We start from the raw sequence: 229607 nt of genomic DNA, 5'->3' as shown, positions 1-229607 counted from the left end.
TCCTGACTTGGTGTAGGCATTTTCAAATGTAGAACATTGTGGATTGAACCTAGTTTTATAGCGCTAAACGTCTCACTTGTATGACAGTCGCATCAAATTCGATCATATGTACAACGATGCGTGAACAAAACAGACATTATAGGTAAAATAGTCAAAATACTGGTACAGAAGTCATCACTGTGTCACATTCTCAAAACAAACAAATATTCAACAAAAAACACAAAAAGCATCTATCAAATAAAATCACATGTTCTATGATTTCTTTATCCAAATTGTAACATGTGTCATATCCACTTAATAATAGAGTGTATTGTGCAAGTCCGTTTGTATATTTGATTTATGTGCTTATAATATCTTTATTCCCATAAAGCCAATGCATTACATCGGTACAAAGATAACAAATACAAACAAAAAATATTTACAATATGAGCAAAAACAAGTCAGTAAAATGTATATGCTGAAGGTAGTAAAATATGAAATAGTTCATAGGGGCTTGAATATATCGTGATTTTACCACTTGTGGGACCTTTATGACAAATATTTTACCATGAGCGGTAGCGAGGGGTAAAATATCGGCATAAAGGGACAACCGGTGGTAAAATCACGATATATTCCTGTCCCCATGAATTATTTCGATTCTAATAGGACAAATACGGCAATTACTTTGGATCGAAGCGCACTAGGTGGAGGCAAATATTTGCCGTTCACGTACATGCACTATCAAACTGGCGTAAAAGTACGGTGCAAACTGAATTAGTGACATGCTTAAACTATTTACCATAACGTTCTTAGATAGTTTATGGAGGAATTTAATTGATAATTTACTATTTGTCTTATATGTATACAAAAAAATGGCTTATATCACATTTATACCACATTTTAGAATCGTTTGTTTGCTTTTCCTTGTTGTGTGTATTTTCCCGTAAAATGCTTATTTTCTTACGTCATCGTTCTATGACGTCGGGCACCTCATTCATTGAAAAGCATATTCATATTTTACCACGGGTGTGTACTCAAAGCGTTTGAAGGACGTCATGTTAGAATATTGGTTACATTACAATAATATATTCCAAATACATGCTCTTACAAAGATTAAGCAGATTGCTGATCGTATATATGCAATATTGCAAACAGATCATGTTAACGCACCTTCAACCATGATTAAACCCATAATTCATATAGTCAACAAATGTCAAAGAAAGAACAATATAAACGAGAAAACTAACGGCCTGATTTGTGTACAAAATTATTAATGTATTAATGAATAACAGATATGATATAAAGCAACAAACGACAACAACTAAGTCAGGCTCGTGACAAGCATATACGTATGTGACGGGGTTATACTAGTTTGAAGGCACCAACCATCTAACCTGTGACAGTTGTATAGAATACAACTTAAGAACAAACTATAAAAATCAGTTGTAAAGGCCCTAACTGATCAAATAGATACAAAGCATAAATAAATCTAACAAAATCACATGTGGGCGTAGCAGGGCACCTGTACATCTTCACAACAAAAGGACCCTAAGGACAGATCTGAGAGGACTCCAAGTTACTGACAACAATTTTGAATTCAATAACAACTGATAAGAAAAGTCACGCATCTAAGACTAAAATAACAATCAGTACACCATCAGAACATCAAATGAACTAAGTAGACTTCATTATCAGTCAGGGAAATACATGACCTTGTGCAGTGCAAATATAAGATATTAACATATTGTAGAGTCTTGAATGTGCATATGTATTTCAAAAACAATATTTGGTTTGATTTTAATTTACTGGTACATGTAACAATAATATCAAAACCAATAAAAAAAATATTCAAATATATAATTATGTAATTATAGTGTTGAGTGGGTAACCTTTTTAAAAATGTTTACTTAAACAGTTATCAACAAGGTAATACAAACAAATGAGGCACACTGAAACTGTGAATTGTCTGTTACTTCGTCACTTTGGATTTAACAACAAAAAAATTATCCAAGAACATCTCAACGTTCGAACAAAAACTACAATTTACGTTAAGATGGTCTTCATATCAAAATGAACATCTGAAGACCATTTATGTTAAAAACTATGACGAAAACTGAAATGAATTTGGTCAGCGTTGTGTGTGTCAGCTATTTATATCACATTAGCAACGACAACATGTGCATTATATTTCATGCGATGATTGGTCAACTATTTCAATTGGTATGGTCAAAATTTATAATTCTTACTTTTTAGCTTCGTGTACGCAAGTGCATGTTGTGGGCTGGTTTAATTAGACGGTTGGAAAAGAAATAGGCTAAGTGATGGTGTCTCTTTTCACAAGGTTACAAACATAATGATATTGTATATACTAGTCGCACATATGTGTTGTAACATTTTGAAAATAGTTTGATATGCATCATCCGATAAGGTATATCATGAAATAACATACTTGAATACAGTTAACATTAATTTGAGGGAGAAAGGTCTTCCGAAAACTGTCTAACTAACTGTGTTCACGACCTTTTCTGGTTATAATTGTTAGATTCAAATTTTGTAATAGCCTATTTTTTAATTTGTTAAGGACATTTTCACTTATATTTAAACATCCAGCAGTTCTGTTTAAATTTTATGAGTGAATTAGAGCTCCTCGCCTTGACTTCGCATTAGAATAATTATACTCTTTCATTAAATATACATTAAATTGCCTCTGTATATATTTCAATGAAAGATTTCAGAGCCTTTTCTCTTGTTATGAAACTAACTATGCTTAAAACATAATAATATAAAAAGAATATGTGATTTGATTGCCAATAATACAACTCTCCACACGAGACCACACGAGACAGAAGTTAAACAACTAAAATTGGTCACCGTGTGATATTCAACAATAGGCAAAGCCCATACCACATAGTCCGCTATAAAAGACCCATCAATTACAAATGTAAAACAATACAAACGAGAAAACTTACGACCTAAATCATGATCATGTACAAGATGATAAATGAAAAACAAATATAAAACACAGCAGCGAACGACAAGTACAGAATTGCATGCTCCTGAATTGGATAGGACCATACAATACATGATGGGGTTAAGATTCTTAGTGAGTGCACAAACCATTCCCATACATTTGACAATGGTGTAACAGTACAACATTAAAATAAGAACAAATTAAAAACATCAGTTAAAAAAGGCTTTTCTCATCAGACGGATAAAAAAGAAATACGTCTAACAAAAACACAAAAACAAAAACACAATCTGGACGAGGTACTTGAACATCTTCCAAAAAACACTAAGTACAAATGCTACAGACAACTATTTCACAGCTAGTTACAACTAGGAACCATTTCATGCATCTAAGACTAAAATATAAATCAGTGTACACCCAACATCCAATGCATTTAGTGTAAAGACGTCATAAATAGTTGAAGAAGACAAAGCTTGTGCCATGTCAAGATACAGGTATCGACAGATTAAAGAGTCATGAATGTGCAAATGTGTATAAAAATGCTTTTTAGTTTGCTTTAAATTTGCTGATTGCACAATCAATATTAATACCTATAAAATCATTATACTTACAGTTTTGAATTTGTAACCTTTAAAAATAAGTTTATCTAAAGGGTCGATAAGTTATCAAGAGTTCCAAATGGTAAAGTTGAAATCATCCCTTCGTAAATTTTACGGACGCCATCACGAGTTGGTTGACCGTTATGGAATAACCGTTTCACAAATGATATCGGATATGTTCCTTACGTCGTAACTACAATCCCCTTCCCTTTCATGAATGTGACCTACCGAATTAGACAATACCGGATTTGTAATCACATAAGCAACACGACGGGTGCCACATGTGGAGTAAGATCTGCTTACTCTCCCGGAGCACCTGAGATCACCCCTAGTTTTTGGTGGGGTTCGTGTTGTTAATTCTTTAGTTTTCTATGTTGTGTCATGTTTACTATTGTTTTTCTGTTTGTCATTTTCATTTTTAGCCATGGCGTTGTCAGTCTGTTTTAGATTAATGAGACTGTCCCTTTGGTATCTTTCGTCCCTCTTTTATCCAATATAGTTTTACCGGGCACTCTAAACAACACATCTGTAAAATATGATGATGTGCTATCCCGCTAGGAATATTTAACGCCTGTTGATAAACTTTGTTGCCGAAACGTTCATAGATATTATCAAGGAGAAAATTCACAGCTTAAATCAACTCATCACACCTCCAGTGAGTATAGTAGCATATCATAAGAAAAAAAGGCATTTAAAGCTGAAGACGAGATGAAACGATATTTTACTGGGATTTTGTGTATTTTTGGTAACTTATACATAATATAGACCTTCAAACGTTCAAAAGAGGTTTTAAGTTTTTAACGGTAGAGTACAAGCAATACCACTGTTAACATATTTTGTTATCAGAAAGTGCTATTTAAGGTCTTCATGTTTATCGATACGTACATTTGTAAGAACAGCTCATTGTGGCCTAAAAACTGCAATCTCACGCGAATATTTATAGAGTGAAAAGACGAACAATATTGCGTAACACTCCTAGAAAATATCGTAATTTACTAAATGGTATTCAACCCAGTTTGAATAACAATTGATGCTTAACAAGCATACTGAAAATTCTTTCCAAGGTATAGAAATATTGCGTCTAACAGAGTCTAAATGAAAGGACCAAGTACATATCATGATTGGTTCGTTTAGTTATCTAACCTGTAATAATTGTTCTCTAAAGGTTGTTGTCAATAAAACAATCTATAATTTAATTGCAAAACAAGAACATGATTATTTAAAATAGCAAGATGGGATATGTTTTGAATAACATATACTCCAACACAGTTTGTAAATTACAAAGGCATAACATAAATGCGGTGAATGCTCCAATTTTCATGCTTTATTACGCTACACCGGGATACGTTCGGATAAGTTATATGAATTAATGTGAAGTATATAGTTTAATCATAACCCTCTTATAAAAGAATCTCTCATTTGGGACAACATCCCTAATGCGCCTCGAAATGAGGAACTCAAAAGTCACGTGTAAAGAAAACTCTCTGTGTAGTGATATTGGACATGTTTCTATTTTTAACAAATGACTGAACTTAATTATTTGTGGTGATTAGGAAAGTAGAGGAACATAGAATAAATGTGTTAAAACTATGGAGCTATTGAATGTGTTCAAAGTATTAAATTTTCAAATAACTTATTGTGTTAAAAAGGGGATATTTTAACACAAGGAGCCGCATCACAAAAGGATGTTCGGGGTTTGCTAATTTACGGAAAAAGTAATCTCACTTCGTACCCCGAAAATTTAACCACATATGTAAAAATGTCACAGCTTCGAAACGAGCTTTCATACATATTCAAGTTTACGATATGGACTGATCTACAGGAAAAAACGTTACCATTACCCACAATGTAGATACTATTCTGTACGCTATCCGGAAGTCGCGATTTTCGAAGCGAGAACTTTTTGGATCACATTTTAAATTTGATGGGTATACTGAATTAAACGGTAAGTTGATCATCTGTACATTGCTTAATGATTAATTCAGCCGACATCGATATTCTCAAATGGTTTAGAATTAAATTCCGCACATTCAATATCCGTGTCTTTGCCTTAATCAAGAGATTTTCAAGTGCATCACTAAGAAAAATCAGTCGGTGAACCTAAAAACAATCTTTTTACCCTCTTAGTGTACAAATTAACGTAAAACCAGACTTAATTATCTCAATGAAGTATATTTCAAGTGGTGGTAAAAGTTTCAACCAGATCTTTGAAGCCAGAAATAAGAATTTTACACTTGTTTGAATTTCTCACTGTACGATCAGTCTCGCTTGTTTATTTTAAAACTGTATGATCAGTCTTTATGTCACTGTATTCTAGTGGTGATTTCAAAGTTATTTACGATACATTAGAAGGTGGCATTTTTCTAAATAACACAAATATATTTCAATACATTCACATCCTGAAAACTTATGAAACATGTTTTAGCTTGATAGGGTGTACTCGACTTACTACATTAAGTATAAGGATGTTTAAATGTTGCTAAAATAAGAGGAAGGTTTGATGTATACTAGTATATAAGTTTCAGAAATGTCCTCCGTTATACTTAAAATTGTACAAACACACAGATTTAGTTGTTATATAAAAATGCATGTATTTACACACATTCGAGTCCTTACTGAGGCCTATAATTGATCACAGTTCCTTCACTTTGTTTAAGATGTAGAGCTATATAAAAAAGAAGATGTGGTATGATTGCCAATGAGACAACTATCCACAAAAGACCAAAATGACACAGACATAGACAACTATAGGTCACCGTACGGCCTTCAACAATGAGCAAAGCCCATACCGCATAGTGAGCTATAAAAGGCCCCGATAAGACAATGTAAAACAATTCAAACGAGAAAACTCTCTTTGACACTCAATTGTACACCACTTTGTCAAGCGGAGGGTTATAGTGATAAAGAAGTCCGTCTTTCCGTTCGTCCGTTGGACCGGTACAATATGTTCCGCCGGTTTTGTAAGCGCATCTCCTCATAAACCACTTAATATACATTGGGGGTTCCGGCCATTTTTAAATGGAGAGGGGTCCAATCCAGGAGAAAAGGGGATTCCAAATATATGTTCCCATACAAATGAATTGATAGTAATTAAAAAGGGTTTCAAACTGCCGGATCCCCTTTTTTTGAATCCGTCACTGATATAACTATTAATTAATCTTATTCGGATTCCTTATCATAAATGATAATGACTGTATTGTGTACCGTCTATTTCGAATTTTAGTAAAAATCTTTTATGGGGTTACTTATATAAGATACGGACTTGAACATTACATTATATGGGGGCACCCATCAGGTATTTCCAATCATTAAAGTTTTCTGAAATTGCTCCATTTTTACTCGATTAATGTATTGTGGACCTTCTATTTCTGTAAACTTACCAAAATTATATCACATGAATTATCCCCCTACGCAAAGCTGTCTTTTATCATTTTTTGTTATTTTAAAAGACAAGCTTGATTTATGTTATCATCAATTGGAGTCAACGGCGGACGGTGTAAATAATCTTTGAAAATGTAATAGCTAAACAGATAACTGTAACGATACACTATTACAAAGTCCACAAGCGAATCATGTATTACCTTTTAGGCATTTGATTTTAAATAAGACTGATGGAACAAAAATACAATTATTTTGCCGTCTAAAAAATTCATCAGAAATATATTTGTATTGTCTGATGAAAGTAATTACACGTTACAGTTCCCTGGATAGTTCATAATATCACATATACACGTATATACCTTCAAATTGCTGTTGTTTTTTCTTCAAAATCACGACTGGTCATACAGTCAAAAAATCTGAAATCGCTTCTAGAATACAGTCAGTTCTAGACTGATCGTACAGTAATTTATTTTGGGATCCTCAAGGAAAACATTTTTTTATGGGAAATACGAATATTCTACTTAAATACGAAAAGAATATTGAAACAGTATATATTTAACTGTAAACTGATGCAAACATTTGCAATAAAAGATTATTTGCTTTGTACTACGAGAGCAAAATTGTCCATCGATTTCACTTTTTTCTACCAAGTTGATGTGATGCACACGTATATTTTATATTCTAATGCATGTTTTTGTTACAGTAACTCATATTTATGATGCTATACATACCTTGAAGATGTTCAAAGCACTTTATAGATATAGAAGTAAACAAATGATGAGAAAAGTTACCGTAGGCAAAACCGTTCTGTTAGCCAGTTGGAAATCATCGCTTCGAAAATCGCGACTTCCGGATTGCGTACAGAATAGTATCTAAACTGTGTTACCGCCTATGTAAAAATAATTAAAGATATTGACCCATTTAAGAAATAATTCATGGAAGCCATAGATTGTTGGAAATTTACATATGGCCTGGACCGTGATATTCGAATGTTAACCTGAGCGTTACCGTGGGATAAAATTAACGAATATCACGGCCCAGGCCAAGTGTAAATTTCCAACAATCTATGGGTTCCATGAATTATTTCGATTCTAATAGGACAAATACGGTCATTAAAATACTAAAGCGAGGGTTGGTTTGGTGTGTGTGTGGCTGATCTTTTTTACTCCCTGTTAAGCCCCAGTCCCACTAGACCACGATCGCACCACGCTCACCGCGATCTAAAATAAATTTAGATCGTGGTGAGGTCGCGGTATGAACGGCATGAATATGTTAATTTTCGTTGCTTTCACGATGCTACTACGTCCTAATTACGCTTCTACAACGATCCCGCTACGATTAAACCACGTTCTCATCGCGCTTATTCTGCGACCTCACTACGCTTATAAAGATCTTTCTACGCTCTTCACGCTCTCACTACGACCATACCACGAGTTATCCGATTGCAATACGATCTTACTGCGATTAAAGCACGTTCTTACCACGATTATACTACGTTCATACCGCGATCTTACTACGTTATCAGCAATACCGTCAATATCGTGTTTCATATCAATATAGTTCCATTCTTTCTATTTCTGATTAAAACGGGGATTTCTCGGAAACAATACATTCATGCCACCAAAATCTACTAGAACACGTGGGCGTGGTGGTAGGGGTTGATGTAGAGGCAGAGGGAGCAAAGTATGAACGCCATACTAAACTCCAAGAAACTAAAATTAAAAATAGTACAAGACTCCTGACTTGGGACAGGCGCAACATTAGTGGGGTTAAACATGTTTGTGAGATCCAACCCTCCCCCCATACCTCTAGCCAATCAATGAAGAAAAGTAAACGCATAACAATACGCACATTAAAATTCAGTTCAAGAGAAGTCCGAGTCTGATGTCAGAAGATGTGACTAAAGAAAATATTAAACAAAATGACAATAATACATAAATAACAACAGACTACTAGCAGTTAACTGACATGCCAGCTCCAGACTGATACTATACACATAAGTAGTACAATACTTGTCATGAAGAGATGACCAATCAAACCTAAATTACAACCTATTGCTGGTCCATAAAACTCAAATGACGATATTTTAGTGAACGATAGCAGAGATGACACAGATGTGTCAATATATATAGGAAGATGTGGTTTGAGTGTCAATGAGACAACTCTCCATCAACGTAATAATCTATAAAAGTAAACCATTATAGGCCAAGGTACGGCCTTCAATACGGAGCCTTGGCTCATACCATACAGCACGCTATAAAGGGCTCCAAAAAATACTAATGTTAAACAATTTAAACGGGAAGAACCAACGGTCTAATCTATATAAAAACGAGAAGCATGGTTGAGGCGTTAGAGCAAATGGATAAATACATTCAGACAAACAAAATCTAGGGAGTTTTTTTTATATATTTTATGTGAAAATGACAATAGAAATGATGGTCGTAGTGTGAACGTAGTAAGGTCGTAAGAAGAGCGTGATGAGGACGGCAAGGGCGTGCTAGAATCGTACTATGGTCTTGAACAGCGTGGTGTAAACGTGGTATAGTCATAGTGGAAGCGTAGTTGGGTCGCGGTGACAACGTGATGGTCGTAGTAAGGTCGTCATAACGTCGCTGTGAAATCGTAGCGCTTCTCTCCGAATAGAATCACGCTTTCGCTACGCTCTCGCTACGATTGTACAGCGACCTTTGCGATCTTACTACGATCTTAGTGCGCTCTCACTACGCTTCTACTACGACCTGATTTCGCCACGACCGCACCACGATTGTTTTGAACATGTTCAAAGTTGTCCACGCTCGTCACGATCTTGAAGACCTCACCACGACCGTGGTACGACCTTACTGCGACCTACACGATCGTACCACGATCATCAATATTTGCATTTTTTTCACAGATCGTAGTGCGATCGTGGCCTAGTGGGACTAGGGTATTAGATAAAGCTCAAATATCTTAATTAATCCGTAGCTTGCATGAGTTATTTCGTGAATAACCACTAGAAAACACTGTTTAATTCTTCTAACTCTCAAACCCAACTTTTTCCATTTTTAATTTACATGATTTTCTCGTAAGCTTCCGTCAAATCCAAAGTTAACGTATCGTAACTTAGGAGCCACCATGTTGACTTGCTGAAATTAGTAAATATGCAAATAATGCAATAGAAAAGAAAATAAAACAAAACAAAACCTAACACAAAAATCAGCTTTAATAAAATATCATACGAATTTCGATGGTTCACGTACATATGTATGGCGTCATGTTTTGAAATCGGACTTAAATGCGATTAATACAAAAATAAATAGACTTTCGCGGAATTTTATTTTATTTGTATTTTTATGCTTTCTCCGAGCTCTTGTGCATTACTGCTTTTTATTGTGCATCCGAATAAGAATAACAGTTATTTTGACTTTTTTTAATTGCTCTTTTTAAATCAATAAAATCGGCAAAGTGTCTGCAAATATGTTCCAATACTTGTAGATTTACGGGAGAAGTATATTGTAACAGCCATTACTATGTATATCTCTGAGTCTGCGCTAAGTACAGATATACCGAGGATTTTATAACAGTGTTGTTTACAAAGCGAAAGAAGCACGTCACGTTAGAATATTATATATAGTTTTCTTCTCAAATTTGGCACTTTTATTCAGTTCCACCACAATTTTCATGAATTGCATGAAATACATAATAAAAAACAAAACAACGTATCGTTTAAATTCAATATTAACCAAGTACAGACTGCATAACACTGGTGCAGTGACCACAGGATTTGGCACAAATCTCATTTGAATAGGGGTTGGCACAAAAATTTGCGTTGAATAAAGTACAATTCACTCCAGGTTTATCTTGGCAAACCACTGAAACAAAAGGAAATTATATAGTTCAAATTAAAATTCAATGATGTCAGATACAGTATATACATATGGATAAAAAAAATATGTTGTAGAACTGCCAATGATACAACGCTCAACAAAAGACCACATGACACATTAAAATGCAAATATAGGTCAACGGACGACCCTGAACATTGTGTAGAGCTTATACCACAATAGTCAACACCATTTAAATAATGCATTTTATGCTCAATCTTAATGATGTAAGTAACAGATTCACGTTATCATCAAGATCTGCACCAAATACTGTATATTACAGTTCCAACCAATTTCTGCTTAAACAGCTATTACACCTTTCGATTTAGTCTAAAGACAAATTCGTCAGTAATGCTCGGATCATCAAAACTGCAAAGGCCAAACAAAGCATGAAGTTGTTGAGAACCGAGGACCCAAATGTTCCAAGGCTTTACAAACACAGCCAAGACAATCTATTCATGGGGTAGATAATCCTGGGTATTTAAAAAGTATCAAAGTTGAATTAACAGTTTTTTTATTATTATATACATGCTAATTCATGTCAACACAGAAGTGCTGACTACTGAGTTGGTTATTCCCACGAGAGAAACCCCAACCAGCAGTTGCATCCACCCAGTGGTTGTAAATAAAAACATGATAAATACCAGGGTTAAAATAGTGTACGGCAAACGCAATTTATATGGGTTTTAATTTACGGTTGTCATTTTTGGGGCCCTATATAGCTTGCTGTTCGGTTTAGCCAAGGCTCCGTGTCCGTGTTAAAGACCGTTCTTTGACCTACTTTTGCAAATTGACTTGAATGGACACTTGTCTCATTTGCACTTGTACCACATCTCCTTATATCTATTGAGAAATGTAATTTATTCTGACATTTGATATAAATGATGCGGAGTATATTCACACTCACTTTTCGGGAACAAACTGTGAACTCCATGGCTAATACCAAAAAAAAAGCCAATTAACAACCATACATGAAATGCTTTTGAGAAAACCTATAATCAACTAACCGACTAAGATAATTTAGATAATTATAGTTTTATACAATGTAGACAGAACATATACAAAGGAACCACTTGGGAGGCAATAAGCGAAAACATTTGAATTTAAATAATTTGTACATATAACAACGTCACCTTGATATATGATTGTTCTTTGAGACAAAACAAGTATTACTTGTATCTGAAACGTTATAATTACCTGAAATACAAAACTAATGTCGTTTAATGTTTTTAAACATCAATCCCTGCACCGAAACGTATCACATGAGTTTTGTCTATCATGAGTCATTTAAAAATACAGTGTGTATGCAAACTTTTCGACCGAATATAATTATAAAGTTACTATTGAGTTATGTACCTGTATGCATCAATACATTAAGGTTTATCAAAAAGATTTTTTTTTTGTTTACAAACAGTATCATCTTGATATCAGAATGTTTTGCAATACAAAACAAGTCTTCTCTGGAAATGCATGATGATGAAAACATTATTAGTATCAACAAATGGGATTTGCCTCAAAACTAATTACAAAACCAACCTGCCGTTTTTGTTACCGGTTGAACTGTAGTTGTTGTTGTTGGTTGAGCTGTTGTTGTTGTAGTTGGTCTAGCTGTTGTTGGTTTATGTGTTGTTGTTAGCTTAACTGTTGTTTTTGTTGTTGGTCTAGCTGTTGTTGTTGGTTTAAATGTTGTTGTGGTTGGTTTAGGAGTTGTAGTTGTTGGTTTATGTGTTGTTGGTTTAGGTGTTGTTGTTGGTCTAGCTGTTGTTGTTGGTTTAGGTGTTGTTGTGGTTGGTTTAGGAGTTGTAGTTGTTGGTTTATGTGTTGTTGGTTTAGGTGTTGTTGTTGGTTTAGGTGTTGTTGTTGGTTTAGGTGTTGTTGTTGGTTTAGGTGTTGTTGTTGGTCTAGCTGTTGTTGTTGGTTTAGGTGTTGTTGTTGTTGGTCTAGCTGTTGTTGTTGGTTTATGTGTTGTTGTTAGTTTAACTGTTGTTTTTGTTGTTGGTCTAGCTGTTGTTGTTGGTTTAGGTGTTGTTGTTGGTTTAGGTGTTGTTGTGGTTGGTTTATGTGTTGTAGTTGTTGGTTTATGTGTAGTTGTTGGTTTATGTGTTGTTGTTAGTTTAACTGTTGTTTTTGTTGTTGGTCTAGCTGTTGTTGTTGGTTTAGGTGTTGTTGTTGGTTTAGGTGTTGTTGTGGTTGGTTTATGTGTTGTAGTTGTTGGTTTATGTGTAGTTGTTGGTTTAGGTGTTGTTGGTCTAACTGTTGTTGTTGTTGGTGGTGGTTTAGGTGTTATTGTTGTTGGTCTAGCTGTTGTTGTTATTATTGGTTGACCTGCTGTTGTATGGACTGTAAAACAATCGAATGAAACGTAATTAATTAAACATTCAAACAATAATCTAAATTGTGTGTCAATATTGTCTTGTAGTACTTATCCCTTCATCACATATTTTGTACTGATATGTACATTTTGGCATGGCCAATGATAGCTGGAAGTCAAGGTTGGTTATCAGCCTTGGGGCCAATATCGATATCAGCCGTCGAAATCCATATCGAGCCCCTCGAGTTTAACTTCCGGTAACCTTTCAATTAAAAACTATTCGTAAACAAGTTGTCATCCGAAGAAGCTAGACGATCAGGAGAGGTTTCTCATAGATCAAATGACGATGAATGTAAATTCATACAAAAAATGCAAAATGAAAATACAATGAAAAGAAATTTAGAAAGTTACGAATCTGCTGCAGTAGAAAAAAATGTAAAAATGAACAGTGGAAATCACAAAAGATCCCGTAAAATTTTGACGTCATAAAGAATTTAGAAAATAATTGACACCACAATGGAAAAGTGATTGTTGTACAAATTTCTGACATCGATATGGTGTATTATTTCTCATCTTTAATTGGAAATATAACAATTCGTCGTGTAATATTTACAATTCCGAGAATTAATATATTAATTGTTAATTATTTGTTAAACTTTTCACAAAACGTTGTTTACTCACTGTGATACGAACTTTGTTAATTCACTGTGATTTTTTCTTTCGTTAAATGTTTTTTTTGAAATTTCGTTGAAAATATCAAACATAATTTGGTATATGCTATCTTTTTTTCTCTGCTTGAAAAAATGTGATAAATAAATTATTACATGTCATTGTGGTACCAGCCCACGACCCATATCAAGCCCTCTGGGTTGATATGAGAGTCTAAGGCTGATACCAGGGCCAATATGGAAAATGCCATGCAATAATGTATAAGTATCATATGACTTTTTCTGTCATGATTTTTTTTAACAGTTTGTATGAACGTTTTTAGACCGAAAGAAAACATGATATCACTATTGAGTTATGTGCGAGTATGTTTTAACGGCAAAACAAAAAAAGTTAAGACTATAAATGGGAACGGTCAAAATCAGAATTTAAAAGATTGCCAACAAAATAACCGAAAGATGAATAATAAAATTTCAAGACTTTGTATAATATTTAGTAAATTGGTGTTATATAGATATTAAATAAACTTTATCTATAATCTTTTCAACAAAACATATAAATTGTGCAACGCAGTTCCATTTATAATGAACTCATGCAATCAGCAAGGTTTAAATAATAATCAATCAAATTGTAGAAAAACTACCATGAGACCACTTTTTTTTATTTCTTGGTTTACGGGATCCGCCGACCCTGTTTTTCACGATTTTAAAATAAAAATAAAAACGATGTTCAAGATTTTTTTTAATTCCGCCGACCCTTTTCTGTTTGAAAAAGAACAAATAAAAATAAAAACATGAATGATATAAAAATATCGGTCTTTCATCTTCCAGTCGGAATACCCTCGGAGTGGATTCGAAAATCCCTTGCGGTTCCCTGTTCAGTCAACGTTACATCATGATCTAATGTGGTGAAAAGGAACCAGTTGAAAGGCGGTTCCCTGTTCAGTTAATGTTTCATCATGATCTAATGCGGTGAAAAGGAACCAGTTGAAAATGGAGGACCAGATACGATTTTACAATACTTGCTTAGATTTACACATTAATTGTTAGAGATTTTCGGTGTAAATCTAGCGGTTGAACAAAATGAACATCGCAGTTATGAATAATAAAAATGATAATTATTTTTGAGATCGTTTTGGAATTTTGGTTTAAAAGGTCGGACAACCGCTAATTTGAACCACAGGCACTTGTCTCAGACCAAAAAAATCTTATATACCTTAATATAACATGTTATATTAAGGTATATAAGATTTTTTTCTGAGACATGTTATATTAAGGTATATAAGATTTTTTTCTGAGCTCAGACAAGTGCCTGTGATTTGAACCCCTGTTTCAGACAGTCAGTGAGGTTGACGGCGGGTCAACTTTAATTCAAGTGTTGATCTAGTCCAAATAATTATGACGTCTGGCAAGGCTATTTTATTTTTTTTTCTGGGACGCCTTCCTACGTTGATCAAAAAGTCTGATACCCGTCGAAAGGGGCTGTTTTAGTTCCATTACACATATGAGGTACTAGTCCAAATAATTATGAGATCTGGCAAGGCTTCCTGGCATCCCAGATTTGTTTTTAAATAGCTTTGCCAGACGTCACTAAAGGGAAGGATCTTTTAACTTGCTGCCAGGGATGGGTGTCTGATTAATTGGCCTTATTATATAAATACCTAAATACCATTACACGGTACCCATTAAGATTTAATGGAAGAGAGATTGGATATGGTTAACAAGATCCCAACACAAAATCAGAATATTACTGTCATAGAATGCCTGACAATTAAAATCACTTCGACATTTATCATTGTTTATAAAAAGGGACAATCACAGGACACTTCGAGATATAAGCTAATACTTAGCTGTGTAAAATAGCATAAAAAGCCTAAAAAGGACATGTTTCTATGTACCACATATGAAGGCATGTGACATGCAGAGCGCATATGGTATTTCCTCAATAAGATTGTATTGTGTTATGAGGAATTTTGTCACTCCCTGATCTAAATTTGATAAATAAATACACAGAACAAAGAGAAATGCAATTGGAAAAGACACTTCCCTTTCATCAGGGACATATATATATATATATACTTCCCTTTCATCAGTGACATATATATATGTAGATCAATGTAGATTGATGAAAGCAGATATCTGCTTTCATCAATCTACATTGACATTGGACTCCTTGAAACACAATTTAAATTAAAACAGCAAGAATTAATACCAAATTATGAAACGATCTGCATACATGGTTAATATTATACTATTATATAAAGTAACGTCATTGTTTGTTTCTCTCCATTTTTGGTAAAAAAAAAAAACAAGTATTAATTCCAATTTTTATTTTTAATTTTTTTTCGACCTCCTACCCTGTATTTTTTCATTATTTTTATTTTTATTTTTTTTTCGACCTCCTACCCTTCCTTATTTAAGAAGAATACCGTAAACCAACTAATAAAAAAAAGTGGCCTGATTTGTTCTATATTCAAAATGTTCATCCAAACGATTTGTTAAGATTATGTCGACAAAATTAGACTAACGTATATTACACGGAATTTATTTTGGATTTAGATTAAATTGACATACATTAACAAAATACTGCTGAATAGGATATGTTGTAATTGTTTACTACTTTTGTTGTACAAATTTTATGTTAATAAGATAACAACGAAAAAGAAGAAGTAAAACAATCAATTGCGTAACCTTGGTGTTTTTCGTTAAAAACGATAGCCAGGACATCGTGTTTTATTTTAGTTAAAAGTTGTCTTTTCCCGATTATGACATTTAATTGAGAGTGAATATGCATTGTGAGTGTTCATTGTGAATGATACAGGCCATGCTTATTGTCGAAGCATTAGAGTTACTTCCTGTATAGACTAACGAAATGACTGTGATATTTTTTCTGAAATATCATTAAAAATGTGGTGCGTTGAAGAACGCGCGTAGCGGGTTATTATTAAGTGTGCAGCACATTTTTGATGTTATTGTGAATAGACAGAGAGAAAAAATTACAATCATTTCTTTAAATTCAATTCTTAATTCCATTTTAAACCGGCGTAAATCATGAAAAAACGCGAATGACGTCACAGTCTCATGACAACATTATGTCTATGAGATGATAAAAAAACCCACCGTCAGCCAATCAGAAGACATGTTACATCTAAAATTAAATTATAGATATATATATATATATTTATATATTCTACTTGTATACAAGCTTTCCTTTCTCTTTTAGTAAAATCAATCTCAAGATGTGGTATGATCCTATTATATAGATATTAAAAAGAAGAATGAAGAACAATATATATATACCAAAAACACATTCCTGAGTAGAACAGAAGCAGTGTTCATTAACATCAGGCACATGTCGACATTCATGTAACTGAAAAATAGAAATAAAATACACGTAAACAAGTTTCCATTAAATTTTGATTTAAAATTGTCGTTACTAGGATCCCGTCCTCATTTTATCGATTGTTAACTTATTATTAGCTTTTCATCTGGAACAAGACGAGTGCAGAAAAAGAGAAATAACCTACCCTCCTGGAGCACTTGATTTCGACTTCTTTTTTGTGTTGTGTCTATGTGTTTGTTTATTAACCGGGGAGGGGGAGGGGAGAGAGATTAATTGCGTTAGTCGATTTGTTTTTAGTTTTCTGCTATGGTGTTTTTTGTTTTCATTATTATCGGATACTCCAACTGTCTTCTCTTTTTTGTCCGCTTTGGTTCACATAAAGTGCGTTTATTACGTTGAAGGTAATACTAGTAGCAACATTTGACAAAATAACTTGAAGGATGATTTAAACATGTATTTTACTTATTTACCATTTTTTATCATTTCAAGTTATACCCGATACAATATTCTAAACACTGTGGCAAATCAAGTGTGTTTTCAGACACCGAATACAATATTATAAACACTGTCGCACATCAAGTGTGTTTTCAGATACCGCATACAATATTCTAAACACTACGGCACAGCAAGTGTGTTTTCAGATACCGCATACTATATTCTAAACACTGTGGCACATTAAGTGTGTATTCAGATACCACATACAATATTCTAAACACTTTGGCACATACAGTGTATTTACAGATATTCGGTAAATGCTTCATGTTATCTATATATGTTCCGGACCATATGAGTATTTGGACCATACGCGTATGGTCATGAACATATGCGTATATTCTTATGGTCGGACCATATGAGTATATATACTGGTTTGGTTATTAACGGGCAGGACCATATGAGTATTTGGACCATATAGGTATTTTTTCACATATCAATAAACTTTATTTAAAAAAAAAAGAAATTATGGAAATATCTACCTATGTCGATATATTGACATGCACTTGTAACAACAAGTCGGGAATGACTATATGTATAAAATGTTTTTACTATAGTGACTGGTGAGTTAAATTATATGCATCAGTGAAACTGCTTTTTTTATTATAATAAAAATGAAATGACCTTTGATATCATTTTTTTAATGACGTGACAACTACAAGGTGTATACCTTATGAAGAGTTACTTGTTACCTGTAAACTTGTTAATTAGCCCGACCATACGCGTACGGTCGGACCATATGAGCAACAGGGTCCTAAAGTAGCCAATTTGCTTGAGGGAGTAAGAACCATAGTGTCTGTATTCTTTCTAAATTTTACGAGTTAACACACGACGAGATATTTGACATACAAATAGCCAAATACATATATATGCATATAGTACAAATAAATCGTGTTTCTAGTTATGATTTAAGGCTCATATAGAATACTTACGCCATGGTGTCGATCCACACAACGTTTTCTAAAAAGTCCATAATGTGAATGGATGATTTCGCACACCTTCAAAGAAATAAATATTAAAGCTAAGATACACCCAGTACTGATTATTCTGCTTCTTAGGTTTTTTTCAAATAGCTTTATCAAACATCCCTATAAATATCGTTATCGAAGTACTCGACATACATTAATTTGATTTGTTCTCTTCTATGCTTTCATCAATGGTGTTATATTCCCGTTTTTTTGTATACTTATTTTTAACTTGTAACATATTATTGAATTAATAAAATTGAGAATGGAAATGGGGAATGTGTCAAAGAGACAACAACCCGACCAAATAAAAAACAACAGCAGAGGGGCAACAACAGGTCTTCAATGTGGCGAGAAATTTCCGCACCCGGAGGCGTCCTTCAGCTGGCCCCTACACAAATATATACTAGTCCAGTGATAACGAACGCCATACTAATTTCCAAATTGTACACAAGAAACTAAAATTAAAATAATACAAGACTAACAAAGGCCAGAGGCTCCTGACTTGGGACAGGCGCAAAAATGCGACGGGGTTAAACATGTTTGTGAGATCTCAACCCTCCCCCTATACCTCTAACCAATGTAGAAAAGTAAACGCATAACAATACGCACATTAAAGTTATTTTAATACTCTTAATTACGCGAAATGTAGATTCACCGTGTACCGCTATCTTGGAGTGTACAATAGCAGTACACGTTCGATCTAGTCCTTTGCCTAATGCTCCAAATTTAAATACAGATTTTCAATTTATGTATGTTTTCGATATATGAGTTAACTGTTCCACTGGTATCTTTTGCCCCTATTTTATAGTGAACATATAGATTCCTTCACTGCAACAAGTGTATTACGATACCACTCGAGACAGTTAAATTTTACTGTCAAGAGTGGAGAAATATCGTAATACACGAGTTACAGTGGTATAATTTGTTTGTCTTATAGTTTTTATACTTCCTTTTCAAAAATTGAGGAAAGTTGTGTACTTTTGATGTGACGTTATCAGGCATGGGCGCCTTTTTTTGATAACGTCACAAATAGAAAATTCAGAAGAAAACAAGAAAATTTAACGTCACCATTAAATTTCAACCAATCATTTGCCGAGAACAAATTTTTCACTAGTGAGGAGAAACATTTTTCTCATATCGTTCAGAAAATGTGAAAATAGCACAGAAATTAGAGAAAGTACATATTAAACACCGAAGAAGAAATCGATTGCCATCTCTCGTCATAATGATCGTTAGCATAATACAAATCGACATGTTACAAGTTACAAAACGTCAATATACGAATTGACAATTAACCAATAAAGAATTTTGGAATCAAACAGCTACAAGTTGTAAATTGAAAATTAACGAATTAATAATTTTGACCCAGTTGGCTTTCCATGATAGTTATGTACATGTACTGATATGTAGAATGATTTGATATATGAATGCCCTCAAAGAACATCAATATTAATACGTTATTACCTGGTTTGAATGACAAAAATGATCATCATGATCTGCACAAATAAGTCCTGAAACTTCATGCCCTATAATATATATATATATATATATATATATATATATATATATATATATATATATATATATACATATTGAATATGTAAGTATCCGATGCAAGAAAGAAATAAGATTTCTTCATTACCGAATAAAAATTACATAATTCTTGTTAACCGTAGACTTGCTTGACGATTTCATCACTATGGCGATCTCAGTTAATCTCGACTTATGAGTTATTTTAACATCTCCTCGGTATCTTCCAATCCTTTTTAACGAACCACACTGTTATTCAGAAGTCACGTGTTATAGTGATAAACATGATAATGAAAATAAATTGACTAAAACTGCAATAGAGTGATATGAGGGTATGCATCTTATTTTATGCACGAATTATCGGATATGCAGCACATAAAGCTATAAGGATTTCACTCCAGGAATCCCGCTACATGCTTAACCGCGCCACATTATGTATTTATGATCCTGTCGCAAGTCAGGAGCCTGTAATTCAGTAGTTGTCGTTTGTTTATGTTTTACCTTTTTGTTTTTCGTTCTTTTTTAGTGCATAAATAAGTGTTAGTTTTCTCGTTTGAATTGTTTTACATCGTCATTTCGGGGCCTTTTATAGCTGACTATGCGGTATTGTCTTTGCTCATCGTTGAAGTCCGTACGGTGACCTATATTTGTTAATTTGTGTGTCATGTTGGTCTCTTGTGAAGAGTTGTCTCATTTGCAATCAAACAACATTTTCTTTTTTTTTATATCTAATAAATGTCTTATTTTTTAGAATCCTGCTTTTTGCGCCAATGCAAGAAATCTGACAAATTTAGATCAACAAAGCGAATGTGTTAAATCAACGAGGCAGTCAAACCATTACAATTTGCGTTTAGAAACTATTATGTTAATCCAAGCATTTGACATAATATCAATGGTAACAGTAATGAAATGATATTTAGTTGAATATCTTTTATTCTTAAATGAATTTCGAATAATATATCAATACTTTGGTTATCATTCAACCGCATTTGAAAAAAAGGCCATACTACTTGGATGTGATTTTAATTGTAATTACAAGCCTTTTGCATAGAAAATTTCTTAAAACAATGAAGCATTCTTAAGAATGTTCTCTATTGGTATTTGCCGTCTCTCTTTTATTTCAAAAACACTTAGTATATTAATATTATAATATTAAATACCTGAAACAAGTGAAATAAGTATGTTGTCGACACACGATCTTGATAAGCATAAACAGTGTTTGCCGGCACTTAATAAATTTGGCACACAATGTGGTGTGTGATGCTGAAAAAAAGGGGAAAATACAAACAGAGTGTTTTCTAACGAATGATTTATTTATGAAATCCTCAGCTAAATCATGCATGTATGTTTAGTAAATGATACTTCAAACTGAGAATGGAAATGGGGAACTATGTCAAAGAGACAAAACCTCGACCATAGAACAGACATCAGCAGAAGGTCACCAACAGGTCTTCAATGCAGCGAGAAATTCCCGTACCCGGAGGCGTCCTTCAGATGGCCCCTAAACAAATATACTAGTTCAGTGATAATGAACGTCATACTAAACTCCGAATTGTACACAGGAAACTAAAATTAAAAATTGAATAAGACTAACAGAGGCTCCTGACTTTGGACAGGCGCAAAAATGCGCAAACAAAGTTCCATGTTTAACGTTTCATAACGTTTTTGCTGTGATATTAATCCGCGGCAAAACCACGAATGAAACACAAAAAGAACTAAGTTTAATGCCCCTCATGCAAAGCTCTGATTCCTTTCACGGATTTGGCTATACTTTTTGGACCTTTTGGATTATAGCTCTTCATCTTTTATATACGCTTTGGATTTCAAATATTTTGGCCACGAGAATCACTGAAGAGACATGTATTGTCGAAATGCGCATCTGGTGCAAGAAAATTGGTACCGTTAATTTTATTTAATGTCTTTATAATGTACATTGACAGTACTACAAATTACTTCAAAATGAAGCAATAATTATTTATCTGTTGTTGAATACTAATACTATAACTTTACTCTTTTATTCCGTATCTAATATTTGAATGTAATTCAATAATAAGTAAATTCAGTTATTGTAATTATATAACTTGGTAGGATTTTAATTGACGGTCTGTTCAATTAAAGTTTTACTTTTCACTTTAATATGTTAATAATTAGTTTAACCCGCGAAATGTTAGACCGTGCAATTTACCTCGTGTGGTTTTGTCATATGGATGCAAACCTTACACGGAGCTTGACCAAAACTATAGAATTTACCCGCCCTCCCATTTCCCATTATGAATATTTTCTGCTGCTTTTTATTCCTCGTTTCAGTTCTTGAAGAATGCTTACAGAAGCATAGAACCAGCGTCTTATCATATATAACATACTGAGTATGATGCTGTTATGTATTGTGAATGGACGAGCCGAATTTGATTTAAGCTACTATGGATTATTCAGTGGCTCAGGAAATAATTTTGTAACTGCTGGAATCACCCTTCATTAATTAAATCGTCATCAAGTGTTGATTGAAAAATTGGTTGTGTTTCTTTGTTGCAATTAATGCCATGACAAATTTACAGACAAATACATCTTAATTTCTTTAATGCTTTTTATTCATAGTTTATTTATTAGATTCATTACCTCTTGAGGTCAAACAATGGGAATACAAATTTAAACAAGAAAAGTACACTAACATTTTATCTAGGCCCCTTTTCAATCTATGTATACAAGTCTAAATTGAAAACAACGTTCACACCTATGATTGCGTTGGATAAAAACCGCAATTTTTATACTTGTGCGCATATATATTTTAACAAAACGCATTTGACTAAAAGGTCGAACAACTGACCCTCTTTAACCCTGCTAACTGCTATTGACGGTTGCCAAACAGATTGATCCCAAGATGGAACAAAATGAATCTTAATATTAATCTAACACCAAACAGATAACAATGAACTTGTGGCAAAGATGTTAGATCACAAAATGAGGTGCTAAAATTAGTACACCATATCCGGATTTCGATAATTAATATCTCTTCAGTGTTGTTTGGGATCGAAACGATATTTAGAAGGCCATATAATTTACCTCAATTTAGGATAGACGCTTGAATTCTAAAGAGTCGAGATTGGATGAACGGATTAACTATACAAGAGGGAAAATATATTACAAGCCCAAACGAAAAAATATAAACAAGTCTAAATTGAAAACAACGTTCACACTTATGATTGTGTTGGATAAAACCGCACTTCTTATACGTGTGCATGTAAAACAAAAACTACTTTTTATGCAAAAAATGAGAAATAAACAGTAGTATACCGCTGTTCAAAACTCATAATTTGATTTCTCGTTGAAAAAACGTCACTGATGAGTCTTATGTATACGAAACGCACGTCTGGCGTATTAAATTATAATCCTGGTACCTGTGATAACTATCTAATGTGATAGAATTTCACTAAGAATATTCCATTTCCTGATATATATATAGATTTTATTGTTATTTTTCTTGTCCCTGTGTCTTTTGGTTTTGTCCTGAAAGCTGTTTTGTTTTTCCTTATTGTCGAAGTTTATCATTTTGGTATATATGAATACTTACATTCGAATGGTCTTCACATCTAAAATGTAACTGTTTGTGTCTATTCTCTTCTATTACACATTTCTGCGAAGGATATAATTGAACATATACATTTTTTTTATAATTTCATTTTGATAAAATTCGGTAAGCTTGCATATTTAAAAAAACGATTACAGTGAGTGTCATACACGTTTTGTAAGACAAGTTTGTCCAGTGTTTGATGAAAAAACAAACATTCTCATTTTGCTTTGCTAATTGTTGAAGACCGTCCGGTGACCTATAGTTGTTAATGTCTGTGTCATTTTGGTCTTCTGTGGGTAGTTGTCTCATTGGCAATCATAACACATCCTCTTTTTATGTATATTCTATCTGTCAATAATATATTTATAGTTACTTGACTAAAAGTAGTAGTACTTTTAGGTTTTGGTTTTGATAGATAGCTGACTACAATATGTGTTTGATTAATTTAGAAAAAAAAACACTTGGCCATTTTCTTCTTCTTCTTGGAATTAGATCCCATTTTTTAAGGCTGTCCATTTGAAGCGTACTTTGCAGTTTAGGTTTTTTCCATTGCTGAAAGCAGTACGATTATCCATATTAATTGACATTCACATTACAATAAAGCATACTGTATAATTTGGGAATGTTGGCCAGTAAAGAACATTTGTAACAAATGTTAACACCGTACATGTTATTTTTTATATGGAACGAAAATTCTTTTTCTTTTCATTATTTCTACTTATATCATTGTTCCTTATTTATACTATTTATTACTTGATTATATTATTAATCTGATTCGATATTCGAATGATTCACATATAAATCGCAAGATAAGAGATTAGATTAACATTGTTGTAGTATAAAGTTTCAAGTAATAATATTCTACCGATAATTTATCAGATACCTGATGCCTATGACAGACATAACCTCCACAACGAAATTCGTGGTTATGAACTTGAACTGAAAAACAAATGAATTTTACTCAGAAAGGGCATACTTTTATTAGCTAATTTCATCTTTTCATTGGTAAACATTTTAATTGATTTAAATCAGATTAGTAAAGAATTATGGTATAAAAGATGCGTTTCAAGCAAAAAAAAGTACCTGATTAAAAGTACTGTGATTCTTCAAATTCTACATTTTAAAACGCTCAAATGGCAAGCTTTGATGAATGTTCTTACTCGCATATTTTGTTTATGTGTAGTGAGTTACCAGTTGCGTATTTTTAATTTTAAGGCATGGCCGAATTTATTTCACATTAGAAGGTCAACTTTGCCTTTTTGAGACCTTCTTTTCGACATGTTTCTTTTATTTATCATCAATTTTTTTCCAAATGTAAAATTTAGTATGGTATTACTCATGTCTGTGTCGAAAAATTGACAACTGAGCTAACTATAACCTCATGGACTCACAATACACCAACAGTGATGTCCACATAGTGCTTGTAAATAAAAAGTACACTTGATATATGCGTGCCACTGATTCGCTTATTTCCGGATTGATCTCTACCGAGAACGATGTCACTTTAGTTTTTAAATCAGGGATTGATACGTAGGGAAAACAGTACTATCTGTTCTGCCATTCCGTCATCTTGATATAAGAATGTTCTGCAGCAAAAAACAAGTCTTATCTGGAATATCATTATGACGAAAACATTATTTTAACCAACTAATGGGATTTCCCTAAAAACAAATTACAAAACCCACCTGCTTTTGTTGTAACTGGTTGAGCTGTTGTTGTAATGGCTGTAACACAATAAATTGAAACATAATTTGTTAGACATTCAAACAATACTGTAAATTGTGTGTCGATTAATATTATGTAGTATCATGTCCTATAATATATAGATCGAATTTTTAAGTATCTGGTGCAGAAGAGATAGATTCAATATCATCATTTACGAATTAAAATCACACAATGTTTTTCTCGCCGTAATCAACATGATCGGTAGATTAGAATTGGCTTTCTCTTCCAAAGCGTATGACGCTATCCCCGTTCAGTTTCCATAAGTAAGTTTTGCTCGGTCTATAAAGTCGTTTGTGGACATGCTTGGCTTTTCTTATCATGGCGATCTTAGTATATCTCGATGAGTTAATTTTAATATCTTCTCGAGCTTTTCCAATCGATCTTATTCAATAGTCAAGTGGTAAAGAAATGAACATGAGAATGAACATAAATTGACTCAAATTCCGATGGAGTGATATGAGGCATGTCACAGATTACACTCTAAATAAAACAAAAAAATCTCAATGTCAAAAAAACTGACAAATGCAGATCAACAAAGCGAATAAGTTAGATCAATTAGACTGTCAAAGCATCATAATTGGGTTCAGAAATGATATTAATTGAAGAATTTAACATGTTTAAATCAGCTGACGAATGATAGTAATTGTCGCAGTAATGAAATGATATTAAGTTGAATATTTTAAATAAAGGGATCACAAATTTATTTTTCATTTTTCAATGAATAATGACTTATAGATATAATAAGATGTGGTATGAGTGCCAATGAGACAACTCTCCATCCAAATAATATGTTTATACTTCAGTTTTTATTCAACCGCAAGTTTTTGAGCTGCCTTACTACTCTGATATGATTTCAAGTTCAATTACGAGCCTTTTGCATATAAAACGTACTGAAATAATTAAACATTTTCGGGAATGATCCCTTTGGTATTTTCCGTCTCTCTTTTATTTAAAATACAAAAAGTTATAATAGTTTTATCCCAATACCTGAAATATGGGAACTGAGTATGTCGTCGACACAAGTTCTTGAGTGGCAGAAACAGCGTTTACCAGCACTTAATAGATTTGGTACACAATGTGGAGGGAGATGCTGAAAATAAGAAATAAATAAATAAATACAGAATGTTGGCTTACCGTATGATTCATGTATTGACTATGCAACTAAATCATATATATTTTGTCAATAATAGTTCCATGTTAAACGTTGCATTAAATTCTTGCATGAGTATAATTCAGAGGCTTGTACGAATGATACACAAGAAGAACTCTGTTTAATATTTTTACATAGGTATGTGAAGCAATATTTATCAATTTGTTCTTGAATACCAATGCTATAACTTTTGTACTTTTTCCCGTATTTAATATATAAACTTGTCTGTGAAGTGTTCTCAATTTTATATCTCATGCTTGCCACTTGAAAGTAAGCTACATCATAATAAAATATTAAGAAAATTATGTCTTAAGTTATTTTTTTCAAAATTGAGTTAATATCGAATCATACCTTAGAGTGGTAAGCTACATTTTGTAGCTATAAAACTAGGTTTAATCCACCATTTTCTACATAAGAAAATGGCTGCACCAAGTTAGGAATATAACAATGGTTATCTTTTCGTTTGATGCGTTTAATCTTTTAATTTTGCCATTTGTTTAAGGACTTTCCGTTTTGAACTTTCCTAGTAGTTTTGTACTTTTGTAACTTTACTTTTCATGTAACTAACCGAACGGCTTAACACAGTGGTGTGAAGCAAAATATACAAAGGAGACAAATGTAAACGTAATTTTACTTTGTTGTTCTAATGTGATCTAATTTCACTAAGAATATCACATTTCTTAATATATAGATTGGAAAGGGTTTTTTTCTTGTCCTTGTTTCTCATGAGTTTGTCCTAAAACCTGTCTTTGTTTTGTCTTTATTGATGTCAATGTTGATCATTTTGATATAAAGTAAATCACAAAAATACTGAACTCAGAGGAAAATCAAATCGGAAAGTCCCTAATCACATTTCAAATTCAAATGACAGAACACATTAAAAACGAATGAACAAGAACTGTCATATTCCTGACTTGGTACAAAATGTACAGGCATTTTCAAATGTAGAAAAAGGTTGATTAAACCTGGTTTTATAGCGCTTAACCTCTCTTTTTGTACAACAGTGTCGTCAAATTCTGTTATATTTACAATGATGCGTGAACATATGAATACTTACAACCGTATGATCTTCACATGTAAAATGTAACAGTTTGTGCCTATTCTCTTCTATTACACATTTCTACAAAGGGCATTATTGAAAATATACATTTGGTTTGTATTGGTGATATCTGGTAAGCTTGCATATAAACAACACGATTATGGTGAGTATCATAAACGTTTCTAAAGTCAGAAATTGTATAATGTTTGATGCAAAAAAAAACATACTCTCTTCCTGACATGATGTAGTTATTATCATATATATATATCTATTTGGATTATGTAATGTTTGTAGGTTGGGTTTCGTGTCTTTCGTTATTTATTTTTATAATTGTTATATTTGATTTATTGTCAACTTTTTTTAACAATCTTTTATTTTGTGCGGTTAAGTATCTTTTGGTTGTGAAAGATAGTTGGCTACCATATGCATGATATGCATTTAAATGATTTAAAAAATATTTGGCCATTTTCTTTTTCTGTCTGTCCATTTGAAGCGTACATTGCGGTTTATGTTTCGTGCATTAATAAAGACAGAACAACTACCTATGTTCATTTATCTCGCTCTTTAGTCACTTGTTTATCGTTTATCATTGGAAATCAAATCACAGCTCAATAATGTTTTCAGATAACAATTAATAATGCTCAGTAAAGAATATTATTAACAAATGCTTAAATCGTTCATGTTTGATAAGGAACGAATTTCTTTATTATTATTTCTATTATTATTACTTATGATTAATTTGATTCAATAATCGAATGTCGCACATATACATTGCAATACAAAAATACTAGGTTTACATTGTTCTAGTATTGTGATTCATATTTTCTACCGCTAAGTTATCAAATACCTGATGTTTTTTACAGACATTATCTCCACAACGAAATTCTGAAAAAGAAAAGAAAGTGAAAAAAAAACAATCGAGTTGAGATGACCTTATTGCTTTTTTTTACCTATGATAACGTTGTTAATTTCATTTACAACGGCACGTGCACCCTGAGTTTCTTGCTATAACTTTCATATCACTTTATTGTGCTGATAAAGGAAATTATCAGTCAATTAAATCAAATGGAAATTTAATATATAATAGAAATAATTACTCCGTATGTTAGTACGTTGACCAGACCCAATATATTTTAGATTTAATCGTCAAACATACTATATGGCTATATTATATATCATCGGATTCGGGAAAAATGAGTACTTTTGAAATAACGATGTCGTCAAAAAGAAATGTGGTAACAGTTTTGCATAAAATAGGGTCAAAGATCAAATTTTATTTCTTCCATAATTTTCAAATTTGATGATATATACAACAATTTAGGTAAAATTTCAGATTTTCAAATCATTAAACAATGAATTATCTCTAAAATGAAAGGAAAAAAAATAATTAGGAAGTTGATTTATTCTGGAAATTGGCTTTTTTCAAACACTTGATCTATTATGCAAATATTCTAATAAAGTTTCAGTAGTTACCTTACCGGCTGACATTCAGCCTCTTAAAGTCATAATGATTACTTACTTACTTATCAATAAATGATAAATATTATTATTTTAACTGAAGCCTGCTATCAGTGAGGCGTATTTTGCATAAGCTCATTCATGTAATTCATGAAAACTACAAAGCACCCAATACCACAAAAACAGTTATAATTCAAAATTCCAACCAAAGAGATAATCACAACAGAATTATACCAGGAGTATCTTCTGGTTCATCTGTCAAAGAACATGATTTGCAATTTCTATATAATTCTGATCCTTTACAGGAGTAAAGCTCCGGACATGTAGGAATTTGTTGTGAAAAACACATGAATTTTTTACATAAACATTTTCCCTTCAATGAAAACACAAGATCCTGCAAGAATTCTGCTGACATATGCCCATTAAGATACACGGGGTGTAACATATCATTTAAATTTCGCGAACCGTATTGTAAAATTGACGTAATAAGGGGGTTAGCAATGTGTAATGCGCTCCAAATTTTTAGTTTGAAACAAAGTACGTAAAACATGCTGTTTCAGTGCTGCCTCACAGGTAGGTAACCTGACTAAACTTGCATCTTTACTGGTGGCAAGCTTGAAGTGCATTGGATAATTACTATGATGAAATGGTTTTAAAGAGATATTTCTGATCATAAAGGTTTGAAATTAACTTCCATGCCCAAGCAAGGGCTTCATCTTTGTCAATATTACCGAAACTCTAAAAAAAAACCAACGAAATAGTCGTGCGTTTCCTTCAAAGTCTTGTACACAATTTGTTTACATACTCCAAACAGAGACAGTTATGTCGCATCCGGTTATTGCATGTACAGCAGGCAATAGTTTACAAATTGCTGGGGAAAGATAGACACATAGTTAGTGAATATGGGAAAGTCTTCGCCCATCCTTTACACTGCTAATGTTCCTCACATGCACCCACAACTCGCTCGTATGTGTCATATATTTATAGTAGTGAACGCACAGAACAATCACATATGTATTAAAGGTCCGTATGACTTTTTTCCACTATTTCCCATTCCTCTAAACGTCGTGTCAAAGTTTAAGACATCGATTATTGACCTCCTCTTGAGTGCTTAACAAATTACAACAGCCATTAACAGTGTTGGTATAATTTGAAAATTTCGGAATTTACAAACGTTCTGGTTATGCAAAGCTCACATCAGGTGGAATCATAGGGGATTTGTGAAAGTTTTGTAGTCAGGAATAATCTGATACACTTTGGTGGAAGCTATAGTCTTTCTGCGGCGTTCCCTTTCGACAGACTTTATAGAGTTGTTCATGACATAGCGGTCAAAATCATCTGCTACTGTTTGCGCTATAGAAATTCGTTGGAACATATTTTTTAATAGTCAGCTGCAATTTCGCCGAATGTTTTAGGTTACCTTTCTAAATATCAATACATCGAACCAATGCCTTACCAACTGTAAGTTGGGAGTGATGGTACAAAGGAAGGTATGTAAAGTGCTCAAAGAACTTCAAATTATAATTTCTTCAACAAATAAGACTTACATAATTTTCTCATGGTGCCGTCATCTTGAAAAGGGAAATTGGAATGGGACCTACAGGGTGCTAGAGCACATGTTCTATGATACATCATCTATATTTTGCCACATTCAGTGCACGTCTAAATACAAGTTAAGGATGTATGTGACCTACAAATATTTCACCCGATTTATATTTAAGGTATGTTTTTGTGGTCATGTTTTCAACATTTTTAGTTTTGACTTTGATATTGGACTATAAAAACTCCTTGAAGGACCTAAAGAAAGTGAACTAGTGATACAATGCTTAGACATGTTCAATCCTTCCTCTACAGCTGTGAGCAAAAAATCTCTTGTAGCATGCCTTTTCTAGAAGAGATATTGATAAGTCATGGAGAATGGGATTCAACATCAAAGGGATCAGTCATGGATAATTCAGATGGTTCACAATAGCAATAACATGTTCTTCGTTTCTCTTCATTGCTGTTGGTTTTGTTTCCTCTTGTGAATTTGCATTATTTGCAGCAATTCCAGCCATTTTCAGCGTTACACGACTAAGGGGTCCTAGGAAATGTCTAGTAAGGGTCCATCTAACAAGCGCAGACTTTTGATTTGTTATGCCTACAGTGCCACCTGATCCCATGGGGCTTTGATAACGGTCTTTTCTCTTGCCATGTCGGTTCTTGACCGTTAAATTGTCCATGAGTCTGTCTTTAAGAAAAGTAGCCATCCATAAAAGAAGATCGAATATTCGCAACAATGTGAAGCATATCGACTATGTAAACTCCACCTTCAGTAAATAGTACGGTTTGTTACAAAAAACATAAGGTTAAATTTGAGATGACGATCGCAAGGAAGTGACCAATTTCCCTCTCGTCATGCTCTAACATTTGACAGCAAAATGTCTACTGCTTCAAAGAACACATCCCAGTATTTGAATGTAAGTGATACAGCCCTCATTGCTTATATTTATTTATAAGAGGCTGTATATGTGCTTCGAATAGCTCCGTCATATGAGCGTAAGGACTTATGTTTGGCTTGAATTGCTTAATTAGTGCTTCTGAGAAAAATAATTTAATATTATTGATTAATAAAGGTATGAAATATTAATAAATGTTAATTAATGTACATTTTGCGTTAAAAATGATGAAATTGAATTGAAACGTACTCTATTCAATGCAAAATATTCGTAGTGTCATTTTTTACATAAACTTTTTAATAACGGATTAATTTTGCTAAACTTTATTTGAAATCGTTAAAATAAGGTGTAACAACAATGTTGTAATAACAGAAATCATAGCATGGACGTTATTTTACAATGTTGACCTTAAAACTTTTCGAAGTCGATTTTTCGTTTAAGTTAACTTACGCACTTCAAAGCCCATTTTACAAAAATTGCACCGTACGATTTTTTGACGACAAGCCAAAATGTTAAGTTTAATATTTGATCTACCAATACTGTGATTTATAGCCGTATAGTCCGAATGACGATTAAACTCCTTAAATAAGCGACTTTTCCTTACTCGGTCACCGTACTAATGTGGGCGAATTTGAATAATGCTACAAAGGAATAGAAATTTCATTAATTCGAAACTGAAAACATCTCTTTTGACGTAAAGTTTTGTTTTCAACCGACCCTTATTGTCAATTTCTAGCTGTAGGTCAAGATATAAGGCAGACTTGTATGTATTTGTTGTATTATTTATCTCAAAATTGATTGGATAGTAGCGTGCAACAAACTAGTAGTCAAACAATTTTGAATTAAATAGAAAGGGACATCATCTATAAAGAGATATTGCTAACTTTTTTTTCCCTAAAAAATATTTTGTGAAGTCATTCTCATATCAATAAAGAAACAAATCGACAAGAGGTCTTATTAACCATTAATTTGGCAATACCTTTTTGATTCTATATATTTTGGGAATACTAGTAATTACCGTGAAATGAAATTTCTACTTATAACTAATTTCCATTATCATTCCCAATATGTTATATTGTCATTCTAAGAACATATATTTCCGATGTTTATCTCAACGAGATTGATTTTCTTGCTTGTTCATGTGTCCGATAGCCATTCTTTCCCCTTGCCATTTTTCCGGAGGAAAATATGGATTGATCAATCCCCCCGGAAAAAAATTTGCATGATCCAATCATTCCCCTCAACGTAAGAAGGGGGAAAAGACAATCAGCCCCATCCCCCGTAATAGCACGAGAGGCTAATTTTACACCCTTGTAATATAACGTTGGCGACGTCGGACTGTTTTTTTTATGTATGAGATAATGCTTCAGTTCATATAAAAAAGCATGCATAGACAGACATAAATTGCGAAAAGATAGATATAGGAAGATGTTGTATGAGTGCCAATGAGACAACTCTCCATGAAAGTAACAATTTATCAAAGTAAACCATTATAGGTCAAGGTACGGCCTTCAACACGGAGCTTTGGCTCACACAAAACAGCAAGCTATAAAGGGCCCCGACAATTACTAGTGTAAAACCATTCAAAAGGGAAAACCAACGCTCAAATATATATCACTTATAAACTACATAAACAGACGACAACCACTGAACATCAGGTGTCTGACTTAGAACAAGTGCAGATTTCTATTTATTATGGTTGTGAAACGACAGCTTTTCAACCGGAGGTAGATAATAAAATTGAGAATGGAAATGGGGAATTTGTCAAAGAGACAACAACCCGACCATAGAACAGACGACAACAGAAGGTCACCAACAGGTCTTCAATGAAGCGAGATATTCCCACACCCGGAGGAGTCCTCCAGCTGGCCCCTTAACAAATATATATATATATACTAATTCAGTGAAGACGTTTTAATTTTGAAGCTTTACTTGCATCATTGAAATACAAGTTTACTCGTCATACTAGCCTGTTGTCAGAAAAGCTAAACCTGCAACGTGAATTATTGTGCCGAAACATATTAAAAATGTTACTTTGGTGTTAATTAATAAACTCCAACGAATAGTTATCAAAGGTACCAGGATTATAATTTAGTACGCCAAACGCGCGTTTCATCTACATAAGACTCATCAGTGACGCTCGTATCAAAATATTTATAAAGCCAAACAAGTACAAAGTTGCAGAGCATTGAGGATCCAAAATTTCAAAACATTGTGCCAATTACGGCTAAGGTAATATATGCCTGGGATAAGAAAATCCTTAGTTAACGAAAACTTTTTGGCATTTCAAAGCATGAGGGTATTAGTATGGATTTTACACTTACATGTAGTAAGTTGTCAGATCAAAAGAATGCATGTAAATGTCAGCATGTTGAAGATTCGGACGATCAGACAAAACAGCACAAAAAAAAAATACAAACGGGTAAAAATATAGATTGACTGATGGACATGTAGGCACAGTATGGAAGAAATTCCCTGCTGGTAGGGTAGACATATTGACAGATTGATTGACACATAGACAGTCTGGTGGACATGTTGTCAGACTTGGAAATGTACACTGACTGGTAAACATGTAGATAGAGTATTGAACACGGAGAAGAACTGGTGGACATGTAGACAGAACAGTAGACAAAAAGACGGACTGGTGAATACAGATCGTTGAAAATGTACACGTACTAGTGGACACAGACATACTGGTAACCATAACGACAGACTTGTGGACACATAGCCAGACTGTGAAGAATGTAGAAAAACTAAGGGACTATTAGAAAGAATGGTGAAAATATAGACAGACTAGTGGACACATAGACAGACTGACGAACAATTGTATAATTTAAATGTAAATTGACAATTAGTATTTGTCAGCATAAAAAAACTAATTCCAACTCTGTTGGATTTAATTTTCCGACTCATAACATTTGATAAAATGTATCATATGGGGGTAAGATTGACAGGGGGAAAAGTGACTATATGTATACTGTTTGCCAAATTTCCGCGGAGGAAGAACAGCAATGATCCTAAATTTCCCCATGGGTAAGAATGGCTATGTAACACCGGTACGTCCCAATGATAACATGTTCATCGCTATTTCATTTATGACGACGTTGTTTATTTTATTGACAATCGGCTGAAAAAGGGAATTATAAGTCAGTAAGATTTTTTTGTAAAATAGTGATAATGATAAATAAGACATTTTTCAATATTATATGTTTTCTTCTAAAAACAATTTGATTAGAAATCGATATGTAATTGTTTTTTTTCCCTAAGTTTTAATAATGTCTAAGTAAAAGATTGGTACAGTATTTTTGATACTATCTATAACTCCTCTTTGGTAACATGACATCAAGTTAACACGGATTACATTTATTTTAATGATTTAACTTATGTATTGATTGTAAATGTTTAATCCTCTGTTTGTATTTGTAAACACAACAGGTTTTTTTACCTTTTGTTCATAAACTTTATATTTAATATATAATAGAAGTTTGGATATCAAATGTTCTTGAAACACAGTACACAAACCCCCATTACAAGGAATCACACTCTTTTGAAAGTCAGGAAATAAGATTTCTCTATCTACATTGAACTTTAGAGTAGTCAAAAATGTCTTATATTTATCTGATTTGAAACCACATATATCTATTAGGTAATCTATGTTTGTATGTTATCATTTTTGTGGTATTTTTCTTGTATTGTTGTTAATAATACAGTAATATCAGCTTTTATGTTCTCCGGATTTGCTTAATTAAGTTTCATGATTTTTCTAGGTAGTTCCCGTACCCTTTTCAAGCACGTGTCAATTTCAAGGTATACTATATCATGGTCTGCCTTACATCGGTGGTAAAGTTGTCATTTTATTTACACTTAATGGATTGTTAGTGAAGAACGGATCTAGGGTTCTGTCTTTGCGTGTTTCTATGTCTACCATTTGTTGTAAATTATGGTCAAAAGCTATGTCTAGGAGTTGTTGGTGTAATTTTTGTTCTGGTTTTCCGGCAATAATAGATTGAAAAGACCAATCTATTTGGCCTTAGTTAAAGACCTCCTCCAAGCCATATGTTAGAATTTGAGATGTTTTTTGAATGTATTAAAACAAAAACAGGGCATAAAAAGAGCCAAACGTATCCGAGGTCAACTTTTCCTGAGGAAATTGACCCAATAAAGGTTATTTTTTTTAAACTTCCGTTTTTTGAGTAAGTTTTATCTATGTGATAGCTGAAGTATATATCTGCTTCATAAAATATAATTATATAAGCCTAAAAAAGGATATAAAATATATGGTCTGTAATTTCATGATTTCGTATGTGGTGCCACACCTTGCCTTTAGCCTCCTTTTTGTAAAGTGAAGTACATGGAATATGCAGAATAGTAAAGGATATAAACAATTACAGATTCCGTAATACTATTTTACTGTTTTATTATTGTTCGACTTCTTAATCATATACTTACAACGATAACTTTTTGTTTTTAAAATCAGGGATGAATACATAGATCACGTAGAAATATTACGCTATCTGTGACAAAAGGTGAAACAAAAGTTGTATCTAAATATACATGCCTTTTTGATTATACAGTTATCTTAGTATTTTTACATTATCGGTTCTGAAAATGAAAATGTGTTTACTTTGAATTAATTATTGGTTCTTACGCATCGTTTTATACGATTATGTGTTTACATTGCTAACTGACAAAAGCACGGCCGACACTCGGCTAACCGAGAGATTGGTCTGTTAATCTATATTGAGTATGCGGCTATATCGGCGGTTGGTCTGTTAATCGGGTTGGCTAAAGTCTGTTAATCAGGTGTTATCGAGAAAATCATTGAAAGTTCAGCATTTTTCATAGTATAACTTTCTAAATATATTTTCATCATAAAAAGTACTCATGTCTAACAAAACAATTTAATGTACTGAATTCAGTGGTGTAATTATTATTTTTCTAGCTTCGATGTACGATCTATAAAATGAAAAGGCGGGTTACTCATCAATAAATTTATACACATTTTACACACATAAAATGTACACAAAATGACACATTGGTTAAATTTACTTGCATTCAATATTTTGAACATCGAAAAAAGGAAGGCATTGTGTTTGTTAACCATATTGATATCATTGTGTGAAAAATCTACACGAAAATCTGTATTTTGGTGACATAAATCAATCTTTATTTAAAACCTGGTCTGTTAATGGGTCGGATGTATAAAACTCGGTCTGTTAATTGGTCTGTTAAGAGTTATGAATGGCAATAAAAGTATAATTTTATTGCTATATGGGGTGTTATCGGATCAAATGAGTAGGCTCAAGACGAGCGGCTATAATATACGAAAACACCACATGAGCAATGAAACATAGCATATACGGAAACAACACATGAAATTGAAAATTTATAAAAATGGTTTCAAAAAGTGTAATATTAAAGTAATATTAATTCATCCAAGAATGATCGCATATATCATGTTGATTCTGCTTAATTGTCATGCATGACACAAATTTGTCATCTACATTGGTAACCAATATATATAAATCAGAGATAAACGTCGTAATGTAACTAAACATCAGTAAGTAAACTATATTGGGATGACAAAATATGAAAAGAAAGAAAAAATAATGAGTAAGATAAACAAAATGTAGAAAAAAATGACATAACAATTTAAAGAGTACAGAAATCAACAAAAACCCCAATCCGGACCCTCATGGTATACACGAGAAACGCAGAATATAGAATAATATATAAGGACAGTAGAGAGTGATACATTGCTAAAAACGAGAGAAAAATAATACTTGTTTAAGAATACACACATGAAACACCGATGGCTGTTGAAACAGTAACGGATTGCGATGTACTTATATTGGTGACAAATTCTAGAAGTTTACATGCGGACAACTATGGTGGCAGGTTAATGCCATTTTGCGTTTTAGCACTTTAGCGTTTTCGCCTTACATATTCTATATGGCGGAAACGCGAAATTGCGAAGTCGAAAAAGCGAAAATGCGAAACCGATTTCTCGTTTTCGACTTCGCGTTTTCGCGTTTTCGATTTCGCCTTTTCGCTATTTCGCGTTTTCGCCCTATAGAATATGAAAGGCGAAATCGCGAAAACGCGAAATTGACTTCACCGGCCACCATAGACAACTGTAGTTCTCCTCTGCACTTATGTAGAAAGGAACTAAACGGAATAAAATTAATTGAAACTTAAAATAACCAAATGTAGCTGCATTCGCTCCTTTCCGTTTACTTCTTTAGAGTGATTTGTAAACAACATATGATTAAGTAATAGAAGAAAAGAACCAATTGGATGATGCTGACGAATTAGGAGTTGAACGTCCAGTGACAAATAGCATATTCATATGTGAACGAGAACACGTTATATGTACCCTGTGTTGTATTAGAAAGACACTTTCAGTCGGAATTGAGAATGTGCTACTTCAAACAGACACAAAAATTAAGGCTGATTGAAAACGTCAATAAAAAATTCATGCATATTCCAGAGGCCAATACATATCACGCTATATTGAAGTGACACACCCTTCAATAAAATGCAAAGAAAGTCAAAATAAAAATGCTATTTCTAGAATACTGTGTCATTTGTGTTTACTCAGGAACATCTCATTCTTAAATTTGTCGTGGCTAAATAACTCTTAACTGACACAATTTTAATTGTCCAACCCATTAACAGACTTTATGCCCATAATTTTCACTAAAACGTGGTATTATTCACGTTATTTTACAATAATGAAATATTTACTCATGTCAATTTATTTTTAGAACCACAGTACTATTTTTTGTCCTTTAAATGATATCTAAATTTGTTTGTTTCGCCTTTTATTCAAAAAATTGCTATGCATATAAGCATAAATACTACATACTTGCGCGACGCCTTTTAGTTTTACTGAAAACTGCGCAGACTAAGAAATGTTTTTACAAATGCAAAATGTTCTATAATAGATATCATTTTGTCAGACACTTTTCTTTTTTTGATTTGGTTCTTATAACATGCCAAAAATCTATATATTTAATAGAGTTTAACATTAAATTAAGCGTTTTACTCTTAACAGACGTATAACCAACCCGATTAACAGACCAATCGCCCATATAGCCGCATACTCAATATAGATTAACCGACCCATCTCTCGGTTAGCCGAGTGTCGGCCGTGAAAAGGGTCTGTTTAAGAAAAGATATGTATTTATTGAATATATGTCTAATATATAGTTTGAATAAAAGGAACAATAATAAACGAATGTTTTTTTTCGAAACTAAAAGTTATATACAAGTATATATAGTGCCTTAAACATTTGAAATAGAATATAATAACAATGTTATCATGACATGAATAACAATGATATGGTCATTTTTATACTGTTTGTAAAAGTATGAATTATTCGAATTTTATTAGGATTTTCTTTTCTAAGGCAAAGATTACCTAAGTCGTATTGGCACTTTTTTTGGAATTTTGGATTCTCAATGCTCTTGAACTTCATACATGTTCGGCTTTCTAACTATTTTCATCTTAGCGTCATTGAGGAGCCTTATTTAGACGAAACGCTCATCATAACTTTTATAAGTTATACTATTATTACTGATGACTTTTAAAAAAATTACCAAATATTGAAGATATACATACTTACCTGTAGAATCAAGTAGAAATGAAGTCGATAATCCAATACTCAGCCATACTACAAACAGTATAAAAACATAATACATTGTCTGCCTGTGATACATGTTTCTGAAATAGTGACGAGACAGTCTAAGACAATAAGTAATACTTAATTGGGAACAAGACAGACAGAAAGAACTTCATGATTTGTAACAAGACATTCTACAAGACATCAAGTTATACATGATTGGGGACAAGACATTATAAACAAGTAATACATGATTGGGGACAGGAAGTGCTAAAAGACAACAAGTAATACATTATCATGGACAAGACATTCTTTTGTGCTAAAAGACAACAAGTAATACATTATCATGGACAAGACATTCTAAAAAAAGTAATACAATAATGGGAACCGGATATTCTAAAAGACAACAAGAAATAAATGATGGGACAGGACATTCTAAAAGACAACAAGTAATACATGGTTGTGGACATGACATTCTAAATTATTTTTCATTTTAAATGGGTTAAAGGATATTTCGAATATTATGTTTCGATTACATACATATCCCAAAAGACCAATCAAATTGAGAATGGAAATTGGGAATGAATTAAAAAAAAACAGCAACCCGACCACAGAGCAGAGAACAACACAAGGCCACCAACAAGTCTTCAAAACAGCGTGAACATCCTGCCAACGTAGGCGGGTTTCAACTGGCCCCTAAACAGAGCGTGTACTAGTTCCATGAAAATGCCACGAAATTCCAAAACATATAAATAACTTTAATTAAAAAACATACAAGATCAACAAAGGCCAACATGACTTGGGACGTGTTCAACAATGCTGCGGGTTAAACAAGTTTTGTGATATCTCATCCCCCTTATACCAAGCCAATGTCGAATAACGAAACACCCATCATAAAGCACGTTAAATTTCAGTTTAAAATAATTCCGAGTCCGAAGTCAGAATAGGTAAAAAAAAACTACATAAATAAGAAAGGGGCTACTAGCAGTTGCTGACATGCCAGCACCAGACCTCAATTAAACTGATTGGAATATTTTGTCCTCATCATTTGAAAATCAGAGACAATCCCTCCCGCTAGGTGTTCAGTGTCATACCATCATAAAATATATGAGAAAATCATAACCTGTATCAACAACTGGTTTATGAATAAATTTGTTTATTTCCGGTGCAAAGACTCTACGAGTGAATGTTAATACAAAAATATGCAATCCTAAATGATCTGACAAAAGTATCATAACTTTATCCCTTCCGAAAAAGTCTGTATAAGGTTTGGTGACCTTTGGAGGTGAACGTCGACATGTTGGTGCTTGTATAGAACATTGCCATAAGAGATTGGATGTTAAATATATGAACGTATAAGATGTCTCCATGTTGATTTGTATTTACAAAAGATGTCCTTATACCGATCATAAGATTTAGTAGAAAGTAAAATCACAAAATACCGAACTACGAGGAAAATTTTAACTGTCATATTCCTTACTTGGTACAAGATTTTTGTTGTTGTAGAAAATGATGGAATAAACCTGGTGTTAACGCTAACTAAACCTCTCAATGGTATGGTAGCCGCATCAAATTCCATTGTATTGACAATTTATTTATTATTTTGTGACATCGAAAATACTGGTGTATTGATTTTTTAATAATACAGAGATGACTTTCATTAAAATCAAATACGTTGTTAAATCCACGAGGGAAACGAACAAGTTGAAATATATCAACACAATATGAACGATAGTGTATATCCTCTGTTACCAACAAACAATAACGATAAAAATATTCTTGTTTGTTGCATTCAAACGGATTTTTGTCTGATTTTGATAGAAAAATCCGATGGAATCTTACAGGTGTTATCTACATTTTCCAATTATTTTTTTTAATGTTTTTGTAAAGTTTATCCTAGTATAAATCTAGTCATTTCACATGAGTTCATAGGGACCTAAAATGACCTTCAATAAACCGGAAGTAGTTAAAAATTATGTACCGTATATCTGCATACCTAAGCGCTGTTAAAACATGTCTTATCTCATCATTGATAAATAGGTTGTTAAACTTGCAGATAAGGTCAATAACAACATTGTTCATCTTTGTAAATGCTATTATTAACTCTACTTGAGAACATAAATATGTAATGACGCTATATGGAATATCAAAACATTCGCACAAGGCATTATGATAGGGAAAATTCGGAACATATGTTTTTCCTTTAAATGCTTGTACCAAGTCAGGAATATGACGTTTGTTATCCATTCGTTTTCTATGTTTTTGTTTGTGTTTGAGCTTTTGATTTTGCTATTTGATTATGGACTTTTCGTTTTGAATTTTCCTCAGAGTTTAGTATTTTTGTGATTTTATTTTGCGCTTCACTAAACTAATATTTTGCGATCAAACTGTGGTTCACAAATCGTCTTGGGAAGATATTTTCACAGCAACATTAATTTTCTAAGGACTAGATTCTACACTTCAAATTGTTGTGAAAACATCTACGCAAGACGATTTGTGAATCAGAAATTGATAACAAAATGTTAGGGAGATCTGTTATATAACAGTAATAACCTTCCTTTTCCTGTGACATAACATGAAAAACCCAAAGCCTCATTTATCTGGTTACATGACCAAAGCCAAAGTGTGGTATACAATATGTAGGACAAACAGGACGGGAGTTTTTTAAACGAACACAGGAACATCTATACCGCTTCCGAAAACCTAAGAAATTCAAAAGTATAATTTATCAACAATTAGGTAAACACAACCACACTATTAAATTTATTAGCTTTCAACCGCTCGAAACGGTCCAGAAACAATAAGGGCAGTCGCATAAACAATTTGAAGATTTCCGTCAAATTATCGAACTGTCTTGGATTAAACGACTTCAAACAGCTTAGCCCCTGAATCTAAATGACAATATACTTGGACAAGGGAACATATCTACTACCTTTTCTATTGATATCATGAATATCATCGATAAAAAATAACGAAATAATAGGTCTCATGGGAAACGTATCAATCGAAATCAACGAGTTAAACATCGTATAAATTATACAATTGGTAATCTCCTATCTATATTTAAAAACAATGGTAGGCATCAATTATTATGTAAACTGGGTCAAATACCCATTAGTAAATTACACGATATTTTCAAAGATTGTGACACCATCTCATTCTTCAGCCCACTGTATGAATATTCTCGTATAATTACAGCTTTTTGATACCATAGGCTGTTCCCGCGTATCGACATACCTGAAGATCATAAACGTCATTTTCTGAAAATTAAATATATTAGCAGAGGTATTGATTTTATCAACTTATCTAGTATATTTAATGACTCTTCCATTCAAAACTTTATACCTTCCTATTTTGATAATATAGAACCACCTATAATTTCATACACATACATCAAACCCAGCAGAAGTTTAATTTTTAATTATACTTTGGTTACATCAGACGTGAATATAGATATTAATACTCCCTTAACTTGAAACTATGAATCGTCGAAGTTTAGATATGTTCCCAATGTCCATGTTATTATAGGGGACCTCAATATCGTCCAGGACAGAGAGGTTAAAAACGTTTTGAAAAAAGGACCAAAATATCGTCCTCCATCTACAATAGATTTGAGAGAGTGTCGTCAAGTGACCAAAGATGCTCCTTCCTCGTTTTGTAAAAAGTGGTGTAAACGGGAAAAATCTGATAAAAAATCTCTTGATTCTTATTTAAATAAATGTATGAATGTGGTAGATAAGAGAATATCACATTTTGAAAATAATTTAGAAGTAAATAATAGAGTACATAATACACCTATTTCCAGAATAAGAAATAAACTTCAAGAACTTTCAAAGCGGTTTGTGTTTGTACCGGCCGAAAAAGCAGCCAACAATGTGGTGGTGGTGTGCCGTAAATACTACACGGACGTTCTTAAGAATGATATTTTAAATTCATCTACATTCAAGTCCATCCGCTCCAAAGAGAGTTATATAGTAAACAAACATATCACAACCACATCAAAGCTTAAGGCTTCTTCTGAACATTTGAAGGTCCCTACTATGTATTGGCTACCTAAACTACACAAAAAACCATTTAAATATCGTTTCATCTCGGCCTCTAGTAAGTGTTCTACAACTAATCTTTCAGTGCTTAACTAGTTCATTAACTACTATTAAAGAGCTTATCATAAACTATTGTAATAAAATATATGAACATAGTGGTATAAACCAGTAAAAAACTCCACACTAAAATATACGACAAAAGAGACGATTTTTCGTTCCCTATTGTTAATTTTCCATTTTTAGATGGTGATGTTCCTTTGGCACCATCTTGCGGTGTTTATATTTCACAGCTCGTTCGTTATGCCCTTGTCTGTTGTGACATTTTTGATTTTCACGAACGCAATCTATGTATTACTGGTAAATTATTAAACCAGGGATATCGTTACCATAAATTACTTAAAATCTTTACTAATTTTTTCCATAGATATAAAGATATCCTCATTTTTACGGAAATGTTGTTAACCGTGCCCGGAAATTTAGAAATGATCCATTTAAACTTGTCGCTCCTTTAAATAAACTTATTCTAAAAGGTTACCTATTCAACACTGTAATAAGATCATTGAATATTGTTTTTATTGGTATAAATATTGATTTTGTTATCAGTAAATTAAAAGCTAACTAAATATTACTAGTATGTTATATACATATTCATGGATCTACAATCTGGAACTTGGCATTGCACAAGGTCATGTTTTTCTCTGGCTGTTTATGACGTCTTTACACTAAATCCATTGGATGTTGGATGTGTACGGATAGATAGGTTAGTCTTAGATGCATGATTTTTTTTGTTAGTTGTTAGTGGCTTTGAATTAGCTGTCCGATAACTGCGAGTACTCTCAGATCTGTTCATTGTGCCTTTTTGTGTCGGGATGTATAAGTACCCGTCCACGTCCACTTGTATTTTTGTCTATCTGATGAGTTAAGCCTTTTTCAACTGATTTTTATAGTTCGTTCTTATGTTGTACTGTTATACCACTGTCCCAGGTTAGGGGGAGGGTTGAGATCCCGCTAACATGTTTAACCCCGCCACATTATTTATGTATGTGCCTGTCCCAAGTCAGGAGCCTGTAATTCAGTGGTTGTCGTTTGTTTATCTGTTACATATTTCTTTTCGTTCCTTTCTTTTTTATATAAATAAGGCCGTTTGTTTTCTCGTTTGAATTGTTTTACATTGTCTTATGGGGGCCTTTTATAGCTGACTATGCGGTATTGGCTTTACTCATTGTTGAAGGCCGTACGATGACCTATAGTAATTTCTGTTGATAATGTCTGCGTCATTTTGGTCTCTTGTGGACAGTTGTCTCATTGGCAATCATACCACATCTTTTCTTTTTTATATTCACTCTTGCACTATCATTATTATTTGGCACTGCTACTCTTATCAGTAGAAATCCTCATTCTAAATGTAGGACACATAGTTCAATTGTAGTGCAAGCATTCTCAAGGTACATAAAAAATCTTAATGTCTCCCTTTCATATTCAAACATAATGTCAAAATATGATAAAAATGTCTTCAAAGTAAACATTAATCAAAACAATTACTAGAACACCCGTTTGGTTATGTGCGAATTTGAAAAATATTTTATAAAGTCGTTTTTTTCTTCTTATTTGAACTTACCTATGTGTAATTCGTTTATTCTATGCATTTTGATTTTGTACAATTATCTTTTCTGAGGTTTGAACACATGAAAAAAATAAGCTTAGGCCATGCTTACCTACAAGTAGGACAACGATATTATTCAAATCCATTATCGTGCAATACCTTGATCTGAATGATAAGCATTTGTCAAGGCTGTAACAGTGAATGTGCCATATCTGTAAAGTAAGGTTCTAATAAAAGTGCCATTCTAAAAATAATGAAGACAGACAACACGTTCCAAAGCAACACGATATTGAGAAACGCTCACATTTATTTTAATTTTTAGCATTTCTTGAATTAAACACATTCATAAAACAAACGTGTGTTGATGATGGTAGTGCATCACAGGGTAATGATATGCGTCTGGTGTATGGGACTGTCTTTGGATGTGTTATGCCGCTAGCTAGCATTATTCTTTTGCGAAAAGAAAGCCGAGTGAGTAATTTTGTTCTGCCAGTACATATCCTCTGCATTATCAAGAGTTCGGCAGTAGCCTCCAGTCGGTAGTTCGCGTACACTGATTGCATAAATCAGGCCAATATGTTGGGAATCGAGGAGCAGCAATGCAGTGTGTAGGTCCATTGGTATGTGGACATTCCCTAGCACTCATTAACCTTGTCCTAACTATTGTTGAAATAGTCGGTCAGGAGAGGGTCGCAGCCAGTTTACGGCAATTTTCCTAAGAGAAAAAAACCACTAAAATCACAATCAACGTGTATATCAGACTCGTAAGTCTAGGACGGCATCTATCTATTGGAAGGAAAACCATAAACAAATAACCCTGGTCCTCCAGGTTGGAGGTTGCACTAGGGGTTCATCTCCCCTACTCAAAAACAGCATCTGATTATGGAAACAAGGATTAGAACAAAATGATCTCGTCTCGTAACATCAGCATACCAGCAGAATTCCAGACATGGAAACTGATTGACAACAGGAAAGAGCTAAAGAAAAGACCTGCCACACTCATTCTAACAGACTGAAAGATAGACTAATGGGTCAATACTACAACTGTAATAATAAAGTTAAGAAAGCCACTATTCGATAAAAACAGATTTCATCGAAGGAATGGCCCAAGGTGCTGGAAAGGCCGCTTTAGAGCAAAGAATGGGCGACCTTGATCAAATTACTAAGAAACTTTGTGGCAACAAAAAAAAACCAAAACGACAGTAAAAGACAATCAAAGGTGATCTAAAAATATCTGAAAGAAAACAAGAGAGAAGAAGTATTAAATAGGCCAGAACCAGAAACAACAGCAAACATACCCATCGCAGAACACGACCTTAAAGTAAACATAGAAATTCATCAATATCAGAGATTTTCATAGCAGTACAGAGCCTAAAAAACAATAAAGCCCTTTGAAACGATGAGCTTTTAGCAGAACTATTTAAATTAGAACCAGCATTAACAGCGAACATTCTACACACCCATGGCAAAATATCAAGATGCCTAAAAAAAAACTGGTCAGAATGTAACATCATAGAACTAGCTCAGAAAAGTGATCGCACAAAGTGCAGTAGTTGGAGAGGAATCACCTTATTACCAATCCCAAGTAAAATTGTCAGCAACATATTAATAGATAGAATTAAAACAGCAATTGACAACACAAGAACAGGCATGCTTTAGAAAGGGAAAGAGTTGTTGCGACCACATATTTGTGCTACGAAACATTATCGAGCAGTGCACAGAATGACAGAGACAACTTTATAGATTTTGAAAAAGCCTTTGACAGCATACACAGAGAAGCTTCACGAAGCTATGAAATACCAGCAAAAATAGTACAACTTATGAAAATGTTCTATACAGAATTCAGATGCACTGTAGGAACTTCGTCAGCCATCAGTTTTCTAGCAAAATCGGGAGTTAGACAAGGCTGTGTTAATTCTTCCCTTCTATTCATAATAGTTGTAGATGATTGGGTAATGAAATCCACTATCAACAGAAACTACCAAGAAGATCTGAACTATGCAGATGATCTGGCCTTACTGTCACATCTAGAAACACACATGCAAGACAAAACCAAAAAAAACGCAAGTATGATTGGATTGAATATCAACATCAGGAAATCAGAAGTACCTCTTAACATCTCAGAGCCTCCTGTAATAGATTTAAACGGTACACACCTGAATCGCACGTCATCTGTCGCCTCCTTGGGCAGCATAGTAACATCTGAAGGAGGAGCAGACAAAGACATCATAGCCAGTATAGGAAAAGCAAGAATAGGAATAGCAAGATCTGCATTTTTAAAACTAAGTCATATCTGGAAGCCAAGCAACATTAATAAGATCAACAAGCTCTCCAGTTTTCACAACAGTTGCCCTAGAAAGATCTTAAGGATATTCTGGACACCTAAGATCCCCATCAATGACCTCCATGAAACAACAAGATTGAACAACATGGAGACTTTATTGAAGCAAAAAAGACGGAGATGGATTGGCAATGTTCTTAGAAAACCAGCGGAGGACTTGAACAGAGAGAGATGAACAACAGAGGGGAAAAGGAAGAAAGGACGCCCCAAAACAACTTGGAGAAGAACAGTTGAAGCTCAAATGAAAAAAAACTTGGAATAAGCTGGGGCGAAAAAGAAAAAAAGCACAGAACAGAGATGAGTGGAAAGATCAAGTCCTAGCCCTATGTGCCTCCAGGACTAGGTAGGTATTAAATTAAACATTCTATCGAAAATTGTGGCAAAACCTGCGTCATGCACAACATTGATTGAAATAATACTTAGATTAATAACTGCATAAAACCGGAAGTTGAGGGTGCTATATTCCATCAACCTGGTTAAACAATAATTAAAAGACAATAATTATCTCGTAAATAAATTATCTATAATTGATTGTCTTAAAATATATAACACTATCTTATAATTATGTTTTTTTTATCCAAATTTTGAATTGCGTACTCACCAGTTACATTTGACATGACTCTGCATATATACATCTCGGGATTGTGTTATTTGTTTTATGATACTTTTTGTACAATTATCTTTAATTTTTGTTAATTTACTTTGTCTATATGCCGTTTTGTGTTTCCTTTTTATATATGACATGGATCTGTACATATACATCCCGTCATTGTGTTATTGTTCTGTGATAATTTTTCGTATTCTTGTCTGTTATTTTTGCTAATATGCTTTGTCTACATGCTTTTCTTGTGTTTCTCTTTTGTTTTAACATATGACAAAGCTCTGTACTTGTGCATCCCGTTATTATGTTAGTGTTCTATGCTAATTTTTGTACTGTTTTATTCTATGTTTGCTAATACGCTTTGTCTTTATGTCTTTTTGTGTTTCTTTAAAACATTTGGCGTGTCTCTGTGCTTATACATCCCGTCATTGTGTTATTGTGCCAATGTTTGTTTTCATATTTGTTTGTTTCATAGTGATATAGATAATAACAAAATGCTGACATTTCTACCTTTTATTTCTTTTATTTTTGTTCACACATCGTTGTCAATATAATGGAATTTTATGAGACTGCCATACAAGTTTATACAAGTTAGAGGTTTAGCTACCTATACAACCAGGTTTAATCCACCTTTTTCTACTTCAGCAAATACCTGTTCCAAGTCAAGAATATGACAGTTGATGTCCATTCGTTTGATGTGTTTGAGTGATTTTAGATTTTTACAAAGATAGGGTGCATTATGTACGGACGTTCGTATCAGAGTTATGTCCTTTCACAAATCAGGAACTTTTAATTCGATGGTTGTCCTTTGTTTCTGTGTATCATAATTGTTTTTCATTCATTGTTTTGTACATTCATTATTAGGCTGCTAGTTTTCTTGTTTAAATTGATTTAAATTTGACTTTTTAGTGGCCGGATTCTTTAGGGGCCTTTTATAGCTGCAGAGGCAGTATAGTTGTTGCTCATTGCTGAATTCCGTATGGTGAACAACAGATTTTAATTTCTGTTTAAAATATTTAGTGATGTGATGTTGTTATTTACACCACATCTTCTTTTTCACTAAAACCGCAATGAATTCCAAATTACTAATAATGCTACCAAGATTTAGCAGACAACTGATAATAGTTTTTTTTCTAAATACATGCATATTCAGGTATCATCGGAAATTCTTTCTTTGATCAATATTTATTAATGTGATAATTCTTCCTATTCATATGACGCCTTAAGCGTTTGCTGTAAGTGTGTTATAGTGCATCACAACAATTTTTAATATTAAATTTGAATCCTGGAATCTATGATGAGTTTATTTTCATATGAAGAAATTTATTTAAAAGAGTTAAAATTGTTATGAAAATAAAGTTATAGATACCAGGATTGAAAAGTGTCAGTATTTTTGAATGATAACCGTATTATTTATCTATGTCTTGTAGCAATAAAAATTTAAATCATCAATATTTTTTTACGACACTTACAGAAGTGCAACTCGATGCAACTTTTGAATCATATAAAATAGATGCATAGAATGATAATCTTACTATGTCGACGCATCAGGCATCTTGATTATTAGATTTAATGACAGCTTTTCTCTAAACTTGTTGTGTGTCTTTGTCGACGTTATCAGACTGTTTAGAATTTAGTTGTGTATAGAAAATAGTGGCAACAACTCAATTCTTCACATAGTAATTCCAAATGTTTCTTCTTCTTTATTGACTCAGGGAAAACGTATCGACATTTCCGGATCCATGTCGATATTTTTTTGGATAGGAATTTTATCATAAATTAAAAAAAATATTGTTTGAAAGTAAATGACTGATCCAAGCCTGCTCCGATATTGCTGTTTTATCCAGACTTGTTTATGTATCATTCAATACCGACATTAAAACATCATCATTGGTGAAACTACAAGTTGGCACAAATACGAAACTAATGTTAATCGAAAGTCCATAAGCAAATGACAAAATCAAGAGCTCAAATACATTTAACGAACGGATAACAACTATTGTATTCCTGACTTGGTACAGACATATTACAGCCATATAAAAAGAGGGGCAAAAGATACCTGCAGGACAGTCAAACTCAGAGATCGAGTAATAAACTGACAACGCCATGGCTTAAAAAAAACAACAACAACAAAAAAAAACAAAACCCCAGACAGATAAATACTAGTACAAAAGACATAACATATAAAATTAAAGACTAAACAACCAAAAAGCCACCAAAAACTGAGAGTGATCTCAGGTGATCCGGGTAGGTAGATCATGCACCACATGTGACACCCGTCGTGTTGTACATGTTATTATAAACCCGGTAAGAAGTCTAATTCGGTAGGTCAAATTCGTAATGAAAAGGGAAGTTGATTGTAGTTACGACATAAGGAACATATCCAATATCTTCTGTGAAATAGTTATTTCAAAACAGTCAACCAACTCATGATTGCGTCTGTAAAATTTACGAAGGGATGATTTCAACTACACCATTTTGCATTTTTGGTTTAAAAGCTTCCTTGTGAGCAGCAACCCTCTATCAAGGAAATCATTTCTATTTCGATGGGACAGATGAACCTCTCACTTATCTGACAGTCGCATATTCCTTTATATCGACAGAAATAAGTGAACAAAACAAGAAGTCATCAACGGTAAAAATTTCAAAATTAGGGGTACAGCAGTCAAAATTATGTTTTCATCTTAATGACTATAAATACAAGCAGTCATGTCAACAAAAGTAAACGAAAATGCCTGCAGTCAAAGCACATCAGCAACACTAAAAGACAAGAATACAAAAATGTACCATACATGTAGCAAAAAAAGCACAATGAAATTGTCTATTTGTCTTGTCGTTTTTAGTCATGACGTTGTCGTTTTATTTTCGATCTATACACATGGAAAAAAGTATGCTTTGAAATTGAAATTCAAATTTAAAAAACACTCTTTATTTTTGTGTGATATAATTTGTTGAAATAGAACTAGTTAAGGTGGTATGGGTGTCTTCCGCCATCTTGGATTGTAAAAGACAGAGAATCTAAGGTCTAGATTTTCTAACAAGTTAGCAAAAATTGATGCAGGAATGCAGCTATTTAATGTGAATTAACATTTAAAAGAACCCATTTATAAGAATATAACTTATAAACATTAATATTTTTACAAGTTTTGATTTTTTTGGTTGTTTTTAAATGTTTTTATGTTGCCATTGTTAAGGGGAGGTAACTCTTAAACAGTACATTTTCTGAAGGATTCTACATAGAATTTTCCAATTTTGCATTTTAGCCGGAAAAAAACGTACGGTGACCCTATCTTTTCTTTTGATTATCTCAAACATTGTCTGACAGCTATCTTTTCCTAATTTATTTTACAATTCTATCATTTTGTTTAGTTTCTAATCACAAAAAGGTGTTTTTTTCCTGTACAATCCATACAAAATTTGTCGTTTTGTCACCAACTGTAGCTAAAGAAAATGGGCGGTGACCTATCATTTTTATTATGTTTTTGAACATATATCAATAAATACTACGTTTTGGCAAAGTATGAACAAATTCTATCATTTTTATTTTAGACTCCCATACCACCTTAAACATTATTTAGATATAACCTGAGTTTAATCGATAAATACCGACTCGATAAGTTCGTATATGCACATGCAGCTATTTTATTCGTAAACAATAAAACAGATGTTTTAATCCTTATTGTTTTCAACACTTTAAATAACCAAGTTTATAAAATTATGTGATTGACACCTTGTAATTGGTCATCCACAACTCATAACTGCAGCAAGATGGCAGATAATCAGCATGATAGAAGCAGGTATGTCGCTGTGAAAATTGTACGTATTGTTGGTCATCACCATTCCCCTATAAGTCGTTTTGAGAATAAAAATCGGGCAACGAACGATGTTAAAGACCTTCCGAGATCACATAGACCCCTTATAACATCTGCTAGAGAAAATCAAGCATAATGAAGGTTGGTCAAAAAGAAACCTATTGCAAACAATACAATCCTTAAAAGAGAGTGATGACCATACAGGAGGCTTTAAACAAGAACTGTTCGAGATCGGATCATCACTACTGGTTATCGTGTGATAAGACCATTTCTTGGACCTTTGCCTACAAACAGACACACAGTTGCCCGTATCCAATATAGTATAGAGCTCGCCAAAGTTGGAAATTAACATCGTGGAGGAAGATCCATTGTTCCAATGGAATTCGGTTTATCTTCCTTGGCCCGATCGTAGCCCGAATTAGAACCATATCCAGCAAATAAGGTACACTGATGGGCGTAAAGTGCACGAAAGGACATCCCAGTTCAAACACGTCATGAAATAAACAATACCCTTCATTAGGAATGGTTGCTGCTACCTTAGCAACAAAGTAGTCGACTTATGGCAGGAATCAGAAGACGTTAAGATGCGGTTATCGTTTGAATGGAGGCTGCGCACAAAGTACTAATTCTTTGGCGTATAACGATCAACCATGATGTGAACAATCATCTAAAGATTAATTTTGAAATGTCTGGCATTGTAAAGTTCGACTACAGTAAAAGTTGTAAAATGCATTTTTTTGTACAGAAAAACACATTTTGTAATAAAAATTTGGTTAGATAAAACATTTTTTTTTTCATATATTTTTTGTTCGTTTTCATTAACTACGTTTCAATACTATTTTACAAATATTTTATCATATTTCATCCAACATAAGGGGCTGATTTTTCAAGTTTTAAAAATCAAGGTGTTGCAATACTTTTTTCCATGTGTATATTAGTTTGAATGTGCCTCTAGTATCTTTCGCCCCTCTTTTTCAAGCCAGACGGTTTTACACAAAATTCTTCTATCGTGCCTTGCCGGCCACATTAGTAATGACATGTTAAATCAGCGGAAACCGTCATCGACTCCATTACTGGCCCGAATTACAAATGGGGACAAGTCACAAGTAAAACGCAGTAAATTGGTTTGACCTAAAAATGGACTACACCCATCAATTTACTTACAACAGGTAAGTAATTATAGATAACATCCCAGCAATTGTATCAAATGTGTAAAATCGGTATCTTGTATGAATTAAAGTATGACAATTGTAATTTATAAACAGAACGTTTCAATTTTTATTTAATTATTAGCATGTTTTGGTATATAATGCCATTTATTTCTCTCCAAAGAATATGAAAAAGTAAAACAACAAAAATACCGAGATTAAAACCCTTTTAATAAAGAAAGTCATTTATCAGATCGCACTATCTATTACTGCTTTTCGTAATCGAAGAGTAGATCTGTGTATTGATCTTTTTCTATAAGTGTCTTCAACTTCACACAGAAGAAACACTTGGTTCAGTTTAAGTATATTCTGAGCGCACACAAGTATTTTACCTGTCCGGAGATTTTCTAAAATCGTCAGGTAAAGATGAGTAAATTTTTTATAAATATTCCCTTTTGATGTAATCACTTCCCAACGTTACAGCTAATATTGGTAATTTTGGTATTTGCATGCCAGGGAAAACTTTTTTCATGTTTTTTACATTATAGATTTTTCCTTTGCAGCAATTTTTTTGAAATAATCAATGTCTTTAAAGGTAAATATCCCTTTCGTAAATTGTACACAAAGGAATCGCTGTCATCTGATAACACTGGACATAGGAATAAATTTGCGAGCGTAGCAATATCATGATCAGCTTCAAACTCAGACAACAAAAGATATATTCATTTTTATTATCACCGCTAGAAACGTCAAACGGCAGAGTAACGGGGCAAACGTAGTCCTGATGCTAGTTATTTCTCTGGATTTATCAATTCTTTCCTTCGCTCTTTTTACATGTGTTTCGTGTTTTCTGTTATCTGGTTCATACCCACCATCCATCACAACATATGGATATATTTGATGTAACCTCAGTGCACTGAAGAATTCTTCAATTATTTTGGCATAAACGTCATAATTTCCGCCATTTTTTAGATTGATATTGCGGTTCTCGTATAAGAAATATATCAGACTTTCACCATCAATAACCAGTTTTGTATTTGAAATATTCTTATCTTTCAACAAAATTTTCGCGTTTTTATCCACAATTGTTGTTAATCCTTGTATACCAATTCTAAAGATAAAACGATTTAAACATGATTAGTATTTAAATCGGTAAATCAGTTAATCAATAACCATACTTTAATATTGTTGATAGTGCTTTTGCTTTCCTGAATATATAATGGTACATACACATTTTATTATAATATTTTCTAATTCCTGAATTCAAGCATACTAGTTTGATTTGGAAGAAAGGTCGACATAGTTAGAAAGTGCAGTTAGTTACACAATTACTAACACAATTCTATATCATTAGGTCTTTCCACTTTTCTGTGGAAAGACCTATTGTTTTTCTTCTGATTATTTTTTTTTTTTTTTTTTTTTTCTTCCGCCTAATTTTCTTCTTGCGATAAACATTTGTTTCGCAATATGTCGCTTAGATATTTGGTATATGATATCGAACAGTTTATGCGCTTTTGAAATTTACCCTGCGTAAACGAATACTTTTCTTTGTAGGAGTTATCTCCCCAAACACTGTTTTCCTTGTTAGCGCATCTCCTTCGCAACCGTAAAATATTATGACAAATTTATTTTACAAAATTGCTCGTTATATCCTTCGCATGATTTGTCCTATTTTGACCGAAGTGATATGAACGCTCCATATGAGAGTTATTTCCCCTTATGCATTTCATATAAGTGATATGCATTTCTATCTTGAAAACCATAAGTGCTAGAGACCAAGGATCTTTTGATTTGAGGTCCTTGGTCCAAAAAAATAAAAATTAGGTCAAGGTCAAAGGTCAAGGTCATATTCTAATTTGTGAATTTGGCTTATTTCCACTAATTTCCAGAAACCGTATAAGATATCGACATATTATTTTTTCTAAATTGTTATTTGCGACATGTCGTAACACATAACTTTTGATTGCAAGAGTACGTTAAACGTAAAAGTGAGTTTTCTCCCCTCTTGTATTTAAAAATACGCGTTTGGTGATATAACTGATTAACCAAATATTAATAAGACCTATGGTCTTTTGATTTGAGGTCCTTGGTTTATGACCTTGAAATTGATCTCAAGGTCATAGATTAATTTGACGTTCTAGTTTTTGACCTTTGCTTTCAGCTCATATGTATACATGATATAGCCATGAGACTTTTGGCAAAAGGTATCAAACCATTTAGTCTTGAAAAAAACAACCGGAAGTGACCTTGTGTAAACCGGAAGTAGCTATTTTTTGTACTTTATTGATAAAAAAGTATATAGAACCAGATCATTTTGGAATCAGTGTCAATTAAATATTCAAATATTATCGGAAGTAACATTTTTCAAACCGGAAGTAACAAATTATCTCCCTTATTTAAAAAAATATTGTATAGAAACCATATATTTCTGGAATCAGCGTACAATAACCTATCAGTTGACGATTGAAATGACGTTTTAAACTTAATTTTACAACTTTCATATTAAAATACATTTTTTTCAATGGAAAGACCTTCAATTGTTCTCTGAACAATTGGTTTTTAATTATTCATGTAATTGTTATACAACACACCAAATGACATTATTATAAACCTTATCTCAATTTCTATCCAATTTCAAAAAATAAACATGTGACATCACTTTTTGTGACGTTGATACGTTAGTGTACTGCAGTTTGTTATTCCATTATCAGGGATTATGCTGTTTTGTGTACTGACCTAAATTATTTTTTGGTGTTCGTTGTTATCTGTACCTGCCTAGTAATGATTTTAGCAGTATATTCAACATTGCCATAAAACACGAGGTTTGGCTAGCCACAAACCAGGTTAAACCCACTATTTTTTTCTTAAAATGTCCTGCACCAAGTCAGGAATATGAAACTTTTGTGTAATAGTTCGTTTCCATGTATGTTACATTGTCGTTTGTGTTGTTGCACTTCAGTGTTTATGTTGTTTTCCCTCGTATATTTAATGTCTTTTCCTCGGTTTATGTTTGTAACCGGTATTTATTTTCTCTCCTCAATCGATTTATGACTTTTGAACTGTGGTACTGTTGTCTTTATGCATATTTAATACTTTCCTTTAATGTAACATTTCTGTTTTAAAAACAAATACACCATTAATGGATGAATTCGTTATTATATTTACGCTATAGCCTACATGAGAAAAATTGTTATGGTTTTTTTTCTCACGAATATGAAAAAATATAAATGTGTTTATCATATCTATATAAAACAGAAAAATAATCACTACCACACAGTGCATACAAATGGTATTTACACAGTTGCTTAAATATTTTGAACGTAACAAATCTTATTACAGAGATGACACAATGCACTTAGTATTATTGCATAAATTATACAGAAACATACTAAACTCAAAGGCAAATTTAAAAGGGGCAAGTTCATAAAAAACTGACAAAATCAGACGCGATCAATCAACGTAATAAGGTTTCAGACAAGATTTATAATGAGTCAGCCCGAGCTTGTGGGCCCAAAAATTAAACTAATGTATGTTCACATATATAATGCATATAGAAAGGTGTTCTGATTTTATTTTATTTGTTACAATTTGATTATTTGCCAAACTTTTGTTTATATAATGAAAACATACAAAGTAATTTTAATTTATTGGTTTTGATGTATTGAATTATGTTGTCAAAGAAATCAATGCAAATTTACGACTCTAGATGCCAGTTTTAAGACAAAGTAAGCATAGTATAGTAAGATTTATAAAAGTACACATTTTTCATAGTTCCTGTCAACATGATTTGCAAAGATGTGCTTTAAGTAAACCATCTAAAACAAACAGGTTGCTGTCATGATAATTAAAATTTGGCAAAAAGAATATAGATCATCTTTTTGTTTTTGTCTTGTATGTTATTTAGTTTTTGTTTATTTATTTTTAGGAGGTACCAATCTGTATGTGTCTTCTATCTTGTCGACACCAAGTCTCTGCAACTCTGCATCGCTGAGGGCAAATGCCCTTCACGGCCCTTTGTTTTTATCTCTCATTACAATCGATGTTGCAGATGAATTTCGCAGGGAATTTTCGCCGCTATTTATATATTTGTCTTATGGTATGATGAAACGGTCTTGTGATATGTTTAATTGTATTATGATATGATAAAATGGCCTTATGATATGCATGGTGAAAGGGTATTATGGTATGATAACAAGATCTTATGAAATGGTGAAATGGTCTAATGATATGGTGAAATGGTATTATGGTATGACGAAATGGTCTTATAGTGTAATCAAATAGTCTATTGTTATATAGCTGACACCTCGTGAGTGATATAAGAACTGTTTGCTTGATATTAAAATATGTCTTTATAAGATAGTTATATGAAATAATAGTATAACAAAATTGTTCCATGTTGTATCGAGATGATTGTATAGTATACAAAATTATCGTTATAATATACTGTGGTGACAAAATAGTATGAACAAGTTGCTTCATGTTATATCAAGATATATTTATACACTACCAATAATTTACTCACGTTTTTTTGGTACATTTCTACCCTCGTATATATCAGTACTGTTCGGCAAGACAGAAAACATGTAATGTTATACTTTCTGTTAATTCAGTACTGTTTTTGACAGTACTGTTTCATTACTGATTTTGACAGTACTGTTTCAGTACTGATTCTGACAGTACTGTTTCGATATTGATTTTAACAGTACTGTTTCAGGACTGATTTCGTCAGTACTGTTTCAGTACTGATTTTGACAGTACTGTTTCAGTTCTGTTTTTGTCAGTACTGTTTCAGTACTGATTTCGACAGTACTGTTTCAGTGCTGATTTCGTCAGTACTGATTCAGTTCTGATTTTGTACTGTACGTATACCGATTTTTTAAATTCTATAATTGAGTTGATCTTTTCATTCACTGTTTTAGTAATAAACTTACGTTTTTAGTGCGCACCTTATCCATATGAAAAATAGTTGTTTCTTTAGGTATATTTGCAGCAGTCGATTTGGTGTGGTTAATCTTTTAAATTTGAATGTGTATTGTTTCAAAAAATATTTGGAACTGATAACTTATATATCTAGGTAAGTAGTATGGTACATAATAATTGTGACATATTTTTATCTTGTGTAGACATCTCTGATTCAATGTTGGTCTATCATTAGAGAAACTTTTACAATGTGCATCTCAGTACAATTGGTATCCAAATATAGGTTTTATAATTCGGTGACAATATTACTATTATCCTTTTTTATTTGGTTACGTTTTTCTCTTCGACTATATCACCCTGCTGAGCAGGTTTTTTTAGCGACGTGAACATGACCAAGGAAAATTATCAAGCTTACTACTTTCGTCTATCGAAAAACTATTGAAGTGAAAGGGAAAACAACAGAAATGAAGCAAGATAAGCAGTTTATCGGATTTTACCTTTTAGGAGCACCTGAATTCATTCCCGGTTTTTAATGGAGTTCGTGTTGTGTTTTTTTTTTTTTGTGTATTTTTCAAAGAGTTGTTGTAAATGCCCTTTAGTTTGTGATTCTTTGTTTACTTCTTGATTTTGATTGTGCCTGTCTTTCTGTATATAGAAAAATATTACGCACTCGACATCAGAGAGATTCACACTGTGTTTAGAGGCTGATATTTTACAATATCAATGTGTATAATAGCGCACAATTTATACATATATCAAACAAGATTAGAATACTGTTCATTTTTGGTATTTTGCTACTTCTTAAACATGTTGTAATTAATGCAGTCATCTATTACTATGTTAGGCAATGCATTATAATTAACACAAAACTAGTTGTGTTATTTTTAATCATAACTGGAATTTCTTTAATTTACCATAACCATTTTTTAATATATAATAAAACATTCAAAGTCATACAAACATGTGAAGTTTGTGACAAAAATCTCTATCATTTTCATGTCCCTTTAAAGTTCATAAATAAAACAATCAAAGAAACAATTAATTTTGCATGGATCATGTTTCATTGCTCTCCCCCTTTGTCATCTTTTCTTTGGAATGCTTCGTAAAAATGTCAGTTTCCTGGCTCTTTTCCTCAATTCAGTCCCGCATATGATGTGTCTTGCTACATGTACAGTGGTAATTCAAGAGGACACCTTAGTTCTAATATGAGCTCATTATAAGCATCCATCTTTAATGTTTTGGTACTTGTACGAAACTCAGGATTCAATGGTTCATGATTAAATGTTGGGTTTTTTCCTGATAAGTGCCATATTGATACATCATTTTGTTTATAGGTCTTCAATTTTCACATCGAACATTCCCATTTCTGCTCCTTTCTCCATTGCTGTTAATCATTCTTAGGAAAGAAAATGAAACGACTTTATAAAGGCTATTATAAACTTTCTTATGTTTCCTTATTTCTGTGTTATGTAAAAATAAAAAGAATGCACAATTATGGAAGGGAATGGTCATCTTATTACTTTATGTACTACCTGAAGTCAAGTAATGGACTTGACTTATGATACTACATGTATATATAATCAATCAAAATTGAAATTTGTTGCTAAATAAAAAAAGGAAAATATGATAATTCAATTCATCATCATCAGAGTATTGGTGTTTGCCAGTGGCAAGTATTTCATGCACGTGTAGCTTTAACCATCAATCTAGTTATGTACTCTTTATAATCAGATTCGTGAAACAACGACAAAAACATTTAAATATATACTCATTACATTATAAATACAAAAGTACATTAATGTTTAATAGATTGAAGTGGAAATTCAATTTAATTGAAAATTTAACGTACATATGTAGCACTCAGAAACGTGTCCGATTCCCCCAAAACGTGTCCATGTGACGTCAATATTATAAACATGTCAAATTGCACTGGCGCCAAAATGTGTTCTGTTTATCAACGTCTGAGTGTGTATTTTTAAAGCACAGAAACCACTTCTGCAGGAAGCCGGTCGTGCAATACCCTCATAGACATACATTTTGTAAAAAGACATTCAGGCATCATCGGAAAATATTAGAACAAAAGAATTTACTTACTATTAAACCATGATTTAAACTTTACAAAACTTATTAAATGCAAAGTTGATGGGTTTTTTTTCTAAATACGCATGACATATTTGCCATAGCACATTTAGAAATCCATAGTTAATTATGTGTTGTAAACTTAGCCTGCAGTTATGCTTGTCATGAATAAACTATGTTGAACAAACTAATGCTTATAAATGACATACAGTGAAGCACCGGTGAAAAAAATACAATATAAAATGTATAAGTTTTCTTTATTGTGAAGTACCTCTGTCTGAACTTTATGATAATAATAATCATATTGATAAAAAAAATCATAAAAACCGCTTCAAATAAAAATGACTTCTATTGTGCAATTTTTTATATATATATAAACCAGGGGTCTGTGTCTGCAAGCAGAAGTAAGTGTGCACAGTGTAGCATATCTTGGACATTTGTCTGTACGGATTACTAAACCTTTCCTCCAATTATTTTTTGGAAGCTGCTTCGACTTTTTTTTATAATCCAACCGAACAATACGGGTTCTATCGTATCCCCGCCGCAGTGTATCCCAAACTCTGTCTGACCGACAAAATGTCAGACAAAAAAACATTCGCTCAGACAGAACTTTTAAGATTTTTTGGTTGAATATGTAGTAGAAAAGTTCAAACTTCTTTTTCGGTCAGACAAACCATAAAACAGTTTGCACAGACTATCCCACACCATTAATATTGAATTGTGGTACACGTTTTTTACTTAACAGAGTATTATTGGGGGTATATGAGTTTTGAAATATTCTGGCGTTTTTAACTGGACACATTCTAAAATTATCGGACACGTTTTGGGGATGTGTAACAATAAAAAAAGAAGTTATTGTCCTAAGTCAAAAGTTGTCGTTATTGGTGTGGTTCATAAGTGTTTCTCATTTCTCGTTTTTATAAAGATTTAATAGACCTTTGGTTTTTCCGTTTGAGTGGTTTCACACTAGTAATGTTTTGGGGATTCAGTAGTTGTCGTCTGTTTATGTGGTTTATAAGTGTTTCTCGTTTTTGTATAGATTAGACCGTTAATTTTTCCGTTTGAATAGTTTACACTAGTAATTTTGGAGCCCTTTATAGCTTACTCAGACTCATACCACATTTTTCTATATATCTATAGACCATTGGTCATCCCGTTTGAATGGTTTTACACTAGTCATTTTTGGGGCCCTTTATAGCTTACTGTGCGGTGTGAGCCAAGGCACGGTGTTGAAACCGTACTTTGACCTATAATGGTTTACTTTTACAAATTGCGACTTATATGAACAGGTGACATTTCTCATTGGCACTTATACCACATCTTCTTATATATAAATGTATCACTGAGCCCCCCTCCCCCAGTTCAACTATAAGCCTGCATTCCGGCAATTAGCCTAAACTTTATTGTAACAATAACTTTTTTATGACTGTTACATTTCAATGTACAAAAACAAAATGAGAAACTTAAAAATATTTCTCAGACATCCTTCTTTACAATATAAAAATGGGAAGACTGTGGGGTGATTATTACCACAACAAATGCACAATGAGAGAAACCCATATATCGCATTGCCCATATTGCATAGTATGCTAACAAAATAATAAAAAAAGACGAAATAACAAAAAAGTTAGTGTAAAAACATTTCAAACGAGATCACTTATAGAAAAAAGATTTAAATAAACACAAATTTATTATATACAGCAACATCTGAACATCAACCCCCTACACACAGCAGTTGATGTGGCGAGATGAAATAATTTTGTATAATATAGGCACCTGGGACAATACACCTTATCGCTATACCCGGCTGACCCGATAATCTATCCTCACTTTTAAGGTAGCACAATACAAAGATTTTTTCACTCCCAATCAGACAACTTTAAACTGATGTAATTCATTTCATCCTTCTTTATATCTTATAAATGAGGTACCAAAAGAAAGAAGAAAGATTGATCTTTCAAATTGTGATAATTTCATTATGACATAATTATTACATAATTAATTATTATGTAATTAGTTGCTACATTGTGATGTCCACACTTGAATGAATTTAGCGTTTTTGTTCTTCATAGCATCCCAAAATATTTTACAGATTCTTGTACTACACAGCTTGACCTCCAAAACTGTGTCTCAGATTTCTAAAAACATCAATAGAACAAATTTTATACCCAATTGAATTTAGGGGTCTCTAATGAATTGATGTTGCAAACTTCATTGAAGATTTATGAGAGAATGAAATACAATAGGAAAAATCTGAGACATAGTTTTGGAGGTCAAACTGTGTTGTGCAAGAATCTATAAAAAAAATTAGGATGTTATGAAGAACAAAGAAGCTAAAGTCATTCAAGTATGGACATCACAGAATGGCAACTAATTACATAACAATTAATTATGTAATAATTATGTCATAATGAAATTATCACAATTTGAAAGATTAATCCTTCTTCTTTCTTTTGGTACCTCATTTATAAAATTTAAAGAAAGATGAGTTGAATTACATCAGTTTAAAGATGTCTGATTGGGGATGAAAAATCTTTGTATTGTGCTACCTTAAATTGTGGTGTAAGATATTTTGTATTGTGACGTCAAAATTTTACGGGAACCTGTGTGATGTCCAGTAAGGGCGGACAAAAAGCGATAAGGTGCATGTTAGACTTATATATAAAAATGTTTCCCAAATAAAATGAAGTATCGGTAAAAAAAATCGTGTCAAAATAGGAACCACATTTTTAAAAGGTGGTTCCAAATCTGGAGATAGGGTTTCCAAATAAATTTCCCTTTTCAATTTATGCATTTATCGTTAAAAAGGGGGTCAAACCTTCGGACCCCTCACCCTTGATACGCCGATGGGTGTACCCCACCTCCCTTTATCCAATCATATGTTCAGAAATATTCAGTTTAATCATTCTCAAATATCAATACTGTAATCTATTTAATAAGGTTTGGTAAGCAAGTAATAATATGAATATCATAAACAACCCACGATTTTATAGCGTCTCCATTTTAAATATTTAACCTAACGTTATGGCAATAATTTTGACATTTACAGAAAGTTCTATAACCTGGGGCTGATCCACCCATTTTTTTAAGAGGGTTCAAAACATTCGAGATAAAGGGAGAAAGTGTTCCAACTAAATGTCCCAAATGCATTGAACGTCCAAAATAATTTGGTGTTCCAACCCCCGGAACCCCAGGGGTTCTCCACAGTGTAAAGCGTATTCTCCTACTTTGGCTAACGTTATATGTTTGAAATTAGCTATGCTACAATTTTCCCAGTTTTAAAATATTCAATGTACTATACCTTGATCTACGTTCAATCCAGGAGAAGTTTGAACTGTTGAACTGTTGAAATGTCAGTGCGAGTGCAAAAATAACGTTTGTAAACAATGAATGAAGTCATGTCTACATCCAATCACATAAAAGTTTTACAATAGGCAATTGTATATTCCACATTGACGCGCTTTTGTAATTACGATAATAACATCAACGGCAAAATTTTGAGACAACAGCAGAAAAAATATGGTAAGCGGAAGAAGGGATCCCGTAGACCGCCCTACGTCACGATTCATGAATTATGCATATTCTATTTATAGGCTATTTATAAACGATTCTGAAAATACTAATGCTAAAAATAAAATATTCTCAACATGTAAAACTATCTAAAAAACGATGCAAAATCATTAACTTTCATGTAACACTCAGGTGAATTTGCTTAACTTATTTTTTTATCACATGAAATATAGGAAAATCTACCGCTTTACAGTAGAAAATATCATTGTGCCCTCTTAGCAAATACAGATTCCTTTTTAAAATACATTATGGAGTGTGTGTCCGAGCAAGAACTTTTCTATGCCCTATCTTTTGTAAAAAAAATTCGGGTAATTTATGACAAATAGCGTTTGACGTCTTAGCCGAACAGTTTTATCATTTTCAAATAATTCAATTTATTGTGTGCTGGTTCATATTCTAGACGGCAATCTTTGCTCCTTTCTAATAAAATCCACATAACAAAAGTCCCAACGTCAGCTTTCAACATACATGTACTATGGAGTTAATAATATTTTTATCATCCGCTAACATGTTTACACGAACTACGGCACGAGAAATTCCTTTACGGGAATGTGAGGGGGGACTGGTCTGCGTTTAAAGAAACGAATTAATCTGGACAGTGGTGGTCTTCATTTTGATAATTAGAAAAATCGGGTCTAGTATACAGTTATTCAAAGACAATTCTGAAGTCATCCTATAAGCATGTATATGATGTTGAATAATAAATTCTCGCTTTGGATTGATTGAAAAAAAAATGCTAGGTTTGCATTTGAATAAAAAATAAATCTGTCTCGATATAAAACAACTACTTTAAGACGTTCTACAGGATCCCCTTGGTCGTCTAAAGGACCCCCTGTTGTCTGAACATTCTACTATAGGAACCCTTGTTCATTGTTTATAATGACGCTACTATTAGGGCGTTCTACATGATATCATGTAAATACTATATAAGCTAGCGTTATATAAGATTCCTTGGGCGGTCTGTAGGATCCCCTGTTTTTCCAACATTATATATCTACTATAGGACGTTCTATAGGATCCCCTGTTGTTTGTTTATCATGTATATACTATAGGGCGTTCTTCAGGATCTCCTGGGGTCTACAGGATCCCCTGTAGTTTGGAAATAAAATAGCTAAGATAGGACCTTCTATAGGATCCCCTGTTGTTTGTTTTTCGTGTATATACTATATGGCGTTCTACAGGATCCCCTGGACGGTCAACATGATCCCCTGTTGATCGAAAATAATGCAGCTAAGATAGGACCTTCTTAAGGATCTGGTGTTGTTTGTTTTTCGTGTGTATACTATAGGGCGTTCTACAGGATCCTCTGGGCGGTCTACAGAATCCCATGTTTTCTCAACATTATATATCTACTATACGACGTTCTATAGGATCCCCTGTTGTTTGTTGTTCATGCATATACTATAGGGCGTTCTACAGTATCCCCTGTATGGTCTACAAGATCCCCTGGACGGTCTACAGGATCCCCAATAGTTTTAAAAATTATGCAGCTTAGATATGACCTTCTATAGGATCCCCTGTTGTTTGTTGCTCATGTATATCCTATAGGGCGTTCTACAGGATCCCCTCTAGTTCAAAAATTATGCAGCTAAAATAGGACCTTTTAAATGATCCCCTGTTGTTTGTTTTTCGTCTATATACTATAAGGCGTTCTACAGAATGCCCTGAGTGATCTACAGGATCCCCTGTTGTTTGTTTTTCGTCTATATACTATAGGGCGTTCTACAGAATCCCATGTTTTTTTTAACATTATATGCAGCTAAGATAGGACATTCAATAGAATCCCCTGTTGTTTGTGGCGTTATACAGGATCCCCTGGACGTTCTACAGGATCCCCTGGACGTTCTACAGGATCCCCTGTAGTTCAAAAATTATGCAGCTAAGATATGACCTATAGGATCCCCTGTTGTTTTTTGTTCATGTATATACTATAGGGCGTTCTACAGGATCCAATGGGCGGTCTGCAGGATCCTCTGGTGTCTGAAAATTATATCTCTACTATAGGACGTTCTATATAGTTATCAAAGGCACCAGGATTATAATTTAGTACGCCAGACGCGCGTTTCGTCTACATTAGACTCATTAGTGACGCTCAAATAAAGATATTTTTGAAGCCAAACAAGTACAAAATTGAAGAGCTTTAAGGATCCAAAATTCCAAAAAGTTGTGCCAAATACGGCTTAGGTAATCTATGCCTGGGATAAGAAAATTCTTAGTTTTTCTAAAAATTCAAAGTTTTGTAAACAGGAAATTTATAAAAATGACCACATAATTGATATTCATGTCAACACCGAACTGTTGACTACTGGGGTGGTGATACCCTCGGGGAAGAAACGATCATCAGCAGTGGCATCGATCCAGTGGTGTTAATAGTTATCAATGGTACCAGGATTATAATTTAGTACGCCAGACGCGCGTTTCGTCTACATTAGACTCATCAGTGACGCTCATATAAAGATATTTACGAAGCCAAACAAGTACAAAATTGAAGAGCATTAAGGATCCAAAATTCCAAAAAGTTGTGCCAAATACGGCTAAGGTAATCTATGCCTGGGATAAGAAAATCCTTAGTTTTTCTAAAATTTCAAAGTTTTGTAAACAGGAAATTTATAAAAATGACCACATAATTGATATTCATGTCAACACCGAAATGTTGACTACTACGCTGGTGATACCCTCGGGGACGAAACGTCCACCAGCAGTGGCATCGACCCAGTGGTGTTAATAGTTATCAAAGGTACCAGGATTATAATTTAGTACGCCGTGTTGATTGTTTTTCGTGTTTATATTATAGGGCGCCCTACAGAATCCACTGGGCGTCTGTAGGATCACTTTGGCGGTCTGCTGGATCCCTGTTTCTCAACATGCTATATCTGCTGTAGGACGTTCTATAGGATCACCTGTTGTGTGTTGTTCATGTATATACTATAAGGCGTTCTATAGTATCCCCTGGATAGTCTACAGGATCCCCTGTAGTTCGAAAATTATGCAGCTAAAATAGAACCTTCTATAGGATCCCCTGTTATTTGTTGCTCATGTATATCCTATAGAGCGTTCTACAGGATCCCCTGGACGGTCTACAGGATCCCCTGTAGTTCGAAAATTATGCAGCTAAGATATGACCTTTTATAGGATCCCCTGTTGTTTGTTGCTCATGTATATCCTATAGGGCGTTCTACAGGATCCCCTGGATGGTCTACAGGATCCCCTGTAGTTCGAAATTTATGCAGCTAAAATAGGACCTTCTATAGAATCCCCTGTTGTTTGTTGCTCATGTATATCCTATAGGGCGTTCTACAGGATCCCCTCTAGTTCAAAAATTATGCAGCTAAGATAGGACCTTCTACATGATCCCCTGTTGTTTGTTTTTCGTCTATATTCTATAGGGCGTTCGACAGAATCTCATGTTTTCTCAACATCATATATCTACTATAGGACGTTCTATAGGATCCCCTGTTGTTTGTTGTTTAGAAAATCAGAACTGAAACAGTACTGTCAAAATCAGTACCGAAACAGTACTGACGAAATCAGTACTGAAACAGTACTGACGAAATCAGTGCTGAAACAGTACTGTTAAAATCAGTACTTAAACAGTACTGTCAAAATCAGTAATGAAACAGTACTGTCAAAATTAGTACTGAAACAGTACTGTCAAAAACAGTACTGAATAAACAAAAAGTATAACATTACAAGTTTTCTGTATTGCCGAACAGTACTGATATATACGAGGGTAGAAATGTACCAAAAAAACGTGAGTAAATTCTTGGTAGTGTATAGTATAAAATGTATCTTTATGACATAGCAATATCACATAATAGTTTAGTTAAATGACCAACCAGTATGAAAATGTAGCTTCATATTATATCAAGATATCTTCATGGTATGACATATTATCTTCATAACAAAGTGAAATGACAGAATAGTATGAAAAGGTAGCTCCATGTTGTATCACAGTGTCTTTAAAGTATATAAATGTATGTTAGTAATATAGCAAATTGAGAGAGTATTATAGTCAAATGTCGTTATAGTATAGAACATTTGCCACATGATATATCTTTTAATACCTGCAATGATATGGTTATTGTTATCATAAGGCAGCCGTGGCCAAATAAGACCAAAAAAAATCAGAGAAATAAAAAAAAACATAACGAAAACAACAACATGTCACGATAAAGAAAATGAGAACAATTAACTCACACCAAATATACAAAACAACCTAAGACCTTTTAAATAGGCATCACTGTATGCATTCAAATGTAAACATTGTAACTAATTTTAAGGTAAATAGAATGACAGAAAGGCAGCTGTGGCGTTCCATACATTTGCATGTTTCAACATCTTGATAGCATTAACATTCGTTCTAATAGAACTCATTGTGATTGGCTTTGTCGATTATCTATCATTATTAAAAACAGAAATTCAACAATATTAAATGATCTTAACAAAAATCGATATCTAAAAAATAGTTTTCTTTTTGTTAACTGAATGGATTTATAGTAATATATGTTAAAAATGGTATTTTTTTATTTAAAATCAAATTATAATAATGTAGAACAAAGCAGTGTTATTTTGATATAATTGTTCAAGATTAGATGTAGAGTTAACTTCAATGACATTCAAAACCAACAATTAGTGTACATTTTGTGTCCTGTAGACCGTTTATTTTCTTTTGTTTTAAAATGTTTTTCTTAGACTTTTGGAACAAACTGTACTATGAATGTCTTTTGACATTTTTTACAACTTTTTTGACTGAGTGAAAATCATAGTTTTTCCCAGAAAGATATTAGGCAGACAGTCCGAACCTTGATTAAGAAATAATTCCTTCGTAACATGCTCTATTCTCATTTCAACATGGGTAGGCATTATATTTGTTGATATTGTACACTGAGCTTAAGCGAGTTTTAAAATGTTAAAATAAAATGCATACCCATTAAAATGAGCAAAGAGCATGACATGAAAGAATTATTTGGATAAGTCGAAACGTACGGAAATACCTTTGTTTGGCTTTTCCTGTTTCCTCCACGGGGAGTATGCACAGTATATCTTATGTTAGCTGCTAATCTGTATATATTGTATTAGGATAAAAATGAAAATATCGAAAATGTAAACAATTCGTTTTTGCGCATGTGTCAAACATATACATGGGGGAAATACAAAGTGAAAAGACATACAACTATAAGTGAGGTCAATGTCAAATTATCTTGATTAATCAACATACATTGTTTTATGTATATCAAATGGTAAATACTTGTACTGAAAAGATGTGGTTTTTGTTTAAACAGTTGAAAAACTACAATTTCCGTTTTGTAGATGAATTGTTTCGGAAGAAAAAGGCATGATCCTTACTTTTCATTATCATTAAATTGGAATTCACATATTTGGTTTGTCGTGTATTGTAAATTATATGTTACCTATTTTCAAGCACGTAATCGATTATTGGCCCCTCAAAGGAAAACAAACAAATAAAAATCGGTCGCGCATTCATATCATGTACTTTGCATATGTCAAAAGATTCTAAATAGATTATTAGATCAAACAGAATAGGTTGTAAAACTTATATCGTTTTCATTTTTGTAATTCACAAATACTAATTACATTAATTCATGTCTAATAGCTTGTTTTGAACAATTGTTGTTATTTATCCAACGGTTGATTGGTGTTTAAAAAACATATCGTTTTTATTTGTATAAATACTTGTTAATTATCATGATAATTCATAAATGGAAGTTATAATGTTTCATATCACGGGATTTTATTTCTGTTAATTGTCGATTAAATTTGACTCTTTTCTGATATGTATTTGATCCATTGCTACCCTTTAATGACGGACTTTCCGATTTGAATTTTGAAAATTGTTAGACATTGTTTTCATATTTTGCGAAAATATTTAAGACACGTCAGAGAACATTTCATTTGTATCACACATTTATCAAATAGCACATAACACAATGACGTTGCAGATGGTAATGAATTATGATTTGGAGAATAATTAGAACACGAACGAATGCATTCTAAATACATTTTACCCCATTTTATACATGTAAGATTAAATATGAGTTGAGATTCTGTACAAAAAACGATTAACCAGAATGAACAAATGGCCTTCGTATATTATGACATCTTTAGATCAAGCAAATCTTTTCGATTTTTGAAATTGCTTAAATCGCTACCATAAATATCCATAGTTGTAACGTGAAGCATAGAAAAGCACTGAGATAAATTTCGGGCATGTGGTGAGATCTTTCGTACACAAGCTTAAGGGTAGATTATAAACATCATAGGTATATATTTCAGACAGGTCACGTACATATACTAGTGGTAAAATCAATCGCAAGCAGATGCAATTTAAATGCATATCGTGATTCGGCCGACCACGAAGCTCTTAGAAAGATCATATATTCTTAAAGTGTTGATACTGCATAATTGGGTTGCTCAATTCATATTTAACCTTATCCGTTCTAAGTTAATGGAAACAAAACATCCAGATAATAAGTTCGATCCTAATTATAATATGTCTTTTTTTCACTCCCATCGTGCACTGTTCACGTTTTTTTTCACTGCAGATACTATGTCGTCGTAAAGTTTTCCCAAACTTTCGTTATTCTGAAAATATTTCTTGATTTCCTTGTCTACTCTTTCCTCTTCGCAGTTCTGAAAACGTGCATAGATATTATGAAGGAATGTACCATTGAAAACTTCATGTGGACTTAACAGAAGAATTGGATATCCTAAGAGCTGATTCAAATAAGTTCCAAAAGCAAAACAAGATTGATACTGCGAAAATCCATGCACGATACTTATTGAAAAGTCAAGTAAATCGTTCGAAAAATATTTTTCAGAGTTTGATAATAAAGCTGAAAATTCGTCGAAACATAATTCGTGCATTTGTAACAAAATTGTGTCCACCAAGCTTCCGGGATGATAGTTTTTCGTACTCAAAATTACCCTTGCGCTGAGAACGAAATGACACAAAATCAAACTCTTCACGTAAATTGAATCCACATTCGGCTTAGCGTGCTTCACCAAGTAGGTTAAGAAGAGGACAAACAATTTTGTATTTCCATAAAATTTGTCTAAGAGTTTTTCGTCTTCAAATCTGAAAACTGAACATAAAGTATGTATTTTCCCTATCGCTTCTGTACATGAAGGCATTTTCACTCCGTCAGCTAATACAGATGAGCGTTTAAAACGCATAAGTGATCCACCGTCACGATCATACTCAATTATGTATGTTTCGGGGGTTTCCAACAACATTGCATATATTGCCTGTCGTATTCGAAGAGTAGACAAGTGGATTGATCTTTTTCTGCCAATGTCTTCGACTTCACAGAGGAGAAATACTTCTCGCAAATTGAGTATGTTCTGAGCGCATACAGGTAATTTACCTGTCCGGAGATTTGCCTTAAATGTGTCTGTTGTGTTTGTATTCTTATTCGTGAAAAATTGAGCAAGATCGAAGCTTTCGAAACGTTTTGTATCTGAATACATTGTAAGTGAAATCCTTACAAATTTACGTAATGATTCCGGAATACTCTCTTCTAGCCTTGAAATAGCGTCGTCAAGTGAAGTTGTTATAGACCATCGAATGGCTTTTCGTTGTATCACAGTAAGGCTAGTTTCATTTGGATCATCAGCTAAAGAGAAATAGAACTGGTATAAATGTTCCCTCCTGATATAATCACTTCCTAACGTTACAGCTAATACAGGTAGTTTTGATATTTGAAAACCAGGAAAAGCTTTCTCCATATTTTTTGCGTAATAGATTTTTCCTTTGCAGCAAGTGTCTGAAACAGTGAATGTATCTAATGGTATATATCCTTTTTCTAAATCGTACACAAAGAAATCACTGTCATTTGATAAAACTGGACAGAGGAATGTATTTGCTAGCGTAGCAATATCGTGATCGGCTTCAAAATCACAGACAACAAAAGGTATTTTCATTTTTTCGATCACCGCTAAGAATGTTAGACGGCAGAGCATAGGAGCAAATGTAGTCTCCGAACTAGCAGTTTCTCTAGATTTACCTATTCGTTCTCTCGCTCTACGTACATGTGTTTCGTGTTTTCTGTTGTCCGGGTCGTATCCACCATCCATCACAACATACGAACATATTTGGTTTGACTTCAGGGCATTGAAGAATGCTTCAATCTTCCTTGCAAACACGTCATAGTTTCCTCCATGTTTTAGATCAATATTATGGTTTACATATAGGAAGGAAAAAAGATTGTCTCCATCAATGACGAGTTTTGTATCTGAAAAAATCTGATCTTCAAATAAAATCGTTTCTTTTCTGTTTACAATCGTCGTCAATCCTTGGACACCCATCCTAATGATAAAATAGTATAGATATATATTTTAAATACTCAAATACTTATACCAACCAGTCAAACGGACAATTCATACCCACATATTTCTCATTTTTTAATAGGACATAATTTGTCTGAAACAAGTTGTGTTACACACAAGTTTATTATGATCAATACAAATTTAATATTTTCAGATGAATTTGTAGGTGCAGACGCCGAGTTAAAGGAGGGTAAAAGATACCAGAGAGACAGTCAAATTCATAGATCGAAAATAAACTGACAACGCCATGGCTGAACATAGTTAATATGAACAAGAAAAAGAGGTATGACCGCCACTGAGACAACTCTGCATCCAAGTCACAATTTATAAAGAGTTAACAACTATATGTCCAAGAACGGCCAAGCCTTTTTCAACTGATTTGTATATTTAGTTCCTACTTTGCACTGCTTCATGTTAGACGAGGGTTTGTTCTGTCAATCGCATTAAACCCCACCATATTATGTATGTCCCTGTCCAAAGTCAAGATTCTGCAATCTAGTGGGTGTCGGCTTTTTTTGCTGGATTTTATTTTCGTTCATTATTTTGTTCATAAATTATGTCTTTATTTTTTTATTTGAATTGTGTAACATTTGTCTTTGTCATCTTGAGGGCCTTTTATAGCTGACTGTGTGTAATATTCTTTGCTCATTGTTGAAGGCCGCACGATGACCTACAGTTATAAATGGATGCGTCATTTGGTCTTTATGTGCACTCGCAATCATACCACATGTTCTAATATTAATAGATATTTTTTTTTATTTTGAAAATATTGCAGATTAATATGTAAAATCTTTTTTGTTATTGTTTGTAACTAACCAAGTTTAGTTTGTGATTTGGAGCATTTGATGTTAATGGCTGATATCTATTATTATCTATTTCCATTTTCAATTACTCTTGATGATATAGAGCTTGACATATTATAGACATATGGCACAGTGTATTGTTGAAAAATATATGATAAGGGAGTTCGCTTCTTAATTTCAAAATAATTAGCTTTTCAAAACACTATTTTAAATTGATAGGGGATCAATAAAGGAATTAAAAGAGACAAAAAATATATACATTTGTATGTCAATGTGCTTGTTTTCTAGATATAATTAAGCCCGGCCCATTGAAATTTTGGCGGAAAAATATCCTCTCTTGACTTTTCATAGCTTTATCATTAACAAGTTTAATTTCTAAAAAAAACTGTTATTATAAGACTTTAACAAATGGCGTATCATTATACATGTGAAAGATTTATAAATGAAAAATAGGGGTCAATGGACAAATTGTTTTAAGGCATTCAAATGGATTAAACCAAAGGTTTCTGAAAATCTGACAAAAATTCCAAAACATGACAAGCGAACATCTTAAGATCTATATGTCGTTTGATTATTTTGTCGTCTGGCAATTGTGTCAAAAGCTAATACCCTTAAAAATATCTTATGTAGAATCGTCAATGATTTATAATATGAACGCTATCTATGCAAGTATGATAAAAATATCGAGTTTGAAATTTAAAAAAAAATTAATGAATACTATTTTAATTTCTTTAAATAATTTAACAACTAAAATCGTATATATTTTCTAACTTTTCTCATAACTTACCTTTTTAGATGTAAGTATCATTTATGGAATTTTTTTCAATAAAACATTTGTCCATGTTTATCGAAGTTTCATATAAATTTTTCACATGATAAGGCATTTTAACTATTTAATTTTTTGGGCAATTTGATTGTTTGCCAATTTTTTCTCGCATGATGAACATATAAACGTAATTTTAAAATACTGCATTTTGCGTATAGATTATGTAATTGAAAAAGAAATTCAATGCATCCTTACATTTCAATTCTTTGGGCTGGATGGTGTTTGTAAGACATGATAAGAACTCATTTTTGTAAATTATAGTATGAAAACATACTTATTAACAGTAATAAAAGATCTATATAATATTTATGTTGATATATATGAAAGCCTTTACATATACTTTTGATTTATTTACATTCGTGTAATAGAACTTGGAAGTTTCATCTTAGTTTTGGTCGGTTATCTAACAATATCTGTTAAACTAAGGAAAAGAAATTTAATGATTTTTATGAAATGCAATAATTATAACATCATTTAATTTCGTCGTTGTGGATGAAATTTAGCTGTTCTCATCTGAAATATTTATCTTTTGATATATAATGATATCATCCGAGATTAGGTCGAAGAAATTAAGACTGCAACAGGAAATGAGGGGATATTGAATAGGGACAAAGAATTTGCCTTGCAACAGGTCATCTACGGACATTCAAAACTCTAACAAAGTTTATAGCATTGTCTTAAAAAAAGTAAATTGCGAGATAATAAAATATTCTAAATAAGAAATCAAACATGTTAAATTGTAGTCTACAAAATGTATACCATCACTATTTGCAGTAAGAAGATTGGAAGTATATACATATAGATATATATCAAAAGATAAAGGGGAGATCATTAGAACCATTGAATGGTTAATTTCCTTTTGTTGTTAAATTATTTAAGTTATAAAACTTGTTGGTGTACACATTTAAAGTGTTTAACACTATTGGTTAAATAGTTAGATTGACTAAAATTCTGTCTGCAGTGAAAGAGGTTCTTCCGAAATACCATGAAACTGTTTACTCGCGTAGTGGTATTAACCATACATGTATGTGGATTCGTAAAATTTCTAAAGACCAATTTTAGTGAAAGAGGTTCTTCAGAAATACCGTGAAACTGTTTACTCGCGTAGTGGTATTAACCATACATGTATGTGGATTCGTAAAATTTCTAAAGACCAATTTTAGTGAAAGAGGTTCTTCAGAAATACCGTGAAACTGTTTACTTGCGTAGTGGTATTAACCATATGTGGATTCTTAAAAATTCTAAAGAACAATTTTTAACAATTTTAAATCTCGTTCTTTTTCTGAAATTAGTTCTATCAAAACTTTTGATTTTTCAACCCAGTATACCACCATTTCCCATGTGAAATTGAAAAATCTCCTAAAAGAAATAATCCCCGTCGCCTTTCAACATAAAAAATGGTACCATACGCTATAAATTTATTACTTTGGGATATCATAAGTCATATTTCGTTAATAGTGACAAACAAAAAGGTAAAACATGCTACACAGAAGAACAAGTGGTCAGTATGCTGGAGTTTCTTATCGACAACATATTTGTTGAGTTCGGAGGTAGACTTTTCCAACAAATTGTCGGCATTCATATGCATGGGAACAAACTGTGTGCCTCTTCTTGTCGACCTTCCTTATTTTCATATGAATCGTAGTTCATTCAGACACTTGTCAAAAACAAGAGGATCAAAGAAGCCAGATTATTTAATTTCACTTTCAGATATATTGATGATGTTCTTTCCATAAACAAACCGAACTTTTCTGATTGGGTTCCATTAATATATCCCTTGAACTAGAAATTAAAGAAACAATTGACACGGCTTCTTCCGCCTCATTTTTAGACTAATATCTCGAAATTGACTTACACAGTCATCTCAGTACCAGACTCTATGACAAACGAGTCGATTTTAAGTCTGAAATTATAAATTCCCCCCACCTTAGTAGTAATATACCAACTTCACCTGCATATGAGATATATATTTCCCAACTTATTCGATATTCAAGAGCTTGCAGCTCCTACTCAGACTTTGTAAAACGTCATCAGTGTCTGAGTAGAAAATTGACGAACCAGGGGTATGTCAAAGAATGTCTCGTCCTTTTTCTAAAAAAAGTTCATCGGAAGGTACCAAGACCTTGTTGATAAATATTCCGTATCAACTTCCAAATAATACATGATGGTCTTGATGTATAGATCCTGCGTACTGATGCTGTTTATCATCTTAACAATGTGTTATATATTGTTCTTTCATTTGTCTTTGTTCTATCATTAATATTACTTTTACTGATGGATTGTTTTATGTGATATCCATTTAACGTCCCTCGGTGCTTAAAAATCCCGTCAATGTGTTTGTATTATCTTTCATTTTTGCTGGTGTGTTTTGTATATGCGACTTTTTGTGTTTCTTTGGTTCTTATAAACGTGACTTTGTACTTTAAAAAGATCCCGTCAGTATGATATTGTTTTATTATAGATCATTATGATATATTTCTATTATGAATTAGAAAATACGTTGAACCACAAACGTCAAAATTATTCAATAGCGTAGTGGAATGAACTATTTGTGGATTCTTATAAATTCTATATAACTTTTGGACTATTTTAAATCTTGGTCTATTTCTGAAATAAATTCTTACATACTTTTGAAATTTTAACCCTGTATGCTAACATTGCCCATGTGAAATTTTAAAATTGTTTGTATATCCATTGAACGACAAATATATGTGACGCATAAAATTTTCTGACGTCAGACACGCATATCAATGAATGTGTTTGTAGATAGATGTTTTTGTGTTCTGTTAAATTGTTCCTTTTAAAATTGTTACTCGATGATGACTGCTGTACCCATATTTTGACTATTTTATTTATTGTGTCTGTTTAGTTAACGCATCAATGTAAATATAACGGAATTTGATGAGACTGTCATCAAAGTGAGAGGGTTAGCGCTATAAAACCAGGTTTAATCCACCATTTTCTACATTTGAAAATGCCTGTACCAAGTAAGGAATATGACAGTTCTTGTCCATTCGTTTTTTATGCGTTTTGTTATTTGATTTTGCCATGTGATTATGGACTTTCCGAATTGATTTTTCTCCAAGTTCAGGATTTTTGTGATTTTACTTTTTAAATAAGATCGATCTCGATCGATCTTGTTTGTGCAATGTTAACGCGAACAGGTCTTTCAAGATCGATTCAAATAAAGATCGATTCGATTTCGTTGCCAGTGTAAACGGGGTCTTATTGAACAGGTTCCAAAATTGCACCCTGTAAATTTGAGGCAATAGTATTATAGCGCTCTTCAATAGTCATAAATGATTAAGCGAAAACAAATCCGGGTGCAGTAGATTATGCTACCTGACTAGTAGAATCCCCGCGGACGGTACTGTCCACTAGATAATATTCTGATTTGATTGTAATAAATAAAAGTGACAGTAGGATACCGCATTTTTATGTGTTTTGTCATTTGATTTTGCCATGTGATTATGGACTTTCCGATTAGATTTTCCACTGAGTTCAGTATTTTTGTGATTTTACTTTTTAAATGGTATGAGAAAATCCGCGCCGTCGGTAAACAGATTACAATCATGTCAAATATGGTTAACTGCAACATAGAAATAAGAAGATGTGGTATGACTGCCAATATGACAAATTCTCTACAAGAGACCAAATGACACAAAAGTTATCAACTGTAGTCACCGTTCTGTTTTCAGCAATGAACAAACAGTCAGCTATAAAGGGGCACACGATCATAAAGTTAAAACAATTCGACGAGAAAAAAACGGCATGATCTATGTACAAAGCCATGAACGAAAAACAAATATAGTATACAGTAATAAACGAAATCCAACGAATCACAAGCTCCCAATGACAGCCACATTAAGAATATGGCAGGGTTAAACATATTTGCGGGCGTCCAACCCTCCTGTAACCTGGGACATTCTTTTGAAGGCACAACATATGAACAAATTATAATAATAAGTTGAAAAGAACTTAAAGCATTAGATCGATACAAAGCTGAACTAGACAAAATAATGCCCCCGCACTCCACTCTGAACAATATGTATTAAAATATCTTACAACGAAGTCAATAAAGGACCTTCTTTGAGATACTGTTGTATCTGAGAGATACTAATGATGCCCCCACAGATGCAAAGTGTTACTTTAAAATACTAGTACACACATTTGGCCATGGGATCACAAAAGAGCGTGTATTTATTAGAATCAATACCATTACCACATGTACACCTTGTTATTGTTCAAACAAGACGCAAAGTACAGATCTTTAAAAGAGGGACGAAAGATACCAAAGGGACAGTCAAACTCATAAATCTAAAATAAACTGACAACGCCATGGCTAAAAATGAAAAAGACAAACAGAAAAACAATAGTTTACATGACACAACATAGAAAACTAAAAAATAAACAACACGAACCCCACCAAAAACTAGGGGTGATCTTAGGTGCTCCGGAAAGGTAAGCATATCCTGCTCCACATGTGGCACCCCTCGTGTTGCTTATGTGATTACAAATCCGGTAAATAGTCTAATTCGGTAGGTCACATTCATGAAAGGAAAGGGGATTGTAGTTACGACGTAAGGAACATATCCGGTATCATTTGTGAAACAGTTATTCCATAACGGTCAACCAGCTCGTATGGCGTCCGTAAAATTTACGAAGGGATGATTTCAACTTCACCATTTGGAACTCTTGGTTTAATAGCTTCCTTGTGAGCAGTAACCCTCTATCAAGAAAATCATGATAGGAAATGCAAGCACGGGAATATCGTATCAATTGGGAGATATATACCCCGTATGCAGGTGCTGCTTGAATGTTGCTACTTAGAAATGGAAAGTTCACAATTGGAAAGCTGAAATCATATCTTTTGTCGTAAAGTTTTGTTTTCAACCGACCCTCATTGTCAATTTCTAGATGTAAGTTAAGATATGAAGCCGACTTAACTGTATCTGTAGTATCCTTTATCTCCAATTCGATGGGATAGATGCGTTCCACATAGTCACCAAATTTTGAATTGTTTAGTGAAAGAACGTCATCTATATAGCGGAAAGTAGAGTTAAAGGATATTGCTTACTTCTTATCTTTCTTCCTAAGAAGTTCCTGCATGAAGTCAGCCTCATAATAATAAAGAAACAAGTCGGCAAGTAGAGGGGCACAGTTTGTTCCCATTGGGATGCCGACAGTCTGTTGAAAAACACGTCCTCCGAACGTTACAAATATGTTGTCAATCAAGAAATCAAGCATCTTGATAATATCGGTTTCAGAGAATTTTTTGTTTGAATCAGAGTGATTATTTACAAAGTATGATTTATCCCTCCCTAAGACAAGATACTTGTATCTACGTTGGCCATTCTTTTTTATGAAGCAAAGTAATACCAACTCTTTCAATTTGTCTTTTAGTTTGAAATGTGGAATACTTGTGTACAGAGTAGAAAAGTCAAATGTTTTAATACTGTTACAAGATGAAAGAGAGTTAGATTGTGTGTACTCTAAAAGATCTTTGGAATTTTTAAGTATCCACATCTGTTTAACTTGTGTAAACAAGACTCGTAAGTATGTCGGAAATATTTGTTATACAGCTTCTTTAAGAAATCGGATTAGCCAATAAGACAATATGTATGAGGAAGGAATAACAACCAAATTATAAAATAACTGATCATCATTTATTTTCCGACGAATAAAGATGCTAACTTAGGTTTTACAAGAGATAACGTCGATGGTTTGATGTTTGAATTACATCCGTCGTCATGGCAACAAAAATGGCATTCATGAACATTGTGATTGTTAACCATTCCGTATTGTGTACAATAATCTAGCTTGGCAGAATTATTGGTCCATTTTGCATGGCATGTTTGTTCTGTAACACATCTGTAACACAAGATAAAACTATTGCAATATAAACTAAGCTATTGTTTAAACGAAAAACATCAATTCAGACGACGACGATTGGACATTTCTCGCATAAATTCACTGGTATGAAGGTATATGCTTTTTGAAATCTTACAAAAAAGAGATGCATAATAATGCATAAAAAATATCCGAATTTTCTTCTGTTGACTGTAAATATAAAAGTTTATTGACTCAGACTGAACATTGTACTGAAACTAACACGAAGATTGCAACTTTTTTGGTCAAAATTGACATTTCCGAAATTATTTTTTTTTATCAACTTGTTATTCTTTGAAATCTCCTTTTTAATATGCTCCTTAAATCTATTTACTATTGGGAGGTTTTTTGTTTATAAAATAATCGACAACACATTTTTTTATGGTCAAACACGGATGGATAAAAGAAGATATAATGGTACATGTAACGATGATTTTGCCTCTAATGACAATATTCAAGTTTGAATGTACTAGTAAAGGTATAAAGCGAACTGTACAAACCCTTTGAAAATATGTTCTTTGCCAAAATTGTCAGTTAAGACATCCGTCATGCAAAAATCTTGACCTGTCTGACATGGTGAAGTTAAATTACGATATACTTCATCTGTAGAGCAAGGGGTTAGGCTATCAATGTTTCCACATGTATGACATTTAGTCTGTGTCGCTGTACTCGGATTTGAAGTGGTTACTGATGAGGTGGATTGTGCGTTTAGAAGCGGTTGATGTGTGGTTATTGTCTTTGTTTTCAATGTTGCTAAAAAAAACATGTACATTTTATGTTATAAAACTTTAGAAAACTTTTGTGTTTGAAATACAGTTTTAGTGTCTTATAGTTTAGTATTCCTACCAAATATCGGTGGTCTCTCCGGGTTTCCTCCACCAACATAAACTGACACCACGAAATAGCACTACAGTGTGTAAGTGGCGTTAATTACACTAATTAATTAATCAGTTTATTCTGATATAATTTTTAAGTTTCAGTTCACCAACTTTACCTATATATTCTGTAATTTGCTACATATATAGGCACATGTAGCGACAACATATACTTTACCTATATATTCATCACATTTGTTACATGTCTTGGCACATGTAGCGACAACATATACTTTACCTATATATTCATCACATGTGTGACATGTCTTGACACATGTAGCGACAACATATACTTTACCTATATATTCATCACATTTGTTACATGTCTTGGCACATGTAGCGACAACATATGTATGTGCAGTAGCATGACAAAGGCTGGCTTTATATAGAGCGCATCTGTTATCATTATCTACACATAATGGGTTCTCAGTTGTCTTCACTATAATAAAAAAAAAGTAAAAGTTTGATAACAATATTTGTATCATTAAAGCCAACAAAGGAATAACAGTAAAGTAAATGATGAGCACTCCGGCGAACATTTTTTCTTTTTCTTATCTGAAATCATGTTATTAAAGCTATCTACTCACAATTTATCGTTAAATTTTATGATGTAGTTTTATAGATTATCGTTGGTTATTTCAACGAGATTGATGTTCTCACTTGAGCCGGCACGACGAAAGTGAGAAGAGCAATCTTCTCACAATTTATCGTTAAATTTTATGATGTAGTTTTATAGATTATCGTTGGTTATTTCAACGAGATTGATGTTCTCGCTTGAGCCGGCACGACGAAAGTGAGAAGAGCAATCGAGTTGAGATAACCAATGATAATCTGTTTATCGCTATTTTACATATGAAGACGTTTTCCTTAACAACGGCGCGTGTTCCCTTAGTTTCTAGCGATAATGTTCATACCATTCGATTGACTCCGTTTTCATATCACTCGTCTCCGCTGAGAAAGGAAATTATCAGTCAGCAAGATCAAAGGAAGAATTCGTAAAATAGCGATAATTCTTTTTATCGCTATTTTGTGCATTTTTCCTTTGGTCTTTTTTTGTGATAATTTTTCATATCATGCTACTCGCTTGAGATGGAAAATTATCGCTAGAAACTAAGCAGGCACGTGGCGATACTAACGAAATTGACATGAAATTGACAACTTCTTCATAAATAAAATAGCGATAAACAGATTATCATTGGTCATCTCAACTCGATTACCTTTCTCGCTTTCGCCGTCCCGGCTCAAGCGAGAAAGTCAATCTCCATGAGATGATCCTGAATGCTGGACTGGTGTAGTGATTGTCGTACTTTTAACTAATGTAGTACTGGTAGTTGTTGTAGGTCTGATGGTTTTGGCCGTTGCAATACAATTATCTCTTTTGCAGTAACAGGGTAGCGTATGTGAAGAGCATCCAAATGTCACCTGAAGAGATAAATAGTATTTTGTTATTATAATACTTGATAATAATAGTCTGTTAGATTTAAAAATGAACGAATACTCAAGCCTGGTAAAAAAAAAACACAAAAATGTCGCCATTCACCTCCAAAGCTAACCAAACCTTTTAACAGATCTATTCAGAAGGGATATATTTACGATACTGTTGTAAGGACATGAAAATGGCATAGTTTGAAATTAATATTGATTCACTAATAGGGTTTTCGGAAATAAACGCACTTTTTCTAAAACCAGTTGTAGCCATGGGTTATGTTCTTCTCATATACGTTACGATAGAAGATACTTTTAACAGGCGGAAATGTGCTTGATTTTCATATGATAAAGAAATATTTTTTTCAATCGGTTAAATTAAGGTCTGGAGCTGGGGCCGGTAACAAGAAATTTTTTAAAGAGAGGTCGTAAGTATTGAATTGAGGGGAAGATATTAAGATCATTTTAAGATCATTCAAAGAGTGTAAATCAAAGCTCCCTCAGGTTGTTCGTGGATCGGTCTTATTTCCCCCTTAAGTTGCATCGTAATAGTTTTCAAGTTACGAGTTCTTAATAATTTTCTCACGTTTCCGTTTTTGGTTCCTCGCAAAGAAATTAGAATCACCTTAAATGAATCATCAAAACGTTTTAATGAACGATAAAATGCGCATAGCAATCAACTACCCATTTAACCTAAGGAAAACAATTCTGGCCTCAGACTACCATTACATTGTATTCTTCCCCTTTGCCACAATGCTCTTTTTGATAATTAAAAAAATTGCACCGCTTCAAACATGAAATAAATTTAACTGCTTATATAAAACGATTATTAATTTAATAAAATATGCTTGTCTCAGGACAGTCAATCAGTGCTTTGCGTTTTGGGTGTCCTATTATTCCAGGCCAATGGTAGGATTTTAATCTTGTATAAATGACGTATGCTTATTTTTCTATCCTACTTTCATTTCGATCAAATCACTATTATAATGGTTTCCTTTAATAAATTGTTATTTTGATGGAGAGTTGTCTTATTGGCATTCATACCACATCTTCCTATATCTTTTCACCTAAAACAATATTTTTTGTCACATTTTGAAAGCCTTCTAGAACAAAAAATAAAATCACAAAAAAACTGAACTCCGAGGAAATTTCAAACGGAAAGTCCCGCACCAAATGGCAAAATCAAATGATAAAACACATCAAACGAATGGATGACACTTGTCATATTCTTGACTTGTTACAGGCATTTTCAACTTCAGCATGTAAAAAATGGTGGATTGAACCTGGTTTAAAACGCGAAACCGCTCACTTTTATGACAGTCTTATCAAATTCCATTATATTGATAACAATGCGTGAACAAAACGGACACAATAGGCAAAAATGTCACAAATAGGTGTATAACAGCAACACGAAACCCACTAAAAACTGGGGATGATTTTAGATGATCCGGAAGGGTAAGCAGATCCTGTTCCACGTGTGGCGCCCATCGCGTTGCTCATTATATTACGAAACCGGTAAATAGTCTAATTCGTTAGGTTACATTCGTGAAGAGGGAATGGAACTGTAGTTACGACATAATGAACATATCCGATATCATCTGTATTTATGGATATTCCATAAACGGTCAACCAACTCATGATGGCTTCAGTAAAATTTAAAAAGTGATGATTTCAACTTCACCATCTGGAACTCTTGGTTTAAAAATGAAAAAAGTTACAAATTTCTCTATGCTTTAAATTTAACACTTCTCTCAACAAGCCAAAATTGTAATGATTTACAATAAAGAGAAACTACCATCATCCACACACATGGCCTAGAAAACACTGATATATAATTTCTTATTCAGATGAATAAATATTTAGGATAAAAAAGTTTTAAGGTTCACGTATTATTTTCTTATTCTAATATAAACAAGTGAATGTACGACTAAGAGTAGTCGGGACCACTCTTAAAAAAAAATGTCAAGTGAAGCTATTGCGAATTGTTCTTGGTACACCCCTAAGTTGCTAAGTTTGTTTTAAGATCACTTAATAACTGACCAAAATTTAAGAATAATTTTGTGTTACCGGAATTAGTAAGATCGCTTTATGGTAGACGTAAGAATCGTTCTTAAATCATGCGCTTTTTCAAAACATTAAGGGCTGTTAATCATTCTAAGATAGGTCTGAGGTTGTGTCTTGTTACATTCTTAAATCTTTAGACGCCCTTTCGACGTTCGTAAGACATAAGAATGTTTCTTGTTACCGGCCCCTGGTATGTTAGTAGCTGCTACTAGTCCGTTGTTAATGTATGTAGCATTGTCATTTTGAGTAGTTTCTTCTTTTAACTATTTTGACATCTGATTCGGACTTCTCCTAAACTAAGTTTTACTTTGCGTATTGCTTTGTGTTTGTTTATCCTACATTGACTAGAGGTATAAAGAGATCTCACTAAACATGTTTATCCTACATTGACTAGAGGTATAAGGGGTTGAGATCTCACTAAACATGTTTATCCTACATTGACTAGAGGTATAAGGGGTTGAGATCTCACTAAACATGTTTATCCTACATTGACTAGAGGTATAAGGGGTTGATATCTCACTAAACATGTTTATCCTACAGTGACTAGAGGTATAAGGGGTTGAGATCTCGCTAAACATGTTTATCCTACATTGACTAGAGGTATAGGGGTTGAGATCTCGCTAAACATGTTTATCCTACATTGACTAGAGGTATAAGGGGTTGAGATCTCGCTAAACATGTTTATCCTACATTGACTAGAGGTATAAGGGGTTGAGATCTCACTAAACATGTTTATCCTACATTGTCTAGAGGTATAAGGGGTTGAGATCTCACTAAACATGTTTATCCTACATTGACTAGAGGTATAAGGGGTTGAGATCTCACTAAACATGTTTATCCTACATTGACTAGAGGTATAAGGGGTTGAGATCTCACTAAACATGTTTAACCTCGCTGCGTTTAGGCGCCTTGCCCCTAGTAAGGAGCCTCTGGTCTTTGTTAGTCTTGAATGTTTGGTTGTTTATTTTTATTATTTTAGTTCGTTTATATGTTTCGGAGTGTTTTGTGTCGTTCATTTTCACTGAACCAGTACACATTTGTATTTAGGGACTACATTGTACCTGCAGTCCGCTTCCAAGTGCGGTATTTTATCGCTGTTTTAAAGACCCATATATGGCTTTGAGCTGCTTGGTCGGGTTGTTGTCTCTTTGACACATTCCACATTTCCATTCTCAATTTTTTTTTTTTGTAATTTGTAGAGAACTGTTTATTGTTTTTTAAAGAGCTCGTCAGATTCACAAAACTTAGACAGTCTTATTTACCAACCAATCACCAGCGTATTACTTTGAGATTCGATGTTTTGGTACTGACATGTTTTGATATATGCTCTCTTTTTGCTGTCAATAGATAAAGATGTAATTTAAAAGAAACACACCTTTAATTAGTACCTCCAACAAAATTGACCTCAGATGAATTATGTAATTCTTTAGGGTTTTTCTTAGTTAAAAACCTCCTGAAGTGTATACATGTGTATGTATAAGTATGCACCCCTGGCGTTTAAATTATTATGTTTGAGAGTTCCCTTTGAAGTTAGATATATAAAAGCGCTTTGGACGCACAAATATAGAGTGTCATTTTTATTTACTAACTAATATACACATGTACCATTCATGGTGGAATGTTAGTCTCGGAGGGAACCATTATTTTAGTTCGACACGGACATGATTTTAACATATTTTCTAAAATAATTCATTAATAAAGTACACAGACACTGATGTTCCCTCTACATTGTTTGAATTGTCTTTTTTATTGTTTGCTTGACGTCTCATTTATGGAGACCGATATTTCTTTTATTAAGATTTTGTTATAATTATTTGATGGATTGTAGAAATGTTGAGTGTCTCTATTATAAATTTTAAGAAAAGAAACATAACCTTTGTATCCAATTTTGTTGGATCTTCCATGCATCTTCCTATTGGACTACCCCCTCCGTCTTCAACGTAACAAATCTGCGAAGGATATTACTACAGATACAGTATACACAGAAGCTAAATGTATAAAACGACAATGCTATATCACATGCTACCTTTTGTACCAAATTCTATTTAATGTTAATTTTCCAGTTTTGTTTTTATCTTTTTAAATTTTCTTAAATATAAGGATCCAACTCTCGCTGGCAAAGTTGATATTATATATATTTATATATTCTATTATTAATGTGCTTTTTACCGTATAATTCCTAACTTTGCAACGGATTTACGCATTCCTTGTTTCCAAATGTTCAGGTTTGAGAAGGTAAATCCAGGAAAGCACTTCGGACGCCATTTTACATTTTTAGTGCTTTTTTCATGTTTTCTTTGGTTTCCTTGTTGTATAAAAGTGTTGTTATGACCCCTACAAGTTTTCCATAATAAATCCATGTACATCTTTATATGTTTCAATATTTATATAAAAAAAAAGATGTGGTATGATTGACAATGAGAGAACTCTCCACAAGAGACCAAAATGACACAGAAATTAACAACTATAGTTCACCGTACGACTTTCAACAATGAGCAAAGCCCATACCACATAGTCAGCTATAAAAGGCCCCGAAATGACAATGTATTAGTTTTAAGATCACATTGACATCAAAGCCTCAACTACGAATCGACGAATACGTTATTTCTGCAATATTAATGACCGACTGTTTAAACTTGTCAATACATATGATTGTTACTCTGAATGCCCCAAGATGTACTGTTAACTTACACGATGGCATTAGCTTTACTGTCATCGCAAGTAAGGGATTTTGAATTGATTATTTGACATTAGATATAGATCTTGTTAGTCTAAATATTGTATTACCTGGCCAATGGAACAGCGAGTTCCCAAGCAATCAAGTACATGACTGCTTTGGGTCGAAACAGCACCATTTGCCAATGCACGAAAATTTTTAAAGAGTCCGACTGAAATAAATGTAACGGTTTTCAGTTGTTTATGGTAGAATCATTATCGTAGCATCTATATGTTACATATTCTTAGCATAGATGCTGATATTTAAGTACATTCAATGTTACAAAAGTTTCAAAGTGTGTGATGAAGTAAATGTTGTAATGTTTATTTTTAAAACAATGAATGTGTTTGACAATGAACAAAACATGACTTTAAGTACGAATTATTTCAAGTATAGACTGGTCAGTTATACAAACATCGTATCATATTTCTTCCTAGTTTTTAAGTAAGCAAATTAAATCTAAATGATTTATGCTTATACTGTAAAGTAATGATTTTTATACAACTAGAATGGTTGAAGAAAAGATTAAATTTGTTTAACAAACATATGAAGTTGGCCTTGCCATTTGTTAATGTGTTTGTTCATAAAGACAGGAATCTCGTTAAACATAATTATCTGAATTTTCAAGTTCCTTAATAGATTTTTAGCTGATAGCAGATCTTGTTATAGTCTTTGTTACTTTTCTGCATCACTTGTCTAGAATCAATTGAATTCAATGAGACTGTCATACAAGTGAGAGGTTTGCTAGCTAAAAAACAGGTTTAATCCACCATTTTCTACATACGAAAATGCCTGTACCAAGTCAGAAATATGACAGTTTTTATCAATTTGTTTGATGTGTTTGGACTTTTGATCTGCCATTTGATTAGGGACTTTCCTTTTTGAATTTTCGTCGAAATTCAGTATTTGTAATTAAATATATTCATATTTCTGACACTTGTAAATTATTTTGTAAAATCGAATGTTGGACTCTAGAACAATATTGATGATTGTGTGTTGGTTCATTGATATATGCCTTAAATTTATTTGTAACTCCTTTGACTGATAAATTATTCAACTACTTCAGTTAACATCTTACAATAACTTACCTAATTCAAGCATGCATTTCTCATTGTCACAAAAGCAACTTAAGTCTGCATTGCCTTGATTAAGATCTTGAAGCAGTGTGTGTGCGCATAGTTGTATTTCCGGTGCCTGTAACCAAAATACCATTTTTTCTTATATAATTTAAAATGAATTTAAACTTGAAATCTATGGTTGTCACTCGTAAAGCATGAAAAATGGACCTTTCGGAGCACATGTGTTTATCCCTGGTCGTATTTATAAGTGTAATTTTAAATATACAAGGTATGGTTCGTTTGGACTGTCTTTTTTCCTTTTGTCATTGTTTGAATTTGGTCATTGCATTGTCTGTTTTCTTTCGAGCTTTAGTTTTTAAATGTTTCTTCTCTCTTGCTTTATTCTAATAAAGATGCTCAACACGTGGCAATAACGAAGGAGGAAAAGACTTGTTTGGATCAGTGCAGAATAATGTGTCCTGTAGGATGTAGGATGGCATGTATTCATGCGGACTGTTACCTTGTGATCTAGCTGATTATAAATCCGGCTCACCGTGTCTGTCTTAAACAAGACTATTGGTTTATTCATATACACATTCATGGATCTACAATCTGTCGATACCTGTATCTTGGCAGTGCACAAGGTCTTGTTTTTCTCTGACTGTTTATGAAGTCATAACGCTAAATTCACTGAATGTTGGGTGTGTACTGATTAATAATTTAGTCTTAGATGCAAGATTTTTTTTTATTAGTTGTTAGTGGCTTTGAACTAAATTAGCTGTTAGTTACTGCGAGTTCTCTCATATCAGTCCTTAGTGGGATTTTTCAGTTTTTGGGATATATAAGTACCCGGCCGCGTCTACTCTGTGTTTTTTGTTAGACGGATTTCTATTTGTACAAATCTGATTAGTTAAGCCTTTTTAACTGATTTTTAAAGATCTTTCTTACTTTGTACTGTTACACCAATGTCTCTGGTTAGGGGAATGGTTTGGATTTCATTAACATTTTAAAACCCGACACGTTCTATATGTATGTGCCCGTTCCCAAGTCAGGAGTCTGTAATTCAGTGGTTGTCGTTTGTTTATGTGTTACATATTTGTTTTTCGTTCATTTTTTGTACATAAATTGGACCGTTAGTTTTCTCGTTTGAATTGTTTTACACATAGGCGGATCCAGGGGGCCCTGGGGGGCCCGGGCCCCCCTTTCTTTGGAAAAATTTGGTTGATTATATAGGGAATCATTGAAGCATGACTGGAGCGGGCCTCCTCTTAGGTCAGTCAGCGGGCCCCCCTTAAGAAAAGTTCTGGATCCGCCACTGTTACATTTGTCATTTCGGGGACATTTACAGCTGACTATGCGATATGGGTTTTGCTCATTGTTGAAGGTCGTACAGTGACCTATAGTTGTTAATTTCAGTGTCATTTAGTCTCTTGTGGGGAGATACCACATCTTCCTTTTTTATGGTCAATATGTATTTACATCAACTTGTTTTCGTCCTGAATGTGCATTTAATTTGCCGATGAACACACCTGTTCATTATCATCATAATACTCATTCCTTCAATTTATTGTTTTATATGTGTCTTCTCTAATTGTTTTATTTCATTTGTAATCTCTTGCCATTGTTGTTCAAAGGATTTTTTGTCTAGAATATAATTATTCTTGTCCTATGCTAAATGAAAATCACGGCAGAGGTTTTGAGTTTTGACACTGTTGCAAATATAAAAATATTAGAAAGTATTTAATATCTTACATGATGTGGCATTCTGTAGCAGTATCCTTTAGTGTCCGAGTTAAATATACGTATCAAACACACCTAAAATAGAAGTACTAAATAAGTTCAAATAAAACTTAAACTTTGAACATATAAAATAAAGATGTGTTTTGTTTGAGGATTAACTATGCAATGCAATATTTCCTTTTATATTTAGAGTGCATCTCTTTCTTACCCAAGTTTTGTGAACGTTGTGTGCCGTTTGTTATCATGTGTTTAACGTTAAGATTTAAAAATAGAAACAAACGCATCGTTTAAACAGTGTTTACTGGACCTGTTTGAACTGTCAAAAATGTAAACAATCTTATTTCGCGGTACAATAGCTTCTGTAGAAGATGTTTCAGACACACATGACACCAATTCATATATATTTTTATTGTCAGTTCTTTATCTCCATCAGATGAATGTAAAATAGAAACACTGAAAGAAAAGAGGGCATACATTTATACCTAATAATACATAAATTTGTGTAATTGTTGACATTGTTTTTAATTATGACAATCAGGATTATACCTCTTTTTCTTTCGGCAGAATCATTCTTTTTATTGGGTAAAATATGAGTAGATAATTGCCTCAATGCCAATTTGAAAGTAAGAAAGAAATGCAGCATTTGTATTAACAAACGATGAAGACAAACTGTAGATTAATTTTTAGTGAGTGTACAGTTTGTCAAAATTTATGCAAAATTTGCAAAAGTAATGTTAGAAACAAATGATCCTATACGTGTGCTCGCTGAACCGTTTGTGTCATTTGTGCTAGAAAAAAATGCACTCTTATAAAAAATGTCCGCTTACAAAAATTATAGGTTTTGAATATGATTCCACAAGGAAGCTTTCAAACCAAGAAATCTAAATGGTGAAGTTGAAGTCATCCCTTCGTAAATTTGACGGACGCCATCACGAGTTGGTTGACCGTTATGGAATAACCGTTTCACAGATGATATCGGATATGTTCCTTATGTCGTAACTACAATACCCTTCCCTTTTCACTAATGTGACCAACCGAATTAGACTATTTACCGGATTTGAAATAACATAAGCAACACGAAGGGTCTGTGTTTTTATTTTTAGCCATGGCGTTGTCAGTTTATTTTCAATATATGAGTTTGACTATCCCTCTGGTATCTTTCGTCCCTCTTTTAATATTGATCATTTCTGAAAGATGTTCTGATTTTCTGCAAATTTTGAAGGTGCATATAGTTTCACTTGATTTAATTTCATATATTACTAGTTTTTGGATAGAAAATACTACTCTACACTTTCAATGGAGTAAAGGAAAATAGTTCCGAAACGGAAACTATCACTAAACGGAGTTTGATGAGCAACGCGAGGGGTGCAACGTGTGGAAAAGGATCTGCCTATCCTTACAAAGGACTTGAAGTTACTCCAAGTTTTTGGTGGTTTTCGGGTTGCTCAGTCTTTAGTTTTCTATGCTGTGTTTTATGTACATTTGTTTGTCTGTATTTTTCTTGTTTCCCCTTTTAGCCAAAGATAATGAACCAACTATATTTTGTGCTTTACCAAGTGAATTAAGAACATATGTTGTCGTTTGTTGTTTTCTTTGTTTGTATGTCTATTTGAATTGTTAGAGAACTCAATTGTTGGTGATTAATTTATTGCGATCTATTGCAGTATCAAAATACTTAATTTTGTGTACAATTAAAATAATAATAATAATATAAATGAAAACATTACATCACCATGTTCACAGATGTCTCCAAAACATCTGAATGGAGTTTGGTGTGCCACACATACGCCGACAAACGCCACAAGGACTTTAAAAAAGGTAAAGTACACATTTTACATAAGAATGTCTACTTCAGCTATTCAATCATTTAATTTACTGTAAGATATAATATTATTCCTTGCATATAACGGCATTTTTATAATTATTTATTAATATTTCTTTTAAGAATAGAAAATTTATATTACACTTATAAATTACTATATGAAAATAAAGCAATCATTATAGATTGTCTTTCGGATACCAATTGATTCAGTTTGAAAACTGATGTCCGTCGATGTAAAAAAATATATCATGAACAATTTTCGGAGTCGCTTTTAACCATAATGTGTGCTGGTGAGAAAAAAAAGTATGAATATATTGTAATGAAGAGAAGTAATAGTTTTCGGTGTAGTTTGTTATTAAGTTTTATCAAATATTTTGTCACAATATATACATTTGAATTGTTTATTAAAAAAAAATCATGTATTTTATCTATGTTTTAATATTTGTATTCGAATAGATTTTGATTAAAAAAATATTATCTTGAAGCTGAAAAGGATACATCAGTGAAGCTCAAATCATAAACGTTAAAATACCAAAATAATGTATGACGCGGAAGAGCCTTGCAAACCCAAAATTCGAATAGGTTTTCTAAAATTTTTACAGCCAAGGTGAACAACCTCAGAATTAAAAACAGCAATAAATATAACTAAACAGAAAATGGCGAAATTATAATATTAACCCACATCTCATTCATCGTTAATTAGCTGGTAATGTGTTTAATCTTCGACATAATTTAGCTAAACAATATACTGAAAGTTTGATTTCTTTGTCATGGTAAATAATCAAAGTGTAATGATAAACCCCTATGGTAATGCTCCTGTAAATGTTACATTTTCAGACACATTAGAACATTTTATAAAGACACGTAATTACTTAAAATCCAGAATCGGAAATGGGGAATGTGTCAAAGAGACAACAACCCGACCATAGAGCAGACAACAGCCGAATGCCATCAATGGGTCTTCAATGCAGCGAGAAACTCCCGCGCCTTCGCAACAGAGAACAATATCATTAATACAAATGTTATATCCTACCGAATGTAATATGCGGTATAACTCCGAATGTAGACATCATACATATGTGGACCTTGAATATAACATATATTTCATATGGCGATCAGATAGAGATAACGGTATCACTATTCCTCATTCGTATGTCATTAAAGTTCAAAGAACTGATATGATATAAAACACCCTTAGTGTAAACCAAACCAGCTGTGTTCACGAGGGAGTTGGAGGTACAAACTCACACCAAAAAAAAAACCCATTCATTATATAATTGACAAAACCAGAAACCAGAAACAGAACCGTCCTTTATAGCTTTAACTAATCCCAATATAACAACGAAGCCTTTACAAAAGTAGAAATGTTACCTAGTTCAATGTTGGCATCCTTGAAATAAGAAGTCTTCGGAGAAAAACCACTACATTTGTGTTGGACTGCGCCACATACTCACGTATCTTTTTCCAAGGTAAAACTTAAAGAATCAATTGTTATATCACATGAAGAGTAGAAGCTGACAACCCTTCCGGAACCTTTAAATACCTATAGAAACTGGAAGATGGAATGGAATTCCTAGGGACGAAAGAAAGTATCATCTCTGCTCCTTGTCACTTGGAAATCAATTTCACTATCTTCATGTGTTTGAGTGCTAGTCTGTCATTTTTAAAATTATAAGAAATAAGCATCTTACAAAAAAATACCAAAGGTGTCTATGTGTCGATAGAATAAAAGGGCTGATTTCGTTCTGCAATATAAAAGTTATGACGAATTTATCACTTTTCATTCGAAAATTAGTCAAAATATTGTAATTATACTCTCAATAATATGATTATGTTAACATTGTTCTGTTGCCACCATATAGCCATACGATTATTTAGTTTTGCCTCTTGTTACACTTGTATATTATGTGTCTGATTTATTTTTAAAATAAAGTATATTGTTTGCCCTGTTTATAATTTTCGAACATAGTGTTTTTAGGCTGTTGTTTTTCTTGTAGTCTTATAATCTTGATTTGTTTGGCATGTTTTAGTGTTGTTTTTTTTTTGCAACTAACGAACAATTAATGTTCCTTTGGGAATTCACCGCCATTGTTTTGCTGTCTCGTGTAATTTCTTGATATTTTAGTCTTTTGGTGAATTTGGCGTTGTCTTGATAATGCTGTTCTAAATTTAAGCCAATTAGTATTTTTATTTTGAAGTGCTTCTATCATGTCTGTTTTGCAGGTTTAACTTTAATTTTCTTATCCATGTTCAAGGTTTCTGAAAGCAAAAGTTTTTACTTTGTCTATAGAATAAGCACTATTTGCCCTCCAAAAAGTCGATGGATGCTGTCGCTTGCATATGTTGTTTTTGTGGGGTTTTTTTTATTGTTAATTGTGTTTTTTTAAATGTCATGAATCTGTCTGTTACTTCGTTGTTTGTTTCATATTTTGTCAGGTTTTGACCATTTATTGCTGAAGGTAAGGATTTGGATGTTTTACGAAGATTACACCGGATTGATTTTCCTTTTGTTGAAGATCGTACAGTGACCTATAATTACTAAAATTCATCTCCTATTATTTTTTTTCTCATTGCCAGTACACTACATCTCCTCTATACATATGTGACTTAAATGATACTGTTACAAAATGTTCACTTCATAATTTTAATTCAATTTGAGTGTTCAATATTTGTTTTATTCTTTTATTTACATACATGTAGATTGATTCCTATGGTTGTAAAACACACACATTACCGTACATGTATATGATTAACCTAGGGGTAGTAAATGGTTTGTAAAAGTGTCTACAAGAAGTCAAATTTAATAGCACATCCGGTTCGGTATTTTTGTCATATCAGGACATCTTTTCCAAAATTGGCAAGAATAATTACCATGTGGACTTTAATGTACTGCATATACCTCAAGTAAACAGGCGCCTTAGATATGATACAGATATTGTTTTTAATTTATTTTTTTTTAGAGTTTAGAGATTATTTAGAAGCTAAGGTTTCAACTTTCTTGAACAAAGACGACGTTAGATGGACTTGATTTTTCTTTTTGTATCTCTTTTTTACATGTCGTAAAGTACTCATACGTCTTGGGTTTCAACATTATGGGTTTCTGCGTTCCTAATGCGGTTTAATTCCTCTTTTCTAATGCATTGCTAGCATTGTTTGTCATAATTAGGGTATCTACTTTAATTCAAAGACTGATCTGAATACCAGATTCAGTTTGTGAAACTGGTTTGTAAGCCATAATACATTTGTACGAAGTCTTGTATTTTCCACTTGAATATTATTATTAGTAGATTGTATTGTCATGCATTGTGTAATAATAACGCCTTCTCTTCGCCTGGCATCTGACCCCACATAAGAATATTTGACATGTTGTAAAAGTAACGCCTTGACATTAACTGAACGTTGATAACCTGGCATGATCTCATAAGAAATGTGGTACAACATTTTTGCATTTTCAATAGTTTGACATTGAATACCATCAAATATTATCGAATAGACATGAAAAGAGTACCATCTGAATGAGACAACTTTACATCCGATTCATAATTTGGAAAAAAACCATTACAGGTAAAAGTACGGCTTTCAACAAGGAGCATTTGCTCACACTGAACAGCTTATATACAAAGTCTTTTATATGGAGATTCTTGATTCGCTGATAATTTTGGCCTATTGTCATTGAAAGTATTATTATTACTGTTCTTACATATTTTAGTTGAACAGTGACATAACTCAATATGACCGATGTCTTCCGTCGTTCGCTGTTTTTTTCTTAATTATAGTTTTAACTATGCTCTTTTCAGAAATCTTTGGCAAATTCATACAATTTATTTTGTATACGTTGTGGATGATTCATTTTGAAATATTGCAGTTCTGTAAATTGTAGAGAATTAATCTTTTGAAGTTCCCGATGATGGATGAATGATGCCCTTTTTACCGTAAATACATGTAAATATATGTAGATCATTAACCTTTCCAATTAATGAATACTAAAAAAATGGCTTTAGTATTCTGATACAAGAAATATTATTTACTTATTTTACGAAATTTGGAAAGAATGGTGCTTACATTGTTCAATTCGAAACACTTGTTATATGCAAACTGTATTCAGTGATATGTAGTACAAAACAGGCCATTTCAGACTTTTATGGGGTTCGTGTTGTTTATTCTTTAGTTTTCTATGTTATGTCATGTGTACTATTATTTGTCTGTTTGTCCTTTTTAGTTTTAGTCATGACGTTGTCAGTTTTGAACTCATATGTCGGCGATAAGTAGACAAAGCCATGGCTTAAAAAGAAGAAAATACCTATGGCAAACAATAGCACATAAAACACATCATGGAAAACTAAACACTGAGCAACACGAATTCCATAAAATTGGGGATGATCACAGGTGGTCTGGAAAGGTAAGCAGATCCTGCCCAACATGTCACACCCGTCATGTTTCTCGTGTTATTACAAATCCTGTAATAAGGCAAACTCGGTAGATCACATTCGGGAAATGGTACAGACTGTAGTTACGACATAAGGAACATATCCGTTATCATCTGTGAACTATACAAATTGAAAGATTATAGAACTGTTTTATAAATATATCAACGCAATTGAAAAATTATAGATTATTGGATTTTCACTAATCCTTTTATGCAAGTTGTTTTTGGCGCTAACGAAATGTCAGATGGCTTAAAAGTGAAGCACCGTAACCATGAAAACCTCTCTGCCAAACAGGCAGAATTTAACTTTATGAATTTTTCAAACCAGAATTGTTTCTTTATCGGTCTCTGACGTGACTACCGGACTTTCACAACAATAAAAATACACTTCAAAGAAAACCAAAGATTGAGCAACTCAAACCCCACTACATAGGTTATGTAAACACGAGTGGAACATTTATATATATATAGTGATTCTGGTCGTAAATGACGTTAGATATAACAGAACGGTCAACAAAGTGAAAGATGATTCCGTTAAACTTTCAACTTTACTATTTGGAACCCCTAATGCAATAATGTCTTCGTAAGAAATGAAGTTTCTATAAACTCGCTATCAAGAAAAAAAAAAATAATCATCACAGGAAAAATTATCCCTGTAATATCGTATCAATTCTGTCATGCAGTACTCCACATGCCAGCAATGATACAACAAATACACAGAAATGGGAATTTCGCAATACAAAATTAAAATAATCTTTTAACTTTAGTTAAGTTCTCAACCGATCTTCATAATCAATTTGTACATGGTAGCCAAAATACAAAGCAGAATTAATGAAGCAAACGTCTTTGATGTTCCAATATTTTTTTATATGTGCAGAAGTCCATAACAATATGAGTGTATATTAACCAAATTTATCATATACTTAGTATTGATATGATAGCTTTTGTATATGTGTAATGAGCGGAAGTACACAAGCCATAATTTCCCACCCGGGCTGATAACCCATATCAGGGGCATCTCGTGCACAAAACCCATAATAGTGCCTCTCGTGCAAGTTACTTCCGGTATATCCGGTATCGGTTGTTTACTTTTCCATTGTGACGTCAGATATTTTTTATGACGACGTCAAAATTCACGGGAAGTTTTGTGGGGATAGTTTAGTACTTGCTCACAAATGCCATTGACAATTATGAATCATTTTAGTACAACAAACATGGAGTAATAATGATCATAAAACTCCTCCAAATTTTCAATGTTTCAAAATGCCTCTAGGAAATGTTACCATACATATATATGGAGGTAGTGATGCTGTTGTTGGACAATTATATTATATTTGATTCATAATTTAACTTCTTTATAAAGTTTTTGACTGTTTTAGTTATTGCATTTGTTTATTTGCCTTACATAAAACTATTGTCGGAAGTATATGATAAAGCGATTAATACATGGCCTTTTCCATATCAGCCTGGGTATCATCCCTCGACCCATATCAGCACCGCGACTCCGTCTCGGGCTGATATGGGGGTCTCGGGATGATACCCACGCTAATATGGAAAAGGCCATGTATTAATCTCTATGTAATTAATGAAGTTTAGATAGGAAGATTATATGATATCAAAAGAATTCACTAAAAGTGGTCGCACAAATCTCATAAATCTTACTAGAATATATATTTTTGGATCGCATGACCTCCGTAAGGAGAGTTGTCTTCTTTGCAGGCAATATCCGCCATGGAACTCCAAATACAGATAAGTTGGCTGTCACTATCGAGATTGTAATTGTGATTGCTGATCAAATGACTATATATATTCTTGTATCTATATATTATAACCGCTAGTGGATTTAGACGCGTACACTGGATATAGGGGCTTAGTTTGTGTTTTGATGTGTATCTTTCAGTTTTGTCCATTGTAATATTTCAGATTAATGATATATTTTTGGAAATCTCTGTTTTATTAAACTTTTTTCTGCTTTATTCCTTAAGAATACGACTATGCATGGTCTAACTTGACCACAGATAGACAGAAGTCTTTTACTAAATTCCATAATATATCCAGCTATCGTTTATTTTAAAGTGTTTTGTGTTGATGTGTAGTTGTGTCATTGACTTATCTCCCTTTTTCTTCTCAAGTGTAAAACGTTGAAGGAATAAAACCACTAATCCATAGCACCATTGTTTTCTCTGATAAGTTCTAGAAATTCAAGTATTGATGGCTACTTTTTCTTAAGTTTAAATATTGTGACAGTCTTCTGGTTTGAACAAGATTTTTTTTTGTAAACTTTATTTAAACGAATGATTACGTTACAAAAATACATTTATTACAACTTGTATTATTTTTATTTTCCGACAATCAGAAAGGCATGTGGTACTACAAGAGTAGAATCGGAAGGTTTTATGCTTGTATTACATCCATCTCCAGTACAACAGAAATGACATTCATACGCGTCATCGTTGGCCACCACTCCGTATTTTCGACAATAATCAAACTTTGCAGAGTCATTGCTCCACTTTGCGTTGCATGTTTGTTCTGTTACACATCTGTAAAATACATTATTTTGTTATATGCTAAAGTGATTAAAGATTGACCTTGTTTGATTCGGCAACAATTCCAAGTGTGCAATATTCTCCTGATCCGTCTTTGGTCGCCCTAAACATGCATGTATATTACATCTACTTCATTTTAACTTTGGTGGATAGCTATCGCATTGGCAATCGCACCACTTCTCCATATCTTTATATATGATATTTGCCACTGGTCGTAAAACAACCAATAATCAATTTGTTAACACGAAAAATATAAATACCTTTAGGTGACCCTCATTTGTGATCATTTGTGTATTAGAAATCAGTATGAGCTCACTTTGAACTAAATGGGAAAATACTCTATAACGTTTCTTACACGAACCTCGTATGCATGCAATAACTTATATATCGAAACGTTTCCGATACAGTTTACCAGTTAATTGGCGTAAATGCATTATTAAATTTGCCAAATGTGTGATTTAAACAGTAATTTGAACATAACCGTACGATCCTAAAAGAAGCAGGGTACCAGGAGACAATTAAAATCGTGTACGCGTTTATCGCTTCATGTTATCTGTACTGCACATGTATTTGTATGATAGTAGATATATGTCAATTGCAGAATATAATTAATTATTGCAAGCGTATTAATACAAACCGTTTAAAAAGGTCGGCATTACCATCAGCATCCGTAAATATATCAGTCATACAAAAGTTGTGTCCAGTAGGACAGACTGACGTCTGGTTACTAAAGACATCTCTAGAGAAGCAAGGTATATAATTATCGATATCACCACACGTGTTACATTTGGCAGGTCCCGTTGTTGAGGTGGCCGTTGTTGGGTTCGTTGGTATTGACGTTGTCGTTGGTTTTGTCGTTGTTGTCACTGTTGTTGGTGTATTTGTTATCGATGTTGGTACTACAAGAGTAGAATCGGAAGGTTTTATGCTTGTATTACATCCATCCCCAGTACAACAGAAATGACATTCATAAGCGTTATCGTTGGCTACCACTCCGTATTTTCGACAATAATCAAACTTTGCAGAGTCATTGGTCCACTTTGTGTTGCATGTTTGTTCTGTTACACATCTGTAAAATACATTATTTTGTTATATGCTAAAGTGATTTAAGATGGGCCTTGTTTGATTCGGCAACAATTCCAAGTGTTCAATGTTCTCCTGTTCCGTCTTTGGTCGCCCTAAACATGCATGTATATTACATCTACTTCATTTTGACTTTGGTGGATAGCTATCGCATTGGCAATCGCACCACATCTCCTTATCTTTATATATGATATTTGCCACTGGACGTAAAACAACCAATAATCAATTTGTTTAAAACACGAAAAAAATAAATACCTTTAGGTGACTCTCATTTGTGTATTAGAAATCAGTATGAGCTCACTTTGAACTAAATGGGAAAATACTCTATAACGTTTCTTACACGAACCTCGTATGCATGCAATAACTTATATATCGAAACGTTTCCGATACAGTTTACCAGTTAATTGGCGTAAATGCTATATTAAATTTGCCACATGTGTGATTTAAACAGTAATTTGAACATAACCGTACGATCCTAAAAGAAGCAGGGTACCAGGAGACAATTAAAATCGTGTACGCGTTTATCGCTTCATGTTATCTGTACTGCACATGTATTTGTATGATAGTAGATATATGTCAATTGCAGAATATAATTAATTATTGCAAGCGTATTAATACAAACCGTTTAAAAAGGTCTGCATTACCATCAGCATCCGTATATATATCAGTCATACAAAAGTTGTGTCCAGCAGGACAGACTGACGTCTGGTTACTAAAGACATCTCTAGAGAAGCAAGGTATATAATTATCGATATCACCACACGTGTTACATTTTGCAGGTCCCGTTGTTGAGGTGGCCGTTGTTGGGTTTGTTGGTATTGACGTTGTCGTTGGTTTTGTCGTTGCTGTCACTGTTGTTGGTGTATTTGTTGTCGATGTTGTTTGTTGAATAGTTGAAGCTGTTACTTATTTAGAACAATTCAATTTACATTATAAGTATAAAGCTAGGTATAAAAACAACTACCAGTATAAACATATATATATTCGCAGAACTATGAGGGGTTAGATGTCCGGTGTTTTTATAAAATCTTGATTTTATTTAATATAAAAAATGATGGACTCATACTTTGGAGAAGGGATCGTGTTTGTGTTAAATTGTGGCTGCCATGTATTATTTGCTAAAATTTGTTTCTGTAATTAGTCATTCTAAATAGCAAAGACCCAGTTCCGCTCACCTGCATCTTCAACAATTGCCACCTTTTTTTTTATATAAGAATCTTCGTTAAAGGGGAATAACAGAATTAATTGTTAACTGACAATTTCAGTCATGTTGACGTATGTGTAGATCTTATCACATTGATCATGATCCTCTTTTTAAAGTTTCAGTTTATCTGTATAAGTTTTCAAGATAATAAGCATCAAAAACGCAATAAAAATATCAAAACTATTATTAAATTAAAACAGGCAAAAACAGTAATTACAATGTAACTATTGTAGTAGTGAAACAACCACTGTCCTGCTAAAAATTGTCAAGTTTGATAAAATGGCCTTGTCGTTTGTTGATGTGTTACATATTTGTTTTTCGTTCAATTTTTGTAGTTAAATGAGGCCATCAGTTCTCTCGTTTGAATTGTTTTACGTTGTTATTTCGGTTTTTTTATAGCAAATTGTGCGGTTTTGGCTTTGTTCATTGTTGAAGGCCGGACGGTGACCTATAATTGTTAATTTCTGTGTCACATTTTGGTCTCTTGTGGAGAGTTGGCAATCATACCACATCTTCTTTTTTATATTTTCTCTTTTTTACAATTTCACTTTCATAATCTCTCTATATGTCATATTTTAATCATTTAAAAAAGCTGATGACCACAATATAAGATATAAGTAAACCGAAAAAATGTGTTAAAGTCAATATATTTAAGTGATTCACATTTATACACATTTGGTATATATACATTCAGTTTAGACAGAAATTTGGCAGAAAGAAATTGCATTGTCATCAAAGTCTGCCACGTGCTAGGGGTCAAAGGTCAAATGATTGTCTGAAACTATGTAAGTTAAATTTCTTCTGCAATACAATAGGGTACATTCAAATAATACAATAATTATGAAATATCTATACAAATCCCACAGAGTCCCTAATGTAAGAGTCGACAACAGATTTCCTCCATCCTAGTGTATATGTAGATATTGACATTAAATGACAATACTAAACACAGGCAATTGTCTCAGAATTTTTTTTCCTTTATACCTTAATATTAAGGTTTATAGGGGAAAAAATTTAGACAAGTGCCTGTGATACTAAGATGTCGACTAACGATTTCAGTGATGTAGGCAGTGTGATCGGAATATTCTTTAAGGTAGATACCCCACTGATGATTCTGTCCCAGATTGGTAGATTGCTACACGAACCAAATCATAAACATGTAGCGAATTTAATAGTATCAAGTTTAATGTCCGTTATTTAGGCTCTATTGGAGTTTTCCATGATAATGTCATTCTTCTTCAAAATACAGAAGAAAAAAACAATTTACGACAAAAGGGACGATTTTTTGTTCCCTATTGTTAATTTTCCATTTTTAGGTGGTGATGTTCCTTTGGCACCATCTTACGGTGTTTATATTTCACAGCTCGTTCGCTATGCCTGTGTCTGTTGTGACGTTTTTGATTTTAACGAACGCAATCTATGTATTACTGGTAAATTATTAAACCAGGGATATCGTTACCATAAATTACATAAAACCTTTCTAAATTTTTCCATAGATATAAAGATTTGGTTTTGATATTTGGTTGTACATCCTCATTTTTACGGAAATGTTGTTAACCGTGCCCGGAAATTTAGAAATGATCCATGTAAACTTATCGCCCCTTTGAATAAACTTATTCTAAAAGGTTACCAATTCAACACTGTAATAAGATCATTTAATATTGTTTTCATTGGTATAAATATTGTTTTTGTTATCAGTAAATTAAAAGCAAACTAAATATTACTAGTATGTTATATATATATATACACATTCATGGATCTACAATCTGTTGATACCTGTAACTTAGTTTTGCACAAGGTCATGTTTTCTCTGGCTGTTTATGACGTCTTTACACTAAATCCATTGGATGTTGGATGTGTACGGATTGATAGTTTAGTCTTAGATGCATGATTTTTTTATTAGTTGTTAGTGGCTTTGAACTAGCGGTCAGATAACTGCGAGTACTCTAAGATCTGTTTCTAGTGTCTTTTTGTTGTCGGGATGTACAAGATTAATACCCGGTCACGTCCACTTGTATTTTTGTCTATATGATGAGTTAAGCCTTTTTCAACTGATTTTTATAGTTCGTTCTTATGTTGTACTGTTATACCACTGTCCTAGGTTAGGGGGTAGGATCCCGCTAACATGTTTAACCCCGCCAGATTATTTTAGTATGTGCCTGTCCTAAGTCAGGAGCCTGTAATTCAGTGGTTGTCGTTTGTTTATGTGTTACATATTTGTTTTTCGTTCATTTTTTTTTTTATATATATAAGGCCGTTAGTTTTTCGTTTGAATTGTTTTACATTGTCTTATCGGGGCCTTTTATAGCGGTATGGGCTTTGCTCACTGTTGAAGGCCGTACGGTGACCTATAGTTGTTAATGTCTGTGTCATTTTGGTCTCTTGTGGAAAGTTGTCTCATTGGCAATAATACCACATCTTCTTTTTCATATAATGACTTTTTACATATATTATCCTTTTTACTTAATCATTCCTTTCAAAAAGTTTTTTGTTTTAATTCAAAGGTCAAGAAAATTATTTATACACAATATAAGAATTTCGCTAAACATATAATTCATACAAAATAGATGATTTGTTTTTCATCAAAACACAGTATTAAAAGGTATCAGGTATTCTAGTACTCAACTTCTTCAATCCTTTTATATCATTTTTTCCCTAATATATATCTTTTGTAAGCTCAACATTTTATAATGAAATAATAAATAAGGTAATTATGTTAACTTACTTGGTAGGTGTAAAGAAGCTAAAATTGAAAGATCTTGAATACATTTGAACATCTATTTCACTGTTTTATTTTCATCGATTATTTTGTCAGAATTGTTGAATTTTTATTTTCAAATATATCAAAAGTCGTGAAAATATACATATTCGATTTGTAGTAATGATCAACAGTTTAGAGATATATATGTCATCAACCACATACAATGAGATCTCGAACACAATACAATTGTTTTGAGCTTAATTTGATGCTTGAAACGTGACATCTACAACATAATATTAACTTATACATGACATAGGTAAAACTTTTTTTTTTGTGGAATATAAGAAAAGTCATAATCTTCTTAAATTTGGCATACAACCTTGGCTCGTTGAACTACAACTAAAAGTCGGGAAAAAAGTGTTGGTTTTCCCATTTGAAAAGTTTTACACTTGTAATTTTTAGGACCCTTTATAGCTTGCTGTTCGGTGTGAGCCAAGGATCCGTGTTGACCTATAATGGTTTAACTTTTCTTTTATAAATTGGATGGAGAGTTGTCTCATTGGCACTCATACCACATCTTCCTACATCTATTTATCTCTATTATCATCTGAAATATTACAAATTGTTTTCATTCATTATGAATGAATATTTAAAAATCTCAATGGTATTACCAGCCCAGTAGTCAGCACTTTTTGTGCTGACACGAATTATCATTGATATGGTTATACATGTATTTATAAATTAACTGTTTACAAAACTTAGAATTTTTGAAATACTAAGGCTTTTCTACCTCAAGCATAAATTACCTTAGCTGCATTTGGTAAACCTTTTAGGAATTTTGGACCTCAATGCTCTTTAACTTCGTATTTTATTTGGCCTTTTTAACTTTTTTGGATTCGAGCGTCACTGATGAGTCTTTTGAAGACGAAACGCGCGTCTGGCGTATATACAAAATGTAGTCCTGGTATCTATGATGAGTTTATTTACAACCACTGGGTCGATGAAATTGCTGCTGGAGATTTCATACCCGAGGGTATCACCAGCCCAGTTGTCAGCACTTTTTGTGCTGACATGAATTATCATTGATATGGTTATATTTATAAATTAACTGTTTACAATGTTGAATTTTTTTGAAATACTAAGGCTTTTCTTCCTCAGACATAGATTACTTTAGCTGGATTTGGCAAAACGTTAAGTAATTTTGGTCCTCAATGCTCTTCAACTTCGTACTTTATTTGGTCTTTTTAACTTTTTTGGATTCGAGCATCACTGATGAGTCTTTTGTAGACGAAACGCACGTCTGGCGTATATACAAAATTTAATTCTGGTATCTATGATGAGTTTATTTACATAAAATTGGCGAAACACTACTACAATTTGTCTTAAAATCGTCACAGTCTACATTTTAGTCCATAGTTATCTACCAATGAAATCATACTACGCCATAACTTACCTTTTCAAGTATATAAATAGCAAATGAACTTAACAAAAATCTTCCTATATCTATTAACAAAAAGGCTTTTGTATGAATGCTCGTCGAAAGTTTCGGGAATAACTGTAACCAATTAATCTCTATACTTAAAGTGTGCAAGCATAAACATTTAAAATATTAAAAAGTACAACAACTAAGACGCCCTAAACCGAATAGGAGAAATAGCCTAAGATCATTTGAGAGAGAAGTAAATTTGCATTAAGCACACTTACAAAATTATAAGTATAAGAAAAATCACAGTAAAAATGGAAGTGCTCGACACTAAGAAGATAACACTTTCGAACACTGATAGTACAAGCAGCGAAATATTATTCATAAAAAGTGTAAACATTCTAAGGTTTGACAAAAGATGGAAAAGTAAACTTTCTACATGCAGGGATATTTTCTTTCTTTCTAGAAAACTGCATGTAATTTGTCTATAATCAATTTGAAAAGTAATATGCATAAGTAACAGTAATCTACATAACACATACCTATATACTGATCACACAAGTTACATGTTCTGGCACATGTTGCAATGACATACGCCTGTGTCGTAGCATGGCATAAACTGTCTTTATATAATGCGCATCTTGTATCGTGGTCTACACACAATGGATGAAATGTAGGCACCCCTGTAATAAATATTTTTATTAAGTATACTTTCGTGTGTTATTTACTACGACAATACTTTTAAGGAAAACAACTCCTTCCTAACAATAAATACAGCATTAGAGAAAAAAAACTGTTTCCTTTGAAAAAAAATGTTTTTTTATTTGTTGTTAATTTCTGTGTCATTTTGGTCTCTTCTGGAGAGTTGTGTCTTTGGAATCATACCACTGATTTGGTGTCATGCAAATTATTCCACTCAGAAACGTGCATGGCGCCGTTTCTAACTTGCAATGAAGGAATATATTTTTTTTAGTCTTCGTTGAAGGTCTGTTACTTTGAAATAAGGAACCGCAGTACAAACGCTGTTCCTTTGCTCTTGTGTATTTTATTATGCCTAATGCATGTATACTGATTTTGTATCAAGGATAGATATTTTCTATTATAAACAATAAAGCTTTTTGTAGGACAAAATGATTTCTTTCTAGTTCTAATATACATTCTATGGTAGTTATACTTCACGGTGTGTTGCCGTGGATTTGATTAAAATTTTAAGAAAACATTGGCTCAGCGCATTAATATTGTAAAAAATATAGTATCATCCAAGAGAGCATTAGATTTCGAAATTTTACGGTTTTCGTCCCATTTGTTACTCATATTTACAAACCATTATTAAATGTAAATAAGAAGACACCAAATCAACAACTAACAAACTAACCAGAGGGTGGAGGAGCTGTGGTAGTTGTGGTAGTTGATGTTGTTGTAACAGCCCGTGCATCGTTGACACACTGTCTGGTATTACAATAGCATTCCTGTCCGACCCTCAGAAAAAATGGACAGCCAAACCTGACCTTTTATTAAGGTAGACATTTGATTATTTAATGTCAGTCATGCTATTATAAATCTGAAACCTGGAACATCATGTATTATAAAATATGTACTTTGTTTGCTTATAGCTCAAATATATACATACATAAAGACAAACCTGTCTATGATATCTATACTGAGTTTTTTTCATTACTTATGAATAGTTCTTATATGATTTTTATATAAGGGAATACGTTGGTATGTTTGTTCTATAATACAGGGCAGTGTTTTGTTTTATTGTAGAGGGAGTTGGAATACTAGTGCACGGAATGAAACACCAACCATCGATAAAAGGAAACTGACAATCCCTATATGCTGTTGTTTTGTTCTTAATCCTTGTCAGCTGTAAAATACTAAAATATTAAGTAACAGACAAATGTTATGATATGTATTTCATTGAGACGTTTTCTTATCATGTTATAGTAAAAAAACACTGTACCTAGATGCAAGTGATTCGTACTTACATGTATAACATGTTGTTAAGGTTGTGTGATATTCTTGCAGTTTTGAAGACCCTTCGGTGTTTTTTGCTCTTCGGTCAGGTTGTTGTCTTTTTGAAACATTCCACAATCCCATTCTCAAGTTCATGTTGTTTATGTTTATACGTACTTATAAATACAACTATTGACTTGAACCATTCAAACTTAAATGTTGATCCATGTTGTTTATGACCACCCAGACTTACATATGTATGCTGTCTATAAAAAATCACATACTTACAATTATACCATGTTGACCAGGATCATCCATGCACTGTCCTCTGATTGCTCCACCAACATTATTTATTCTGCAAATCTGTACGTGTTTATACGATAATTAGGTAAAAGTATTCAGTTCAATAAAACAACAACCAAACAAATAACCGTAAGACATTAAGGTAAGCATAGAGTATTGATATATATCTTAACCACTACCTATTTTACTATTCATCTATATGACATTTCTTCTTTTTAATAAACACAACCAAAGATCTTACTCTATTTGCAAATGATCTTTCATTTAGACGTTAAATTTTTAATGAAGATACGTGTTAATTAAGACATTTTGCATCTAGCAATAAAGACGGTTTCTTCTTTGAAGGAGTATGATAATGAAATATTTTTATATGGACTTTAGCCTTAGGGACGACATCAAAAGATCGATGTAGGATAAATAAACTTAAATCAAGTTTGGGGTGGGGGGGTCAACATTGCTGCAAGTTTTGTTAATCCAAAATCGATTTTACAAAGATCTATAAAGGTAAATCAATTTTCCCGAAATTAAGTTAAGGGGGGGGGGGGGGGGTGTTCAGTGAAAAAACTATGTGAATTAAGTTTTTTATCCTACATTGAACTTTTGATGTCGTCCTTTAAACATACGTTGTTGAAATACACATTATATCTTGTTCAAAATTTAATGCACGAAACTCTTCTTCCTTTATGTAAATGGGGTGCAAGTACGATTTTGTTAATAATCAGAATATATCAGAACGTTAAATGTTGGTCAGTTTTACAGTGAAAACTTTGCTATATAGCAAGAAAGCATTTTAGATCAAGTAAATACATGTTAAATAACACTTAACATTTTTTATTTTTACCTCATTACTGTTGCAGGCGTATGTGTCACACACAAAGTCTTTATCCGGTGGTGGATTAGTATGACCATCTGAAAGTTATCAAACTTTTTCAACTTATAGTCTTGTCTTATTATAAATTACTCCAAAACTCTTAGGAAAATGCCGACCAATTTCAATATTCACTACGTTTTCTATTATTTTTTAGAAACTTGTTTCTTAGCATCTATATTTATTCTTTAAATCAGTAAACAAATCGCAATCCGGCTTCCGCTGGAAGCATTTCATATTTATAAAACTCATCCATGTCATCATGAATACCACGTTAACATTTTTGTACGCTTACAAAACAGTTATTTAGACCAAATTAAGTACAAAGTTGAAGAGACTTTTGGAGCCAAAACGTCCTAAAAATTTACCAAATACAGCTAAGGTATTTTACTCCATTCTTGATATTTCGAAAAATTTAAAGTTTTGGTATCAGTTTATTTATAATAATTATACTACAGTGAAACTAACGACCTTAAAGCAAGTGCGTGTATATTTCCAAGGTCATATCAAGTTATTTGTTCTAATGTTACATTAAGGTTTGATAAAATATCACTTGCTTACTATTTAAAATCGTTCAAAAACTTACCAACAGTTATGTGTAGAATCACAAAGACAAGAAATATTTTATATACCATTCTTAAGAATTGTGTTTAGATAAGAGATTGGTGTCATAGAGAAATTGTATTTCAGATGAAAGAGGTCAACCTTCCTCGTGTTTTTATCTAATATTGAGGTCAAACAAACATTTTAGAAGGTGAAAAGAGTACCTTTTTAATCAACAAGAAGGCATAGTTTCAATGCTTGTAACAAAACAAGTATTCTACACACGAACATGACGAAGATGTAATCTGATTTTTTCATGTTTTCAGATTTTTAGAATACATTTAATTTGTTAGGAGCGCTACAATAAATTAACCTAGTTAACCTGAATATTGATCAATTGACAGTTCAAGATCAAATGAACTATCAAGGAAATGAAGATAAAACCTATAATGTAACCTTTGGCCAAGGATATCACAACACAAACTGAGATCGGATGTAATTCTTTAATTTAGATAGGATGCTAATCTGGTATATGAAATTATTCTCATTACTGCTGCTTTATAAAATCCTATTTATGATATATGAATACTATTTTTTATTATTCTTTTCTGAATGGGAGGCTTCCGATAGTATTCGGTCGTTTCTAAATGTTTTATATTCTATACTTCTGAATGACGTGAGCGCTTAACCATATTTTTTTTTAACCATTTTGAGCTTTCTGTATTGCATTAAAGCCTAAACTTTCCTAGAAATCAATTAGAACAAGTACAAGTTGGAACAAAAACAAGAAGAAATAACCGTTACGACGAGTTAACAAAACAACTATATAGATAACCAGTGATAGAGGAATACGAGCCCAACAAAAGTTTGAGTTTTCGGGAACCCCTCCCGAAGGACAAGCAACTCATTTTCGACAAGTTGCAATGAACCGTCGAGTTAATTAATGGAGTGAATGGCCTGTCAAACTTGCATTTGGTGACTTCACACATAATTTTTTTGTGTTTTGATTTATCAGGGTGATGTGAGAGCCTGATCATGTACGTGTGTCCTTTTCTTTTCCATTGGTTCTTGCAGGAACAGATTTTTGAATTTTAAATTTATTATGTCAAAGTTCTATCAAAGCTATGTCAGAAACGTTTGTTAAGCATATTTATTCATGTATTCAGTCAAACATGCATCTGCACATGTTGCAAAGGTACAAGTTTTTTTTAAATATCTGATTTTCTCCGTTTGAATGATATTTCCAGACGCATTTAGTTTATAAAGTATAGTACTAATATTATTTTAAATCGTTTTAAAGCTAAACATGTTAAAAATATAATGAATGAACTTACACACGTAATTTAACACTTGTTGGATACATTCCTCATTATTGCAAAAACACTCGAATCCATTGTCATGGTTCTGGCCATCAAAAAGACTCTCTGAACACAGGCGCACGTGTTCTAACTAAATTAACAAAATAAAAACTATAAATACATTTTTGAATGTTTACACGTTACTATATACGTTGAAGCTTCAAAGTATATGATTAAGAAAGTTAATTGAACATATTTCATGATTGGTTTTTTTTTAATATTGTGTATATACTTTAAATGCCTAAGAAGATACATGTACCAAAAAAACTTAAGCTATCCCTGTAGCATTTGCTAGTTTCAGGTATAAGAAACAAACAGTACTATATCAATATTCAGTGTATTCATGTTAATAGTAGACTCTGACAGCAGTTGTGAAGAGATTGTTGGACAAGGGGGTTGGGTAATTTATGACAAATTTGGTTATAATAAGTTAAATACTGAGACCGTATCTCAATTATTTCAGATATATATCTTTATTAGTATACGAAGGGATATGTTTTTTTACTAATTCATTTATTTTCGTGGTTACAAATTTTCGTGGATTTAGAAAACTTATGCCTTGATATTTGATTTCGTGATTTTACCAATGTTTGCATACAACTTTATAGAACATTTGTAGTTCGTTGCTCATTAAAATTCGTGTTTATCTGAACCCACGAATTCCACTAAAATTGGTATCCCACAAAAAATAATGAATCCACAGTATATATAAATGTGTGTGACAAAAATTATTTTCTTTATTCTTACGTGTGGTGGTGCATGTGGTGGCCCATGAGGATCATGGTCTGGATGACAGTTTGCCTGCATGTGATCTTTGTGTAAGGTTATCATACATATCTGTAAAACGGAAAACAATACAATGCACATATTAAACAATGAATTCAAAATTCCGATTTTATCACACATTATGTCATGTTAAAAGACTTCTCTTGAACGAATAGTCATTGATAATGTATACTACTTAAAGATGTGAATCTTATTTCATTTTCCAACACACAATTCTTATTTTAGTATCCTGTCAGCAAGTTTATGTAACAATAAAAAGGTATACGCTTAGTTTTAATTCATTTTGATTTTTTAATAATTATGATTACTTCCAGTAAGAAGTCAAACAATTAAACCAAATATATGCGTACAAGTAAAATACCACGAAAAATTATATTTTGATCTTCAATTTAGAGACTGAGAAATACGTGGATCTTTTAAAATCATTCATTTGTATAGATTTTATTTTTATTTGGAAGCTAACGTGCGTTCAGTTGCATTGGCATATAAAATCTAATTCTGTCATAAAATAGCAAACAAAAAAATCATGTCAGCGGGCAGCGACAGTTTAAATGTCTAGTTTATAATCAACAAAAGAAACGAGTAGGTAAGATTTAATCTTTGACAAGTTTTCCTAGTTTTTATGATATTATATGTGTATGGTTGTTAGTGACCTATAATGGTTGATGCGGGGTTCACACATTGCCGATTATTGCTCCCGTTTGAGATCAGACAGCGATACGACAAGAAATGTGAAAAAGTCGGATTACTATCCTCAATTATCTGGAATGTCATATCATTGTCTGAACGCAGTCGTTTAAGTTTGTAACAGATTCATACGGGTCGGGAAGGTTCCGAATAGTTCGGCGAAACACCTCGACTGTTAGGTGCGTCCCGTAACATTCAGAGAAACTCAGTCGATTTTGTCTAATCGGATTACAATCGTGCCTATGTCGCGACAGATTCTGTTGTATCGGATCAAAATCTTACCAATGTTCTGTGTATTCTGGATGGTGTCCTGTGGCACGGGAATGATCTGGAGAAACTTTTCATAGCTGTTTTTCTGCCGATTGAGTCCAGATTGCATCCAGATCTTGTCGATTGCGAACCGTTTTTGCCGAAACCGTTCCGGAACAGTCCCGTTATTAATACAAAATTCGTCAATGATAACCACGTCAGAGTCCCGACAATTGCAGAATGCAATACGACTGAGACCAGAAAAAGCCGTTTGCAGTGCTATAGAGCGGATCGTGATAGGATTACGTTCCGACAGTACCTGATCATCCCGAGTATGCCGACAGTTTTCGAACGGATAACTTCCGTCAGCGTCGGTTAACTGTCTGGTCACTGTCTGATATCTGTCGGATTACATCCGGAAGAATCTGGACGCAGTCGTGACAGACTCGGTCGAATTTTACCAGGCGAAATATACAAATTGGATTAGAAGCGGATTGAGAACGGGATTATCGGGATAAATTCGCTTGGAAACGGTTGAATATCGACGCTTCCTGAACAATATCTGATTGTTGTCGTGATTGAATTAATTGATTTACAAATTTTTATTAAAAATTGAATGTCCATCCACGATTCACAGGATCTTGATCAGGCTTTAGACAAATTTTAATCGGGAAAGGTCCTGTCAAGGATGGCAGTATAACTCGTGAATGTGTGACCCCAGCTTAATAACATTAACAATTGTGACTCGGATGGAGAGTTGCATAATTCGCATGCATACCACATCTTCTTATACCTATATACCATAAATGAGCAGATGGGTAGGAACATTTTTTAACAGCTGATACAAACATAGAAATGAAGCATTGTCGATGAAAAATATTTGTAGCAAAGAAATAATCAGGCGGATTTATGCCATTTGTTTTGACCTTGATCATTTCTTTCTAGCTGCTACGTTTGATTTTTTATTGTCCTGTTACCATCGATTTAACCCGCCTCATAGGGCCCATGTGTGTTTTGTTGGAATTGGTGCTGTCCAGAGGGTATTATAAAATGACTAACTTAACGCCATGCAACTGGCTTGTTCTATGGTGTACCCTTAACGTTCAACATATATTTGATATTCATAAAGTTAAAAGCATAAAGCTGTCTTCAATAGTTCTGAACACGTCGAGTTCGTTCTCAGTATTACAAATGGTAGTGTTTGCACATATATGACAACAACCCAAACGCAAGTGATATCATAACACAAGGTGCAATCACACATTTTTAAAAAAAATGATTATTAAATTAAAACAATTTGAGATTTTTTTTCTCTCCATTTTTCACTTTTAGAAACTCTTATTAATGCCACAAGGATATAATATCAATTTACCTCGTCAGGATGACAACTATGGTCAAAACATCTAAATGGACTCCCATGATCATGTTTTCCAGGGACACCAATCACTAATAAAACTGTAAATCATATGTTAAACAGCATCATATCTTAACATAACACATAAATTGTTTTGAGATGCTTTCATTTCAGTAAGAACGTCATTTCTATTTCAAATAAAGACCAAATTTAACATGCATCAATGTTGGTTGAAAACATTTTGCCAAGTGATTTTATGTTATAATTTAAATATTAAAATGTTATCCACATCTTGTATATCCTGTATTTTGATATGAGCGTCACTGATGAGTTATGTAGACGAGACGCGCGTCTGGCTTACTAAAATATAATCCTGGTACCTTTGATAAGTATTTACACAACTGGGTCGATGGCAATAATGTGGTCATTTTTATTAATTTCCTGTTTACAAAACTTTGAATTTTTCGAAAAACTAAGGATTTTCTTATCCCAGGCATAGATTATCTCAGCCGTATTTGGCACAACTTTTTGGAATTTTTAATCCTCAATGCTCTTCAACTTTGTACTTGTTTGGCTTTATAAATATTTTAATATGAGCGTCACTGATGAGTTTATGTAGACGAAACGCGCGTCTGGCGTACTAAATTATAAACCTGGTGCCTTTGATAACTATTGTACATAAAAGATATAGTAGTATACCACTATTCAATATTAATAAATTGATTTAATTCAGAGTTAATCCGCGTCACAAACCAAAACTGGGGTAAAACTCCACCTATAAGAGGAAATAAAACGGAACATCTGAAACACTGAACTGCAACAAAAACAAACACCACCATAGAAACAGACTATGTGATTACCATTGCCACATTTCTGACTTATTACAGGACATTTTAAGAAAGAAAACAGTGGGTTGAACCTGGTTTCATGGCTAGATAAACCTCCTGCTTATATTACAATGTTAAAATAACGCTATAATGATTACATTATGTGACAGGAATATAAACTCTGCTTTGAGTTAGTCAGTTTTGGAGAATTCAACAATTATGTCAATACATCTACAATTATAATGAAAATAATACAATAGCATTAACGGTATCAATTTCCCTACACCAGATGCGCATTTAGACAATACATGTCTCCTCAATGATGCTCGTGGCCAAAATATTTGAAATCCAAAGCTTATATAAAAGATTAAGGGCTATAATCCAAAAGGTCCAAAACGTATAGCCAAATCTGTGAAAGGAATCAGAACTTTGCATGAGAGAGATACATTCCTTAATGTATAACTTCTAACATTTTGTAACAAAATATTTTAATAACACAATAAAATCCGTATTTTCATGCCAGTACCGAAGTACTGGCTACTGGGCTGGTGATACCCTAGGGGACTAACAGTGACACCAGCAAAGGCATCGACCCAGTGGTAGTAATAACATTAACGGTTTCAATTTTTCTGTCAGTTTTATCATGTACATTTTTTATATTCATTTGATAAAATTTACTGTTTGCAATAGCATAAATAGTTCTAAATAATAAGGATGTTATTATCACAAGCAGAAAACCCTAGCCGTATTTGGCACAACCTTTTTCAACTTTTGATCCTCAGAGCTGTACAACTTTGTACCTTTTTTTGACTTTCGAACAATTATATCTGGGCGTCACTCGTAAGTACTGTGTGAACGAGGCGCGGTTTTAACGTATTGAATTTTAAACCTGATGCCTTTTGTTATCTATTATTCATGTTTTTCTTTGCCTAATACGTTCTCCTATTTATTTGTATTGAAGTCCTGTATTTTAATATAATATTTAACAAAGCCATCAAAGTGCGAGGTTTGGCATGCCACAAAACAAGGTTCAACCCACCATATTTTTCTTTAAAAATGTCCTGTACCAAGTCAGAAAAATGGCCATTGTTATATCATAGTTCGTTTCTGTATGTGTAACATTTTTACGTTGTGTTTTCGTTGTTTAGTTTTTTTTCTCCTATATTTGAGTATGAATTCACATTACTATAAGACGTGTCACGGTACTTTTCTATCCAAAATTCATGTATTTGGTTTTGATGTTATATTGGTTATTCTCATCGGATTTTGCCTAATGCTTAGTCTGTTGATATGTGTGTTACATTTGAATGTTGTGTCGTTGTTCTCCTCTAGTATTTAATGCGTTTCCCTCAGTTTTAGTTTGTATCCCCGATTTTGTTTTTTGTCCATAGATTTACGATTTTTGAACAGCGGTATACCACTGTTGCCTTTATTTCCTGCACCAGATGCGCATTTCGACAATACATGTCTCTTCAGTGATGATCGTGGCCAAAATATTTGAAATCAAAAGCTTATATAAAAGATGAAGAGCTATAATCCAGAAGGTCCAAAAAGTACAGCCAAATTCGTGAAAGGAATCAGCACTTTGCATCAGGGAAATACATTCCTTAATGTATAATTTCTAACATTTTGTAACAGCAAATTTTAATAACACAAAAAATCCGTATTTTCATGCCAGTACTTCGGCCAGTACCTCGGGGACTAACAGTCCACCAGCAGAGGCATCAACCCAGTGTAGTAATAACAATAACGGTATCAATGTTTCTGACCAGATGCTCATTTCGACAATACATGTCTCTTCAGTGATGCTCGTGCACAAAATCATTTCCTCTTTCGATTTAATCAATCCAAACAATGATATAAGAAAGTTTTTTTTTGAAGAAGCGCCCTCATTGCTTTTCTTATGCATAAGAGTGTATTCACACCAGGAAGATCAATAAAACTTTAGAGTTAGTTATTCTTATTCTATTAAATTATCATGCGCAATGTATCTTTAATAATATTGCCAATAGAGTCTTTCCTTTGAAGCATTTACAATGTATATAAATTATAACTGTTATATTGCTTATTTTGGATACCACGAAACATATGGTTTGGTGTACCAGTTTGCTGCGAGAACTAGCTTAAGATAATAATGATATCCTTATCACATTAGTAGCCCGGGATATGTATATCTCTTACAAAGGTCTTAAATTGTCAAAAAGAACGGATAACCCGGATTGCTTTAAAGTATTAAAAAAGAATTATATATAGAGATAAATATTTCTTTCCAAATTGAGATACCTACCATGCAAACTCTGTAATATTCCTATGGTTACCAACATTTGTCCAACAGGCTGTTACAAAGATGTAACAGTTTATTTCTTTCGATTGTAGTATTACCATATGCAAATTATGCAATATATGTATGATAAGGCCTCCCCAATGACGCATTCGTAACAGATATATGTTTACCTACGTGCAATGGATATTGTATAACCTAGATAATTCAACAAGTTTTTTCTTCATAAAAAGAATAAACAGTGTTTTCATTTCTGAACGCAATAATCTTTTGTTGCAGCGGGAAACATTAAACCGAATAGTTTGTGGCACACAATGAGAATTTTGGAATTCGGACAATATTATTTTTTCTCATTGAAGCTTGAGCCATAACATAATGTGACTTTCTATAAAATTAGAGAATGAGTATGAGAAAAATGACAAACTCCAAGGAAAATATAAAAAAGGGGGAAGTCCATAAAAAACGACAAAATCAAACGCTATCAATCAACGGAACAAGTAAAAAAACAACTGCCACATTCCTGGCTCGGTACATGCATTTCCAAAGAAAATTGAGAATTAAACCTGCGTAGACTGGTATGGCAGTTGTTTATATTTCCGCTTTATTGACAAAATTGGGTGACCAAACAAAGCAGACATAACAGGGTATTTTGACAATAATTGCAATCCAGCAGTCAAACAGGTGTCAACAAAAATTACGGGCACACACCACAACTGGCTATAAAATCAAACATAATTAGAGTTTGAGAGCAAGTTTAAATAACAATTGCACCTCATGTTTCAGTTAAAACTTCAAGTTAGACCCCACTTTTGCTTATAAGTCAAATTGTTATAAGAACATCAACATGAACTATAACTTGTTGATAAGCCACACCACCTTAGATTCACATGTTTGAAATTCTATCGAAACATTTTGTACGTGTGCACTGGTTTTGAAAGGGTCATGGTTACCAAAACATTGACCTTGAATGTATTCAGTAAACGTATTAGATTAATTTGATAAGAGCTCCAACAGTAAAGTAAAGGCTAGTAACACATGCTTCAGTTATGTATCGAATCAACTTCGCAAATTGATGATCAAATGTACCTAACAGTATGGTGAGCGATGAAACAAAAAGGGTTGAATTCTTCTTTTAATGCCCCTTGCTAGTTATGTCCTATAAAAAAGAAGATGTGGTATGATTGCCGATGAAACAACTGTCCTCAAGAGACCAAAATGACACAGACATTAACAACTATAGGTCACCGTACGGCGTTCAACAATGAGCAAAGCCCATACCGCATATTCAGCTATAAAAGGCCCCGATGAGACAATGAAAAACAATCCAAACGAGAAAACTAACGGTCTTATTTATATAAAAAAAAAATGCAAGAAAAACAAATATGTAACACATAAACAAACGACAACCACTGAATTACAGGCTCCTGACTTTGGACAGACACATACATAAATAATGTGGCGGGGTTAAACATGTTAGCGGGATCCCAACCCTCCCCCTAACCTGGGACAGTGGTATAACAAAACAACATAAGAACGAACTATAAAAATCAGTTGAAAAAGGCTTAACTCATCAGATGGACAAAAATACAAGTGAACGTGGCCGGGTACTTATACAACCCGACACAAAAAGACACTAGAAATAGATCTGAGAGTACTCGCAGTTATCTGACAGCTAGTTCGGAACCACTAACAACTAATAAAACAATCATGCATCTAAGATTAAACTATCAATCCGTACGAATCCAACATCCAATGGATTTAGTGTAAAGACGTCATAAACAGTCAGAGAAAAACATGACCTTGTGCAATGCCAAGTTACAGGTTTCGACAGATTGTAGATCCATGAATATGTATATGTATATAACATACTAGTAATATTAACTTAGCTTTTAATTAACGGATAATAAAATCAATACTTATACCTATAAAAAAAATATTCAATGATCTTATTACAGTGTTGAATATGTAACCTTTTGGAATAAGTTTATTTAAAGGAGCGACAAGTTTACATGGATCATTTCTAAATTTTCGGGCACGGTTAACAACATTTCCGTAAAAATAACGATGTGCTATCCCGTTTTGAATAAGTTTTATACAGGTAAAACCAAACTTCAAACCAAATCTTTATATCTATGGAAAAAATTAGTAAAGGTTTAAGTAATTTATGGTAACGATATCCCTTGTTTAATAATTTCCAGTAATACATAGATTGCGTTCGTTAAAATCAAAAACGTCACAACAGACACGGGCACAGTGCACCAGCTGTGAAATATAAACACCGTAAGATGGTGCCAAAGGAACATCACCATCTAAGAATGGAAAATTAACAATAGGGAACGGGAAATCGTCTCTTGTCGTAAATTTTAGTGTGGAGTTTCCCGTTTAAAACCGAAATATATAAATTACCGAATGAATTTGATTTATCTAAAGTTAGTTCCTTTGGGTATATTGAGAAAATTTTTGATTATTTAACAAAACAATATCACCAAGATAACGGTAAGTGTTGTTGGATTTATCAATCAAATGCAATTTCGACGGGTCTTTACTGAGTTTAGTCATAAACTGTGAATCGTAACAGTACAAACACAATTCTGCTATTAAAGGGGCACAATAAGTGCCCAATGGGGATACATACAACCTGTCGATAAACTTTGTTTCAATGTTCTATTGAAATTTTTGATTTGTTTTCATTTGAACGAAGATTGCAGAAACCTTTGGGTGAAACAAAAAAGTAAAATAACAAAACATACCGAACTCCGAGGAAAATTTTTAATGGCAAAATGAAAAGTTCAAACACATTAAACGAATGGATAGCATCTGTCATATTCCGGACTTTGTACTTGCACATTTTATGTACAATCTGGTGTTTTTATAGCTAGCTACCCCTCTCACTTGTATGACAGTCGCATACAATTCCATTATATTGACACCGATGTGTAAACAAAACAAACGGATATAAAAGGTAAAATTTCAAAAATACGGGTACAGCAGTCTTCGATGTTTATGATTTTAAAACAAACATACATTATATTATTAAGTAAAAATGTAAAAAATAGAGGTACAGCAGTCAACATTGTGTTAGAATCTTATTCACTATAAAAACAAACAAATATGTCAACAAAGAAAAACAATATAGATAACGTGACCATTATAAACGAAAAAAAAAACCACAAAAAACAAGCAATAAAATGTAAACTAAAATTGTATCAAGTCTATCGAATCTCATACTTTAAACAATTATTATTATTGCAACGACTGATAAACAATCAACCGTATCCGTGAGACGGTGTTGATCAATTTGATACCTTGATTTGAAAATTGATGTCAGTCTTTTATCAAATAATTTCTACTGAAGAAAATGCCTGTACCAAGTCAGAAATATGACAGTTGTCATCCATCCTTTTGATGTGTTTGAGCTCTTGATTTTGCCATTTGATTAAGGACTTTCCGTTTTGAATTTTCCTTGGAGTTCAATATTTTTATGATTTTACTTTTTTTATCAAAGGTAGAAGATACAAGAAATTGCTTAAATACATTCATCATCGAAACCACGATTAAAATTTTATAACGTCAGATGCGCGTTTCGATTTCAAAAGGCTCATTAGTGAGGCTTGAATAAAAAAAAATTATAAGGCCAATTAAAGGACTTAGTTGAAGAGCATTGAATACCAAACTTTCTATTAGGTTTTACCAAATGCAGCTTAAGGTAGTTTTTTCCTGGAGTCAAACCATTTTATTGGATGTCCACCCTTTTTCTAACGAAATATAAAGGCAGCAGTTATTGATGATGTTATGGTTAACAGTAATAATACTCTATACAGTACTTTACTATATCTTCAGTATTGAGAATCAGTATGTTTAGTGTTTAAAATCATAGTTAATAGGGGCTTTTGTACATTCTGAAGATGGTTGTAACATACCGACTCTTTAACCAAAATTTAAGCAGTTATATGGAGTACATACACTACAAACCAGTAACAGTCTGAAACGGCCTATATCCGTACTCGACTGTACTGGTTTTTTCTCGACCAGTCTGAATTGGTCTGAATTTTACTTGACATTACTCGACCCTAATCTTAACTGTACTCGACTGTACTGATTTGTACTTGACCCTTATTTTTGACGTTGAAAATAGTCTGAAGTATTACTCGACCAGTCTGAAACAGTCTTAACACGTTCTCTACCTGTACTCGACCTATTTTTGTCAGTCTTAACCATACTCGACCTGTCTGAACCATACTTGACCAAATAACCTCTACATTTTTAAATTTTAACTGAAAATAAATTTTGTTTAACTGACAGGACAATAGCCACAATGAAATAAAGATGTACATGTATATGTAAAATCAAACTGTTACATCCTTACATGACTCAGATTTATCAAATAGAGAAGGTTTAATCAGATTATCTGATACAATAATTTTATTTTATCAATTTTAAAGTTTGAGAGTTTAGTAAAATAAAAAAATTCTTTTACCTAAAATCTACACCTATACTGAGGTTTGATACAACCTTATTAAGGTGCTTATTGTTTGGCATGTTTTTTTTTCTTAATTTTTCAAAATATCCATATAAAAACTACATAGGTATCATGGGTACATAGGATAGTAATATAATTATCTTAAGCTTTTTAATGAGGTATATGTAGCAACAGCTAACAAAAATTGTTCAACCTTATATAAGGATAGAATTGAGAATGAAAATGGGGGATGTGCCAGAGAGACAACAACCCGACCATAGAAAAAAGAACAGCAGAAGGTCACCAACAGGTCTTCAATGTAGTGAGCAATTCCCGCACCCGGAGATATATCTTTTATTATAATTTTGAATACATTATATTTGATATAAATCAAATTGAAAAAAAGAATAAAAGAAGAAAGAAAGAAATAAAATTAATAAAAGAGGGACGAAAGATACCAAAGGGACAGTCAAACTCATAAATCTAAAACAAACTGACAACGCCATGGATAAAAATGAAAAAAGACAAACAAACAACAGCACACACGACACAACATAGAAAACTAAAGAATAAACAACATGAACCCCACCAAAAAACTTGGGGTGATCTCAGGTGCTCCGGAAGGGTAAGCAGATCCTGCTCCACATGCGGCACCCGTCGTGTTGCTTATGTGATAACAAATCCGGTAAATAGTCTAATTCGGTAGGTCACATTCATGAAAGGAAAGGGGATTGTAGTTTCGACGTAAGAAACATATCCGATATCATTTGTGAAACGGTTATTCCATAACGGTCAACCAACTCGTGATGGCGTCCGTAATAAAATTCTTCTGATTAGTGTGACAATTAACACCTCCTGCTTGGGGCAAACTTTTTAAACAGATCACGCCTGGTCAGGGAGTATTAATTCTAATTAAAATTTATAAACAATTACAACATCCTTTTTTTAATTTACACAATTTAAATCGCAAGGCCTCTTGAATTCACTAGATAAGTACATGAGTTTAAGAAAAGTAGGGTTTTCTTTTTACCTGTAAAACACACAAGTACTGATGTACTTAAGTCTTATTAAGTGCGTCTTGTATGCCATATCTTTAATTTTGACTAAAACAAATGTTTAGATTTAAATGAAATAAATATTTTTTTTTTAAATTACTGCAACTTTTGAATACATGTCCTTTTTCAAAAGGTTATCAAGGATTGCTATGGAAGTTTATTTTTAATGATTTTATAAATTCATGGTTTTACAAAACAAATGTGTCATTATTTAAATTGATTAAGTTACTTTGTATACTATTTTACATGTATATGTATTTTATTGTAAAACAAAAATTCACTGCATTATTTTCTTTACTCAACTGACACTTTAAATCTATACTAGGGTTAAGTTTAAATGATTAACATTGTCCGGTATTAAACAATGAAATATATCTGAACGATTCAAAATTTTTGAATATCATTGAAAATATTAGTCACAATTCAGTTTTAGATAATTTGATCAGCTTGTTTTATTTTTATTTTGAAGGTTATATATCATTATGCGTAACTTATATGTTTATTGTGACAGTAACATTTTAAATGCTATAACGAATACATTAATAATTTGAAATTGTTGTTTAAATTTCCAGTTCCTAAATTGATACAATACAATGTATAGATACAAAAAATAGGTCTATGTTGGTTAAGACTTGGTCGAGTATGGTTCAGACTAGGTCGAGCATGGTTCAGACGCCTTTAAAATGGTTAAGTACAATTCAGACTATAGTAAATTTCAGACGAATTCAGACTGGTCGAGTAAAAATCAGTACAGTCAAGTACAGATATAGGCCATTTCAGACTTTTACTGGTTTGTAGTGATATTGATATACAATGTTCTTAGATTGAATTTCCCTTTCTTTATTTTCATGAGAGAGTGTTGCTCCTAACATGGAAGTTCAAAAGCAACGGTTCGTATTGGCTAAATTTGAAGTAATAATAGAGTATCTGTTTCTACTTATACTTCTGTTTCTTCTACCTCTTAGTGATCGCCTTCAATATGTTGAAAAGTATGTCACTTGTACTACGCATGACTTGATGGTAACGTAACTTTGATAATCTTAAAATTCTTCACATTATTAATAATGATATTTGTAAATGTTAGTACACATTTTGATTTTTCATAAGATAAAACTAGTTGCACATGGTGCTTTTCTTAAATGTATGTTTAGGTTGAGACAACAGCTTTTAACAATTCTACAGATTTTTTTCATCTGTGTTTGGAGTTTGTACAAAACGCATTGTTGGTTCAGCCTTCATAAAAAGCGCGCAAACTCCAAAAATGAAAATCAAGGTTGTATTAATACTTGATTAATTGAGCCGCTATATAAACTGAATTTGATAAATAATACAAATGCCATCTCCTTTTTCAAATATTCATGGTAGATTTTAGCAATTCCTTGCAGCCATTGTATTGTCAATTAGGTTTGTATAGTTTCATTCATTTCAACTGTCCATTTCTTAGTGCATGCGTATGTAACCTTTGAATTGATATTGTTTTTCTTTGGTCATTCAAAATTATGTGAAGGTGAAAGTTTGTATTGTTCATTGACTGAATTGTAAATTCTGTACTGAAACGCGTGACAATATAACCTTGTGAGTGGATAAGAACTAGATCAATACGTATATGGTGTATATCTTACCAATTGTAGGCGATACTAAGGACAATACATACAGACCTGTCATCATGTTGTTCACGGTAGGACTCATCAATGCTCTTGTTGGTATGTTAATATATAATGCATTGTGAATGTCTTATTATTGAATCAGATACTAGTATGTATTGAGATTACCGCCATTATAATTTGCATACTTTTATTTGTTTATTTTAAAACCAAATGACCCTATTTTACATTATAACTACACATTCAAATTGATATAACTTATCTCCCCTGAACTTATTTCCTTAACGAAATTAAATTCAGAAAACTAATAAAACTTAGATAAAAGAAATATTTAATATGAGAGAGTTAATTTATTAACTTAAATTATCATTTCAACAATGTGAAGCATATCCATGAAACGAAAGTATTTCAAAACATTGCTTTTAAAGGCCTTCGTCATATGAAAGGACCAGTTTTCTTGATGGATACCGCTGCGCTGCGGTGAACTGTTAGGGTTTTAACGGTCTTAACATACCTTGAATTTGATATTTTAGTTAAATTGTATCATAAACTCTGAAGTGAATGATTTGGTTTTAAGCTCGTTAGTTTGGTTAATGTCTCTTTGATATTTTCAATATTTTCATTCTCAATTCTAATATACCATGGCATTTCAAACAAGAAAATATTTGGTTAATGGTGCCGATCTCAGTCATTTTCCAAGTTTTTGAACATTTTCCGAAGGAAAGAGGTGACGATAATTAATATAGACTCATTATAGCTATATAATATAACATAAATATATTTTACACTGACTAAAATGAATCCACTTAGTACATATAGATTTATTTTTTGTGTAATTTGAAAATTAATATTCAAGTTCAAAGGTCAATGAAATATTTTCATTTTTTTGGGTAGTTTCCATGATTACCACAGCAATTTAAAAAAAAAAACATCATCTACACATAACAGACACCATTTTTTTCAAGTTTCAATTAATTTTATCATTTAATCTCTGATTTATTAAGCAAATACAAAAACAATGATTCTTACTCTGGATAAGGAAATGTACTCATCATAGATACCAGGATTAAAATTTTATATTTGCGCCAGACGCGCGTTTCATCTTCCAATCAGTTACGCTCGAATAAAAAATTTAAAATGGTCAAATTGAGTATTAGGTTGAAGAGTATTAAGGATAAAACATTCTTAAACTTTTGCCACACAAAGCTAAGGTAATATATTCCTAAAGTAGAAAAGCCTTAGTATTTCCAATGTCATCAAACTGTTGTTTTGAATGACATATTATTGTTTGATATATAAAAATATATGCAGATCAAATTCTTGACTTACAATGACAAAACTATCAATTGTTTGTAAATTCTGTAGACATTCACCTAAAAAGAAGGTCAAGAGATAAGGTACACAAGTGGGTGAATCTAAACTATAGATTAGATATGTCATTGCCGTTCACATAAGTCAGAATTGATTTAAGAAGGACAAGGACATGATATATTTGTATATAACATACACGCATGATTCTCTTTCCAACTAATACCTGAATCTTATCATAATGACAGCGTTTACTGTAAATTTTCTAACTTTAAAGTGCACTGCCGACTCTTATTTTCTTGTTTCTCGTTTCAATTTTGTTTTTTTTTGCCATTTTTGTTTAAGTGCTTAAATTCTGTTATATTTTCCTTTATTTTGAACAGCACCAAGTTTGAGCCAACTTCCGTTTGATATCTCACCAATAAAAAGTATTATAAAAAAAATACCCCAAAACGAGCCAAATTCAAAACGGAAAGTCCGTAACCAAATTGCAAAATTAAAAGCTCATACACATCAAACGAATGGAAGACACCTGTCATATTCCTGAATTTGTAAAGGCACTTTTCATATGTAGAAAATGATTGATTGAACATGGTTTTGTAGCTTGCTAAACCTCTCATATGCATGAGACTCGTCATTGGGGGTGATATGTTTCCGTTGTGAAATTTCTTATTTTCTAATGTTTTGAAGGTAATTATTTATAACAAACATTCGAGTTTTGTACATTTTTTTCGCCTGTTGTTTTCATGGTATCATTGTACCATTTACGTCTAAAACGTAAATATTAATTTTAGCCCTTCAAAGCTTACTTTGAATCTGATTGAATTACGTTTATGTTTTCTTTATTGTCAAATGATGTACGTTGACATACACGTAATATCAATGTGTTTTGGTAGATATTTGTTTGACTACCAATCATTTCACATCTTCTGTTTAAACATGATATTATCATTACCGAATTTATAAAGTTTTAGCATCAGCAAAACACGATGATGACCACAAAGTACATGTAGATCATGACCTAACCTGTTTTGCAACCCAATGTCATCACGACGAGGTAACTATTGAATATAATGCTTGTCTGTTCATCAATTAGTTTATTGCGAGACATCTTGCCCCTGACTCAATTTATTTCTTACAGAAAACACAGTATATATCTACTTAGTTTTTCAACATGTATCACTTTTGTAACTCTTCAGTATAACAACAACAAAAATCCCTGACTAAAACATTATAAAATGTAACGCTTTGATGTGCTTTCTGTTGATAAGAAAATGCTGTTAGAACAAGACTTCGTTTTTTAAGATGTTTAGAATTCTTAATGCGATTAATGAGTAGGACAGTTACGTATCGGAACTAGGAGTTAATTTTTAATTGTTTGAATTATAGGGTAGTTCTGACTATCCCCGTCGTGTTGGTTTCGAGTATTATTTTCAAGGAACGAAATTAAAACGTTTGTTAACCAATGTTTTGTCTAGTTACAAAAATGTATTAACACAATCCAACTAACAACGGGCTTAACAGAATTTTTATCCTGTTTATTTCAGTTGTGTAGAGTTTCCAACATGGGCGGCACTATTGATGGTCAGTGTATGTCGTCCCATCATTTACCTCATGGAGTAAGTTATACAGACATTAAATTTCATTATGGAGTGATATACATTCTGTTTGATTTAGATATTCCTTAATTAGTGTTAATTTGATTAAAAAAAAAGAAATTATGCGTTTAATGTAAACATAATGTTCGAAAACAAAACAACCTATGAAAAAAGAAAAATGTTAACCGGAAGGAACGACTATCTTCGTTGGACATCATTCTGTAGTAATATTATACAAATATAAATGCATGTTCATTTATAAAATGAAGGAGAAGCATATAATGTTCCACTGAGCAGAAAAGAGTGCTTAATTCTAGATTTATGTATAAAACAAATTAAGAGATAAGTGCAAGTTGAAACTTGAAGTACTTTATAAAAATGTGTACCGTCATTCATTCTATTCGAATATACTATCACCAAAAACATGATAATATATTAATTTTAATTAATCCTAAACTAAATTTAAAGTAGTCAGTAAATATAGTCAAAATATGTCCGATCTGTCTATTTTTTGACATCCAAAATCAATACGATCGTCAATTTCGTCAACGTCACACAATCTTGTTAGGCACTATAAGTCAGTTTTTAAATGATTGCTCATACATACAACGTATAATCAGATTTTGAATGACACGCCTTCTTTTGTTCGGACAAAGAATGGATTATTTTTTTTCGAATATTCAATTCTTTATAGATACTCTAAATAGAATGAATTCGGTCCAACAACTCACTGTAACCTATTAAAATAGAAATGTTTGAAATTGAAGTTGTCATTTTTATTAAATAATTTACTGAAATGTGTTTCTCCACCTTTAGTTGGTATTTGGGTGTCCACAAACTCTACTGGATGGAAACGAATGTTTTTGTAACACACATGCCTGCATCCAACAGATGCAAACCCATGTCAGTCCTCAAGGACAATTTGCCAAAGGTTGGTTTTAAATTGTATCATAATAACATGAAAACATTAAAATTACAAAAATACTGAACTCCGAGGAAAATTCAGAAAGGAAAGTCCCTAATCAAATGGTAAAATAAAAAAAAAAAAAACAGCACATCAAACGAATGGATAAAACTGAAAGTATTTATTCCTGAAATAATGTAAAACATTGTATCTTCTTTAAGGTTTATTCCTTGTAATCTTCTGTGTTAATTACATGTTCTATTGTATTGTTTATTTGTGTATTTCTCTGTTCTGTATGTTCTGCCAATTATTTGTATTATAGTCCTGTCATGTAATGTTGTCATTTTAGTGTTATGTTTACATTGTCATACAAGCGAGAGGTTTGGCTTGCCACAAAACCAGGTTTAACCCACCATTGTGTCTTAAAATGTCCTGCACCATGTCATGAAAATTGCATTGTTATTTTATAGTTGGTTTCTGTATGTGTTGCATTTCGTTTGTTTTTTCCTCTTAATTTTATTTGTTTCCCTCAATTTTAGTTTGTAACCCGCATTTGTTTTTTCTCAATCGATTTATGACTTTCGAACAGAGGTATACTACTGTTGCCTTTATTTATAACCAACTGACTATGACAGAAAATTGGTTATAACTAAATTACTTATCTGATTATACTCTTCATAGAATAACTTCAATGAGAATTCAAACATAACAGTTATTCAAATAGGGTACGAACATACGTTATTACTGAAAAGAAATCATACCTTTTCTCGACCTGCATTTCTCGTCAATCCCGCCTCTAAACATGATATAACTGTTCAAGGTTCCTCTATGTACCAGATGTTTACTTTTTAAAAGCCAGTAATACACTTGGTTTTTAGGTGATAGTTCATTTTGCATCTTAGCAAAAAACACCAATTGGCAGTAGAAAATAAGAAAATATTCAAAACTAATACGTCGAAATAAACCTGACAAACACCCCCCAAAAATGAATGACAACAAGAGACCAACATGTCAATAAAACACTGCACAAAAAGTCAATTTGTCAGCATTACGCACCCCACTAATTACAAGTGGGATGATCTAGAAGTTAAACACCATCACTCATGTCCATCGTAGTAATCCAAAATGTAACAAGAGATTGTGTTGAGGACAATCGTAACTGTGGTCATATGTTACAAAGGTATTCTATAAAGCTTAATCGACAAACTTCGACCTATACATGAATGGGTTGTTTCCGATAAAATTATAAGAAAATATTTTTTTGAAATTAATCTGAATTATTTTCAATTTTAGTTGTAAAAATCTTGTTTTTAAATGTTTTACTTCATCAAAACAAAATGGCCGATTCAGAACCTGTCTTGTATGTTGTTTTTTTTTTAACTCTAAAAGTTATAGTTTCATATTAGGATTCATATAAGTCTTTCACATGTGTATCATTTTTTTTTGTAGCTGGCCACCATTCACTGACCCAATGCGGTGATAAAATATGTAAGCATGACGATGAGGTGAGCATTTGTTCAATTTAGATGTAATTAACTCAGCCGTTATGCTTAAAATAAGACAATTATCAACATTGTAGGTACTCTAATCAAGAAATATGTAACTACCAATAAATAATTGAGGGAGTGAAATACACACATTAACAGTAAAAGAAAGTATTGTTCTACATAATGTCTGTTCTTGCCTAAACTGATCCTTCTCGTATTCTTTTTATGATGGGAAAAATAATACACTTTATTGTGGTTTTGATATTCGGATAGTAAGATAACTACCTCCTACAAAAGCAATATTTATTATCAGATAATACAATACAAACTCTAATTCAAACAATTTAAAACAGGTATTGATTATTCATATCTCTGTTAAGTGTTTAACAATGTCATTAACATTGAAATGGGTTTAAAAGATAGTTTTTATGTTATTTTACTTTATATCATTTATACAATTTTGTTTTAACTGAAAAAGAAACCTCCTCTTTATAAAAGTAAATACTGATGTAAATTAAGGCAAATACGTTAATAATTTTTTTACACATTGCACGTAAAAAGTAAAGATACGGTTTTAATTGTAAGTTCAAATTGTCAATCTATAATACTAAAATTACGAGGTCCAATTTGTCAGCTGTCATCGGGTAAAAACGACAAATCAAAGAATTCAACTCTATATATAACTAATATAGGACAATGGTTTAGATTAAAAATTACACCACTCCAGACCCTTTTGTTTTCCACATAATTAATATTGCCAATAATTAACAAGTTCCGGGTCGAATCCGATACCGATACCAATAGTATATTCACCTGTTAGCTATTACCTTATCTGTACGTTCTGCATTTGACAGGTGCACCACCAAACGGTGTATTTAGGATTTTGCTATATACACGGGTCATAATCAAAGGGCTGACACTACTAAATTCAATCATTGTCAAATTGTTCCCTATTGTAGTTTTATTCAGCAATCAGCAAGACTTTCTAAGATAACTAATATAGGACAATGCTGTTGATTAAAAAATACTCCATTCCTGGATAGCCAGGACCTTTTGTTTTCCAAATAATTAATATTACCAATAATTGATAAGTTCCAGGTCGACGGGTTCAAACAGAAAGATTTGAAAGCAGAGAAAACTTTTTATCTTATAATCGACATGACTTTATCAGATGACAATACTAATTACTAAAATAAGGCTTAGGCATAGTTATATACTTTAATTCAGTCACGGACCCGCGATATCACGGGTGTGTACTTGTGTCATATATATACCCTTGGTTACATAGCTTAAGTGTTAGCAAACACACACCTATTAATGAAAAATTAATGGAAACGTTAGCAATGGAATATAACATTAAGTGGTATAAGTATATTCCATATGAGGTCTTTGTTAAGAACAAATCATATAAGTCATTTTGGGAATAGATTTATTTAAAAGCTGTCAGTTACTTTCGAACCTCTGATTTATTCTGTGCTTAATAGAGTCAACAGTAGCATACCGAAAGTCACAAATCAATTGAGAGAAATCAAATCCGGATTTTTAACTAAAACTGAGGAAAACACAAAATATAAGAGGAAAACAACGAAACAAGAGAAACACTTAATTGCAACAAAAAAAAAAAAAAAAAAAAAAACAGAACGACAATTCAAGACACACAAACCACGAAATATATGACAACAACTGCCATTTTCCTTACTTGGTACAGGACATCTTCAAAAAATGATGGGTTGAACCTGGTTTTGCGGCTAGCCAAACCTCCCGCTTTATGGCATTGTTAAATATAACACTAAACTGATAACATTACATGACAGGACTACAATACAAATAAACAAAAGAGCATTACGGACAGATACATATGTAGTTTACAAAAGTTTCCCTTGGCCAGAACTTGCTGGTTATGACATGCAATTTCATGTTTATCCAATTTCATTTTTTTTTATGTCAAGGCCATAATGTTATTTGTTTGACTTTAATTGGAATATTATTATTTCAGATATGCAAACATGATGTTGACAAAGAAGGCAGACTTCATTCACATTGTATACCGGAACATGAAGCCACGGTAAGATATTTTAAGTGGAACGCATTTTTTTCTTCAATTTTATTGAATCTTTTCTTAAAGATATTTTAATGAACGGTTAAATTATTGATTGACCAAAACAACCAACAACACTTTTGTTTTCTTTTTCTTTTTTTAACAACATTGTAATAGTATTCATCCAATATAATTGTAACAAAAACTATCAAGATTTCAAGCGTCTCTTGGTGTACCCTGTTACAGTCCACTGACTACCCAGGGAATAATCAGCTGATAAGATTTATTGACCTATTATACATTTTGTTAAGTTAACATTAAAATAGCAATACTATAAAATTATATCAATCATGTTCCTTTGAATTTTTTATAACATTGGAATTATTATCTTATCTCTTTTTGTGTCTATTCTCTTAACCAACAAAACTTTATCGTGGCTTTTACATTTGTTTATTTTCGTCTATTAATATATCATGTATAAACGAGATTCATTCCCACACTTTTTTTATCTACCTGAAGCATCGGATGTTTTGTGAAATCTTAATAGCATGTTGTCTATATAATCTTTTGTTTTCTGTAGCATCACGACCCTAACCCACAGTTTGGCTGTACAACTCTACCGACAGAACATCATCCTTGTTATTGTAGAAATGATGTGTGTAACACTAATCTATACAATAACCTATACCAACAAAATCAAGGTGACTATTACATTTATATGATGTACAGCTATAGATAAAATATTCGTTATGTGACATGTTACGTTTACCAGAATGCTAAATAAGTCGAAAAGCGAAGGAATTATTTATTAAAAAAACTTTAGGAATTCGGCAAACGCTTGTATTACAAGTTTGAGATGTAACTAGATCGCGAACATGTATATTTCCCTAGTCCCTCATTCATAAAGTGTAGTCAATCAAAAAAGAAACAAGAAGTTGAACTATTAGTGAATTTTCTAAAGTTAAAAAAGATTACATGGATACCGTAGAATTGAAATTAAATAAATAAAACCAATTATAAGGGATTAGATAACTAAATATTCTGAAATGAATACAAGATATCTTTTTTAATGTAAGAGTCTATACCAAGCCACCGATGCGCAAATCTCAACAATCAACCGAGATGTAACTAAATCTTGTAGCAAACAATAACCGAGGGAAAACCGGGGATGATACATAAAAAAGAGAGTTCGAAATCAATGGGCTACACAATGGACAACATTAAAACGACGAAAATTACAAATACTAGTAACAAAAAACACAAAACATAAACGTAATATGTTAATATAACGACTTAGCAACACGACTCGACCGAAAACCGGGTTCAACTAAGAGGCTAAATAGGGTAAACCATTCCTATTCTACATGTTGCACCCGTCGTTTTTTTAATGCAGGGAAAACACGGCTGTATTTGGTAATTTACTATTTAAGACTAGAGAACAGGGTCGTATGTAAGCACAATATTGATCAACAATTTAAGGTAGCGATGAGTTCAACTGTTCCACTTGACCTTTGTCAGTTAATTAGTAATACAGATTTCTGACACTATAGAGACATGGCTAGAACAGATATTTTTGCGCTGTATGGGTTCAATTGTTTTGTTTTTCAGTTCAACCTCATGCTCACCACCAAGAATTGCTTTGTGGAGATCATGTCTGTCATAGTGGTCATCAGGTATCTGATTAATTATCGTTAGAAACTATTACAGTAAATGTTAATAATAATTATAATTACAATATCAATCAAAAAGGTTTTATGGCAATTAATATGTTGGAGATTGGAATAACGCGAATGAAAAATGTTGAGGATGTATAAATTATATTTTAAATTTTGTTTGACTCAACAATAGTAGTATAACTGGAAAAAGAGAAAGTAAAGCTAGATTCACACTGCCGATCAGACCAACTCGATCAATCTCAATCAAGACAAATTAAGCGATCGGGAGACTGGTCTGACTCAATCGACAAGAATGTTCGGGGTGGTCTACCTTGGTCGTCATTAATCTGTCTTTCTATCCGAGAGTTTTTGACATGTCAATGATATATGACACAAACAGTACATGTATGCTTATTTTGTTAGAAAGCAAGGAAAAGGGGATGGTAAAATTTATGCATATCGGACATCAGTACTAATCCAGAGACTTAGCTGTCTACCCCTTTTTGATCGTCTTCTACCACCTCTTCAAGCTCCGTCACAGCTATTAACCTGTCTTCTCTGAGCTCTTAGTATAACCTCCATGCCAGATAATCCAACTGCTTTATTTCTATGTAAATATTTTAGATGTTTAATTTTACTCAGACCTTCTGTGAACTCCTGAATCTAACCAAAAAAACGGGGAATGTGTCCATGGGACACAGAATGAGATAAAACTCCAGCTTGCATATAACGTTACAAAGAGTAATTAACCAAGAACAGTAAAAGTGATGTCACCCAAATTTGCACTTGATCCGTGTTGAATGATATTAATCATTGTGTATACGTTTCATAAAATTTGGTGGAGGCAAAATAAAATTAGAGAACGGAAACTAATTGTTTGGACCTACTTATATGTTCTCACGTACGGAGTAGGGTAATCATTAATGCCTCCTCTGCTGCAGTGGGTGATATACTAAAAAAATCAGACGTTTATGCTGAATGCACATACCTGACCAATGCTCGACTTTCCCTACGACCCCTTTACGATTGATTCGATCTGTTATGGTCGAGATCAGGCTGAGATTGAGTATAGTTGATTTGGTCTAGCTTGTCGAGTCAAAATCTTGTAGAGATCGTGAATTGGTCGGATTTATCGAATATGTATTTATTTACATTAGTGGTCGGGTTTGAGTCGTGATGGAGTCATCAAGGCGTAGTGAATGGTCGAGTTATGTTCGTGCTCAGTCGTAAAGTAGTCGGGTAGAAGTCTTAAAAAGGCCCGATCAAGAATTAAGTCTTGCTTGGTCGTAGAAATTTGTACAATCGGGATAACCGAGTTGATATGATCGGCAGTGTGAACCTAGCTTAAACCACCTGCGTAAAAAGTTTCCGCGAAAAAGAAATTGGTTTACAGCAATATAAAGAAATGATACGAATTAAGATAAATAACATCAAGTTATCACAATACAAGTAAATAATGATACTATAACAGTAGTAATAATAAGTATAAAACGAACCCTTCCTTTTATTAACAAGTAATGTACAAAATTAATATGAACGATTTTAATATATTAGAAACTTACCAATATTCAAGAATTATACAGAAATATACAGGATGATTAATTGTTATCTGACAATACATTGAGATGTGGAGTAATGGGTGGGATGTTAATGAATATAGGTCACCGTTCTGCCTTCAACAACATGAACAATGCAAAAAAACCTAAACTGCTTAGTACGCGTCAAATAAACAAGCATGACAAAAAGGGTATAAAACAGATGTGTTAGGCCGCTATCGGTTATCATAACCAAAACATAGGATAGAGATTTAACAGCACAAAAGAAAACAATCGATTAGGAAGAGGTTTACAATACGCTTTACAAAATATTTCCAGAAACAAATAATAAAAGACACAAAGCACCGACCTATGTGCTTCTTATATTTTCTTTAGCCAATATACTATAACTACATCATTCCAAGAAAGAGTATTTAAAATGTTTGCATCAAACATTATGGCAATTTTTTTTTAAAGAGAAACGAAATATACCAAAGAGACAATCTAACTCATAATTTAAAAACGCCATAGCCAAAAAAGAAAAGAGCCAGCAGAAGAAATCCAGTGCGCAAAACACAACCTAGAAAACTAAAGACCGAGCAACACAAACCACTCCAAAATATGGGTTGAAAAGGAATTCTTTCGGAAGGGAAAGCAAATCCTGCTCCACATGTGGATTCCACCATGTTGCTCATTTTAGTACTTATCCGGTTATAATTCTAATTTGAGAAGTCACATTATGCGAAAAGAGTATGCTTTATGTCATAATCGTGTTGTTTTTTTTAAATGTACAAGCTTATCTCATATTTCATCAATATGAAAATTAAAAAAAATGCTTATATGTTTAATTATGTCCTTTGCAGAGATGTGTAATAGAAGAGAATTGGGACCAACATTTACATTTGAGATGTGAAGACCATAAGGATGTAAGTATTCATATATACCAACATGACGTACGTTCACAACAATAAAAATCAAACAAAAACACCGTCAGGACAAACTTAAAAGCAACAGGAACATGCATAAAACAATGAAACAATCAATATATCAGGAAATGAAATACTCTTAGAATAATTCTATCAAATTAGAACAACAACAAATAAATTATGGTTACTTTTGCCTCTTATCTCTGTTGTCATTCGATCTTCACGCCACTTTTAAATAATAATTTATGTCATATTGTTTCCTATGTGTTGTTTCATGATGTGGCTAAAGTTGAATTTGTTAAGATTAAGATAAACAAATTACAATAATCCCAGGACAGGATGATGCATTAGAAACGGAAGATAAGGAACAAAGTGATAGTATGGGTATTCAAGAACAGATTAATAATTATTGCTTCAAAATAATTATTGCTTCATTTTGAAGTAATTTGTGATACGGTAATACATTGTACCTTTGTAAAACATTCTACCCAAGAAAAAAGCAAATGCATCGGTTATTCACAAAATTATAATTTACTAAAAATAAATATTTTATTTGCATATTTCATAAATGAATCCTTTAGTTAGCAAACACTCTGTTTGTATTTTATTTTTCTTATTTTCAGCATCACACACCACATTGTTTACCCAATTTATTGAGTGCTGGCAAACGTTGTTTCTGTGACACAAGAACTTGTGTTGACCACACACTCATTTCACTTGTCTCAGGTATTTAATTATTATATTGTTACCTGATTTTAATATTTGATAGTTATCAAATGTACCAGGCTTATAATTTGATACGACAGACGCGCGTTTCCTCTGCATAAGACTCATCAGTGCCTCTCAGATCAAAGTAGTTAGAAAGCCAAACAATTATAAAGTTGAAGAGCAATTGAGGGCCCAAATTTTAAAAAAAGTGGTGCCAAATACGGCTTAGCTAATCTTTGCCTATGATAAGACAATCTTTATTTTTTTAATAATTCATACTTTCACAAACAGTAAATTTATAAAAACATGCATTTTCGGGATTAGAACATCAGTTATCTAATTAGAGCTTTATTTTTGATATATAGAGAAATAGCTGCGTTTTGCATTTTACATTTAACTGATATATCAATTTGCGAAGGTATTTCTGTGGTTGTTCTGTCTTTGTCCTTATTTAAAGAAACAGTCCAATCAAATAAACGCACCAGATTATCTGAGTTAAAAGTAAAATAACAAAAATACCGAACTCAAAGGAAAATTCAAAACAGAAAGTCCCTTATCAAATAGCAAAAGCTCAAACACATTAAGCTAATGTAAAACGCCTGTAATGTTCTTTCCTTAGTTCAGGCATTTTCTTATGTAGAAAATAATGGATTAAACCTATATTATTAGCTAGCTATACCTGTCACTTGTATGTCATTCGCATTAAATTCCATTAAAAGAGGGGTAAGATACCACAGGGACAGTCAAACTCATAGATCGAAAATAAACTGACACTGCATTAATTTATTATAGACAGATAATATATAGTATGAATAATACTATTGTACTTGAAAATTAATGGTCTATGTAAATATATTTATATTATAGGACATCAAGTTACAGGACTTATTTGTGCAGATCATGATGATCATGTTTGTCAGGCAAACCAGGTAATTAAGTATTCATATCGATGTACTTTTAAAGCATTCATATCTCAAATCAAGCTATATATCAGTCTTATGCGCACAACCAGGTGGTTATGAAGATAATCTTTACTTAATTGAATCAATTACTTATCGGAATTCCTAAAGGGGAACTACCTACGACACTTATACAAAATGTTAAATAGGATTGTTAGTAAAATAAATATTTGCTTTTTAACACCCAGCTGTATGGTTCAATTTTGTCAATATAAGCTAAAAACATTGATGATGAATTATTCACTTGCAAGTGAAAAATTCTATCTCATTGAATCCGTATTCATGTGAATTTTCAGTTTAACCATTTATCTACAGATTAATAACGCATGAATCGTACGTGCCAAGTGAAAAAAAGTTAATCATTTGATTGACTGATTCGATCCATAAAAATCCTTCTTATACAGGTAAAAATTACGATTAACATATATTGTTGATGTATAATACGAAGTTTAACAGACATAGAACAGTCCAATTGCACGAGTTCGCTATCTTATTTATATCTATATTTATGTTTATATCCCTGATGTGGCCATCTGAGGTCTTCGGAGGTCAACTCGAAAGTTAAGTTTGTCCTTATATAGAAGAATACAACAACAAATAATGTATGTTTGGTCCCTTTGAAAAAAAACTCATATGCAGAAGATTGATATATAAATGAAAAGTTTAATGGCAAATTAAAACCTAACAAGCGAAATGAACGGTACTGAGTGTGTCTTTAGTTGTTATGATTATAATAAATTGTGCTATATTTCATTAGGTGTGCGAAATCTTCCATGAACATAATGGCCACTTTAGAAAACATTGTGTGGATCGACACACGGGTGTAAGTATAATATATATAACTGTAGTTTAAAATCATAATGTGATACTTTGTATAATGCATTTAGCTATTGGTAGTGCATATAGCTGTTCGTGTATTTTATCTCAAACAATATTTGCTCTTAAGGTTTAAAAAATGCACTGCAGTCGCACGACCGAAAGTTATCTTACTTTCATCGATATTTGTGTAACCTCTTATCAAAAATGAAAGAAAATAAAGTACACATCCTATTTTAAATAAGATATCGGTTCTTTATTATAACCCTTTAAAATGAAAAATTGTAATAAAATGCATAATGAATTAACTTGATATTTAAGAACACACTTGATGTGGCACGAACTTTCGAATGTTCACTCGTCTTGATCTTCAAGCAAGTCAAATCCAAGTAATTTGAAGAATTGTTACAAAAGATAAAAAGAGGACGGAATCGGGAATACGAATTATGACTTTTGAACAGTAGCACACTACTAGTAATATGACGGTGGTTGTCCATTCGTTTGAAGTGTTTTATTATTTGATTTTGTCATTTGATTAGGGACTTTCCATTTTGAATTTTCCTCGGAGTTTAGTATTTTTGTGATTTTACTTTACACTACTGTTACATACGACACATCAAAATAAAATTATATAAAGACACTTATAATCCTGGTACCTTTGATAACTATTTAAACCACTAGGTCGATGCCACTGCTGGTGGACGTTTCGTCCCCGAGGGTATCACCAGCCCAGTAGTCAACACTTCGGCGTTGACATGCATATCAATAATGTGGTCATTTTTATAAATTTCCTGTTTACAAAACTTAGAATTTTTGAAAACTAAGGTTTTCTTATCCCAGGCATAGATTACCTTATCCGTATTTGGCACAACATTTTGGAATTTTGGATCCTCAATGCTCTTCAACTTTGTACTTGTTTGGCTTTATAAATATTTTGATATGAGCGTCACTGATGAGTCTTATGTAGACGAAACGCGCGTCTGGCGTACTAAATTATAATCCTGGTACCTTTGATAACTATTTTACTATGTTTATTATATTTTCATTTGCAGTCAATCGAATGTCAACATTTACCTTATTTTAATCAACGCTGCATCTGTACTACACAACAATGTGTTTTTGGTCAATTTACAGGTATATACATTATTATCTATTCTTGCTTTTTTAGGTTAAGCATCATATCACATCCTTATTTTCATATTGTTTTGTTGATATTGTGATTGCTATAAAAGAAGACTTGTATATTTGTCAAACATATATGTTCTATTAACACCACCAATTACGGTCTGTACGTGGCAAGTAAATGTCAACACGAAAATCAAAATTACATTAAACGAATCTGACGAAGTATGGTTTAATAATGGAGTCGCAATTATTGATTCTGTTCTCCGAAACTGATACTTTTACATTCTAAAGTATACTTGGTGTTCATTTTAAACCCTTCTGGACGACTTGAGTTCAATGCTTTTATTGAGTTTATTCCCAGTTGGAAGATTTGAGCTCAATGCTTTCTTCTTGTTTCTACTTGAATTAAACAAAAAAATGTTGTACAAATTTCCGAACGCGAGAAGAAAATTATCGACAAAAATTTGTCCTGTTCATTTTCGGAAGGAATACAAAAAATATTTCCTTCAATAATTTAAATTCAAATCAATTTAAAGAACCTTTTTGAGGTAACATATTTAAGTTACAATAATTTTCAAATATATTTTGTGAATGAATTATGTTATGAATACTAAATATTATGGAGAAACAATATCTTATCAAAAAGTGCTTCCCTTAACTATTAGGTAAGCTAACATGAGGGATACTAACTTAAAGCTGTTAACTAAGTAAATTATTACAGCAAACCCGGCCGCATCCACTTGTTTGTTTTTGTTTTTGTTTTTTTTTTGTCATCTGATGAGATAAGCCTTTTTCGACTGATTTTAATAGTTCGCTCTTATGTTGTGTTGTTAAACCACTGTCCCAGGTTAGGGGGTGGGGTGGGATCTTGCTAACATGTTTAACCCCGCCACATTATTTATGTATGTGTCTGTACCAAGTCAGGAGCCTGTAGTTCAGTGGTTTTCGTTTGTTTATGTGTTACATATTTGTTTTTCGTTCATTTTTTTTTTATATAAATAAGGCCGTTAGTTTTCTCGTTTGATTTGTTTAACACTGTCATATCGGGGCCTTTTATAGCAGACTATGCGATATGGGCTTTGCTCATTGTTGAAGGCCGTACGGTGACATATAATTGTTAATGTCTGTGTCAATTTTTCTCTTGTGGACAGTTGTCTCATAGTCAATCATTCCACATCTTCTTTTTTATAATCAAGATAATGTTACGTTAAAAAAATAATAATTAATAAAAGTTGATTGAATTCAACGAACTCCAAAATGAGTACGTCTGGTTTCGTCGGCGGTGTTATTTAGCGTCTTCTACAAGAATTCACTAATCATCTACAACGTTAATTCAAAATCAGTCAAAATGCAACACTCGGGAATATTAGACTTAAAAGTTGAGAAAGAATGAAAACAAATTTTGAATATTTTTTGCATAGTTAAATGAACAAGGATGAAACACAAACGCAATTGTTTTTCTTCCTTATTTGTCACTTTTATTCCTTGATCAGTTATTTCATACTCCAATTGCATCAAATGATTACCAAATATCTTGATCGACCGTATTTTGTTCATATATCGTAGTTTCATATAGTTCCAAGGGAATGCTAATTACATTTATTTTTCTTTTCAACAAAATCTATTCCATATCCCAATATTTATTAATGACAAAGATTTTCACTGCACATATATTTTTAAAAACAAATTCATCATTGTCATATAGCCTAAGCGTGTTAACAAAAGTAAAGAAGTCAAATAAGACAATCGTGATAAAGAGGTTTATACAAGTACTAGGAAAAAACAGTATACAATTGGCTATGTGATTTAAAATCATAATCTAAACCGTCCCGTTTGTACTGAATGAACGATGAAGAAACTGCCAATGATTTTCCATCAATCACACATTCTGTATATAACAAAACATACATGAATACTATTAAAGTTTGACGAAAAGAAACACTGCCATGGTACTAAAATATCAATAGCGGTTGACCAATGAGTTGTTTAAGATCAAAGTTTCGTCTATGTATGGCTTGATTTGTAATTGTATTACTTATTATTGTATTTTTATGTAACTATCAAAACATATTCCTACATATATTATTTTATTTCCTTGCTCTGATAGCACCAACAACCGCTGCACCAACGACAGCTCAACCAACCACTGTTCAGCCAACAACTGCAATGCAAACAAACGCTCCAACCACAGCTGCAATGTATAATTCATCATCAGCAGCTGCAGTTAATACTACAAACCAACCGACAGCTTCACAAACAAACGCACTAACAACAGCTATGCTATCAAACTCATCAGCGACACCAATGCTATCGAACACATCGACAATACTGATGATGAACTCAACAACAGTTGTACCATGTATGTGTTTTCATCTAAATATTAATTTGTTAATCTTTTGCAGAGTAATAGTAAGCACAAAAAGGTTTTTTTCCCCTGTAGAATGAATTATATTTAAACTGTTCGCATAAGTTTTCTTCTGCAGCAAATATCCGTATCAGAATAAAAGGACATTTTGGTAGAATGATGTCGATTAAAATAATTTTGTAATAAACTTGTGTTAATTTGAATCGTTCCAAATAATTTTCTCTAGCTTTTCGTTGTGTTTTTATGTTTTCCCATTGTAGTCACTAAATGACAGTGGAATTTATCACCATTCAGTTGCCTATTTGTTTTCTCTGCAAAATTTATTTCAAATGAATAAGGGATAATTGACACTTAACTAGCTGTAAATATGGAGTAAGAAGAAAATTCCGTGTGCTAACTGTATTATTTATTCGTGTTGCTCGTTCGAATATATCGAAATATTCAAATTATAAGTAATTTATAATAGCCATAGATAGCAAGCATTAAAGAAATATAAACTGTCAATTCATTTCAACAGTCAAGTTTAAACCTTAATCAAATTTGGCATTGGCTATCTAAGTTCTGGATTTAAAATCAAATATCTTAGATACTTAATATAACAAAGCACAATTTACTGTACAAAAAAACAAAATGATTTTTTTTAATTTGTCTAGCCGTTTTATAAAAGTGCTAGTTTAATTTTAAACAGTATTTAGATAATTTGTTTTATACATGTATGTTTACATGCATGCACTGGTCTGTCGTCAAAAATGTCAAGCTCTGCATCTATGACAAATTTTTTTTCTGATTATTGGTAGCTACTACCCCGTCTTGTGCTGACGATGAAGATGCCAATTTTTCTTGTGTGATGTACGAGATGATGTATAATCTGTGCACTGCTGCAACGGGAACCTTACATTCCATTGCACACAAAAGATGTCGTTCTTATTGTAAAATATGTACAAGTAAGAAACTTTCTTTGATATAATGATGATTATCTAACCAATATAATTATTTAATTGATTCAGGGATTGATCATGTCTCCTTAACGTATACCACTGTTATTTCGGGGTTGTTTGTTTGTTTGAATTTGTGTCTTTGTTTTTAAATTTAATTGAGTAAAATAAATTGACTTTATTTGAATGCTATATGCAAAAAAGTGCTGATCGTTAGTAATGAGATGTCGGTAATGTCGTTGTCGACGTTCCATTCTGATTTTATAGAAAGAATGCTATACTTTTTCAAATTGTGAAATTCTAATCTAATACCATCTGCCATAATTTCATAGGCGGCATTTGAAATTTGAAATGTGTATTTCCAGGTTAAAACGACAATCTTATATAAAAGATGATGTGGTATGATTGACAATGAGACTACTGTCCTGAAACGAATTATTTCTATTATAAAAACGAGTTCCTTACAATAAAACTTTATAAACAAGGTTCTTTATTGTCAAGTTGAATTCATCTTTTCGGACGTATTACCGACACCTCTGTGATTGGCTATTTTATGCAGTGTCTATGCATACCATAACTTTTTTTTTACATTGGTTTTGTTTCCCTTCTTAAATTAATGACATGTGTTATACATGTTTGTGAATACATTTTATTTGAAATGTATAATTAATATTTATGGAAATTATACAATAATAAAATAAATTTTTCATATTTTTCAATTATAGGTGGTGGTAGCACATCTGGACCCATAAGTGGTAAGGACAAGTTTAGTTATATTTAGTTAATAAATTAATTTGAGTGGCTAGTTACGACAATGAAAATGGCTTACAATATAATTGCGTAATATACTGCAGAAAAGGCTTGAAGATGTAAACCCTAAATAACAGCAAAAACGTAAGTAGCCAAGCAAATGTAAGAATTGAAGATCGATGAAGTACTTTGGTCACACTTAAGTGTGATTGTCCGTGTAGAAGTGCGATGTTCCTCTCGTTAATGTCCCATGGTTTATAAGTCGCGTGATTGATAGTTTAGATTAACATATAATGTTCAGTTATAATCAGAGTTTGATCTTTTATTATAGGATTAAACAAATTTGTTTTAGGGGTTATTGATGAGTAAACCGGGGCAATTAACTCACAAACTGTACAGGACTTTTATGTTAAGCTTGTGAGTTAGAGAAAAATGGTTTATAGAAGTGTAAACTAAGAGAAAAATTCTAATTGACCAATCTAAATCACGTATTTATAGATATGCAAATCATATAAGAATTATAAGTAAGTATATAAATATCAAACATTCAATATCTTCTTCAGTTGTAGTATATAATATAGGTGGTCTCTCTTATTCCTTATATGCACAGCTTACATGTTTCGCTGATTGTGTGTCGTTTTGACTAACCAAACAGTATTCGCAGTATCAGGTTAATTTCAACTTTGCATTGAGGACTAAACATACAATGGCGGATGTTTATCTTGATTGTTTTAAATAAACATACAACGGCGGATGTTTATCTTGATTGTTTTAAATCAAACAGGTTTAGCGAAATGCTCCTTCGTAAAGAGTTTTTGACTTCTCCATCGACATGGTAACATGAAAATCATTAAAGATATAGTTTATGTAAGCCATCGCACTTCATCGTAAGCAACATCGCATTTCTACGTTGCTATCAACAAGATAGAATCACAATGCCATCATTTCATTATGGCGTGATAGAAAACGTACTTGTTTTTCTTTCTTATAGTATAGAGTTGTTTTTAATTTATGTGTCATTTTGTCTTTTTCGGTGGCTTTCTCCTAGGCAACAGGTTCACTCTTCTCTTGTTATGAAGTAGCATTCACTATAATATAACTGCAGGTTAATAAACTCTTAAAAATATGTAAATATAGCTTATGACTACGAGAAAACAAATACGAAGACTGCTGTTCGTCAAAAATATCACAAAAAGAATCGTCTTTATTATCTTAATTTCAATTTACTTTTGTAGAAAAAGCTGAATAAATATTCAATTGTATTCCATTCGTTCCGTGGTTTTATTGAGAAGAATGTGTGGTTCTGTCAGTTTTACAGACTGTCATCAATTTTGATGAAAAAAAAAAAAGGTTTTGTTATTTTGTGTTCATACTTTCCTTACTTACAAGAAACTCTCGAAAATGCCTCAAATTATGTTTGCATGATATAGTTGTAATATAAAACAAATCACATCCAACCTAAACTATAATATACTACGGGAAACATGTTAAAACGTGACAATTAGGTTCCGAAACGGATTAAATCATTGTAATCTTTATACATTATTAGCAGTAAGCCTTCCTACACAAGCGACCTGTATCGATCATGACGTCAGATGTTCACAGTATCAAGTCAATATCTGTGGTGCTTCTGTATCCCAGGCTTTTGTTATCTCCACATGCGCTAAGACATGTAACAAGTGTGCTGAATATTTTGGTAAGTTACATTTTTATAAATTATACGGAGAATAAAAGGACGTCATCCTACTTGGGGTTTTAATAATTTGCTTGAAAACGTAACACTATAATGAAACAAGCTCATACAATTTGTTTTAAGTACATGTGATATCGAATACCCGAACAATATTAAATTCACTTACAAAATGTTTAGAATATAGCTTTATTATCTATCACCTGCACTGAAGGAGATGCTAAAGCTTCTAAAGTGACATGCAAACTCACAATTTAAAAGTAAACTGACAACGCCATGGTTAAAATAGAAAAAGACAAACAGACAAAAAACAGTACTATAAAACATAGAAAACCAAAGACTGCTCAACTAGTCACATAGTTATTAATGTAGTTGTCTCATAAAGATGAATACATGTATAAACATAAAAAAACACCTTTAACCATTAATAGACGGATACGTTATTACATAATTTTATTTAGGCTGATTCGGTGAAGGACAAGCAAAATTGTCTTGTGATGGAAACTGCAACACAAAAAAAAAACAACAAAAAAAAAAAACAACAAAAAAACAAGCGTATTTTAAATATGTTAAGTCCTGCATGAGCATATGTTAAAAAAATAGGAAATGGGTTTTAACAACAAGAACTCCGAGTCGTTAATAGCTATAGCATTACGAGAAGATAAAATCCAAGTCTTTATCAATTCAATAAATCGATTAAATTCGTATTATCTTAATTCATCCACGAATAAAGGGATTTCATATATAATGTGTATACCTCTGTATAAAGATTCTAGGTCATTTTGATATTGATGCAAAGGTAATTAATCAATACAATTTATAGAATTTATTCCTGAATTATAACTATAAATTTAAAAATGATATCTCTTACAGCTTCGTTACAGGTGCAGAGTAAGTAGTTCGTTTTCCTTATGTTGAAATATTTCTTACATCAAGGAAACCATGAGTATATGTCAAAGCAACAGCAACCTAATAACACAAATATCAAAAACACATCTTGTAGTGTTTTAGTTTTTCATTGTGCATTTGTTCTTTCGTTTATACTGATGTTTTGGTTGACAAACTGATATATTAAATTGCTCATTAAAAGCAAAAATCATGTAATAAGTGAAATTCATTCGCCGAAATCATATACTGGGACACACGTAAGGGATTGGGCCTACACAAACAAAACGACATATGTAAGTTGTTTTATTAAAGTTAAAAATAAAGGTTCAATATAGTAATTTGATTCCTTTGGATTCAATATAATAATTATTAAATCTACAAGAACAAAAATGTTTGTATGACTACCTTTTTTTGTGATTAGCAGCCCCTACCACAACAGCTGCACCAGCTGCTCAACCAGTAGGAACAACGGCAGCAGGTAAGTGTTGTAACAAGTCCACATGTTGGTATAAATATATTTCTTTGTCACGTTTTGTTGACGCAAGATAGATAGTCAATTTAAAAAAAAACGAACTTATACGATGACGTATAGTTGTTAATTTCTGTGCCATTTTGGTCTTTTGTTTAGAGTTGTAACATTGTGAATCATACCACATCTTCTATTTTGTATTTATTGATGTGTTACATATTGTTTAGTTAAATATTTTGTACATACATTAGGCTGTTAAGTTTCTCGTTCGTATTGTTTTACATTTGTCCTACCGATGAGTTGTCTATGTGGTATGGGCTGTGCTCATTGTTGAAGGCCATACGGTAACCTATATTTGTTAATTGCGGTGTTATTTGGACTCTTGTGGAAAACTGTCTCATGGACAATCATACCACATCTTTTTTTTACATTAGATACCAAAGCGCGATAAAGTGACTGCTTTATTATGTTTGTTTTATAGAAAATGTGTTATAAACTTTCTCGAGAAGACAGGAAATCGTAATATTTTAAGTGTTTACCGGTTGAAAAAAAATAATAACAAAAAGACCTTGCTAATATTTTTCAAACCTCTCAGTGAAAAAGTTCCTTAACTTGATTCTTATATATAGCTAAACGTCCATTTAAATCAATTAATGTTTCTTTTTCTGTCTTTATGGTTTACAATACAAAACGAATTGGAGAAAATTGTGATTGTCTTATAATTCTAAATTGATTTGGATATTGTTCACACACAAAAGTACATGTATGCTAATGATTTCTACCTTTTATAACCATACAACCTTGTTTTCTGTTAAGCATACTTGCAATTATCACACGTATATAGATATGATCAAAATTATAAAAACCTGCATCCCATAAACTTTCATTTCATATTAACCTACAAGATGCCTGACTTAATGAGTAGACGAAACTCGCGTTTGGCGTATTAAATTATAAGCCTGGTATATGTTGGATAGAAAAATAAAAATAGAACAATTATAAATTAAAAAAAAATAAGCCTGATAACTACTAAAAATCAAAATAAATACAAATAGCATTCTTAAGAAAAACCTACAATTTCAGTTACGCATACATCTAAATCTAATTATGCATGAAGAACAAACAAATAATTTCAAAATTATTATAAAGGTAATCAATCACACTATACATTTTACCTTTATTTCCTGACAGCTCCCTCAACACAGTCTATAACATGCAATACATGTGGAGATATTGACCAATTGATCCCCTGCTACAGTAGAGATGTATACGGTAACAGTTCTACCTCAGTTTGTCCTGCTGGATATGATTATTGTATGACAGATGTTTATCAAGATACCAATGGCAATACAGATGTATTTAAAAGGTACAATCTTTATTTTGATTCAAGTATTATGGTTTTAGTTTGACCTTAAAAGAACTAAAAGCTGTCTTGGTGATTCCCATCATTCGATTTTTCTTAGCAATTCTGTTTGGTATTCGAGTAAACAAAATAACATTGAATTTAGATACACGAGTGAGCACATGCACTAAGTAGAGGAGGTCAACATATAGCGCCATGATATACACAATATCAGTTGAATAAAAGAAGAAAAGGAGAATAAATATCGTAATCAACAGGTTATGTGGTATAATCTTTATTCATATCAGAAAGTGAATATACTAGTATTTTATTTTATAGTAACATACATGAGGTGAATTATACATGTGTTGCCTTTCTTTTTTTTAGGTGCGTAACAAAACAAGTGTGCGACTCTAAATGGACTAATGATTCTGCTACTTATAACTACTGTACGCAATACGGAGTTGTCAACAATCCTAATGCGCATGAATGCCATTTTTGTTGTACAGGAGATCTATGCAATGTCAACATGAAGCCTTCATCTTCCTCGTTAGTATAATAACGTCGAAGAACAATATATATACATGTACAAATATAATATCTCAAATAAAATGTTTAAAATAAATTTTTCATACCGTATCTTTGATCTGTTAATTCTTATGGTTAAGTGACCGTCTATTTTTTAAAGAAGATTTGTTTTCGTAATTGATTGTCACACCAATACAAGGTCTCGAAAATTACACATAATAATGTTATTTGTTCATTTATCTAAAACTCATCAAGAAAATTAGAATCCTACCCCCCCCCCTCTTGACAAAGCTGGACACAGATTCCTGTATGAAACAATACAATCCATATGGAGTATACACGGAATATGGTAGAAAAATTGCTTTGAATTCCTACCAGAAAAGAGTGATATTCTAGTCAGACATTAGTAGGAATCCACACGGAAAATAGCAGAAAAATTTAAATTAGCAGGAATTTTCTAGTAGGAATATTGTATAATTATTGTATATTCCTACCAGGGATATGCAAATTAGCAGGAATAATTTAGTAGGAAAATAAAATTCCTACTATAAACCTAGAAGTTTTCAAAATTCCCCCCAAAAAAAAAAAATTTCTGGTAGGAATCTAAAAATATACAAAATGTAAGTGTATATTCACAAATACACAACTGGGTCAATGATAAGTTTGAATCTCAACAACAAAGAACAAAGGAAATTCATGGAATAAGTTCATTTTTGAAAAAATGGACTTTATGAAATTTATCAGGAAACTGCAATAAATGCAAGCTATAAAAAAAGTGTTATACATAAACATGTAGATCTATATTAGTTTAATGAACAAATAATGAGTAAGATTATGCATTATTGTTGAATAAATTGAGTACGAACTTTTTTTGGTAGGCAGATAAAAAAAATCATTTTGAATGTATAAGAATTACCTTCAGTCTTGATAAGCCATATTTTCCTACATTTCTATCTTGTAGTTGTGTAACCCTAGCTTACAGTATTGTATTCCAACGCAACTTTTCATTCTTTCCCCTCTTTTTGAATTTGTGAACTGGAACTTGCTTGCATTTAACATTACTAAATGTGTGTCATTAGCAAACAGGAATCCAGTTCAAGATAATTTTCCAGGTAGAAAGATTTTCTGGTAGGAATTTAAAAATTAATTCTGGTAGGAATCTTAAACATGTAGTAGAAAAATAGATAATCAAATCAGATTTTCCAAGAAGAAAAAAATCCATATAGACTTTTAAAATTTCACCTAGGTAGTAGGATTTTGGAAGTAGGAATATTAAAAAATCCAGTCAGAATTTTGTTCATATTCCATGTCCGACTACTTTCTATATGGAATCTTTGAATCTAGGTGGATTCCTACTTCATTCCTACTAATGTCTAGGTGGAATCCTACTACTTATTTCGTACGGGTGGCTGTTCATTTTGAATACTTGTTTTCCATAAAGATACTTAATTTTTTAAGCATCTATATTTCCATGTTTCTATTTTTCAAAGCGACAACAACCCGACAATCAGTATTCACCTCAAAAGCTTTCAAAACCTTTAAACAGACTTATTAAGAAGGGATATAGTTACGATACTGATGTCATGTCATTAAAGATGGTATGCACATTTTGGCTTTAATATTGATTCACTTATATGGTCTTTGCATCGGAACTAAACACATTTATTTGACAAAACAGTTGTTGGCATGACACGGGTTATGTTCTTTTCATATATTTTATGATATTATGATACTAAACCCCTAACGGGAGGGATTGTACCTGAAATGCATATGATGAAGACATAATCTTTCAATCATATTTTTTAGGTCTGGAGCTGGCATGTCAGTTAACTGCTAGTAGTCTGTTGTTATTTATGTATTATTGTCATTTTATTTATTTTCTTTCGTTACATCTTCTGACATCGGACTTGGACTTCTCTTGAACTGAATTTTAATGTGCGTATTGTTATGCGTTTACTTTTCTACATTTGCTAGAGATATAAGGGGAGGGTTGAGATCTCATAAACATGTTTAATACCGCCGCAATTTTGTGCCTGTCTCAAGTCAGGAGCCTCTGGCCTTTGTTAGTCTTGTACGATTTTTTATTTTAGTTTCTTGTGTATAATTCGGAGTTTAGTATGACGTTCATTATCACTGTACTAATATACATATTTTGTAAGTGGTCTGCTGAAGGACACTTACGGGTGCGGGAGTTTCTCGCTACATTGAAGACCCATTGGTGGCCTTCGGCTGTTGTCTGATCTATGGCCGGGTTGTTGTCGCTTTGACACATTCCCTATTTCCTTTCTCAATTTTATTCTCAATTGTTTTAAAATTTTATTTGAGCTTGGCTGATGAAGAAAGATCCATAAGGGAACTTCGATCGGTACAGATTAATAGAGTGTTATTTGCCTAGTCCAGACAATAAAAGGGGTGTCTTTAGATTTCTCTTTTTCCTTCTATTTGGCCTCTTTCTGGTTGCTATAGTGATCTTTCGCTTTTTTGCTAATGGTGTTTCACAAAGATGTTACAGCAATAGACGAATTGCTAACTTAAAACATATCATTTCAAAAATGCAAATGTTTTACGACTGAAATTTTCCTTAAACACAGAGTACAACGTGTACTACAAAAATAGGTTTGGTTGCAGACATTCAGTTCGGTCACATTTTTGTACAATTAAGGTCAAAGGTCAAGCCTTATATATGAATACTTCATCAATTCAAACAACACACACGCCATTAAACTGTGATAAATTCAGAAAACTTCTCTAGAAGGAATTTATCACAATAAATATAAGAAGATGTGGTATGAGTGCCAATGAAACAACTCTCCATTCAAGTCACAATTTGTACAAGTAAACCATTATAGATCAATGTACGGTCTTTAACACGGAACCAACTACAAGCACATTGCAAAGGATGTCAAAACTAAAAGGCTGACTTTTTGTAAGAAGAGCTGCCATTTCAAATGGCTGTTATTAAATTCGTGTAAATACATTCCCTGTCTGTTGTTTCAATTCACGGCAAAAAAGTATATATCCAAATTCCTTATTTTCAAATTCAGATATATTTATGATACCCTAGCCTGTTATTCAATAACCAATATTTTAATTTAAGCTTGCATCTGATAAATGAACTCTATACTAAGGCAACCATCCAAGCTAAAATGTCCGTTTCATCTCAGACATGTCTTAATTGAAACAGATGGACAAATTGCACATGTAAGTTTGGTTATTGACAAACGTTATATTTTTCCCAATATCCACTCTGTATTTTTCAGTGGTATTATGCCCTCGGTCTAATCGTAATGTGTTTAACTCTATTTATTGAACAGTTCAATGAATGCATTTTCATTTTATGACCTGCTCATTTACAAGAGGGTGCTTTCAACTCATATCTTTTTACCAGTTTTATGTTGACAACCGACTGTAACTACACAAATGTCATAGTTACCATCAAAACAAAGATGAACGATGCAATGTGACTGAGGCTCAATAATACAAAAAACAATCAACCAAAACAGTCCAATCTTTCAATTTATTTGTTTCCTACGACCTACCTTGGAAATGTTAACAAATGCTGCGGTCTACATTAATGTATGCATTGCATGAGACATCTAATTGTCGCTTGATCCAGTATTGCTACGTTTGTGTTAGGCGTGATTATCTCGTTTTTCTTTTCTTTCGGTTTTTGTACATCGATAACCTTCATTTCTTCGATTTATAGTTGGTCAATGTCAATTTGAAATATTTTCCCAATTATGAAATGCATACGTGTATGATATGAACTTATCTCAAGCAGACCTCGATTTGGTTACTTTAGCATCAAGTAACTACTCAATGCTTGAACACATTTATGGCGTTTTCAAATGTTGTAAATGTTTTAGAAGGTATTACGATTAAGTATACATGTTATATTTCATTTGTATTAAGAATACAGTCAGGTAAACCGTATTCTTGCTTTACATTCGTCTAGCGAAGCAAAACATCTTATCAACGAGACTCTATTATTTCCCAATTATATTGTTCGTTTTTAAACGGATTGCTAATTTAAAAAAAAAACAACATTAGACTATGTAAACATCTTCTGGTACAGGTAATGTTAAATGAAATAGCAAATAGTTATAACATTATTGACTGTAACTTAAAGACCACACAAATGTGAACATCTGCCTGTGGATTGATACTCAGCCTGACTATATATAAAGGCTTAACACATAAGATATATCAAATACATTGCGATTGTCTGTGTCTATTACTAAAATGCATAAAAAATTTAGCAACACGGTAATAAAGCAACCTTATTTACCTTTTGCTCACCAGGAAATATGTTGCTTTTTAGAATTAACATATATATTGGAAAGAAAGGTAGTGATAAAATGGATATGGTAAAGAAATAAAAGGAATATGATAAATAAGACCTATTCAATATGACTTTTATGATGAGTTTATATACAAGCACTGGATCGATGCCACTGCTGGTGGAGATTTATTTCCCCGAGGATATCAACAGCCTAGTAGTAAGCACTTTTGTGTTGACTAGATTTGTCATTGATATGTTCATAATAATAAATTTACTGTTAACAAAACTTTGAAGTTTTTAAATACTAAGGCTTTTCTACAGCAGGAATATATTACCTTAGCTGTATTTGGCAAAACTTTTAGGAAGTTTTGGTCCTCAATGCTCTTCAACTTCGTAATTTATTTGGCCTTTTAAACATTTTTTATTCGGGCGTCACTGATGAGTCTTTTGTTGACGAAACGCGCGTCTGGCGTAAGTGTAAAATTTTAGTCCTAGGTATGTATGATGAGCTTATTTACAGGTGATTCTATATTTTTACTGTTACACTGTTGTCCCGGAGAAGAGGGGGAATCTTCATGTGGATAGTGTCAAACATATTACATCTTCTCTTCGTTGTTTTATCAGAAGAGAAAGTTTATGAAAAGCTAACTTTTACAATAACATGTTTTATAACGATTTGGGTTCTTTAGTTACTTTGAAAGTAGAGACGAAAAGAAACTGAGTGGATATTCAATCTAACAAATCAACGACAAATTGACAGATCCATGGCAAAATAGAAAACAACCAAAACAAAAATTCAGAATAGTTACCTCAACATGGAAAACCCTTAATAATCCACAGATCTTGTTTTACATTTGACATCCATCTTCGACTGTAGACAAGGTTTATAAATTATATCAGTCATAAGGTATGAAACAATACTGGATTAGTAATTGGCTATTATTCAAATCTAAGACTTCCTGGTACAGCATTGGTCACATACTTTTTTAACACTGAAACTCGACCTAATATGAAGGTTTGAAGTAGAAAGACCTTATCCATGACAAAGGATAAGCAAAAACGTTTTCGGCATAAGCTACACATACATTGCCGAATACAAATTTAAAAAAGCACGTCAAACAACGCTCAAAATTCAAAAACTAACTAGGAATAATTCAGGATGCTCCGGAAGATAAGAATAAATATTTGACTCGCGTTGCTAAATAAAGAAACTCGACCACGTCTTAAGTGGATCAATAAGTGAAAATATAATCGGATTTATTTTCTAATGAAATTTGAACTAGTTAGTAACAGCGATTATTCTGTTTCGTGTTTGAATGTATAAATACTCTGCCACGTCCTGTTTATTTGTTTTGTCAGGTGTTTTTTTTCTGTTCTGTATAGATCTGATAAGTTAAGCCCTGATTTCTATTGTTTGTTCTTTTGTTATACTGTAACACCACTGTTCCATGTTTGGAAAGGGTTTAAGCGCTGAGAAACATGTTCAACCTTGTTACATCCTCAATGTGTTTGTTCTTAGTCAGGAGCCTGTAATTCATTAAATATCGTTAGTTCATGTGTGACATAAAAACATTGGTAAATTGTTTTGGTTTAAATTAGGGTGTTGTTTATCTCAACTGAATTGTTTCATATTCTTCATATGGGGGCTTTTTATAGAATACTTTAAGTTATGAGCTTTTCCAAATATAGCTAAAATAGTTTGATTAAAAAGAGAAATATGGTCGCGTGGATAGAAGGAACATATTTTTTTTTTGTAATTTATACAACATAAAATGTCTGCTGTAAAATTTCTTGTTAAGACATACAAAATCTGTTACATTGTGTATTTTTTTTTTTTAGAATACTCAATTTAGTTCTTTCTGGAGCATCTGGGATTATGCCCGCTTTTTTGTCGGGTCCCATGTACCTCAATTGATAGTTTTATGTGCAGTTAATCCTAATGTTGTTTGTCCATTCGTTGTTGTTAAATTGAACTCATTTTACTGAGTGAATTCTATCTATTAGTTGCAATTCTGTAATCATAGACTCTGCAACTTGCATTAGATAATCCTTTTACCAGAAAAAAATGTTCTATTTTTACTTAAAAAAATATTTCCTGAAATGAACAGTTCACATGCATGACTACTTTTTGGAAAATTCAACATTCTTATGCTTAGAAATTCTATAAATGAAAACTTAATATACAAGAATTCTGTACTATAATTTAATTTGCTATGATTCTTCCTGAGGGTTAAATTTGGTCGTTATCCAATGGTGCTTATACTGGTACAGTAACAATAGTTTTAAACAGCTGTGTTTACATAGGCTAACCTTTGAGGTTTGAATAGTTATTGTTTCTATCATTTGCTCTAATTCATAGTCAAGATTACGTGTCTTTAGCCTTGTCATAGATAAGTTTAAGCCAATGCGTGCAACACTCCTATGTAAAACTTTATCTTACAATAATACACGTATATTGAGACTTTGGAAAATGTGGATTTTCTTAGGAATAATTCAGTTTTCTTTTGGTAGGATCAACTGTTCATGTCTTTGTTTATATATTTTATTTATACTTAAATTGTAATAAATGAGTTTTAAATAATATAGAAATGAAAGTCAAATTTTCACGCATACTTGAAAACCTTCTAAAGATATTTAAAACATTGCTGTATATCATATTTGTTTTGTTCATTATTTTGTGTGTAAATCAGGCTGTTGATTTTCTCGTTTAAATTGTTTTACATTTGTTATTGTTGGGCCTATCAGACAACGCAGTTGGGTTTTTCTTATTGTTGAATGCCTTTATGTGACCTACAGTTGCAGGTATCTGATGGACATTTGTCTCATTGGCAGTCATACCATATCTTCTCATTTATATATATACAATGAAACGTTATGAAACTGAAAACGCACTTAGTGCAGACGTCAGGGACATATTCATGTTACCACATTTAGATTATATTTTCCCGTTTATACCTCAGTGCAGACGTCAAGGAGACATCAAAGTCACCACATTTAGATTAGATATTTGTCTTGATACCTTAGTGCAGACGTCAGGGACACATTAAAGTCACCACATTCAGATTAGATATTTGCATTGATATCTTAGTGCAGACGTCAGGGACACATTAAAGTCACGCATTCAGATTAGATATTTGCTTTGATATCTTAGTACCTACGTCAAGGAAACATTAAAGTCACCAAATCTTAAATATATTTTTCCCTTGATACCGTAGTGCAGACGTAAAGGAAACATTAAAGTCACCACATTTAGATTATATGTTTGTCTTCATACTTTAATGCAGAGTTCAAGGAAACATTAAAGACATTCAATTTAGATTAAATATTTGCCTTGATACCTTACTGCAGACGTCATAGAAACATTAATGTCACCTCATTTAGATTATGTTATTGCCTTTATATCTTAGTGCAGACGACATGGAATTATTAGGGTCACCACATTTATATTAAATATGTGCCTTGATACCTTAGGGCAGACGTCAGGTTCACATTAAAGACATCAAATTCCCAGATAATCGTGTTACCTTTCGTTACCGTCACCATCATGAATTGTATCAATAAAAACAAAAAATGACAAAATTCCTAAAGACTTAATTTTTCACGATTAATCTTTTTATCTTGTAATGATTCATTGATGTACGAATGTAAATATTGTTTAAATGCAAGTATTATAATTATTTAGATTTTAATTTCAATCTTTCAGCTCTACTGGTTAAGGCAGGAGGAGGAGGAAACCATGCAGAACATAACATGTTTTGTTTGACTTCCCAGTGTTATCATGATGAAGTAATTTAACATGTCAGATTTTTCAAATATGTATCATGATAATTTTATAAATACTACAGTAACGACATGATTGAAATGGCACACATCATATTATATGTATTTCGAATACATTGTTCGAACTTTGTTGTTAAAACTTGCACAGATGATTAGACACAAGTTCTTCCAAAGTTATCTCCTAAGGAGCAACATATATATCAAAAGAACGAATGTGCCTGTCCCAAGTTAGGATCCTGTAATTCAGTGGTTGTCGCTTGTTTTATAGCTGACTTTGCGAAATGGCCTTTGCTCATTGTTGAAGGCCGTACGTTAACCTATAGTTGTTAATTTCTGTGTCATTTTGGTCTCTTGTGGAGAGTTGTCTCATTGGCAATCATACCACATCTTCTTTTGTATATATAGTATTTTTTTTGATTGAGTTAAGACGTTTCAATTGATATTTTGTTTTGTATCTTTTTTATGTTGTGATGTTACACTAATTTTTCAGATAAGGGTGAAGATTGGTACTTAAAACGTTCAAACCCGCTGATTTGCTTGCACCTGTCCTAAGACAGGAATCTCATGTTCAGAATTTGTCCTTGTTGATGTGGACGTGGTTCATACGTGGTTCTCGTTTTTTATATAGATTAAACCGTTGGTTTCCCCATTTGTATGGTTTGATGCATGTTTATTTTGGGCCATGTATGGCTTGCTGTTTTGTGTGAGCCAAGGCTCCGTGATGAAGACCGTAGTATTGTTACTTGGATGAACAAATTGTCGCATTGGCACTCATAACACATCTCTTCTTACGTCTATGTAATATCTTATCGTGACAATAATTAAGATTTAGAAATCAGTGTGTAATAGGTTTAATCTATCATTTTTTACATAGAATAAAATGCTGATACCAAGTCAGGAATATGACAGATGTTGTCCATTCGTTTGAAAGGTTTGAGCTTTTGATCTTGCCATCCGATGAGGGACTATACGTTTTGAATTTTCCTCGAAGTTCAGTATTTTTGTGATTTTAATTTTTACTTTTTATAATACATCACAGACAAACAGCACAACTGATCTCAAGATTACTACTAACCCGAAGTTGAATCTGACAAAGAGACCAACATAACAGTATTTTTGGTGTTGACATTACATACAGTATTGTTAATCATAATGACTTATAAACACTTTCCCGATAAGTTACAAATCAAGAAAAATATCTATACAAAGTATACAATATACTATAAAAATAAAAAACGTGCATCCATATTGCACAATCCGAACCAACCCGCATCAGGAATGCTAAAGGAACTTGGAACATTTTGTTCTTTTCAACATATTGATATAACATTAACGGTATCATTTCACTCCTCCAGAGTCTTTTCATTTCAATGTTTTCAAACACTTGATCTTCACCGTAAATTTTCCAATTAAACATCGTGTGCGCGTAGTGTGTGAATTCCTTGAATATTTCAATAGTTGTGCAAATGAGCCAATTGTCTTATCTTATTTATCTATTTTAGACTTGAATGCTTCTTTTGAAATTTCATTGGTATGCTTTTGCGATGAACGATGTTCCCCCGATACTAAAATTTCGGGCGCACGGTCAACATTTTAACACTCCTATGCCATTATAAAAAGAAGCATATGTTAATTTGTCTAAGTAAAATGCCTTCTTATTCTTGATCCGCAAAGAAATAACACAATAGTGTTGAAAGTAACGTCATACACAAAACAATAAATCAATCATATACTTTATTTCTTAATAGGTTTGCAGATTGCACAACACAAATGGACATCTCAATGGTCAATGCATTAATAAACATAATGAACCATATAAAGTAAGTATCAGAGAATATGTGGTTGTAAAACTCGAATAGTGAACACGTCGCAGAATGAAAGAGAGAGATTTTGAATTAAAGAAAAAAAACATTGTTTGTTCAAAATTATTTTTTTATTTATGAAAAAAAAAGCTGTCGTTTATAATGGGTTCGTTTTGATATTCATGAGGAGAGGTAGCACAAGGGCTGAATAATTTATATAGCAAAAATACAAAACAAAATCACATTTTATTGTGTTGAAAAAAACTTCAAATGATGAACAAACTGCCTAAAAAAATATCAATACTCGAACTGACGACTAAGTCTACGGTATTTAATTTTACGCACAGCATATATATACTTTTTTTGCAGACAATTTTATTTGAAATATTACGACACCATCTTAAGATAGTCTTCATGTTTACTTATGTGAGGTGTAAATTTGCTAGGCGACTAAATCATGCATCAGGAGACATGTACTAAGTCGACAAATCCGATCTTCTTCTATCTTTAGAGTTTCCTCTTTTATTTGTGACCTTGTTTTTTATCTTCCTATTTATAACCTTTTTCGATTAAACTAACTTATTTATTTATGTATGGTAATAATGTTATTATTTTTTTAAAAATAAATAACTAATAGCTAGCCTTGTCTCGGTACTAATGAATAAAGTCAACAGGAGTTTGCTACCGTTAAAAAGTCATCAATCGATTTAGAATAAATAATTCTGGGTTACAAACTAAAACGGAGGGGAACATATCAAAATATAAGAGGAAAACAACGAAACAACAGAACAATGAAGTGCAACAACAACAAAACACGACTTACATAGAAATGAACTATCAGATAACAACTACTGATATTGCTACAAAAACCTTTAAAACTCACTCGGAAGAATATGTGTGTGTATGTGTTTGTGGTTTGCAAATAAAAATATTGGGATAGAGTGCATTGAGTTAATTGTTTTTCAAACAAGTTAATATCTGCACAACTTCTATCTTTATTAAAAGCAGGCGGATCATGATGGATGTCCACACATTTTAGGCAAGGGCCATGAGTGTTTCTGCAATAATAATGATTGTGTGCAACAGACACAAGGTATTATTGATGTATACATACTTAATAGAAAGTTGTATTCCTTGTAAATCATGCTTTACGTTATTTATGTGCTTTGGTTAAGCTAATTACACGTATGAAGTTTTGTTTTTTTCTGATTGTAAAAGGTCTTACGGCTACCTATAGTTGTTAACATGTTTGTAATTAGGTCTCTCGGTAGAGTTATCTCGATGTCAATCATACCACTTCTTATTTTACAATTTGTATTTTGTGTACTTCGACTCAATTTTATGGGCAAAAAAAATAAAAGTTGATCTATATGTATTCTACGCTTATAATCAAATACTTAGATGTAACGTGGCTAATCAACGATCTACATTTGCAGCATTTAAAAAATTGCAAAATACATGTGTCAAACAATAACGATATTGTCTCAAGAATTTATAAAAATATGTAAGTCAGTGACATAATAGTAAATCATATATTCAAGTGTTGCTCTACATGTAAGTGCATTGGAATAAAACCTTAAAGTAGATGATGTGTACTCATACATGTATATCATATAGACATCACAAACGTGTTATTAACTAAAATGTATCCGTTTCGCCGAAACATGTTCATTTCATTCCAATATATACCCAACTGATTTAATTCTATCAAGATGCAATAAATGTATAAAATTAATTTTCACTGAAATATATATACATGATGCGTAATATTAATTTCTGTTTTTTATGCAGTTGCTTTTAGGAAAAATGAAAGGGAATAAATCAAAAATAAAATGATCTACATACATAAATTTATCTATGCTTGTTTCAGTTTTCTGCATACGTCTGAATGTCAGATTTGATTGTCTACTGCTTACACTTAGTTCAATTGGAGATGACACTTTAGTCGAATACGGTTAAGCAAGTGACGAGCATAGTTAAGAAAAAAATCGAGTATCGTTAAGACTCTATAAATATTCAAATGGTCACAATCATGTCAAGAACAAGTTCAGATTCGTTGGAGTTCAATCGCTTGAAATTTATACCAATAAAGAATGGTCGAGGAAAAAAAATACAGTTGATACCAAATTCTGCTATTTGCGGACTTGTTTGTTGTGTTGAGGGAACACCATTTTATTTTTATCTATTCTTAATTAATTATTATAGTGGAGTACAATTGCTTTATCACATAAAAAGATTGTATTGTATTGTATATAGCAGATTGCATTCATATTGATCATGATTTAATACCAAAAAAAGCCCACTACAATGTTAACTAACAGATGAGAATGAAACTCGCGATTAGATTCGGTCGTTCATGGTACAATGTACCTACTTTAATCATACTTACAGCAGCGACTGGCCAACATACTGTTACTACAACTAATCATAATGACCTGGTGTGTGGTGATCACGTGTGTCACGGACATCAGGTACGTATATATAATATATACTTTCAAATATCATCTGTAACTACCGGTCAATTTAAATTATTTCTTCCAACTGATATTGCATGTGTAAGTATAACGAAAGTTATTTAAATTAAAACTTATTAGCACCGAAACCTCAACATAATTGATTAAGATGTTGAGATTTTGTTTGATTATAATTTGCTAATTTCGTTACCTTTTGTGAAGATGTACTGCAAGTGTAAAAAGCTATATTGTTTCCAAAAAAAGAATGCAAATATAAGGTTATATATAAATAAAGGCATCAGTAGTACATCGCTGTTCTAAAGTCATAAATCGATTGAAAGAAAACAAATCCTCGGTTGATCTTTAGCATGTAGATATTGCATCGTATGGTCTATGAAATGAAAAAATCGAAATTTATTATGTGAATATTTTTTTTTCTTTAAATACATAAGGCTCAAAAAAGATCATGAACAATAGACATGAACATAAAAAGGCATCTTAGCTTTAAAACAAAGTACACATGTACGTTATATCTTTTATTTATATAGTATTGTATCATTGAAGAAAAGAAGGACGGTAAATTGCATCTTAAATGTGCTGATGTACATGTAAGTACTTATTTTCACTTCTGAAGTAAAATATGTTGTTTCTCTGATGTTTTTTTTTCTAGTTTTAAGCTTTTTACGATCCAAATCAAGATTTCGCAGAACTACTTCAATTCAACCCGAATTAAACTACCACTTTCAAATTTAAATACTAATAAAGGCAACAGTGGTATCCCGCTGTTCGAAATTCATAAATCGATTGAGAAAAAAAAAACAAATACGGGTTATAAACTAAAACTGAGGGAAACGCATCAAATATAAGAGGAGAACTACGACACAACAGAAACACAACATTAAAATGTAACATACACAGAAACGAACTATAATGTAACAATGGCTATTTTCCTGACTTGGTATAGGACAATTTTAGGAAACAATGGTGGGTTGAACCTGGTTTTGTGGCATGTCAAACCTCCCGCTTTTATGGCAAATGTTAAATATAACAATAAATGACAACATAACATGACAGGACTACAATAAAAATAAATGGGAGAGCATATAGGACAAAGAAACACACGAATAATAGCTAACAACAGGTACCAGGTTTAAAATTTAATACGTCAAACGTGCGTTTCGTCCACACAAGAATAACTAGTGACGCTCAGATGAAAAAACTTCGAAAGCCAAAACAAGTACAAATTTGAAGAGCAATGAGGACCAAAAGTTTCCAAAAGTAGTGAAAAGTACGGCTAGGGTTTTCTGCCTGGGATAAGAACATCCTTGTTATATAATAAAACTGTAAACCAAATTTATCGTATCAATTTCGTTGATCCAAACTTAAATCTAATAATTGAACTGGGTGATTAATTATCTCCACCACAACACACGAATACAACAGTAAAAATAGATTTACAACTACACACGTTAAGACATTTGACAAAATCCGATAAGAACTTTATAAAGAACTATATTTTTAACTAAATACATGAATTTTAGATAGAAAAGTACCGCGACTCGTCTTATAGCAATGCGAAGTAACACTCAGCAAAACACTCATAATCGGAAATAAGTCACATTTGGTAATTAAAACATCAGACGACGTAATGACAAACCACAATCTAACACGTGGTAAAAATGTCCGTCGTAGGTATGGATAACGACACATCGTATGGATCAACCAATTCGTGATTGTGTCCGTAAAATTTACGGAGTGTCTTTTTTTTTTATCTGTCCTATTTATAACTTTGTTGGAGCAGTTTCTGCGTTAGGAGCACACTCCTGTATATGAAGTCCGTATGGAATGAAAATGCACGAGAATAACGTATGAATTGAGATATGTAAACATCATATGAGGTGGCAGAAGGTTTGTTACTGCTGAACAATGGGAAATTGATAATTTGGAAGTTGAACTCGTCCCGTTTATCATAGATTTCGTGTGAAGTCGTCCATCTGTGTCAATATTGAGAAAAAAATTGAGAAAAATATGAAGGTACGAAGTAGTCCTTCTAGTATCAGTAGTATTCTTTGGTAGATTCAGTGTGGTTTTTCACAAAATATAAATTATTGTAACACAAAACAAGAAATTTGTGTCTACGATGCCCATTTTATAGAAAAAGCTCTGTTTAATGAGATGGTGAAGTCGATCTTTCAACTGAGCATTGGGAAATGTTAAATGATAGGTAACGCAATGTTTAAAATAACATATTGCATGGTACATTTTTACGCAAGCATTCATTTTTTTTAAGATATTGACAAATAAATAGATACTTCGACGAAACTCCTAGTGTATGACTGTGTCAATGTCAATTTGCAGATATACAATAATCACAAGTCATGAGCATCTGGCCTTTGTTAGTCTTGTATATTTGTTAATTTTAGTTCTATTATGTTTTGAAGTTTAGTATGACGTCCATTTGCAATGAAATAATACACGTTTTGTTTATGGGCCGGCTGAAGCCCGTCTCCGGGTGCGGAATTTTCTCGCTGTGTTGGAGACCCACTGATGGACTTCGACTGTTTTCGGGTTGTTGTCTCTACTACACATTTACAATTTCATTTCCGTTCTCAAATTAATTTGATTAATTTGTTAGCTGTTAATTAAAGTATCTACCCGGTATACACTTCGAATATTTATTAGTAATTATTAGTCAGTTCAAATGAATCACAACAAAATTAACTAAAGATAGACTGATAAGTATTTGATTGGTTTGTATTGTATTCACAATATGCAAATAAACGAACAAACTCTTAACAATTATCTAGTTTAATTTATAAACATTCAATGATATGTTTAGATTTCAATAGCATTACTCGTGCACTAGTTAATAGTAATTTTTTTTCTATTTTATTTTGACTGTTAGAATATTGCAAGTTCAAGTGAAAATATTTGGAATATAGTAAATAAACTCATCATAGATACCAGGACTAAACTTAGTATACACGCCAGATGCGCGCCTCGTCTATTAAAGACTCATCAGTGATGGTCGAATCCAAAAAAGTGTAAAAGGCCAAATAAAGAACGAAGTTGAAGAGCATTGAGAACCAAAACTCCTAAATTTTTTGCCAGATACAGCTAAGGAACTCATAACGTAATGATGCCTGATTAGAATTTTGTGGATTTTTGGTTGTATTGCCAGCTTATACTTATGGCAATGGGTAACACGCTTTATCCAAAAATTAAAAAAAAGACGTTGAAAGGACATTGCGTTAAACTTGTATTTAAACAAGTTTTTTTTCATTATTTGATTGGTTCTATCTTATATCTTTTATCCCTTGATTTTAGAATACACAGCACTGTCTTCCAAATCTGTTGAGCCTTGGATCTTCGTGCTTTTGCGACACTAGGACATGTGTAGACCATACTCTTATCTCCATTGTTGCAGGTATATTATGTATTATTTAATAGTTCATTGTGTTTTCTAATTGTCAATCAGCAACTTGATATTTATGAGTGATAGATAGATTCTTTAAAAGCTTAGATAATAATATCCTCAGGCTTGTTCATTACAGATATATTCGGCCATGTTTTTATAGAATGCTATCCTTCCTTTCATGAATGCTAATTTGTTGCCCCAACAAAATAAACTTTTTGTTACATGTTTTCTTTATTTATGACATAACAGCTGTTAATGTTATAACGTCTCGATTTTCCCCTAATATCCACCGTTAAATCGTGTGGCAAAACTATTGCAGACAAGAAACAACAACATTGTTTTCTTATACATGTAGCTATAGATATAAATTTCTCGGTGTGCACGTACTTTTCTAATCCGTTATTATTCAATCCGTTAAGTTGAAGGTAAATGCAGGAAAGATTTTTTACAGAACCAAATTTTGAAATTATTAGAAATTAACCGAACACAAAACAAATGAAAAAAAATAGGTAACTTTACCAAAATTTGTCAAATCCGTTCGGTCATCCATGTAGAAAATTCAAAAACTACGATATACCGCTAACACAATGTTTTAACCATTTAATGAAAAATATGTAGTTCTTCAGGGTTAATAGCGAAAGTGAAAATTGGTATAGTCTAGTTATATTTTCCTTGAAAACACATATCTTTTTAAAAATATATATATATATATATATATATATATATATATATATATATATATATATATATAACTTCATATAGGTATTTAAAGTCAGCCCAATGCCTTCGACAACTATTTAAACAATAATTATCACATATTATATATTGATTCACGTTTCTTGTAGGACACCATGTTGCAGGCCTTATTTGTTCAGATCATGATGATCATTCTTGTCATGCAGACCATGTAAGTATGAATATGTAAAATTGAGAATGGAAATGGGGAATGTGTTAACTTTATTAATTTGTTTTATAAAATGATGAAATTATCGATAATTAAGGGGTTTTAAAATAGAATTCTGAATCTTATATAAGTCGAAAGAGCATAGTGCTAACATATGATCAAAAAAGATTTCATCGAAAGTAGTCCATAAAAGACATACGAATGTAAATTAAGAATATAAAAGTACAATGATAACCATCACTTATTAATAATACAGTCATAATGTTACAATCATAAAGTCGGGTTCAAATGGAATAACATCACGGCTTATTTCAGTAAAGATGAGACTGACATTTTTTGACAATAACCCTTCACGTTTTTAGTAAGAATAATGGAGTGATTTTTTCAAATATGTTATCGGTCCCATTCTCCATCCCATACAATGTCAATGTGAGATCGCAGTCGATGTGATTATCTCCAATAGGTATGAATTCACAAATTTTTAAAGCGTTGTTTTGATTAATATTTGCTTTTTAGTATAATTTACGATAGTGACTATAAAAGAACAGCCACGTTCTGACTTATTGTAATTCCGCCTCAAACAGTTTGGGTTTTAAATTATATCTAAATCTCAAAAAGGAGAGTTTAGAAAGTTATGACTATCATAGCTGTTAATCATGTCAAAACAGTTCATGATACCCTTCGGAACAAATAGTCCAACAAAACTATTCTCAACCAAGTGATAGAGAATACAAATTACACTGTATAAATTGGTTATACTGACTTGCTTTCCTTCATTTAACTTATCCGTGAACGTTCAAACTGGAAACATCAAAAGCTATGATCGTATAAATATTTGAATACTTGTAGGGATACAAAACCAAAATGAATCCGAAAAAGTAAAATCTGATTAATATACTTCTGCCTCAGGAATTTGGAACCTAAGGCAAATGATAAAAGTAAAAAACGTAGAAATTAATTAAAAAACAATATAATTGTGTCTACACCGTAGCACCAAAGTTGAGGTAGTAATACCTACGGCAACTTTGGGTATATATCTCCTAATAATTACGATATTCCCGTGCTTGTATTTCCTATCATGATTTCCTTGATCATCCCTTCGTTAAATTTACGGACGCCATCAATATTGGTTGACCGCTATAGAATAACCGTTTCACAGCTAATATCGGATATGTTTCTTACGTCGTAACTACAATCCCCTTCCCTTTTCATGAATGTCACCTACCGAATCATACTGTTTATGTGTTTTTTTTATAACATGAGCAAGATAATACTGTTTGAACTATTTTAATTTACATATGCATAGACCAGACCAAATGATTGTGCATAAAATGACTTTCATCACATTTACCCAATAAGCCATTGCAGCTTCTAAATTAAATAAAATATTATAAAAGCAGTAAAAGTATTGAATTTAAGATAGATGCTGAATAGATATAGACAACGTAAATTTTCAAGTCAAAATAAGATTTCAAACCTCCCCTATACTCTAGCAAATGTAAACAAGTTTAACTCAAAGGTTTTGTATTCTTTCTAAAGGTAATCATGCATATAAAGACAATTGCATTTCTATGATATACAATTCACCTATAAGTATTATATAAATTTGGTTATTTAAACATTTCTTATTGATGATTATTTTCTAACAAAGTTGAATAATACTCCAAAAAATAATATAGCATGAAAACATAGACATCTTAACCAACCTTTAATCTAATTACCATCTTTGTTGAGCTGATGTAGGCCTTAAAAAACAAATAAAATTGAGAATGGAAATGGGGAATGTGTCAAAGAGACAACAACCCGCCCAAATAAAAAACAACAGCAGAGGGTCACCAACATGTCTTCAATGTAGCGAGAAATTCCCGCACCTGGAGGCGTCCTTCAGCTGGCCCCTAAACAAATATATACTAGTCCAGTGATAATGAACGCCATACTAATTTCCAAATTGTACACAAGAAACTAAAATTAAAATAATACAAGACTAACAGAGGCCAGAGGCTCCTGACTTGGGACAGGCGCAAAAATGCGGCGGGGTTAAACATGTTTGTGAGATCTCAACCCTCCCCCTATACCTCTAACCAATGTAGTAAAGTAAACGCATAACAATACGCACATTAAAATTCAGTTCAAGAGAAATCCGAGTCTGATGTCAGAAGATGTAACCAAAGAAAATAAACAAAATGACAATAATACATAAATAACAACAGACTACTAGCAGTTAACTGACATGCCAGCTCCAGACTTCAACTAAACTGACTGAAAGATTATGATTTCATCATATGAACATCAGGCACAATACTTCCCGTTAGGGGTTTAGTATCATACCATCATAACATATATGAGAAGAACATAACCCGTGTCATGCCAACAACTGTTTTTAGAATAAATGTGTTTAGTTCCGATGCAAAGACCTTATCAGTGACTCAATATTAACGCCAAAATATGCAATCTTTAATGACTTGACAACAGTATCGTAATTATATCCCTTCTTAATAAGTCTATTCAAAGGTTTTGTAAGTTTCTGAGGTGAATACTGACACCTTTGTGCTGTGTGTTAATCTGTATTTAAACATGTTAAAAGAAGTATAGCAGAAATGAGAACCTGCAATGCCATTTCAAAAAGGAGAGGTCCACAAAACATGCCTGAAGATAAATTAAATGTCATCAACCAACAAAACAGGTGAATAACAATTGTGTTGAAAAAAGTATGTCGACATTATATAGGTGTTTAAATTGCTTTATCTACAAGTTCATGATTTATTACAAACAACATGATGAAAGTGGACCACACGTCTGTCGTTAAGTTGTAGTTAACTGATAATACTATTTGTTATGACGGAATTTAACCATAATAAATAATTGGCTATTTTTATGATTGAAGAGAATGCAAAGTGTTTACCTTAATTTGTAAATTATTCGTTGATGTATATGTAAACATTAAATAATTTCATCTGCATCTTCAGGTGTGTGAAATCTCGTTTGACAACCATGGAATTAAAAAACATTGCGGTGAGGGAAAGCATGTAAGTGAAGATTTATTTGAAATTTTTGATCTCAAATGTTTAAATCAGCATCAGTTGTGCTTCTGTTCATCTGAAATAACGTATTTTACTATTACCTCAATACCTGGATATTTTCTCACCTTCAATTCATCCTTTCTATCTTCTCTCATTAATACTCTCATAATAGTACAGTGGACAAGAATATATACTGGGGTACCTGTATTCCTTTGTCAATAATTTCACAAATAAACCAATCCTTTTGCTGACTGTGTCTTCAATCACATTATTCATTTTGCAGGAGTTTTTTCCCATAGTTATAAGAATCAATAATATATTTAAGAAATAACAAAAAGCGTTCGGTGAAATAGAGTGAACAATTATGATGATACCAAAAATTCGAAATCACACAAAACTCAACAGCCTTTTTATCACAATTTTGTCGGCTTATCGCAAGTATGTTTCTTCAGTTTTTGAAAGTATTTACCCAGCTTCCAATCTGCTAGAGTTTAAATAATTTATTGACAAGAGAGAAAGATTGTCACATTTAACAGATTCCTAACTATTTCACTTTATTTCCTCACGATTCAACTAAAATATGTTGGCGAGGCATATTTACACATATGAAGATACTTTTATCAAGTCATCTGTCAAGCAGTTTGAAAGGGATAATTGAATGCCGATTCTTTAACACAATGTTTCTCCATCCCCTGTTTATCTGAATAAGATAATGTTTCATTATTACAATTTCTTTTTATGTATATAAGTGATAAAGCTATTTATGTGTTATGCATATACAAACAATTATATAAATAATTATGATAAAATATGGAAAACCCACGGACGTAAAAAGTGCATTCTTAGTATTTTATTTAACAAAGGTCTTAATTTTAATGTTTCTTTTGTGTCGTAGTTCTCCTTCTATATTTTATGTGTTTCCCTCACTTTTAGTTTGTTACCCTGATTTGTTTTTTATCTCGATCGATTTATGAATTTCGATAGCGGTACACTACTGTTGCCTTTACTTACACAAATAATTTTGCGACTGTTTCAGATGACGCAATGTACACAGTTGCCCATCAACTTTCATGAGAAGTGTTATTGTACTACACAATCATGTGTTTTTGGACAATTCAGTGGTAAGTATATATAATATAATCTGCCTGGTGCAAACTGATCAATTTTGTGTGATTTGAAACTTAAAGGTATCCCCCCAAAAAATATCTCTTGAATAGATGCTCGACTTTTACAAAAAAATAGATATAGGAAGATAATTCTGATTACTTGATTTTGACTTCTAACCATAAATCAGTATACTACGGGGAAACCTGAGCGTAAATGATGTAAATCAAGACCCTAATATCATTATATTGTATTATAAATAACCGATGTGCTAATCTCGTTAATCGATAAAGAAGAGACAAATCATCGTAACAAACAATAACCGTGTGTGGAAAGATCGTACATCGGTAAAATCACAATTCAGACTACTTTACTAGTAACTAAATATTATATAATATTGCTTAAAAAGGTCACCAGCATTTGAGACGAAACTATAGCGACACATTGTCATGTTGTGTCGTCGTTCGTTTCACTCTTTTGAATCAGTAATTCTTTGACAAATGTCCTACCGAATTTAATCAATCACGTTCTTCTATAATTTTGCAATCCCGGAACACTTTTAGAAGTTTATTCATCGTCCTTAAGGTTTTTTTTTCAACAAAACACTGAGCAATATTTGAAAACGACAGGCAACATACGTTTTCAAAGAAAGAATCACAATTTTGCATTGATAAAAATCAACAGAAACGTATTGATTGCGTCGTACGTTTCACGTCTTTCTGTTCTGTTAGCACACCTTGTCATCTTAAATACCTCCTTATTTCAAAGATCAGTCTTTACCAATCATTTCTTTTACCTATACCAAACCTATTGCAACTAAAATTTTCAATTACAAACACTTTTGGCAGGATCTCAATATTGACGACTTCAAGTCTAAACTTCCGGATTGCACTTGTTCTAGTTCCCAATTCACAAATAATCCTGCTGGTCACGTTTTAAACTGTTCTATGTTCTTTTGGAATTTCAACCAAAGATAAAGAACTGGATCTTTCATCACTGTATTGGATACCTAAACTACATAAATGTCCTTACAAACAACGGTGTATTGCTGGGTCTTCCAAGTGCTCCACGAAACCTCTTTCGAAATTATCAACATCTATTTCATCAGTGATAAAAGCCGGACTTCAAAGTTATTGTGAAACTGCCTATTCTAGAGGTGGCGTGAATAATAAGTATGATGTTCATAAGTGTTCATATTGCTGGTTTTTCCAAGTGCTCCAGGAAACTTCTTTCTAAATTATTAACATCTATCTTATCAGCAATCAAAGACGGGCTTCAAAGTTATTGTGAAACTGCCTATTCTAGAGGTGGCTCGAATCAGATGTGGATACTTAAAAATTCCAAAGATCTTTTAGAGTACATACACTGTACAATCTAACTCTCTTTCATCTTGTAACAGTATTAAAACATCTGACTTTTCTACTCTTTACACAAGTATTCCACATTCCAAACTAAAAGACAAATTAAAAGAGTTGGTATTGCTTTGTTTCATAAAAAAAAAGGCCAACGTAGATACAAGTATCTTGTCTTAAGGAGGGATACATCCTACTTTATGAAGGATCACTCTGATTCAAACAAAATATTCTCTGAATCCGAAATTATCAAGGTGTTTGATTTCTTGATTGACAAAATATTTGTAACGTTCAGAGGACGTGTTTTTCAACATAATGTCGGTATTCCAATTGGAATCCATTGCGCTCCTCTTCTTTTACTTTACTTTCCGCTATATATAGATGATGTTCTCGCACAAAAAAATCAAATTTGGTGACTATGTTTTGTCAACATCATGGAATTGTATGCGACTATCATAAAATTGAGACGTTGATCTTGCTATAAAATAAGGTTTTATCCACGATTTCTTTTTAATGAGCTTTTGTTTTTGCCATTTGATAACAGACGTTTCGTTTTAAATTTTCATCGGAGTTAACGTAAAGCAAGCAAGAAAAAGAAGCATAATCAAGCAAATAAGAGTAATCAATTAGTAATAATTAAAAACCAACTGTCCAGAGAACAAAATTCTTTCCACATCAAAGAAATTTTGAAAATAAGCTAATTTCTTCAAACTTATGCGATAAATAATGGATTAATGTACTTTTGAGTGAAATAAGGATGTTTTGCTACTTCCGGTGAATTCAAGGTCACTTCTGGGCTTATATGATAGCTTCTTCCACACTACTTTCAAAAATATATAGTTTTAAATACTTTAGCATGTAAAACAGGAGGTAATTAGCCACTTCCGGTCTATCGAAAGTTACTTCTGGTCATGAGTGAGAAATTTATGTATCTGTGTTACTAAATATATGGATTCTGAGTACCTTTCCATGAAAAAATTGCAAACATAACTACTTCTGGTTGTATTTTTTTCTAGGTCATATGTCACTTAACCTTTTGTAAAAGGTCATACTGCTTTATAATGAACCAAGTTAAAGTTATAATAATTCACCTGATAATTAGACATTTCAGGGGCACTTACTCCTATATTATTCCATGAGATTGTATCAGACCAAATGTAACAAATCTTCATTACCATAGAGCAAAAATTGTGCACTTGTTATTTTATATATATATCGTTAAAAGTGTTGGAGAAAGTGCAAAAACAAGGAAAAAGTCCAAATTTGGAACTTGACCTTGACCTTTGACCTTGATCTCATTTCCTAAGTTAGGAACTAGGGGTCTCAAATTTAACTATTCTAGGGTTATACAGTTAACTGTTTTAAGTTAAAAGAAACATACCGACAAATATATTTGGTAAAGGTAGATAGCTCTTACAAAATTTCATTGAATCGCTTCAATCCAAATTAGACCAAACATTCCTGAGAATGTAACGAACAATTGAGAAAAAGAATTTTGTCGATATCTATTTTTGTTACGAAGGAGATGCACACATTTGTTAAACAGTGATTAGGGAGATAAATCTTACAAAGATTATTGTTATCAGCTTAACAGGGAAAAATTTAAAAGCCCATACACTATACAATACTATATGAGTAATATCTAAGCGACATATTGCGAAACAATTATTTATCGCAAGAACAAAATTTGGAGGACGAAAAAAAATAAATAATAAAAACCAATTGTTCAGAGAACAATTGTAGGTCTTTCCATATGAAAGATATTTTGAAAAGAAGCAAGTAACTTTATGCTAATGCGATACATGAGAGGTTTCGATATTCATTTGAGTGACATTAGGGAGATATTTTGCTAATTCTGGTAAAGTACATGTCTCTTCCGGTTCGTATGATATCTTCTACACTTATTCCAAAAATAAATAGTTTCTATTTACTTTTGCCTTTAAACCAGGAGATAATTGGCCACTTTCGGTTGATCAACAGTCATTTCTAGTGTTAAATGATAAGTTTATGTATCTTAATTACAAAATATATGAATTCCGTTTATTTTTTTTATGAATAAATTGCAAAACTGGCTACTTCTGGTTTTCTCAAGGTCACTTTCGATTGTAATTTTTAGGTCATATGTCACCCTACCTTTTGTAAAAGCTCGTATTGCTTCATAATGAACCAAGTGGAAGTAATGATCACTTAACCTCATAATTAAACATTTCAGGCACATTAACTCTTATAAGATGCCATTGAATTGTTTCAGACCGAATGTAACATATCTTGATTACATTAAAACAAACATTTTGCACTTGTTCTTTTATAAGTATCTTTAAAAGTGTTCGAGAAAATGCAGAAATAAGCAAAAGTCCAAATTTACTCCTGAGACAAACTGTTTTTAGTTGATCAGACTGATCCAGCCTGTTTGATTGACAGTACTAGGGGAGATAGGTTGAAATCCGATCTCACAGATAACACTATGCGGTTAGAAACAGATGACCTTCACTGGATGTTGAAATACACTTTATTATATCTTTTAATTAATTCAACATGACAAGTTGGAATTTGTATTGATAGATAAGTGTGGTAACAATAGCACACTTTTAATGAAAGAAAATTTTACTTAATGTTTTGAAACATGCACATCCAATGTATATTTATTTTTAAAAAATAATAATTAAATCAGATACTTTAGATTGTAAATTAATAAATTAATGCTTAATGCTTTAATGAGATTTTTGTAAAATTAAACCAGATTTCAATCATGAAGACAGCATCATTTACAAATTAGCAATAGAAATTTACTCAAAAAGAAAATTTGTTTAAAATGTTGAATAAAAAAAGTTATCATTAATATAAACTTCATGATATAAATGTTTATACACTCTACTTAATACAATATCATCACAGTCAATAACTTATTTACATTTTATAAAGTTAACTTTGTTTAACAAGCTTTGTCGAGAACACTTCAGTTAAACAGCAACCCATCAATACAAGTATTTACAAAGACAATTGTTATAAAAACATATATTGAGTGTGAACAGAACAAATTAAATGATAGCGTGATTTATATACTTAGCAAATTATAGTGTTTATTTGTACATTAACCAGTTAAAGAAAACACTTCATCAATTCCAATAATAAATATTTACAAATGTTAATGTTTAAAAATACAGTTTCCATCTAATGATCCAATTTCAAATTTTGTCCTCTGTGAAATCTTATTTTGGAGTAGATTGGGTCTGTGCGTTTTTTCCAGATTTGCCTTTCTGTGGTGTTGCCAAAAGTTTTCTTTTTGTAGGTTTACTTTTTTGAACGATAATTTTACTCTGTTTTAACTTAATGGCCAACTCCTTTTCGTCAATAGATAAGAGCAAAGATCTGTTGGAAACAAAAACATCTTCGCCAAGGTTGATTTTTATTGAATTGTCTTGAAGTTTATTAAGACATCCTTTGGAGATGAAGTTTGGAAGTGAAGCTGAGTGGAGCCCTATAGTGGCAAAATAATCTAGCTGCAGTTGAACAAGGTCAGCTAGATTGTCTAGAGCTGACGTTGGTGGCAACCATGTGTGTGGATGCTTAAAATTTTTTCCTGGCAATTTAATTGACAACTGTCGAATTTCGGCAAATGTTAGAGCAATACTGTCAACCTTAGGTGGACAGTATAAAGTGGCGTAAAGTTTTGTGTACAGTAACTTATCAAGAGTGTAAACAACTTTTTTTTCTCCATTTTCTAATTCAGCTGTAAAGGTTGTGACTAGATTTTCCCTAATTTCTCCATTTTTCATTGCAGTTGATAGTAATTTGTCATGTGAAATACTGTGAAAATTTGGCAAAAAGTCATTTCCACCCATTGCTAAAATACATGCCACTAGAACTCCTATCTTTGGTTTGTTAAAATGCTTCTCTAACAGAGATATAATTCCAGTTATATCATATATCTCTGGTTTCTTTTTTTGTAACCATAAAAATACCGGCCATTTAAAAGACTGATCTTCATTTCTTGGCCAGAACATGCTTACGCTTAGTAAATGTATGACCAAAGTGTCAATATCTGCTGATGTTACAAAATTGACGACACATTGTCCATCTCTAAGATTTTCTGTACTTTCTTGTCAAACAACCAGTCTGCTTGTGACATTTCTGCCTCCCCCTTTCTTTGCTTTATACTATGCATCAGTTCTTCTCTGTCGTATCCACTTTCTTTCTTAAAATAAAATCTGACTGGTGTTGCATATAAGTCACACTGGCAATGGTCATCATTCTGGCATTCACATTCAGACAAATATGCTTCACTGTCGATGTCTACTATAAGGTTGTTCTTCAGATCTACATATTTTAACTGTTTAGTTAAAAACTTGCTGATGAGTTTTTTGCCTGGCATAGTAGAAACAGCAGCCTGTTTGCTGAAGTTTTCTTTGCTTACAATTTCATTTTCTTCTTTCAAATGGGCAATGGTTATTTTTTCTTTTTTCTCCCTTTTAAGTCTAGTACTGGCCTTGAAATCATCAGGAGTAAAAGAATACTTCTCTTCACAAATGACAATTCTGTTTAAATTCGGTAGACTGCTAACAAGCTTCTTTATGATTGCATTAGAAACAAACTGAACATATTGTTGTCCAGAGGAAGCAAATACTTTAAATTTTGTGCCAGCAAACTCAACAATTGACAGATTGGCGTTGTTTCTGATGTGAGGAGGGACCATTTTGAAGTCAAGAAACACAAGCTGGTCTTCTTCAGAATCCCCTGATGAACTTGTATGTAAGGATTTTGCTACCTGGCATGTTTTGATTAAGTTCAGTAGTGCCTTTTTTACACCAGGTGATTTATTTGTCGCATTTTTAGACCCATCTGGTTTCAAAACAGCTTGACAAGTGTTGCTTTTGGAAGACAAGGAATCAAGTACACTTCTTAATTTCTTTACTTTAGTTACTCTTTTGTGCTCTTCCTTTTCTGTCTCTGTTACTGGCTTCTCCTTTGGCTTGCATTTGGTTCTACTGACAGTAACACTTTGACCTCTTTTGACACGATTAATAAGCTCTTTTGGTCCATCTAAAGTATCTGTGCTAGGGCATTCTTCTGTTGTCATTCCTAGAAACTCCTGTTGTGCTATATATCTTTGCACCAAATATTTTCCAATATTGTAGGTGTTTCTATCTAAAGTTGTATTTGCTATTGATGGAGTTTTAGAATGGTATATATTTTTTGGTGTGGAGTCTTCTACTGTATTAAAGGCATTTCTTTTCATCATTAGTTTCACAGTTCGTCTCGATGTGTTTTTTGTCATTAACTGAAATTTGGTGTTCCATGTATTTCGATGCTGAGGACTTCACTGCTTTCTTGTCCTCTTTATCTGTGTCATCAGCTAAATCTTGTTTCCCATGTAAAATTTTCTTTCTGACTGTATGAAGTTCATTCTGTTTATCAACAGTAGACATTTTTGGTATGATATTAGTCAATGTAGATCCAGGTCTAATGCATTTTTTGGCTGTTCTATGATCAATTTCTCTGATGCTGTCTAATCCAAAGTTGATTTTGCTGTCATAATGAGGAGATGTGTATAATCGAGTTTTGAAGTTTGAATGGAAATGGCCAGCTTGATAATGCTTTAAAAGTAGTCGTGAGCAAAAACCTGCATAGCTAGAGGCTCCATTCAAAAACGAAAATGGCAACGATGATTTTACACTGGCTAGAAGCAGCTTGTATCCATCTGGTCCACCAATACGTTCCGCAACTGCAATTGCAATTATTTCGTCGCAATGTGTCATCATTTCCTGGTGGAGACAAAATGTTGCATTTCTGCTGCAACTATCTTCAATGTACTTTTTGAATTTTGTTCCAAATTGTTCTTCTAACTTGTTAAAAAGATGCTGTTGAGACATGATTTTCTCAATTTCTGCTGCTTCTTGGTCTGGCAATGATTTGATAAAAGACAGACATATTGCTGTATGCAATGCAGTGGAAAGACGCCAAATATTTCTTGTTGCTGTTTGTATGTTTTCAATGGATAAAAGTTTTGACCATTCTTTTTCATTTTCTTCATCTTTCATATATTGTAAAATGTGAATGAGACCGGCTTCTTTATAGGCTGATATGAGATTTGTTATTATAGATTTCCTCAGATGGAGAACAGGAAACTCTGGAAGAAAGCTGCGATACTTAGGACTAGAGTCCATTAGTTTAAATAAGTTGTTTGCAATTTTGAAATCGGGTGCAAACAATATTCTTTCTTTACTTCCACCATGTTCGGTTTTAAGTAATATGTCATCCAAGACATTTTTTAAAACCATGATGTCATCATCACGTCCTGACGCAGGATGGGGGGGGGGGTGTCTTGTTAATATTGGATTTGTCTTTAAAATGCTGAATGATTGTTTCTGTACTTCTTCTGATAGGGTAGAATCATTAACTTCAGTGTCAATATGACTAATAGCACCAAGCATTTTTTCTATTTCACGAACTTTTCGCTGTCTTCCTCCAGTCTGATTTCATATTCATCCCCTAGGCTTAATGTATCAGAATCACTATCTATAGCAGACAAGTTTGGACTTTCAAGATCTTTGTCGTCGCTATCCTCTATATTTTCTAATCCTGAAATGTTTATATCGTCTATATGCCTAAATATAGTGTGTTCAACTGTATTTTCTTCATCAGTAGGGATTGTCAATGATCCATTCAATTGATCTTTGGAAGTACCAATTTGGCTACTAGCGTCGTCTCTATCCATTTGACTTCCAACGGATAGACTCCCCATACTTCTGTCTAGATCCTCGATAGACATATTGAGTTCTTCATCGATTAAATGAACGGATTCTAATGTCATGTTCAGTTGATCAATTAAAGTTTCAGTCACATCCATATTCTCATTGGCTTGCTTACTCTCTATAATCAAGTTGTTCATTTGCAAATCTTCCCAAAGATCACAAATTGGCCAAGTAGCTTCTTGTTTAAAGATGCTGTATACATGTTCTTCCTCTGGATACAGTTCAACAAATGTCCTATTCAAATCTGTCTTTTGCAACAACCTTACCTCTTTGCAGATACATTCATTTGTTCCATCACATTCCTCTGCATGCCAGTTTTGTACTTGAAATGAATCTCTAGGTATTCCCTTTATGGTTAATGGCAAAGTGCAAATTTGTGTTGTTCTGTTCTAACCAGGCAGTGGATCTATTTTGAACGACAGATGTACCAAATTATCCATCAGAAGTGCTAAATGGCATTGTTTAATGCTGACAGAATGGACACTTTCGTCATTTTCCTCTACAGTTCTGTATATCAAAGGATATTGCTTTTAAAACGTGAAAAAATAACACATTTCTGGATCAGCATGAACTTTCAGTCTTCTATCTCCTGTTTTCTGACTCTGTGTTATACCTAGATGAGATGTTACGTCAAATACAGTTGAAACGCTATGGTAATTGACCAAAAGTTCATCAGTGTTCATGTCTTGAGTTATACCGCTGTAATTTTTGTTCATTTTATGAAGCATTGCCTAAAATGACAATACAATGCTGCAATTTTTGATTTCCTTGTTTCGTTCATTCCACTTATTTCTAAGAAGACATTCTCGAAAAATATACGTACAGGAAGAGGTATGTTCAATGTCCACACTTTTAAAATGTCAAATGTTTCAATATCAAGAGGTTGATCCATGTAAGTTTCAAATATATGGAAGCAGGCTTGACATAGTTCTTCTTTTATACAATTTTCAGATATGTCTAAATCTTCTTCATTATCTATCAGAGCTGAATAGTATATCTGGTCATTTAACTGTTTCAGTTTAATCTTATCTCTGGTGTTGAATCGTGGAGGAACATTTTCTAATTGTTCTGGGAAAGTACCATTTTTGAAAAAGATTACTTCTTTCGTCCATTCAGAATGAGTTTTTTCTATGTGTGATGTAATCAAAACGACAATATCATCTAAAACTGAAATGCTGGGTGTGGAAGAGAGTTCAATGTAAATATGAAGTCCGTTTCGGTGTAGGCAGGAAAGATTGCAATCCACACAGTAAACTTTTTTGCTAAATGATGGCGCTATGTGTGACTCTATCAGTTCAAGTATATCTTTTTCTATTAATTCTGGATTGTGTTTCATATTCCCCTTGACTAGAATACCTTGAAGTGCATTTGAAGCAGTCTTTCTAGCAAAATTTTTCTTCATTGTCTTAACAACAATTGGTCCTATAGTTTCTGCATTTTCTTGTACAGACTTGCATAATTCGTAAAAATTATACTTCTTTTCAATGAGACTTTCAAATTGAACTCGGTTTTTAGTAGATACAGAATTCTGGAAATTCCATTCAAATAATTTAATTCTGTCCCATTCGGTCTCGGAATAATTTTCCTTCCAATTTGTGTCAAGAAATTCTAAATCTGTCTCTTTAATTACAGTATGTATTTCTATTTGGTTTGGAGTGAATACGGTAGCTTTCAATTTTTCATAAAGACTCCAGTGTGTTTTCTGAAGTGGTGGTGTTTGTGATTTACTAGTACAATGCTCAATGACATCATTGCACAGCTCAGCACATACACGAAAATCATCAAAATGAGAAAACAAATACCGAAAAATTGACAAAATTGGAATCCTGGTTCCATCTGCTTCTTCATAAAGCCTATCCTTGTATTTAGTAACCTCTCGTATAATATTCTGCTTTTTTTATAATTTTGGCATCTGAATCTATTTGATTTTCTTTCAAAAATTTTACTAAATCTGTGACTTCTAAATAAATCCCATTGTCATCTTTCTTAAAGGGTAGTTGATCCAATGTTGGTAGTGCAAAGGAATTCTGAAAGAAAATACTTGTATATTATAGTATTTCTATTTCAGAATGCATACTTGCTACATTTTTTTAAATTTAGGTTTTACTCCTCTATTTGTGTAACCTTAATATGTATTCGATTTTTATAACTATTTTTCTTATCAAATATTAATAACTTCTTTTTATTGAAACAATAATGTAAAGACTGTATTGAAAACATTTCACTGTTTTCTTAAATAATACTTTGATTTTCATTTCATATACTAGTCACTTCAAGATCACAGGAAAATCATAAATCTTCATTTTATTGTATTTGTGTGGAAGACCTAACTAAAATCTTGGTGTTACTTATTCAGTCAGTATTTGCGAAATGAAAAACTCTCAATAAAAATAGGGAGATATGGTTTGATTGTCAATGAGACGACAAAGAACAAATAAAGTGAATGAACCATCCCAAGTTGTTTGCCTGTCCCTTTTCTTTTTTTTTCTCATATGCATGGAATTTCAGCAGTGCCGGTGGTTTGAAAAGTGCAATGACCCCTCCCCCTATTTGAAAACCATACTTTGAACGGTGATTGTTAGCTATTATAAAACATACCATTTTCGACACCAGATTGTGTTAGCTATGGTCTTTCTTTTAACCCTTTTAAAACCTGTAATGCAGATGCTGCACTCATACCTAAAATAAAAATATTATTTCCCCTTAATTCATCACTATTCCATATATTTTCATAAGTGTTTGTTATTTTATATTTTAATGAAATGAAAAAAACAAATAAAAACAAATAAGAAAGCTAACACATATAAAATTTTTGCAAGTCTATAATCTTCAAAAAATTTCATTACCACTTTAGGTTTTAAAAATAACCGAGAACAATACAGAAAAAAAATGTATAAATACTGTATTCATTCCATAGGGTGAAAAATTGTTCAATAATACCCTATTCATTAATAGGTAATAAAGATGAAAAAAAAACAACAAAAAAAACCACAAGAATATGTCCATAGTACACAGATGCCCCATCTTCACTATTATTTCTATGTTCAATGAACCGTGAAAATGGAGGTATAATCTCTAATTTGGCATAGAAAGTTTGTGTTATTGGGACATGTGTATGGAGGTTCAAGTTGATTGGAATTCAACTTCATCAAAAACTACCTCGACCAAAAACTTTAACCTGAAGCAGGACAGACGGACAAAAAGACGCACAGACCAGAAAACATTATGCCCATAAATACGGGAAAACAAATAACATTATTTCAATTAAATCATGAGAAGTTACCAATTAGTTTCATATTTTCTGTTTTTCCTCTTAAATATTCGCTTATTTCTGAATTACTGAATTTCAGAATTACGGAATTTCAGAATAACCGAATTACGGATAAGGGTAAAACTATATGGCACCGACAACTTCCTTGCGGGGCCATACAAACTAAAAACAATCTTCTTCTGGATGAGGATGCTAGGTCAAATGAATGGTAAACCAGTACGATAGCATATAAATTGATACATGAATCCCCCCTTTTTTTATAAATATATTGATAATAAACTTACCATTTAATGTAATTCGCCCTCTCATTTCGTCTGCAGACTGTTTTTGTACATCTTCATTTTACATTAAATTAGTGGTACAATTGTTCAAAATAATTATAAAAATTATAGAATTATCTCCATGATAAAATAATGAAATATTAACCACAGTACTAATCAAAAGTCTATGAGTCAGAGAAATTTTACAGTTAGGTCAGAGAAATATTCTGTTAGTGTAAAATGATATTCAGATAAAGATTAAAAGATAAATATCAAGTATGTGGTGGCTTTATCAGCAGGTGATGACATATTTACAATCTTATAATTAGTGAAAACAAATAGAAAATTATAGTAACCTCCCACTAAAATAAACTATTGGAGTTTGTCTCAGGAGTAAATTAAGAACTTGACCTTGACCTTTGACATTGACATTGACCTCATTTTATAAGTTAGGACCTAGGAACCTAAAATCGGAAGGTTCAACGGTTATACAGTTGGATGTTTACAAGTTAAAAACACATATATTTCGTTAAGGTACATAACTCCTATAAAATTTTATCGAATCGCTACGATCCAAATTATTCAAAAATTCCTGGATCAGAACAAAAACAATAGGTCTTTCCACGGAAAGGTGGAATTACCTTTTAATCGGAACAAATACAATAGTTCTTTCCACAGAAAAATGGAAAGACCTAATAATTAGAACAAATACAATAGGTCTTTCCACAGAAAGCGGAAAGACCTAATGATCAGAACAAATACAATAGGTCTTTCCATAGAAAAGTGGAAAACCCTTATATTAATAATAATAATAATCAAAACAAATACAATATGTTTTTCCACTGAAAAGTGGAAAGACCTAATAATACGATATGATATAACGGAAGATAATATGTTTATATGTGGACGAAGTATAACATTTTCATCCGATAATATAGTGATAATGGAAATTACATTTCAAGCACATTTAGGAGCGGCTATTTTTTATTTTGAATTTATTGAGCCATAAAATTATTTTTGGACTCTTCACATTGAATAATCCGCGAAACGGATTATGTAAAATGTGAAGAGTCAAAAATTAATTTTATGGGTCAACAAATTAAAAATAAATTATTGCCATTCATTATAAATAAATTTCTAAGAAAAAAAAGGCTCAACGAACTTTTATATTATTTATATTAACAATAACAATATACACACATGTTGGCGTATGAATACTCAACGTCAGAGTTGGCGTGTCGCCATAAAAATTGACAACATTGAAAATAAAACTAATACTTTTAACCAATCAGAAAACAGTAATTACACCAAATTTATTTATTTATACATAATAATTCACCATCATACTTACAAATGACTTTATCCTGTACATGTTATAATCATTCACACTCATATGTTTTTCTAAAATTAAATTTTCTTTGATATAGTTTTTAAGTCCCTCTTTATGAGGTTTTTCCTCTTGCATCTTTGATCTGTATATGAAATACTTTACTGGTAAAATGACTTTATTTTTTTATAAAATTTAGTTTATAGCTAACATAAAGACTAAACATGACTATATTCACATTTAGTGGAATTTCAATATGTGTTGCTTTCTGGTTCTTCCTTGCAAAATGTACATAAATTACACTGTACAAGGTTCATTTTTAAAATTAAGTATGAGTACCTAAAATACTGTGAATAATTCGGTATTGAAACCAATACCCTACAACGTTATTTGATAAACCCTTCCATTTTCGCTCAGCTGCTATTACAGCTGGTATCGGACCTTGATTTAAAATACTATACAGGTCTTTAGAACCTTTGCTTGACTTAAGAAAAGTTAATATTTAAAGGTAACAAAGCTTGTATTTTTTTTTCTTCCTTTCAGTGTTGATTTCCATAGATTGTAACCATTTTGTAATGCTACTTTAATACCATAAAATGTGGGTTTAAAAGTATATCGCCGTTCAAAATTTTGATAAGACAATATATCTCCTTGCTCATCTAGAAGGTCATTCACAGTCCATACCCAATTTTGTGCTAAACTTCTTTCAAAAAAAAAACTGACGTTATTAATTTAAATGTTCTCATTATTCCATATAGATGAAGATATGACTTCCTCAAAATAGCGAGGATTTCGGAGACACAGGCACAAATAACTTCTTTCCAAAAATCGTTATCTAAGTTTGACTTGTTCCAAAATAAGCTAGCTCTGTAAAATGTATATTTCGTGTAGCAGTGAATAATTTGTACCACTTTGAATTTGAATTAAATAATCTTCTAACCAAGATCAATTTTTAGCCCTTGTATAAAATTTCACAAATTAATTATTTTTAAACCACCTCTGTAGTATTCTTGACATAAGAGCTCCCGATTTACATTGTCGGGTTTACCATCCAAAATGAAAGCATAAATTATACTATTTTAAAGTTGTCGTAGTACATTTTCATCTGGACCTAGGATAAATAGGAACAGCAAAAATCTTGGATATTATAAATTATTTCAGCACCAACAACAATTTCAACCACTTCTAAACTGACGACCGCTAGACCAACAATTGCTGCATCAACGACAATCCCACAAACAACTGTGCAACCAACAACGGTCCAATCAACAACTGCACAACCAACAACGGTCCAACCAACAACGGTCAAACCTAGCACTTCAGTGGCAACAACTGGCATTCCAACCATCACAGTAGCTTTAACAAACACTTCAATTATCCAAGCAGCTTCGTCTATTCCGACGACCACTGTTGTAACAGTTGTTACATCATGTAAGTAATTTTTTTCAAGTTATTTGTGAGTCGTGCATATCTCTTTGTAGTCTTTTGCTAATTTTTCAAATTCTTTTTCCTTCGACGAAAAGCTACTGATGTATTTATCATGTATTTTGTATTAAGGTAGATGGGGTGTCTAAATTATAATCCATAGAATTTCTTAATAATTTGCCAAAAAAAATAGTTTATATCCTGCTTGTTTAAGAACATTAATAAAAAGAATGGGTCACCGGACTTATTTTCACACTACAGGTTGTGCAAAATTGTCAGATTTTGTATAGATTATGCATGGAAAACCCAATTTTCGGTCATAAACGAAAACTACACCATAGAATTTTGAGATAAAATATAAGAAGATAGCTCCAATAATATTCTTTCAGATAAGAAGAAGAAAAAATAGGGTCACCGGACTCGTTTTCTTGCTACATAATAGAATGGGTAAATTCCTAACACATTCTATTGTAAAAGTAACACTGTCTGAATTATCTGCCCTTGCATTTGAGTTGTCTCCCCTTATTTGGCAAAGTTTGAAAAAAATGAATCAAACAAAATTATTTGTTTTTTGGTAAAATACAACCCTAAATATGATAAAACATGGCATTTTCTATATCATAATGAAATATCTTACACATGAATTACCTACTAATCTCAAAATTTGCACATTTTATCAAAAATCTAGACCTTGTTCTCGGTATTTCAAAATCCAAAATGGAGGAAGACACCCTATCTACCTTAATATGAAGTTATTGTTAACAATAGGTAATCTTTAAAAAAAAATTACTACAGACTATAAAATGTTCAGATAAAATGTGTTTAATTGAAAGAACGACCTGTGTATGGTCATTATCGTTCGATTACCGGTCTTTCATTCATCAATTATGACACCTATCTATGTGTTATACGACTAAAACTTAGAATATGTATTATCTATAATTAAGAAAAATTAAAAGGATTTGGCAATTTACTCTGTTTGTTTGCATGGATTGGGCAGCAGAATATTTATAATCCTAATCTTAAGAAAACATTGATGACTTTGACAGTCCCTTTGGTATCTTTCGTCCCTCTTTTGTGACCGACACTTTCGATGATGAACAAGTATTGACTACACTGCAACTACGTTTTGATTTAAGATAGCCTTCTTCAGCTGTTTGTTGAAAATACAAGAAGTATTTGCTGTTTTTCATAAACATTGGTTGTATATTCCATTAATTTTTAATTCATATTGGTACATTTTAGCAACAAATAATATATGCACTGATGATGAGGATTCCAATTTTTCTTGTGTTATGTACGAAATGATGTACGGTTTATGTAATGCTACTACTGGAACACTGTTTAATATTGCTCAAAAAAGATGTCGATCATTTTGTGGAATATGTGCAGGTAATTCAATATCAACATTTATAACTTTGGCGATGTGTTTTAACCTTAGTGATGTTCCAACAAAAAATTGTGTTGTTGTATTTGATTGAATTATTTATTTAACTAATTTATTTTCCACCATTCGTAGATTTTAACATAGATAACAATATATTTCTATCATCAAATGTGTAAATGATTATGGAGTACTGTTTAACTGGTCTATACAAAGCATGAATATCTTTCTTCAAGTACCTTGCCTGTCAAAAAAGTTCCGATGTTTCAAAGTGGAAATAAAAAACAGCGTTTGTAGAAAAACGCTATATGCAAATAGAGAAACAATTCATAACATTAACCACACGAACATACAAAATGGAAAGTAGCTAAAATACAAATCTTTCTACTGATATATCGATAAGTTCTGAATAAAAGTTTTTGTATTATTTTTTGTGTATTTTTTGTGTTTTGTTATTAAGTTTTTGTCATTATAAAAATAGCTATGTTTTTTATTCAAACTTGTATAAAGTGCATTTCTTTCTAACTAAAAGTTTGTCAATGTTGTGTGGCGTATGTTGTTGTTTTCTAAACGCTACAAAAGTAGAACCAAATACATCGTTTAATTTGTGTTTACTGACCCTGTTTGAACTTTCAATAATGCATGCACATGTTGTTGGTAAACAGACTTTTTTACAAACGTAGAAACAAATACATCGTTTAATCAGGTTGAAGTTAGAAACAAATAGCGCTTGTACTAACAAACGATGAACGACAAACTGTGGACCCAGTTTTAGCGAGTGCATAATTTGTCAAAATGTGTGTAAACTTTGCAAACGTATGTTAGAAACAAATGGTGTCACTAGTAGATTGACTCTGGAAAACCAACAATGTTTTGACATGCCTCTTTTGTTTACTGAACAACGATGATTCGAATTTTTACCAATTATCAAACTTTTCCTTGGTCATGATTTGCATAAATTAACTGGGAGTATTTGTTTAATAACAACAAGTGTTCGTATTACGAACATATTCTCTAGAACAGCTATAGATCACCGTACGGCCTTCAACATTAAGCAAAACCCATACCGCATAGGCAGATAAAAACGGACCCGAAATAACAAACGAAACACAATTCAAACGAAAAAACTAACGGCCTAATTAATGTACAAAAAAAACTAACGAAAAACAAATATGTAACAGACACAAACGACAACACCTGGATTACAGGCTCCTGACCATGTACGGTCACGAACATACAGAATGTGCAAGGTTAAACATGATAGCGGGTTCCAAAAACTCCCCTGACCTGGGACAATGGTGTAACAGCACAAAGATAAGAAATACAAATAAAAATTGAGTTAAAAAAGGGCTTAGCTCACCAGATGGATACATAAAGAAATACACATAACAAAAACATGTTAACGTGATGGGTACTTGTACATCCCAACACCGAAAATACACTTAGTACAGATATGAGAATACTCGCAGTTACAGACAGCTACTTAAAAGCCCGTAGATATTAATATAAAATTCAGAATATATAGAATTGTTTGAACATCTACTAACATGTGTTTTGTTGCAATACAGGTACACACTTTGTTTCTTCTGTTAAAATATCGAGAATCAAGAACATTTTTTAAAGGGAGAAGGCCAGAAAAACTGAAAAAAATCAGATGTTGGACAGAATCAACTAACGAAACAGATGTTAAACCAACTGTCATGTTGCTGACTTGGTACAAGCATTTTTTCGAAGAAAATAGTGTGTGTGTTAAACCCGGTTTCAGATCTAGTTAAACTCCCGCGTGTACGCCAGTTGTTTATTTAAGGTGTCTTCTACATGTTCATATATTACAGTAAACTTTATAGCACTTTTTACAGGGAACAACACTTCTGGAACTCCACCAGGTAAAAATTGTACATTTAATGATTGCAATAGTAGTTTTATTATTACAAACAATATACGTTCGGTCAGTTTATGAAATAAGTATTAAAATTGTTTTAACACTATCAACATTTTGTTTAAACTTTAATTTAAGATTTTAAAACACAAATCTTTATCGGAAATTTGGTTCTATCCACTAAAACATAAAACGATACGCGAGTTTTCCATTCGAATATTTGATTTTATTGTTTTGAGATATCATCAGTAATAAACACCTAAACCATAAAATAATTATCATATGCATTTGTTAATGTTTAATATACCTATTAAATAATACCTTATGCTGAAGCTATACATATTTTATACAGAAATATATATATACTTAAACCACCAGATAACGTGTATATACAGAATTTGAAGACTCCACTTACAGATGTGACATAATCACGTTTAAAATATTTTTTGCCAAAATGAGACATTTTGATAAACACAGATGACTATTTAGAAAACAATTGTATATTTTGTCTATAGATAGAAAAATATCCGAAACTGTAAAATTTGATAGCCATGGAATAAATCTATTGTTATATGCTATTACAGCTTCCTTACCTACACAGCCTACATGTATAGACCATGATGCAAGATGTTCTCAGTTCCAATTTCACATATGTTCATCTAATGTGTCTCAGAATTTTGTTATTTCAACATGCCCAAAGTCATGTAACAAGTGTTCAGAGTACCTGGGTGAGTTTTTATTACTAAAACTTTTTTATCTCAGTTCAAAATATCATTATTTGAAACAGTAAATGTCAACTTGTCGTTTGAAAAGTTCTATCATCAGACTTGCCCTTTTTTCCAAAGGAGTGAGATTGTTCAATCCTTTCATAAATTTAAGATATTTACACCTTGCTGCATATGTTGATATGATCTAGAAAATAAGGAACAGAAATGGCAGTTGTGATGTACTATACATATAATTATGAGGAAAACCAAGGGTAATCAACAATGCATCAGGTTAAAGTCTCCATAACGAACTAATTAATCGATACGAAATGTCTGTGTCTAAATTCAGTAGTAATATATATAAAAAAAGAAGATGTGGTATGATTGTATATGAGACATCTCTACACAAGAGACCAAACTGAGACACAAATTGAGAAATATAAGTCACTATACGGCCTTCAACAATATGTTTTTGTTGTTTAAGAAGCTTCCTATATACCATCATAGTCGTATTCTTAATTTACACGAAATTTTTTGATAGAAAATAAATTTTCTCTAAGCACAAAAATAAATCTTAATAGTTTCTACATCATAAAATGTATCTGTGAAAGCTTGTTTGCTTTTACAAGATTGTAATGGGTGCAGTTCATTCAAATGAAAACAGATTTTACGCTTAAACTTAATTTTGTAAATTTGTATTTCATCTTTAGTTTGACATCTAAACTAAAACTGAAGGAAGATCACTTCATTCAAATTTATTTTTCAAAGCAACACATTCGAAATTCGAAATGTGTAATCAATTAAATTAAACTTTTTTTACAGCATCCCTGAATCGTAAGTAAACTGTACAATACATTTGTCTAACTTGTCTTCGAAATCCGTATGGTTTGCAGTGCTTTGTGAATCTACAAAAGTTTTTTAACAGTCTGCATTAAATAAGCTGTTAATCTATTGTGAAAATTGGGGTTAAGAAGTTAATTTACAAAACAATGAAATCTTCAGTATTTAATATAGAAAGTTTTATTGAAAACGTACAGTTTTCATATAAAGACACATTCATCCATCATACCAAACATTAAACTTATCTTGACGTAACTTTGGCAGCTTTTCAGAAGTTAAAAAAATGTTATATAGAGACAAAGTTTTAAAGCTTTCTTTAAATATACTGAGTATTTTACAAACCTAATATTTCCATTCCTGTTTGTGCTCCTCGTGCAATAAATCTGAAGAATAACAGTCTGCATTTAAATATCATTTACTTTTAAATTTCATGCAAAAGTATCGGAAGTGCTTGTGCATACTCACTATCTATTTTGTTATTTTCCACAGCTGTTACGACGCCAACTCCTATAAAATGTAACACGTGTGGAGATATAAGTAACGGCATTCCCTGTTATAGTAAGGATGTGTACGGAAACAGTTCTACAACGATCTGCCCCACTGGTCACAATTACTGCATGACAGATGTGTTAAATGATGGTAATGGTAATTCCGATGTCTTTAAAAGGTAAATTATACTATAAAATTGATCCTACACTATTCAATAATGTTAATGACACTTTGATACGTTCAATGTTTCATAGTGTGGAATCATTTATTTTCGTGGGTACAAATTTTTGTGGGTTAAGGAAAACTTATATGGTCGTGGATGTTTAGTTTCGTGGTTTTGCCGAAATCTGCATACAAGCCTATAGAAAATGTGTTATTCGTTAAACCTTTAATTTCGTGGTTCACCTGTACCCACGAAATCCACGAAAGTTGGTACCCAAAGAATAATATTGAATCCACAGTATTTGAATCTGATATAAAATGGACACATTTGGACATCATCCAACTAAAACCTATGACAGACATGAGGAAATTCGTTTTCTCATTGGTAACTTATATTTCTCAACTGAAGCAGACGATGTCTAGCTGTTAGGGGTAAATAATGCTCATTAGATACTTGGTTAATATGTAAGATATGACAAACATGTTAGCGTAATTTTAAGGTTAAAAATCAACTAATGAGATCATGCATTTCACCGCCTAATAATTCATAACCGATCAAAATTGTCAGAATTGGGAACAAGACACTAGTGGTAAATTTTCAGTTCAGACGACTATTCTGGTTTATATTGCTACAAGACAAAGGAAACATGACGGGAGTTACTGAATATGCCTTTGGTATCTTTCGCATATATTTCATTTATTTTTTACATACCTACAATTCTAATATCATTCGATTTGTACAAAGGTTATTTTTGTTAACGTAGACCTATTTGATATTTGATTTGCCAGAATACAACTGAAAACAGGCAAACTTAATGATAATAACGTATAACAGGACGACACTTGCTGATCATGTGTTTCATTATTACACTTTTTTTAATTCTAGATGTGTGACTCAACAAACATGTGACACAAAATGGCTAAAGGAATCAGCTGACCAAGACTATTGCATGAGATATGGAGTAGTAAACAATGCTAATGCTTTCGAATGTCATTTCTGTTGTTCAGGGGATCAATGCAATAGCGGTATTAAACCTGCAACGTCAACACTATTATCAAAAACATCTGGTTAAGAATAAAAACTTCATTGGGGAAATGTTGTTAAACTTTTCTTAATACATTGTATAATCAAAAACAAACCATGCACCACTCACACAAGTCGATTTGTGTCTACAATGTTTTTGAGTTGGTATTATTCATAGATGAAAGGCCATAGCAAATACAGAAATTAACAAAAATAACGAAAAGGACATCTGAGAGGGTACAATCAAACATCAAAATAATATGGAAAGTCATGTAAAGAAATTTGTCTGTGAATGTGTTAATAATAGTGTTGTCAACGGTTAACCGTTCGAACAACCGAATACCGAATACCAAAAACGCTAACCGGTTAACGGACTTTTTTTCAATTTTAATAGATTTGATATAAATTTGTATTGAAATCATTAAATATTTATGTTGTCTTTAAAAAATGTTGTCGTGGTAATAAATTTGACAGATCAATTGTCCTGTATATTGATTGGTATTGTTAATCCAATAATATAAAATTAATAAGAACTTGTCTCTCAGCTTGGGGCAAGATCTCAAGAAAACATAATTAGTTACATGTTTTTTAACAGTAGCTTTTAATCAGTAATACGATTAAATTTTACGATTTATTTCATTATTTCATTTTTGATCGAATATTGTGTAGACCTATATCTGAATGTGCAATCTCCGTCGTACAAGTCTTTGTCATATTTTAAACAAAAAGCTAACTCAAAAACTATATATAAAAAAAAACAACGTGAATGTAATCAATATATACTTGATGGATGGATAAATCAGTTAAAATTAAAATATTTCACATTATTTTCGGTAACAACAAGTGAAAATGAAAGACATATTCAAATCTACGAGATCAAGATTTTTTTTATTATTTTTCAAGTACAAACGCCATAGTTGATACCGTGTATTTGATAAACAACCTAACTTCGAAAGGAATCTTCACTGACAAGCATTATAATACCAAAGGACAAACTTCAATTCATGGTATTATAAAAACGTAAATGTTTGACTTGAATGGAAGGTATTCACATTGACACTCATACCACATCTTCTTATATATATATATATCCGATGGATACATCTGTTGTAGGGTTGTCACTGACTCAGACGTACTTATATATATATATATATATATATATATATATATATATATATATATATATATATATATATATATATATGTGTGTGTGTGTGTAGGGTACTATTGAAAAGACTTTCAAACATCAACTTAAACCACCGGTCAACCGGTAAATCAGTCGAACGATTATCCGAGTTTCCGGTTAGGCAAAAGTGTACGATTTGACAACACTAGTTAATAACTTTAATATTAACAATAAAATATCAGCTATAAGTAAAATAACAAAATTACCCAGCTTCAAGAAAATATAAAACAGATAGACCCTTATCAAATAGAAAAATCAAAAACTCAAACACATGAAACAAATGGATAACAAATGTCCTATTCCTGGCTTGGGACAGGCATTTTCTTATTTAGAAAATTGTGGATAAAACCTGGTTTTATAGCTAGCCTAGCCTTTCACTTGTATGATCGTCGTATACCATTCTATTATATTGACGACAATGTTTAAACCAAAGAAACATAATGGATAAACATGTAAAGCATAGTGGTACATAAGTCAACATTGATTACTATAAAACTAACAAATATCACATCATCGAAAAACAAAATGACTTTAGACAATGCACATTAGCCAAAACGAAAGACAAAAATACCATTAAAATATCGAGGAACCTCAACACAATGATGGGATAGATATGTAGCGAGCAACGTCATATGAAAAATTACAAAAAATATGCAGTAAAAGTAGTATATACTATTTACACTGATTAATCAAGGAACAAAAATTATTGCGAGTTTCAGCGAGCTTTTAAGTTTTTAAACCTCCACATTTATGAATACCAATTGATCATGTTAATAGATAAACAAAGCATACATTTATTAATAAACTACACATGCAATTACAGAAACAATATTTAACTCTTAAAGGAGCACTAGCTGTCAAAATTATGTTCACCGATTTGACTAAAATGTTCATATTTGATGTATATACTAGTTTACATAAAAAAACGATACAAAGCAGTTTAGTTTCCATATATAATGACATTTGGTACAATGTACCAACGTCAATAATTCACCAATTGGTCCAATATTTGCAGAGTGTTGTTTTCTTCTCAAACCATTGATTTACATGATTTAGGGCAAAGTAATTTTTTAAAAACTTTTAAGATCAGTTCTACAACATGTACAAGATATTCATATTTTCACACAAAATATTATCATTCAGAAGACAAAATATACAAAGGGCTGACATCTTATAAAATTCTAAATTGGTTTTCATTGACCTTTCACCGTTATTTGACAGACATTGCACCATACGAAAGAGGATTCGACCCAAAAACAGGATAATTAATTGCTTTCAAATGGTACGTGATTTTTCAGTAGGATGCCTTCAAAATGAAATTTTATGACTAATGTAACTCGTGTATGCTGAATTGGAAGACTGATATCAAATATTTGTTTCATATATGACTATAAACATGTTGCAGTTGTCGTAGGTAGTTCCTTGAATATGACGAAGAGACTTATTACCAACTGTGTACTTGAAAAACGGCCCTTTCCCGTGCACTTGAGATCAATCGCAGAGTATTTTGTTAGATTTTTATTGTTCTGTCTCTAGTGTAAATATTTTGTTTTGCAGACTGTTCAAGTTCGGTATGTCTTTTTGTCGTTTTTCGTCTTTTACCACGGCTTTGTAAGATACATTTCAAGTTATGAGTTTGAATATTTTTGATATCATTTCGTTCATTTTAACATATCTTAAGTCCTCCACCCTTGGTAGATCATGTGTTGAATATCCGTCCTTGATTGCTTTTTCTATTACTTTCAATTTTTTTTTATTATTTAAAAACATAATACTAGCATTGAATATCCACATTATCAAAATTCATTACAGCTGGTTAAAATTAGCTTTTATTGATGGAGGTATTCAACAAGGACGACTTATCAAATTACATGGAATAGTTGACAATGGCGGATCCAGAGGGGGCGTAGAGGGCGTACACCCCCTCTTTTTTGCTCGGACTTTTTTTTCGGTAAAATGACAAATCAGACTTTGCCATTTCCCGTGTACCTTAGTACTCTAGTATTTAATTTTTATGCGACAATTCTTTACTTAGAAAGATATATTTTGCTGAAATTTACTGATTATCAAAGTCATGTGATTCGCTACGGTGGACTTGACCAGTGCGTCGCTCTGTCAAATTACAGTAACACAATGCTTAGGCTGAGTGAGGATGACAATCATGACACCTTCATAGCAACAAAGTATTGACTTCTATTTCACTATACCACCAAACAGAAAGTAATACTCTATAGACTCTCACTCCACAGCAAAGGAGTCATCTAACTACGAAAAACCCCAAACGCCACAACCTATTTTAAAATAACATAGCTGAATAATGATCCCTGGGCAGTCATTTTAAGCTCTAGATAGATGTAAAGTCGTAAGTACGACACCAATGGATTTAAGGAGATGTTTAGTCTTAGATATTTGAGAGAAAAAAAATTACTCTGATTTTTGCCGTAATGTCTGACCGGAATGTCTGTTTTGCCGAACTGATATATGGAATACTTTTTTCAAGACCAGACTGCAACCTGCCTGCTGGGTGTGGCCTTTATGAAAAATTCTGGCCGTATCTGGATTGAAAACAAAAATATTGTCCACCTTTTTGCTATTAGAAATGAATATTTCCAACAAAAATGTATGGCATTAAATGAACATGATGAATAAAACGGGCATATTTTTTTGTGGCAGGGGTTTTAATGTCTGACCGGAATGTACTTATATGATAGACAAAAAATAGGGAGAATAAAGCATCGAAAAAGTCCAACCCTATAAACACCTTTACAGCAACTACAAAATATGCCCCACGCCAGGAACGGTTTTTAAAAAAGTGCATATTACTTTATTTTATGTTTTTAGCCCAAAAAAGGGCCCAAAAAAATTTTTCGCCTCGCTCCGCTCGCCGATCTTTAAAATTTCGCCCCCCTTTCCAAAATCATGGATCCGCCCCTGGTTGATGTAAGCAGGAATGATCTTCCACTCGTCTCAATAAAAAAAACAGCCCGACATTTCTACCTTGAATGAATGATTTTTAATCTCATGAATCAAAAACATAGTTTCTAAGAAGATATTACAATAATATCTATGTTAAATATAGCATTTTCAACTACAAATTTTTATGATAGATATTTCAGAAAAGATTTATAAAACAAACATTAATGAACATCATACACATAACATCAGAGTTAGTTGATGAAATAATTACGTACCTGATTGAAAACAAAAGAGAGGAAGTAAAACAAGAATTAGGAAATCTGTTATGAACATTCAAAACTCTCGGCTACGCCTTATTGTTTAAATCCTAAAATACGACATATAAATGGCGTCCGTTAGATTAACAAAGGCATGGTTTCAACTTAACAACTTGAAACTGGATATATATAAGATTATCGAATTTTTTTCATGAATTATGAAAAAAGCCCAGACAATTAATATACAAATTTCGATAGCTCGACGACAAGATTCGGACTTCTTAATTATTGATAATTGCACTCTGACTGTTCCTAAAATGTCTTTAGAATCATATGTGAAAAAGTCAGTCTTTCGGAAGAAAAAAATTTTGACATTAAGTGCCCTTACTCTTTTCATTTTAGTATGTTTATTTATACAATTTTTTAAACTCAATTTTAATCTTTTATATAATCCTATTCACTTGTTTTCATAAAAATAATTGGACAAACAGCAGTACTGATGATTACTTAACATTGGTTGATTTTAGCTGCCATGTCAAATCGCCTCTGGGACTGAACACTTCGTTAGTTCAGAAATGAACAGTTCATTATAATTAGTAATTCATAATGAAAAATCATTCATATTTAGAATTATATAGAGCATTGAAAGCTTAACTATAACAGTACAAGAGAACATATTGATTTTCCATGAGTACATTAGAACTTTCTTTTCCTTCAACCGAATATCTTAAATTTGTATTCTAAGTTTAAATTATAGAACATTCTTTTCCCGTGTACTAAATTTCTATGCGAGAATAACCTACGAATAATATTTCATTGTATCGCAATTAAGATAGTTAAAAATGACACTAACTTTTTTGGTATAACATGCTATGTCTCTATTTAAAAAAGTGTGTAATTATTTTTCACATCGATTTTTATGATGTTGCGATTAGAAAAAAAAGTTTAAGAAAGTATTTTTGACAACTGCAAGTTGCTCTTTTCTAAATAAAGATAATCAAATTTGGTACCGAAAAAATGAATAGAGAAAAACGCTGTCTTATAATTGCAATAATGTGTCATCCATGCATTTAATTTGTACATAAAACATTATGTGACTTAAAACTGAAAACTTGTGAAGGGGAAAAATTATTTATTGTACGCAGCTACTTTTACAAAGATACTATTTCTGTGCCAAAAATCTGTAGTACTGAAAATCTTCTTTTAACGTTCAGTACCATTTTGCTACTTTAAAATCATTGTGATATTTAGGTACCTGTATTTTACAGTACTTGATTTGTACTGGAAATTTAAGCATTACATATTTTTGGTTGCACGGTCAAATGTTCAGCAGCTTGAAAGGAGTAGGTCCGGTAAGGGCCGATTTTGGCCTCAAATTTCAGGTTCATCTAACGAAAGATTTTAAACATTTTTTGAACAATTAACTATCTATTTTAATTGATTCAATTAGTTGATGTGAAATATTTCAACTGATTTAGTCATTAAAACGCTCCGATTCAAGCTTAAATATGAAAAATCTATCAAATATGCCAAAAACGTCACTTTTCAAATGGTTTTTGTCAAAATTGAAAGTGGCCTCATCCGTGTTCATCCTCAACATTTATATATGTGATGTAATATCATCAAATACAACTTACATTTCAATATTATGAATGAACACGAATGCAACTACTTTCATTTAAGACGGAAACTGTCTAATATTTAACTAAAATGCTAAAATTGTGAAGATTTCAGTAATTTAACATGACTTAATGATGCTAGTACCCGGTATATGTGCATGATATTGTCAAAAACAGCCCATATTTATGTAGCAGAAGCATTTTACTTTCCAGTAAATAGCTAAAAGATTACATTTTCATTGGTATATTTTGGGGCCAAAAAGGGGTTTTACTGAACCTACTCCTTTGTCTTTTCAAATATCTTAAAGTTATGATGTTCAAACGTGGAATATTGTGATCATTGTTGGTATTATTTTTGTATCAATATTTAAGTACAAATCAAGTACTGAAAAATACAAGTACCCAAATATTACAATAATTTTAAAGTAAGGAATTAGTACTAAATATTAAAAGTGAATTTCCAGTACTATATACTTTAAGTACAGAAATAGTACATATGCAAAAGTAGCTGTGTATGTGATATGACTTATAAACTGCTATTTTTCCAACTGCATTTTTCAGCATTAATAAACTTATTATAATCACTGTCACAGATTGAACAAATATGATAGGTACGCTACTAGTGAGTTTATGTACAAAACATATCAATTTTAATGAACTCCGTTTTACAAGTTCCTTACAACAATTAAGTATTTGATTGCTTAAGAGAACCTGTGATAAGAGAAGTAGGCAAACACAAATAAATTTAAAAAATATTATCTTTAGACCAAAATATATATTTCTAGAATTGTACAAAATTGTAGTAAATCGGAGATAATTTTAGCCTGGATTGTTAGTACTGTCATCTAATAAAGTTATACTGATTTTAAGGTGCACAGTTGTTTTGTATATATGTTTACAAATAACAATTAAAAATGTTGTAGATGTTTTTTGACATTCAATATGTGACACTCTCATAAACAAAATTATTATTCATTTATTACTTTTGCTAATAAATTACAAATTTCTTAACACAAAACAAAACATAAACAAACAAACAAAACAAAACCGGAACAAACTATATTATGTATTAATCAATCAATACCTCGAAGTTTGCATTTTGTGGAATTTAACTGTAATTTTATCGGGTTAGATGTAACCTTCTTTTCTAATAGGTACAAGTAAACTCATCATAGAAGCCAGGAATAAAATTTTATATTTGAGCCAAACGCGCGTTTCGTCTTTAAAAGACTCAGTAGTGACGCTCAAATAAAAAAATGTTTAAAATGCCAAATAAAGTTCGAAGTTGAAGAGCATTAAGGACCAAATACTTAAACCTCGGGTTTTAAATATTCATAAAACATGACCAAATTATACATTGCAATATATTAGTTTCTTCGCTAGGAATTGCTGATATGGATCAACAATACAATTTTTCTTACTTATGCTAATTGACAATCATAACGGACGACTGGTTCCCGATTACAAAAATTAAATAATGTCACGAAAAACTGTATGCACGTAAACACTAATGAATTAAGTTTAAATTACACTTGACTGTATATTCAAACTCCTTCTCGGGTAATGCATTTGGTTGGTATATAAACTGATCATAGGTTATCTTTTGCTTGAAACCTCTTAAACAGTCCAGCAGCAATTATGCTTTTTTTCAATGTATTTACATTTCTGTCTGTTTTTCTGATAACTGCATGTCACTGTGAAATTCAGATGGGAAGTTATATTGAAAATGATTATCGCAATTCAACAGTGTTAATAACATACAGGGATATGGGATTGAAAATGTGTGGTCGTTATTGTCTGTACAATAAATTGTGTACAGCTGTAAACTATAATCCGGTATCTTTAGTATGTGAATTACTTGCTGGATCGGCAGCGGATCCACATGCAACAGTTCAAGATATAATATATTCAGCAATCGACACGTGGTCATTGGTAAGCTACATGTAGTTATTTTATTTTACAAATCATGGAGCGACAAAAAACTTCTACCGTTGTAGATACTGTTGTCTTTGAGAGAGAAACAATAGACATTCACTAACATTAAGATATGACCAAAAGACATGTAGATCAAAAACAATAATAAAAATAAGTAGCTGTCGAAAACTTGGCGGTGAATTTGCCATTTTGAATATTCCTTGTTTTACCCTCGCGAGCCTCTTCCCGCTAAAATTATTCGGATATGACGTTACAAACGGACAGTGCTAGCGCGTATAAGTATAATTCCCGCGGTATTATGATACTCTCTACTTATCCTCAAAACTATGCATACATCAACTTTTAGCTACCGCTTTACAAGCAGAACCAAATACAATGAAAGTCCCAACTATGTATTGGCTTCCGAAGCTACACAAAACACCTTCCAAATATAGATTCGTCTTCAAGCTATTGTTCCACTACTAAATTGTCTATTCTTCTTACCAGTACACTTGGTACAATCAAAAACCTGATAATAAATTGTTCAAATAAGGCCTTCGAAAAAAGTGGAATTCATTACTTTTGGAGTGTCAAGAACTCGTTGGAAGTATATATGTACTTGATCAATTGCATGCATATATTGGTGATTTTGAATCTGTTCAAAGTTTTGATTTTTCTACCCTATAAACCATATTGCCTCACATTTTCATTATGAAAAAAATTACACACCTAATTATATGGGCATTTAAAAAGTCAAAATGTGAATATATATGTTCAAACTCTTTTAGGTCATTTTTTAGTAGCAATAAACAAAAAACCTATGTCAGTTGGACATGCTTTGATACTATATCTGCCTTGATTTTTTACTAGATAACATTTTTGTTCGCTTTGGAGATTCCATATATTGTCAGGTTATCGCAATTCCAATGGGGACTAACTATGCACCACTTATTGAGGACCTGTTTTGTACTGCTATGAGTTACAATTGATGACAAAAATCAACAAAGACCCATCGAAACAGCATCTGATACACAAATTTAATGTTCTTTTCTACATTGGCTAGACGTATAGGGGAGGGTTGAGATCTCATAAACATGTTTAACCCCGTTGCATTTTTGCGCATGTCCCGAAGGCAGGAGCCTCTAGCCTTTGTTTGTATTGTATTATTTTAATTTTAGTTTCTTGTGTACAATTTGGACTTTAGAATGGCGTTCATTAACACTGAACTAGGACATATATATATATTTGTTTAGGGGCCAGCTGAAGGACACTTCCGGGTGCGGGAGTTTCTAGCTGCATTGAAGACCTGTTGGTTACTTTCTGCTGTTGTCTGTTCTATGGTTTGGTTGTTGTCTCTTTGACACATTCTCCATTTCCATTCTCAATAATATACACATGTTTATGAATTACTGCTTACCAGTAAAAAACATTTCCTTTCACCAATACAGAGAGTTTTAATCAAAATTTAGTCGGTGTTATTAAACAGATATATCATGTAATTAAGGCGTATATGCGTAAATGCCACTCTTGGGAGGGAGTCCTTGACTAGCGGCTCGGGAAATTTAACAGTCCCTTCACTGATATTTTTCGCAAGTACCCCTCCATAACATGATATAACTGTTCAGAAAACTAATAGCCTAATTCATAACTAAACAATTAAAAACATCAAACATGCAAGAACAAATGACAACTACAGGCATCTTACTTTGGACAGGCACATACAAAAGCGGATCGCTCAACCTCCCCTTCCCTAATACAGTGATGTTAAAGTACCACATAAAACACTGTAATCTGTCTTTTTGTAAAGATGTTGTTCCATGGTAGCTGTACTTTACATATATTATAATATTTTAGACAGACCATCCTTGCTACCCAAGGCCATGTTCTTGGAACGAAAAATGTGAGAGAACTAATCGAAATCAGTATTATTGCCAATCTACAGGTAAGTAATTACATATAAATAATTGTAGTATAAAAAGTATAACAAAGTTACTGAACTCTTAAGGCAAATGAAAGGCCATTAAAACTGACATCAAAGAAACAAACTAAAGGGAACTGCCATATTCCTTGCATAGTACATGTATTTTCCCAAGTAAATTGTGGATAAAATTTTACGACTTTTTAAGTGGTAGGCGGGATTGATGGCAAAATACGGTCAGTGCATGTCTATCACATAAACATATAACCAAAACAGTTTAATAGACCAAAACAAATGATAACAGTATATAGATTGTTACAACAATGTTTAGAATTATTCTGCATTTAATATTTTTTATGATATCAAGACAAACAATTCAAATAAGTATAAACATAACGTTGAACAACTGATAACCATTATATATGGCAACTACATCATTATTCTGTTTAACTTTAAAGTTGACATTTGTGACTACATATAAAAAATTAGATGTATTATCATTGAAATAATAAAGAACGCGGAGTTGAATGTCGTCACATGTCAAGGTTATTGTCTGATATCAAAGAAAGGAAATATCGTAGAGTATGTTTTATAAATTCATAATACATTAAACGCTCAAACAAAAGAAGCAGTTTCAACGAGTCAACAAACGACCTATTACATTAAATCAATGAAAAATGTAACAAATAAAAAAAACATGACAAAACAAAACCGTAAAAACTGCCCAATTATAATATATGAACTATATGGTCATCCGTTGCTTTTGATAGGCCCCAAAGCACACGAACAAAATTACTCAAACGTCCAGCTTCCCTTGACGTTGCTGAAATACACCTTTGCTTTGAATTTCATAAAACTAAAAGAATTAAACCTTAATCTGAGCGCAGACAATACATTTCTCTATTTGATATATATTTCAAAGGGGAGTTACGACAACATCAAAGACATTGTTGATATCAAACAGTAGGTTTAAATTCTAATATTATATTTATCGGACAATAATGGAATCCGAGAGGGCGCTTAAAAGAGGGAACGGACGACGAGACATGTATACGAAAAAATTGTCCTTAAAAATATCGATCGGTACAAACTTTCAAACTCGTCACATATATTGCTGATATAAACCTTTGATGTAATTTCATACACATATGGTACATTTTATGCTCGACATATTTGTTTGACAAACGTTAACTATCAAAGACATGTAGTTACCTTGTGTTTATATTACCCCTGTACCACATTGCACTAGGGGCGGCGTTCAATACAAAACTAAGCGGCTAATAAAACAGAGAAAAACATTGTAAACAAAGGCTTGAAAAGCCTTTTTAATAGTATTTTAATCAAGATAATCTAATTTTCTTCAGAGTACATTGGAATTCCGAAAGACTGTGATGATATTCTAGCAACAGGCAAAGGGAGTGGTGTGTATACTATATATATTGACGGCACACAAGCAGTTGAGGTCTACTGTGATATGGAAACAAACGGAGGCGGGTATACGGTAAGTATAAATTAATGATCACGATATATGCAAATTTGAATATATTATCCAATGCCCTCCATTTTATGGAAATTTCAGTTGCAGTATTCAATGTTTGACAAAATTGTCGATTTAAAAAAAAACACCTTTTTACTTGTAATGACTTGTAATGGGAATATTATTTAATATCCTCAATTTTACAAATTTTCGGAAGCGTATTACCACCACATATTCTTTTTTAATCATTCTTCCTTTGCTTGCGTTATAACGTTATAACGCAAACCGTTGCACAATAATGCAAATCTTTGCCATATAACGCAAACATTTGCGACAAATCGCGAACCTTAGCGTTATATCGAGAACCTTTGCGTTATAGCCAAAACTTTTGCATTATAAATCAAACCTTTTGCTGGATAACTCAAACATTTGTTTTATCCTATTTCTTATATAAGTTTCAAAGGGAGGAACTGCTAGTAAAGGATGAGGCTGCATCTATACCACTTTGAACTTTTTGAAAAGTAAAACGCTTCAATATTTTGAACATCACTGATTAATAGTTAGCAGCATAATAAATGCATATGTTTATTATAGAGCGAATTGAGTAAATTTAAGTTATACCGAAGACAACAAAAATTCAACCCTGCCATTATAGCTATACATATACTTCCAACGTAAGTTCTCGTTTGAGCATTGCTCTAAACAAGCTACCTTATGCGATAAATGTCAAATGAAAATGTTGTACAATCATTATTGTGTTTGCTCCATTCAAATTGTTATCAAAGCATTTAAAAATTACCTCACTAGATTGGAATGAATATTCCATGACTTTTTATCAAATAATCTATCTTATTCTGATTTTAAAACGATTTCTTACATCAAATTTTAAAACTTTTTGTTTTGGAATAATTCATTTTAAAGAAAAAAGATAAATTTGTCTGTTTGACTTGTCTCCCAATCAATTGTTCACACAACCCTGGTTTGATATCCAATGCTTCAAAGGGAATTAATTTGAAAAGTAGGATGATATGTTTTAGAAACAGGAAATTTTAACAACATGTGTGAAAAGTATTATGTTCATTTATGTCATTTGAGCAATATTGCGTGTATTCATTTATTACGCTATTCCTAAAATACAGTTCGCAGGTGTAATACTTTTCATACCTCATTGAAACTTTGAAAGAAAATGGCTATAGCTGTATTTAAGTTTATATAGGGGGTAGCCACACAAAACAAATACGCAACCACACCTCATATAAGGTTTGATATGTTTACTATAAAAGGATGATGCATGTCAGATAATTGCATTGCTGTAAAAAGATATCAGAACCGTAAGGGATCCCCCACTTTGATTTAAAATACTTGGAAATTCAGTAAACTATTTATAAACTATCCAACTATAATACAGAAATTCAGCTTTTGCATGCATGCATACATAGTTTAATCAATTTCCGTCAATGGTTGATATTTTTGTGAATATCAAATACCATTATCATCCCTTCGTAAATTTTACGGACGCCTTGTCATGAATGTGACCTACCGAATACGACTATTTTTCCGGGTTTGTAATAACATAATCAACACGACGGGTGCCACATTACGGGCAGTGTATTCTTATCCGTCCGAAGCACCTGAGATCACCCCCAGTTATTGGTGGGGTTCGTGTTGCTCAGTCTTTTGTTATATATGTTGTTTCTGTTCTACTATTATTGGTCTGTTTGTCTTTTTCATTTTTATCCATGGCGTTGTCAGTTTATTTTCGATTTATGAGTTTGATTGTTCCTCTGTCTTTCGCCCCTCTTTTCTATAGAACAATAATTGTACAAAAATCAGAAAGTACAATGTCAAGAATTAGAAATGTAGAACATAGAAGATAACATGCAATTGTTCAAATTGAATCATTATGAACGAGAAGAAATAGCACATAGCTTTCAAATTTCAGGTATTCCAAAACAGATATGATGGCAATGTTGGCTTTTATAACAATAGGACATGGACAAGCTATAAATATGGATTCGGTCATCTATCTGGAGAGTTCTGGTTAGGTATGTGATTTCTATCTCGAAACTCCAACTACATGGTTTATATATTTGCAGCCTTGTATCACCATCACATCTTTTGAAGAGTTGTTACTGGTTCAGACGTACTTATAATTCAATTATTTCTGTGACTGCAACTTGCATTAATTTGAAGGGCCCTTTTACAACAGATAATTCATCTGATCTGTAACAATTCCATTTTCATGCCTTATATTTCATGTATAATGTAACGAAGCTAGATTACAACTGACGAGGAAAGGTAACACCCAGCCACAGAAAGCTTTCTCTTTGTGAAACCTATGCGGTCGAGTGGTCTAGCGCGTCGGGCATAGTGCAAGGCTATTTGGTCCCACGATATCTGAGTAGCATGACTTCGAATCCCGGCGAGGGAATAACAAAAAAATTGCGAAAGCAAATTTACAGATCGAGTATTGTTCGGCTGTTATTTAGACGAATTATATTATACAGATGAACATATATTTACAGCCTTGTATCACCAACACTGCTGGTCATCCGATGGACATAATCTGTTGTAAATCGTCACTGGTTCAGACGTTCTTGTAGAGTTAACGTTCTTCGATTTTTCTATAACTATATTTTTGCATTACACAAGGTCATCTTTTTCTTTTTTCAACTTATTTCGATTGTATGATTTAATGTTGAACTGTTACACCACTGTCCCAGGTTAAGCTGGAATTTTGCGCCTGCAAACATGTTTATTATTCCCGCTGCATTCTGTATTTTCCTGTCCCAGCTGAAACTTGTGTTCAGTGGTTGTCGTATGTTGCCGTATTTAATATTTGGTTTTCGTTTAAAATTTTGTACTAATTCAAACCATCAATTTTCCCGCTTCGGTTGTTTAACATTAAATATTTTGGGGTCTATTTATATTTGCATTGCGGCATGGGTTTCGCTCATTGTTGAAAGGCTTACGGTGTCCCCTAGCTGTAAACTCAATTTTGGTCGAGGTAGAGAGGTTCTCATTGAAAAATTTACTACATCTTCTTTTTCTCATAAAAAAAACAATCGAAAAGCTAGATGTTTAACTTTTTCCTTGCTTTTAGCAATCAAAGTTTCTTCTTCTCCTTTCCTCTATATCTTCCTCCAATAGTTGAAGTACACCAGCCTTACTGAATTAAGGTTAGTTATTAATAATTCCTTGATTCATCTTTGTTTTGTATCATAGATTTGTTCAATTGTTAGTTATTTTGCACTTGCGTGAATCATATAAAAAATAAAGGCAACAGTAGTACATGTATACCGCTGTTCAAAACTCATAAATCTATGGACAAAAAACAAAATCGGGGTAACAAACTAAAACTGAGGGAAACGCATTAAATATTAGAGGAGAACAACGACACAACATTAAAATGTAACACACACAGCAACGGACTAAGCATTAGACAACATAAAAAGTCGTTGGTTTACGTTTACAAGGCAAAATAACCCCTTCGATTCTTAGATTGATTTCTTACAGCTTTAACTAAGATGCATTTCTCGTAAAAAAAATCATTTCACAAAAATACTGAACTCCGAGGACAATTCAAAACGGAAAGTCCCTAATCGAATGGCAAAATCAAAAGCTCAAACACGTCAAACGAATGGATAACAACTGTCATGTTCCTAACTCGGTACACGCTTTTCTTATGTGGAAAATGGTGGATTGAACCTAGCAATATAGCTCTCACTAACTTGTATGACAGTCGCAAAAAATTCTAGTATAGTGACAACGATGCGTAAACAAAACAAACAGACATAAATAAAGCAGTCAACATTGTGTTATAATCTTAAATACTTACAAAAACAGAGTTCTGTAGTTTATATACTTTTCTTTTTCCGATATTTGAGTTGTCTTTCATTTACCATATAATGACGGTAGCTGTAAGTTAAAAGTTTCACAAACAAAGCATTAAATCATGATTTCCAAGTGGAGGAATTTAAATGCATCCCTTCGAGGATAGTGCAGACGACATCACGATGAGTTTGGTTCACCGTTATGGAATGTCTGTTAAGAAGACAAAGGATATTTTCAAACTGTCGTTCCCACAATCCCATCCTCCTTTCCCGAGTGTGACCTACAAAATAATACTTCTCACTGGGTTTGTACTTTATGAGTAAGAATACGGATACTACATGTAGAGCAGTATTGTTTTCCCTTTCGGACACTTGAGATCGTCCCCAGTTTTGGTAAGGTCCTTGTTGCTCAGTCTTGGGTTCTTATTGTATGTTTTGTATGCTGTTTTTTTTTTCTCATGACATTGTCATTTTGTTTTCGGTTAATGAATTTGAATGTCCCTTTGTTTTGGTTTTTTTTTTTTTTTTTTTTTTGGTTGTTTTTTTTTTTTTTTTTTTTTGCCTCTCTTTAAAAATTAATGAGCAATAATCAATTAAGAAGTGGACAGGATAAAAAAAAACAACAGAAAACTAAGGGTTATACACTCATATGCGGCTTAGCTTAGCGAAAGGTAGTGCGACGTAATCAGTCAAACAAACTTTATTAGATTAACTCTCTAAGGAACGATCGTTTCCATTGGTCAATTCAAACCTTCGACCTCACACCTTCGAAAATAGAACACACATACTATAACGTTTAATGGACTGATTAATATTCACGTATCTGGTCAAGGTCATTTAAAGCTTCCATCGACATATTCTCATACATGATTCCAATCACAATTCTAGCTTTTATAAATGTGCATGTGAAATTCATTGGTTTTATAGTTTTCTGCAATTGGTACTAAAGTTTAAACTTTAAAATCTTAACAGTTTTCACATCTAAATATTCAATTTAAATGTCTCCTCTAGATCAAGGGACGACATCAAAAGTTCAATGTAGGATAAAAAAAAAAACTCAATTCACATATTTTTTTTATTTATTCCTCCCCCCCTTGCTTATCCTGCATTTTCTTTTACTCAATGGACTCGATGAATTAACGTTGTACTTGAAAAATGAAACCGTACTTTTCTACAAACACTTCATATTCTGTTCCAAGTTTTATGTATTCGACATAGGATAGCGACTTTTTTCTGATTCCGTTTACTTGAGGAAAAAAAATCCCGAAATTGTAAGTAAATTCATAACATGTAACCAACCATGCTTTGTTAAGAAAAAAACGGAGATGGCCAATCATGGCACAGGGGATGATTAAATGTAGTTTATAAACTCCAACGATATACTTCATTAGGTTTTGCTATTCTCGGTTGAGAAACGAACGTAAATTATATATTGTAAATATTTATAGACCGTTGGTTTTCCCGTTTAGATGATTTTACACTAGTAATTTTGGGGACCTTTATAGCTTGTTCAGTGGCTCCGTGTTGAAGGCCGTACATTGACCTATCATGGTTTACTTTTATAAATTGTTATTTGGATGGGGAGTTTCTCATTGGCATTCACACCACATCCTCCTATATCTATGTAAATAGACACAAACAGTTTTTAAAAAAGTGTTTATTCATTAAATCATTCAAATGTATCGATAGAAAGGTGAGTTTCTTCTTGTGCATGCATTTAGTCATCCTTAATTTCTTGATATTTTGTTTATCAGTTTATCATACACGTTTCGTTTTGTGTTTCATTTTAAATACGAATAAATACTACATATACTTTAGCGGAAAGTTCAAAAATGTTATGCAGCTCTATTCTTACAGTATAAAATTGAAAGATAAATGTTCATCCATTTAAAATCGAAAACAATACATTTATATTTAAAAAAAAGAAGATGTGGTATGATTTCCAATGAGACAACTATCCACAAGAGACCAAAATGACACAGAAATTAACAACTATAGGTCACCTTACGGCTTTCAATAATGAGCAAAGCCCATACCGCATAGTCAGCTATAAAAGGCCCCGAATTCAAACAAGAGAATTGTTCCTTATAAACTACGATTTCTCACAAGTATTAATTTATTATTTAGTTCCACACATGCATAAGAAATAATCTTCGCCGATGTAACATTTCAATTTATTACAACAACATGCCTTCACTGAATTCATTCAGGTGCACCAATGATACGATTAAAGTTATTTTGTTTCTATCTTTGGGGGACAATTTCCTCCGTTTATGGTACACTTATAGCTACATTTTTGTACTGTGTGTATGTTTTATAGCATGAAAATAATAAAAGAGGAATGTCAGTGCAACCACTGATTAATGATTGTAATGGATCAGTATTATGAGATACTTATTATAAGTGACTACGACATTGTTAGGATTATAACCTATCGTCAGTATGAAAGAAATTAAAAGTGGTTCATATATTCATCCGTATAAAAGCGGCACATGTATTTTATTTTATCCTTATAATTCTCATCATGCCGGGTACAAGATAATTGAGTTGCAGAATGCAAAGAACTTAGAATATTACTTAAAACAAACTATCAGTATAATATTTCGACCCCACTATTTGAAGTTAATAACTATCAGTATAATATTTCGACCCCACTTTTTGAAGTTAATAAAACATTTATTTATTTATTTTGACCAAAGGTTTGTAAACTATACAAATCATTGTTTTTACGTTCGTAGTAACATAGTAAATTCCATTGTCGGTCACCTGTATCAATTCACGTGCACACTTATTACATTGTTGTTGTATTTAAATCTTTCGGCCAATGAAATGAGACGTAACAAGTTGTCTGTTTGTGATACGCCAGAATGTTATCAATGAACTATCAAACGCTAAAGTCGACTGCATTTCAGTGTATCATGCAATCGGAAAACTGTTTCTCGTATAGACGCTTGTTATGAAAACCACTAAAATTTGGCCTATAACCCTGAACTAGTGAAAAAGAGGGACAAAAGATACCAGAGGTACAGTCAAACTCATAAATCGAAAATAAACTGACAATTCATCATGAATTAAGTACCATACAGAAGTTGAAAATAATGACGTATTTATAGTATCAAGGATGTATCTTTAATTATATGTCGTTTTATTAACAAAAAAAAGGTCTGGAATACATTTATCTGATGACAAGGAATGATGGTTACAAGCTGAGAGTAGATTTGGAAGACAACAATGGCGACAAGGTATACGCAGAATACTCCATATTCAGAGTAAATGGTGAGGCTGATAAATACAGGCTTAAAATTGATGGCTACTCCGGTACAGCAGGTAATATTTTTTTATAAATGTTCAAAATATATACAAACTGTCATCTGCTGTATATCTCGATATATTAATCATACAGATCGCCGACAAAGCAAACTCTTTTATCAGACTTTAGCATTATAAGGTTATGTAAATTTGTCTTGTTAAATATTGCGTGCTTATATTTTTTTTCTAGCTCTGAAGTTTAATTATACTTTCTTTAAATCAACGCGTAAATTACAACATATATGTATGCTTTCTAGTATAGGTTGTTTTGAAGTTTAAACTTTACCATTTTTTTGGTTTTTTCTATTTTAATTTATCGTTACTTAATACGTAGATATTTTAAAATTTAACATTGTCATATTAAGATAGATTGTATCGCTTATAAATATATTCAAACTGTCATATGATATACATCACGAAATATTAATCATACAGATCGCCGACAAAGCAAACTCTTTTTATCAGATTTTGACATTATAAGGTTCAATGGTTAACAATTCAAAACTATACCAACTGCGTCAGAAAAAAGTCTGCGAATTACTGCGATCAAGCTTAGTCGGAATAAGTTAAGGACCATTTTGGACTAGGCAGTTTTGTTACGAGCCATGTCGGATCAAACTGTTTCATTGCGTTTTGTGTACACTGAAGGATCAATCAGCTTCGTTAAGTGCCATATTGGATCAGACTGTTTCATTACGTGTTGTGCAGGATCAATCAGCTTCAGTTAGTGCCATGTAGGATCGAGCCGCTTCTCTAGTTCCATGTAGGATCAGGTAGTTTCATATAGTGCTTTGTAGGATTAGACAGCTTTGTTTAGTACCATGTGAGATCAGACAGCTTTGTTTAGTTCTATGTAGGATCAGACTGCTTTGTTTAGTTCCATGTAGGACCAGACAGCTTTCTAAAGTGTCTTATAGGATCAGACAGCTTCTTTAGTGCCAGTTTGGATCAGCAGATGCTTTTAGTGCATATAGAATCAGATAGTTTCATATAGTGCCTTATAGGATAAAACAGCTTTTTCAGTGGCATGTAGGATTAGAAAGCTTCTTTAACATGTTAAGTGCCATGTTGGTTCAAGCAGCTCTTGGAGTGACATGTTGGTTCAAGCAGCTGCTTTAGTACCATGTTGGATCAAGCAGCTTCGTTAGTGCCATGTAGGACCAAGTAGCTTTTGTAGTGCCATGTAGGACCAATCATCTTCTTTAGTGCCATGTAGGATCAATCAGCTTTTTTTGTGCCATGTATACAAAGGATCAAGCAGCTTCTTTATTGCCAACTAAGATCCAGCAACCTCTTCAGTGCCATGTAGGGTCAATCAGCTTCTAAAGTGCCATGTATACTTAGGATCAAGTAGCTTCTTTAGTGCTATGTAGAACGAAGCAGCTTCTTTAGTGCCATGTAGGATCTAGTAGCTTCTTTAGTGCCATATAGAATCAAGCAGTTTCTTTAGTGCCATGTAGAATCAAGCAGCTTCTTTAGTGTCTTGTATACGTAGAATCAAACAGCTTCTTTAGTGCAATGTTGAATCAAGCAGCTTCTTAAGTGCCATGTAGAAACAATAAGCTTCTTTACTGCTATTAAGAATCAAGCAGCTTCTTTACTTCTATGTTGGATCAAGCAGTTTCTTAAGTACCATGTAGAATCAAGCATTTTCTTTAGTTCCATGTATATTCAGCCAGCGTCTTTAGTGCCCTGTAAAATCAGCCAGCTTTTTAAGTGCCATGTACGATCAGGCTGCTTGCTTAAGGGGTAGACCTGGTATATGGGAGACAACTCTTACACATGTATTTAAAGTCATTAGTGTGTTTTAACAGAGCAGTAAATTAAACAGTGATCAAGCATTTATGTTGTTTACATTTGGCTGTGAGAGTGATGCAGACAGATCCAGTAAGCTGTACATGTTTGACACCACCAAAACATTAAACTAAAGAATATCTTTTTTTTAATGATATAGATTAAAAGGTAGAAAATTACCATTCATACATGATATGCTTAATAAAGCACCAATGAACTGAGTCTGTTGAGTTCTGGAGCAACTAAATAAAAAATTTTAAAAAAATGGGAAATTCGATTTGAACAAACTGATTAAACAATGAGTAATATGGTTTTAGTGCTAAGTCATTGATACAGAGTTTGTACTTACTGTTTGTGTTTTGGTTATGTTTTCAATATAAAAGGCACTATTCTACATGTAGAAGATATGATCTGTACATAATCCTAGTACAAGCTTATACTGATAGATACTCTACATTAACACAAAGATAGTACTTAGATAGTGACAGACTGTCAAAACAATGAATTCTGTTAGCGTCTGCTATTTATGACAGGGACATTTTGTAGTCTGAGGAGAGAAACCAATAAATAGTTGTGATTAAAAAATCATGTCAACTCGTACCAAGGATACTCGTCCCATACTGAATATTACTGTTTTTCCTAATAAAATTTATTACAATTATTATTGGGACAGTACTCCTTTGACTATTTCACATAAAAAGAATGCTAAGACAGTGTGTAGGAGGTTTTTTTTAGGGGAAAATGAATTTTGTCCCAAATTTCTACTTCTTTCGTGTGACTTGTCAGCCAACTTGTTGGAAAATTTTGAAAATTTCAAAAGGTCAAATTCGATAAAAATTTGGTGATTTTAAAGATTAATAACTAAAAAATGTTTGAACGTTTTTCTGCAGGAATTAAACGACAAAATTTTTTCTAGTTAAATTTGAAAAAATGCGTTTTCTGAGCTGGCCAGACTTTTCACCGTATCAATTACCAAACACCGTGCTTTTTACATTCAGGCTATTTATTTTACTATAATGTTTCAGATTTACTTTAAAATATGTTTCTTCTATGCAATTTCACAGTCAGTGGTATTTCTAATGAAAACATGCATATGTGTAAAACACTCAAGGATTTTTACCTACTAGTTTTTAAGGGTAACCCAAAACTGTTCATTTTCAATATACCCTAAACATAAAATGTAACTGTGAATTTCCTTAAGACTTTGGCAGATGATGCATGGACCCCTACTTTTTCAATGATGTAAATATAAGAAAAATTTAATAAGAGGAACATTTTAGTGTTACCAGGGCCTACCCCCTTAAGTGGGTGCCCGAGGGTATCGCCAGCCCAGTAGTCAACATTTCGGTGTTGACATAAATATCAATATTGGGGTCATTTTTATAAATTTCCTGTATTCAAAACTTTCAAGTTTTCGAAAAAATAGGATTTTCCTATCCCAGGCAAAGATAACCTTAGCCGTATTTGGCACAACTTTTTGAAATTTTGGATCCTCAATGCTCTTCAACTTTGTACTTGTTTGGCTTTAAAAATATTTTAATATGAGCGCCACTGGTGAGTCTTATGTAGATGAAACGCGCGTCTGGCGTACAAAATTATAACCCTGGTACCTTTGATAACTATGTACACAACTGGGTCGATGCCAATGCTAGTGGACGTTTCGTTCCCGAGGGTATCACCAGCCGTGTAGTCAACATTTCGGTGTTGACATGAATATCAATATTGTGGTCATTTTTTTTTTTTTAGTTTCCTGTATTCAAAACTTTAAAGTTTTCGAAAAACTAAGGATTTTCTTATCCCAGGCAAAGATTACCTTAGCCGTATTTGGCACAACTTTTTGAAATTTTGATTCCCCAAAGCTCTTCAACTTTGTACTTGTTTCGCTTTATAATTATTTTGATATGAGCGTCACTGATGAGTCGTATGTAGACGAAACGCGCGTCTGGCGTACTAAATTATAATCCTTGTACCTTTGATAACTATTTACACAACTGGGTCGATGCCACTGCTGGTGGACATTTCGTCCCCGACGGTATCACCAGCCCAGTAGTCAACAGTTCGGTGTTGACATGAATATCAATATTGTGGTCATTTTTATAAATTTCCTGATACAAAACTTTGAAATTTTCGAAAAACTAAGGATTTTCTTATCCCAGGTATAGATTACCTTAGCCGTATTTGGCACAATTTTGAAATGTTGGATCCTCAATGCTTTTTAACTTTGTACTTATTTGGCTTTATATATATTTTGATATGAGCGTTACTGATGAGTCTTATGTAGACGAAACGCACGTCTGGCGTACTAAATTATAATTCTGGTACTTTTGATAACTATAAGCATCAGTAAGCTTGGTTAAGAGTTAATAAGGACTAGAAGATAGCTTCTTGAAGAGAAACAAAGACCTATCAAATCTTTGTTAAAAGTAATTAAGAACAAGAAAGCTTTAATAAAAGTAATTAATGATAAAAAAAAAAGCTTTGTTAAGAGTAGATAAGGACTAGAAAGATTCGTTAAGAGTTATTAAGGACCATAAAGCTTCGTTAAGAGTATTTAAAGATAAAAAGTGTCGTTATGAGAAATTATCAATCAGGCAGCTTCGTTAAGAGGAATTAAGGACTAGACAACTTCAATAAGAGTCATTAAGTACTTGAAAGCTTCGTTAAAAGTAGTCGAGGACTAAAAAGCTCTTATAGCTATTAAGGATCAGAAAGCTTACTTATGATTAACAATGAAAGCTTCGTTAAGACTAAGAGTTATTACTGACCAGAAAGATTCGTTCAAAGTATTTAACTACTAGAAAGCTTTAATAAGAGTACTTAAGGACAAGGAAGCTTCGATAAGAGTACTTAAGGACAAGGAAGCTTCTTTAAGAGTAATTTATGACCAGAGATCCTCGTTAGGAAAAATTAACGTCCATGACCGTTAGGAGTTATTAAGGATCATGACTGTTAGGAGTATTTCTGTATTTGACTACGATTAAAGTCATGCTTTTCATACTTAACATTGATTCCTGAAAGATTTTATTCTAGCTGACATTAATGTCTCAATTTGTTTTGTGTACTTTTTTGTTACATTTAGGGAAATCAAATCACATATAAGAATGATCATATTCTATTTCTATTTTACTACAATGGTGCTTGAAATATGAAATCAATGTCGTTTCTATTTATTTAAAAGCTTGTTTATTTATATTTCAGGTGATTCTCTTCCCGATGGAACTTACCTTGGCATGCTTTATAACAATAACCGACAGTTCAGTTCACCAGATATGGATACAGCCTGTACTTTAAAACGCAAATCAGGATGGTGGCATTTAAATTGTTCAAACGCCAATCTGAATGGCTTATATAAACCAGGAGTCAGCAGTCATGATTCAATGTTTTGGTACGGATTCCAGAAGAGAATTGGCTTAAAGGAAGCTTCAATGAAAGTCAAAAGGAAATAAAGAGTATTTCTACATCATAGATTTTTTTCAGAAATAGAATTTGTTCTTACCTTTTCTAGAAGTGTATAGCGTGAATTTTTGTTTGTAATAATATCGAAAAGATATACGTTTTATGTATTCTCAATTTGTGCATGTGTTTTTGTGTATTTTTGCTACAAACAAACTTATTTTCGCGGATACTTGTTTTTCTCTCAAGTCCACTTTGTGGCAATTATATTTTGCGATAGTTCAAATTTGATGTAGAAAATGATTAAATCTAAGTTTTACATAATTCTGACGATTTATATTCGTGTTATTTTTCTACTGGCAAAATTAAGAAAATAAATCAGTGTTTTAAAATTATACACTTCCAACCAGTAAAAACTAGCTTGCATTCATTAAAATTTAATTTGAATTGCAAAACAAACTGTATAGTTGTGCATGGCGAAATATTCGCACGGAACATGTGGCTGATTTGTTTATGCCATTTATCTAGATGATTTCACGGATTATAACGAAATATAGTAATGTTTGTGTTTTAGATGAACTTGATGGTATACCAAGGCTTCGACATAGAATAGATATATAAACAATGGGTATGGAAGAAAATATATTGATAATTGTTAAATTAACAGAATGTTTATTCTTAACGATAGAATGGAAGAAATCAAAACAGGTAGTCCAACTAGTAGACATTGTAGCGTTATTGACTATGTATTGATTTATACTGACTTTCTATACAAAATCTGTAAACTTGAAATGTCAAATTTTTGTAAACTTTGTTCAGATATACCTTTTCCTTTGTCTTTACAATTTTATACAAACGATGACAAAAAAGACAAAAAGTTAACAAACACATTACGTCGTGCTGATTAGAAAGTCAATAAATGGAAAAATGAGAAATGAAATGAGTATAAGAACAATATAGATAGAAACAAAGTTTATGGTAAATGTAATTGATTTTCTGCATATGTAAATGGTGTAAATATTGTTAAATGTGATACATTAACCACATCTGCTAAGGCAATATTCGGAAATTTAACATTGAATAATAAAAGTATGTTGAAATGCTCAAATAACCGGTTTAATAAAGACCGATTAAAATAAAGATTGTAAAAAAGGCGCAACGAGAATTTATGAAATCTCAGAGGTTTTAAATTATGGGTCGAACATTTTCAAAGCGAATTACATTAATTATAAAAAAAAGTTATGAATATTAATATTACAACTTTTTTCTAAGAACTATAACACTGTAATGAGTAAAACGATGAAGGAATTAAAAAAAATTCAAAAGAATTCTGGACATATTCAATAGAGGTAAGCAATATTTCACTGCAAAACTTACTTGATTATTAAAGGATTTAAACAAAAATACGTTCGAAAATATATTTTTGTTTTATAGAAAATGATATAAATTCTAATACGGTAAATGAAAATTTTAAATTCTCAAATAAACCCCGGATGAAATTTTGAAAGCTGTGAAAAGGGCTAAAAATAAAAAATCACCATGTTATGATTGAATTTATTGCTTTTTCTCTTGATTTTATGGTTGATATTTATGAACATATATTTCATATTGTATTTGATACGGGAATTTTGTCTAGGGCCTGGCTACTTTGAAGTGTTATTCCTATGATCAAAAATGAGGAGAGTAAATAAGACTTCAAAAATTATAGGGCAAATACACCTTTGTCTTTTGTAGGGAAAGTTTTTACGTCAATTCTTAAAGGCATACATTTTTGATATTATTGAAAATTGTAATATCTTAAATGAAAACCAAGCAGGTTTCTCGCAAGATTATTCAACAACGGATCATATTTTTCAATCATATGCTTTAATTGAATTATTGAGGGTGAAAAAGCAGAACCAATTTTGTGTATCTGTCGTCTTCGAAAAAGCTTTGAATTTATTCAACGAAATGTATTATTTTTAAAACTGATATTAAACCAAGTTAACGGAAAATAATTATCAAAAATATGTATGATGATGTCAAATCTAGAATTGTTCAGAATTCGGAATTTTCTGATATATTTGCTTGTGAAACAGGAGTTAGACAAGGAGAAAACCTTTCTAGTTTGCTTTTTTTCTTTGTTTCTCAATGATTTTCAAGAAATGAAGAAAATTTTAATATTGAAGGAATTCAGTTTTTCACATAAGATATTTGGTACTTACTTTTGTGTGTAGTTTATGTTAATTTTCTGTTATTGTATACAGATGATGTAATACTACTTGCTGAATCTAACCATGAATATCGTACACAATGGAAAATGAACAATGATATAAATAAACGAAAACTATGATATTTTCAGAAAGTAGAATACCTCGAAACTTAATATTTAATACATATAGAAATGAAATCATGATTGTCAGTAGTTATACATGTCTTGGTATTAAATTTTCTTGGTGTTTTGGGTGATTTGATCCGGGTTTTTTTTCGAGTGTGACCACTTTTTCGAGTGATTAGGATCAAAAATGTAAACAAACAGACTTCCTTTCTGACAAACCGTGATATAGAAGCTTGAGTTTAAAATACAAAGATATACAAGGTGTGTTAGTATTTAATATAAAAAGATATTATCAATGCGACATCATTTTTTGTTTGAAAAATATAGAACTTTGCCTTACAATGCTTTATTCATTCCAGAAAAAAACCGGAATAAAGCTATTTATATACACATACCAATACAAATTTTGATAGAAATGAATACACGTAATCCATATATCTTTTGATATACAGACACTTTACAAGAAAATAGTGTATCAGTGTATTTACGTTTCAAAACAATAAAACAAAGGGTTCAAATTATGTAGTTTTTAAGGCACGAAGCTAATGCATTCATCAGTTTGGTAATGGTGTACTAATGCTTTCCAGTAGGTTTCTTATTCTTTTTTTAATAAACAGCTGCGCCATAGGCGCTGAATGGACGGTTCTCGCTATCTATCATATAAGACTACATCACGGCATTTCCATCTGTTATTCGTTGGATCACTGATCACCTTCAAAGGTTACGACGATGTATATTTCGTTTGTAAAATACTAGACCATCATTTCGCAGAATTTTTAATTTAGCACAATGAGTGTTGACTATAAACAAATAGGTTTAACAACTTGTGAGAATGGGATATCGTTGATATCAGCTCTCTTTATTTAGTTTAAATAGTATTTATAAACTCGAAGCGATATTCATTCTCACTCGTTAAACCTATAAATAATTTTTCAATGTCATATAAAATTAATTATGAAAAAGTTAAAGTGAGGTTACTTTAATTTATATAAACAAGTTACCAAAGTTTCATTAAAACTCCTCCAAAACGTTCAAAAATATTGTCCTAAAACTGTTAAATCACCCCTTTTGAGCTCACTGGCCTAAAAGTCTCAAGTGAACTTTGCTCATCACTTGGCGTCCATGGTTGTCCGTCGGTTGTCGTCCGTTAACTTCTACAAAAGTTTTCTCCTCTGAAACTACTCTACGAAGTTCATTATAGATAGAGATAACTGTAAACAGCAAGAATGTTCACTAAAGTAAGATCTACAAATAAGTCACCGTCACTAAATATTGGAAAGTTGTGGTAAAACGTTTTCCGAACAGAAAATTTGCTTTGAATTGAAAAAGGTTAATGTTGATCAACGTAACATTACGTGTTGGTGATTTATTGAGAACATATGTAATTTCCATTAATTAAATTACAGTTACAAAAAAGTAATTCTTTCGCGTAAAATAATCATAGACCATTTGTTTCAAACCCCTAACGGTTTCACAGTTACTCTCGAAAAAAACGGATGACATTCAAAACTGATTTTTTTTTTTGAACAAGATAATTGTGCATCTTTGTTACTCAAAACATTATTGTATTAAAAATAAGATGAGTGGTCAGGTAAAAAAAACTATTAAAATTACGAAATAGCACTAAACTGACTCGAAAAATCCCAATCTACACTTTAGAAAAATGGACCGATTAACTCATTTTATGCAACTGTCATACAAGTGAGAGGTTTAGCGTTATAAAATCAGGTTCAATCCACAATTGTCTACATTTTAAAATGCATGTCAGGAATATGAAAGTTGGTGTCCATTCGTTTAATGTGTTTTATTATTTGATTTTGCCTTTTGATTATGGACTTTCCGTTTTGAATTTTTCTCGGAGTTCAGTATTTTTGTGATTTTACTTTTTACAATGATGTCAAAAGCAGTAAACTTTACTTTTTTTCATTTACATTTAAAATACTTGATTGAACAGTATTGACGTCCGGAGTCAGCAATAAGGCAACTATACCCAGTTACATAAAACTATTTAAACATGAAGCAATAAACTGTATTTTATATCGCCTTGTATTCTTACAGTTACATATTTCCTTATTTGTATCAACATTTGTAATAAATTCAAACATAAATTAAAGTAACTCGATTGTTGCTCAAAGTTACTTTACAGTACAAGATGTAAACACAAGGGCATCAATTATCCAGTCATCCAATGATCAAAGAAAGGCAATCGTTTGTGCAAGAAGTGAAAATCGTGTTGTCAACGTTAGATGTTTTATCTAAGACGCATCCATTAAGGATATTTTCCAAATGCTTTTCGTTTACAGGTTTGGTTGGCTTACGTGCTTCGTTTGTTTGTACAAATGTTTGTTCAATCTTAATTACTATGCTTAGGCAAACATTTATTCATACATTTCCTTAGACTCACATTCACAAAGTATGCATAATTATCAATCCTTCTGACTGCATGTTTTTGTTTAGAGAGTGGACTAAATTAAGCATTTTTAATGATGAAAATTATTTAATCTCTTTTTGTGAAAATGCATCGCAAATACAATAGAAATAAATCGCCGTACAGTGGAAATGAAAGTAAAGTATTTTTATTCAACAGTTAAGATTAATCGCATAATGAAAACAGCATTGTGGAATTTCCTTTATTATCAACAAGCTAAATGATAAAACCTGCTTCAACATGTACAGCATTAATAGTTATGATAAAACCACTTTAACATGTACAGCATTAATAGTTAAACGGTACAATCATCTGCAAACCAAACTTTCAGATCTCTTGCATGCTCTGTTCTTCAACTTTTCTCAATCTTTTTCTATTTGTGCATCAATTTTACACCAAGGTGTCTGAAGTCGAGATGAAAATCTGTCCATATCTATTTCCTATATCATTAATTCAGAAAAACAGTATATATTAAAATAATTTCTTATTTTATTCTATTCAAAAATCATGAATTTATAGTATGATTATTTTTAATTTTACATAAGAAATGCAAATCAGATACAATATAAATGATATTTTCTGATTCGCACATTATATGCACTGTATATGTTTATTTATCTTTTGTGCGAATATCTATCATATAAATTTGTATTTCACACATGCTGTATTTAATATTTGTTATTATTGTAATATATGTTTTGTAACAATGCATTTTGTTAATGAGATTAAAGATCATTCATTCATGCTTCTTATATCATGCTGTTGTTTTACAATGGATATGAGTGGAAGATTGTTTCTGTTTGCATCAAATATTCCATGTATTTTTATTAGTCGCCCTGTTGAATACCTCAAACCCAAAGCTAATTTTAATCATCTGGAACAACTTTTCATTATGCGGCTGTACAATGCTATTGTAATGTTGGGATAAGTAACGATTGGTGTATAGGTTCAAGAAAGGTTTTCAATAATAGGAAAATCGAAAGTTATAGTTAAAGCCATTGAGGACGGATAATTAACATAAAGTCTCATAAAATAGGGGCGACAGATACCAGAGGGACAGTCAAATTCATAGATCGAAAATAAACTGACATCAAAATGGCTAAAAAATGAAAAATACAAACAGACAAATAATAAAACACAACATAGAAAACTGAAGACTAAGCAACACAAACCCCAACAAAAACTGGGGATGATCTCAGATCCGCCGGAAGGGTAAGCAGATCCTGATCCACATGTGTGATGAGGACTAAAAGTATGTCACAAAGAACGGAATGATAACAAGAGCATAAAGATGCAGTAGGAATATTCAATCTATCTGACAAAGCCCTAGCAAAGACGAATACCGACAAAAAAACATACCAAACTTCAACAGTCTGCAAAACAACATATTATTACTAACACAAATCCAACAAAATTCACTGCGATTGATCTCGAGTGATCCGGAAAGGTAAGCAAATCTCAAATCTGACTCTACTCAACCCACTCATCGTGCTGCTGATGTTAGTACCATTTGTTAATAAGTCTCATTCCTAACATGCAATGAGTTACTGTAACGATAATTTGAACATGTTAATAGTCATCTGTGAAACAATAATTTTATAACAATCAACCAATTTGGAATATACGAGTGACATTAACCATAACATTTCGTTTTCAATGAACCATACTAGCATACTGCTAAAAGGTGTACCATTCGAAAGCAATTATCTATCCTATGTTTTTGCCCGGTCCTCAAATATTTGTATGATGCAATTACCGTTAAATAACAACGAAAATGTCAGCATTTTTGCATATTCTGTCTTTTAAATAATAGTACTGTAAACAGGGGAATTTTTTCAACAGTTTAATCGTCGCTATTTTCGCGGTAGGACTTAAAACACAAAAATAAAGCTACAGCGAAAATTTCAAGGACGTTCTATTCATTAGATGAAGGCCATACGTTTAGGAATAAGATAACACGGATTTTATAGACAAAAGATCGATACCTCAAACCATGACTGTATTTCTAAATGAAAAGCAATGTTTATAAACTCGTTCCAAATATGTTAATGACACCTTCCAATCAGTTATAACAGTAATAACTCGTTAAATCTTGTACACAGATTAATCAGAGCTAAAGCATTAATCCTCACAACAGTTAATTTACTCTTGATAAGGTCGTTATAGCTTGCTGTTTAGTTTAAGCATATCCTCCGTGTTGAAGACCGTACCTTGGCCTATTATGGTTTACTTTTATAAATTGTGACTTGGATGGAGAGCTGTCTCATTTTTTCTCATACCACATCTTCCTATATCTTTTCTCTTCTATTATTGTGTATGTGTTTTTATAAGCAGACAAGTCACAACTTTCAAACATAAATCAACCGAAAACAACAGATTTTTGACTAATTTTATCACTTGATTTACTATACATGTAAAGCTGCTCACTTTCTATATCCCCTTTGAAAATATTAATAAAGATTATACATACCAGGATTAAATTTTGTTTTTACGCCAGACGTGCGTTTCGTCTACAAAATACTAATCATTGATGCTCGAATCTAAAAAAACTTAAAAGGCCAAATACAGATGAAGAGCATTGAGGATTTAAATTCCCAAAAGTTTTGCCAAATACAGCTAAGGTAATCTATTCATAATCGAGGTAGAAAAGCCTTAGTATTTCAAAAAAATCAAAAGTTTTGTAAACAATTTATTTATAAATGATCATACCATTGGTAATTCATGCCAGTACAGAAGTGCTGACTACAGGGCTTGTGATACCCTTGGGGCAATAGCCACAGCAAAATCGCTTATTCAAAATGGCGCTGATCTCGATTGTTTTCATAAAACGCGAAATAAAGACGGCGCGAAAGTATCCTGGTTTACAGTATTTGTCTGGAAATATGAAAACCTTGTAGAATGGATCTTAAAAGTTTCTTATCAAACCCACGTTAAAGTATTAATGTCAAATATTTGATAAATAGCGTTGTTTCGAAGAAACTCCAGTGAAAATAATAAAATGCGTAGAAACCAAAATGTTTGTTTATAATTCGATTGACATTCATCATTAAACAATTACAGTATCTTATTTAGTTCTAAGAACAATTTCGACATCATCAAATAACAGCAATTACTCTTCGTTTTAACTACAGCAAATTAAAACAGCCTAAAATATCGCAAACTGCAAATAGATATCATTTTAGCTGTTCTATGACACTCAACTAATAAGACAACAGATAGTATTTAAGCTGTTATATGCCAGTCAACCAATCAGACAACAGATAACGTTTTAGATGTTGAATGACAGTCAGCCAATCAGATAGCATTTTAGCTGTTCTATGACAGTCCATCAATCAAACGTCTGACAGTTTCAACCAACCATATGAAAAACAAACTGCAATATTGCTGACTTTTGGTTTCGAAGAAAATGGCAGATGGGTTAATAGACATACGATGTGGAATGAGCGCCAAACAGACAACTGTCCATCCATTTCAAATTGTAAAAGTAGATCATTATATTTCAAAGTACGGTCTTCTAACGAAGTCTGGCTCACACCAAACAGCAAGCTGTAAAGGGCCTCAGAAATTACTAGTGAAAAAAAAATAATCGAAGAGAAAAACTAACGATCTAGTCTATACAAAAAAAGGAGAAACGTGAAACACTTATGCAACACATATCAATAAACAACTACCACTGAACATCAGGTTCCTGACATAGGACAGGTGCAAACAAATGAAGCTGGTTTGAGTGTTTGATACGGTGCTTTTGGGCAGGAATTTACTTTGGTCCGCTTTTGCTTTTTTGTGATCATCAGATACTTTTTTTTATAAATCATAAAACAATATATGATTTATACATTTTCGTTAACAGAATACTTGTCTATAGGTTGATAATTTTTTCAGGAAAATAGTTGGGCAAATGTTTAATTCCTTCTTGATGTTTTAAATCCCGAACGAGGCAATAATATACTTTTTTTTAAAAGTAACGATGTCAAATATGACTTACTGATGATAATTTTCCATAAAAGGTTCGTGTTGCTGCATTCAATGAATAATTGTATGTTTTATCCCAGCAGGCGATACACTGCTTTTGAACGATCAAATTATACCATGCATCGTAAATTCCTTAATTATGCAAACAGAAATATTCCAACCAGTTAATCATTTCATCCGGTATATGAACTGCTGTGCTTTGTCAATGATATTTTCACGTTAGATTTCACGGTGTAAGATGTAATTGAAACTGTTTTGAAAATAATACCAATTGTAGCAGTTTGATTTCTCTTGTATCTGAGGAGAGCATATACACATAGCTGTTTTGAGTGCATTTATTCAAATGAATTTTAAATTTGTGCATATTCATCGATGTGATAGCAAATTGATTTTCATTTACCTTTTTTCAAAAGTTTAGTTCAAAATCTGAATCTGAAAATAATGTGGCTTCTAAAATGTTCTAAATACTGTATTTTACTTGGAATTCTGCTTCTCTCGTGTTCAGGCATTTTAGGTAAGTGAGAGTTTAAGTAAATTAATAAATATTTTCCAATTCTTTTACATGCTTTCACTTCTTCTAGTGTTGCGGAATGGAAATTTAATGGAATATCTTCTATTTGTCTTATAACTCCCAAATTTGTTCGGTCGTTATATATTCTTAAAATCAAATATTCGGCGTAAACATTCATAATATCGAATAATTGTTTTTATTTTTAGTTGATTTGTTTGTATGTTTAACTACAGTGGATTTATTCATTGTTACAAGACATACGTGAATGACATTTGTGACATTGTTATAATTGTAATAACAAAGTATGCGAACAATAGATAGTTTGCAAGTCTACGATGTGTATACACAATATATCAGACACCTTAAGAATACTTTTGATATGTTCATAATTATAAATTAACTGTTAACAAAATTTTGAACTTTTGAACTACTAAGGCTTTTCTACCAGAGGAATAGATTACCTTATCTGTATTTGGCAAAACTTTTAGGAAATTTTGGTCCTCAATGCTCTTCAACTTCGTACATTATTTGGCCTTTTTAACAATTATTGATACGAGCGTCATTGATGAGTCTTTTATAGACGAAACGCGCATCTGGCGTAAATATGAAATTTCAATCCTGTTATATATGATGAGTTTATTTACAACCACTGGTTCGATGCCTCTGCTGGTGGAGATTTATTTCCCCGTGGGTATTATAAGCCCAGTAGTCAACACTTTTGTGTTGACTTAAGTTATCATTGATATGTTCATAATTTTAAATTAACTGTTAACAAAAATTTGAATTTTTGAAATACTAAGGCTTTTCTACCTGAGGAATATATTACCTTATCTGTATTTGGCAAAACTTTTAGGACATTTTGGTTCTCAATGCTCATCAACTTCGTTCTTTATTTGGCCTTTTAACAATTTTTTATTCGAGCGTCACTGATGAGTCTTTTATAGACGAAACGAGCGTCTTGAAGAAAAATTGATAATCAGAATACGGTGAATATGTATTATATTTGTGAAGTATGCTTTTCTTCAAGGGACACTGATAAATCTTATGTAACGTCTAGGAAACTGAATGATTATCTTAATAACATTGAGGAAGTTACACAAAGCATTTTACCGATAAGCCAACAACTACAAAAATATCATGTATATAAGACTTAAATATAAATCCGTTCACATACATTTTATTGGATTGTTGTTAATAAAAGATAAAACCAACAAAAGTGCAATGAGGGAGAATACATACTGTGTTTGCACTAAATACATTTTAAGGCAACAGAAGTTTACCATTGTTCAAATCTCGTTAATCGATCAGACTTTGGAATAACTATCAGGTACTATAAATACAGGTTTAATCCACCATTTTCTACATAAGAAATTACCTGTACCAAGTCCGAAATATGACATTTGTTATACAATCGTTTGATGTGTTTGCGCTTTTGAATTTTCCATTTGGGTAAGTACCTTCTGTGTAGAATTTTCCTCGGAGTTCGGTTTTTGGTTATTTTACTTTTTACTGTGATTACTGTCAGATCTGTATTTAGTTTTGGTTGATTTTTTTTTTGTAGTGGTTGTTGATGAATTCCCTGTCAAGTCTAATATGTGCTTTTCTACCTAGGAAATGCCTGTACCAAGTCAGGAATATGACACTTATTAACCCTTCGTTTGGTGTGTTTGAACTCTTGATTTTGCCACTTGATTAGGATTTATATTTAGAAATTGACTATAAGGGTCGGTTGACAACAAAAATTTAAGACAAAAAGATAATTTCAGCTTCCCAATAGTGAAGCATTGGGAAGCTGAAATCATAACTTCGTAAATTTAACGGACACCATCACGAGTTAGTTGGCCGTAATGGAGTATCTGTTATATAGATAATATCGGATATGTTCCTGATGTCGTAACTACAATCCCGTTCCCTTTTCACGAATATTACCCACCGAATACGACTTTTTACCTTTATTGGTGACATTTTTACCTATTGTGTCTGTTTGTTTTGTTCACGTACCATTATCAATATTATTAAATTTGATGCTACTGTTGTACAAGTGAAAGGTTTAGCGCTATAAAACCAGATTCAATCCACCATTTTCTACATTTGAAAATGCCTGTAATAAGTTAGGAATATGACATTTCTTGTCCATTCGTTTTTGATGTCATTTGATTGTGCCATGTGATTATGGACTTTCCGATTAGATTTTCCTCTGAGTTCAGTAGTTTTGTGATTTTACTTTTTATACTGTTTTCTGCCTTTTATCGATCCTTTTTAACATTTTATTTTTTACTTGTAATGAACACAACTGTCCCAGGTATTGAAATAAATTTGACACTGGCGAACATGTTAAACCACACCATAATAATATGTGCCTGTCCCAATCCCCATGCAATAAGGTGTTATCCTCTTCTCGAGAGTCGTTTCATTAGCAATCACATATTTTTATTGATACATTTAAAAAGAAAATGCATGCAAATCCTTTCTTGTTTGTTTGCCACTTTTGGGGTTAGCTCGATTTCCACAGCTTTTGTCTTTTGATATACGAATATTTGGTTGGTTTTATTGTTTATTAGACAACTAACCATCCAAGGAATACCTTGTAAACGCAAACCACTATAGCTCAAAGTACAGTGTTCAACTAGGAACCTTGGGTCACACCGATCAGCAACTGTAAAGGGTACCCAAATTCTACATATATCATGTTATGGAGGGGTATTTGCGAAAAATACCAGTCAAGGGACTGTGAAATTTTGAATTCGGTACCAAGACTTGTATTTTTCGCAAATGCCCCTCGATAAGATGATATATCTGTTTAATTACACCTAATACATATGGATTAAACCTCTCTATATAGGAGAATTTAAATTTTGTTTTACTTATAAGCTTTAATTCATAAACATATTTATGCATAATTTTGAGGATAAATAAGTGAATATTATTATAGAACCGCGGGTATGATACATGTACTAATACGCGTTAGCTCTCTTTCTTTATGTAACGTCATATACGAAAACGTTTGGCGGGAGTATGCTCGCGAGGGTAAAAAGGGAGTATCCAAAATGGCAAACACCATGGTATGTGAGGCATATTCACCGGCAGTAGTAAAACAGGCAAATTCGTTTAAAATGAGGAAATAATGTTAGAATATGCAAAAATACACTGGCTTTTAACCAATCAAAATTTAGCATTCTTATATCAGGTGTAAACAAACCCTAAATAAGTAAAGATTTTAAAAATATCAAAAAGCATTACAAACTGTATCAACAGGTCCAATTAACAGGAACGTACGATTTGAGAGTACTTGCAGTTACTGAAAGCTAGTTAAAATCCAAACAAAACATGCGCCTCAACACATGATAACCTTGATTAGTCTACTCAATTGGTTTGTAAGAATCAAACATCGGTATACTAATGTTGCTTTAACCAATGACTATTGAAGTTCAGTATGTTCGATTGGTATGTTTACCGTGGTGTTTGATGGTACTTTTTTCAAATGTTTTTTTTTTCTAAAGAAAAGTTTTGAAATGAATAAAAAAATGTATCTGTATTTTTTTGTAAGTCCTAACAGCGAAAATATTACTGCACAAATATATTTTCAAATATTGTTCTATCGAACGTAACTCCCTCTTCAACATCGTGTTTATAATCACAAGTACAGAAATCTGACAATGTCATAGTTTAAACTGCAGAAAACGAAAAAACGAATACATTTGTTATTCAACAATGGAGGAACACAAACCACACCAACATGGTATTTTATACAACGTTGCGATAAAACCTGGTTTTCACTATTTTCTGCTTAAGAAAATGCATTAACCGAGTCAGGAATATGACAGTCTTTTTTTTTTTGTTTTTTTTTTAGTTTTGTGTTTTTTATTTTGCTATTTAAATATATTGCTATTACAATATACACTTTACGTTTTTTAATTAACTTGGTAGTTCGGTATTTTTTGTTATAGTACGTTGTAGCATTCACTCAATCTTCTTTATAGGGGCACTTGTTTATATGATAACTATAGAAATCATTAACGGCCATTGAAGTATTTCAATTATTATTCCATGCAATCATATTTACATGTGCTTTGTTTTTCATCAATGCAACTGTTTTGTGTCTTTGTTTTTCTTTTTCAAGGAATTCGACAAGTTGTTTTTAGAAGAGCCGTTCCTGGCGAAACCTTGTGGAATATGACGACGGTTCAGTCTTGGAAGGTAGTCACTCGCAAAATAAACACCAAAGGTTGTTTGGATTTATGTGTTGCAATAGACAAGTGTGTAGGTGCTGTATCCAGACCATTGAGCGATGGGCGAGGTTATTGCATGCCTCTTGGGTTCACAGACAAAAGAGGATTCTCTTATACGCCTCTCAGGATTTCCTTTGCGTATAGAGTTTTCAATAGGACTTAAGGAAAACAAAACAGATTTGTATCATACACTAAATAACATTCCATATGTAATGCAAATACATGATTCCTTACTATTTTACAAACGCATTGAAAGTATTTTGTATTTTTTTCATATTTTAGGTATTGTTTTTTTATTGGTCTTGCTTAATAAAATGTGCTTAAACTTCGCAATTGTAGTCATTTTGATGTTAGTTTACTATTACACAAGGGTATGGATAAGGCTTACAGAATATATAACAATGGGCACAAAATATAAAGAATAGAAAAAAATGAATCTAAAAAATATATAATAGATAATAACGATGTGCTTAATTCTGAAGAATAGAGAATATGAGCAACAAAAATAATTAATACGTAATTGAAGGGCCTCATAGCCATACCATACAGACCCTAACTACATAGACCAACTAATTAAGCGAATGTTGGACTCTTGATGTGATTTATAACAAGCAAAATTTTATGAATAAATATGACTTTTTTGTTAACAAATATGTCTCAAATGGATAAATATTTAAAACTATCTCAGGTAAGGAAAAAATATTTAGGTTATACCAGTCAACAAAAATAACGCCACACAAGTTTGAATTTCTAATTCAACATAAAATATAATACAATGAAAGTAATTCAATTTAACAATGAAATATTTATTTGAAAAGTGAAACATGGATGATTTAGAAAATATAAGTGAAAAATACAGTGTTACTCAACAGCGGGTCTTAATTATTAAAATATCTTTTAAAAAAAACGGACATTCAATTTCGAAGATGACAATTTATACACAAATATCTGTGAGTGCTTTTACAATCCATGTTTATGTTTCACGTTTTAAATTCTATGACGGTGTTTTGTATTCGGCAGGTTTACCAACAGTCATAATGGCCCTAAAATTCTATAAAGCTTAACTTCGAAATAAAGGTACACATTTGATGAAAATATTATTTGAAAAAAAGTATAGAAGTCGATCTCATAAACGGATTTACGATTGGAAACCAAGACAATCATAATTTTGTTAAGTTCTGGTTACATTTTGACGGTTTTGACTTTCGATGACATTATTGTGTTCAAATTAAAAGAACTTCTGTCACCGTGGTGTGATCGTGTCATCGTAACAGTCACCGTGGTGTGATCATGAGACTGTAACTGTCACCGTGGTGTGATCGTGACATCGTTACAGTCACCGTGGTGTGATCATGAGACTGTAACTGTCACTGTGGTGTGATCGTGACACCGTAACTGTCACCGTGGTGTGATTGTGAAACCGTAACTGTCACCGTGGTGTGATCGTGACACCGTAACTGTCACCGTTGTGTGATTGAGAAACCGTAACTGTCACCGTTGTGTGATTGTGACGCCGTAACTGTAACAATAGGCTTATGTGGAAAACGACTCACATCGACACTAAATTATGATCAATAATCAATATGTACAGTTGTTAAGTGGTTTACATACTAGGTGATTTCTTAACAAACTTATATACGCTGAATAGTTTCTAGTTGCAAAAGATCACGCTCAGATTGTTTTTGTTTTTGTTTTTGTTTTTGTTTTTTTGTTTGGTGTGCTTTTTTTCGAGGGAGGGGGGATTCCTGTGTTCTAGCTACATAATTGATTACTGGTAATATTTTTTTTTCAAAGAGAGGCAAACGATACCAAATTGATATTCAAACTAATAAATTGAAAAAAAAAAACAAATTATAACGTGATGACAAAAAAAAACAGTATACAAAACATAAAAAAGAAAACCTAAGACTGACCAACATGAACCCTAACAAAACTTGGGACGATATCACGTGCACGGAAGAGTAAAAAGATCCTGCTTTGCCTGTGGTATACGTTGTGTTACTCATTAATGTACAAACAAGTTGAGAAAATTTATTCGATAGGTCACACTTAAGGAAAGAGGACGGGATTGTGAATACGACAATTTGAACATACCCTTTGCCTCTAAACAGATATTCCGTAACAGTGAACCAGCTCGTGATGTTGTTCGTAAAATCCTCGACGAGTTGTTATTTCCTGTCTTCACTTCAAACTCATGGATTAATGCTTTGTTTGTGAGTCTTTTAATTACAGCAAAAATCAGTATATGGTTAATGAAAGACAACTCGAATATCAAAGAAGGAAAAGTATATAAGCTACACAACTCTATGAGGAATGCATCTTAGTTGAAGCTGTACGAAATTGATTTAAGATTCGATTGGTAATTCTGCCTTGTAAGAGTTAACCTTAGGATATCTAATACATTCACGGAAGTGCAAACCCGCAACCCATGCCGCATTGCAAATATTTAAAGACCTCAAAGTGACTACTGTTAAAATGGTACCCAACACCTTCACTAAAATTAATTTCGCTCGTTTAATTTTAATAAAATTTTGACAAAGTATTTACTTTGACCCTTTGACAAAATTATAAAAATTTCAAAACATTTCAATCAACCAATTTATCAGAAAAATAACACTGGAAATATAGCAGTTTGACAAACACTAATGTTGATCATTGAGAAGCTTAATATTCTCTTAACAACACAACGTAATCAAAACGTTTAGCTGATTTTACAGAGTTATCTCCCTGTAGTGTTAGGTACTACCTTAAACAACTCAAACGAGAACATTAATGGCCTGATTATGTACAACATGTTAAACGAAAAACACATATGATAAACAGTAACATAAAAAAAACACTGAACACCAGGTTCCACCTTGTACAGCCGGGTATAGAATGCTGCGCGTTCAAATGAATGAGTGAATACGTTTAGAAAATAGTTCAAAGTCGAAAACACATTACCATTATTACTGTAAACCAAATTATTTTTGCGTGCGATTTATTTTCGCAACTTTCGCGAGTGGAAAAATATCGCGAATATAAATCGTCGCGAATATGTTAAACTTTGATTATTTCTTAATAAACTACATCAAGTAAATTTGATAGTCGCGAAATTGAATCGCTGCTCCATATTATCAGCATGATTATCTTCGTTATTGAAACTGCTTTTATGTATTTCTGGTTTTAACACTCCAAAACACAATCAGTATACTGTATTTGTTTAACTCAAAAGATTATTTTATGCAATTTCATTCGACCGAAAAATAAATGTTAAAGAACTATTCGAACAGAATATTAACTACACCCCAGTCTAGAAATGAATGTTTCTTAATAATGTAAAGTTCCTAGATATCAATGGTATCGATCTTTTTTTTAAAACGGTTTTAAAATTTTCCTTGAATATGGTTAAACAAAATATGTTGTGTATACATATTTTGTCGTTTTAAATTATATATTTACCATGTCGTTGGAGTTACGCGACGAAATAACATACCTAACCAGAACTCTCCGGATAAATTAACGAATCCATATTTATAGCTTGCCCATGTCCTAGCGTTATAACAGTCAACACTGCCATCATATCTGTTTTGGAAAACCTAAAATTTGAAAGCTATGTGGTATTTATTCTCGTGTTCATGATAATCCAACTTGAACCAGCGGAAGTTATATTCTATATAAAACATGTCTTATACTTTATATATAGATTATTACATTGATACAAGTTGATTATCGGATTCATCCAATCGAGATAGTTAAATTATCAATTTTAAAGTCCGAGCTGCGGCGAGGACTTTAAAATTTATAATTTTACTATGTATCAGAGTTGGATCGTTTATAAGTAGTAGACTAACTTTCCAAGTACTTTAAATCAAAGTGGAAGATCCCCTACGGTTCTGACATCTTTTAATAACAAGGGATTTTTTTGGCATGTATCATCCCTTCATAGTATACATTGCAAACATCATATGAGTTTTGGTTGCGTATGAATAAAGTGCAGTAAAATGGACGACATTCGACCATCTATCAATATTGATATTGAAATCGGACACGCATCAATCTGTTATTGGTCACGACATATCTCAAAATAATCTTAAGATAGATGTAATTACGTATTCGCATCATCATTTCATTATTTTGTGAAATTCCTAAGTAAATATAAGAGCGGAATCTTATCAAACTAAACTTATCAAAGAGTCTAAAAAATGTAAAAATTACCGCCACTCTGCTATTTTGTATCAAAACAGTTTGATATTGTCAGATTTCTTGATATCTTCATTTTGATTTTAAGTTAGATTCACTGATTTTTACTATACGTTTAAAACTTGCATTACTAGAGCTGGTAACATAAGTTGACAGACAGACAGATGGAAGAAAGAAAGAAAAGACAGAAAGACG

General features: G+C 32.4%; 6 protein-coding genes across 10 annotated transcripts; 2 read left to right on the top strand and 4 right to left on the bottom strand.

Annotated features, from left to right (window-relative positions):
- Positions 1-9960: 9960 nt before the first annotated feature.
- Positions 9961-44931, bottom strand: LOC143063324 (uncharacterized). Its single transcript, XM_076235401.1, has 15 exons — positions 44861-44931; positions 39106-39153; positions 28429-28466; positions 27600-27662; positions 26380-26482; positions 25353-25391; positions 24551-24606; positions 23668-23730; positions 21260-21362; positions 20034-20095; positions 18534-18599; positions 17067-17136; positions 12327-13130; positions 10650-10778; positions 9961-10052 (listed from the first exon to the last, which is right to left on the bottom strand). The coding sequence occupies exons 1-15, from the start codon at positions 44892-44894 to the stop codon at positions 10030-10032; spliced, it is 1701 nt and encodes a 566-aa protein (XP_076091516.1). The 5' UTR covers positions 44895-44931; the 3' UTR covers positions 9961-10029.
- Positions 44932-67799: 22868 nt separating this feature from the next.
- LOC143062012 (single-strand DNA endonuclease ASTE1-like) lies at positions 67800-71544 on the bottom strand. The gene has a single exon (XM_076233864.1). It carries the CDS (start codon positions 71542-71544, stop codon positions 69742-69744), a length of 1803 nt encoding a protein of 600 aa, XP_076089979.1. The 3' UTR covers positions 67800-69741.
- A 7294-nt stretch (positions 71545-78838) lies between these two features.
- LOC143063322 (uncharacterized) lies at positions 78839-91929 on the bottom strand. 2 transcript variants are annotated; one of them, XM_076235395.1, is made up of 10 exons: positions 91817-91929; positions 90689-90768; positions 88974-89036; positions 87252-87357; positions 86235-86335; positions 85322-85396; positions 81235-81380; positions 80257-80399; positions 79584-79836; positions 78839-79065 (listed from the first exon to the last, which is right to left on the bottom strand). In XM_076235395.1, the coding sequence occupies exons 1-10, from the start codon at positions 91854-91856 to the stop codon at positions 78861-78863; spliced, it is 1212 nt and encodes a 403-aa protein (XP_076091510.1). In that variant the 5' UTR covers positions 91857-91929; the 3' UTR covers positions 78839-78860. The 2 variants fall into 2 exon arrangements, with proteins under 2 accessions (XP_076091510.1, XP_076091511.1); XM_076235396.1 differs by having other exon boundaries at positions 80257-80397; positions 81266-81380.
- A 5578-nt stretch (positions 91930-97507) lies between these two features.
- Positions 97508-115514, bottom strand: LOC143063321 (uncharacterized). Of its 2 annotated transcripts, XM_076235393.1 has the most exons (12): positions 115385-115514; positions 112289-112371; positions 109942-110031; positions 109171-109285; positions 107267-107334; positions 106411-106485; positions 105542-105674; positions 104709-104849; positions 102768-102785; positions 99461-99743; positions 98393-98824; positions 97508-97749 (listed from the first exon to the last, which is right to left on the bottom strand). In XM_076235393.1, the coding sequence occupies exons 1-12, from the start codon at positions 115419-115421 to the stop codon at positions 97548-97550; spliced, it is 1677 nt and encodes a 558-aa protein (XP_076091508.1). In that variant the 5' UTR covers positions 115422-115514; the 3' UTR covers positions 97508-97547. The 2 variants fall into 2 exon arrangements, with proteins under 2 accessions (XP_076091508.1, XP_076091509.1); XM_076235394.1 differs by lacking the exons at positions 109171-109285; positions 109942-110031; positions 112289-112371; positions 115385-115514 and adding an exon at positions 107880-107934.
- Positions 115515-122464: 6950 nt separating this feature from the next.
- On the top strand, positions 122465-146633 carry LOC143063323 (uncharacterized). Of its 3 annotated transcripts, none has more exons than XM_076235398.1 (21): positions 122465-122595; positions 124773-124861; positions 125352-125423; positions 126219-126333; positions 127756-127811; positions 129790-129858; positions 130412-130532; positions 131440-131504; positions 133885-133947; positions 134571-134673; positions 135523-135584; positions 136372-136437; positions 137483-137564; positions 139663-139914; positions 140718-140864; positions 141581-141610; positions 143158-143301; positions 144169-144186; positions 144605-144661; positions 145844-146018; positions 146382-146633. In XM_076235398.1, the coding sequence occupies exons 1-21, from the start codon at positions 122499-122501 to the stop codon at positions 146551-146553; spliced, it is 2055 nt and encodes a 684-aa protein (XP_076091513.1). In that variant the 5' UTR covers positions 122465-122498; the 3' UTR covers positions 146554-146633. The 3 variants fall into 3 exon arrangements, with proteins under 3 accessions (XP_076091513.1, XP_076091514.1, XP_076091512.1); XM_076235399.1 differs by having other exon boundaries at positions 143155-143301; positions 144608-144661; XM_076235397.1 differs by having other exon boundaries at positions 143155-143301.
- Positions 146634-153190: 6557 nt separating this feature from the next.
- Positions 153191-188229, top strand: LOC143063320 (uncharacterized). Its single transcript, XM_076235392.1, has 17 exons — positions 153191-153311; positions 154508-154590; positions 156333-156404; positions 157392-157479; positions 158778-158857; positions 159388-159447; positions 162167-162266; positions 163103-163164; positions 166128-166187; positions 167218-167302; positions 181409-181678; positions 182918-183064; positions 184916-184942; positions 185520-185663; positions 186465-186476; positions 186972-187149; positions 188020-188229. Exons 1-17 carry the CDS (start codon positions 153209-153211, stop codon positions 188204-188206), a joined length of 1758 nt encoding a protein of 585 aa, XP_076091507.1. The 5' UTR covers positions 153191-153208; the 3' UTR covers positions 188207-188229.
- The last annotated feature ends 41378 nt before the right edge of the window (positions 188230-229607 follow it).

The sequence above is a fragment of the Mytilus galloprovincialis genome, chromosome 2 (genome assembly GCF_965363235.1).
Source record: "Mytilus galloprovincialis chromosome 2, xbMytGall1.hap1.1, whole genome shotgun sequence".
In the NCBI taxonomy this organism is placed as follows: domain Eukaryota; kingdom Metazoa; phylum Mollusca; class Bivalvia; order Mytilida; family Mytilidae; genus Mytilus; species Mytilus galloprovincialis.
Note: the sequence above shows the minus strand (reverse complement) of the source record. Positions and strands in the feature narration are given on the sequence as shown.

What these genes read in the sequence shown, in the direction of transcription:
- LOC143063323 (XM_076235397.1), top strand. Translation starts at nt 122,499, where the DNA reads ATGGTGTATATCTTACCAATTGTAGGCGATACTAAGGACAATACATAC. An exon ending in TCAAGGACAATTTGCCAAAG is followed by an intron (nt 126,334 to 127,755) that starts GTTGGTTTTAAA and finishes TTTTTTTTGTAG; the next exon opens with CTGGCCACCATTCACTGACC. An exon ending in AGTAGGAACAACGGCAGCAG is followed by an intron (nt 144,662 to 145,843) that starts GTAAGTGTTGTA and finishes ATTTCCTGACAG; the next exon opens with CTCCCTCAACACAGTCTATA.
- LOC143063322 (XM_076235395.1), bottom strand. Translation starts at nt 91,856, where the DNA reads ATGATGTCTACATTCGGAGTTATACCGCATATTACATTCG. An exon ending in GAAATGCATGCTTGAATTAG is followed by an intron (nt 86,336 to 87,251) that starts GTAAGTTATTGT and finishes CATTTATTTCAG; the next exon opens with TCGGACTCTTTAAAAATTTT. An exon ending in ACTACACCAGTCCAGCATTC is followed by an intron (nt 80,400 to 81,234) that starts AGGATCATCTCA and finishes TTTTTTTATTAT; the next exon opens with AGTGAAGACAACTGAGAACC.
- LOC143063320 (XM_076235392.1), top strand. Translation starts at nt 153,209, where the DNA reads ATGCGTGCAACACTCCTATGTAAAACTTTATCTTACAATAATACACGT. An exon ending in AACATAATGAACCATATAAA is followed by an intron (nt 156,405 to 157,391) that starts GTAAGTATCAGA and finishes CTTTATTAAAAG; the next exon opens with CAGGCGGATCATGATGGATG. An exon ending in AATTCCGATGTCTTTAAAAG is followed by an intron (nt 187,150 to 188,019) that starts GTAAATTATACT and finishes TTTTAATTCTAG; the next exon opens with ATGTGTGACTCAACAAACAT.
- LOC143063321 (XM_076235393.1), bottom strand. Translation starts at nt 115,421, where the DNA reads ATGTTGGTAACCATAGGAATATTACAGAGTTTGCATG. An exon ending in CTGGTCAACATGGTATAATT is followed by an intron (nt 105,675 to 106,410) that starts GTAAGTATGTGA and finishes CCTTAATAAAAG; the next exon opens with GTCAGGTTTGGCTGTCCATT. An exon ending in CACAGCTCCTCCACCCTCTG is followed by an intron (nt 104,850 to 105,541) that starts GTTAGTTTGTTA and finishes TATTTATTACAG; the next exon opens with GGGTGCCTACATTTCATCCA.
- LOC143062012 (XM_076233864.1), bottom strand. Translation starts at nt 71,544, where the DNA reads ATGGGTGTCCAAGGATTGACGACGATTGTAAACAGAAAAGAAACGATT.
- LOC143063324 (XM_076235401.1), bottom strand. Translation starts at nt 44,894, where the DNA reads ATGGATTTGAATAATATCGTTGTCCTACTTGTAG. An exon ending in ATTTTTGTCATTCAAACCAG is followed by an intron (nt 18,600 to 20,033) that starts GTAATAACGTAT and finishes ATTTCTTTGAAG; the next exon opens with GTGTGCGAAATCATCCATTC. An exon ending in ACCGGTAACAAAAACGGCAG is followed by an intron (nt 10,779 to 12,326) that starts GTTGGTTTTGTA and finishes CTTTTGTTTCAG; the next exon opens with TGGTTTGCCAAGATAAACCT.